The sequence below is a fragment of the Pseudopipra pipra genome, chromosome 1 (assembly GCF_036250125.1).
Source record: "Pseudopipra pipra isolate bDixPip1 chromosome 1, bDixPip1.hap1, whole genome shotgun sequence".
NCBI classification, from domain to species: domain Eukaryota; kingdom Metazoa; phylum Chordata; class Aves; order Passeriformes; family Pipridae; genus Pseudopipra; species Pseudopipra pipra.
Genome location: NC_087549.1, coordinates 11,387,965 through 11,676,322, shown reverse-complemented (window position 1 = coordinate 11,676,322; position 288,358 = coordinate 11,387,965). Strand labels below are relative to the sequence as shown.

The window sequence follows — 288,358 nt, the reverse complement described above, 5'->3', positions numbered from 1 at the left end:
AGGTGCAATAGCTCACCTCTGGAGAGGTCTACCTTCCTCCACTAAATATTTGGGGGGGGGAGGGTGATGTGGTGAGACACCATGAGTCTAATTTTACCCTCAATTTTAAAAAAGTAATGACAGGCAAACATTTTTCAGTAACAGCAAAATGAGCTTGAAAAGCATCTTCCTTGAAAAAGCACAAACCATTGATCAAAGGTGTTATTGGTTCATTTATTCCTTTGTCTGCCTCTGCCAGTCCTGTAGCTTTGTTTGACAAATTTAAAAAGTCAGTGTGGTTTCCAGCATAAAACAGCAAAAGTTGTAATTGTTCTCAAGTTTTAAATTGTAGAGAGTATTACCGTGCTGTATTACTACTGACTTAATGATGATTCATATCCAAAAGAGATTCTGACTCACTACAGTTCACCTCAACCAACCAGATGACTTTTATTTAACAGGCTAGAGAATTAAAAAGTGAATTTCAAGGAAATAATTTATAACAGACATAGTTCAAGCATTAAATCAGTTGGATTTAACAACCAGAAGGATAGTTTCTACTTATAGAAATTATGCAGGCTGAAGTACCAAAAGCACAAGGCTAAGCCAAATCAAATGTGACCTTTCAGGAAGACCTTTTCCATAAAATACCTGCCACTCCTGCAGAGTAAATAGTGAAGGAGACTCTTCATGACACTGTCATCAGGTCTGTTCAGAAGCTGTCAGCAGCAGAAGAAACAACTTCAGACAACAAAAGCCAATGCTACAGATTTTCATGCAGAATATGTCAAGAGCTTAATTTCCATAAGATGACATCAACATTCAGTGAGTTTCTGCACACAACATCCTACTTCAAATCCAGGTGGAAAAGGCCAAAACAGTCAAATTCTGAAAGGCAGCAGAAGAAAATAAACAAGTCCTCAAAGGACATTAACCCCACGACTGCCTTTATTTGGCAAGGAACACTCTCACCATTGCTTGATTCCCTCCCAGTCTCTCCCCTCAGCCCACTGTTGATGAGAGCAGCCAGAGGGTCCTGTTGCCCTCACAGGATTCATGGAGGAGAGCACTGCAGCAGGGCTGGCAGGGGGGGTTAGGATTGGCCTGTGTGGATTGATCCATAAAAGAAAGACAAATGAAAAAAGTGCACTGGGAAAGTTTCATCATATGAAAACGAACTGCAAATAAACATCTTATGTTTAAACTGTTTAAACTATTTATCCGGGTAGAAAAAAAAAAGAGACAAGTAAAATGCTGGAGGTCCAGACTCAGACACACAAATTCAAGCTGAAGGTGAGAAGTTCTACAGGATTTTTTATTCCAAATCATTGCTTTCTGCCTAATAAAAATATGTCATGACAATATGTTGGGTTAAAATAGACGAAGGACTTAGTATTTTGAGAAGTTATCCCAAGAGTCCATCAATCAAACTTTGCCTTTGAAACACAGAAGTGATTAAATCTAATGTTTGCTGATAATTTTTAATGGCATAATAATAAGTCATAATAGGAAAAGAAATTATTATTTAATCTGAAAGGAGTTGGCAAAAGACTTAAATCAGACTATTTAACAGGAATTCTTTTCTGTATGGGTAACCACAGAAAAGCCAGATTAGAACGGATTAGCTATATTCATGTTTAACTTGAAAATTTCATTTGTGAGATGTGTTTAAACCATATTTAACCTACATAAAAACATTTTTTGTTTTGTTATTTAACAACCAGTTTAGGGCCCACGTGATAGGTAGCTAGGGAAACATCATGAAATACAGAAAATTATTTTGGTTATTTTGACTATTTGGAATGTTTTTAGTGCATAATGCACTAAGCTCAGAGCAGAAGATTTGAATCAACGAGTATAAGGGTATTTAAGGTCACCTTCACCAGAGAGAAAATAAAATTACAAAATTACAGATCCTTTTGAGAAAGTCTTCTCAAAACAGCCAAGATCCTTCTGGGCAAGAGGCCCCAGAAAAGCTGAGCAATGAGATCTTTGTTTTAGGTGGATGTCTAAGAGCTGTCAAGTGGACATGAGCAATGTGCTGAGGAGTCCTGAATGACAGGTGTTAGCAGAGTCATTTGAGATCCAGTTAAAAAGTATAAATTTAGCACTGTTCCTTCAGACCATGCCAGAGATAACTGCAGCACCTTATCAGCGTGAGAAAGGCCAATTACCCACACTGGCCTCAGCCTCACTGAATAGGCCACAGAAATCCCTGGGGACTTCTGCAAGTGCAGAAGTCTTCCTGTGTGAAGCCCATCACCTGTTAGGAATACGACAGTGCAGGTCTGGAAAGACCTTGAACGAAATCAACTGAATTTAATCTGACTTTTGCTGCGGCTTTTTTCAGCAAGCTCTGGATGGGACCCATTAATATCAGGGAGGGCTTCACCCTGGGAAGCAGAACTAGTAGAGCCAGAGGTCTGTAGTGTTGTCACTGTATCACAAAGAAAGGAAAAACAAAAAAGGAACAAAAGGGCAGTTTTATTTCCCAGTTTAATTTAATGATTAACATACAATGTTTTGTCTTGTTCTACAAATGGTATTTTCTCACCCAGCAGTGATTTTCCCAAAGATACCATTTATCTCTGACCACCTCAGCAGTACTCTTCCCATTTCCAAGTTTGACAGCTTGCACACATGCCACTAAACATTGGGAAAGGGGATACCTTTTACATCAACCACCAGTTCAAAGAGACATAAACCTGACCCAAAGTTGTGTATTTATGCAGTTAGAGAACATGCCATGGCTTCTGAGAAAGCAACTACACATTTTAACCTGTTTTCATTATTTATGTTTTCTTTCATTTAATACTGTGTGCATAACTGGCCGGTTACCTTCTCCCGTTACAAGAAAATCCTTACAGTTATAGCAGGAAAAACAAGAAAACTTTTTCACAACGGATTTTAGGAAATTACATATGAATTCAGATGTTCATCTGGCAGAAGGCAAGTACATGCTTCACATTAATTGCACAATATTTATGCCAAATGAAGATGTGACCCACTCTGTAAGGAAAGCTTTAAAAATTCAGTACCCCTGAAAATAACACATATAATCTTTTTTTTCCCCAAGGCATGGAGTATCTCTTTGAAATTCTGTAAATCTCATTTGCAGGGTAAATAATGTCCAATCTTTAACAAACACCAGATGTATCTTACAATCTCCGGAAATGAGTTTCTTACTGCCACATAAATTAACATCCACCATAACTCATGCCACTGTCAGGAATTCCCAGACTTGTGAGGAGGATCAGTGGTGCAGCCAAACCACACGCACTGTCTCCTCCTCATGGCCCACCTGTTCACAGAGACTGAACCACAGTCCCTGTGAGCACCCACTGCTCCTTGAGTCACCTGCTGCTGGTGATGCTCTGCAGCAGCACCTGCATCTGCTGGCAGCACCCACAGCATGCAAAGAGGAGGCAGCACCATGTGTGTGAGCAGAGAGATGGTCTTGGTATCCTACTCTTCTCAGAAGGAGATAATTGAGATATTTTCTGCTCCATGAACAGACAGAACAGCCAGAGCAGGATGGTCCTGCTGCCATCTTAGCTACCGGCACATGCCACATGACTTTTAGACACCTTCCCTGAGCTGCTGGAAATGTGGAAACAAGCTGCAACACACTATCATGCAGTCATTGATCAAGAATAACCATTGATGTCTCATTATATACATATTTTTACGCATCAAGTGTTTGTTTTCCTCTACCAAGCCTATAGAGAAAGAGCTGCAACAGCTAGAGGGCCCTGGCTTTGCAGGCTGTGGTGTGTGGTAACTTAGTGGTGCTGGGTTTTCCACACTTGTTCAGCAGGCCCTGAATAATTCAGTGGTAGCTTTGCCTCTTGTGAATAATGTACTCAGTCTTGAATCTGAGCCAGTAAAAACTTACATTGCACCACTGTGAATTTTCTGCTGTGCACAATACCAGCACTGATGCTTACAGATAAATGCCTTTAGGGCATGAATTTGCTCTGCCTGTACTCCAGAATAGTCATACCCTTACAAATAACACCTGCTTACCATTATTTAAATGCTCACATGACACATTTGACTAGAGCTTTTCATACCCCCGACCTGGTTGCCTGAGGTGGCCCACAAGTCCCAGAATTTTCTGCTCTGTCCTCTTCCTACTAAATCCTGGGCACTTCCTCTTGTTTTTTTGACCACTATTGATCAACCAAGCCAATGTCTTCTCTACACAAACTATCAGAGCCCAGGTACATCACTCCTCCCTGGTAATGGTCAGCTAAGAGCCAAACAGTGTGTACATGACATTAGGACTGGTTTTCACCACATATATATCCCTGTACAATGACAGGTATTGAATCTCATGGTTTTCTGCCCAGTCACAGTGCCTCCAAAGATCCTCCTGGATTCTTCACACATAGTCTGATTTTTTTTACTGCCCCAAAAAGTTTACTGCCATTATTATTCATTCCCCTTTTCAGTCTGTTATGAATATATTGAACAAAGCATTCAGGTGACTGAGCCATGAAATCATTCCCTCCTTCCTCAGGTTATTCATTCCTCCGCTCCATTCAAGTCAAAAGAACTGAATTTTGGAGAAAGATGAAAGACAGAAATTTCAAAGTCAACGTGTAGAAAAAATATGAGCAGAAAAAAAGATTGCATGCAAATAAATAGAGCTGGGAAAGGAGGAAACTTTCCTCCCAGCCTTATCCTGTCTACCTGGGACACAACTGGGGCTGGGTAGATCCCATGTGCAACCCTTCTTGTGCTGTGGCAGGACAGCACAGAGCCACCTCTCTGCAACCCAGCTCTACACACGTGTTCATGTGTGCCTGCAAAGGGGACAGCAGCATCTCAGTGCACCCCTGAAGGGGGGGACCTTGGTGCTGAGCAGTGTCCTGAAAGGGAATTATCCTGCTTGCCAGCAAGTGAATTAATTTGAATAAACAAATCCACATCCTGACTCCATCCAGAGACCGGCGTCTTTACAAAACTAATTGCTTGGGGCTGACTGCTGAACGTTGTCCCTTTGGCATGTCAGGTCCCATGCCTGCTTCCTGCTGGTCCAGAGAAACACTCAGTGGCCTCTGAGATCTGGAGGCTGAGGGAAAGCAGTCCCCAGCAAAGCATTTCTGCACCACACCTCCATGGCAGGAGGCCTGGGGCCCTCCACTCATCTCCTCCACACCAAGGAAAAGAAGGTGGAGGTAGATGAAGCTCTGCAACGTGTGCCAGATTCCTCCTCTGTGCCTTGGAAAAGCACCAGCCTCTCACACGCATCACCTTGCTCACCTCTTGCATTCATTCATTCTCCTCCTCTGTGCCCAGGGTTTGTCTGCCATGATAGTGCACCCCAATCTATTCAAGCTCCAACACAATGCATCAAGGGTCAGTTTAAGGGAATAAGATACAGAATTCAGAAGAGAATAATAAAATGAAATTCCAGGAATTTGTAAGATCAGACTATGTAACCTCACAATTGCTCCAAATCCTTAAAGATAAAGCTCCTAAATACACCATCAAGCACCATCACAGCCAAGGTACGTTTTATTTATAATAAATTCTCCTAAAAAATGTATTATTAATCAGCACAAACATTGCCAGCAGTGTCTCTGACAAGAAACTTCAACACTTTAGGTTTCCTCTTAAATGTGCATTTCTTAGGGAACAAAGCCTGCCTCTGTTCTTTTTGGCACTTTTCATTTGCATCTCTTCCACTCACTCAAGTTTGAATACCATATTACACCAAAGGGAATACAATAACCTCTTTGCAGACCTAAGTCTAAATGAAAGACTTAAGCATTTCAATGGAAGAAAAAAGATATTCCAGTTAGAGATCCATAAAAATCAGCAGGTATCACGTAAACATTTCCATTTTGATGAAACCACACTCTTCACTGGAAAAATATTCCACCCAAAGATTGAATTTATTCTAGATAATAGTTAAAGATATCTGTGAACTGCTGCAAAATACAAAACATTTAAAATGCCCACATGCAGGTGATGACCATTTAGTTCTGGTCATTCACCATGTGGGATGTCTGCCTTGCAGCATAATGCAGGAAACACCTGGATCACACCAATGACACCTGCCCATTAATCTCAGAAATGTGGAAGAGACTCTCCACATCGGATTTGCGGGTGTGCTGTGTTGTCTGTGGGTCTGTCCTGAGGGCTCAGCTGCTGAGCAGCCCTGACGCAAATAGTCTTGTATTCCAGGAGAACCTGCTAGTGAGACCCAGTAGACTGCTCTCTCTTCCAAAAATGTAACTAATAGTTTAAGATTTTCATTTTGCCCTCCTGTTTGCTAGTCATTAATTCAATTTTATACCAAAAGCTCCCAAGCCACGCTGAAGATTTTACTGCAGCCCTCCCAGAGGCTACAAAAAATAGGAATAAAATCTAATTGCTCACCAAGCTGCATAGTCCTCATTTTCCTCCAAATCGTATTTGTTCTCAAATCCACCTTATGTAAAAGGCAAGAGACATGATGGGCATCTCTGCCAGGTTCAACTCAGTAACACGTCTGTGTTTGGTGTTACAGTGCACCAAAGACATTCTCTCTGCCAAAGAGCAGCTGCTCTGAAGCAATCTCTGGAAATCTCCTTTCACCTGGCTCCTTTCCCTCCTCCCGGCTTTCAAGCCCAGGCTGTAACCAAGCCACTGACAGACAGGCATCAGCACACTGCTCTGCCATCCTGCGTGGCTCACTAGATGCCTGACTTCTCTCAAATGACAACTAAGTCTCATCATTCTCTTTTCTAATCATCACAGACAGCTAAATACTTTTTCTATCAGCATCCTTATTAGAGCAGGATGGTCTGAATGGGTGACTCCTGCTTGTGGTTTCTCTGTATGTAATGCTGCTGGTCTTGTGGGCTCTCATTTCTGGTGATCTGCTCATCTCTGGTCTTTGTGTTTCTCTTGACCACTGCTGGGATCAGGTTCAATGACAACCTGAAAAGCCTCGGTACAAAGGCACAGCAGAAGATTACCCCAAGTATGAAATCCTTCATGAAACGGGAGGTACCAACAGCCCGAAGAACTGATTGCAACACAGTTTCGATTCTCTCTAAGCCTAATATTTACATTTACTTTTACAACCACAGATAGGTACCTGGCTCCCTATCATCTCTTGTTTGTTTACACATTGTTGCAAACACTTGTCAGCAACAACTTTCCTGCGTTTAACAGGATCAGCCTAATATCATGCTGAATTTCAAGTGTTCAGAGTCCAAGGCATCCTCAGACACCAAGGGGAAGGAACTGTCTCCAGCAGTTCAGCTCCCATGAGACTGAACTCATCAACAGGAAATATCAGCTCTTCCTGTGACTGCTAATGGAGGCTTATGCTGAAGCAGTTGGCCCCTGGGAAACTCTAAGGTTACAGACAAAAGCCTTTGTTAGCTGCAGTTCCTTCGAGTTTCAAAATTTCTGGAAATCTTCAGTTTTCCTCTCAATTTCAAGTTTAGGTCCTTGTGGGTACCCAGAAATATTCAGGATCCAACCCTGACCTACCCTAAGTGAGCCTCCCACCAGGCCAACTATTATTCATAGCAATCACTGACTGTCTCTCCAACCTCTGTTCTCCTGCATTTTGGACCCTGACTCTTCCCTTTTACTACCTCTGGCCCCACTGCTGAGTCCAAGCCTCTCTCAGAGTCCAGCCTGAGTCCAGAAACAATGGCTCTCTGTGTCAGTTTGAATGTTATTTGGGTACCAAGATGGTGCCATACTGCTGAGCATCAGCACAGTCTAAGGAAACACAGGGAAATGAGTCCATCCTGAACCCACTGGAAATGACTTATCACTCATCCCTAGAGCTACTGGGCCAATGGCCTGCCTTTGTCATGAGTGCTGTGAAAGTCAGGGAAGAAAGGGTCTACCTCCTTTCATCTCTGCAGGAGTAGCAGGCTTTCTTTCTTGATGGAGTAATCCAACCCTGCATCCCCAGGGGCAGGGATCAGCATAAAGTTTCCACCGCTCACCCGGAAAATCCTGCAGAACAAGCATCATTTTATATACTCCCAAGGTATATACTTCAGGTTTACTGCAGGATCTCTGCTTGAATGCAGACTCTGGTACAGTGAATTCACACTATTTCCAGAGGGGTACAAAAGTCTTGACTGTAAAAGGAACCTGAGATCCAGGAGTCTATCACACAGCTGGAAAAAGAAGTGTTTTCATCATGTCAGAGTCGTGCATTGCCCAAGGTCACCCTGTGGCTCGGGGTACAACAGTTTAACCAGAACTTGTCAGCACAGCTGTCTGATGGCCTCCCCCACACTGCACAGAAAACTTAAAGCAGCAAAGGAATGAAAAGCAGAATTCCAGGGGAAATGAGGGTTGATTTGAAATTAAATAACGGCCTTTATGTTTTCCAATAGTTCTATTCCAGCAGCTTTTACATCTCATTGTGATGGCTGTCTCTTACCTAATATTTGCATAAAGCTGATGATGTGCAACACTTTTTATTAATAAAAAACCCACCTCCTTTCCATTTTTTTTATTCACAATGATAAATAAATTTAGAAGAAAATTCTTTTCTCCAGCTGCAGCCCCACAGCCCCCTCACACCCTAATTACACTGAGAGTGCCTGTAACCTATTATTACTATTCAGCACTTGATACTTCAGAAGCTCCTGTTGCCAACATCTTGTTCACCTACCTACAACCAGTCTTTTCCTTATGCCCACCACCACTCAACTGCAGACTATATCCTCTCCCCAGCCCCTCTCAAATTAATACCAAAGATTGTTTAGAATAAAATTCTTCAGTTTTCTTCTCTCCCCTCCAGACAAAAAGAAATTCCCACTCCCATTGCTGCCACCTCCAGTTCAGACAGAGCCCTCAACACCTGCCAAGTTATTCTCTTTCAGTGATTAATATTCTCCAGTGTTGATTAGAAGAAAATGGCTTTCAGATGGAGAACAGTCCAGAGGGTAGGGATAAAATTCATGGTTGCACTGAGATAAACCTGGCCTGCAGGAGAAGAGCTATTTCATGCCAAACTCTGCAAGCTACTAAAGGATTAGGCTGCATTTTTCATGTGCGTTCCAAGAAACTCATTCCAGAGCGATCAGATCCTGCAGCTGTTGTACCCCCTGCCTAGTCAGAGCCAGCCAAACTAAAAAGCCAACACCTTTGGGGATATACAAACAAAAAGGGAAGAGAGCAACAAATGAGGTGTGCATTTAAAAAGCAATAGAGGTCCTGGTCCTGCTTACTGCTGGCAGGGAGGCACAGAAGTAGACAAGCTCTTCTAGGAATAAACCCCTGCCCCAGCTGTGGCATATCACACACAAAGGTAACACCATGTACATGACACATTATTTGCAGGAGTTTCTTCCTGCTAGGAAATTCAAAGTGACTTTTTCCAAACCAGGCTTCCACCACCAATGCCCTCTTAATGTAATTCAAAACAAGTACCGTTCATTCTCTTCCAAGGCCGAGTTGGGTGGGGTGCCCTGAGCAACCTGATCCAGTGGGTGGCATCTCTGCCCACAATGGTAGGGGTGGAACTGGACGATCTTAAACATCTCTTCCAACCCAAACCATTCTCTGATTCTCTGACAAGAACTGAGAATCCTGTAAAAGGTAAAACATGGACTTGACCATAGCAATGTTTTCAAGTTCTAACTACCAATAGACTTTTTAGCTACATAGGTGCTTTTTTTCTCCTATTCTCCTATTTTTCACTGAAATCCTCTGAACAATTGCAGTTTCATTCCAGTGAAGAAATTTTGTTCACAGGATAACAAAAATATATCCTACTCACAGAATCACATCATGGCTGGGGTGGAAAGGGACCTGAGAGATGACCAAGTCCAACCCCCTTCTCAAAGCAGCCACCTAGAGCATGTTGCTCAGCTCTGTGTCCAGTCAAGCTTTTGGTATCTCCAAGGATGGAGACTCCACAACCTCTCTGGGCAACCTGCTCCAGTGTTCCATGACCCTCACAATAAAATGCTGGGGAGTTTTTTATGTTTAAATAGAATTTCCTGTCTTGACATTGGGAACCATTGAGAACCATCTGGCTCTGTCTTCTTTACCCTCACCCCAATGAAATATTCACATGGGTAAGATCCCCTTGAACCTTCCCTTCTCCCTTCTCCCGACTCCCTTCAGTTCTCTGAAGCCTTTTCTCATATCACAGAATATGCTGAATTGGAAGGCACCCATAAGGATCACTGAGTCCAACCCTTAGCCCTGCAACAGGACAGGTGCTCCATTCCTTACCCATCTTTGTGGTCTTTTACTGGATTTGCTCCAGTATGTTCATGTCTCTCCTGCACCGAGGAGCCCACCTTTGGGCACAGCTCCCAGAGGTGTCTCACCAGGGCTGAGCAGAGTAGAAGGAACACCTCCCCCGACCTGGGGGCAATGCCCTGCCCAGGGCGTGACGGTTGCCTCTGCCACAAGGGCAACTGCTGGCTTATGTCATCTTGGGGTCCACTAGGACCCACTAGGACCCCAAGAGCCCTTCCTGGGGTCAGCTCCAGCCTGTAGCAGTGCATGGGGCTATTCCTGTGCAGGAGCAGCACTTGCCATATCCCTTGGTTGGACTCCATGAGGCTCCTGTCAGCACATTCCTCCAGCCTGCCCAGGTGCCCCTGGATGGCAGCACAACTCTCTGGTGCATCAGCCACTCCTCCCAGTTTCATATTATCCACAAAGTGGATAATTCATATAATCCACAGAGTGCTGACAGAGCACTCTGCCCAATAATCCAGGGTCATTAATGAGGAGGTTAAAAAGTTCTGGCCCCAGTATTAACCCCTGGGCCATGGGGCAATAGAGACTGTCCTCTGGCTGGACATGGCTCTGGGACCAGCCATTCAGGCAGTTTTCAGTCCACTTCACTGTCCACTTGCTAAAGGCAGGATATACAACATCCATCACCCTCTGCCGAGCACATCATCTCTGTACAAGGCTAACCAATTCAGGGAGAACTAGTGAGAAGAGACACACATGTACCACAGGACAAATTATGTTATTTTAAAGTTTAAATAAAAATGATCCTTGGATTGTGACTTAGTTTTTATGTTCATCTAGAACAATACACATTTATGCTTTGCCAAAGAATAGCTAACATAACATCAGAGTGAGGTTTGTATTAGAGTCAGGTGACTAGCTATTCCTCTCCATATCTCCCCTGGAAAAGTACATTTGCTGGAGCTCCAGCAGGGATGTCATCAAGATAAATGTGTTCTTCAGTGAAAAGACTATACCACATATGCTGACTTAGCCTTGTTGCCTTAAATCTATCATCTATATTAATGATGAAGACTAAGTATGTGTTCTGAAATATGCATGTTAATGGAGATGGCTTCATTTGAAGCCAGATGAGAGGGAAATTTCTTTACTTTTATCTGCTATTCAGCTATACAAATTTTTTCTCCCCCCAGTTTATTCAACATCCATTTTGAAATGAAAAAAAATGCATTTCAAAACATGTCCGGCAAATTAAGTCATAGAACATTTCCAAAACAACCCTGAGATCATAAGGAAAACCATGCAGAGTGCAAACCTTTCAAGCAGAAGAGACAAAGTGCAGTCTCTGAAGCTCGTCAACCAAAGCATCTCTGATTTTCTCAGCAACACCCACCATCAGAGCCCAAAGAGTACTTGCAAGGTGCATGACTGCACTCCTGCTGCCTGTCTCAATATTCATAAAGGACCACAGACCCCCATGAGGTTTTAATATGTTGGTTAATCTGATAACATTTTGAAGCATCTTTTTCTTTACTTCTTTCAATTTCTTAGAAGTGAATTCTCAGTCCTCCTTCATTTGTCTGCTCTCAATCCCGCTGACTCATCACTTCCCCTTCCTCCGTCTGCCCAAACACTATTTTCTCTCACACCTCCCTGTTTGACCCATCCATCCTTTGCACTCCAAGGAAAGGCTGACAGCAGCATCCATCCCTGACGCACACATCACATCCCTGTTCAAAGGCGCTTATATCCCGTTTCAACCACCATGACTTTCAGTGCTGTTTTTACTCCTGCTTCCCCCTTCCCCATTGGCTCCACTTGCCTTTCTTTTTTTGCCAGATGTGGGCTTCTGACAGTTCTTTAGGTGTCTCTCTGACAGCACCAAGCATTCAGCATGAGTAGCTAGACTTACTACTGTGCTGCTATGACAGTTGTTTTTGTGTCCAGTGCCAAAATGATTTTTAAAAGCATCAACAGCTCCCTGTTGCCAGTGTGAACCCAAACATCTCCCAGTGCCAGATTTGGCTGGTATCAACCCTTTGCTGTCACTGATGTCATCTGCCAGCAGCTCCCTCAGTGAATGAGTTTCTCCAGCAGATTTCTTCACCCACATGACTAGAGGCCAAACATCAGGTCAGCAAGAGGATCTGCAGCTGTGAAAGGACAAATCTATCCAGGCGGAGGACACACTGAGGCAACAGAGACAGAGACACTGGTCTCAAAGTCATGACAGAATCTGTCACACTTTTCCCTGTCATAAGGAGAAACCTTTATTATCATTTGGTCAAAAAAATCCTGTGCCCACAGTTAAGTCCTTATCTTCCAGACTAAAGGAACGTTCAGACCTTTACTTGGTGCTGGTGCTGTACCTCATACACCATGAACCCCTTACCCAGAACATTTCTGCAGGGAGACATTGAACTGTATCTTCCCACATCTGACGGATTCTAGCTTCACCAGACTGTACCCTTAGTAGTTACATATGTACTTTGATGTTAAAAGCCTTAGTGAATTGACAAATAAAACACCTATAACATTGCAGAGGGTGAGAATGCACTGTATCTATGGTTAGATGCTCTGTATCTCTGCACAGATCTTATAAGCCCAATCAAACTTAGCTAAAGGGCTTGCAACAAGAAATAAATGGGCAGGGCCTCAGCACAGCACGAGTTTACCCCAGGCAGAAATGTCCTGTGCACACAACAGGTTCTCATCCTGTGGCAGCTGCTCAAGTTTAACTGGAGCTTATGCTCCAGGAGTCTCCCCACTTACCCAGAAACCCATCATGTGCCATATCTGACATATAGTCAAACACTGCCCACTGCTATCTGTGCATCTCACATGGTGGAGAACCAGACCAGCAGCCACTGGACTGAGGCCCTGCTGTCTATTCAATGAATTTCACAGTTCCTTTGCAGTTTCCCTTAACTAGTGTATTCTGAATACAGCCCTGACGAATCTGCTTCAAGCTGCCTAGAAGGTGGCCTGATACACCATTACCAGTATCTGTTCTGGCCCAGTTTCCCAAGCTGTACAGAGAACTAGGGGCTGGGAAAGCAGTTTAGCAAAGAATCTGAGCTGCTTTTCCAAAAGTCACTTGATTTAAAACACTGAGGCAAGTCTCCAGTATGGATGAGGAACTATATTTCTTCAGGCCAAGAATGTAACAGTCTCTCTCTTTTTCCAATGAAGGACAGCAGCTCTTTTGATGTCTGCCTACAGAAATGCCAGTCTGCCAATCCCACACCACAAACAGAAGTAATGCCTTTATTTTCAATTTAGTAGTATCTAGTCCTGAAGGTGAAAGACTTTACTATGGCTTTGAGTTTGCTCCAAGTTTGGAACACAGTTGTGTTAAAATAAATTGTCTCATCCACCACTATTATTCTTCTCTTCACTTGCGTTGATTGCAAAAATCACTCATCTTCCAGACCTTACAAGCCATGTATCAAAATCATCACACAGACAAGAGTTCCAGGAGTCAGGGAGATGAATGTGGGACAGCCCTAGGAGGTATTTATCACATCTGCAAATGCCCATTTCACTGGGCTGTGTCATTGCCATGACTCAAATGTGCAGTAGTCTTTGCTGGTTCACCTTCTCCCAGGATTCAAAACGGGAGAAGCAGCAAACGTTCAAACCCAGCCCCACAACCTGATGTGCCACGAGCACAGGATCTGGTCTTGAGGAGCCAGAAACTGCACGTAGTTCAAAAGCCACAAGGTGCTAACACTGGATTTCTATTACCTCCACCCAGAAGTCAAAAGTTTGGGGTATAATTCATGCTTAGTCAGCTATTCTTCCTCTTTGGAAGCAGAGGGATACAACATCCTCCATGGATGCCTGTCTGATTCCCCACATGGCTCAGAGGGATGTGCAACTTCTAAACAGCCACAGTTAAATGAGACAAATCCTACCCTGGAAACAGAATGACAAGCTGACATGCCATAAGCCCCTCCAGCAATGTTATTAAGTGACAAAACTGCCAGTTTCTATAAATTGATTCACTAAGATCAGCAAAACCAGAGTTTGCTCTCATGGGTTGAACATTTAATAATTCTTGAATGTGATGAGGAAAAAAAAAAGGAAAAAAGAGGCACAAAGATTGTGGAGAAAACTTGCAAAAAATATTCATGGGGTTTTTTTGCATGGGTGGCCAGTAATGCCAAGAATAATGACAGTTTGACATAATTGGCATTTAGAAGACAGGAAGCAAAATATTAATAAATAAATAAATACACTTTCCACTCAACTACTGCTTATATTTCTGCTAGTGACAGGATACTGTAAGAAGGATTCAAAGAGGTTAGGAGGAAATTCAAACATTTTAAATATAAAATAAAATCTATTTGCACGTGCTGAAAAAAAACATTCAGAACAACACCGAGTGTTCGGAGTAATCAGTTCGAAATTCGGAGATGAGAGAAAATGAAGAACATTTGCTCTGTGCAGTCATGGAGGCTGACAGTTTTGACTGCACAGACAGTAGTACCGGGAGGAAGGGAAAGTAACAGCAGTAAAATTTCCTATTTGTTACAGCTATCTTGTGGCAATTCCTGAAATACTTCATCCTGTGTTTCAAAGCACAGGAAAATGATCTTCTTTACTTGCAGAAAGGATACATGAGATTAATGGAATATATAGAAAAGAGCAGTTATGTTCCAACAGTGACTGAGTGTGGCTAAAAGAAGAGACACCTTTTCAATATATGAATATTTTTCAATGTGCATATACACATACCATGGGGAGGAATTAGTCAGTATGACACACTGAGGAGTACTAATTCAAAGCAGCAATCTGGAGAACAGTTAAAAATAAAGTTTAGGGAAAAAAAAACAATCATACAATTGACAGCAAAATATATCAAAGCTGTAGACAACAGTTTGCAAAAGAGCTACGGCATCACCATGCCTGCAATATCTGACATGATACTATCAAGTGTAGCCAGAACAGTCATTCATGGACAGCAGCAGCAACAGGTATGGGTGGGGTTTTTTTATGTTTTCTAACATTCACACATCTCCAGATCATCAATGCAAATTAAAAAGCATGTTGAAGAAAGGCAGAAACTCTTTCACCTTTCGTTCTAATCCTCTATGGCATCACTGCTCCATCTGCATTTCCTTAAAATGTGGAGGAAATGAGAGAAATCACCCCATCACCAACATAACAAAAGGAAGTTACCAAGATAACAAAAGGAAGTTACCAGCAAATTTACCCAGAGTAGGATAAGGATGTGAGATAAAATTTGCAAAACCCACAGTGCATATTCAGACAAAAACAGTTTAAGACACACGCAAGATCAGGACACAAACCTACCACTTGTCCTGCAGCAGACTGTTTCTTTCTTAAATAGGTTCTTCCTGGCAGTGGGAACTTTCCGGCCTCTGAGTTGCTGTCCTTGCCCAATGCTTGGGCTCTGCTCACCACAGAATTACGTTAACTACACCTGAGCTCAGCAGAGTCATCAATGTATCCAGGAGTCAGACTTGATGACCCTTCAGGGTCTCTTCCAACTCAGGATATTTTATGATCCTCAGTGGCAAACCTCAGGGCCTGCAGTGGCACTGGTACAACGTGGACATCATGTTTCCTGTGCTGCTATGCCCTGGCCTACAGACTGCACGTGTGTAACAGTTCCAACCCATCCTCTCACAGAGCTGAGTCAGATGATTTCCTAAATACTTCTTACAAAAACTACAGGAACTGAAACAGGGATTCATGACTCGACTAGACCACATCACAAGTGTGAGTCACAGCGTATCCAAGAGACATATTTAAAGGGCTTTCATCAGAACATTTTTAACTTGATTTGCACCTCACCAGGACATATAGAAGATCAATGCCCCAAGAAAAGGAACAGGAGGCTGCATGTTTAGCTCAGAGAGCAAGAAGGAAATAGAATTTATGAAACCACACAGTGAACAAGTTGCTACCATTGTATTTTCTGTCGTGGCTGAAGAGGTCTTTTAAAGTAAAAAGTAAAATCATAAAGTGCACTAGTAATTGCCATCACCTACTCAAAGTGAAACATAGACTGTCATTAATGGGGAAAAGAAAGTGATCCTAACAACTATTCCCATTCTTGATTCAGTGAGCAAAGAAAATGTTTATGTGTGACACCATCTTAACACCATTTATACAACTAGGATCCATATAACAATAGTTTCAAAATATGCTGAGTATTATGTTATCATACGGGAAAAAACCCTACACTCTATTATTCTCAAAAATCATTTACAATAAAACACAAACCAGAAACAGCAACTCTGGAACTTTCACAGGCTGCTTGCACATATAAGAAGTTCCCTAATTTACTAAATGGGAAAATAGGATTAAGAAATAAACCATGCAAAATCCATAATTTCTGTTTACTAGGACTCTGATTTAAACTGAGTCAAGTCAATATTGGACCTGCCCCAAAGGAGTTTTCATCATCTGGTACTCATAAACCTTTTACTTTTGCAACCATCAGTGGGACTGCCAGAAAGAAAGTACTAGTTTAGACTGAAATACTGCTATTGTCGTTTATTCAGGTATTTTAATGAAATTAATAATTTGTTTGTATTTCTTTGAAGGGAAGGTTTATTTCCTTTCTGTGTTCTCTTCTTTTGCAATTATATTTTTCAATGTTTCATTATGTGCCCCCCGCACTGGCATCAGAACCACATGCGACTCAGGGAGACATAAGAAAACCCAGCACTCAAAGGGAGCAGCTGCAGAATATTAATGAAAATAATGATTTTTTTTTTTTTTTTGGTAGGACACAATTCTCTTAATGATTCATCAGTAACACTTTTTGCTACATTACACCATTGGCCTACCTTGTGTTACACCAACCTTCAGCAAAGCCAAGGTGACAGATTTTAGCAGCAGGTTAATTGTTAAGTATGCTTTAAGTTCCTCTTTGTTGGACAATTTGTTTCTTTTAGCAGGCTGCATTTTTCAAGCAAAGTAATTTACAACAGAGACCCCTGCTGCTGCGCAACATTGGCATCATTTGTCACGGCAGCTGAAATGAAAACCAACACAAAGAAAATAATTGTAATTTGCTGCTGACACGGAATATCAGAGAGAACAGCCATCCAGAAAGGAGCAGCTCTTCCCTGCTGGAGAGTTTCTAAAGTCATTTGTTTCCCTGTCACCCCTCTTTGCTACCAAGCTGCTCCACTCACAGTTAAAAGTTGGTTTGCTTTACAACAGTAAGCAGTTTCCATCCAATGAACTAGTTATTTCATGTAGAAATAAAAAAACTCTTCCATTTGACGTACAGACTTGCACAATTAATAATTCCATTGACCAAAAGCAACATGGCACAGGCCAGCTCAATCAAAACCTGTGCAAACTCCAGGCAAAAGGCAGGGCTGAAACTCCAATCCACTCCAAATACTCACCATGGCTTCGAGAATATCAAAAGTCAGTAAGAATTAACATTAACACTGCATGTTTGGTGGAGAGGCTGTAAGCCAGTAACCTCCTGCCTGCAGCATGTGAGCAATTCCACCCTGAACTGCAACACCTACATCAGACAAAATACACTCTGCAGGGCTGGTTCTACCATACACAAAGGGATCACTAGGTATGATGATTTCATCACAGATGAAATGGCCCAGTTGCAAGATGGAAATCCTACATTTAGGCAAATAAATCCCATTTCAGGAATCCCCCAAACATATGAAAACTGAGCCTTGAAGCCTGCAGGATTATCCACAAGTGACTGAGTTCACAAGTACCCAAACCCCTCACACATCATCTGGGTGACCCATAAAAACACAACACACCTTTTGGCTTTTCCAAGACCTTACAGTCTGCCAAAACATACAGCCAGAGACAAGGAGATGACTATCCTACAAGATGTTAAAGGTTCCAATGCAGGTCAGGAGGAATCTCTTCTTTTTTTAATATCTGCATGGGGGACCGCCCTGTTCCTCAGCATGTCAGCACAATAACCCTTGCCATAAACTAACACAATCCAGCAAAATAACTTCTTTTCCAAGGCGATCTATCCCACTGTCTGCCTGCCTTTACAAGGCAACTGAGGACTACAAATGAAGATGAGACTGCCTCTCACAGCATAGGCTCTTCTTGGGATGTTTTCCTACAGTGGCTCTGGTTGCTGACTCTTCCCTTGACCTGCCATCCTTTAAGAAGAGTTCGTGCTCTCAGACAGCAAAGTGTATAAAAGTAACCCTTCAGTGTTCCTACACAAAATGGGGCAAGTAACTAACAGGGGAAACCATGCAGAAAAAAAGTCACTTGCAGATCTGCATTATAGCCTATCTGAAACTTCACCAAAAGGGGCTGTAGTCTGTTCAATATCCAATTGGTTTTTGATATGGTCTCTGGTAACTTGGCAGTTGTATATCAGAGGTAAATCACCTGCAATCATTCTGCTCTTCCTATTCAAGGATGTCTGTGTTCAAAAGGGGGTATTTTACTGTAATTTTTCCTTTGATGGCTATTCCTATGATTCAATAGCTGAGCTGTGCAGAAAAGCCACTCTGGGGGAGGGAAGCCTTATGAGCTCTTTCTTCCAATCTTTCTGCAGGCTAAAAGCACTGTCAGGGCATAGGGAACAACAGGAAAGTACCATAAATAAAAATCATAGGTTTTTTCTCTTTTAATAGACCATCTATGCATCTCCATGTAGGGAAAATGACCTGGAAGAATCTCATTCTCCTCCATTTCCTCCTTGTTCCTACCTGGAAGTAACAAGCCATTTCCAGCAAAACTAGATAGGATCACCACGCTATGAACAGATCACCCTGCCAAATCCAAGCAGTATTGCTGTGCAAAGACAAGTTGGCACTTCATGTTATTGCCCTAACCTGCTCAGTGGTAACCTCTTCCCAATAGGAATGGCAGTTGTAGGTCTAGTACGGCAAATCTTACACCCTTTGGATCCATATTTTCTAAGCAGTGAATAGTCCCATTCAGTACACTTCATATTCCATAACAAGATGATCTATTTTCTGATAGATAAATCAATATGCTCATGTTTGAAAGAGCTTAAACCCTCCAGGTAAAAGCATAAGTTCCTTTTCAAAACAATAGACAAGCAAGACACTTTGATAAGCACAGTATCAAGAACAGAACATAAAAGAGGCACAAAATGCATTAAGTTTAAAGTCTCAAATAATTTAGGTTTTCCACAGCAACTCATGAGACTGTGGAGCAGCATTCAGAGCTGCAGTGCTCTTTAAGCCAGTTGCTCACATACCATTGAACTACTAAGGTGAAGACTGTTAAACCAGAGCTGTTTCCTGTCTGCAAAATGTTTTATCTTGTCATCATCTACTTACAGGAGAGGTACTACATCAGCACTCCAACACTCACACACACATACACCTGTCTTCCAAAATAAAACAAAAAATCCTTCTGCCTGGCTTTTAAATTCCAAGTTTATGCAAACCCCTCCACCCACATCCCCACACTCCCACCCCCCACAATACTATTTGGAAGCAACACTATGGATGACAAGGGTCCTAAACACTGAGACAGGGATAAAAGCCTTAACAAACATTAATTAAAGACTAAAATAAAAGCTTGAATTCGTGTTATGAGAGCTCTAGCTATTTTTTCTTAATATTTTAGGTTGAAAAATTCCAGAGGCATATGACTCTCAGAGCAGGATGATAATCTCTCAACTTTATTAAGCTCTTTAGTTTATATAGTGATGCTCTATCAGTTTGTCACTAGACCATGTAAAAGGTCAGACAGAGAAGAGGGAAATGTGTTGGGTAGAAGTGTGGCAGACTCTCTGAACAGCATTTACGAAGAGTTCTACAGCACAATGCAACCAAAATAGAGTAAAATAATAGCTAACCTATACAGGTTGTCAAAATGAGATAAGACCATCCTTCCAGTACAGATGTTTTCCTCACAGCACTTCTTCGTGTGCAGACATCCACAAAAGGGACTGACCAGGGAGTGAAAAAAATGTGAGGAGCTCCAAAGTCCAGGAAAGTTCAAAATGGCTTAGTTTGCATACAAAAAAACCTGTTAATTCCAGAAGTTCAAGTGCAAGTGGACTTCTAATATTAATCACAAACACCACCAATTTACCATGCAAACATTTTAATTATTTAAATCACTCTCTTCCAAGCATGAAGAGACAGAAGTACCACTCCATGGTGGTATCTCCTGTGATAGTGACAAAGGACCACCTTCTTATAACTTAAATAATAAATTCCCGTTTTGTATAACTGAGGCTGAATACCCACAGGATATTATTAACATTTCCCCTCCAGCATCTGGTCTAATAAAGAAACACAGAACAACTTTGCTGTAGTACAAAAGTTTACAGAAAGTTCAACAATTTAATTAAAGACAATACAAAGTATGTTGTCTGAATTCAAATAATTTATGTAAAAGTACATGCATGAGAAAATATTGGCGAGAAGATTTGGGTAACTGTATTATCAGATGTTCTTTGTTCCTGGAGATAATATACAGTCAAAAATACATTTATATTTTAAGTTACAATAAAAGACAGCATTTTAAACACAATTTCGGGTCTACCAGCCCTTTAACGCAAAAAAAGTCCCGTTAACAGAGGATAAACCGATAGAATAAAAAAAAATGGAGCAATGCTGAATTCTCTGAAAAAACCTGCAGTGTTTGTTTTTTCCTTTTAGTGAGGAGGGAGAAGACACTAGAAAACAAAGGGGACTCAGTCTTCTCCGTTGAGTTTTTAAAAACTGTGATCAGGGATTACATTCATCCATACACCCCAGAAAAACCCACCCTCCTTGTGGGGAGACAGGGTACAGATCAGGCACAGATCTTCCCTTCCACAGAAGCAGTACCATGTCCACACAAGTGTGGATCCTGCCAGCAAAGCAAGCTACCCCATGGTACTCAGAGGGGCAGCTTGGCCCCCAAACACACCTTCTCCCAGCCTCCAGCAGCACCACTAATCCTCCCAAATCACAAGTTATTTCTTCACCTTTGTCAAAATCTGAAACACCTGAAGTCACCTCCTTGATTATGGTACCTGACAATAGCCTGAAATACCGAAGATTTCTTACCATGTGTCACTTGCACTCCACATTTTTGTGATCAGTTAAATAGTTTAACAAGACAACACATGATTAACTTCTTTCAAGATATTTTAGTTCATTGATTCTCAATAAAAGCATTGGTTGCATACAACAGTTTGACATACAGCAACAAAAGGTACTCAATTTACATGCACAAGCTATTTAACAATAATACAGTCTGTTGCATTATGAAACAAAACACTACTGTGACAGTTGGCACAGCCTTCCAGTTGCTCTCATGAGCTCTAAAAAAGTGATGAAAACAGCGTTCCAATGGTACAATGCCAAAGAACAGAGGTTTGGCCACTGCTGAAAGATTCCAATCAAGATGCCAGTATCATAACAGGAAACAGTGTTGGAATTACTGTAAAAACAGCTACAGAAAAAGCTATGCAAAATTTCTTTGATTTGTACTTCAATTTAAGAAAAATGCATGTGGGAAATACATAGAGCTTTGTATAGAAACAAAAGTACATGCAGAAGCATGTTTAAGGCAAGACAAACGTGTGGATGAGTAAAAAAAAAAACCCTCTCATCATTTAACTACTATAAACCTGTTGGGGTAAGAGTGCATAATTGCCTATCTGGATTGGTTTTTGTGGTTAGAGGGTTTTTTTGTGGTTGTTTGTTTGTTATTTTATTTTATTTTAATAAAGCTTCCAACTTTGAAAGTGCAAGCCAAAACTCCTCTGCATTTGTATTTGATGCCTGGCTGAGCTTTTGTTCAGCTTTATAGTTTGGTCCAGATTGTCATGGTGTAATGTACAAAGTACAGCACATGCTACTAGGACAACTCACTCCCACTTTTCAAAGTCTGCTTCTCAAGAAACAGAGACGAGAGTGTCACCTTCACTATAAATCAAAGTTTCAGTACTGCTGTTAAGGGGCTTCTAGAAATGAGAACAGAGAAGTCAGATTTATGATACTGAGATAAACAATGAGCTTATGTAAAACATACATGCTACAATAAGGCTTTTCCTACAGCATATAAAAGTCATCAGAGGACTTAATTTTTTGTTAAACATTTCTTTTAGGTTTCACAAGTGTTAACAATTCCAGCAATAAAACTTTCAAAATGTCCTGGCTGTGCCTCTTTTTAGTGTCTTTTCCAAATGGTATTCAAACAGATACGAAATCTTCTCCTCTAAGGGACAATTATCAGTTTAGCATTATGCTATTGGCAAATCAGATCCTGAAATATCATAAATATTCGATAGCTGTCATAATTTTATCCATGTCCATATAAAAGAGCACATTTACATGAGACTGCACTGTCAGATCTATAACACACCAAGTAAGACTGCAAAAATAAAAGGCAAAAAAGTAAAAAGGCCTCAAGTGTCCTTTTTTTGTTGTTTGGTTTCTTTTTAGTAATTGTCTCACAGCGCAAAAAAAAAATGTAGCAAAGGTTTAACCTTAAATACAAAGTTATCATCAGCAAATCAGGTCCTCTAATCCAGACTGATGGTACACTTATCATTTCAACTGAACCACCCATTATAAACTTGCAATGCCAGCACTCATTCATACCCTGAACTGTTCCCTGGCCTCATCTACCCAATCAACTATTCACACCTTATTTTAAGCAGAACAATTAAAAAAGTTGTTTGTGGTTTTGAAACAGTTGGTCTGAATTCTTTAATACCACACTCAAAACACAAGAATACAAATTTAAGGATATCTCAACTCAGTTCTCAAAATACTGTTTACAAAGGAAAAAAAGAGGCATGAATATGGAAGTACAGAAGGTGTTAAAACACCACGTTTTAAATGGACTTGGTAGAGACCCTATACTGGAGACACTTACCTTGTCAAAGCATCAACATGATCATCTCAGAAGACAATTCAGAGACACTTAGTCAGAATTGGGAAAAAAAATGCAAACTATACTGTCAAAGATCACTGAAATAACTCATCTAAAGGCAGTGCAAAATGATGGCTAGTCAGGGGCAACCAGTCATCTTGCAAAGTGAGGGACTTCAAATTACTCATCAATGACCTCCATAATAATCTGCATTGAAGGACCTGATGAACAACAGTGATATTTCTGTCATGCAATTACAACTGTTAAGCAACCAATATGCAACTCAAGAGTGATACTGTCATCCATGGTGGATTACTGAAGTAATAATCCATTAAAGAATAAAATCTAAGGGGAAAGTGGTAAACATCTTGCCAAAAGTGAAAACACTTCAAAAATTTACAATTAAATAAAAAGTTAGATGATATAAAAAGAAGTACTGAACACAACAAAGCCACAATAAATTAGTGTTTCCATAAAACGACATGCTGAAGGTTTTGTTCCCAAGTCTATACATTTTTTACTGTCTGTTAATTCCTAAATATTGACAGCATAATTGAATAATTGAGGTACAGTAGTTTACATTTGTATATGTCTTGTAAAAAGGTTATTATTTTTCTTCCAGTTTTTCTTCCTCCTCGCCAAAGAACAACAAAGGAAACATTCCTAATATGCAGCCAATGGTCACTCCAATAGCTTTGCCCTAGAGAAAGGGGGAAAAAATTAAGTTTCTCACTGATCAGTTGCTACTCATTTGCCTTGTACCAATACAACCAGGAAAACATAGCCCTTGTTCTAGTTTTCAGTTGTGAGTCACATTTAGCATGCAGACTGGAAATACAATCCATGAGAGAAAGACAGTTATGACAATGTTACAAACAGTGTTTGCTGTGATAAAGACGATTCTGAAGAAAGAGGAGAGGAATGCTCATGAAAAGCTGCACAAGTCATAAGGGTGGAGACTGAGATTCAAAGGATTAGTAGGATGGCCAGGAAGACAGGGAAAGAAAAAAAACTAAACCAAAAAAACCAAACAACACCTGCACACATTTTAGGTGCAATTGTAAATGTATCTGCTTGTGTCTGGTAATGCAAATTATCAAAGTCAGGAATAAGGAGTGCCTTGCCAACATCATGGCTTGCAAAGGCACAAGGCAAAGACAAAAATATAAAAATGGAAAACATTTCACAGTTGACCTGGATGTATAAGTCAAGAGGAGAGGAAAGAAAGTAAGAGAAGTGACATCCAAATCACATCACCAGCAGCAGGTGGATAATGTTTAGAAAACTGAGACAGCAGGTAAAAAATGAAAAAATATGTTACCATACAGGCAAAGGTGCTCAGAAGAGTTTTCACAGAAAAGTGCTGTGAATGAACTGCAGTACAATGACAGGGGTTTGCCACAAGCTCAGCTTCCACAGAGAAAACTCTCACACTGGGGACACTATCAGGCAGCCCCTTGACAATATGACAACCCTTTGCTGCTTTGATCTATCGCTGCTAAAACCTGACTTTTTTCCCCCCTAACTTTTCCTCAGCAAGTGCTATTTTTCTTCCCTTAAATCTGCATGAATATTTTCCCAATGAAGGCTCATTTTGGAAAAGTGAAAGAAATATCTGTTCTTTTTACTCAGTTTCTGATAATCTGTTTCTTTAATTAAAATAAACTAATGCTTTCATTGCCGAAACATTTGACCACTTCAAATGTTTAAATGTTAATTAAGCAACCACCCTGAAAATGCAACTGCCCGATGAGTGCCCTGCAACTGTAAACACAGGCAGTAAATATTACTGAAATGCTAAAATCTTACACAGGGGAAAGCTAATTTTATATCCAAGCTAATTATAGAATCCTAGAAATTAATACATACCAGTGCAGGTATATGAATAGCAAGCGCTTGACAAAAAATGTGCAGGAGTAAACTACTAAGAGGTCATAACTATCAAGTAAATTATCTTATCACCATAGCCAGAGCTAAACTCGGTATCTGCACAGCATACATGAAGCCATTGCAGAGATTTTCCACGTCACAAGCCATTTGTGGCTCACTGCATAAAAAAAAACATCGAAGCCCAAAACAATCCAGTCTCATGATGCTCCCTGATATGGGCTCACAACTCAACCTTACAGGAAATGTAAGCACAATGCTGGCGGTCAGTGAGTTAATGGAAAAAGTGACAAAAAGGATTTATCACTTACTAGTTTAAGCAGAAAAAGCTCCATACCAGCAGTGCCTACCTACAGGATACTCACCAAGTGTGCACTGAGACGCGTTTGCCACATGTCAGCTTGTTTGGGTGTCAGGTCAGGGATTGACAGACCCAGTCGTGAAGCTAAGGCTTCTACGTAACCTGCAAGACTGGAAGAACAAGAAAACAAGAAAAAACAATTGTGAATCAGATAGTGTCTTCTAGTGAGGATTTTGAAATATTTGGACTTAAAATCTATAGCTTTTCTTTCAGCATACTGATAAATACATTGACAGATTAATATGGGAAAGAGTTTAGACTTCTAAAGGTCACATTTTGCAACATAAGTTAATTATCTCACTGATTTAATATGAAACATTTCCATAAAAACTTTATGCAGTACAACAAAACTAGTGTGATTGTTACTGCATTTTTGTAGAGTTTGTAAGTAATCTTTAGTGGAGGAAAGGTCACACACAGGCTAGTTAGTAATAAGCCTTGTTATTTGCATAAAACAAAGCATTAGAGGGAAAGTGTGAAAAGCAGGCATAACAAACAGCTTTACTTTCAGCATTTACACAGAAATTTCCTTTAAAAATAAAAAAAGTCACTGTGTCTGTTTATATCAGAAATAGGTATGTCTAGATCTAAAGATATTTCATATATATAACTGTTTTATCTGAGGAGAATGAAATGTCTTCATATCTGGCCATAACAATCTGAGGATGTATATTGAGTACATCAATATTATATCACCAAAAAATGTATTTTTCCACATTGCATCTCAGTAAATGCACTTAATATTCTTAATACAAGTGCATACATACCCCAGTCCAGCTAAATCTGAAACAAGGTTTCCTAAAGCTGCAGCTGGAGGGAGGAAGAGGGAAGAGAAAAAGGCAAAGGATTACTTTAGTTGTGAACAAAACCAAGCAACTCCTCTCCCTCCCCTCCTAGTGACCCTCACTGTTCTCAGTATATACAGGATGAGAGACTAGAACTAGGATCCTCTTACTTTAGAGTTTTTATTGTGACCTTATTACAGTTTAATAACAGCAGGAGACTAAAATAATAGGAAGTGCAACTGTTTTTCTTGACTTATATGAAGAAAACTTGACAAATATAAAAAAACCAACACTAACACCTGGAAATCAATATAACAACTTTTCAGATCAGAGTTAAGAACAGCCGTGTGTGGCTGCCAGTTCCATGCAGCTACTGCTGGACACCAAGCAAAGCCTTCCAGTGCCTGAAGAGGCACAGGAGCAGTGGAAGTAGAAGGAGCTGTTACTCAGGTATGTAGCTTTGATAAACATTTCAACAAATCCACAAACTCTGTCAGTTTAGCAATGAATACTGTCCATGAGTGAACAAAGTTATACACAAAATGCATGATTTCACAGCAGATCTTACTGAGATAAGCTTGACTGTCTCACACTGCAACAGAGGACTGCACATTTCCAAACCATTAACTTGCTCTGCTATAGACACTTTCACTTGAGCTCTCTACGTGCTTTCAAGCAATGCTGCCCCTGCAGTTACTGGACCCATGAGCAGGTTTTTACCCTCTGACGTTGCAGAGGCACCAAAGCTGTCAAGCAGAGCTTATCAGTTTTGGCCCAGTGCAGGAGCAGGGTTGCTCCTTGGCCTTCCCTTATCTCATGGAGGCAGAAGAGCCACCAAGAACAGCAGCCAACACAGTAAAAGGACACCAACACTGATCTCCACTTAGCACTGCAAGCAAACAACAACGTACAAATACATATATAGACACACATCAATACGGGATCCTGGGGAACTTAAAAGCAGTTCCATTACAGAAATGCAAATATGCTTTCCCAAGTGACACAGGATTTGAACCATTAGGTAAAAACTGACAAGAAGCATTTCAAAGGCTATTTGAACTGAAATTCCATTTCTGCAAAAGGAGTATGTCCTTGTTTCACCCACAGGTTGCTTCTTTATTAGGAAAGGCAGCTGCAAGACTGAGGAAGAGCCATTTCCAGCCCTGTGTGCCACTTTCAGCCTAAAATATAGGAATGTGTCATATTAGTCTAAACATGCTGCATTTTTAATACTTGCCTGCCATAGTTGAAATTCCTAAGACAACTCCAATTGACAATTCTATTTGGGTTCCCTGAAAAATAAACAGTTTTGTCATTATTTGAGGGATTTGGAGTTAAATTATATTGATACAACTGACAGAAGTATTGCTTAGAGCTTGTCTATGTTAAAACTGAAGGGATAAATGGACATTACTTCTACTAGATCTGAAAAAATCCTATCCTCCTGGTATATATAATTTCCCCTTAGGAAAAGAGCCTACTTCTGATACTCCTAGTATTTTATACTATTTCGTAAGAGGCTTAATGGACAAACCTTCAATCCCTATCTCTGCATACCATTCTTCCTCACTGTAATTCATAGCTGAATGTATAGCTCTGAATGAAAACTTCTACAAATACTGAGCAAACAAATAAAACACAGTACCACAGCTCCTTACGTGTTCAACTGAAGAAACAAAATCACAGTGAACTGCACTATGAAACAGCAGTACGTGGTCCAAAGATGAGAGACAACGTGCATGAATTAAAACAAGACATATTCCAGTTGGATATAGCAAAACATTTTCCACTGTGAAGAAGCTGAACATTGGAACAGGTTGCTCAGACAGGCTGCCCCTGGATTTCACAAGTCCCATAAAAACATGAACAACTTGGTCTGACCTTACAGCTGATTCTGTTTTGAGCAGGAGGTTAGACTACAGACCCTGAGAAAGTCCTGAGCAAGAGGACTTTCTAAACTAGACCTCATAGTCTATTCTATTCTATTCTCTTGAACAATATAAATCTTATTGACTTGATCAAGGAATTAAATAATGAACTTACCGCAGCAATCATAATTGCGTTATCCAAAAATCCAAACCCTACAAAAGGTAATGCATTGTGGAAGAACACTAAAAGAAATAAGTAACAAAGAGAAAATAAAATATTTATAAGAGAGTTCACCAATTCACAGGAACAACTGAAATGTCAGTCTAATACCGCCTTTAAGAAAAAAAAGACAACATACACAAAATTCCTTTCCTACTCATTCTACTGAGGACCTTTTTGTTACTGGCAGGTGCAGTAAAACCCTTTGCTACACAGAAGTGTTACTAATGGCTTCTGAAGAACCAGGTAAAAAAACTTATTCTGCAAACACTTGTACAATTTCGGATGGAAGCCACTCATGCCTACTCGTGTGTAAGAGAAATATTTAAAGCTACACAAGCTTGGGTAAGATTTACAGACCTTCCAATGGGTGTTGCAGTATCACTGAAGATGGCCAACTGTTTCACCAGACTCCCTGCATTCTTCTCTTGCATGAAATAAAGGCCCTTTCTCTGCAAGTCCCTCGCTACTCCTGTGCAAGAGTTCCATCTTCACGTATTCCGAAAAATTTGTATTTTAAGAGCATTGCCTTGGAGCTGGACAATTCGTATCAAAACTCCTTCAGCTAAATCTGCAAATGCTAAGGTGGCTCTCATTAGAGTGTCATACAGTGTTATTTACCCCACTATTTCAACCAAAACTTCTGTATCTTGATTTTGTTTGTACACTATCCTCAGAGCAAGTCAGACTTGAAGCTGCTCCTTAATACACTTTTTAGGAAATCAAGTTTCAACTTTAGTTTCATGCATTTTTTTCTTTTCACTTCTGAAACCCCTGTTAAATACTTTTGAAAATATTTTCTATTTCAGAAACTTGGAACGCATTGGTCTGAATAATTTCTAAGAATGAGCACAGTGCTACTGTATCATTCCTTTTTGTCCTGCTTCATTTTCTCTCAGGTTTTAGACTCTAAGCTGATGGAGGTGGGACTGAATTTGCACAGCATTGCCTCCAGCTGAGCTTCAAGTGCTCACTTCATAAGACTAACTACAGCACTGAGGACAGACTATGTGACAAAAATACAGCTTAGAAAGTTAGAAATTTTCATATTTTTTTTTAACATTTAAAATGCATCAGCTGTTCAGTTTGGATTTGGTTGGTGGGGTTTTTTTTACTTCAGATGGTACTATAATTCCTTCATTTTATAAACTTAAAGAAATGCAAACACAGGAAGAGGGAAGAAAGAAGAGTGCATGAACCTCAGTTGTGAAAAGAAACTGGTAAGAGTACCCTTTAGGTTTCTCTCTCACAGACAGCATGAATCCATGACCACACAAAAAAAAACAAAGCCACACTCAAGATCTTTCTTAGGTACAAGAACATGAATGGACATCTGTAACTACTTTCTAAGGAGACACATACCTTCTTAACTGCACAGGTAAAGGACTAAAGCACAAAACGTATGAAACTTTCCAATTTTTTGTTTTAAATCACCACAAGACAAAAACCCCAAAAACATAAACAATAAAAAAGCACACAGATATGCCCAATATTTTCAAAATGTGTCTATACAAAACTCTGCAGCTACAAAAGGAGCTCAAGTTCTTAGTGAAATGGGCAGACTTTTGGAATTCATGGAGTAAACAGAATGTCAGGGACCAAGCGGAAAAAAAAAAAGAAAAATAAGTGTAGATACTTAGAATAGGAAAATCTTTGACTAAATAAATTTGGTCACTGGACAGTATAAAGCCACAAAAATAAACTAATTTGGAAACTAAATCAGAATTTGAATCATTACAGTATTATAAAGAATACACAGTGTATTTCTCTGCAATTTTATATCACTTTTTAAACAAAAACCCCACAAGGTACTGCAGCATCAACACTGTTTGGCTTAGAAAAACAATGTTTGCTGCTGGTTTTGAGCAGCCTGCTCTCATTTGGGCTTTCTGTCCTACTTTCACTAAATGGTGCACATTCTCCAGCCGAGGTGTTATGAAACAAAGGCAGCAGGGTGAATGTTGGTGCTTGTTTTGGTTTTCTGTTACTCCATTAGACAGGGATGAGGACAGACTAGCACTTGTAGAAAAAGATGAAGCCAATTCAAAGAGAGACTGCACAATTACTGAACCACATTCAACAAACATTCTTTTTTTACCATGTCTCAGTTGTCCTGGAGATGGTGGTGCAACCTCCAACTTCTCTAGAGAAGTCAAAATAAATGAGAAAGTTAGCTTGTTCATCACAAATTCGTTTTTTATAAAGTTTTTATCAAATTACTAGCCAGCAAAAAAGCAGTTATGTTATTTAACAGCTTTCAAATGGGAAGAAAAATGCTTCACACCGACACTTTTATTATTTTTACAAAAGATAACGTTATTAAAAGCCAAAAAGTCTTACTATAATATTACTAGCTTAAACTAGTATAAGTGATTATGCAAAGTAACAGCATACTTCAAAAGCAGCCCAACAGCCATCTTTATTACTGAAAATTAGAAAAACACACTAAAACTAGAAAAATCAAGACATCTAAAGACAATTGTATTTTAATTTTTTTACAGGTCCTCTAAACATGCAGCAGACAACATTCTTTCCCCCAGACACAGTCTGCAAAAAAATCCTACCATTTATGTTCTCACAGAAGGCATCTTTTAATCGCTAGTATAAGAATAAAAGAAAAATAGAGACCACTGATTTTGGTAATAGCAGATCAAGTTTGGTCATTTGGTGCATATTTCAGGTATCCTGGACTATCATGAAGAGCTTGCAAGGACCAAGACATCAGTCCTGAACCAGCCAGAGTACTCTACGGGACACTAATGCGCTTTATTAGAGATGCTGTGCAGAATGCAGCAGGATAGTCGTACTTGGAGAACTCATTCAACAGGGGCAAGGGAAAGAAATCTAGCTACTATTTCAGGCTTCTGTTGTTTTGTGTTTATTTTTTCTTTTAATGTAGATATCGAGCATAAGAACACCCGTTTTAAAACAGAAAAAAGCATTGCCCCACTATCTTCCAGTATTATGAACCCTGAGCTTTTGACACTTTCATACTTCTGACAAGGTAATTTCTATAAGCAAAGGTACAAAATGGAAAAACATGTAGATCCTACAACACTCAAGTATTCAAATATTACTTGGGGCAACCAAGAGATGGAAAGACAGTACTGCAAACAAAGACTGTGATTCATTTGAGCATCTGTCTGAGCAGTGCAGACTAGAATGAGTATCCTTGTATCAAAGTCACTCATATTCAAAGCTATTGTAAAGAAACTAAAATATTCACTTACAGTAATTTTGAGAAAAAAACCCAAGTTGGATCATAATACCAGTATTCAGCTAACCAGGACACTGACTTCCAAAATAATTTCATTAATTGAAGGTCTTTAACAACTCTCAAGCTATAGGAGTTTCTGAAGAGCTGCTTCTTCCCTCTGCCCAATATACACACCAACAAACACCGTTGTACTTATCATGCATGTGGGACAAGTATAGCCCAAATACTACAGAAATAAAGATTATTTTGTTTTCCCCTCAAAATGCCAAGGAATTCACAGATTCACAGCTCAGGCTGGAGGAGGAACAAAAGAACATGCCATGGTGAACAGATGGGAGCCCATTGAGAGTCAATCTTCTGAAGCCTCAGGCATCACTGGTGCACGACAGCCAGAAAACATCAGACTAAAATTTTTAGCTTGTGTTCAGGAAGGATGGGATCAGGGATGAGATCCATTTTCATATGGTCTCCTTCCATCCTCACAGGTTAAGCAAATCTTTTACAGAAGCATGGACAAAGAAAGAGCTATCTATATATATACCCGTACTGCCCTTTCAGCAGCTTTTCTCAGAGACAGCAAGTTTGTACAACACTGGGGAAAATCAAAGCCACCTTGAATCAAAGAGATTAGCTGAGGCCACTGTTTCCAAGAGCTCCAGATGCCCTGGGGGTGGCCAGGCAGCCTAAGCCAACACCATCACACCCCTGACTAAGCTTCCCTAAACTCAGCTTGCTCCATCCTGCTGAAAGCCAGAGAGAGAACAAAAACCCCAAATCAGGAACACAAGCATAGAAGGTCAGAGTGCTGCCCTGCATGGCTTTCTGCTCCGACAGGAAGCTATCACACCAACCAGTGTGGTTGCTGGGCTTCCTGTGACACTGCCACTGAAACAATCCCTGCTGCAGCACCATCTAGTCTTCAGATCTAGTTCTCCATATACAAAGATTTCATAATAAAAAGCTGTAACAGCACAGACAAACTTCCAGGAAACTCTACCTCTGAGGAAGACATCTTTTCATAGATGAATATCTGATTATGATAGTCAGTTAGGTTAGATAATTTCCATGTATTTTGGGCACCAACACAATACAAAAGACTATTCAGTTTGTCACAAAATACCACAAAGCTCTAGAACATCAGTCCTGTGGATTTAACTACAACTGATTTTTGAGTTTGATAGCACATGTCAGCCTACATAATTACACTCTATTCAGTGTAGCTAGACAGCTATTAAAATAAAACTAAAAATAAAAGCCCAGTGTATAATTGATTTTAGAAACTTAATACCAAAAGGAGGAATTGAGGGCAACCGTTTGGTAGAAACAAAAAGAAATAAAAATCTCTTACCTCTATGAATAATGAGAATTCTGAGTCACATTAACTAATAAGAACAAACTTCCTCAGCACATAAGTCAAGGACTACCTTGGGGGAAAAAGAAGGGAGGCTGAGGGACACTACTTTGGGCTTAGAGGAAAGATAAGTTCGTGCAAAGTAGAGGGAAATAGCAAGGGATCAAATATAAGCAAAAACTACTTAATTATTGACATAACCTGTTTAAGTAGTGTGAGATTCCTTCTAAACAGCAATTTTATAAAGCAGGGCACCTAAGGTGCTTCAACACTACCAGGGCAAATGTTAAAAGAGAAGTCACTAAGGACAGCATGGTAGCACCACACTGTGGAGACCAGACTGCTCCTGTCCAGCCATAGGGAGCTCTTGTGTCAGTAACAGCATCTTCCTGCTGCATCTTTCCTCATCATTAAGGTAAAAATTAATCTGTGAAACAATCTGTGATTACACACATTAATGAGACAGGGAAAGGAGAAGTCTGACAGATGAAGTTCAGATAACTGCTGCAGGTCAACCCTTGCACACCCTGGACAGGGAAACTCCCTCTCTGCCTGAGCCAAATCTTTGGCCTGGAGAGAGCATCTTCTCCCACCCCAGCACAAAGCAGGGCCAAATCAGACCAGGTTCCTCAGAACCTTGTCACACAGTACCTGCAGGACCAGGCTCATGGAAAAATCTGTCCCCTATGGAGCACCAAAACCAGACTTTAGAGCTGCAGACGACTTCATTAACAGCTGAAGTACCCTTGGCCACTGCCAGGTACAGAGCACTGCCCGCCACAGGGAAGGGGCTAGTATAGCTCAGCTCTACTTGCAGAGGCCAAGGATTAGTTTAAAGCTGGGACTTTGGGAGGGAAAAAAACATTAAAGCAGAAAAAATTAAATAACCACTGTGTCATTAAAGCCAATAACCTTTTTACAGAATCACTTCCAATACCATCTCTTTAGAGCATAACATACTTTAAAACTCTGCAAGATACGAAAGCACTGTGAGCAAAAAAAAATCTTTAAAGCAATTTTTTAAAACTCTAGATAGCAAAATGTATTTCAGAATAGGGTATTTATTCATAGGAAGTTCTTCTGACTACTTGAATTTTCAAGACTCAGCAGAAAAAAAGAGTAAAAATATTCAGAGAGTACAGCAAAGGAAACATGTCCTTCGCTTGTTTTACTAGAGGAAAAACAAAAATCCAAATTACAAAACTCCCTTTCAAGAGCTCAATTCAGTCCAAATCCAACAATTCAGAGTTTAAATGTCTGGGGGGAAAAAGAAAACAACCCTAAAGTACTTCAATATTGCATTTCAGATGGCCATTCACCAGTTCATCCTGTGCCACACTGCTCAATAAGACACTAGAATTCATCTTATTGCAAAATGAATAAAATGAAATGGTGCAGTAAGGAATACTGCTATTTTCTTACTGACATTCATTACCACAAATGAGGTTATAAACCAAGGTTCAAGTGCAATACATGTCATGAGTCCTGAATTAGCAAAGTCTGGGGAACAGAAAAAAATTTACTGCTTCTTAAATATGTTCTTGGGGTTTTTTTGATTTCACAGTATCACTTTTTTCCTAACTAAATATTTACTTTTTTTGAAAAAATAGTTTGATCCTGAAGGTGGGGTTAGGGGAGGGAATATAAAACCATCAACATAAATAATACCATTATCCACAACTTGGCCCAAATCCAGCAAGTTAAATTCACTCTGTCAGTTGCAGCCAAGTATTTGCAATTTAGTTTTAAGATTATTATTCCTAGCTGACAAAAAACCTCAACTAACTAACATGTAATGGGCATGCATTTATTCAGATGGTTGGTAAAAAAAAAAACAACAAACCAGCCAAAAGTTGTCATCACCAGTATTTGAGTTATCAGTTTTTTAAGGACTGGCATACAAGAGAACTTTCAAGCCTAAAGGCATGTATTATGTTTTATTGAAATTGCAGCTAACACTGCCATAACATTTTATAGCTAAACATGTTACTGTCACCCAGGGGCAGGAAACACTAACACTCATAGCAGATACTATGGCCAGAGCTCAAAGATACATGCTACTGTTGAGTATTGTTAAATCTGAGATAAAAATATGAGCATTTTTTTATAGATTTTTAAATAGTGACTGAATGGTTAAGATTAATGATTTAACAATGAATATCAAAAAGGAAGAGGAATATGAAAAATATTAACAATCTAGATCCATTGTAACCTCATTTTAGGTTCTGAAGATGTCTAATCTGGAAGCTACAGAGTGTTTTGTTTCAAATTCATCAATCTGTTTCTTCCAAAAAGCCCATCCAGGTCATTTCAGCAAATCATTCAGATACACATCACTGAAACAGGAAAAGCATCACTTGCATAGAATAAGAAATCAGAGAAATTGTTGTGTCTATTAAAAAGAGGTACTCCTTTACACGTGAGTTCATAAGAGAATTTTTATCCCCAGCATTCTCGATTGGAGCTTAGAAATGAGATGTGTGTTATTGCTTGTTCAGAGGTGGATCCTCAAAATAAATTCTGACCCTGATGTATGAGTTCATTCACGGAATAAGCTCATAAGGCACATCCTCATTGTCCTTTGTTCCTCCTCAATGTTTTCGCCAAAGCTGCAAAATTCTCAGTACATATAGCAAAATATGGAGTTGAAAAACCTTGTTCCATTGATCTTCAATTGGATTCCCTTAATATTCCATATGGGAAAACAATAATCCATGAGTTGACAGCAAAGAAAAATTCTGCATCATTTGGTATAACTCACAAATGGTTTCCTGTTACTACAGCAATTAGGCATGAAAGGATGCTGTCTCGTGCAGTGCTAAATATAAACTTGGCTCTCAGCCCCTTCAGTCACATGCCCACCAGAAGGGAAAGCTGGCAAAGCGCTGGTATGAGGTGAACAGAGGATGAGATAGAAAATTTCTCTACTACTCCGAAAAACTATGTCCAAACAAATATTCTGCATAAATACAAATAGAGTAGTATTTTTTTAATGTTCTCTGTAGCATTGTAGACAATTGCACAGTGATCATGTTCTATCGCCCTCCTTGAAAAACCCTGACGTAGCAGAAGAGATTATAATCTTTATTTGAAATTTCTGTTACATCTACTGGACCAAGTGCTGAACAAGCTATGCAGGAGTGTCATTTGCTCCCTGGCTTCAGTCAACCAGTTCCCTTCTGAACAAAACCCAGGAGCGATTTCAGGCATTGCTCATTCCTGGGACCCCATATGGTGACTGTACAATACATTTATCCTATTATCCTTTCCAAAAATGTGACAGAGCAGTCATATCCTCTCAAAGATGTTTAAGAAAAAAGAGAGACCTGAGGTGGAAATCCTCACAGGAAATCTAGGAAAAGCATAAAATGCATACAGGTATCCAGAGGCTAAAATCACTGTCTTCAACATTTAAGAGGGCTTTATCCCTGATCTAATCCCCATCTCTATCAGTGCCTTATAAATGTAAAAATCAGCATTTCCACTCAAGCAGGGTCATGCCAAAATAGGATTTGCAGTGGTTTACTTAAAAAGGTCTCAAACTGCAGCTGAAAAAAATTAGAAATAAGATGTCTGCCTCAAGATTAAAGGGGCTTAATCAGCTAAAATGATGACAACACAGAAAGGACTTGCAGCTTGTAACAGAAATGCAGGGTAAGGATAGAAATACAGAATTTGAGTTGTCTCCTTCAGAGAGAAATGGAAAATGTCAGAAGAACAGCTGAAGTGTTAGTATAAAAGTGCCAACAACATGGTAACATTGATAGGAGAGTGAGTAGGAACAATAATGTGGTATTCTGATCTGTGTGTTCCAGAAGCAAATGATTACATTGTTATTTAATGAAAAAATAAGGTACTTGAGAAATGTCAAGAAAAAGTTGCTATAGCAATTCCCTGACTGGAAAGAGCCATCCTCAGAGTCAAAACTCTCTGCCTCAAAAAACCAAATACTCATCCTCCCAAGAGGCTGGCTTTTCTTCCCTCCTCACTCTCTCCATTTCAATGCTTGAGGACTGCAGTGAGCTCCCAGGAGCCAGAGGAGGAACATCCCCCAGTGGCATAGCAAACTGTTCCATCTTCGGATGAATGAATCTTCCCCTGGGATTATTAACCACCTCTCCACTAGATTTGGAAACAATGCCAGGTGAGTACTTCTAACTAACATTCAAGTGAAATTAATTTAATCCAAATATACTTGTCTAACTGTTTCAGTAAGATGAGGTGCCAGTACTTCTCTATCAGCACTGATTTTTCTTGGGCCTCTCTGGTTCAAGGCAGGAATCTATCCATCATTTCACCAGTCTGCAGTTGAGCAGAGCAGCAGTGGAGCAACAGTGCTGAACTGGAAACAAGACCACGATATCTGTGTATTATCAGGCTGTGAGATTAGGCTTCTGCCTGTCCTCTGTGACAGGTTCCTGTAAGAGGACAAGAAAAGCAGTTCTGTGGGACACCACCAAAGATTTGTTAACAAGAATTATCAGCACTCTGTGCACAATCTGATCTGATCTATTAGAGGACTTTCATCGCCTTCAAATAGAGCTGTGTTAGGCATCACTGATGTCTACACGAGTGCTCATGAAATATCTAGGGAGTTATATATACAATTATAATATCCTTTATTTGATTATGTTCCCCCCCAGGCCTTGTTTCAAAAAGAAGTCTGAGAAGCTGGCGAGAGATGAGCTTATTTATTCCCACTCCTCCTCTTCCCTATGCCCTTCCTCCACCTGCCCAAAACTACACTTATTTCCCTGGGAAAGAAGGGGAGTGAGAAAAAGGTATTAAGAACAGTGTATTGCATTGGCTGTCAAGCCCAGACATAGTGGATCTGGTACTTGCAGCCACCAGCATATTCCCTTGGAGGGCAGAGCTTACCTGTGCAGCACCCAGGGTAACCAGGACACTCTCTTCTCCAGTGCCCCCGCACAAAACTGAGTGCTAGTAGCAACATGAGGGGCTTGTGCCTCAGAGCAGACATAGTGGACCAGGTCCACACTATATTCTCTGGATTTTTTCAAACACACTTGCTGTTTATACTGTCATTTCGAGGCACAAAATGTGAGGTTTTACCCTTTGCAGAACCCAAGGGTCCTGAAGTGAAAGAAAGTCATTTGGTTAATACCACAAGAGATGCTTACTGTCAGAGCAAATCCAACGCTGGCAACAGCAGTCCCTGGTACCAGCAGCACCTATACTCAGTCAGACAACAAATCTTCCCACAGCCACCACCACCCGCAGCCTGCTGCAGCAGTGCAGGAACAGCAGGTGGGTGGCTGGTAAATTGTCTTTGGTGGGACTATTTTTTTCCTTTAAGAGAACTCTACTATGATGTTTACAGAAAGCTGAAGATAAACTGCTATTACATCACATACCATTAAGTATCAGCCTTTTCGTGCGCAGGAAGTTTCATTCCCTGCCTGAGGACGACCTTGGAAGCAAGCATAACTGCAGAAATAAGCTCCTCTCTGAAATAATTTCAAATGCATGTAGAGTTTATTGCTTTTCATCTGTCTCAGAATTAAAAGAGCTACCTAGAATAAAAGAGACAGAAAGATAAACTGAATGACGTTCAAACATTTTGTTACAGACTCACATTAAGTGTAATTACATTCCTCCTAATTTTTCATTGCATTGGGGCAATAAAGACGAAGTATGAGCTGCCCTGAAGTCCTTAAGAAACTATTCATACCTGTCAGCCAAAGGAACACCATAAGAAGCCATTGGCAATTTAAGTTCCAGCTATAAATTATACTCAGATAATTTGTACCTCTCTATATAAATGCCTGACGAACACAGAATGCAGTAGCAATGAAGCTATTCTTAACCCTTCACCTGCTGCTACAGGTAGTGCAGTAGATTCATCACTTGGGTACCTTCTTCCCTTCTTCCCACATAACTTAGCAAAGCTTCATTTATGAAACTAGTCTGACTTCCCCATTTGACTCTCTGCATAATCAAAGCCAAGCCACAAGAAAAGACTGTTTATCTTTGGCAAACAGCTGAAGGAGTGAATATAATGTAAAAACAGATAAAAATCACTTTACATGGAACTTCACCTAAGGTATTTTCTTTCGGCTTTTATGTTATAAGCATATGGAATACCTAATGGGTTGTTATGCAGCTGCATTATGCAATAATTTACTCTGCACGTGAATTTTAAGTTCTAATAAAAAAAAAACCTGTTCATAAAAATTATCTGAAAGTATTAATATTGCTGGTTTTGTAAATAAAGTAATATAAGTAAGGAGAAGCAGAAGATAAAGACCACTGTGCTCTACTCTTCCTATAAGTAAGTGAACAGTTCTGACTAAGGTCACTTTTAATTCTTTCAACCAATTGCCTTTATTCTGCAAAACAAAAAAGGAAAATCCTTCTCCGGATCAGTGTTTCTGCAGCCTTTGGGAAGCACGAGGCCTCTCTCAGGAGGATTCAGTTCCAAATGCACTCCTGCAGCTTCCAGCAAACTTCAGCTCACGTCACACCCCTGCAAGTGCCAGCTGTGCACACACTCCCCTAAAGCTGCTTCGGGACCTCTGCTCTATGAAGAACTACACATCTGGCCTGTCCATTTAATCCCACTGTTTCTTAACTTTCCCAGGAAACTACCCAATGCCAGTTCACATAAGACAGTGTTCCTCCACTTAGAACAGTCTTTGTTTCTCAACTTCGCGCATTTTCCCTTTTCCACTGCCAGGATTTTTTCACCTGTCCTTTTGTCACAGCTTCACTGTAAGTGGACAGCAGACTTCCACGAGCGCTGAAATGATGCCCTTCTCCTCCAGTTCTGTTAATCCACTTCAGAATCAATAAACTACGAATGTGAAAGCACAGCTGATTCCAAGTTTTCTGCACACATAAGCCTGTTTCATTTTCTACGTGTGAGAAAATCTGGAATCTAATCTATTTAACCCTTTCCCCTTGGCAGTGGAAAGTATGCTGTGGCACTAGTGTACTGCCTGCATCAGTGACACAATTGCAATGACACTATTTACTGGAGAACTAAACCTACAACCCTCCATTTTTTCATGCTGTGAGATGGATCCTGATCACAGTATGCCTCCAGCATCCTCCTCTCCTCCCTCCACTTCTCCAAAATCTGTGCAATGTTTACACAACCCCTTTTCCAGCAGCAAGGAAGGGGATGGATCCAGGCTGAGGATGCCTCTTGCAATGCTGAAGCAAAGTACTGTGTACTGCAGGGGGCAGCCACTCAGACCAGGATGAATAATTCTGGATAGAGGGCCAGAGGAAGGGAGAGAAAGCTCCCTTCCTAGTCACAAGACAAATTTTGAGGTAAAAAATATAATTGCAAGTACTTGACAAAACTACAAAAGTAATCCAAGAGATCACAGCAGTATTGCTCACTTGTGCAAGTCACTGCACGTGCTGTCAGTGACAGACCCCAGAACAGGCTCCCGCTTGAGGCACAAAAACCCTCACGGCACTTCCCATGAGAAAACAGGAAAAACAGAACCTTATAAGGCCAAATACAAAACTGCACCTGGAAGTGACCTAAAGTCAAGTTGCTGCTGCAATGAGTGATTTGATTCTTTTCCTCCTGTTCCTAAATTCCCTCCTGATTATTTATTTGGCATTTCTTTATTGTGGCACTTGAGCTCAATGAGGTACACAGTCAGGCCCAGAGAAGAACAGCAGTGCATGGAAAGCAGAATCGAGGCTTTCACATCAAGAGGTTTTCAGGACAGAGGGAAGAACAGAACATAACATGGGTGAAGCCAGCAGTAAATCTCCATGGACAAGTCACGTCTTCTACACATCACCTCGTCCACAGCTCATCTAGGCTTGCTCTCACAACCTGTGGGAAATCCAAGAGAATGTTTTTCCTCCATGGCTGGGAAAGAATAATAAAAGTGAGCTTTTGGTTTTGGGGTCTTTTGGGGTTTTTTTTAACTGAGCTTTTAACACAGGGTCAGACATAAATCACAGTAAAACTCAGCCATATTAGCGTGCAACTGCAAAAACTGATATAAGCACAGAAACAAGGCAGAAATGATAGGTTTCTAGCATCCAACCCTGAGAGGCAATCCAACAGTGAAAATTTTACAAATCCAAAGACTGTCTTTCTTTCTTTCTGATAAACCAGACCCAATAAATGAGGAAAAAACAAGTTACATAGATTTCCCACTGAAAAAAATTTCAACCTGGGCCACTTGTACTTTATCAGAACTACAAATGCACCTTTGGTACATTCCTTCTGTTCAGGGAGGGGGATGTAGAATTGCAAGAAGTCTGTCTGACATTTGCAAAAGGAGAAGGTCACCAGGCTGATTATTTGTAACACCACTGTCACTTTTGCAGCTACCTATTCACTTTATTTACTTTATTCCATAAAATAATAACTGGGGAAACGGGGATGGATTTCAAGCTGCTCTCCCATCTCTTCTCTCTGGCAAAAATCTTTATTAGGCAAGATGGGTTGTGGATCTAGTTGAAAATTCTTACAACTCTTAAGCTTGAATAAAACGGTTAATTTTACATTTGTAACAACACATCTTTGTTTTGTGAAAATCAGCCTGTTGCCAGAACCTACTGAAGCCAAGGAACAGCTGGATAGAAAGGTTAAATGTAACCTGAAAATAGAAGCTGATGGTATTTGAAAGAGCAGCTAGTAAAGAAATTGGTTTGTTCCACACACATTTCTCTCCAGTTTTCCACAGAATCAAATAAAGCCAATAAAACACAATTTCTACCCATTCAGATTGTTACAAGAGATAGGATAATATCCTCACAGAGACTGACAATTCACACTTTCAGAATAAGACAAGTTATAGCAAAAATTAAAAGCCATGGGAAAACAGTTACTTTAACGGTACAATAACCAGAAACTGATAATGTCTAAAGACAAGGAGAACTTAGTAGGTCAAAATGCAACAATTAATCATTGGTTCACAGGAAGCATTTGGACCTGAGCTTTGTGGCAATACAACTTTACATATGGCAACACAACCCAAAGCACAGACCTCTGTCCGTGGCATGGACAAGAGTCACATAGAATCACATATCATGCCCTGTGTCTCCTCCTAACCCTCTGAAGGCTTCCCAGAATGTTTTGAAAGAACTGCTGGTGCCCAGCCAACAGATCCCAGGATATCTCCAAGAACTGAGCTTTGGGAACCAGAGCCTGGGCCACTACAGACACCCATATCTGGCTCCTCTCAGTTCAAGTTGGTCTTACTGTAGAAGACTTTTTGTCTTAAACTTTTCCACTCTTTCTGAAATTACAAAGATTTTTCAAAGCTTTGTCCTTCCCCCAGGTCATGCAGGAGCCTTTCACCAGGATCACTGCCAAACAGTAAGGTATGTTTTAATTCTGGAAATGCCTGTGCTCCTGACATCCTAAAAGCCATAAAGTATTTAAGAGCATTGAGGAAAGGTTTTATCCCTAGATATAAGCAGTAGGAGAGAATAAAACAAACCACCTGCTTCTTATGACTGCTTTAAGCTAATAAGAGAGTTGATACAGAATATGCCTCATCTCAAAACACATAATCTTAAATATGTTCCTATCTGTCCTTTTAATTATCTAGAGAAAAATATGTGAGTTAAAGAAAAAAAAAAAGTTGGAATTTACCAAAAGAATCTCAGTTTGTCAAAATAAAATTTAATAAAAACTCAAAAAATACCCAAAAATGAATGAATATGTTGAGTGCATCACATACAAATGGAAAATGGCAACTGATGCAGCAAAAAACATGCAGCAATATCAGTATGTATTATGACTGGTAGATATTTTATTAATTAACATATAAATATCTAAGAATCCAAAGTAAATGAACACTGGAAAAAAACAGCTATGGTTTTATATCCCACAGTTTTGAAGGAAACATGCACTCTGCTGGGTTGAAAACAGTATTTTGTGGGCTTTAAAATGTTCTCCATGTTTCAGAGGAAGCATTTGTTTCAGGCACGGGTTAGTCACATCCCAAAAACTTCAGCGGGCTTATTCAGGGTTAAAGGAAGTTCTCATACAGAGCAACAAAACAGAAACCAGAACGCATGCTTTCAGTTTTTGAAATAACACCGTGCTAATTTAGGGATAAAGAAAGGAAGGGGGGACATGAAGCAGCTCACACATTCCTGTCCAGCTTTCCCCATATGAGCCACTCTTGTAAAATAATAAACAACACCAGAGCTATCCAAGATAGCTTCCTTAAGTACTCTGCTTGCATTATATACTTATCCCATTTTTCCATTTAGTTCTTGTTTTTAGAAAAGATTTTCTCCCAGAGACACTGCCTCTGTAGTTCCGTATTTGGATTGATTAAATAATAAATAAGACTGACTAAAGCTATGAGTTTTCAGTTGAATGAGTTAGCCTTAAATAATTTCTTCCTTAGAGAAACTGGTAGACTTCATTTTCTTTTAATTTATGTTACATTCTGGAACAGTACTTCTGTGCTCACAGAATAAACACGATCCCTTTCATTCATGTCTGTTACAGGGAGAGCTAAATGTTTTGAATCTATCACCCTGAGAGGTTTACGTGGCATTGTAAGTAAAAGCTGCATTTCAAGTGATCTTTCCTAAAAGGACTAAAATCAAAAGCACCCTTTGTACCAGATAGGATAGTTATTGGGAGACAGATTTTCCTTTTAGCTATAAAACGTATTATTTTAAACAAGACACAGTTGAAGAACAATGGCTCAAGATTCAGATTTTTTTTCTGATTCATGATTTAAAAGTTATTTGTACATGACACCTATTTTGAACTCATCACATGCTTAAACACATGCAAAAGACAAAACAAATTTTAATTGGAGCAATCTTATTTTACATTTTGTAGGGAAGGGCAAGGGTAACTAAAGAATGATGTTTTGTAACAATAATATTATTTCTGCATTACATTTGGACCATCTATTTAATGCACACCACTTTACAAGGAAAAAGCATAAGGTAGCTGACACTGAGCTTCTTCAAATAAATGAAGCTGTTTCAATCTGAAATCCCTGATCAAATTATTAACTAGAAACTACGGTATAGCTCAGGAGTTTCCACAAGACCCGGACTTGAAATGCTTTGGTCACATTAAGTCTCTGAAGATGTGGATTACTGAAATTCTTGAGAAGGAAGCCTTTAAATGAATATGAGCAGAAACTGTGTACTTCTATTTCTTGCAGCACTCCATGCCAACTGCACCACAACAAGCAAGCGGGAAGTCTGTCAAACCAGCAGCCTGCTGGCCTTATGCAACACAGGTCTCGGCAAACACACTCTTCTGCTTGGGGGTTTTTTACTGTACCAAAATCATCGGTCGTCTCTGGTGACACTACCTCCTCTGCTGGCTTCTCAAGTGGTACCAGTGGTTTAGGATACCTGGATGCTACAACGATTTTTCAAAAGCAAAACAGCAATAATTCATTATTTAAAATCTTCCAATCAATACTGGAGTGTCTGTCAGCAAGGAAAGATCCTTTATAAATATTAAGACTGGATTTCTCTAGGTTTTACAATTTCACTTGAATGTTTGCAGGCTTTCCTCTGCAAAAAACATACAGCAAGTTTCTGCATGTAAGCAGACAACTCAGACTAGAACCTGCTTTAAGTTACATGAGCAAGTAAAATTTCAGAATAGGGAAGCAAATCAAACCACAATAGCAAAAACAACATGAACTTCAGAAAACAGTACCTTGCTGCAGGTGGTTCAGAGGTAGCCAGTTACATCTGACATTTTCAGAAATCAGTTTCAGAATAGTTTTACCATCAGTGACCAAGCACCAATTTTCTTGTTTATGACATTAAACCTCAGCTGCTAGATTACAGAACAGTTTGGGTTTGAAGGGATCTTAATGATCATCTAGTCCCAGTCCTAAGGGACACCTTCCACTAGACCAGGTTGCTCAAAGCCCCATCCAACCTGGCCTTGAACACTTCCAGGAAAGGGGCATTCACAGTTTCTCTGGACAACCTGTGCGAGTGTCTCACCACCCTCACAGTAAAGAATTGCTTCCTAATATCTAATCTAAACCTACCCTCCTCCAGTTTAAAGCCATTTCTCCTTCTCCTATCACTATATGTCCTTGTGAAAAGTCCCTCTCCCGCACACTTGTAAATACCCTTTATGTACTGGAATATGCTGTAAGATATCCCCGGAGCCTTCTCTTCTCCAGGCTGAACAACTCTAACTTATTCAGCCTGGAGAATAGGAGCCTGAGGAGAGACCTCATCACAGTCTGCATATTCCCCAGGAGGGGAAGAGGAAGGGCAGACACTGATCTCTTCTCTGTAGTGACCAGTGACAAGACCCTAGGGAATGGCCTGAAGTTGTGTCATGGTAGGTTTAGGTTGGGTATCAGGAAAAGATTCTTCACTGGGCACTGAACAGGCTCCCCAGGGAAGTGGTCACAGCACCAAGCCTGACAGAATTCAAGAAGCATTTGGACAATGCTCTCAGGCACGCGGTGTGACTCTTGGGAATGTCCTGTGCAGGGCCAGGAGTTGGACTCAATGAACCTGATGGGTCCCTTTAAACTCAGAATATTCTATGATTCTGTGTTTCATGAGGTTCACATGTTAAGGAAAATGATCAGTAGTGCCAGCGCAACACTTTTCCTTCTGCGCTCTGCCTTCATGAGAGGGCTCCATGACTTTCGGCAGGAGCTGAGGGGTATATTAAAAAAAAACCAAAAAAAAAAGTTTCAAAAGCAAAAAGAAGTAGCACATCTTTCCATCTGAAACATGACATTCCTTTCACCACCAGATATTTTTGACTCACCAGTGAGATTAGCCCTAGTCCTGGTGTACCCTGTGATGGTTTAGAACATAAAGGGACTCACACAGTCAGGCTGGCAAGAGTTTGTCATTTTACCAGCTTGACAGGGCACTTGGAACTTGTGCATTAGAGGCTTGCCAGTAGTCTGCCAGAAGACATTTTCCTAGAATAGCAATTAAATACTAGAGTTAAAAAAGATTCTTGACCCCTAGGTCACAGAAAGGGAGAAAGAGGTAGATGATCTTCCTTCACACACAGCACAGTTTGCCTGCATATTTTGGGTCTGTAAAGGAGAGAGCGAGAGAACGCTCATCATCAGGTGCCATGGGACCTGTCAAAGCACAACAGCAAGATCAATTCCTCTTCTCCCAGCTCAAGGGGTTGGGCGGTCCCCACAGGAAACCTCACATTTGCACTGTGAAATCACTCTTCAAACAAGACAAGTACTTCCATAAGGACTGAATTAAGCTTTGTTGTTTTAGCACAGATTAAGTTCTAACAAAAAGAGGTACTAAAATCCAAGTGGTTCTAAACCACCATGGCAGATGAACTGGTTTGCTCATATTAGCAAGAAGCATCTGACTCATGCAACAAAGGGAATCTTTTTCACAGGAGATTATGTTTTGAGTGTCTAAAAACCTGAGTGAAATCCATTTGTCTTTGATGACATTTGTAGTCTTCCGAATTAACTTTTCTTTGTAAAGCTGTGGAAGTAGAGGCACATAGGTTCAAACACTCACTCAGCTATTCCAGTAAACTGGAGAGCTCACTAATTTAACACCAGATCATAAGCCAGAGAGGTGTAATTACTTACCAAAGCAAGATTTTATCCAACAATGGCTAAAACCTTGCTAATTCTCTCAGAGATTCTGCCCCAGCTGTCAGCCTGACTGAATGCACAGAAGTGGAGCCTTTTACCTGCACACTATTTTGGGGTTTTTTAACAAGAATAAGATGCAGCAACTTGAACTTATAAACAGTTCTCTATCAGAATGTGCTGGCTTGGTCAGATTATTACGTATGGTATGACATACCAGTGCCTTTAAAGAGAATCTAGCTAGAGACTGCATTCTCCAAGACCTGCAAACTAAACAACAAAACCAGCTGTCAAGACTGCATTGCTATGGTGTTTTTGCATGTCTTCCATTTAATACTAAACCTCAATCCACAGAGAAACAAGAAATTCCACTTCAAAAGACCTTTTATTTAAGGATCCCATCACAAAAGTCTTCCATTTAAAATATAAAATACAATCGGGTGCTTTCAAGAAATTGTGTTCAATGTACATACATTATGTTAAAAACACCCATTTTATGTATTATATACACACATATATATAGTATATGTATTTTATGTACATGTACACAAAAATAGGAAAACAGGAATTGTTTTCCCATGTTTGCAACAGAAGATGGGAAAATAATGGATTCTCTCGCTGTCAAGATCTGAGATTTCTTAGAGGCCCTAGACACCACCATGTTAGTATTATTAATGAAAATGAGTTATATCTGGGCTCAAGAATATTGTAATACAGCACAGGTAAGATCAATAGTACCCCAAGAAGAAATAAAGGCACAGCAGACATGTCAAATTCAGTGTTTCTTACGTAAACAAGTCAAACCCTTTTGTACTTTTCCCCCTCGTCACCAGGATTGCTGCACTGTTTACAAGTGCAGCTTTCTTGAATTATCTCATATCATACACTGGAAACTAAAGGTAGAAACCCCATATATAAGCCCCTTAAGAAAGAAGTTACATCTTCTTCCTAATATCACTTCTGACAATGAAATATTGCTACAGAAGGTTAGAGGCATTAAATCATTCTTCGTACTGCCTGTAAGATTTTACACATTCATCTCCACCATGAAAGAAAGAAACAACTGCAAGGAAGATTTGACTGTTGCCGACAAAACTAAGCCTTGATTATGGGGCATCACTTCTACAAACAGTAAGGCGGCACTATCAGGTTTAAAATGAACTCACCTACTTACTACTTCAGTGTTCCTGTAACTATGAAACAGAAACATACAAATTACTTGGATTCAACATGTCCAAATGTATCGTCTCCTACTACTGTGCCTGGGTGTGGCTGACAGGCTTACAAGAAACACAAGCTAGAATTTTAAAACTTTGTTTCAAATCTCTTCCTGGGAAAATGTGAGACCTTATTCAGCTTTCCAAGATCAGAAAGGAAAAAAAAAAAAAAGAGAGAGACTTCAATGCAGAAGGAAAACTAAATCCAAGTGAGAAGGATTCAGAGCTGTCTTCAGAAAGAACAGCTCAGTGATGTTTTGACTACACTTTAAGATAGTAAGGTACAGATTATAGTCCAAATCAGGACAGTTTTCAAAACATTTTCTGAGAACTATTAAATCAAGATTCAGTTTCACAATCTTCCCCCCAGGTTCTGTGCAAAACATATCTATTAATTAAACTCAGGTTCTCAGCTCTCAGCCATCACATGCTCACAGATAGAGCTCCGTCTACTGATGCACTTAAATAAACAGCAGAATCTCAGTGTTTATTAATAAGCTACACTGTTTAACCAGCTGCTAGTGCCCAGCATCTGGAAGCTCTATAAACATCCAGGTAAGACAGGTGACAAGTAATGGTAGGAACACAGTCACAAACCTCTCCCCACCTACAGTTTTTGTGACTACAGCACAAACAGATGTTTTAGGTTTCAAAAACGCTTCAGAGACTCACCTAACTTACAGGTTAGAGCTACGACTCACCTACCTGAGGACTGTCCTTCAGCGTAGCGGCCGCAGCAAGGGATGGGTTTCCCCGCAGCCTCTGCCATTAGTGGAGGCCACAGATAGTGTGTCCTGTCATATTTCGCGCTAGGGCAATTAGGTGATGGAACTGCATCCTTCTGGTGGTAGGCCTGGGAATGGGCTGAGGAACTTGCCCCATTTGGTTCTTGATGTGCCCAGGTCTCCCCATATTGCTGACAGCTTCCCCTAGCTGATATGGGGTCTGTTAGGGCACAGAAGAGGTAGTGAAGGAAGAAGGTCAAAACTTAACCCAGTAAGGACTGTGTTATGAAGGGTACGGACCAAGACCTCACTTTCCATAAAGAATTATGAAAAGATCACAGGCACAAAACAAGCTTAAGCACAGTGGCAAGACTGCATAGCCATTTCATGATCAAGGAGAGACTGATTTTTCAGACTCAAACAGGACACGGGAATTACTCAGTAGGAAGAGAAGAGAATTTGAAGGCTGCATTTGGATCACTTTCATTGGAAAACAACACAAAAGTACAACTAGCAAACTTAGCTAAAGAATCAGCTACTGAGAGCTACAGCATGATGCCACTGAATGAGAAGATTGAGAAGAAACCCAGCATCTCTAAAGCCATTTAACTTGACTAAACTCATGAGTTGTAAAAACCAAAAGTGACACTAATCGATTGGAGAAAGCACTTGGAAAGGAAGGCACAAATCCCTCTCTCCTCATCTCCTACTCACACTCACAACCAGCATACCTATTCAGATCATTCCCAGACAGTCACTATTTCAACAACAGGAAAGAACAATCACACAAAATATTATCTAAACATAATAAAGCATTTTGAGCACACAATATGAACATGTAGCTCAGAAATTCTCTAATTTTCTTTCCAGAACAGTCCTTCTATCCACTTTCTCTTCTTCTGGCACTCCTTAGTCTTGAGAGTGATGATACATATCCAACAACCCACAAGAGCCTGGCTCTACATTCATTGCCTTTCTTAACATAAAATCTGAATTTTGTCAATATCAATCCTCTACAGAAAACGGCTATGGGCAATAGTTTCAAGATAAGGTTTTTTTCCAATTTCTGAGATTTGAAAGTCGACAGTCGTTATCATTTTGCAGTCTGGTAGGAAAAAAAAAAAACAAAACAACAAACCACAAAAACATGAATGGAGCTGGCTAAAGGAAAAGGTTATCTACAAAAAAGCCTTATCAAGCTACTAGACAGGCAGATTAAGAATCTGACTCCAAGGACTGAGGTCTGGTGGCGCTGCAACACTTTGTGAAGCCTTTACCTGCGAGACTACGGAGCCCAGAACTGAGATTTTGCTGAAACGATCTCTCCAGTGAGATCAACGTTTACAGTTTCAGGCACAGTGAACTGCTATTTCTACTGGTGGAATAAATTTGCAGTTTACTAATGAGATCCCTTGCAGTAAAGTCTCTAAACTCAAACTAATGCTTTTGTTACTTTATGCTTCTGAATCCTGAATCATCAGAAAGTCAGAGTATGTTACAGAAATAGACTTTCATATTATAACTAATGGCATCTGAGCAACAAGATATTAAATAGGACCATCTGTTGATTAATCTCTTTATAAACCTTCAGACATTATATTGAAATACATTTTAAAGTCTCATTTTGATATCCAGCACATGATTCTCTGGGTACACAGCTTCCTCCTGTTTCACCTGAGCAATAACTGATGAGACAAACTCACACAAAAACCTCATAGCAAGAACCCTTCAGAAGCTGAGAAGGATTTACTAGGGAAGAGTGTTAGTTGTTAGTATTCAAAAGTTAGTGTCAACTTACAGCTCAAAGCACACTACCCTCTATGTTGGAAAACAAATACAATTGACTTGCTGCAGAACAGAAGTACTGCTCCCAAAATGAACTGCTTAAGCGAACTATTCTTGCTCTGACTAGAAACACTAGTGTTTACATGCAAGTGTGCTATAAACAAAACCGTAGAGGTACCTGAAAGGTGTCTGTCTCTTCACAACAGCAACATTTCTACAGCTGACTGCTGGACCTGTTCTCTGCCCACCCAAGACTTCTTTCAGACAACTACAGAAGAGCCACCAGGCACAGAAATGCCCTTTCCAAGGGCATGCCACTATCAAAGTCAGAAAGAGGCCTAGATCAAATGCACACTGATCTCTTAAGTACCTGCTATCATCTTCGCTGCAATAGGGATTGCAAATTACAGCTAAGGATCAGAACCAGGAGTAAGAAGGTTGTAATTAAGAGGATTTGATTTTGTCACGTTTTGATTTGTTTAAGGAACAGTGTCAAGTTGGCAAGAACAGTTGGATCAGAGGAAAAAAAATCACTGTGAATTACTTCAGTTGGCGTTGGTTGTATAGCACCGTATTCAGAGATAACAACTGTAAACCTCCCCAGCACAAACACACCTTCCCGCACAAGAACCAACACTTCCACGAGGCAGCTCTCCGTGCGGGGAAGTGTAACTCATGAATGAGCTCTGCGAACAGCAGCCGCCCACAGCCTCTACAGAGGTCTGAAATCAATTTACTGCTGCCCTGGTGTCAGGAGGGTTTTATGAGACACACTTTCCTACTCCCATTCCGAAACAATGGCCACGCGCGCCTCTCCGAAACACCTGGGCAGATGACAAACACACCGAGGATCTGGCACGCTGGGTCCACTTCTGAAGGTGCTGCGGATGCTTCTGGAAACTAAATTTCAGGTCGTGTGCCCCATTTATACCCGATTAGGGTAACACACATGGGCGTGCGCCTCTCAGTGCCTTGTCCTGCTGGAGTTTCCTACTCGCCCGAAGGAGTCGCTTGGACGAAGGCGGGAGGAGCCCCAAACTTCGGGGGCTCCGTCCCAGCTCCGGCCCGGCCCTCCCTTCCCCGCCGGGTTCGGGGCGGGTCGCGGCTCACCTTGGGCGATGGCGATGGACTCGAAGCGGTGCAGCTCCCGCAGCAGGCAGCTCCGCTCGGTGGAGTGTAGGCTGTAGATGAAGTCGCGGGCCCCCTGTGCCGTGTTCAGCGCCTCCATCGGCTCCTTCTTGGGGTGGGTGCCGAGCGCCCGCGACCCCCGTGGCAGGAGCAGCCCCTCGGCGCCGCCCCGCAGGCTGCACAGGCGGCGGCGGCAGCAGCACCGCGGGCCCCTCAGCGAGCCCAGGCAGGACCAGGGCACGGCGGCGGCGGCACCGGCGGGGCCCCCCGGCCGCCCCAGCAGCAGCGCCGCCCGGCCGAGCCACGCCGACATGGAGCCGGGCAAGGGCGCGGCGCTCGGGCCGCCAGAACCGCCCGCGGCCGAGTCCCCCCGGGCCGCGCTCCCGCGGCCGCTCCGCCGGTGGGGCCACGCCAGGCACCGCCCGCCGAGCGCCCGCCGAGCCCCCGCCCGCAGCGGCGGCGGCGCCGCCCCGCCCGAGCCCCGCCGGGAGCCGCGGCCGCAGGGCGGGGCTGGGGCCGGGCGGGGGCGGCCCCGCGCAGGCGCCGCCCGGGCGGGCTGAGGGGAGCGGCGGGGAGGCGGCGGCGGAGCGGCGGTCGCTCCCTTCAGAGTCCCGCACCTAGTGGGGCTCCCTCACGAACCCTCGTTACATCTCTTGTTCAGGTACCTGTAAGCCCACAAGGCTTCTTCTCAGCGTCAGCTCCAGCAGCTGAGCGAAGTAACACGAGCGAGATTTTGCTCGTCTTTCCCATTTTCCCGGCCCTTGCCTCAGTGTTGCGGTGTTGCATCAGCCACTTTTAGGTTTAGTGTGCTTTGCCTGCATATAGCGTTTGTGTCCTTTGTAATTAATTGCAGGTATTGTGCCTGACGCATACGGAACAGTTATTTAAAAAAAAAAAACAAATAAACATATTCAGGACACAATTCATGTCTTGAGAGAACAGAGGATGCTTTAAAACCCAAGGTTGGGTTTTAAACCTCACTTGGCTTTACTGGTACATGTACTAGCCATAGGTATTAGTCCACAATCATTTGCTGCTTTGTCAAAACACTGTATTCAAATTGTATTAGATTTTGTAATTAGGCTGCAAAGAACCTAAATAACCACAAGGGACCATATTATATACCCGGCTTATTATATGCCTGGCTCATTTAACACGAAGGTAAGCAACTTCTGGAGGCACTGAAAATATATTGCTGTATCTTCAGCTCTTTAATGCCAAAGTTACCAGACTTCTGGATGTCCATCCAGCTGGTTTCTTCAGCCAGGGCGGGTCTGCTGCCTTCTTGGAGGGAGGCAAACAGAAAACTTTAACTTCACACAAAAAGCAGAGTTTTCTCCCCAGTTCCACTGCTGCAGATGTATTATATAGTATAAAGGCAAAGATCTCATGATAAACAGAGGTGTCTTATCCAGACTATGCTTTCAATATTATGAGTATTTACATAAAGTATGTGTACTGTAGAGAGGGAGCAGAAAGTGAGTGCAGAAATGCAGAAAATACGTCATAAAGGCCTGGATATATGACGTCATAATTCTCACCCTGCCAGTGAAATACCGGAGATAGATGAGTGTTAGCTACTATTTCCAGTTCAATGTGTTTTTGTCATGCCCCTAATAGAGCCTGCTTCTGAGAGGAGAGACTTTGTACAGTTCTATCTCTCTTTCTTCCAGTGCATACTCCTCATACAGAGTCACCAAGCCTTTGATGGTGCTCAGAACTGTGCTTATCTTCCCAGGCACTTTATTGAAAAAGTGGTATCTTCTGCTACTCTTCAGGGGCACTGTGGCTATCAGTAATAGTTTTCAATCCCAGAGATCTGTAATAACAGAGTTCACAGAACTGTTCAAAGATGCTGTTAAAATCTTGGTAATCAGATTGCTTTTTCAATAAAAATGCATTGCTTCCATGCACAAAGGCAGGGCATGCAGTGGGACTACCAAACACCTGAAAAAACACACCTAAAAAATAGGGGAAAAACAAACTTTACAGAGGCCCAACATTTGATACTTCAATTTGATATATTTCTGATTGTTTGTATTATATATTATATTTGATTTTACATTCACACAGCTGGATTGCACCTGACTACAAAGACAGAGCAAAGAAGGAACACTAGTGCCTGGCAAGAAAGGAGACTTTCTCTCTTTCCCCCCACCACAGCCCATGCCAGCCACACTGTACAGCCATTGCAAACTTGACTGCATTTGGATTATTCTTGGGGTGTTTTGATGTGACTCAAAACACTGCAGGTGTTTTCAGACACTAAAGGGCAACGAACAGGGATTTTCTTATGTAGCCTTTTGGCATTTGATGTATAGGAATATCAACTGTATGGAGAGGTGCAGGGACATTATTTAAGTAGACATGATATAATACTATTATGAAAATAAAAGTCATTACTTGTGTATCAAGGTAGAGATCAGGGTGTACCAGACTGTAAACCCTTCTGTGGGCAACACCTGTGGCTTATGCTTTTCCAAGCCTTTAAACTGCATTGAACAAACTGGAATAAAAATGTAATTTTATTCTGCAAGGACAGGAAATGAACTAAATAACCTAATAGTTTTCTCCATAATTCTTTGTTGGGACTTCTATTTTGTGAAAAAGTGAAATTGAAGCCATTGGCTAAACCAACACTTTAATTAATCAGACTGTCTATTTTAGCTCTGTTCAGCAGGTGGTGTAGAGTAACTTTCATTAGTCCCTGACACTCCAGCAGGGAGAACCTGCTGAAATACATATTTCTCACAATCTTCTGAAAAATGCAGAAGCTTCCCTTTCTTTTCTCAAGTTTTTTGCTGATAGATTGATTTTCTCCTAATGTGATTTGTTTTATGAGTGACAAACCTAATAAAGCTGGTTTAGACACCAACTGACAGGGCTAGGAGGAAATTGGTAAAGATGTTACACAGAAAATTTGTCAATGTTCAGCCCTAAAAGCTGGAAGAAAGTTTATGTAGAAATAAGCAGAAAAAATACCAACCATCTAGAAGAGAATTTCTACAAGGCCTTTTAGGGACTGCAGAGCTGAGAGACAAATCTTTTTGTGGAGATTGGCAGGAAATACTTTGCAGCCATCATCCCATATAAATATTGAGTGTACATTTAATACCTATATTCTTATGTGGTGGAGCAATAGAATATTATTTATTATGAACTTTTTATTAAGGGAATAGTGTGATTTCTCTGCCAAGTGTAAAGGTAAGTATTGATAGCTAAGACAGGAGCAAGATTTAAAGGTTGATAATTGTTTGATACCATAAATTGCAACTTTGCACAGTTTATGTTTTACCAGTTAAGTACTATATTTTTATATTAAGTACTTTATTTTGACCTGTGCTGGTCAAAATTTGTAGCAGACTTGAAGATTAATAGCCCCAGAGAGGCAGGGACAAGCTACTTCTCTTTTGCCTCATGTTTCTGAAAAAGAAGTGGCCCTTCTGATCCTGCTAGCCCAACCAGGGGCTGACCCTACAATCGTTTGTGTGCTGGCAGGTGGAGGAATCCACAGAGAATGAAACACAATGCTCGCTCTAAAAAGGAGCCCTGGAATATATTCACCACCTGCTAAAATTCAAAATTCTATCTACAGTCTAAAATATGAATATAAGACAAAATGAGGAGGTTAAATTATCGTTATTTATTGAAATAGAGCAAAAATGAGTAATATCTTGTCATTTAGGAATAAAATAAGAGCTTACAGGAATCTTAGAATCATAATCATAGAATGATAGAATGGTTTAGGTTGAAGGAACCTTAAAGATCATCTCATTCCAAGCCCACTGGAATGGCAGAGATGCCATTCACTAAGGCCCCATCCAACCTGACCTCAAACACTTGCAGGGATGGGGCATCCACAACTTCTCTGGGCAACCTGTTCTCATGCCCGACCACCCTCTGAGCAAAGAACTTCTTCCTAACATCTCATCTAAATCTCTCCTCTTTTAGTTTAAAACCACTCCCCCTTGTCTTGTCACGATCTGCCTGTGTAAAAAGCCGCTCTTCCATCTTGGGAAGTTCTAGGAGACCGAGTACAAACAGAGGATCCTTCTGACCATCACCATTTTCCTCCTTGTATAGCTTTGTAACATCATATGCATTATTATATTGATAAACACTTATAAATTATTTCAGGACAATTTTTGGCCTAGGACTCTACTGGCTTTGGTGGGGACAGAGTTAAAGTTCTTCACAGTAGCTGGCATGGGGCTGTGTTTGGGATTTGTGCTGAAAACAGTGTTGCTAACACAGGGATGTTTTAGTTATTGCTGAGCAGTGCTTACACAGCGTCAAGGCCTTTTCTGCTACTCATCTTGCTCGTGTAAATCATTCCATGTTTTTAACATTCAGGAAGCAGACAGGCACACTGTGTGGTTTAAACAAAGATGGGGATCGTGGCAGACAATCGCTGAAGTAAACTCCCTCTGGAGCACTATGCCTGAAAGGGATCATATGTTTTTTGGCATTATAAATATGGGGTTATCAAATACAAGATATGAAGTCACAGGTTTTCTGTCTTTCAGGGTAAATGCTTTTACAATATTGTATCCAGCTACAGTGAGCTCAGTCTGACATAAATTGCATGGAGCTCAAAAAAAGGCTGTGAGAGTTATTAAAGGTTTGGAAAAATGCTTGTTAGTAAGAGACTCCAAAGATCAATTTATTCTCTTTATTAACTGGAAGTTTGTGAGTTTAACATAAACAGTCTCTAAGTAACTTTATTTATAAAAGAGCATTTTCAGCACACAACAAAATTATACAGCCATCAATGTATATCGATGTATGGCAATTTTGATAAGGAAAGTAGGCAGAATCCGAGTACTATACAAAATTTTAGCAGTGAAAGTAATTAGAAAGTGGAACAACTTTCTAAAGGTTATTTTTTTAAAAGGTGGGATCTGTTTCATAGAATAATTAAGTGCAGTCTTAGGTTAGACAAGCTCTTAGCTCTTCTTTTGACCTAGAAGAGCCAAAAGTAGGTGTTTACTGTAATTCCTCTCACATTTATAATATATGGATGCACAAGATTTCTTCAAATGAGTCCTGAAATTCTTCACACTAAACATGATGGAAAAAATTGCCCTTTGTTCTCCAATATTTGTGTTCTACTTGGAAAAGAGTAAAGATCAGTATATCCTTCGAGTTAAAAAAAAATATTGTGTTAATAAATTGGATAAAGTGAGAGGCCTGAACTGTTCTAGTGAACTGCATTAAAATGTATCAGGGGGAATGTATGAAAGAAGATAAATATTCCAAAGAGGGTAGGGCATGTCAGAGAAAAGCACTTACATACAGCTTACATTTATTGGGCCAACTTAGCAGTTTTCTATTATATCTCTCTCTCAAAAAAAGAACTAGGTGGTCTGAAATTATCTTTGGGAATTTCCACTGTACAGAGGGTCTCCCACATCAGTGTAAAGCTGAGACTGACATCAGGTGGTACTTGAACGTCCTTCATCTAAGCACTGGGGTAGCATATCATGCCAAGGGTATTGTACCTTTGCCTTTCCTTTGAAGCATGGAAGAAAGATAAAGGCCTCAAAGCATTAGAACGAGCTGGGTTAGGACCCTGGAGACATCCACTGCTTTGTGGTGTAAAATGGATAAGATGACCTTTGGCGACCCCATCTTGCTGATCAGGGGTTCCCTTATGCTTTTTAGCACATTGCCATCACCATTATCCCTGCTGCCCCTTGATCCCATTTACCTCTATTGAGCAAAGCTAATTAGTCATAGGAGATAAGAGTTAAATACCATCAAAAGGGCAGCCCAAGCTGTTGTTCAGCCTGTTTACACATTCAGTGAAAGAGGTCATGAACAAGAGCTTTGTTACTTCTCACCAGAGGTTTTCAGGCGGTGTGTCATCACAGTTTTCTTTGTCTTCTTTGTTTTTCCTCTTCATCAGTTGCTTTTCTCTTTCTCACTTTCTTCTCTAGTCGTCTACCCTGTTAACATACTCAGCCTGGCTGTATCCAATCTATTACTTTAGATGGGCCCATGGCTGCTTTTTGGAGGCTTTCCCCAGTCCATTGTTGCTACTTGCTGGTCCCCTCTTATTCCAGAAGTAACCATAACAGGTTAAATAGCTTGTGCTGAGGTCCCCAGTAAAGGTTTTTGATCTCCATTTACTAATTTCTTGATAATTACAGAATCACAGAATATGCTGAGTTGGAAGGGACCCACAAGGATCGTGGAGTCCATCGTATCCCTTCCAGTCCTGTGTCCAAGTCATTATGAAGATGCTGAAGAGCACAGGGCCCAAGATGGAGCCCTGTGGAACCCCACTAGTGACAGGTTGCCAGTCTGATGTTACCTCAGTCACTGTTACCCTCTGTTACCCTCTGTGCTTGACCTGTGAGCCAGTTGCTCACCCACGGCATGATGTGTTTATCCAGCTGGACATTTTGTCCAGAAGGATCCTGCGAGAGGCAGTATGGAAACCTGTACTGAAATCCAAAAAGATTACATCAGCTGGCTTCCCTTGATCACCTAGGCGGGTTACCTTGTCATAAAAGGAAATCAGGTTGGATAAGGAGGACTTTCCCCTCATGAAGCCATGCTGGTTGTGACCAATGACACCATTGCCTTTCAGGTGTTTTTCAATACCTCCCAGAATAGTCTTTTCCATAACTTTATCAGGCACTGATATGAGACTGACAGGCCTGTAGTTTCCAGGGTCCTCCTTCTTGCCCTTCTTGAAAATCGGGACAACGTTCACCACCTTCCAGTCAGCTGGGACTTCTCTGGATTCCCAAGGTCACTCCAAAATCATCGAGAGAGGTTTTGCAATGGCATCAACCAGTTCTTTTAGGATTCTGGGATGAATCCCATCAGGCCCCATAGATTTGTAGGAATCCAGCTGGAGCAGAAGATCCTGCACAATTTCAGGGTTGACTGGGAGTTGATCATTCTCACAGTCATGGTCCTCCAGCTCAGGGTACTGAGACCAGTTGCTCTTTGAAGCTGCCTTGTTATACAAAAGCAAATATGATTATACACCGTGATAATGTGATGGGTCCTCTCGATACTTGTAAAATTTCATAGCCTCAAATCGTCTTTGAAAATTCCATTTTAAAAATCACATGATGAGTTCTGTGAATACAAATTAGGATACCATTCAGTTAACTGATTCTAACACGTAGATGGTTTTCAAGAAGGAAACAAACAGGTGTGAGCTGCCAAAAAAATCCAACATCTTACTGTGAAATTATTTGTATCCTCATTGTCTGGAAGCTTGATAGTCATCTAAACAAATAAACAAACTGTTTTCTGAATGAGGTCAAATGTGTATGTCCCCTCAAATTAAAAAAAAATTACCAATGCTCAGAATAGATTAGAATCCACATTTAGAACTTTCCTGTTGAATAGCTGCTGTGCAGATTTAACTGCAGGAGTAATTCATTCAGACAGTGGCAGTGAATTTTTAATTACTATTTATTTAAATTTCAGAATGCTTGCACTGTTCCAGTGAGATCTTCAAAAGTTCTGTTGCTTACAATATTTATTTAATTGTTTATAGAGCATATATAAATCTATTTAAAATAGAGATATGTACAATCACAGAAAGATGAAAAAAAGGAGCAGAAACGGGTGGTGTTTAAGATCCTGATGATGGTTTACACTAGTATTTCATTCAGCAATGGAAAGAAAAAGCTACAGGCCATTCATAATAACTACAGAGATATAATCATCTTGCAAGTGTGCAAGTGACTGTCAGATGCTAGATCCACTATCACACCAAATGGTGGTTTTTAACATGTTTTTATATCATTGTGGTTTTGTTTTTAATTAACTGCTTAATTTCTATATGGAAGAATGAAGATAAAAATTTCGAAAGTCTTGATTCCTCTTTTCTTTAGCAAAAAGAAAATAACTTCATAAGAATAAGAATTACAAGGTAGAAAACTTTTATAGTTTTTATAGTAACTGGACACTCACAGAAAAGAATGTGTGTTATGCCTGCATGACTGACTCCTGTGCAGGTAAATAATGATGAGTAACTCCAGCTGACTGTTTCTAATATCGTATTCAACCTACTATCAAATTGGATATGAGAGGAGGCAAAGGGTTTGTTTGTAAAGAGAAACTCCTTCACCGCCAGAAAACCGGCTGCAAATGCAAAATAAGCCTGTAATGACCAAAAGCCACTGCTTTGCAATGGCTCAGTCCATACCACAGCCTGAGCTCCTTCCTGAACACCATTTTGTATCAAACTAGAAACAGTCTTAATGGTGAGGTGTAGCTGTCTGGATACAGAGACAGAGCCTGATGTGCTGCTTCACTGTCACTGAAGGTTCACTGCTACCCCCGAGAGTATTTGCTGTACCTGGTGGGTAAACAGAGCAGTATCACCTGGAATGAGGTGTGAAGCCTTGCCTTGGTACTAAATTCCAAAGGACCAAGTGAAGCTGATATTCAGCTGTTACAGGCAAGGAATGACTATTGCACATATTTTATAATTTTAGCATGTGTTCTGCAAAAGTTAGTATCTGTTATGTTTTAGTATTTTAGGTGATAATTGTAACAATTTTTAGGTGATAATTGTAACAATTTTTAGTATATTTTTAAAATAAACAAAAGAAGGAACATGGTTTTCTTTCCAAACTTTGGATGCACCAGCCTTGTCCAGGAGACCTGAACAAGCAGCTGACAGATGGAAATCTCCTCCTAATCTCACAGGCAAGGGCAGAAAACTGTCAGTATTCACTGTAGCAAAGTATAAGATTCTGGGCAGTGTATCTTGGCTTCATTCTCTGTGTTCTCTTGATGTCCTCACCCCTGTTTCCCCTGTTGCTGGGAGTGCTACTATTAAACAAGATGCAGGGTATGAAATCTGTCCTGTGCAGGCCCTTAAGAAAATGCTCTGAGAGGAAGAAGAGTCAGAACAAGGTACGACACTTAGCAGAATGGTTATGAAAATTAAATGTGAAAAGGTTGGAAAGGAGAATGAACATTATGAGTCAGGAGTGAAGACAAACTCTAGTCATGAGCCTCTTTCTATGGAGAGGAGGTTATTTCATACTTACCTGATGTGGGTTTCTTATGCTCATGCAAAGGTCAGATAGCAATCACTGTCAGAGGTGAGATTTGTGAACTAGAGGGACAACAGGCTGCATGAACAATGCCAGAACCAGTGTTTCTGGTCTCTCTCGCATGCTAAGCCATTTCTTTGGAAGATGTTAGAGTGGATACACAAGCAAATAGTCCTGTTAATAAAGGAGAAGTGCTGCCACTCCACTTGTGTATACTTGTCTATATCTCACTTGTAAAATCCAAGGAGTTACCTCGCTTTTAAACAGTTTATATTTCATTTGAATTTTTCAGCATCTTGGTCACCCATGGAAGAATGTAGTCTGAATACACTGACCCGTGTTCTCTCAGACAGAGCAGTGCCATTGTTGAGGGTGGCTGAATTGTTCATTGCTCTGTTCTTTTTAAATAAAACAACAGATCAACCTTGAGTCTATTAATTACGAACACCACAGGCCATTATCCTACTCTTGTTTTTCTCTTTTGTTCTCAGTCTACAGCAAAGACCCTTAGAATTAACTTCTTTACGAATAGGAGCTGAATAAATGTACAAAATGGGGGGGGGCGGGGGGGACTTACAAGGTGTTCAAATCACTGAAAATATGTTTATTGATTTTTGACCTGTTTTCCTCAGGTACTTAAATGCCATACAGGAATTCTTTTCAAAAAGTTTTTCTGTGAAAAGAAATAACAGATGGGGATAGAATAAATTGCCTTTACAGGGATTTGTGTGTTACATGGATATTTGTATTTGAAAACAAACAGAGGGTTTGAGCCAAACTTTTAGGTGCCTGGAGGTAAAGAGGCTCAGTGGAGTTATGACACTTCTATCACGCAATGTAATGCTCCATAACTATTCAGTTTATAGCCTTGCTTTAGCAGCAAAATGAATTGCAAGTTTATATTTCTATTTTTATTTGTTTGTTTATTCCACTGTCTTTTTATATGCTTGCACAACTACAAGAGATAAAGATATTAAGTTAAAAAAACTTTGCCCCTAACAATGCTCCTCAACATCTAAGACTGCTTGCCCGTAGCAAGGACAGAGTCTGTCCTGCCTGGTTTCTTTACGACTGTGTAATCCAAGAAGCTATTGATTTTATTTTATCACTCTACTTCAGTATTGCCCAGACCTCAGTGATCTCTGCCAGGCATTGGCCTCTTGCTGCTTCTTGGAAATTCGCCTCCTACTCCCTGGAGCGTACGTGGTCTGGAGCAGCAACATAAACTTTTACAGTTTTGACCCTGTGCCACCCATGTATATTTTGTACCAGTCTCCTGCTGATCTGCAGTTTCCCTCCTGGGCTTTACTCCCTGAACTTCAGTTTTCCATGGACTATAAAGAGAGAGCAGTGCAACTGGCTCAGATTTAGACATCTAACTTTTCAGATATCCATGATGTCATTTACAGTGTAGGTGTCTGTGTGTAGGCATCTGGCCTTCCAATATAGACAGGGAGGGATACAGACACCTCTGGAAGGCAATTTATTTGGCTTAGCTTAGAGGACTGTCCAATGATGACTTTAACCACCCTCTACTTGTGCCTGGTTGTCAGCACAGACTGCAAAGTGAACTGGGAATGACTACGACTTAAATGCTTAACTTCCAGATGCATAAACCTTAGCAGATGAGGCTTACTCAAAACTACCTTTAAAGCCCAGATGCACTACCTTATCCTCAGATGCTGCTTTACTTCTACTTACTCTGATTTTATCACTGCAATCCCTGGGTAGATTTTAAACCTACTCTGGTCAGCAGAGTGCTTGCTCTGCAGCAGGAAATAAATCCGAAGGACAACAGGACATGAGCTCAATGCGTGGAATCTCAGCTGGTCTAGTGATTGGTGCAGAACAAGGGATCCTGCATCTTCTACCAGACATGTGTCAGAAGGTAAATCCCACAGTCCAGACTAACTTCATCCATATTTATCCCATTCTTTTATACTCTTCACTCTCAAATTAATCCAGCATATAAACTGGTCTCACCAGTACAAATTATTATCTGAAGAACTACTGATATTTTTCTCAAAACTATGTATTTTGGGCAGAAAAAAGCCCCAAAACTAATAGGCCTTTGCACATGAACTGCAACCGAGAGAGAAACAGCTACTTTTCTAGAAGGTGCTAGTCATGATGCACCAGAGGAGCTATTTGTTGATACCAGGCATTGTTATTTTCTGTTGTATTGCCAGTCACAAATGTAATTTTTAAGTGGTTTACAAAATTACTCCTTGTGGAGGGTTTCAAAGCACATTGTGCTTGACAAATGCAGGTGGTAATGGAGACACGATGTTAAGGACTGGAGGCAAATGTTCATCTGTAGACATATTAGGGATATGGTGTTCTCCAGAGAAGCAGCCTCCAAACCGGAGATTGCAATGCCAGTTAGAAATACAAGTGGAATCACGAGCAGAAGTTTTGCTCTTGGCATTGCTACAAGCCAGATAAACGATCAGTGACGTAGCAGTGGTAATACCAGCCACTGCAACAGTTTTTTCCAGACTTCTGTCTCTCCCGTACACAAGTTAATTTTGTTATTATATGAGGAGAAAGAACCAACTCCCCCATATCTGTGACAAAAAGTGCACTGTGTGTTCACTTGTGTTCATCGTGTCTATTACCTCTTCCTCTTTGCAATTCTATAAGCTTACTCTACTCTCTTTTAAATAAATACTTCCCAAGGCACAGAAACAAATGAACTGGATATTTGAAACTTGGCTGTTCAACATGGCACATAACCCATAAAACCAGGATATGAGATGACTTTTTTACAATGTGCAATCTGAGGTCTAGTAATAAACAAGACCTTTTTTTATTAAATAGACAGTGTATATCAGATACCACAAAATGGGTGTGAAGAATTTTGGATTCCCAATGGTGATTGCCTTTAGTTTTCCACAGCACAGAAAGTTGTAGTTGTTGCTTCCCTGGCTGGGTAGTTTCATTACCAAAGAGTGCTTGGCCAGAGACATCTATAAATATAGATATTGGATTTTGGGGATAGAGTACAAGAAAAGCAATTTGTTAACACATCTGTAAACTGGGAATAGCTTCAGAGAATTAGCATCAAAATAGTTCTATAGGTTTTTATGCCAGTTCTGTCTCGTTTCCCATGTAGCTATAGCTCTTGCTTACATGCACTATAAGGAAGACATTGGACACTTTAAAATGAGTCTACAGACTGCACCTAAGTCAGAGATTTCCTTACAAATTTGTACTTCTTCCTCTTTACAAAACACCTTTTAGGTTATGTTCCCTTTTTATTATTCTTGGGGAGTTTGGGACTCATAAAGTACATTCTGTCAGTGTTTTCAAGGTTTTTCTCACAATTACAATGATGAGAATCTTACATAAAATGACCAAAAAAAAAAAAAAAGACTGCTGTATAAACTCAAAAGCTCCTCTCTACTGTCATCATGAGAATCATTAAAACTATTAATGATTGCCCAGACTGTAGTTTTACTATATGGCAGGGAGACCTTGAAACTGCTTGCTTTTAGGTTTGCTTAGTGTTACAGTCCTCATCAACTTAAATGACATTAGGGGGATTCTCAGCACATCTGAATATCAGATAGCAGCTGAGACACTGGAAATTTAGGTGTATATGTACTGTAATTTACATTTAATGTAAATGTAATGCTCAGAGGTACTTACAGAGTAACCTGGTGCCATGTGCCAATTTTGACTTTACAACTCTATTTGTTGTTTATAGTTGAATAAATTAAGCTTTCCACAAGTGTTTTGAACAAACTATGCCAGATTTCTGAACTGTGTAGATAATTAAACTTTCCATCTTAATGGATTTCTGTGTCCATTTGCTCTAAAATACAGATCTAGGACAGATCTAATGAAGTCTCCATGGGCTTTTTCAAGAGGCCTATGCAACTGAAGCATAACCAGCCATGATTATCCAGAAATTTGCATTTCTCATATAGATTATGAAATATGCCTAAAATATGCTACAGAACTCGTTTTGAATTCTACTTGTGCATGCACTTTAACTCTGGGTGTGTTCTGTCTTGTTTTGGAAGATCTGAATGAAACTTCTCTTTGTCCTTCGTATTCTCAGGAAATTATCAGGAAGGGAATTGCTCAATAGCAGACTTAGCAATCAAAGAACTTGGCTCAGTATATAGAAAGATATTCTGTACGGATCCGGTTACACAGAAGTATAGAATTAATGTCAAATGGGTAAAATTCTGCAGGCTGAAGTATGGGACAACATAAACATATTCATGAGTATGTAATACTTAATCATCTGTGTGGGTTAAATTACAAGCACTGGTTTTTTGTATTTGTGTTGCTAGTTCAAAATCTCTGCAGAGGTCTGATTGCTGCAGCAGCTGTGAGGGAATAAGGGAATAAGGCCCTGACCCGAAGAGCTTAGTGCCACAAAAGTCTGGCACTGATCATCCTATCAATAACCTTGATACCAAACTACTAAGAAATGGTAGAATACACAGCAATCAAAAAGTCACCGGTAAATTTTTCTCCTGCTATTCTAGTAACACATTCATATAGCAATTTGTATTTCTAAAGGGGCAGATAAAACCCAGTGAATTAATTCTTTCTAGAAGGAGGCGCTTTCACTTTATTTTACAAGCAGTGAAAACACCTAACAATGAATCACTGATTTAAGACCTGCCCAGTCTCATGCACTGCATGTGAGACTTACTCACTTGATTCCCTTTTCACCATCCTATGCTGTGGCACTTCCAGGTCAGGAGCTTCCTGTGCAGCTGCATCTGCTCACTCCTGCTCCCTGACCCCAGCTGGGTGCTGTGGTCTGTTTGCCAGCTGCATCTGGGAGCTCTTTACCAGCTGCAGCTGCTGTGTAGGGGCAGCCCTCCCAGAAGCCAAAGCGCTCAGCTGTAGATTTGCATCATGATCTGTGATGCAGGCTTACCTTGTTGTGTGATCTGACACATGGGCATGTAGCCCAGCCTGGGACAAGCTAATCCTGCTTTTACAGCCATTGAAGTCCCACTGCAGGTTATGTGCCAAGCAGCCTGAATTGGCTTGAAAACCTTCTAAAAATGGCTTATAAGGCACTAAAGCTTTGTCTACACAATATCCCCAACTGAGTTTAAAATTGAGGAAGCATCTCCCCAGTGTGCAGTAGGTTTTAGAAAACTAATAGTAGCAATTACATCCACGTGATGTAATCTCAGCTTTGCCATCATTCTATACAGAGTTCTCCAGAGGCCACCACCTCTCTTTAGCAACAAACAGAGATGTTAAGCACAAATGTACAGTGTCTTGTTTTGATCAACTCACAGTCTTTTCTACCATCCTTAGAGAGGGTCAGATTTGTTCTGGTCACACAGATATTCTCTGCTCATGCTAAATGAGGTCTCATTAGCAAGGTGATCTCTACCTCTTTGCTGAAATCACCCCTCTCAGCTGGTTATTTAATTTAGATCTAAAGCTCATCTCCAGGCAGACACCCAACTAAACTCAGTGGGTCTTTCCTCAAACCTGGGGCAGCACAGCTCCTTGTGAAGCTGATGAAGGGCAGCTCTAGCACACAGAGCCTAGCAAGGGAAAGCAGAGCTTTGGGTAAAGGGTGACAGAGAAGAATATGATTTAATATTTTCATTCATTTTTAGGGTCCTTATGGTTTCCATTGGGGAGTATACACAATAAATCCCATACAAGACAGATACAGGCAAAGGAAGAGCAACTTCTGTAAGTGGTCTTCAGTACAGGAAAATCACAATCTTAAAAGCTGTCAACCCTGTCCAAAGAAAATATGTATTCACATATAAACACAATAATACAATGCAAATAAAACACAAATAAAAAGGGTGCAGTGTGCCTTACAGTGACACACAAAGACAGGTCTTTTGATGAAAATTTGGAAATTCCCCTCTTCCCCATTTACTTTACCTGACATATGTTATGCCTGTGACAATAATGGAGATTTTGGGACGATGAACATGTGGTCTTAACTTTAATAGAGATTTTCCACTGGGTTATTTTTATGTAGTCAGGAGATGGTGATTTGTAGACAATAAAGTTTGGAAGATCATATCCTCAACAGATGTGGGAGAAATCTACATTATTTTACAAGGAGAAAATGCTTGTGCATGCTGATATTGCTAAAGGAGCTAAAGGAGTGCAAGCTCAAAACTGTCTGTAAAATTATCCCAAATTCATCTGTTCCTGCTATATAACTCCATCTTGCATCTGTAAATGATAGGGAAATTTTTCCTGAAACCTCTGAAGTTCATGAATGAAGATAATTATCTCTCCTTGACACACAAGAAGATTCTATCACTGACTGTCTTTAGGCAACTGCATAGACACAGTGTTTGAACTCAGCATCTTTCTTAACAGTCTTGTCCCCTCACTTCTTTTATCTGTGACTAATGGTATCACTGTTCTTCCTGCCACCCACACTTTCTAAACTGGGTGTCATTTGTTTCTTCCTTTTTGGGAACACTTCCTGTTCACCATCATCTTCATTAATATAACATTTCTCATTCCCAACTTCACAACCTTGCAGGAAGCTCCATTAGCTTCCTTTCCACCTTCTTCCTGCGTTCACTGACTTTGCCAATTACTTTGTGTCTTTTCATTCCCACAATTCAAGCCTCAGTATTGCATCTAAAGAAGCAACCCCACCAGCACACCAGAGGTCTTCTCTGATGACCCACTCCACTCACACTTCTGGCCTGCAGCATCAAGAGAAACAGCTGGATTTAGAAATATCTTTTGGCTTGCCTGCATGGTCAGCCAGACACATGTGCGGGCAATAATATGTAAACTGGTGGTTTATGTGGCTACAAATATTTTAGGAACAGCAAATCACCCTTGAATTATATTGATGTTGTGCTTAACATTTCATGTTATTTTTGTCAGTTCTGGAGGAAGAAAGATGGTGAGGGGGAGTGAAACCTACTGTCAATATTTTTCCTGTGAAGGTTCCTGGTACCTTTGCCATTAACTGTCTTCGAACATTCTTAATTTTGCTGTGTATTGTGGGCTGAAAGGAATGGTATACCTTTATGAAGATTTGATTAATTATTATGAAACTCAGAAGCTTTTGTACTGTGTGAGGGATTCAAACTTGCTGCCCTCTAAATTTCCTTGCCCTGAATATATTCTAATGTTGGACTGTCTTTGCCAAATTTTTTTTGTGTTCTCTCATCAGAATCAGGAAGATCCCACTAAAATGCAGTTTTTCAGGCTTAGTTTTTGATGTTATGAAGATATTCATTAATACCTCAGCTGAATTCAAACCCAGAAGACAAATTTTGGTTATATGTGAAAATGAGACTGTTCAGTTTTATCATAGTTCCTGTTAGTTTTTAGGACACCCTTGTGGAGAAAGAAGAAAGCAGTTTTCTCAGCTTTTGCTCTGGACATTCAGTTTTAGAGATTCGAAACTGGTGGAATGTTTTCCTGCTTGTCTGACAGAAATATCCCATACTAAATTAATTTACTCTAATTTTCTTCTATTATCTGCCATGAAGCTTGTTTTAAAGTCAGTGATATTGTATTAGTAACTCATATAGTTTAAAAAAAAGGTAGGATTTTATGCAAATTTATTCTTACTACTTGAAGTGGTTTAAGTAGTTATTTCTTGGAAAGTAACAGAGGAACTGGAAAATGGTACATTACACAGGATAATATCTGTGGCACAGATAAAGCTGCCAGGTGATCCTCTGTAAAAATTTTATTCACAGTTAAGATCAGACACATGTTACAACAAAGAATGATCAACCTCTTTTTTTCAGTCATCTCAGGAGGCTGAGGCTGTTGCATACAATTACTTCTGTTGTGATGCTGGATGGGCAGTGGAAATACAGGATCAAGGAGAATTCCAGCCAGAGGTCTTTCAGACCTCAGTCCCAGCCTGCAGTAGCTGAGATGAAGAGCCTGGGCAAGGACTAAGAAGATGCAGAAGCTTGTGTGGGACATATCTGAAGCTGACCAGTGCAGACTGGTGACTCCACTCTTCAGAAGCCACCCAACAGACCAGTGTGGACACAGCTAATGACACAACTCAGATCTGCTTCTATCACCAGCCTCCAAAGCCCAAACAGCTGGTGCAGCTGCAGAGCACTGTGCCACAGAGCTCTGCTACCACCTGGGAGCCACTGGGCATGTTCCACGGCCTTGGTTCTATTTTAAAAGCAAGTAAAGCCTCAGCAGGGTTTGGTTTTCTCTCATGTCAACAAGCCTCAGCCAACTCAGTTTTTGCAACACCTGACAAGTTAACGAAGACGATGGGCGAGAGGCATTAGAACCACAGGTTATCCTGAGTTGGAAGTGACCCACAAGGATCATTGAATCCAACTCCTGACCCTGCACAGGACAGCCCCAAGAATCACACTATGGGCCCGAGACAATTGTCCAAACGCTTCTTGAACTCTTGTCAGGTTTGATGCTATGACCATTTCCATGGGGAGCCTGTTCCAGTGCTCAGTCACCCTCTGGGTGAAGAACCTTTTCCTAATATCCAACCTAAACCTCCCCTGACACAGATCTGTGTGCAGCCATTACACTGGTCTGGAGCAGAGGAGGAAGGCTCTGAAGGCTCATGTTCATCAAGTGACATGGAACCATACTGCACCATCAAGAGTCAGAGCTGCAGTTGCAACCCTCTCATCCTCCCCCAGGAGAATGACCTTGTCAGAGCTGGCTCCAGCAGGCAAAACAAGTGGTAGTAATGGAGGGAGACATTAATACAAAATCCTTCTCCGGTGAATTCAGTTGCAAAATTCTCATTACTTCAAGGGACTAAGATGTCATACATTGCACTCAGCTATGGGAGCATTCTTAAAATGATTAGGAGAGGCTAAGCATTTGCTTTCAATAGCCCATTATGGGATAAATTAATCCTAAAAATCTGCTGGCTCCCATCTCTTGCTGCAACTGCTTGCTTAAGCTAATCTTCCAGCTTTACATAAGTGAAGATTGAAGAGGATGGTAAAAAGCTGCTAATAGCTAAGGAAGGAGGTTTTCTTTCTCTTCCTGGTTACAGTTCAGCTTATTTTGTTACCTTATTTATCATCTCTAATGATGTCTAAGCACACATGGAAGTGGGGGACATTTAGGAACAGCAAATTGGTCCTTGCTCCAACCACCTCTGTGTACATGGTTGCAGAGGTGATAATGTGTCCCAGAACGGGAATTTAATGGACTTGTCTGGTGGAATATTACTTTTTGGGAACAGAAAAATGAGAACAAAAGGTTTCATATGGTTAATTGCTTAAATAATGTGAAAAGTAGATGAGTTTGAAAACAGGCTGAATGAGAAATTGTGCAGTCAAAAGAGTAAATGACTCACTTTGCTTCTCTTACATCATAGTGAAAAGCTGCCAGGTATGTGCTGCTAGAAAGTAACAGTATATTGAACTTTGCAGTGGCTGATTAGAGGCAAACCCAGCTTTGTGGAACACAGCATTTACTGTTGTATTCTGAGTTCTTGCACACAAAGTGTTTGGTTGAGCAGAGAACAAATTCATAATTATCCTGTGCAGATACTTAATGTATTTACCATATAAAGCAGACATCTGTCTGGGAAATGAAGGGTAAAATATCTTTCCACATAAATCACTGGGAATTTTTCTTTCAACTTCAGTGAAGCAATCCAAAGACATTAGGAGATGAAGAAAATTAGCATAATCAGCTCATGTTGTTTAATCCCCCTAGTCCAACCCAGGAATGTTCTCTATGTGCTACTGGTTAACACTTTTATCCCAGCCAGGTTTAGATGACCTGTAATTCTCTGCTCCACTGGCTGTTGTAACTGTCAGAGAGCTCACAATGTGTATCTTGTATTTCATGGAAGTTTGCATGTATTGCACACCATATATTTTAAAAGTGTAGTTATATTAAGTGTAATGGAGAAAGAGCACACGGAAATATGGGAGCTACAGAGGAAAATGCTTTCAAATCTGATTCTTTTATATGGTATAATGCATGTATATATTTAATTCCTTCCTTTAAAAGAGCTGTTAAGATTTGATAGTGACTGGAATGATGACCAGGATGGGTGTCAGTGGTGGATGACAGACTGCAGAATACAACAGGAGAAGGAGGACTTGTAGTAGGAGATTTTTCAGAAAACAAAGGAATCTGTTGAAAGCTGTGGAGTTTCCATTGGACAGCATGAGCACTGAAGGCTCAGAACTACCACAGGTAAGAAAATCATCATCTCTGAAGCACATATTTATGTCTCGCTTAAGTAATGCTTGTTATCTGTCTCTATGATGTTTATATTAGAAACATAAAGTCCTGTCAGGCTTGATTTCAAACAAAAGAGCTCTAAATCCTATCCCTCAGTTCAGTCGATTTTCATTGACTGAGGTGAGATCACCCCCAGGAAGCTTCCATCTGAAATGAACTGAATGTGCACTGATTGCAGACCATGCAGTGCCTGCCACAGTATTGCTAGAATTTATACAAATTGCTGTTATTAATGCAATGCCTGATGTTACAGTAGAAGAAACAAGGCTGTAGTTCTTACCATTTTCTCCCGAGAGCTGAAGAAAAACATTTAGATTTAGACACCTCTGCTTGATTTTTGTGTCATTAAACAAAAATAATGCCAGCTCTGTAGAAACTTTCCTCATTTCATGGACTCAGCTGGTTTCCTTAATTCCACTGAGCTCAACAATCTGACAACAGCTGATAATTTGTCCATATGGCTAAATGTTATTCCATTACATAAATTATGGATGTTATTCCAATACGCAAAATCTAAAAGATGAAAAGATAAAAACAGTGTATTATGCCAGTTGCTGAGACAAAAATCTTGACAGAAATGGAATATTGATTAAGTCTGGCAACATAACTAGGTGGGAACAGGAATAGGTGGTTCAAAATGGCTCTTAGAATGCTGAACAAAGATGGAATGATACCAACACTATAGGTGGTCCCTGTATAACAGACTTTGGGCAATGGCTACAATTACTTTGTATTTTCTAGAGATTAATTTGTCTTTGGAATATGCAAAGTTCATAAACACACATACCTATGAATCATTTTCCAGTGGCACATTTCTAATTCTTACAGCTGTTGTCTTTCCAACACAAGAAGAAAAACATTCCTGTCATGACAGCTGCTCTTCTTAGACAGGCTTAAAGGGAAAAAAAAATGCAAACAAAGTGCTTCAAGAGAGAGAATAATAATAGGATGGGCCACTCAGCCCTGGATAGTCAGATGCATTACTCCGAAATCTGCTCTACTAAGCTTTTTTCATGGCTTTCTCCTCCCTCCCACCATCACCACAGACATGTGTGGTTAAGAGTATGAGCCAGTCAGACCATGTTTTTTTCATGTGACGAGCCTCACCAAAAGGGATTAATGAGGGTTTCCAGGGTTGGGGCTGAGTTTATTTCAATATTTTGCTTTTGTCAAAAAGTCCAATCCTGACTCCCAAGAGATAATGGAAAAGCTACCGAAGCTGTTAGATCCTACAGTTACGGTCTTTACCATATGTGAACTGCAAGTTTTTGGGACATTGATTATGAAAAACAGTGTAGACAAGTTTTCAAAGGATGTCCACCACTGCTCAGTGAGGTGGATCTGTCCTTACCCCTGTTTCTGCTGTGTGATTCCCATCTGCTTCCTCAGGCCAGCAGTTGCAATCGTGTGTTCAAGGGGTAATGCAAATCGGGAAAGTAATCTTGGAGCCAGTGTGGGGGAGAAGGATGCTCGGTCCATAGTCTGGTTCACTGTGTAGCCACACAGTGGCTACATGAGCTCCATGCTGGGATGAAAGGAGGCCAAGGATAAAACAAGGAACCACTCATTTCACCAGCAGCAAAGAATTCCATTGGTTCAAACAGATCAAGAAAGTTTACCCAGATAGGCTGACCCAAATCATGCTAAAGCCAGCGTAAGCCCTCCACATTATCTCTTCCTGGAAGGATTTCAGAGGTGGTTGAGCAGAGACAGCATGACTCATACATCAGCACTGGGACACCCTGGCCAAAACACCTTGAAATAGTAGGAGGGGGTGTTCAGGAGCCAAAGCTGCTCCTGGAATCATCTGTCACAACTTTTAAAAGGTTTCTCACAGCACTGAGTAGCAGGAAGTGAATCCTGCTTAACAAGGCTCTGTGTAGGGGCCAAAAATTTGGCTCTCAGAAAGGAGAACACAGCATAAATAAATCTTTTTGTAGGAATTGTCATGCCAGACTGGGGAAAACTGAGGGTGCAATTCCAGGAATATTTCTTCAAAAGCAGTCCTGGCACATGGCTTGTGTGTAAACACTGAGCTGGACAGAGGAAATGCCCAGCCAGGAGAAGGAAAATATTTTTTTCCTTCCACATTTTTTTCCAGCAGGATGCCTTTTCCAATTCAATGCACCATGCAACAATGCTGTGCTGTTAAATAGAATAGATTAGAAGCACATCATGATGGCACAATACATAAGTTAGAAACACTTCATCATTTACTATATAGATATTAATTATGAATGTTCAGTAAACCAACACACTGATGCAAGGTATTAAAATCAGTATTCATAGCTATTTCTCTACCATGCTATTATAAAACCCATCAATGGTGGAATTTCCACAGATCACTAGGAAGCTCAGCACTGTGCTGAGCCACCTTTGGAGATGGAAAGCTTTCTGTAATACCTAATTAAATAATCCTTTTCTGCATATTATGTCTTCTGCTTTTTTCTTGCTGTCAAAGGTAATGCAGAAAATGTGATCCCTACTGGGCATTTTTTCCTCAAAAAAATCAACATGTATATGAATATGTTTTGGTTTGAAGGCTGCAATGCTTATAACTAAAAGAAATAAATCTTTCCTTAAATGAAGTAATGGAGATGAGGGGGTAATGCCTTCTTCCTTGACAGGAATATTTGAAACTTCTTGTAAAGCTGCTGTATTTTCAAATAAGCAGAAGAAATTTATCTTTCCTGTATCATTTCCTCACACATGTTTGACTAGTGATATATCTAAAATTTCTGTTTCATTCCTCATTTGTGACATTCCTGGCTGCTCAGAATATGCATATGGAAATCAGGTTAATAAAAGTGTTAGCCATAACGGGAATGCATGGGTAAAAACCCCTTTCCCCTTTTTGTGGTATGTTCTATTTTGTTTGCATCAGCCTTCTTTCCAAAAAATTCTTTCCTATTCCTTAGCTCCACTGCAAGCAAGGTCATAGAACCATAGAGTCATTAAGGTTGGAAAAGACCTCCAAGATCATTGAATCCAACTGCATCCAAAGTGATTGGAGTGTTTGGGCAGCATTAATGTTTGAGCCTACCCTGTGCAATGATGGAAAACAGAACCTTTTACAGGGGATCCGTTCTCTGTCTGGTCCATAAGTGAATGTAGCCCTCATGACCTGGTCCAATGATTCCAATTCAAGCATCAGGAATACTCAAACTGCTCATTCTGTGCCACTGCTCACAGCCCCCACAGTGGCTTAGTGTGTGCACGATGCAAGTGAAATGTTGTCTGAGGCCCCCAAATCCACCCCCAAAACAGTTCACAGCAGCGGAAAATGTTTTGTGCCTTTGAATCTCCTGTTGAAAATGTACATCTACAAGTAATCAAATTAATCATCTGTGACAGCACAGCCAGATCAGAGCGATACAGGTCTGACCACAAAATCTTTGACAAATGTCTAATATTGCCTCATCTCTTCACAACCCTGTCCTTTGCTCCCTATTACAGTTGCCATTACAAAATGTAATTAAGTTCAAGACCTCCGCCCCGACCCTTAGGGGAACCAGTGACCTGTGCCCAGGACGTCTGAAAGATCAGTTAAAGCCTACAAATGAAAATCTCTGCCAGCAATTCAGCTCCCTACTACAGCAGAGTACTTTACTAAACAACTACAGTAAGGCTCCTTGGTCTGTCACATTTCTTGCAGCCCTGGTCCAGAACTATGACATGATCTCCCATAAGTTCAGAAATATTATGAGCATCATGACATTTTCCCCTAAGGAATATGTGTATTCCTTCAGCTTAGTCTTCTCTATGAATGCAGAGTATTTCCACACTGGGGAATGGCAGGTCAGTGATCAGGAACTTTGTAGAAACTGAATGTTCAGCCCCTGTTGGAAGCAGGTACTTTGCTTTCTTGAATCTGCACTTCCACCCAACTCAAAAAATTAGTTGAGAAACTAAAAGCTTTATCCAGTTACCTATGGCTGAAACACCAGGCAGAATTATTTTACTTCTAAGAAAGTAAAAGGACTGCTTGCCATTCTGGAAAGGATTCAGGAATTGCCAGTCTTTGGTAGCTGAAAGGGAGAAGTGTCAGGCTGTAAAGCAGTATCTAAATTCACTGCATTCCAGTCCATGCCCCTCCCTGTGCCAAAGGTATGGAAGGCAAGAAGGAAATAGTAGCAGAGCAAAGCAAATAATTAACAGCAGATTGTAATTCGCTGTCATTTCACAAGGCAAGAAAAGACATCTCCTGCCTGTTGCGAGAGAGGATGGTGGGTCAGAAAGCCAAGAGCTGGGAGATGCTGGGTACTGTTGATGGGGGATTGTGTCTGTTTCAGAACTGCTCTTACACAGCCAGACACCAAATGTGGGGGCAGCACAGGTGCAAGGATGGCACTTTGTTGTGTCCCTCGGGATCACATCCCACATAAGTGATGCCAGTGGGGTCAGAGGGTTTTGCCTCCCTGAGCACTTCCTCCCTCCCCCTCTGCAGATGCAGCTGTAAGTTACTGCAGGTTTTTCCTCTTTTGTTGTCTTACAGTTCAACCAGTACAGGGATCATGTAAATAATGTTAACGTTTCTAGTCTTGACTGTGAATTATTTGATTCTTACAACACCAGAACACCTGTCTGCCTGGCACACTTCCCTTCTCCCACAAAACACGCTTGCCATCTTCTGGCCAGGACACCAAGTATCACAAGGCTGGCTGGAAATACACTCTCAAGTGTCTGTACTGCAGGGGCTTTTCCAGTTGTTAACACAATTAACCAAACAAACAGGTTGAAATTAAATTTTGCTTTGGGGTATGAAGTTCCCCTATCACAGAAGAATTTATCTTTCAAGCTGTGCAAAACTTCTCTCTGATTCATAGGGATGTGCATGAGTTTTTTTCTTCGATCTTCATACCTGTAAATATACTGAGAGTTTTATTTATTCAAAGTCTAAAGGAGTTAATATTATTATGATGCTTTTACATTTAAATCACAAGTTTCAGTGGCTTTTATAAGAAACTAGTGTTGGTCAAAACTGGAATTACAGTTTTCATGAATATTTATTAAACACCAACATTACAGTGGAAGGTGGGGCTGAGCAGAGTTTGTGCGGATCAGGTTCGAGCACAAATATTTGATACAGCTGTAATCAAAGCCAGTGGTAGTTTTTGATGTCACCTTGATATCCTCTTCACCAGGGAGGATCTTCCAGGAAGATCACATTTTCTGCCATGGCAGGTCTAGTTTCCAGTGTAATTCTGCATTCTCTCTCCTTTTGTCTCCCACATGTTGTCTGTGAACATATATCTCCCAGATCAGCTCTTCTGAAGACTGAAATCATCCTGAGAAGTGTGTTGTATCAGATAAAAGCAGAAAATTATTCTTTCCTGTTTGGGACTGTATATGCAGAGGACAGGGGAACCAGGGGCAGGATTGTCCTGTATGTGACTTCAGAAAATAGAGCTTTTCCACTGCAATTTTTTCTGCTAAGGCTTTGTACTGACACTGGAGTTCAGGGAGACTGGGAATCAGAGTGCAAATCTCAAGACTGGAAATGCTGAACATAGTTCTACTGAGAAGCAGAGGCAAGCTCTGGCAGGCTTGGTAGTGACAGGAAGACTGGTGTTTCCACAGATGGGATTTCCTCTTCGAGGCAGGGTTTTTCAGAAGACCACATTTTCTGCTAGTGGTATATCTAGTTTCCAGTAAAATTCTGATTCTCTCCACTTTCGTCTTTCACAAAACAAGTAGCACAAATGGTAAAAATGAATGTTGAGCCCCAAGTTGAAGGAATTTGCCTTGCCTTTTGTTATTTCACTTTGTAATTCAGGGGTTCTACAATTACATTCCAGATGTTACTAAATATCTGAGAGAAAGAGTCCTGCAAAGCCTTTGCTGTGCATATATTGAATTAGAATAGCCAGATCTTTCCTTTCAGTGGTACAAATTTCCTGTATGCAGCCACCATCACCTCGTAAGGGGAAAAAAAGTTGAGTGTAATCATAATTATTTTCATTAGCTATAAAAAACGACATATAGGGCAAGGCTCTATATGTACAGCTGCTATTTAATTTGTCATTTCAAAGGGAAAAATTTTCATTTATGAGGTTAAAAATTAACACTGGATCTGCATTTTATTTCTTACCTTTACAGCTGTCTAACACAAAGCATTGCTGAGGTCAGAGAAACTGCTCTGATGGTAGCATGTGCTATTCCATGTGCTTCACACAAAATATCACAATCATTTGCATTTCTCCCTCTCAATCAGGCACACCATTTCTGAGCTGCTGTCTGGTAATTGAAAAAATGAGCTGCACCAGCTGTCAGGGTGTTCCAACTTCCCACCTGTTTTAGCAGACACATTTTTCTTCGAAAAAATAGAAATTCTTGAAATTCTATTATAAGAAGTAATAGCCAAGAACAGCTTCAGAGCAGAAACTAATATTCAAATGCAGAGAAATAAAGCATATCAATTCCTAGGACAAATTTCTAGCATCTGCTCAGAGATACTTTTAATGTATTTTACTACTTTAACATTCTAGAATTGTTTTTACTGAGTATGTAACTTATAGTAAAGGTTGCTATCTTTTCTACTATGGATTTATAACAGGATTAGGGGGACTGGGAAAACTGCTAAGAAAGGGGATGATACCCAAAAGGCAAGTATATAATACTACCTGTCTCAAGCAAGATGCACTCAAACACTAAAAAACCATGGCAGGAGACAAAGGCATACATGGCAATAAGGGAATAAAGGATCTTTATTCATTCTTTCTTTTTGCTTGCTTAGTTATATCTTCAAATCAGGGCTGGAGTACACAGTCAGCAGCTCTGGAAAAGAAGGTGAACCTCTGCAGGAGGAGCCACAATGTGTGTGTGTGGTGACTTATGGAAGACAGACATTTCTCCATGTAGTGCCTGGAAAACAAAAGAACAACAACAGTGGAGGTGAAGGATCAGGGAGGAGCGATCTGAAGTGGTGCATTTCCCAAAGGCCCCGACACAGAGGGAGTCTGAAGCCGAGAAAGCCAGACGGGAATGCTGCCCTAAGCACGGTGCCTTGGGCAGGAGCTGGGCAGGGCCTGGCTGGCAACCTCATGGAGCTGTCCACGTCTGCCTCCCCACAGAGAAAAGAGGCTGTGGCAGGTGTACATCCCTTCTAGAGCAGCAGACATGTCAAGGAGGGGGCTGCAGTCCTTAGACATGTTCCTTGTCTGTCTCTTGTCTCCTTGCTAAGTGTGCTGGTCAGAGTTAGGAAATGGGACAAATATACCAATGAGAATACAATTTATACTGTTAATTAACTAATACTGTTAGAACAATTTGTTCTCTTATCTCCCTTTTTTCCCCAGAAGGCAAAAGCCAAAGGCTATTTCTACAGTTTTGAAGAAAATTGTAAAGCCCCATCCAACTTGGCCTTGAACACTTCAGGGATGGGGCATCCACAGCTTTTCTAGGCAACCTATTCCAGTGCCTCGCCATCCTCATGGTAGGGAATTTCTTCCTAATATGTAGTCTAAACCTACTCTCTTTTAGTTTGAATCCATTCCTTCTAGCCCTGTCACTACAGGCCCTTGTAAAAAGTTTCTCTCCTTCTTTCTTGTAGGCTCTGTTCAGGTAATGGAAGGCTGCAATTAGGTCACCCCAAAGGCTTCTCTTCTCTAGGATGAAGAATCCCAATTCTCTCATCTTTTCCTCATAGCAGAGGTGCTCCATCCCTCTAATCACCTTGGTGGCCTCCTCTGGACTCGCTCCAACAGGTCTATGTCCTTTCTGTGCTGGGGACCCCAGAGCTGGATGCAGTGCTCATATGTTACAGACATTGACACTTCATGCAGATGAGAAATCAAAATTAATCTTTCACACGAACAAGTGTAAAACAATTTATTTTGCTAAATATTTACTTTTAAGTAAATTGCTTTCTGCTTTCTTAGCACTTTTTAAGAAATGCTATCCAAACCCATGGCATTTAGCTGTAAAGAAGGAATAAAACCCAAACTTAATACAATAACTAATCTTAACCACACTAATTTTTATATGGAAATTCTTAATATATTCAAAAGGTCCCTATGTCCATAACAATATTTAGAGGTTTCACCTTACCTTTTCAAATGTTACCTTGATTTGCTTTCTTTTTCTTCAGAAGGAAGAGACAGATATAAATTATTCTTGTGTAAAGATTACTGGTGTCTTTAATTATAATATTAAAAATAGTCGCATGAGTGCAAATCGTTTCTATTGAACATTAAGCAGCAATACCTTGGTCTTTAAATATTTTGCCAGTACCACTTGGGAAGGGCCGCACACAAAAGTCTGTCTACGACAAACTTGTTCAACGTAGGAGAGTCTGTGCATCTTTCTGCATGAGCTGGCACTGCTCTCTCCTCGCAGAGCACAGGCTGACAATGCCAGGATGCTGCTGCAGGCAGGGCTGATGGCACAGACTGTTCTCTGCAGCAGGCAACGAGCAGCTTCACCCAGGCACAGCTGGGTGCTGAATCCACCACAGCCTACACTAATAAAACATTGATAAATTTGGCTTTTAAAATATGCAGATTGGTTTCTTCTATGCTGGAATATCATCCTAGGAGAAGAAAATCCACATGAGGTTCCTTTCATGAGTCTTTGTTTTATGTTTCAGTCCAAAACACACACGTCCTTAGTGACTGTAATGAAAAAGCTGTTACAACAAAATGTAAGATATACTGTACAGAGCTTTATTCTTATATAGGGAATGAAAAATGGTATCAGAGAATCAACCGCAAAAGGTATCTGGGAAAGAGTAATGAAATTTGGAAATAGCTATGGATTGCTACATTAATTGCAAACTAAAATGCATTTTGACTTGCACATTTGCACTGTTTTTCTTAGCAGTCAAGAGTTTTCATTCTTACAGAAGTTATTGTTACTGAATCAGGCTAAATTTACATGTGGTATGTCAAGGCAAAGGTATCGTGAATATTTAGTTTTTCGGGATCTGGTAGTTAGAAAAAAAAAAAAAGACAATACTTTTAAAACCCTCCCTGCATTTTTATTCTTTTTATTTAAAAAAGTGTGATTTTTGCAAGACCATGTGATTTTGCAATATCTAATGTGAGTGCTGGCGTTAATCCAATAAAGCCTTTGGCTTGATGGGATCATGAGAGCACTTAAGCAAATGGAGTTTTAAGAACTCTAAAGTTGTTTTGCCAAAAATTGGTTTTAGATTTGGCCATAAAGTATGGGCACAGAGCCTAAACATGGCCTCGGCAGACTGGTATAGAAAATAAACAGTTCTACCATTCCGGAAGATAACAAAGATTCCATTATGTCCAGTTAATTCAGGGCATGCGACTTACACAACTGATAATTTGTATTTATGCCATTCCTCTTGCTCTAAAAATCTCAAACGGAAAAATACTAACAGCTTTTGAAAAAAAAATTGTATGAATTTTGACCTCTCTGTCAAAAATACCCCAAAAATCATTTTTACGTGACACAGAGTAAAACCTCAACCTTTTGCCACATACTATACAGAATCTCAGAGAATTCCAGTGGCTTGTTATTGACATAGACTCAGCCTGTCTGACTCAGCATGATACAGGAGGTGATTCGAATTATTCCGAAAGCATTTTTGAGTGTTAAGTTCTTATTTATTATGCAACAGCTCCCCAGGGCTTGTTCTTTGTGCTGCCTTGTCATGGGCGTGGGCTTGACACTTGACACCAAGTCAGGGCAGGTACACCCGGGCACAGTGACACGTGGAACAACCTTCATCTGGAGTCAGGACCATTTGCCCTTAACAATCAATCTATACAGACAAGTAAAGGAGCTTTCTGCTTAATTTGTGTGTTAGTTATGAACGAGAAATTGCAGAAGTCCTCAGCCATGAGAACTTTTTTTTTTTTTATAGGAGCATTAATATCCATATACTGGAAATAGTATTTAACCCCCCCATATACAAAGAACTAGAGACTGCATTAAACTATAAGTAATATGCCAAATTTCCCTGCATTTGTGTCTATAACTGAAGCGAATTCAGTAGAGGTTTGCTAGTGTAAAAAAGCTGAATTTGGTTTATTATTCCACATTTGAAAGTGTGTAGTGCAAATTGCAAAATGAAAAGTATCCAGTAGGTGTCATCTTCCTGCATCCCATGTGGCTGATAATCCAGTTTATATTTACTTTTTTTAATCGAACTGAAATCAAAAGTAGGAGTCCTAAACACTGCAACAAGTTTTCTGAAGAACATGTGTAAGAAATGTACTAATTTGATCTGATATGCCTTACTAACACTAGGATTTCTGGAATGTTTGCAACCTGGAAGTGTTCAAGCACAAAATAATTTGCAGATATCTGTGACTGCACTCACATGCCCAAATAACATCTGTAAAATATGTCCGTAAATACTTGTATTTAAACCTGAAAATCCATTTAATGGATTCCATTTAATCCACATGTCCTTAAAGCAACAGAAATATGTACTACAGCATTGCCTCTGGTCCAGAAGCCTGTACTGCAAAAATAGATTTAAGATGCTCTTTACAGATGAGAATATTAAATGAAGTTGAAAGGGCCTCAGGAGGGCAGGGAATTCTGTTTCCTTAAATGGTGTTTTAAGTTGTTTGATTTCTTGAAATTACACCTCATGCAAATAAATATTTTCATGTGGATTACTGGGAATTATCAAGTACCCAGAGCTGCTTGATATACATTGTTTTTAATTTCAAATCAAATACTGTTATTTCCATTCAGCAGCTTTATACTTAGCTGAGGAGTAAAATTATTCAGGCAAGCCTGAATCACTCTGATTCAGCCATCTTCAAATGTAAGTAAAATAAACCCTTTCCAAATTTTAAACCCTGACCCCTATTATTTGGCATGAGGAGACTTACTAGGTCAGAGTTACGCCTTTCAGCATGTGATTAAAACATGTCCATGTCCATGGATTTTGTAATACAATCCTTTAGCAATCTGGCAACATTTCTGGCTTTGTTAGCTGGGGCATTGCTTAGGAAAGTTCCTGTGCAATAGTGCTGTGGTCTGATCCAAAATCCTTTGGACACAATAGAAAGGCTTCCAAGGGCTTAAGCCACGGACAAGTGAGGCTCACAAAAAGGCTGAGCCCAAGCAGGTGAAGCAGGAGGCAGACACTGGTGGGAAATCTCAGCGTGGCGGATGCCAACAGGCTCACAAGCCCATCTCAGTTGTGGCCTGGAACCTGCTTTTAATTCCCACAAGTGGTGAGGTGGGAAATGCCCCTGTTTCACACAGGCAGATATTGTTACACACTGAATCCAGTGTAGTATTTTTTTTTTTTAGTAAAAATCATAGAATAGTAGAAAGTTCAAGGGTTGGAATGGACTGTAAAGATCATCTGGTCCCAACCCCCCTGCCATGGACAGGGACACCTCTCAGTCACCGGGTTGCTCCAAGCCCCATCCAACCTGGCTTTGAACACTTCCAGGGCTGGAGCATCCACACCCTCCCTGGGCAGTCTGTTCCAGCATCTCATCAGCCTCACAGTGAAAAATTCCTTCCTAATATCTAACCTAATTTCCCCCTCTTTTAATCTGTACCCATTATTCCTTCTCCTATCACTACAGTTCCTGATGAAAAATCGAGGCAGCTTGAAGTTTCTATTACTCCCTGTATCTGTGGCTTCTGTGACAATACACAAGGAAGGAAAGAGGATTTAAAAGGAAAATGCCTTTTCCCCCTATGACTCTGATCTATGGTTATGCATAAAGGCAGCTGAAAACCACAGGCTGTGTTTTAGCAGGTAAATCCACTTGATATCACTGGTAGAGAAGAGCAGAAATATGTTTTTAAGTCACTACTTCTCCCAGACTCAAAAAGGAACTTTGTTTCCCCTTCTCTTTTTTCTTTATTTCTTTCCTTTTTTTTTTTTCTTTTTAGTATTTCTTGAACTAAAGGACCACCTAATGGGTGGAACAATACCTGGAAGGCAATTTTTACAGCCACATACAAAGGCTCTGAAGGCCAAAGAAAGTCTTCAAGGTCAACAAAATTTTTTAGCAGAGAATAAAAAAGGCACATGTAAAGGGACATATTCTAATGGATCTCAGAGGTAGAATTACAGGAGTATTTCCCACTGTTTCCAGTAATATCGGCAAAGACAGGGCTTGTGTATCCCGCTTGAGAGAACTGGGAATTCTGATTAAAGCTCATTAGTCCTTCAGCATGCGCCACCATCCCCAGACAGTGCAGATCAAGGCTGCAGCCATGGGGAAACACTGAGGGACCGGGGCTGGGCTCTCCCGAGGGGGCTGCAGCACAAACGCGCCTTTTTATGGCTGGCAGAGGATCCCTGTGACAAAGCTTTAGGGGCACTTGAGGGACATGCGGGGCTGAGGGGCTCCCGGGGCCGGGCCCACTGCCATCCCACCATCTGAGCCAGCAGTGTGCCCAGGCGGCCAAGGACGCCAGTGGCATCCTGGCCTGGATCAGGAACAGTGTGGCCAACAGGACCAGGGAAGTGATTCCTCCCCTGTACTCAGTGCTGGTGCTGCCACACCTCGAGCACTGTGTCCAGTCCTGGGCCCTTCGGCTTAGGAAGGACATTAAGGTGCTGGAGCAAGTCCGGAGAAGGACAATGGAGCCAGTGAAGGGTCTGGAGAGCAAATCCTGAGGAGTGGCTGAGGGAGCTGGGGGTGTTCAGCCTGGGGGAGGCTCAAGGGAGACCTTGTTGCTTCCTACAACTGTCTGAAAGGAGGTTGTAGCCAGGTGGGGGTTGGACTCCTATCCCAGGGAGCAAGGGACAGGACGAGAGGAAATGGCCTCAAGTTGTGCCAGGGGAGGTTCAGGTTGGACATCAGGAGGAACTTCTTCCAGAAAGGGTGATTAGACATTGGAAGGGGCTGCCCAAGAAGGTGGTGGAGTCACCTGGCTGGAGGTGTTTAAGGAAAGACTGGACGTGACTTTAGTGCCATGGTCGAGTTGACGTGCAGTCGTCCGGTCACAGGTTGGACTCGGGATAACCCCAGGTCTCTTCTCCAACCAGATGGATCCTGGGATCTGCGGCCCGGTGAGCGCGCCCCGCGCATGCGCCGCCCCCGACCTGGCCCCGCCCCCCGGGCGGGCGCGCGCACGAAGATGGAGGCGGCGGCGGCGCGGGGGGCCCGGGCGGGCCGGGCGGCGGGCGCGGGGCGGTAGCGGCTCCCGGCCGCCCTCCCTCCTCCCCTCCCTCCCTCCCGCCCCCTCCGCTTCTCCAGCGGCGGGAGAGGCGGCTCCGCCTGCCCTCCCCCGCGCAGGGCATGGCGGCGCCGGGCCCTCCGCGGCTGCCCCGGCTGCGGCTGGGCCCGCGGCTGCGGGCCGGGCTGGAGGTCGCGCTGCGGGTGCCGAGCCTGTTCCTCATCGACGCCATCTTCAACTCGGCCCCGCTGCCGGGCGGCTCCGTGAACGCCGCGCTGCTGGGCGCGCTGCTGCGGCTGCTGGGTGAGACACCTGCCCTTCCTCCCCTCCCGAGGCACGGACCGACCCCTCGGCCCCGCGCAGCCCCGGCACGGCCACGGCTCCCCGGCCCTCAGCCGCCGCCTGCTCCCGGCTCTCCCGGCCTGTCTCTCCCCTTCCCTGACCCCTTCCTGCCGGCCCCGAGTCCCTGCTCGGCCGCCCGGGCTGGATCATCACCTCACCCGCTCCGTGCCCGCTTCCCCACCCCGTCCGTCGGCTCCCTGCACCTCCTCCTGCCCCCGGGACAGTGCAGGGACACGGCGGGGGCTCGGGGCTGTGACACCCCCCTCCCTCTTCCTCCGAGGGCTTCCACGGCGGAAAACATGTGACTTAGTGGGTATAGGGTTTTCTTGTGGTTTTGGTTTTTTTTAAAACACTTTGGATAGCGTGATGCCTTCCTGAAATATGGTGTTAAATCACTGTTTTAGCAACAGCAGTTCAGAAATGCCGGGAATTTGGTTCCCAAAGGAAAGAGAAGGCTCTTGAAACTTGCCAATGGTTATTTTTAAGCTTTTTTTTTTTCCCCGGGATGAAGGATGAAAATCACGGGTATAATAACTAGGTGATGCTTGTTTTCAGTATTGCTTGTTATCTGGGGTTCTTACGTAGCCTCGGCTTGGTGGGAGCCCCATTCTGTGAACTGCTGTGCGGGTGACACTGCGCTGCGTGTCACATCTTGGAGCTGGCAGTCCTGAGGCAGGGAGGAAAGGATGACACAAAACACAGCAGGTTTGATTTGGTTTGTTTTTGCAGGCCTAAGACAGGTTGATTTTATGTTTTATTTGACGTTTATAGTGGAAGAAAAACAGGAAGGAAATAGGTGGTACGGCTGTTGGGGCAGGAAGCAAAGCGAGGCTTAAAGGAAAGGTGCTCGGTGAGAAGTGTGGTGGTGACGGCGAGAAGCGGAGGGGAAAAAGAAAAGGATAACCTATAGCAAGACAGCAGGTGAGAGGAGAGCGAAGGGAGGAGGGAACAAAACAAAGCAAGTGTTTCATTTTGGGTTTTTATGTTTATTATACCAAAGCTTTTGCTTTGGTAAAGGGTGCCGGGGGAAGTCGCTGCTCACATGAAGAGGCCCTGACTTGCCTCCTTTGCCTGAGGGACAGCTCTGGGATGGGGAGAAGAGGTTCTTCCTCCTGCTTCCCATTTCCTTGACCCTTTGTTCCACATTTATGGAATTGCTAAGAGAACTTCCCACTGATAATTCCTTTTTAAAAAAATGGCATTGCAGTGCCTCACCAACTTAATTTTAGGAGTCCTTCATGGTGTGATCCAAAGGCTGTAGGAAGTGCACTGAAATTAATCCCAGCCCTGTAAATGAGAGTGGTGGATGTGTTATTCGATGATCTCTCTGAAGTGTGTGATACTGGGATTAACAGATTAAGGCACTTTTGAGGATTGCATTTATATGATCACTTTTCGGGAGGGGGTTGGGGGAGCAGTGGGTAATTTTTGCCTTCTGCAAAAAAGCTTCGGAAGTGCTTTATGCCAAGAAACTTATCTTGTACATTTAGACAAGTGGTCTGTGGTTCTTGGCTTTCCAAAATTGAAGAAAAATTAAAATGTAACTACTTGAAGATGATGTTAAGACCTGCCATGTGGTTCAGACAATGGAGTGCTTTTGTATCTATTTTTTCCTCATCTGAATTTAAGGGTTGCAGGGTTGGGTTTTTGCTGCTGTTAAGAAGCTGAAATAGTTATTTTGGATCGTTCTGTATTTTAACAGTGGGGAAGTTGTCCTTTTAGTTACCATTTGCAGGTGTTGAAAGACCGATCCAAATTTTTCCTGTACCACAATACTGTTTAGCAGAGGATAAATGCACAATTTGTCCTGCAGATACTAAGATTGGAGCTCTGGAGAAATTGATGGCTTTTGTGGGTGATGTTGTACAGTTCTGAAATATTCTGGGAGTACAGTTCTTCAGGAATGCTAATAGAGATCTGCGTGGGTGCTGCGTTTTACGGCAGGATTCCTTAGTCCGATTCTTCCATCACTTATTTTCTACACAAGTACATAGAGTTACACACAGCACAGAGCTGAGTTCTACAACTGGAGTGTCTTTTTGATTAACCTTGCTTTGTCCCCAGCACAGTTTTTCTCTCTCCTATCTTTGCATGGGTTTAAGTATCTTGATTCCAGCAGAACCACCACCCCCAGGAGTGACTGTTACCTCAGACAGCAGTCCCTCCTCAGTGAGGACACTTGAGTTTTGGGAGGGTACTATAAATACTGTAGTCTGTAGAAAGATGTGGAGCAAATAGAATGACTGGAGCTAGGGAAGAATAATCTGGCATTTCCACGATTGAAATGCTGAAGTGTAAAGGTAATTGCACCCTGCAAGTGACCAAAAGTCGAATCGTGGGTAGTGGGGCTACCATAAAGATACTGCCAAATTGCAAGAGTTAAAGGGAAAAAATGAGAGGGAGGGATTCATTGCAACACAAGACATTATTTTAAAAGTAAATAAGGTGTGGTTTGATTCAGTGCTGTGTTTAGAGGCCATCCTGGGATAGTTGGGGATGGCGTGACAGAGAGGAGCAGCAGTATATACAGAAACATGAGACAACCTTATCAAAGGAGGAACTGCAGCATTTCCTAGCAGAGGGAAAATGGGAAAAGATTTACTGCTTGGTGAACACTTCACAGGGCAGGGGGGAAGTCTGGTGTCAAGATGGGCTAAGTGACATAAATGGAGATGGGGGAGAGGAGTGCCCACCTCCCCTTCTGAGATTTGAGCTACCTCTTATGGTCTTTGGAGGCTCCTTTCGGGGGGTCTTGACTTTTCCCCACAAGTGTTAACAGAGAAATGCTTTACCTTTTTTTAGGCCCTCTTCAGAGGAACCAGTAAGTCGAGCTTCTCTATTGACTCACTGTAGTACTGTTTTTAGGGACTTGCATGTGAAATGTCAGTGTTTTAAGATGACCTGTAGTATCTAAATACAGGCCTGTTACTGCCACTGCAACGCACAAAAATAGGTTTTGTTAAGGCGTGTTTCAGAGCAGCCTGCTCAGTGCAAAATGCATCTCCGTTGGCTCGGATGATCAGAATTACATAAATAATGACCTTGCACAGGCATGTGAGCTTTCTCTGTGACTTCTGAGGAAAGACAAAGGCTACAAACTTAGCAGTGTTGGCTTTCCCAAAGGTGTCTGTGGTGGTTAAGTATGATAAGGCAATGAAACTGTCAAGCTTATTTTGTAAAAAGTTCTGCATGTAACTAATACTCAACTTTCCCTGGAAGAACTGAGCTACGATACATTTTCTGCAAAATGATAGAGGCTTTTCCTCAGTGCACTTCACAAGGTTACCAGGTTAATGATTAGTTAAGGAGAATATGTTTATATCAGCCAGTGCTGCTGGCAAGGAATACTGTTAAGCTGTATTAATGACTTTATTTGTAGTCTGCCTTTTGCTGTTGATTCATGTTGACCCCTCCTTTCTTCTCAGGCCTCCGGGCTGTGGGGGTTTTTTTGTTGTTTGGGTGTTTTGGTGTATCTTTGTTACTGTTTTTCTTTATACTGGTGGAATCAAATGCTGCTTCTTAGCAAAGTTTTTATTTCCATGATCAAGATCCTATGGCTTAAAGTATTTTTTAAACACTTGATTAGGGTGGATTTAGAACAATCTAAAATACAATCGTCAGCAAAGACTGATGCTGTCCTGCAGCAGAAAGAGGATTATTTGTTATTTCATTAGTTTTAGTATAGAGATTGAAAGCAATTTACAATCAAATATAAGTTGTAGACATTGCAGTCTCACCAAACTGGTTTGGATGAGAAGGCAGTTGCATAGAGCGGAAGCTGACCAAGAAGTCCAAAAGAAAGGCAGAGTGTTTCCTGAAGAAGAAGATGTTTAAGGGAGTGACTCTAGTGATAAGTGCTGTTTAACTCCTCTTAAGGCAGAACCCTTACCTAGGTAGTACACAGGAATGAAATTCATAAACCACTCTACAGAAGTTACTGCAGGGACATGTAATCCCAAGGTACTGTAGTTGCTCTGATAAGATTTCTCATAGGAAGGTGGAGTCATGGTCAAGATGTGTTCATGGTCAGTATGAGGGAGGGGTTAGCAAACGGGAATTTCAAGGTCTAAATCTGACTTCTAACAAGACAGACGAGTTTGCATTGGCAAAGAGGCAATTGGTGCAGTTCTGGATTCTGTGTACAAAAGCTCTACACTGCAGAAAGTCTTCCCCATGCAACTTTTGTTTCAGGATGCCTTGCCAGAAATGAAAGCAAACCGAAGGGATATGGAAGAAGACAGCCTTCTTCCTGCAAACTACATCAACTTTTCACTATTTTCCCATTAAAGGGTTTAGCTAAACTGTTTTGGTTACTTATCTTCAGTACTCCAGCTTGGACAGCTGTAGTTGAGTGCCTTGCTCAAGTGAATTAGGGGACTTACTTAATTTTACTCATTTATTATGAACTCGGCATATAAAGGCAGTGCCATATCTGGTTGGGTTTTTTCTGTTTTTAGAACTTGTCTACCCTTAGATTTCAAGACTGAGGCTGAAAGGCTGGGAGGTGTCACTACTCTAGTCCAAAACTGCAGGTGAACTTCATAGTAATTGTGGCTTAGAGCTTGCAGTGGCTTTGCATCACAGCTATAGTGCACAGATTAAATGCAGTGCTCTGAAAAGGGCACCATTGGTAATGCAAAGTTACAAGTGACTAATGGGGGGGTGATACATAAAATAAATGTAGCTCCAAAGCTAATAGGTTAAAATCTACTATTGAATTTCTGCTGAGAACTAAATTATTTCAATCTGGTTTTAGGTGTCTTTGTATCCAGTGTTGTTCTGGTCTTACAACAGCGAGCACTTTTCAAGTTCTATATGATTGCCTCGGCGTTTCTGCTGGCTGCCACCTCAGTGTTGGTGAATTACTATGCTTCTTTGCACATAAACTCCTACAGTGCCTACTACACCGCCGCGTTCGGAATTCAGATCTTCCCACATAAAGGACCTTCACTATGGATGGCACTTTCCATCCTTCAGCTGACCTTTGGGATTGGATATGTTACATTGCTAAACATGCAGTCCGTATACTCTCAACTCATCATCCTGGATATACTGATTCCTGTAATTGGCTTGATTGTTGAATTACCTTTAAATGTCCGGCAAGTACTAGTTTTTATTTCAGGCCTAGTTCTGACACTAAATACCACAGCCATTTTAGTTACCAAAATTAAATGGTTCTATTACTCGGTACGATATGTTTATCTGCTGGTGAGGCACATGTACCGCATTTATGGATTACAGCTATTGATGGAAGATACATGGAAAAGGATTCGGTTCCCAGCTGTACTGCGTGTCTTCTGGCTAACAAGACTTACAGCACAAGCTGTGGTATTAACATATGTTGTAAAGATGGCTGAAAATAACACAGAAGAAAAATTCTTCTTGATATCATGGGATAACTGTTGGGAACTGATTTGCAGCTTGATCATAAGTGGGTGTGACTCTACTTTAACTGTGTTGGGCATGAGTGCCGTCATTTCCTCAATAGCTCATTACTTGGGACTTGGTATCCTGGCCTTCATTGGATCGACCGATGAGGATGACAAAAGGCTTGGGTTTGTAGCACCCGTCTTGTTTTTCATTTTGGCTCTGCAGACTGGTTTAAGTGGACTGAAACCAGAAGAACGATTAGTTCGCCTGAGTCGAAACATGTGCCTTTTGCTGACTGCAGTCCTGCATTTTATCCATGGAATGACAGACCCCGTGCTGATGTCTCTCAGTGCCTCCCATGTGTCATCGTTTCGCAGACACTTTCCTGTACTGTTTGTCTCCGCTTGCCTTTTCATCCTTCCAGTTCTGCTCAGTTACATCCTCTGGCACCACTATGCACTAAATACTTGGCTTTTTGCAGTCACAGCGTTCTGTGTAGAGCTTTGCCTAAAAGTAATAGTTTCTATCACTGTTTATATATTGTTTATGATTGATGGCTACTATAATGTGCTATGGGAAAAACTTGATGATTATGTCTATTATGTTCGCTCAACTGGCAATATTATTGAGTTTATATTTGGAGTAATCATGTTTGGGAATGGAGCTTACACAATGGTTTTTGAATCAGGAAGCAAGATTCGCGCTTGCATGATGTGTCTACACGCGTATTTCAACATCTACTTGCAAGCCAAGAACGGCTGGAAGACTTTTATAAATCGCCGGACTGCTGTTAAGAAAATAAACTCACTTCCAGAGGTGAAGGGAAGCCGGTTACATGAAATAGATGATGTCTGTGCAATCTGCTACCACGAGTTCACCACCTCCGCACGCATTACCCCGTGCAACCATTACTTTCATGCACTTTGTCTTCGGAAGTGGCTGTACATTCAGGACACGTGCCCGATGTGCCATCAGAAAGTGTATATTGAGGACAAAGAAAATGCCAATATCTCTAACAACAACGGGTTTGTAGCACCAAATGAAAATCCTGTACGGGTTGCAGAAGAAGCTGCTGATGCTGAAAATGAATTAAATGAAGATAATGACAGTTCTGACAGTGATGAGGAAGATGGTGACTGTGTGGCACAGCACTTGAATGAGACTCTTAATGTTGACTCTAACTCTCTTGGTGATTAAGATGTCCTTTACTAAGCCGTGAGGTATTTGTTTAAGATTGACTTCAACAGAATAAAAGTATCACTTTGTAGTTATTGTACTTAAGCACAACAGCAGTATCTCAATGTTGAGTCTGTGAATGGTGGTTGTTTACTGTGGTGTGTGCTACTGTAAATATACCTCTAATTTTTGCTGGTCTCTTTCATGACCACCTTAAAGTTATGTACATTATTGTACATGGAATAAAATGTTTTCACATTTTTAAGATGGTTGGGAAAACACTCTTTAATTGATGTAGTGATAATGCTGTGCCAAAGACTGTATACCAGTAATCCCTGATCAATGTCTTCTGGATGCAAATGAAAAATACTGGTGAAAACAGACTGTTCAGCGGGTTAAATAGGAAATGAAAACCCTGAGCCAAAGCAGCTTTACTTATAAATTCAGTATTAGCAGAGCTTTATCGCAAAAAACTAGTGAGCTGTGTTTTAAAAAAATAAAATAATTAAAAATTTAGGTTGTTAGACTTAATGTTACAGCATTTGCGTATATGGAACAAAAGGCAACACTGCTGAGCTTTCTGGGGAAGCAGCAAAGCACATGGCATGGATGTGTTTGACCCCTCTGAACTGCAGCAGTAGCTTGAAGTGCTCAATGCACCAACGTAGCAGCCTGGTGCTCATCCTGTGATGCATCCAGATGTTAACAGGAATTGCAGGCTTGGGCTGGCTTTGAACTTGATCCTGAATCTTGACGAAAGGGGAACAGGGCTGAGAAACTGCACAGATGCAGACCACCTTTTCAAAAGCAGCTTTAATCTTGTACCATAAAAAAAACCAAAACCCACTACATATTGGCTTCCATTGATTAGGATTTGCAGGTATGATGATTTTTAAGTTTTTGCAATATATTTACTGAAGTTATGCTGAATAAATGTAAGAAAAACAACCTTATATATTTGGAAAGAAGACTTTAATAGTGTTGTTATATAGAGTGTTGGCCAACTCAAGCGGGTCATCTTCTCTTACTGCCGCCATAATTTCCAGTATTTGTCTAAAAAAGAAAGATTGATATTAGAAGACTGAAACCCAGTACTGAATGTACTTCAGACTGCTGCATGTGTGTGTAAAGTCACCAAGATTAACCTGGAATAAAAACCTATGCTGAGAGCAGTAGGGCAGGGTGCTCAGATATGCAAATAGCTTCACTTTTAAGTCACTAACTGCCATTTCCTTTACACTGAACACTGGTTGCTCACTGGTACAGATTCATCTTTGCTCTTTTGACTCTTGTTTGGAGGTAATTAAACAGCTTTCTGTTTCGAAGAAAGTGTCATTTTGTGGGTGTCTTTATCAATGGTCTTCATTTTTCAGACTAAAACTCATTAGCCTTTCAAGGCTAAAGCTGCACTATGAATAGACTGGTCTATGGCAAAGCTTAAATTCCAGATACAGCCTTATCTCAACACAGCTGCCAAAGTAACTTGCTCCTACTTCCCTGTTCTCTAGCTTAATTTTGATTAATGTGGTCAGATATTTGCCATAAACAATAAATGAGCATGGTCTTGATACAAGCCAGGAAAAGGAGGCAAAAGAAATGGGATGGATACTGTTAACCAAGCCACAAGCTCTTCTCTGCACTTATTTTCTTGATTGTGTATAAATCTTTCTTAAAAAAAGGAATATTCTCTACACTTCCTAAGATAAGTCATACTTTAATTTTTCTAGCAGTAGAATGGAACTTCACAGTGAAGAGCAAGAATTTGAAGCTTGGTAGGGTTTGGTGGTTTTTGGATCTTGCCTCTAAACTGCCGCAATAGCTAAACTTCTGTTTAATAAGGAAGAGAGAGGAGAAAAAGTTGCTCTTAATAATTGCTGGAATGCAGATCCAGAATTAGCAAAATGGCTTCTTGATTTAAGGGGCTGTTACAAATGAGATGGGGTGAGATCAGGCCTACACAGAAATAAGTAACAAATACCAAAGAATTTCACCCTAGAATACTCCTGGTAGGGTTTACATATCTCTTCTCACTTGGATGCAGTAGAATGCCATGTGTTACTGTAACACTGTGTATGTGAAACTGCTGAAGGAGAAAAAAGGTTCTTGTGGCTAAAATTTTTTAAAAAATAGCTTCCAAGGGTAGTAGTGCAGTTCTAAATATATATATATATGAAGCAGAAATATCGCCATCAAAACTGAAAGGTGTCCAGCACCAGTAAAAGACAAGTGGAAAATTTCTCCTGCCAGTTGAGCTGTATTATAGTATATATGCCCTAAACATTAAATACACTTTGTGGCTTGAGTAACTTTCTCTCACACCAGATTTTGCTACTTCAGAAGTCACAAGATATCAATTCTGTTATCATTCTTCATTTTTCTTAAGGTTTAACAGATTCTCAAGTTACTAATTTACAATTAGTACGGCTTATAATAAATGTTAAAGAGATGGTAATTTTGAAGTAAAGTTCAAACAAACAAGAATTTGTTTTATAAAGGAAAGCAAAAGCATTTTTGTACCAATCTAGGGCAGATTCTGTGCATTTCCAATTCTAGGGTTTCTGAAATAATCCTGTAAGCTACAACTAAGGCAGCAGACAAAGATGTGGGGGTGTTGTTAACACACAGGCTTGCTGAAATAGTAACAGTAGAGGCCCTCTGCTTGTGATCAGAAAACTGTTTTCAGTTAATCTCTTCCCCCACTCCAAAATCATAGACTGACCCTAGAAAGTCTTAAAATAGCCCTTCCATGCTAACATGTGCTCTTCACATGTAAAAGGTGGATAAAACCAATTTCAAAGAGTATTACAATTGACCTAATTGGACAAAATGTATCTGAACACTAGGAGCTGCCACTATGTAAGCTTAAACTATGCTTTTAGCATCATCAGTGGTTTTCTAAGTTTCGTCACGTCTCTCCAAAAGCAGAATTCCCTTCAGTTCTCAAACTTTAGAGACCTTGCTGATCCTTAGTACTACCCTGTGCAGTATTTCAAAAGTTAGTCTGAAATAGGGAATTCTGAAAACTCACGCATTTCATCTATCAGTGCTATTTAAAGCAGATAACTAAACATTTTCACTAAAACAGTACATTTTCCTGCTTTTCACACCTCTGTGGGAACCAGAAAGGAGGTGTTTCTGTACTTTTCAACTTTGTCCATAAGCCCCTGGAGTTTTCTTTCACTACTCTGTATGTTGGCTGCTGCCAGTCATATCTAAACTGTGGCACAGCAGCAGAAGGAAGAAACAACCCTGACCAAATGTATGTTGTGGCAGTTGGTGCCATAGGCCCTGTGACAGGAGCAGTGGCACAGGCACTGCTGGTGCCTCAGCACTGTCCCCTCTGGGGGACTGTTCCCTGATCCTCAGGGCTGGATCAGTTTTAAAAATTACCTGAACAACTGAATGAAATGAATATTCAAGTCAGGTTATTTTACAGGGTTTAACCTCTTCTCCACCGTATCAAGTGAAAGGATAAAAACAGTACTGGTTTCACTTTCAGAGAGCTTTTTACATCCAAAATTGCTGAAGTGAGAAAATTAGGACTTTGTAATTTTTTCCACAGCCTATAAAGCGAAACCTTGCACAAGTTTCAGTACATTTGGAATGAATTTCTATTTACTACATTACTAGTGAACTGATTCTTTTATATTTTTTTCATGTGAGATTTGAGGTATTTTAAATAATAGTACAGTAGTACACTTACATTATGTGGCAGGGCTCATTTCTGTCCTTCAAGCAGTGCCCTTTTTCCCATTTCTTTTTTGTTGGAAATGTAGTTTTAATGTATTTTGATCCAGCGTGAGTATTTTTCACTCCACACCAAGGCGCATCTAGTTTCATATGAAAAAAAAAGGAGTATGCAATTGTTTGAGAATAGCATGAGATAGTTTAATCAACTACTTCTACAGACAAAAGTTCTTGCAATCTTCTTCTAGCAGTGACTTCCAATTCAAAATGAAATTTAAGAGATTTGGACAATTTAACATCTTTACAGTCCTTGCATTTTTATACCATTACCTTCAGGATTTTACATTTGAAAAAAATCAGCAATAGTACACAGTACATAACACTAATTTCCCTTGACATGATAGAGATAGCCAGATACACTGCCTGCATTCCACAGAAACTTCCTGTATAACAGGTCTGTGCTTCATGTGCAAATCAACTTAAGGATTTAGGCAGTTTGTGGTTTTCCTTTCTCAGATTCAGAAATTAAAATAAATTCTGTAACAGCCAGTTATTGATAACTGAAATAAACATGAAGAAAGAAAACATGGCATCCCTAGTCAGTCCATTAAAATGACAGCTCAGGGGGCTGAAAGGGGAATTCAACCATTCTTCCACCTATTCCATTTAAAGAACAGTTGTTTCCAAATGCTGTTACTGCTGCCAGTGGCAAGCTCATAGCCATTTCCCTGTGCTTGGCACATCTCCAGCAAGCTACATTGTAAAAGATATTCAAGCAGGGTTCTGGTACATTTAAAAATCTGGGTTTGTCAATTTGTCCTTTTCATCTTCCTCTGCAATGTCAGGAACTGACACAGCAGCTTATTCCTTCCAGCAGAAGGCTGAAAAGGAGTATTTCTGGAGCCTGTAAACTGCTTTCCCAAGTGGAGAAACAGCCAGTCCTTTTCCTACTCTGAACTCCTTAGGTCTCGATTCTCCTTTATCATTGCTATACCAGCATATTTCATTGCCCAACAGTGATGAAGTCACAAACTGAACAAGATACAAAATCTTACCAGTCTCTATCATTAATCGCTCACTAGGAATCGATTTCAGTGTTTCCAAGTTGGCTTCTGTTTTCAGTGAACTAGAAAATAAAGAGGTTAAAGAAAATATAAAACGTGTATAAAAGTTAATTACTTTGCCTGTTGAAATGTTTTGGAGCAAAGGCAGCTTCAGAAATAATTTTGTTAATGAGTAATGTTTGCTTCGTTTCTTAACAATGCTGCCTGTAAATTCAAACTTGCAGAAAACAGCAATTTTTGAGTTACTGGGAGAAGCCATCTCACCCCAGTAAGCTGCTGAATCCCTGCCCGGGTGCCCTTCCTGGCCTGGTGACAGCCCCTGCGCCTCACAAAGTGGTGCTGGCTGGCGCTGGGCCAGGTGACTGCTGAGAATTCTGGCTGCATAACCAGGAGATGCAGTGCTCAGGTTACATTTGCATTTCTCCTGAGTTTGACATGGCAGCTTAAAATCAGGCTATTTTTTAAAGACTCCTCAGGACTCCTTCCATGTTCAACAACCATATTTATTTACAAATAAGGATTGACTTGAGGGACAGTAGACTGGACCTAACACTAGACTAGCTCACTGAGCTGCAAGGTAAGAACTTTTTATGGCTAACAGGCTAATGAGAGTAATTCTAAATCTGTCAGATGATTAAGAGCCTAGTGAGCTTTGAAAGCTTGACCTCATTGTTTAAAAGAAAGCAATGAGTTCACTACAGCTGCCATTTTTGAACAGTTGTGTTTCTTATAAAGAACTTACCAGCCATTTATTCCAATATAAAGATCCAAATCTATTAGAGCTGCTGCTTGTTCCTTTGTGCCATCAAAAGAATGTACCTAGAACATATATAAATATAGATGCACAGATACATACAAATATAAATGTGCTTTTATTAAAACTCCAATAATTTAAAAGTATGTATTAGTTTTTATGTGCCTCAAATACCTTTAACAGTATGCACTACACATCAGTACAAACATAAAGATGGGACATGGCTCAGTTGATTCTGAATTTGGGCAAAGTTCAGGCTGAAGTCACCTGAATACTGTACTGAAAATGGTTACATGCTTTATTAGTGATAAATATGGGCAGAAAAGGCCTATCCAGAGATATTCTTTTGGCCCAGGAACTTCCTGTAGCTGATAGCTAGATCATACTCAGGAAATAATCCTGTGCATGATTAATTTTCACACTCTTTCCTCACTATTCCCTACAGGGCACTGTCAGGGACATCATAAGAGCAGCAGTTTGTTCTCCACAGATTTAGTCCACTGGAACTAGAGAGACAGTCTGTTTGGTCATTCCAGGGCCTGGAGAGGCAAGTGGAGGGTCACAGTTTAATGCATCTGGGAACTGCAGCTTCTCAGCCTCAGTAAAGAGCCTGTTTCCCCATGCTCTGAGGGGGACAGGCAGTTGCAGAGGATTCCTGCTCATTTCTCCCCTGGTTACAGGCTGTGCAGAAAAAAGAAAGGAAGGAAGGAAGGAGAGACTTTACAGCATTATGTAAGAGTGGAACATGCAAAGTACTGAGCATGGGCAAGGGTTTTGTGGTAAAAAAGGGCAAACCTGGGGACTGAGATATTCTTGTAAGAGGTGTGGTCTGATATTAGGATAGAATAATTCAAGCATTTATTACTTTTGGAAAACCCAGCCATAATGGAACCTTAAAGAGCATTGCTGGACTTCCTTAACCATTTCACCCAAAGCTTTTCCTGTTATTGAATTAAAATTCTTGTTTTGAATTAAAAAACATGACCTGAATATCTAAAGACATAAAGTAATCAAAAGTTACATCTGGATCTAACTTAAAAGTGATATCTAACGTCAGAAGCAAATGTTTGAGGTTATGGCCTCCACTGGGAACATGCATCTAAATTATCTGTGGTCTGAATGCATTGCAGTTACAGACACTGACGAATTGGGAAAAGGCCAATGTCAATTATCAGGTGCTTAAACTGTCCTCCTAACAGGCCAAGAAAAACTGCTCACGTCAGCTGCAGAGCTTTTCTCAGCCTATCTTCTTACCTTGCAAAAAATTCTGTCGAATAAGCAATGGAAATAAAAATACTAGAAGGGACTGGAAAACTTACTGATTAATAATAACTTAATTCATGTAACAAGAAGCCCACACAGATTCCATGACAAACAAGAAATTGCATACTAGGCAACAATATTCACACACATGCTTGTAAAAATGAATGCTACACTGAAGTCCATACTTACCACCCCTCCTACAAATCTATCTCGGTTTCTTCTCATTATCTCTATGAAATAAATAAAAATGTAAGACAGCTTTATAACAGACAAAGGTGAAACATTTTCATATTCAGAATCTGCTCTGAATATGAAATTCTCAAACAAAACCCACCTAAAAATTCAGAATGTGAGTTTCTACAGTGGAGAAACATGGGCAGTTGCATCTGTTCTGACAAGTCAAACTGTTTCTCAAAATACCTGTAAAACAAAAATCACCTTTAAACAGAAACTCTGTGTAAGAGCAAATTAAGTCAGTAAAAGTTTTTTCCAGCTTCTGTCCTCCAGAACTAAACACAGAATTAATGGATTTGCCATTCAAAAGCTCCTGCCTGCCAAGGATTTAAAAGAAACTCTTTCCCGTGGTATATTGCTGTAGCAGTGGTGTGTGCTGGAAGACAGGTTAGTGGCCAAGAGCATCAGTACTGCAGGAGCCACAATGTATGTATATGCTGAGCATGTGCTCTTGTGTAATATGGGAGCTGGAGTTCGGGTTTATTTATTTATTTTTAGTGAAAGAGAAACTGACTGTTCTTTCCACAAAGTTTTGAAATGTCAGGAATGAGAGTGTGGATGACACAGAGACCACTATTTCAAGAAGGACTTTAAAAAGCAGTGAGGGATCACTATTTCTAAAGCCTCAAATGGCCAAAGCTGCACCAGAGCTTCTGACCTGGAAGCGACAATCCAGGGAGGGCAGTCTTTTCTCTCTTGGGGTGGAACAAATACCAATATTACACATCACACTTCTGCCCCATTCTACCTATTATCTTCACCTTTTTCCATCCTCTCCTTTGTGTGCCTGCATCTTTTCACTCCTTTTTATCCCTCTCTTACCTTCTACTCTTAGAGTTGCCTTTGAAGGAGTGGGAACAGCAAGGCCCCATCCTACCAAGACACACTAAAACATGGGCAGGGGAAAGGTAACCAGGTAGCCAAGTTCCCCAATGCAGTTTCCAAAGGAAACTAATCAGCACTGAACTAACCTGTGCTTGTCATTTGCAGCTAGTTCTGCTCTGTGAGCATCACCACTGAACATCTCTGCTGCCAGCAGGCATGCAAATCACCAGTGCTCAGGAAACACAGTAGAGGAACTTAGGCCTGGCACAAGGCCAACAGTGCCCAGGTGACTCAGTATCCACATGTAATTGGTTATTTGGATGAGGCAGGAGAATAACACTGCCTGTCCCAGCAGGCTGGAGCTCTGTGCACATACTGGATTTCTTCAGGTGTTGCTGCTAAAAACAGTTCAGGGCACTGGGGAATTCCCATTTTCAGTTATCAGCCACATTTCAAAGGCAAACTTCAGTGACCACATACTGCTGTGTATGAGTCACATATCAATCAGGGGAAAGTGGCAGCAAACCATTAGTTTGATTTACCATTTTCCTAAAGAAACCCCAAACAAACAAAAAAAATGTGCAACTGGTCATTTCATTTCATGCCATTTTCACTATTTTTTGTATATTACAGGTTGATATTTCTCAGATCAAAGTTACCTTCCTTGTTAATCAATGCAAATCTTTGAGATAAAACAGGTGAAAGAGAAATCAGCTGAAAACTGGCATGAAAATGAGAATTACACCTACTTTCAATCTTTGTCTAGACACCGTGCTTAGTTTAGCCTGTTTGACTAAATATAAATTAATTGCAACTCATGATTGCTCTTGTGGTTAAAGAGCTACAATTGCCTGATTTCTGGTGTGTTGGTTTTTTTTTTTACCAGAATACTTGTTTCATATGGGAATGAGGTTTTAGAAACTGAGCTGCAAATAAGTACCCTAAGTAACCTAACTGGCCAATTTCAATCTAATTTTGAGAAGGGTAGTGGCCTTGAAAGTACAAAGTTTAGTGTCCCTACAAATGAAAAGACAACTTCTTCCATTCCTAGCAACATTGAAGCCCAACACATGTTGCTCCTTGGCCTATCAAAGAGAAAGGGGAGGTGAAGTTATTGAAGAGAAAAAATAATAATAAAATAAAAATTTAAAAAACACAAACCCTAGAAAAACATGAAGAAACCAGATAAAGTGAACAGAATGATAACAAAATAATTCAGTAGGAAACTAAACCTGACCAGTTCCAGTGCTTAAGGAACAACCTTTTCTCTTGGGCAAATAGACTGTCACTGAACATATGCTGATTCTGTGTTGCTTCTGGAAAAGTTTTGAGAATAGAGAAAAATTCTGAGAATAAAAATTCTTAGGAATGCTACAACAAAGGATTTTCATCTTTATTAGATTATCACCTTTATTAGCTTTTAAATCCAAGAAAAAGGATTGAAAATAATGTTCATTTTTTACAGGTGAAAATTATCCAAAAGAAAATGCAGCATAACTAATTAGAAAAATAATGATTAAGTATCAAAACAGAGGGCATGCTCCAATATTACCCCCTGGGAAACTACCATATTGCTTTTCTGTGGGGGATCTCTGCAGCTGCTTGTCAGCTATCCTTGTGACTGCTACACCTGAACTCCGGAGCAGCTGAACTGCAGTGAACTGCAGTGAACTGCCTCCGTGCATTTCGCATTTCACCCCCCTTTGTTTAGTTCACTTATCGAGCCTGTCACCTCTTTCCTCAAAGCTCAGTTTCAGTGTACCCAATTAGAAGTCACTACTGGTCTTCAGCTGCAGTCTATTGATACTTTTATTTTTTCTCCCAATAACATCAAGTCAGTAAGCATCTTAAAATCTGATACTCCATCAGTGTTCGTCAGAGAAAAGAAACAGGTTATGCTCCAAGGTGTGCTTTGCTGAACTTCATATATGCTGAATTCTACCAGGAAAAAAAATCCTGTTCCCTTTGCTGAGTATTTCACTGTAGCATTATGAAGAAATTAACTCCACCTCCTGCTAACATGTAGCAATTAGAAGAAAACACAACCAGCCACTGCCCCCCAGTGACTCATTTACTCAGAACAGTAACGTGCAAGTGCAATTCATTAATAACTTATTGATTATTTGAATTTACAATAATAATTACAATAATTACAACAATAATAATTACAGGTGATTATCTGAATTTATCACCTGTATCTTTCAAGGAGTTCCCTGTGTAGACAGAAGTTCCAGATACAGGAATGTAGACAGAAGTTCTGCATACCAGAATGCAGGCTGATTTTAGGGGCCTTTTTCTTTCCATTAAGTATCTACGCCACATGTGTTACTTCAATGCACAGATCTCTCCACCTCCTGAGATACCTTTATGATCATCTCTCACTTACCTGCTCCCAGCTAACACCTCCCTTACCAAAAGCTCATTTTTCCCCACTGCTGACTTATCTTTTTTGACAGTTCTGTTCCCTTCCCCATGCCTTTCATTCAACAACCTGATTCTTTCACATGCTACATCTGTTATTTTTCCCACAAGTCTCTTCGAGAATGGACATCTGCCACACCCAGAAATTCACAATTTCTGCTCAATTTTACAGAAAAAGACATGCTAAGTCAAGACCAGGCAGGTACCAAAATCTAGGGCATAGCACTACTTGAATGTAGGCATAATTCTTTAAAATTCCATTTCTGCCAAAAAAACCCTGGGCCCAATCCTGCAAATTGTAGGGTCTGTCCTGACACAATGTTATATGGTAGAACACAAGATAGAAAACACTCCTGTAAATTGCTACAAGTCAATTCATAATCATCAAAAGTTTCTTACTTGAGTTGGATGTCCTTTGGGCAAAATTCTAACCTATCGAAATCTATGAATAGAAAGAACAAAATACCCATTTAGTATTTTAGGATTTTTTTAGAATATGTCTAGAAAAACAAATATTGAAGTACTAAGAGAACACTTACCTAAGCCACATTCTCCAACTGCTACTACCTTTGTCTTATTCTTTTCAATCAGATTTTTTAATTCAGATAAATACTGTTCGGGGCTACTCTGCTCAAATTCTCCACAGCGGGTAGGATGACAGCCAACTGTACTGTAAAACATGTCTAAGGCAAGAGAATATTAGGAGGTTTTAAGAAAAAAAAAAAAAAAAGAAAATTTATCTAAAGTATAGACAATATCTGCATCTGGAGGAGTGCTTTATGCTCACAATTATTTTCTGTTTTTTTAACAGAAAACTCCCTTTGAACATCTTTATCTTGATAATAATTTTATGAGACAGATATTTTCTGCTTTAAAAATGTCAGACAGTGTCTCCACTGGGGGGATGTGTATGTCTTCTTAGTATACATTGCTTAGTGTACTTCAGAACTGCAATTTAAAGCTGGACTGCTGTGGTGGAGCAGCCCTCAATAAATCATACAATTGTTGAGGCTGGAAGAGACCTCTTGAGATCATTTAGAAACACATCTCATTCAACGTGCATCTGGTTATCCAAGCTCTAAGATCTGCAGAAAGCGTGCAATTTCCCTCATGTGCCCCTACATAAACTGCTTCAGAATTTCCCAAGTCACATCTGCCTGATTTCCCAAGTATCTAATCTAGACTACCTTGCCAAAACTAACATTTCTGCTAAGTGCCTTTATGGATAATGGAAAAGCATGAGGGAAAGTTAAAACCAGGTAAGGCCCTGAGCAACTTGCCCTAATATTAAAGCCAGTCCTGCTTTGATGGAAGTGGGGAGGGAGACTGGGTTGGACCAGATTACCATCTGAGGTTCATTCAAACCAAAATTATTTTATGTTTCTGTTAGTAAACAGTACTTTAACATGTGCATTAGTTCAAACACATATTTAAGTCATAAGTGGAATGAAATTTGCCTCAAGAAAAAGAAGAGACATATTCCCTTCCACAGCAAGAAAGGAGAACCATAAAAAGAAAGATACCTCTCTTGATCAAGCTGATCATGACAGATTGGGAAGTAAAAAACAAACAAAAAGACAACAAAACCCAAGTATTTCACACCATATAAGCATTCTAGCTTATTTCTAGAATAGAGACTTATATCAATTTTTTTATTCCAGGAATTTCTATTTTTATCTAGAAATAGAAATTGCAGAAAAGAATTATTCCTTCCAATATCAGGGATCTACAGAGCAACACACAGAAACTCATATACAATGCATTCATCCCATCTGAAATTTAATTTCTCCTTTTAATGTGAGATTCTGTAAACACCTCTGGGACAGATCCTTTTGAACTCTTAATTCTGAGAGAAGAGAAGGTTATATTTTTGACTGACAACACAAGTTTAATGTGAAAATACCATTTGTCTGTGCCAGCTGCAATGCATCTTTACTATCTTCTAGACTTCCACCTGTAATCAAAAACTTGAAAGAAGAAAAGTACTGTCAGTGTGTAGGTTCTTTGAACATCAAACAGAATGTTTAAGAAAACACTCAGATACATGAAGAATCTTGACAGAGAACATCAGAAGACAATTACTAATATATATAACAAGATTTTGTAAATCAGCTACAAACCTCAATGGCCCTCAGGAGCTAGTAAATACACTTGGTATAAAAATCTGATTTTTTTTCTAAATCAAGTATCTTCTATGCTAAGATTTTAAACCATTAAACAAACAAAATACTTATATCTGCAGCAATACTACCTTCATTAGACTCAAAAAATTATACTTGCATTCAAGAAATGATACTCAGAAGCATTCTGTCTTACAGGTGGGGAAAATAAAGATTCCCAAACACCCAGAACAAGACATGAGTAAGTAAGTAATTAAACAAAAAAACAAGTCTGTATCAGAGTTGGGATTGCAATTTTAAGAATTTCTGGCTCTGATCTTTTATTTTTACCTTAAGCTCAAAGTTATCACACCAGAATTGTTGCTCACAGTGCTTTTTTGAACCACCACTTACAGAATATCTCACCCTAAGTCCTGATAAATTACGAGTACGTTGCTTTTGGACAACTCTTATCCCTACACATGCTGTACATCAGACTCAGTGAGCACCACGTCAGACATTCCTGCAGGATGCTCCAGAACTGACAGGCACATCCCAACAGTATCACCAGAGAAATGTTAAGCTGAAAATGAATCAGTTAGATACAACACAGGGCAAAACTTCACAAAAAATTTACCATAAATCAGCAGCTATATGGAAAAATAAAAGTATTTTCCAATAAACACATCAAACTTCTAGGCAAGTAGGAACAATCTGTGATGGAACAGGCTTCTGACACTGTACAGAGCAGTAGGAGGCCTGAAAACAGCTAAGGACAGGGAACTCCTGAATGCCACTTCTGAATCCACTGTGCATCTTGAAAAAGTTATGCAGCTACTCTATTTTTGATCACAAAATAGGAAAACTGCCATTTATTTTCAGAGAGTGGTATGAAGATTAAATAGCACTTACACAGCACATACAAAAGTGACCTGGATTCTGTATTTGCTGCAGTGGGGTAACTTCTCCATCACTGGTGTTTTCTTTTTTTGTCTCCCAGTTCATTTCCCGCTCTTTTCAGATGAGAGTTTTTCAACAAACTCCCAAGAGGCTTGTTCCTCTTCCAGAGGAGCGTTTATTTCTTTATTTCTAATCCAGCAGCCTTATTAGTGCAGTAGTACAGTTTGTGACAGTATGCACTGTATTCTATGTTAATTCATATTTTTGTCAACAATTAGTTTAGAGAGAGAGGGAGGGGCAGGCTGGAGTATTGTAACCAAAAGAGTAACTGAAAACACCAATTTCAAGTTAAGAGTTACAAACTCTCTCACATAATGGTGCTGCTTTAATACATGTAAGCCGGTATTAACCAGCAGACGTTCACGTGTCTCAACTGTAAGAGTTTATGGGCACTGCCAGCTCTTCTGCAGTTACCAGTTTCATTTACAAACAGAAATATCTGAAGGATCTCAATCAGAACAGTTTGTGAGTTTTGATCTGCAGCAGTAACTGTTGATTAAGAATCACAGAATAATTAAGGTTGGAAAAGACCTCCAAGATCATCGAGTCCAACCTTTATCCGATCACCACCGCGTCAACTAAACCACAGCACTAAGTGCCACATCCAGTCCTTTGTTGAATACCTTCAGGCATGGTGACTCCACTACTTCCCCATTACAATGTTTAACAAACCTTTCCATGAAAAAATTCTTCCTGATGTCCAACCTGAACTTCCCCTGGCACAGCCTGAAGCCATTTCATCTTGTCCTGTCACCGGTTGCCTGAGAGAAGAGGCTGTTTACAACCTCCTTTCAGGTAGTTGTGATAAGGTTCCCCCCAGGCCTCCTTTTCTCCAGGCTAAACACCCCCAGCTCCCTCAGCCACTCCTCATGCAACTTACTCTCTAAGAGTCATATAAGATACCAGAAGAAAGGAATGGTTGCCCATAATACAACTAACATGGAAAACCGATTGCAGTAGCTCAGAAGTGAACACCTTTCTGTTGAAACTGTACAAAATAAATTCTACATACACATCACCATCATTAAATAGTCATCTAATGATCTGTGCAAAGACAACACTCTGCACAGAACACTTTTGTTTTGTGCTACTGAAGGAAGTTATTGCATTTTCCATTGCAAATCCCAGAAACATTTGTTTTAGTAGGAGAGCACACAAAAACCAAATATTAGAAAACAGTTTAAAATATTAATGCAATTTTATTATCAGAAATTACCTTTTTAATGCCAACTTTGACTGCTCTCTCTATCACATCCAGAAGGTCATCTGCAAAAATTCATAAAAATTATGTAAGTTGAACTTAAGGTTTTACAACATAATTTAACTACTTTTCAACTTTCATGCAGTCAGAATTCCTATCATTAAATCTTTAAAACATATTAGATTAATCTTTAGAAGACTATTAACAAAACACAGTAACTGGAGATCCAATTTAAATCCAAGAAGTCAACAGAAATTTTTCCACATGCTTTAGGAGACTCTCTGTTTTTACATCTATATCTAAAGGCCATGAGAGCAGAAAACCCCCACATTATGATTAGTAACTACGATTCAGGAATGCAATACTTTGATAGGCTATTGTTCATAATCCCCACATCAGTTTTTCCACGCAATCCTAACATAAATAGATCAGCAATTGTCCATTTTGCTCCAGAAGCAGTTACCTGCATGACAGCTTAACAGCAATTAAGAGAATGTATTTTGCTTAGGACATCTAACCTGTTTTGTCACACTTTCTTCTTCAAGCTTTAGTAAATAAGCATCCAGTTCTTGAGGAGCAAAAAGAAACTCTAATCTCACGTTCTGACACATAAGAGGTTTCTATTTTAGCAAGAAGATTCCTGTCTTTCAGCAGATACAAAGAAAACATTGACCTTGATGTTTTTGTGTTCCTCTGTAGATTCCTCTGAACATAGGATCTGTGAGGTTAATACCAATATCTATGGAAAAACAAAGACAGAAATTAGAAGTTTTAGTGGCTCTACATTTTACTCTGAGCATTAGTCAACTAGAGAAGACAACAGAAACTATCTCGATGGCCCCTGACCAGCACATTGACAGGCCGCATAAAGCTGAAGATTACTTGCATAATTTGAGAACTTACTCCTTACGAGAAGTGACAGAAAAATTATATTTTGGCCTCTGTGCAACTCCAGACTTCTATGGGTGTATTAGGCACATAATCACCAAAGCAAACACACGTATACTGCTCATTGCAAATAAATCTGAAAATACAAATTTACGCAAACAAGCAGTAAGAAGGAAGGGAAAATGCAGCATCTCCCATACAATCTTCACATGGGCGAGAGCAGGAGCTGCAGAATGCCTTCTAACAGCTGCCTGTTCTCCCTCCTGCTGCCATCCCAGGGCCGTCCCTCCCGGCAGCACTGACAGGATACCGACAGGACACCTGCAATGCAGGTACTGCTGGAGCTGCCCCAGCCCAGCCCAGCCCTCCTTACTCAGCTCCCACGGCTTTCTCTGTGTTGCAGCCTCGCAGCCAAGGACTAAAGCACCGGCTCCAGGAACAGCCACCCCTGCAGCTGCCAGAGCCCACATTCCCAGCCGGGATTCTAGCGAGAAGGGAAATTTTCCAAGGAAATATTAGGCTGTTCAGCCACATATAGAATTTCAGTATGACCCAACCAAGTTATGTACACGTTTCCTGTCGAATTTCCTAAGAATGTTAACAGTTTCATCCAAGCCAGTTCCATACAATCCGAAACAACCAAGACTAATGCGCCAAAGCGGGACAGGCGACGAGGGGCGGCCGAACCCCCTCAAATTCGGGGGGAACAGAGGAACAGCAGCCCCAGTGCCCAGACACAGCACAAACCTTCCCAAACGCTTCCGGGGGGCTCCAAGGCCGCCGCATCCCGGCCCGGGACGCCTAGAGGGACCGCAGGAGGTGACAAGCCCTGGATGAAGGGCTGGGACGGGAGGTGATGAACCCTGGATGAGGGGCTGGGAGAAGCCCTGGATGAAGGACCGGGACAAGCCCTGGATGAGGAGCTGGGGCGGGAGGGGACAAACCCTGGATGCGGGGCTGGGACAAGCCCTGGCACTGCGAATCCTGAGCACCCTCCCGCTACGCGCGGCCCCTCACGGAGCGGGGCGGCGGCGGCCGCCTCAGCCTGGCACCAGACGAGGAGCGGGGGGTCCTGGGCCGCGGACACGGGGACAAGGACCCCCCGCCCGTCCCGCCGCCCCCTCACCGATGAACTTGGCGCGGCTCATGGCGGCTCCGGGTGGCTCCGGCAGCAGCGCGGGCGGGGCCGCACCGCCCTCCCGGCAGCCCCCGCGCGGAGGGGAAGGCGGTGCTGAGGGGCCGCCATGGCCGCGTACCTGACGCACCAGCAGAAGGTGCTGCGGCTGTACAAGAAATCCCTGCGGCACCTCGAGTCCTGGTGCATCTACCGGTGAGGGCGAGGGGCGCGGGGAGGGAGGTCCATCCGCCCGCCCGCCGAGCGGGGCCGCTCAGCTCCGCGCTTGGCTGGGCCCGGGTGTGTGTGGGGGGTGTTTTCCTCCTCACTGTGCGTGACCTCTGTCCGCAGGGACAAGTACCGCTACTTCGCCTGCCTCCTGAGGGAGCGCTTCGATAAGAACAAGGATGTGAAGGACATGGTGAAAGCCACCCAGCTGCTGAGGGCGGGCGAGGAGGAGTTCTGGGCCAACCAGCACCCCCAGCCCTACATCTTCCCCGACTCCCCCGGGGGCACTTCCTACGAGAGATACGAGTGCTACAAGGTAAGGTGGCCTGGAATGTGTGAATTGTTGCACTTGCTTTGCTCTTCTTTTAGCGAATATAACGTGAGCAGCCATAGGGCCCCAGCTTGGCTCAGCTGCTTGTGTGGGAGGGGCTGTTCTGCTTTTCTGATCCTGGAAGGTGGAGTTTGCTGATCTGTCCGAACACAGCTGGTTGTGTGCTGGTTTGGGTCGGGTTGAGGGTTTTTTTTGGGATAATAATCTGCCGTTTTGCCCGGTGGAATCTGCCCCGCGGTGGGTCAGGCGGGCACAGGGAAAGGGCTGAGCTGAGCTGTGGGAGGGAACAACGCGGAGGAGGCTGTGCTGCCATCTGAGAGCTGCCTTGGTTTCTCTCTGGTCTGCTCAGGTGTCACCTTGGCTGTGGGGGGGACTTCCCTTCACTCGGTCCCATCGTTCTTCCAGCGTTTTCAGTAACGGTACAAGTTAATAATTTCCCCTGATATGCTGCAGTGTTTGTGCGCAACTGCGTGACAGGAGCTGTGCCTGAAAATAGAAACCTTATATTTAGTTTTAAAGCACTTCTACAGGCTTTGACCATCTCGTTGTTCTGTTTAGGAGCAAAGACACAGGTTTCATAGAAAAACACGGAGCTTTTGCTTTCTTGGCATCAGCTTTTTAATGCTTTACAAGAAGTTAATACTGACCTGAATTGGAAAAAAGTGCTGGCGCAAGACTGGATCTGATCAAATCTTTATGCATAAGAAGCCACATGAAGGGAAAAATAGGATGTAGATTTATGAGAGGCAGTAGAAAGAATGTCTGAGTGAAAAGGGAGGAGAAGGACTTAAGCTTATGCCAAGGTCAAGGGCCTTAGCAGTAGTAGAGGTAATAGTGAGAGAGAATCTGGTCAGAAGAAGGCCTGTTGAGCAATAAATGGTCAAGATTAGTCTTCATACAGAAATAAAAACTGGATTATGCTCTCTTTTCTTTGCCCTGTTTGCTGTGCTAAAGTTGTCTATTAACAAAATAGCATCACAAGGATGGTTATATTGATATATCAGTGACTGTCCATCGTGGGTGCTGCTACAAAATGTAAGATCTTGAGCTCTTTGATGGTTGGTTTTAATTGTAGTTTGGTGTATGTGGATATTTTTTTACAATAGCAGCTCTGCTATTTCTGTTCACTCCAAGGTTTACTCAGTGATGAGAATTACAGCAGGAAACTGAAAGTCTAAATATCACTGAATAAATGATGGTACTGGAGCAACTTCTAAATTTTTTTTTTTTTTAAGAACTTGGTCTTTGGTGGTATTTTGGGGTTGTTTTCTCTTAATCAGTGTTCTTGTCTTTAAAATGTAAACATTTAGTGATATCCTGCTGCAGAATTTTGAATTTTGCTTTTTTGTTTTCATTGTGTGAATACCTTCGCGGTCAGACCATTATCAAGATTTTAAAGGCCTAATAAAACTGCTCGTTTCCTAGAAGTTGTCAAACTGTTATGTTCTGTCTTTGTCAAGTAAAATAAATCAGTAGTTGGAGAGAAGGATCCCTTCTGCCTTTAGGAGAATTAAGGGAAGAAATGTGATCTTCTCTTCCACCAGAAGGAATTATTTTGAGAACTTCAGAGTAAACTGAGATGACCTGGGATTTGTTTTGGGATGCTGTGATGTCTTCCTGTGAGTCCTGACCTCTGCCATGTGCCTTGGGATTTGTAGTAGTCGGGCAGCTCTTAAATGGTGTTTTTATGTAGTATTTCACAATGGATAAAAACCCAGGAAGTAATACTGGCTTCAGTGATTGCATTTCCTTTTTCTGTATGTGTGTACTAGATGTGATTTCATATATATAAAATTATATTTTTCTTTAACAGATTCCTGAATGGTGCTTGGATTTCTGGCATCCTTCTGAGAAGGCAATGTATCCTGATTACTTTGCCAAACGAGAGCAATGGAAGAAGCTGCAGCGGGAGAGCTGGGAAAAAGAGGTCAGTGCTTGCTCTATGCAAAGTCTCTTTAGCACACAAGTATTTTGTTCTTGGAAACACAAGAACACACAAGTATGTGTTCTTGGAAAAATTATTGAATGCCTACTGCAGTCTCAGTTAGGCTCTGCTGTACTGGAACCCATCAGTGTGAAACACTGACTTGACCTAAAACAGCTACAGAGAGATCTCAGAGCTTCTGAATGGCTGTGAGGGAAATTCAAAGTTAAAGCTGAACCTCCAGCTGTGTTTCAGTTAGTGAGGGCTATTATAGCAGTTTTGTGGAAAATGAAAACAAAACAAACCAAACAAAAACCCCAAAACCAACCAACTAAACTCCAAAGTGGGATGTGAGGAGATTAATGACCAGAGAATTCCTCTTCTGCTGCTGTGGAGCTCTGACACTTTGTTTGCACGTTGGAATGTGACTTGCCACAGCGATCATTGATTGGGAATCGAGACTAATTTCTGGCCAGTTGGGAAAAGTTGATGTTCTTAGAACAGTTCTTTGATTCAGTTGTAGAGAAACAGTTGGATTTTATGGAGTGTGGCACTCTAGAATTAACACAGGGGCAGCCAGCACTTGTGCTGCTGCTTCAAGAAACGTGCTGAAAACATGTGAGGGGCTGTTGGTGGCGTGCAGGAACACAGGTGTCCTATGGACTGCTGGGGAAGTTGTTCTGGACTTGTTATTATCTGGCAGCTTCCAAAGCAGCAGGATAATTCAGCCTGTTTAGTGTAGCAATGGTAGACATGAGTTACATGGAAATAGTGACCTTCTAAGTAAAATTTCTGTTGTAAATCACTTTTTTCTCCTAGAAATTTCTTCTTATTTAGGTAATATGAGCCTGCAGTGATTACTGAGTGGAAGTGAATGTCAGGAAACCTGAACCCTCTCTGTCAGCCAGAGGCTTTACCTCTGGTTCTTCCCTGCAGAAATGGGGAGCTGGTTTTGCTCACTGCCTGGGCACTGAGAGCCACGTTAGGGGAATGTGTGTTAATGTGCTACAGCAATTTTCTCTCTTTTCTTACAGATTAAGCAGCTGGAGGAAGAAACCCCAGCGGATGGTCCAAAAACTGAAGCTTTGCCTCCAGCTCGGAAGGAAGGGCACCTGCCCCCGCTGTGGTGGCAGTACGTCACCCGGCCCCGGGAAATACCCATGTAAAGGCACCTTGGTCTGTCTGCTGTAAGCAGTTCACATGTCAGTGACCATGTGCTTCTCTAAGTAATACAGAATAAAGCCAAATAAAAGTAACAGAGAAAGTGTTTTTCCTGCACACTGCTCTTCCCTAGCACACTCACACTTCACTGCCAGCCTGTGGAGAAATCCTAGCGGGGCACTGACACCAGAGCAAGTTCTCTTGCAGCTTTCAGAGTTAGAAAACTCAGCTAAGACTGAAAAAAACTGTCCATGCTAAACTCATGTTCCCAGAGAAGGAACGCAAGCTTAAAGGGGTGGAAGAGGCAGATTTAGTGGGGAACTTGATCAAACTATAAGCAACTAAACTGAGAATAAGTAGATTAACAGACTGTCTCCCACTGTGGATAAGGTGGGAGGGAGAAGGGCCTGGGGGGAGTGAATGACAACTAATAATAGTTCATATCAGCTCCATAACTTGGAATGTGATGGTAAATACAGGCAAGGTGTTAAAGCTGGAGTTTCAGGATGGTGACAGCAGCAATGTGCTTTGGGTGCTCCCAGAATGAGGGTATTTCTGACCTGGATTTGGGATAAAGACATCTTGCCCTCCCCACCTCTTTAGGCGCTTTGCTGCATTTTTCACTTGCGTATCAAGTCTCACAAGACATAAATCTTCCTTACAGTGTTGTGCTTTCCTGCATGGATAACAGTGCTGTGGAGCACCAGAAGCAAGCTGATTCCCCTATAAACCGAATCCCAGAAAAACACTGAGCTGTACCAGTTAACACGTGGGCTGCTGAGGAATATGGCTCTGTATGCTCATTCACGGGCCTGCATGACAGTGAACTAGGGACAAAAAGCTGTTTGCTTCTGGCCACGTTCCCAAAGCATCCATACAAGACACAGGAAGTTTTGGTAACACTTTCACCACCTTGAGAGGGAACAGATGGGATACAGCCACAGAGTGAAAGCTCATAGGAAAACCTGGCTCTTCAGCTGTTTTCCCATTTTTAGGGCTAGAAGAGAGGAGATTTGAGTTGCCTAATCTGACACAGCCTCCTTTGAGCATCCACCTGCTCCACCATGGGCTCCTGCACGGGCTGCAGGTGGATCTCTGCTCCACCATGAACCTCCATGGGCTGCAGGGGCACAGCTGCCTCACCATGGGTTGCACCACGGGCTGCAGGGGAATCTCCACTGTCCCACCTGGTCTCCTTCCTCACTGACCTGAGTGTCTGCAGGGCTGTTTCTCTCACATACCCTCCAACTGCTGTTGCAGTGACACAGCAACATTTTCTCCTTCTTAAATCTGTTATCCAGAGACACTACCACTGTCACTGATGGGCTCGGCCTTGGCCAGCAGTGGGTCTGGCCTGGATCCGGCCGGCATGGGCTCTGTTGGACATAGGGGAAGCTTCTGGCAGCTCCTCAGAGAAGCCAGCCCTGCAGACCCCTGCTACCAAAACCTGGCCATGCAAACCCAACACAGCGACAAATGGAAACCTTTAGACAAAAATGAACCCATCACAGTGGCAAGGAAATAAACCGGGCCACTGTGTGGCAGCTGGAAGAAGGAGCAGCGTCCTCCCCACTGCCTTTGTTGCTGGGGAAGGTGAATTAAAAATTGTCTTCAGTCACTTGGGGGCCTGTGGGAGATGGTGCTGGTGGTGTGTTTGATGAATTCTGGCTGTAGCACAGGCAGTGCTGACAGCAGCAATTTTCCTCCTCTGGCATAAGGAACTGAGGTCCATCACTGAAGTGGATGCACAAACATGCTGAGTTATCTGTGCTTCCTGGCCAGGTAAGAACAGTGAGGTGCAGAGAAATGTCATCAGTTGCTATTTCACTGGAATTTTCACTGTTAGCACTGCACTTCTGTTCTGCTACTACCCTGCCAGTGCAGTAAAACACAGCTACACGCAATTTTATTTACTTCTTTTTTAATTCTCTGTTGCTTCTATTACACGCAGATGGAACCTGCGCCATCCTGAGAAGTCTGAGGAAGGGCACCATTGATATCCAATGGTCTGGAAGCAGAAAGCCTTTAAGACAGAAGTTTTTCAGCAGTTCTTTATTTATAATGTAGGCTTAAGCAATCATTACAATGTAGAAGGGAGACACACTTACAGCAATTATTTATACCAGTTTAGAACAAAAAACTGCACAGGGAGAGGTCAACTCTCAGTACAAACTAGCAACTAAACCACAATAATTTACCATTAGAAACATTTTATTTTTTAGCTGTGACACTGCTTTTACAATATGCAAAAACACAAACAATAGAACTATCCAAAGTGTTTTGTCACATTCTTTCTACATTGAATTTGGCAACATTTTATATTAAATTTTACTGATTATACTAACGTTTAAGAACTAAACAAGTGAAAAGCTGTACTTGGGTACAGTTACATCCATTTATTTCAAAGGTTTAAATAACACTTTTAACTATTGAGATTATCTCCTAGCAGTTTTTGTTTATGCAAAAACCATCTCAAAGCCTCATTTGCACAATGCATCAGCTACTGTATCAAGATTGGTGGGCTACACCACAGGCACTACTGTTTATTATATTCTGTTATAAGGAGCTTGTTTTTCAAAGAAAGGAAGGTTTAATATTTTCTAAGAATCATGCTTTTTTTTTTGCTTTTAAGCCATAACAAAAAAAAAAAGGTTAGCAAGCACAGCAGTGTAAAATGTCATATAGAACACAGTGACTACACAGTTACTAGAAGTTTCACATCCAATGCATTTATGTAGTAAAGCATAAGAGGTCATGTAGGCAAATCTAGAGCCAACAGAAATCTGCAGAGCATGTGGTGGAATCCAGCCCCTTATTTGTATTATTTGGTGCGTTTTTAAACAATCCCGGATCCTCAAGTCTGGTGTCCATCCACACATGGGTCTGCTGTGGGTGGGCAGACAGCATCCTTCTGGATTGTCTGATGGGAACACGTGTCATGCCAAGGGGTCTGCATATTTCTGTTGGCTTTAGGAGACGGGTATTGCAGCAATAACTTGCTTTTACTTTAAGGAAAAAATCCAACTCTTAATGATTCTATCAATAGCATTCCAAAAAACATGACTTAAAGTACAAAAAAAGAGAATATAGCGGTCAGACTCCCAGTATTATCAAAAAACCAGTATCTCTCCCCACCCCCCACCCCTCACCCCTTTCTTTTCGGTATTTAAGAAAAGCCAATCAACTGCCATTTAAAAGAAGTTAAGAAAAACAAGCCCCTGTATTGGAAAGAAACATTCGCTGTTTATTAGATCACAAGCTGGTTACACCTGTCAATTTTAAGTGTTTTCTCAAAATAGTTGGGTTTTCCAAAGTGCCCAGCCTGCTGGGCACAGTCAGAAAAAGGCATTTTGATAATATCTAAGAACTCCCTGCTTGCATTTTAAAAATGTTTTCACATTTGTAACTGCCTTAAGCCTGTTGTCCTGGTTTGTATTCAGCAGAAGGATGAGCAGAATGAAACGTGAAGGTGGAAGAACCAAGCCTACACAGTAAAGGCTGCATGCATGTGACTGAGAGTTGTTGCTGTGCAGTCAAAAAAGAAATGTGGAAAAACCCAGTCTTAAAACACCCTACAGAAACAAAACACTGCAATCCAATATGGCTTATTCTGATGCATTTACCATGAAGCTACTAGTAATCCATCCTACTAGGCTACTTTTGTGCAACAGCATCTGCTATTTTGATGGCATCTCCCTCCCCCCACTACCCCCCGAATAACTCTACCAACTGCAGGTTTCTTCCTTGCATTATATATTGCTTTCATTGTCAATTTTTATTCTTCCTTGTCAAACTTTTTTTTTTTAATACTTAAATGAGGATTCATTCCTTACAGTTGACTTAAACTGTAGGAAGTCCCATTGTTTTGTTTTTTTAACCTCACTATTACAAGGAGCTCTACAAAAGCTTGCAAAAAAGCCAAATTTTCATTAAATCCCTTTGCTGAAGTTAACTACTCAACATTTTTTTTTCTCCTATGATTTAAAACTTTACAAAGAGAGTTATAAAAAAGGTAAATGGGATTTGGCACCTTCAGAAAAAATTAAAAGTGTAACTTAGATCAAAAAAATGCAAGAAAACAAAATCATTGATATTTACAAATTAAAACACCAGTGAAGATTATGCCTTACTATGCTCTTTCATTTGTTTTCTCTTTTAGAGTACTTTCAGACTGTCTGTTACTGAGTATCTTAAAAAAAATCACTGACTACAGATTGGAATGGGTAGAGACAAATTGGTTTCCTCACAGTTCCTTCTCGGCGTCTGGTACTCTGGCAGCTTCCTCACTCCTAGGAAATACGAGGTGCTGAGCGATCATTCGTGGTTGTCTTCTTCAGTTTGACACCGCGCCGGATGGCGTTCAGCATATCCCCACCCTGCGGGGCGTCCCCAGGACTCAGCTCCCCGGGATCCAGCTCTGCCTGGCCCACAGGCGCCAGAGTGCCGACCCCATCCCGCTCGCTTTCCTCCCCCTCGCTCTCAGGAACCACCTGCCTCTGCTCCTCGGCCACGCTCAGTTTCTGGCTGGACGATGGAGGGTTGACAGACGCTTGTCCGCTCCACGAGGGCACGCTGGTCACACCTTGTCCACCATCTCCTGCTGCTGGAGACTCCGGACTTTGCTCGGGACACTCTTCAGTCCCAGCGAGGGCGCCAGGCAGTCCGCCCGGGATGTCGGGGACGGTTGGCGTTTTGACAGGAATCACTGGCGTCTTGATGGGAATGGGCCCTCCCCCGATGGTGCCGCGTCGGACGGAAGGCTTGGTGGAAGGGGTCCGTCGGATGGTGGCGACGCCGGGGGTGACGATGACCGGTCCCAGCGTGGTTGGCAGACCTGCGGTGGAAGCAGGACGCTTGGTTTGAAACATTCTGCGATAGGACTGGCTAATGTCACTGTTTCTTGGGATGGTGGAAGATTTGTCAAACTCTTGTTGTTCTGCCTCCTGGTCACCACTCACAGAGAAATAATCATAATCTGAAACTGATGCCAAAAGACAGAGTTAGGAACACACTGGAGCAGAGAGCTGAGTCACGTCAGTAAGTCTAAAGTGTGTATATATAACCAAAAAAGCCTGGAGATCAATAAGCATTAAGAGTGGTTTCACCTTTAGGAGGAAGAAAGCGTGAGGTTCCTGTGGCCAAGATCCACAGACCGTGTGCCTGAAAGCACCACAGCAAAATGACCCTACAGCTGCAGGGTGCCCATGGCTCTTGTGAAAGAGAACAAGAACTGTACACACTCAGTCCCTTCTCCAAACTAATTAAGTAACTAAGACTCAGTATTTGTTGCCAACATGAACATACCAAAACCAGCATCCTACAAGCCATATACACCACTTACAAAATGTACTTTCGATTAGGCAAGTGGGGCTCATGGGACTGTGTACCAGTGATTTCAGCAGCAAATTTGCTTATTTTACAAAGTAAATCCCAGCTGTCAGCTCTGAAAACTCAGCCTCAGCTTTAATAATTGCATCAAGTTCCTTCCTCTTCACATAAGTGCTGAGCCAAGCTTGGCCCTCCGTAAGCCCTGCTGCCTCCTGTGACTGCACAGCACAACCATTGCAGCTGAGCAAACAAGGAAGGTTTGAACTGCAAACACCAAAATCCTTCCCTTTCAAGGTTGTTGCTGGTTCTGAAAGAGGGTACAAAACCCAGCACCTTACTGCAGCCTCCCAGCTACACCCAAATTACAGTCTCCAATGGATTCTTTTTCCAATTACAAAACTTCTGTTTAGGCAGGAAATAAAAGGTCACAAAGAGAAACCAAGAGCAGATTCAGAATGCAGATGGAACACGAAAGCAAAGCTCCTGAGTGTGTATTTGCTGAGACAATAGCTCACAAAGGACACAAGAAGTGTATGATGCAGTACCAGTGTCATTCCACTCAACCCATGAAATTTAATTTCAGGCCCTTCTTCAAAATGGTGGCATCCTTAACCTATAACTCATTTGAGTAATGCACAAGAAAATACAATCATTCAGTACACTATGAAGCAATCCAGATTTTTTGTAGTTAATAAATCCAGGCTGCATTTCAAGCTGGAAAAAACTTCACAGCAGAATGTTCAGCCTTTCTCCCCAGCTGATGACAAAGCCAGTAACAGCTGCTGGAAGAGAGCTCCTTGGCACCATGGGGTGAGTGTATGATGGCCAGGTGGGAATGCTCTAAAAAGAAACATCTCTTGGATGGGTACCTTGAGATGGGATCGTGTCCTCTGAACAGCAAGGAGTTGTTGTTTGGGTGCTGTAGCCACTGGAGCACTGCAAGGAATCCCGACTGCTCCTCTGGGTGTCCAGCTGCAGTCCCCTTGACAGAGCCAGTGCCAGCTCCTCGCAGGCCTCCATCTCCTCACCCTGCTGCTTACACACAGAAAGAGACTCATTACGCCTGTCACCTTCACCCATGTTTAGGTGCCCTTCCTCCCCAGAAGAGCTTGTCACCATCACAACCCAACAGATTGTGCCCAACCATTTACTTGGGCTAGGAAACAGACGCCTCTTTGGAGGACGTTGCCCTACAAATGCTAACACCCAACAGTGTATTCCCTCACGTCCACAGGATTCCCACTGACCACACCACCACACCAGTACTCCTTCCCGGGTGAACATGTGCCAGCATAAAGCACATCGGAAGTACTGGCAGGAGCCAGCACATCCGTTTCCCTTGCACCAAGCATTGTACTTGAAATTAGAGCTTCACCCTTGTGGCAGCTGAGACCGTCATGCTCCGAGGTCTCTGGGCCTCCTCAGGGGTCACAGGGGCCCCGCTCTGAGCTCCTCCATTGAGATCTGGTTCGCGCTTCTCTTTGCGACGTTGCAACGTGTTCACCATCGGCTGATCGTACGGGCCTGGCTTGGCCCAGTCCTAAGGAAACACACTTGTTAGTGACAGCTTCCATCAGTAATCCTGCTTTAATTACATGTGAAACTACGCAAAAGGACAATTTTAATGCACCAGATTATGTACCAAACTGCATATGCATTTCTGAATCAGGTGAGGAATAAATTAATTTTAAGGATATTAAAAATCTTCATTTATAAAATCTATTTCCTTTAATAAAGGGAATCTAAATTTCCTATTTTACCTAAATGTTCTTATATGAAGATATTTAACATTTTGATACTACAGTCTTATCTAAATGAAATTCTGTTGTGATAAAGCCTACATTTTCAGAATTTCAAGTACAAAAATCACTTGCACATAGCAGAAAATACACATGCATGTTCAATCACCAATGTAACTGCTCTAGATGTACACAAATTCTAGTATTACATGCTGTTATGCACGTCTTTAGGTCTGAAAAATTAGGCTTGAACAGATTTTTGATACACATTAGAGGAGGAAGTTACTCTGAGTAATCTCTCAGTTTACTTACTAGCTGAAATTGAGTTTGTAATGATGATCTGTACCGAGGAAGGACTAACTTTACTCTGAACTACTGGTACTAAATTTGAAACACAAATTCCTCAGTGAAGACAGTATTCACTCAGGGCTCTATTAAGCAAAGTCCTGAGGGTGTCCAGAACCCACACATTGCACACAAAGAGCAGGACTGATCCGTGTCCTGTGCTGGGAGGCAGAACCACTGCTAAGCAGTAGCTCCCCAAACACCAGCTGCTGCAAGGGCAATCCCAATCCTAAGAGAGTTTTCCTTTACTGAGACAGGGGCTGCTTTAAAAATAAAAGAAACAAATTCTGCATGAGAATGGGCCCCACACCCCCCCAGCTACCTGCTGGGCAGCCTCCCACAGCCTTCCAATTCACAATTAACGATGGGCCAAGACCACATTATGGATTTTTACTGACATGTGTCTCAGTCCAACATATGAGAAGTGCGCGGCAGCTGAAGTGACAGACACCCTTGCACAGACAGGTATTTTGGTTTTATTAACACATATGAAACTCAGCTTTACCTTAACATCTGTGTCTCTGCTCTAAGTATTTTGCTGTCAAATATACTGGCAGAGTGCTTCTAGCACAGACACAGCTAATGACCCTGAAGCCCCAGGACCACTGTGCCCACCCTGTATCTCAACAGTCTCCAGCTGCTGGAGAGAGAGAGTAGGGGGATCTGTAACAAGATATCTCAATTTAAAGTATAAGCAGGTCCCGTGGTGCATATGCAGTATTACACAACCATCCACAGGCACTTAAATCCTGTGTAGCTACTGTCAACTGCACATCAGCCTTGTGAGGATTCAGGGCAACAGAGAAGAGACCTTCTCTCCTTGCTCTGGGGCAGAGTCTCCCAGGGGAATGACCTGGCAAGGATGAAAGTCAAGACTCTGGCAGAGCAGAGATGTTTTAGTGCCAAAGAAGATCCCTGCAGATCCAGCTGGAGCAACTGAAAGAAGCTACTGCACTCTTTTTCAGTGGTCTCCACTAAGAGAGCAAAACGAGCTGGGTGATCACTTCCAGTTTGTGGTAGTAAAGCTGGGACAGCTTCAGTCATCACTTGGGTTTCCCTGGTGCTCAGCACCTTCTTAAACCACTCCAGCTGGATCTTGGAGTGTGCCTGCCCATGGCCAAGGTGGGGGCCCAGCCCAACCACCACAGGGAGAACACTGGTGTCTTCAATGTGGCCTCACTAAACTAAGCCAACTGGATGCCAAGCCTGCCTTGGCAGTGCTCAAGTGAGCGCTCTGACAGAGCTAAACAAGCTTTTCTCGCTGAATAGAGCCCAGAGTGCTTTCACCAACGTTCCAGAGTTAAACTATTCTTTCCTACCTACACACTGTCAGCTTTAATATGCTTTAGTCAGTGCCAGAACAGGCAAGGTCATTGAGAAATACCCCCTGCTGGAATTTAGCTCTCCAATTTTCCCCATGCAGTGCCCATTCAGAGTGATATTAAAGAGAGCAAATCAACCAGTAATTACATGGACCGAAAGGTAGCAACAACTGCTGTGTGCATGCTGTTGGTATGAGGAGGTGAGGACTGCCACAACAAAAGGAACACAAACCTTCCAGCTAGGGATCTTAGATGATGGAAACATGCCTGGCCCAATGGTGTAATAATGAACGTAGTCTGGAAGGAGGGCTGAGGGAGCCCGAGTCCACGCGCGGGAGACAGGCGGGAAATGAGGGAAAGGACCTGCACCAACTGAAGCTACGGATGGGTCACTTGATAAACTACAGTGATAAAACCCATTAGACAACTGGAAACGAAACAAATAAAAAAAACAAAAACAGAGAAATTAATATAAACAGAATGAATACGAAAATACACTGTGACTGATGTTGTAGGGAGAAAACGTCTGTATCTTAAAACAAAAGAAAGAAAACTCTTAACTCTGCTGCAAACAAAAAACAGAAAATTGACACAATGCTTGGTTCAGAAGCGAGATTGCTTGAAAATTGTTATCTGGTATAACAAATTTCAGGCATCAATCTAGTGGTCATTGTCTCCCGGCTGAGCAGCTTTGCCTTCTGTCCATGGAAGCAGCATACTGTGAAAAAGCCTTTGCAATTTAGGAACCCTGCAGACTGCAGACATAGAACAAAACTTTTCCAATCCTGGAGGCATTTGCATTGGTGGCATTTAGTCTGTGTAGCTGGACAGAGAGGAAAAGCATACAGCCTTCAAATATGGCATGTTCTGTGTGATGATATGGAAGAAAAAAGAACAAAAACCAACAGCAAGGATTTACCAGATGAGAATGGAGACCGCTCTCACTTCCTCCCCCAATTCAGAGTGTATCCCACTTAATTTATTCCAACAATGTGTGTTTTGTCTTCCTTTTTGGTCAAAACCCAATCCCAATTAGTGTAATGTGTGCTACCTAATGGGAGAAAGGGGAGAAGCCACAAACAGCACAACCTGGGCAAGAAGCTCTTTGTCAGGCAACCAGCTGGCTTTGGGCGGCATTCCACAATCTCTTCGAGTAGCAAAGGTGGACAGTGAGCTTTTCTTGGAAAATTACCTCTGTAAAATGCCCAATTTGTAGCTTTTCCTATAAACTAGTTTAAAGGCAAGTGTGGTCTATTCAGATTAATTCCTAAAGGAGAGTGCAACAGTTCCTATTCTCATCTTCACAAAAAGCAATCCTGGCTGCATCCCATGCATCGTTTTTTGTCCAATGTTGCAGGGTTTGGATAACGAGCTAGTAGGTTTGTATGTCTTGGAGATGAAGTTTTTCACCTTATCTGTGGAGGCCCAAGCCCCCATGGTGGAGCCTGAGCTGACTGAGGTGGGGGAACTGCACTCGCTCACTGACTGGCAGGTTTCAGAGGCTTCTGAAGAGGCAGAGCTGGACGAATTCTGCAGCGTAAAACAGCACCGCAGTGCAGGGAAAGGATACACAAGCCACCAAAAAAGGAAAAAAAAAATCACAAACAGAAAGAAAAAGACAAAAAGCACATACACAGAGACACACAGGAGAGAGGGAGGGATGAGAGAAGCAAAGGGTTAGGGTTTTAAAAATTAATTAGAAACTGCTCAAAACCATTCCTAATGTTCAGGACATCTATGAGAAACAAAATAAGCCACTTGCTTAATGTGAGGAACTTGCCACACTGCTTAGGAATGAGGAAACTGAGGCAGTGATCTCAACTCCTCATTGCAATTTCAGCATCTCAATTCTGTTAGCTGTCTCACAGCAAGAAGCTGAGGGAGCTGAGGGCACCTGTGGTCCAAACATGCAATATACTGAGACAAGTGATTTATACAGGAAAGCAGATCATCAGTACTTCAAAGACACAAAGTTTAGATTTAAAACATGGAGTAGCAAACATCACTTACATTCGCAAGTTCTTGGATATTCTGATCTGCAAAAGTGCTTGTGAAAAGCTCATCTGAGTTCAAATATTATGGAATAGAGAAAGAAGTAATACTTACCAAACTGGAGTTTTCCAAAGTGCATAACTTGTATGCATGTAGGTAGGATGCATACACCAAATGCATACACTCTCACTCAAACCTTTCTGCCCAGCAGCCAGTGTGAAGGTACATGTGCTCTGCTGTGTGCAGAAATGGTGGCATGTACTTGCCACCTGCTTTCTAACAGCAGAGTCAGAAAATACCAGGGGCTTGGATGGAGAGCAAAGGAAAATGCAGGACATAAAAGTGCCCATTGAACATATCAAACATTTTGCTCCTAGGTAGGAACTTCTCCAATTTTCAGTGCATGCCTTTATGTACATTTGCTGCTTAAGACCTCTACAACAGACTCTAATTCAACCACAGGCAGGCCAAGGGGAATAACCATGGGGACCACTTTGCCTGCTACAGTGCTCTTCTAAAGCTTCCCCTTGAAAGTGGCATCCTGCTCCATAAAGGTGTGCGTCCAGGTCCAACCGAGTGCTTGGAAATGGTCAAGAATACTGGAAGAGTTGCCAGGGCAGTGGAGAGCTCTATTCACTGTCAGAAAATTCAAGACTACCAAGACTAATTCACCCTTTAGTAGCCCAGGATCTGGGAAACAAGTCTATCTAAGGATATCCCTGCCGTTCTACGACAGCAGAGAGAATGCGCTCTTGTATCAGGTTTGCATAGCAAAGCCACAGATTTTAAGATGTTGAAGAGGAAGGGAAATCTCATTTGAAATAAAATTTCATCAGTTAACATCAGGTGAGATCTGGGGTGAGTTTGCAATAAAAAGACAGATGGATAAGAGGCACTGTAGAGAACAAAAGGTGTCTCACTGCTAACCAGAAGCTACATATGAGAAATGTACAGCCAATTGCCTGGGTAAAAGGAGATGTAGGTCTCTGAGATGGAACACTGTCACCAGAAGGATTTTGGTGAAGGCTAGTAGGGCTGCTGAGAAGTCAACACAGCATCAGCATCTTGAACTTACTAACAAACTGTGATTTTAGTGAAATTTTGCAAAGGCTCTTTAAAATTTTTTAAAAATCATGTAGTGTGATGGACCATTTTATAAAAATAACACATCCCATCCTATGCTGACATGGGATCAGATCTGCGGGTGACCTGTCAAATGTGCATAGGGTACAAGTATGCTCAGCTAGCAAGGCTTGTATTCAAGGTGCAGCAAGAGCTGAGGTGAAGGTAAGATCAGAAGAAATTGCAACAAATGACTGTTAAGGAGAGCAGTGAAGAGTGTGCAGTGGGGCACCTGATGATGCGGCGGCTTCATGTTTTCTGGAACTGGTCACATTCTTGATTTAATGCAACTCCTTTTACAGGAGAAAAGCCTCTAAAATAAGAATACCAACATACATGAGCTGTAGTTGACTCTGCCATCAGACATAACCACGGTGCACTAAATGGAGATGAGCCTATTGCTTCTATCCTTAGAGAAAAATACATTATAGAAAATTAGCTTTTACACTAAAACTCCAGACTTCTGCCTGACGTTCCAGGTACCTCAGAAAAGAAATCCCATGAGAATACTCACACTGATGTCCTGGTTTGGCTAGGAAAAAAAACCGAAGAGAGAAAAATGTAATTACAGAAAATCCTTTTTTAATAGCCTGAATGACCCTCCTGGGTCTGCATACTCTGCACATGGCAGAACAGACAGTGAAGAGTCTGAGTTACAAGCATGGTATCCCTCATGCCACATTGTTTTCTGCAGATGCCTCAATGGGGACAAGTAAGAATTTGGATTTACACCTGATAAGACTATTTGTGTTTACAAGACAGAAATTTCACAAGATTATGTCAAGTAATGGTAAAAATGGCCCATAAATGAGGTTTATTAGCAACAAAGATGCATGCAGCAAACAGACAGAAAAAGGTCAAAAATGGAAATTCTCAAGATGCAAAGAATTGTTCAATTTACGTGGTGTATGGGGGGAAAAAAGACTAGAATTTATGAACTTATTTTTGCAATAAAGTGACTACTTCAAGGTGAAAAAAAAAGAAGACAAAAAGGACTCTCCCACTAACTCAGTGTGTCCATTTTCAGCAGGAAAAGCTAGACAAAGGCTGAACCAAGATGCCATGGGGAAAACATCCTGGTAGATGAAGGAAATGCAAGATGTGGTGGTACAGAAAGAGTGTCTCCTCACCTTCAGTAACTTGCATGGCACAGAGAAGGTGAGCCTCTGATCTTGCTAAAAAGCATTACAACAGCGAGAAAACAATGGAGAGGGAGGCAGAAGAATACTGAATTCCTGAAGGAAAAATGTAAGGAAATCATGACTGGCAGCAGGTCAAAGGCTCTCTGGATCAGACTGCAGAGCCACTCCTGAATGGTTAGATGAAGGTGTGGGAAGCACATACCACCCTTCATTTCTTAGCAGAAAGTACATGAGGGACTGAAAACAGAAACTATACAGTTACTGCTTAGGCAAAAAGTCCCCAAACAAGTGCTTGTTTTAGATGCACACCCTCTGGCACATGCATTCCTGCGAGCACACGCACTGGCAAACACTGGGCAGAGCAATTTCTACTCCACACCCCATGGTGTGAGAAATTTGACTATCAGATTTTTTGAATTTGTTTTAGTAATTATTTTTTTTAAATGATTGTTTCACATGAATCAGTTTTAAAATCAGTTCTTTAATTTTAGCTATTTTAACCCCGGGGGATTTTTTCTTTTCCCCACAGCTGCAATAATGGTGGTTCTGCTCTTCTGAGAAAAAGCTAAAAGTTAGGAGTATCAGCAGAAAGCTAAAACTGTGCTCTGCACAGCAACATGCAGTGTAGCTTGGTGTCTGGTCTCTCAGACATTGTGCCACGGTTTGTTCTTGGATCGCGTCCTGCTGCTTGGTGGGGTATGTACGAGTTCCAGCAAGCATAAAAAAAAAAAGAGCTGTATTTTGGGCTGCTGGACTGTGCAATTATATTTTCCATCTGCTGTCCTACTAACCTATAAAAGGACTATGGTTATCTTGTATTACTTGCATCCTTTCACACCTTTCTTAACCCCTTCCCTTTCCCAATTATGAGACAGAGCTTCCTGGACAAGGGTTTCCCAGAAGATCAAATCCTAATGGCAATTGTCCTCTACAGTCATTGGAAAATGGTCTCAGTTACTTTTCAAAAGGCTCCAGATAGTGACTCAAGGTCATCACCTCTCACTTCCAGAATCCTGTCTCTACTGACCCTTCTTTCTAGTCAGGGATAAACTGCTGGGAAACATAACTTAGAAAAGGAAGTTTAGGAGAAACAAATTCCTGGTGAAAACTTAACAGACGAGTTTCAGTTTGGAGTTGTTTTTTGTTTGTTTGGAGGTTTTTTTGTTTGTTTTCCAGGGTTTTTTTTCTGTTGGTTTTTTTTAAGTATTATTTGGGAGCATTTCTTAATTTAAATGGAAAACTGAATAGTTGTAACAATGTACTTCCCCTATTCTAACTTCAAGCTATTTCAAGCGATGGAATCTCCTCAAAAGCAGAATCTTTCCAGCTTGATAACCTGTACACGCAAAAGCAAGTTCACATTCAGTTTTCCTCTACTTCAGTGTTTACGGAAAGCCACTTCCAGCGTATTCTCACACTAAAGACTTATCTCTCTGCTCCTTGACAGCACATCAACATTTTTATCTTCTTATCTGGTTCTTTCTGTCCCTTTGCTTTCATCCCCACAAAGTCTAAGCAAGCTATGAAATTCAACTGCATAAGTGCTTCCCCTATGCATGTTCACTCCAAATCCAGGTGATCCTTCTAAAATCATCCCCCTGAATCAAACATAACTATACTACTACCATATTATTTCACCACAGATACTCCCAAGACCTCAGTTTGTCTACTACACAGGACAATGTGTGGGTTTAGCAGCACCAGCCATGTCCAGTGTTCACCCAAGAGCCACTCTTGGTCTGATGTTCCCAGCAGCAGGTCTGTTAGAAAGACTTTGTTTGGGGTCAGTATGTGCCATGGGCAACACTGGCCATGGCTGATCTTACATCTGGCATTTAGAGAAACTGTTCCACTCCAGAAAAGAGACCTGTGATGCTTTTCCATCACAGGATGTGCTGAGCTACACCCAAACATACTCGTGTAATTAAAGTATTTTACAGCGACCTTCCCACATGTATAGCTACATGCTACAGGCTAACACTTCTGCTGCCAGGGATATTAAGAGCAATGCTGCAGAAAAGAGATCCTCCTAAACCAGTGAAAAGGCAGTGTCTGGTTCGATAATTGCTCTTTTTCCTATCTTCTATGTAGAATGTGATAACTGCAAACACTACTCGGCAACTACAGGTTGGAAAGCAGTCTTCATTTTGTCAGTCGTCTCTCCTCTGGTATAGTCTGTATCTTGTTTAAATCTCTAGTTACTCCTTGTTTGAGATTCCCACCAACCTCCCACCCCCATATGTGTTTTTGAGGAAATTCAGTTTAATTTTCAGTGACACTTGCTTGTATAAAATGTAGGCAAGCACATAAAAGCTTCTCATAGCTCATATATTCCCAGTCCTATAATATGGGAATTTTAGGTAGTCCCTTCTACTTCTTTTTTCTTATTATAGAAAGAAAAAGGGCTTTGTTGATCCAGCAGATCCCACAGCATGTAGCTAGCAAACATCAGCAAGCGTCCACCTGCACAAGATATACAGCTTTTAATTTCCTTTGTTGGTTCCAGAGCTTGCTTTTCTGCCTTCTCAGTGTCACTACTAGAAACAATGACATCAGTGTTCCAGGAACAGCAGCAGCTGCTGCTGCTCCTCCCCACCCGCCATGGAGCCTCCAAGCACAACCACACGGAGATCTGTCAGTTGGTTAGAGAGACACAACACAGGATAACGCTGTAAACTGAACAGCTCCTCGGTAAGCTCACAGTCACAATCATCTGTCAGCACAACACACATGATTTACTTAGTGCTGAACATACAAAGCAAGACACTTAAGCAAAGATGAAGCGGCCAGGCAATGATCTGTTACCTTTTCCTCTGCGTAAAGGTATACAGAGCCAGAGACATACAGAGCACATACCTATTTGTTATACCAACACACTACACTTGTCACACTGCTGCAGCCTTCTAGAGCTCATGAATAGCTCAAGTGATGCTTGGGTCAGTTTGCAACTTTATGGACAGTTTCTAAAATGAAGTGAAAGCACATGAACTTAGATGGTGTAAATCAGTGTGACTCCCATCAACTTTCAGGATGTTCTGCCACCTGATACCAGCCTAAGTTCTCTCCTCTGCTTAAAAGGGGAACTTGCAAAGAGAGATGTTGAGGTTTTTTCCATGCTAAGAGCAATTGCAAAGTTACATCCTCATCTGCAAACACGGCATCATCATGTGGATTACCGCCCTTTTATATTGGTGCAGTGGATACTATGAAAACCAAAGATGATGCTGGCATGTGTAACTGATGTATGTATCTTAAAAGTTAATTTCCTTACCTTGTTACTATTCCAGTTTACTTTATTATTGCTCATTTACTTTTTTTGCATTTCACTTAGGTTAGCCATAGCCAATCTAAACAAAACATTCATTTTATTAGTGTGCACAAAGTTCTTCAGGATGTCACCTACAAAAAAAAGCTCATGTGTCCAGACTGCGCACAGTGCAGAAGAGGTATCATTTGAAAATGATCATCATCATTAAAATGAAAGAGGTAAATGTATTTAAAAACAGTTGAGCTTCCCTCGAGAATGTGTTCCAAGCCTAAATGAACCAGTTTTATTTTGGATGATACCTTAAAATTTCATTAGGGGTTCCACTCACTAAATGTCTTGCAAAAGTAAGGGGCTGTGTGCTATCAAAAGTGGTCTAAGCATAGTCTATATGGGCAGGTGACACTTGGAAATCACTAACACTTGCTTGTTGACTTTGAGGATTAAAACTCCCCAACTATGCCTACAGAACTATCTACTCCCCAACATATGAAAAAGAGTGCAACTACATTTCTTAAAGTAAAAGACAATCTTCTCCAGTGACCTCAGGATGTATTAAAATGAGTAATACTGAACAACAGGATATTAGGTCCACTTTGGTTTGTGACTAAGATTTATGATGGGATTTATAACATGAGATGGTAATTCAGCCTTGTTTAAAAAATACTGCAGCTGCTGTGTGGTTTATTAAAAAACCCAAACAAAACAGCAGAAAATTCAGGTGATGGAAGGTAGAGGCCTTGGAGCATTGCAAAGCTCTGCCTGCAGATGGCCAGCTAGTTTTTATAGGAATGATGCCATGAAGAAATAGAGCAGCAATTTCCTTCTGTAGACCCAAAAATGCTCTGGAAAAGTTTTGCCTATATTGATAGTGAAATCCTCTTAGTTTTACTGTGTTTAGGATGTTACCATATATGACTACACAAACACTCATTTCTTATGAGTTCTCGTTTTCATGCAGAAACCTTATTTCTGCAAGGTGCTCAACTGAGAACCCAAAAGAGCAAGCCTATCCACAGAAATGGATGTAATAAAAAATGGCAAAGCCAGTTCTGTGTGATAATGCTGACAACATTTTGAGTATCCCAGACCCTTTGCAGGGGAGGAATAAAAGAAGTCTCTCTGATGTCAAAGCCACCGTACTATGGCTGTCAAAAGGCTGTTCTGGCATCAGTATTTGCCCATTAAACAGTAAACAGCCACCACATATTAACAACTTGCAAACTTTGCAGGATATTAACAGCTAACCTCAGTGGGTAAAGTGAGTATTATCCCCTCCTGTAAGGTGAGACTTGTTGTTCTTTCTCTTCTGTATGTATCTGAAAAATAGGCATCTAGGCTCCCTCCAGGGCCATCAGGAAAACTAAATCCCCCAAGAGCGACTCATCCTTTTCTTCAGTGCTAACTGCAAAAGCAGCATAAATCACTCAAGCTAGAGGCCCAACTTTTAGCTGGATGAAGTGTAGTGAGACAAACCTCACCCTCACTGTTTAAACTGACTCCAAGGTACCCCAAAACCACACCAGATTCTTTCTGTGAAAGGTGAGCCAATTTAAAGAGTCCAGCTCGCACTCAGGTTTTTGTTCTCATGCTTGCACGTACCTGGTTAGGTGCTTCTGGTGGCATGGGGGATGGCGATTTGGACTGGAAAGCATCCTGGGACATGAATCCAGAATCATGGGAGGACACACTGGACAGCCTCATGGGTGCCTGCTGAGGCAGATTGGAGCTGCGATAGCGATAGTGTGAACTAGGTGAGTGCGAGTGCGAGCCACTGGACCGGGAATCACTACTGTTAACGCTGTTCAGACTGCTGTGAGAGACAAAAGGAACAGAGAAAGGAAAGGGGAGAGGAAAAGACACAAGGGTGGGGTGGGGAGAGACCCATATGCAGTACAATTAACATTCCACATGTCTCTAGCAACAGGCAGCATAAACCGGAAAAGAAAAATATTGACAAATTAAATATATATATATATATGCACATATATATCAGTAAAGAACTATAAGCAACTGCAGTATCCCTGGTGACCAGAGAGAAAATGGCATTTTACCTTGAATTTCACTCACATGACCAAATCTGTAACCACTCAAGAGTTCAAAGTTGGGTTAGGGATGGAGGGATTGCTACATGCCCTCCCTAGCATTTGCACAGCACTTGCTCAAAAAGTCTCTGCTGACAGCCTTCTCCTATTCCTGACTTAGACCTTGCTGCCTCTGCACCATGGCCCAAATATACACTGGGATTTCTAGAAGGGTGACCAAGGGCACTGCAGTTCATGTAAGAGTCTGTCTCTAGGCATGTCACTGCAGACAGTCAGCAGGACAATGTGTGAGACCATCACCAAACCTGGGACAAGCTTTGCTCACATGAAGGCTTCCTACCAGAAAAAAACATGTGATGGCATATTGAGTGAAGCCAAGCCACTGGGTAGGGAGCTTTAGTTAGTAAGACGGTCAGAGAATTAAAACCCCAAATTAATATCCGTGTTAAAAAACCCAGGGTGATGCTCCAAACAAAGAGATTGATTTTTACTCCTCAGGATCCATGAATGACAGTAAGGACATGTCAGCTGCAATGTGGGAGCCTGTGAAATTTCCTGCTGGGGTGGCTGAGCAGGACTAGCAGGATGTACCTGTAGGCAGCTTTCTACCCCCACTGGCAGGAGCCTGGCCAAAGGAATGGCTCTGTAGGATATGTGGGTGAGGCCTGCACCTCCTGTTCACAAATGCCACGTACACAGAGGATGTACAAATCAGCTTGGAGCAGAGACAGAGAAGATCTGCTGAATTTTACCCACACATACTAGTCTATGCCACAGAGGTTTTACTGCTCAAGAAGATGAGGTTCATTAGGAACAGATAATGAAATTTTGTTGAGTTTTTTTTTGCCATTTTCTTTTATAGCTTCAGGATATTGCATCTTTAAGCCTGTGCTCATTGCTCTAAATATGCATGTTTTCACATATATATATATAAAAGTACTGACTTTTTTTATATATATCTGCATGCAGAGACAAGTAGGTACATAGAAGTGGTGTTCACTTGCTCTGACATGCTGTAGGTAACTTTGCTCATACACAGAGAACCTGTAATACATTATTCATAAAGCAAACTGAAAGGTAATCATTTGAGAGCAGCTAGAGAGGTGTTGAGCAGAATACACAACAGGATATCTTCCTTTTCAGTAAAAGGAAAGAGTAGATGTGGACACCGGGTATGGGGGCAACATGCTAATAAACTGTTTTATGAGAAAAAACAGTTTTTACAGAGAAAGCATAGACAGAATCCAGTGTTTCAACATATTTCAGGACAGCATTAGACAGCATTAAACAGTCAAAAAAACTTGTATCAAAAAAGCATTTCCATCTACCAGACTCATAGGGCTATAGCCAAGGATGTTTTCCCTTTTCAAACAGTTTAACTTACTGATTAGTAACAGCTACTTAGAATAAGCTAAAAAGTCATCACATGAAAAACAGAAAAGGAAATTATGAATGAACAATCTCAGAGCTTAGATCAGTACAGTCTGCTCTTTGATCCAAAATGGATTCAAGAGAACAACATCTTCAAGTTGTCTTGAGTTCAAAAGTTGTTCAGTCATGCCCATCCTTTTTAATATTCCCAGCACACACACTTAAACGAGTAATGACCACAAGGGACTGATTTCAGTAGTACTTGTTATTTAAGATTTAAGAATGTATACAAATCCATATCACAGTTTGAACTTGCCTCCTGTTGCCCCCAAACAGGTGAAAAACAAATATTATCAATCGACTTACCTGCAAACACTAGATTTTCTGGACATGGTAGTACTGGGAGAGGATGGAGGAGTCTGGTAAGACCAGCTGTAATCAGAACCTTTCAAATCTAATATTACCTGATGAAAGATAATCAATAGCATCAAGGATGTGGAAAAATTTTACCCCTATTAACAGAAAACATCTTCTTGTCATTCGTCACCACTACAAACTTGCAGTGCCAATTGACTCAGTCTCAGTCCCCTTCCAGAATTACGCTGTGTATATAACACAGGAGAGTCAGCTTCATCCTTGGCTTTCCAGGAACTAACATGCTTCAACACTAGGGCTGCTATTGCAGAAGGAAAGTCACATTGGAATGGAAAAATCTTAAAAAATAAACTGGAGATTTATTTCATGCATTCTGGAAGCTGTTTTGTTTGGGGTTTTTTTTTTTACTTTTTAAAAAACTATTATGGCCTTAGAGTTGAAGAACTGTTGCATTTTAAAAAATTAGCTGAAGATCCAATACTCAACCACAGCAGAGCTTTACAGTTCTGGGTCAATGATATGACAAGAAAATTAACATAGCAAGGCTGGAGAAAAACATCCTATTTGGATTTATTTAATGACACACATTTTTCTATGCATTTTAAGGACCACATGGAAAAATGCTCAAATGTTAGACTCCACCCAGCTATCCAATCCCAGCAATCTTGCAACTACGTAAAGACAGGGATGTTCAAATGTAGGGTGAGGAGATGACACTCATTCTTCATGCACTCTCAGCAGAAATCTGGCATCTTCATACACTTCCAAGTGTACCAAATACTTCAGGGGCACTAAGCTGGTACTTCAAGATAATTTTTTTTAAATTGCTTTTAAATTTTAAAATGACCTTGCTGCAGAGAAGCATCTACAAAACATAACATTAAGCCACTAAACACCAGTACTCAATATCCCTCAAAACACAAAAGGAAAACTGGTGCAAGCTACAAACGAAAATGTTTTCCAGGCAACAAGAGCTGACCTGTTCACTTGAGGATGGCAATTTGTGTGGATCCATGGTAAGACTTTTCAGGTCATCTGATATGGTTTGTAAATGGGTTATTTCTCCTAGCATTGATATTTCTTCTTCCTGAAAAGACAAAAGAGCATGGCTAATCACAGCCTTGGTTTTAAAAATCAGACCCATAATTCAACACACCACCTTTTTCTTTTTGCTGGATGCCCAGTGGAGCCACCTCTTCTTTGCCCATTAAGCAGTAACTTCTTATGAAAGAAGCTTGAAAATATTAGAGTTCTGTAGCTACTTTTAAGATTGCTGTAAGTTCTGAGGCCCACAAATCTTTCTCTCATCAGCAAGATAAATAAGCCTCAGCCTTCTTTTTGTGATGTGTTCAGAAAAAGAGTGTCAGTTTTGCTGCATTTGACAAATTTTAACTCTTCTATGTATAGGCACTAATGTGCCCTAAAGATTTTAACCCTGAATGTACACAGGGGTTAAATTTGTACTCTTTGCTAGTTTTTGAAACTTAAGAGATAAAGGCACTATACAGGTACAGAGCACTAATATATCTATGATTCCTTCTGGCTCAAATTACATCAACAACTAACTCAGATGATTCCTGCACTGTAAACTATCCTACCATTTCCTCCAGGTCCTCCAAAGTCTGGAATTCACCTCCTCCTGCTCAGCCATCACCTTCCTATTTCTCTAACTACAGTTTTCTGTTGAGAGTGGTGCTCTTTGTAAACAAGCACTGGGAACATATTCCCAGTACACCGGTGACCCTTCAGAAATGCATCATGCTTGCACAAAGCCACAAATGATTCCTTGTCGGGCTTCAGACAACCTGAGATGATGAAAATATACTGAAACCTTTTCAATGAACTGAAAACCTGTCATGTAGCAGGAAAAGAGCTATCAAAAAACTGCACGGAAGCAGCCTGCAATCTGTCAGATAATGTCATTATATAAACAGGGGAGGTCTTGAAACATTTATCAGTCCTAGCACTGGAGTAGGAGTGAGGAAGATTTATATTAAAATGTGATGTTAAGAAGAAAAGCAGTGGAAAAAACTGCATTTGCAATGTCTTAGGTTGAAATTCATAGGGAACACAAACTGACTTTAGTCTTTGTGCCCACTGTTTACCCATCAGTCATCTTGAAAGTATTCAGTGTCTTCTATCACTGAATTACTACAAGCGCCTACAAGAAAGGCTCCAATTCTCACCACTTGCTTGACAGAGATGAAGCTTAATTTTGGCTCTAGAAATTAATTCCCAAGACATAACAAGATACTCTTTTGAGAGGTTTTTGGCCACTTATCTAATCTGGGAATTGTACTGACTCAAAACGAAGAGCTCTTACTATCACAGGGCGCAGCATGGAGATGAAAGCACAGAATCGGCCGCGCTCCTCGATCAGAGCCTTTCTGACAGCTTGCTTCTCAGTTTCTTCAAGCAGCAGGTACTTATCATTGACATCTTGTAAAGCACTATCCAACTGGGGCTGAATGTCACCCCGTCCTGTATGCAGGAAACAATCAAGAGTACATTTTGTCAAAACTGTGGATCTCCATAAACGACCTTATTTTCAGCCAGCACTGTTGCCAGATTGTGCTTTTGCAATTAATGTCTCAACCAGCATTTTATCTTAATTCAAGTTAGTAAGGGTTTTTTTCCCCCCAATTAAGTCAAGCATTTCAAAGCATTTATTTTTTCCCCTTTTGCACAGAATAGAAATACAGCTCAATTTAAAAGGTTTCAACAAGCCAAAGACAGCATTTGAAAGAAGGACTTTCTCAAAGCATTACTGTAGTAACTGTTCATATCATCCTTGCTGAAAACCAACACCTTACTAACAGGGAGAGTAGTAATCACTAATCCCAGGTAAACACCTCTTCCTATTTTTGTGCTTAAGAAGGTCCTAATGACAACGTTGTGGAGCCACTAAATGAATGAATCAATCTCCTATATAAGATACTATTATGACATGTTACTGATCATTGGACCACTTGACTCAAGTACTCTGCACAAGCAACTGCTGCAAGTTTTCTTCATTCCAGGGTTCAAACAAAACCAAACCTATCAACATAGGTTATTAAAGTATGTATTAATGTCCAATATCTGGCAATGGAAATAATAAAATTCCAACGTTTTGCAAACAAAAAGCTTCACTGTGTTAATTACAGTCAACTCATAATAACAAAACTTTCTGTGACAACTGCTTACTCTGCATCATGTCAAAAAATATTCCTCTAGGAATGAAGAGCTGCTGCCTAGACATACTATTACTGAACCAATAACATTTCAGTTGCAAGATATTTTCATGCAGCTTACACTCCTAAATATTTTGAAGAACTTTAGGTGTATAAATTTGTTGCAAATCTCCCAGGATCCAGGTACGTATCCATACCACTGTTGCTAAATACCAGGGAGATAACATTGAAAAAATGGTGAGTGAGTTACAAGCAGCTACCCAAAATCAATTTTTATGGACAATAACCCTTCTGCATGGAGAATTTAAAGCTACGAGCAAGAGGAAGAAGAAAGTCTCTTGACTTGTGCAGTACACAATGCAGATGACTTAATGTCAAGGTTACAAAAGAAAACCTTTGCCTTATTATCATATGTATTTCCTTAATACTCCTTTTCAAGGCAAAGCCATCAGCACCCCTGCACTGATGCACAGCCAGAGCTGCAGGAAAAGAGCGCAGTAATGGAAGCAAAGGGAATCACGCTGGTTTAGCGGCATTACAGGCTGGATATATCCAAATCTCCTCTGTACAGAGTTAGACATAGTCCAGATAAAACTGCACAGACCCCACATGCAGAGCTGTGCGATGGATCCTGGAAGAATCACATGCAGTGCAACATGGACATGGCCACTGCCAAGGCCAGCTGGGTACTAGACTGCCAACAGAACACCCACTGCCTGATCCTGCAGATCAGGCTGGCTGCTGTAAATATGGTCATGAAACTGTTTTGGAAGTAAATAACTTTAAGAATAACAGACTCTGAAGGTGCAGTCACCTGCTTTCTCTCTCAAAATTAGCATCTCCCAGAAACAAGTTATAAGAGCGCTTTGGGTAACATCTTGAAGGTCCTGTGCCTTCTTGTCTGTCACTCTCAGGAGACATACTGGGCCTTCCTGCTTGAAGACCATTCTGTATGCTTCAAGTCCCTCCCCATACTCTCCTTTGCCATCAGATGCAGCAGTTAAACATTTTATACTTCTCTGGAATTGCTATTTCAAATTCCTTATGGAACAGAGACTTGCATCATTGCTCAGACCCCTTTTCAGTGTTGCCTGGAAATTACAGCAGGTGAAACAATCTCCTGTTGTTCAAACCTAGATTCTGACTCACTACCATGGATGTACCAAATGCAAAATATATTAGTTGTAAACTAAATCACACATTCATTAGTTCAGCTCTGGAGAATTGCTGTAAATGTTAAGCTGCTCCATCATATGATCATGCACGTAACACAGTAAAAATCCTTGTTAAATGCATTCACTTGTGCACTGAGAACACACACACTTAGAAAGCAACTGGACTCCATTGATAAAGTGGGTTCAATTACGGTGAATTTTGGTAATTTATGTGGACCTCACAGAGCACCATGTCTTCAACCAGAGCAACAAGAGCACCCAAAACCTGAGGCAAAAATAAACTCAATTTGCACCTGTGTAACTCACTAAATTCAATAAAGTTATCAGGATAACATTCAAGATGGTATTTTAACCCCTCAGCAAGGGCACATGTAAAACTGCACCCCTCTCCAACATCCTCTGTACCTCTACAAAATTTCCTTTATTTCTTTCAGTGAGTCAGTACATTACCAGATGCGCCACCTCCTCACTGCTACTTCCACAGACCTGCTTTAATGCTCTGAGGCACTTGGGTAGTCAGTGAAAACACAGAAACTGCCTGGGGTATAATTCAAAGCAGGAAACAAGCTTAGGAGAATCATTTAGATGAGGCTCTGAAGTCAGATGTTTACATGGCATGAACACAGCTCTCTCCCGATGACTCCTTGCAACTCATCTTTTAGGAGCAGAAAAGCTTTATCAACATCCTTTGAAAGCTCCACAAAGCAGACATCAATCTAACAAGTCTTTTGAAAGCAAGCATAGCTCTTCACATTCTCTGAATTGCCAGCTGCCTCCCATGGCACTCAGAAAGCTCATAAATTTGAGTGATGAGATCTCTGCCCAGTTAAACCAGTTTCCTTAGCTAAGCAGAGCAGAGCCAATCCCCTTGACAGCACTCCTATACCCATAGGACACAGAAGGTATGAGGACCAACTGCTCATCACCTCTGCTCCTCCCCCACCTTTGGGTCTCCACAGCTTTGAATCTGCTACTTATCTCAGAAGGGAATACTGACCACAGGAGAGCAATGAAGTTCTTTTCCCCTTTGAATTATGAGAGGAAGGGCACTTGTCCATGGCATCTCCGACAATTGATTGCAATATTTTTACTATGGACATGAGGCACATTTTCATAAGGAACATCAGCAAGCGATTATTTTTTCCAGCCCACATTCTCTGGCCTTTAGGTTATGCATTCGGAAACATTTCCAAACCAACACAACCACAGTAACGACATCAGATAGTTCCAGAACTCATCATGGAGCAGCTGTAAAAGTGCACCTGGAAGGACATTCCTGCCCCAGCTGCAGGCAGGTTTGAGTGACCTACCACATCAATCTGCAACAGTAATGGCCAAAAACATCAAATGTAGTCACAGGTCTCTGGTCTGCAACCAACCAGACATGAACAGGGTGTAGGGATGGTTCTGCAGACCATGTCCAGCTGCACTCAGAAGAACAAGTCAACAACCTGAAAACTGAGGAGGAATTCAAATCCAGCCTTTCTCAAAATGGAGCTCTGGCAATGCAGAGAGGAACAGAAATGCAAGACCAGAAGTTGTGGACTGAATTCTCCAATAGCCTGGGGACTTGCGGCTGGACCACAGGCAAGTAACAGCTAATCCAGTGCAGGGAGCTGAACTGCTTCTCATTAAAAGTAACATAAATCTGCTGCTACTTCAAGGACAGTTTTAATATGTTACCTTCAGAGCAGGTGCTCCACATCATTACCATGACATGCAAGAGCTTTAAAGGACCAACATGCATTAAAAGTTCCATTTTACAGTGCTTTGTGTGAATCCTGGCTGAAAGCCTCATGCAATTTCTGAAATAACCACCATTTAAAAAGAACTTCAGTAAAGGGAAAGTATTAGGGAGAAAGAAAAAGGCAAATCTCATTTTCAACCCAATTTCATGTCTATTTTATAAGATAACTTAAACTAGCAAAACTCTCAGCAACACCAAAGCAGAACAATGATCTTTAAATGCTCTCAGTGCAAGTCAGACTGCTGAAGTTAATGCTGTTATTGACAAAGTAAAGCAGCAAATATTGGTGAAACTATTATTTTCCATGTTCTCACTCAAAGACTGCTCCCTTGCACTTTTTTGAGTGTCTGCACAGAACTTGAATATTCAATATTGGACACTTTACAGAGTGGCAGAATTTACACTGTATAAGATAATGCTGAGTACACCTCTACTTGTACAAATCAAAGCAGGCTCCAAGTCATTCATTCCCAAAACACCTTCTTTACAAGAGTACACCTGCTCCAGCTGCCAGGACAAACAACCCCTCTAAGTTTGCACAGTAAAGACAACAAATCAACTAATACGGATCTGGGTTGAGAATGGAAGAATTCTGCCACCATTTATAGCAAGGTGGAAAATCATATAGCTGGGATTAATTTCAGACTCCTTCAGAAACCAAATCCGAATCTTTCTGTTGGCTACTGGAGATCTGAATCAGCTGCTAATGTTCAAAAGTGCAAAGGCTTCCTTTAACAGAAAAATTCCAAGTTACTAAATGAAGCTTCAAGATTGAATTACAAACCAGGAAAACCACAATGTGTAATTCCAAAAAAGGGGACAAGCAGCAGCTCCAGGAGCCCAGATGAGGCAACTTGACTGAGAAGCCATCTAATCAATCCAAGCAATCCAGAGGCCAATCTAATCAATCCAGGCTTCTTCAAAGGGAACAGCTACATCGCTACACTTGCAAGTGCAGGTATGATTACTTCTCTCAAGTTCATAATCACGGCACTTCATTCACAAGGAGATCTCAAGGCAGCTACTTTAAATTTGCAATACAACTGAAACAGAACCCCAATTCAAACATACTCGAGGTGTGATCAGGCAACAGGAGAGGAGACAATCGTGATGCTGAATTCCAACCCATTCCCCAGCATGAAGTAAATATAGTGATTTCTTATCCATCAGGTAAGAAAGATGCATGCGATTTTCAGAAAAAAAGGGGAATTTGGATCACAGATTACAAAGACCAACACTAAGGACTTTAAGCTCTAGACTTTAAAAGTCATATTAACAATAAGATACTCAATTATTTAAACATCACCTTGATGACATGTCTATTCCATTTAACTTCTCTCCCAACTGTGACATGATTTATCTGTCCATGTTAATCCCTTTCTAAAATAAACCAGAGGTTTATCCACAATACTGATTTTCTTCTTTTACCAGTGTTCCAATTAGATGCCAAAAGAAAATAAATCAAAAGATGCTTTGTTCATTAAGATTAGGCAAATTTTAGTTTCATTAGAAATTAAAGTCTAGGCAGTTAGTGGAGACCAGACACCATAAAGAGGCCACAGCAAGGGCTACAATGAACCAGCCACCAGGGTCACAGCATGGCACAGACTTACCCAGAGCCTCAGCTGTCAGGCAGGTGCGCATGGTGAGAAATTGCAGGACACAAAATTGACACAGAAAGGAAAATAAAAAAAGTCAAACTGGTATTACAGCATTCCTAGAATTTAGACATTATCATCAGCGCCAAGAAAAAAGAGTGAGCAGTTTGGACTAGGCTATTTTGACTTCTTCCATTGCTGATAAAGACAAGCGCATTAGCTTTGCTTCCTGGTGAGCTGTTATAAGTTAAACTTCTGGTTATTTACCATAATATAGTTTTACTTTAAGAGATTTAAACCAGTTTAGACTCCTCGGTGAGAACACATTAACCTGTGCTTCAGAGAAAGTGCACAACACAGATAAACGTCAGACTCTGGTCAGGCTGATGAAGTGGCAAAAAGCTCATCACCCTCACAGGGAAGAGGGAATTCAAACTTGCAGAACTCTGGGCAGGTGCTGTGTGAGTAACCACAGTGCTTTTTGATGTTCTCTACTGCAATTACATTAACAGATTGTTAATTAAATTAAAAGCTAATTGCTGATGCAATGTGGATGAACATCAAAAAGATTAACTATGATATGTGTATTTTAATTAAAAAACTTTTTATTATATGAAGTTTTGCAATAAACCTGGCTTGCTGTCAAAAAGAGGGGAACTATCAAGAGGCATTCAAAACTCAAGGAATGAAAGTAAATCAAAGAAATGTCTTCAGTCACTGATTTAGCAATGTGTCTTCACTGCGTTTTTGTGAAGTAGAGCTTACATTATAAGCTTGCAGGGAAAAAAACCCCAACAACAAAACACCAAAAAGCCCTGCAGGCACCACGGCCTCATTCACACAGGACATTTTCCCTGCAATAGATAAGGATAATTTGCTCATTAGCTTCCCTCCTTCTGAGCTGCATCAGTGTGAGTCTTGGCTCTCACTTCCCTCATCATGCCACACTTGATCAATTTAGAGGAATGAGGTTATCTCCTGCAGAGGAAGGGTCTGGCCAGGGGTTCCCCCTTCCCAGTCTGTCACTCCAGATGGGGTAAGTGCCAAGTACAAAAAGAGTGCAAAGTACTTGAATGAGAAGGTCAGCATTTGCTTTAAGAACTGAGACATCCTTCAGTTATAATTGTGTTGAAGAGCTTTATGTTTTTCAGTTAAGAGTCACAGGGTTTGGACAACCATCCTTGAGAGGAGTATAGAAATATTACAAAGACCAGAGTGTAACCCCAAAACAGCTGTGAAGGCCCTAAAACACAAACAGGTCATCTTTGCTAATGAGGAGAAGGAAGAAAAAGCCCTTTTAGCAGTATTACAGTAAATTAACAATCATGTTCTACTCTCTCAATTTCATTAGAATCACAAAACACTTTCCAAGACTGCTGCATACTCAAAAGGAGAGGCTGTCAGTTTGGATACCCAATGTTGATGGGACACAAGAAGAAATGTACTGAATGTTAAAGCAATTCTGCAGAAACTTCTACAAATGGCATAGAGATAAAACTCAGTTTATATATTAACATGTGTTATATTATTGCGAGTGTTACATATAACTCCTCTCGTATCCGCTTGGATTGAAACATTTTCCTCAAAGCTCACACACAGTGTCACATGAAGAACCTGAAAATGAAACCTACCAGTCATGTTATATGCAGAAGGGAAACCTGTCCAGTTAATCATTAATAGCCAAGCTGAAATACAGAAGATAAAGCCAACATGCACTCCAGATTTTACATATACATTCAGATATATTTTAATTTAGTCACTTGATCCTTTTTTAGTTAAACTAAGAATCATGCATTTTGTTAACCTTCCCAAATGGTTACATGCAGAGCCACAGCTGCTATCTCTCTTCTGAATTCAATATAGCATCAACAGCTTCTAGTAGCTATGGATCCACTTATGAGGCCCTGACTCAGCAGAAACCTAAACATGGAATTTATTTTAAATGTGTGCATAATTATTCTGCTGACTCAGGTTAGCTGGGCTGACTTCTGATGGCCAATGTTTGTCTGAAAACAAAGAGCAATTTAGAAGATGTATGCAGTTCCATGCACTACACAGTTTTATCTGTTCAGACAAGAGCTAAGTTTCAACACTGAGATGTTGAGGCAAGAAGCCCTACAGGCCTGTTCCCCGTGGGAACAAAGGCCCTAAGGAAAAGGAGGTACCTTGAAGATCACCATGACATCCTCAGGGACTGCATGGATCTGGCTGGAACACCAGAATCCTATTTAGACTATACAGATTTAGCTTCATATGGACCTTTTTTTTTTAATAGTCAAAGACAACAAACAGAATGTAAATTATCTCTATGAGGTCTTTTGAAATGCAAGACCTTAATTTACACACAGACATGTTGCTTTACTAGATATACTCTAGCAAACTCCTCAAAAGGACCCCGAACATCCTTTTGTTTTGTTTGGAAAGCTTGGTGTTTTCTCCATCGCTTCAAGCTTTGGAAACACCTTTACTGCAATTAACACGCTTACTCAGAAAACATAATGTCTAATAAATGATCTTAAGTGCCCAGCCTGAACTTTCAACTTGGCCGCATGGAACCAGACCATGCGCAAGCCAGGGCACAGGCAGACCCCCCATGTATTTGGCCCCTCGGTGGGGTGTCCAACCTGCAGTGCTCCTGCCACGACAAGCCACACAGCCCAGGGCTCTCTCTCCTAAATGTCCTTGGGATGCAGACAAGGAGCTGCTGTGCATGCTGCAGCCATCACCTACAAGAGAGAGCCTCCGCAGCTCAATGCGGAAGGGTGAGAGAACACCCCTGCCGTGATGCGAATGAGGAAAGTAGAGGGTTATATTTGAGTTCCTACATCTGAAGCTGCCCAAAGCAAAAGAAAACCACTTTCTCATCCAGTCACAGCAGAATAAGCTTGAAGGACCATTTTTAGTAGCATGCACAGTATTGAAGCAAATCCCGAATTCAGCAAACATCTCACTTGCCCACAGATGATCGTAAGGTTAATTCAAAGATATTCTTACAAGTGCTAGGAAGGGAAGGAATTGGTTGTTTTAGAGTTCCCATAGGTGAGTCAGTAATTTTACAGAAAAATCAAAGGGACAGGTCCTGCTTGAGGAAGAACAGAACAAAAGAAGTAAATCCGAGCAACAGGGAAATGAGAGTTGAAGACACAATAAGACATTCATGCACTCAGCCACATGCCTGTCAGGAGAGTTTCACCCATAGTTCCCTGTCCACATTTCAAACCTCATTTATGACCTAAAGCAGAATCACTTCTGCACTCGTGTCATGAATAAATAAACCCCTTCTTGATTATTTTTATCCCTCAATAATAGCAAAAGCAACATACTTCATCACATAGGACATTGAACAGATCTGTCAAGATGGATACATACAAAAAACATTTTCATGACGACATCTGACACATTCAGACCAACACTTTATTTCCTCAAGGTAGGGATCAAAACAACAAAGAGGGGGAAAAAATCTGCTAAGTTTTTTTTTTCTTCTGTATTTAAGCGCTGTAGATAACTTGTAAGAAGGCAGGGAGAACTTCCTTGAACCTCCCGCCCACTTGTGCTGGGAACCCACAGGGCCAACAGCTTTGGGCATTCATACTCTCATCCATACGAGCCTCAAGGCCTCCCTGCATCTCTCCTACTCAGGGGCCATGAGAACAACGCTCAGCTCCTCAAAAATATTGCAGCTCCTACTTTTCCCTGTACTGGCTACCTGTGAGTCTTCAGCTCTTCACCTTCCCCATACACGTCCCTCTGTGACCAGCTTTAATCCCACCTGACTCCTACTGGGTTTGTGGTCTGGACCTAAACACCAGGTGTGGGAGAGCAATTCCATGGGGGACAGCACAGAAATACAGCACCTTCAGTACAGCTCCAAAAGTATGTCAAAATAGCAAAATTAAGCAAGGGAATGACATTTAAAAAAAACTATGAAAGAAACAAAGAAAACTTCAATCACACCATGGCTGCTGCAATAATGATGGCAAAACAAGGCCTGTTCCACTCCCCACTCAAAGATGCTTAATCCTGAAGGAGGACAAGATACCAGTTTGCTAACCCTCGTCACAAGACTTGGCTCACATTTGGGGAGGAAGAAATGAACCCAGAAATCCAAGGACTATGTCTGTTTGCTTTAACCACCGCTGACAGATGCAGGTGGCATCTGCAGTATAAGAACAGTGGGTTGGGTTTTTTTTCCAGCAGCTTTTAAGTTCTTCTCTCTCTGCTTCACACTTTACAGAAAATTATGTCTCCTTCTTCAATATTGCAGATGGATTTATTCAATACCCAGAAGCAGGATAAAGGGGAGCTGGAGCCAGACAGCTGTCATTCCATAGAAACAGGGTTAAAAAAATGGCTCCTTCTTCACAGATCCCAGACAACCACCCAAACCATTCTATGCTTCAGTATTTTTCTCAGTGCTCACCTACCATGCATTGACGGGTTGTTTGTAACACACATGGACAAGAAGATAAGAGACTAGAAAAGGAGGGGGAGACAGGAAGAAAAACTGAGGAAATATTACACACTCTCTACAGACGTTGGTCTGAAGTCCGACAATTCATCACAGAAAATGAGAAACATGTTTACACATCATCCAAAATCAAAATCTTATCTCAAAAAGTCATGTTCCTCTAATGATCACCATTCTGATTTTAAACACTAAACTTCTGACAGACAGACACACAAAGCCTAATGAGCTAAGCTCCCTCTTGCTGGCTTCCACCTCTCCTTTCCTCATCTCTCATCTAACATCAGCTAAAATTCAAGAGCAGTTTTCTAGTCATGTGGCTTTCTACCACTGTAATTAACTGACTCACCTATTAGGAAGGACAGTCAGAGACAGCTCATCTGTTCTGGGTAACACTTATACAATTTCAAAATTTCAAGAAACTCCCCACCCTAGTATTTATTTTGCTCATCCGTGGGTTCACTGATTTTAGGCAGGATGGGAAGGACAAGTTGCAACCTGCAGGCTGAGAGCTGCTCAAAGCACACTTCCAACCCTGCTGCTTCAGACCCACTGTGGAAAAGGGAACCAGGAAGTCTGCTTCTGTACAAGCTCCCTATCATTGCTCCAAAGCCTGGTGGGGTTTGCACTTGGCCAAGTAGAAGCCTTAGTGATGGCAGTGCTGTAGCTACCAGTGATGCTTGTTTCCATTAAAGTGACGATGAAACTCCTGGGACAAGATGGAGGTGGGAGAGCAACAGGAGCACAAGATTCAGGTACTAAAAAAGACATACTGCCTTTGGGGAGAACTCCCTTTCTTTTCTCACTCATGTTTAGTTTTCTATGGCTGCCAAGTGCCCTCCCCTTGATAACAACCCGTGCCACCTTCTCACATTTTGAGGAATAACATAAGGTTTAGGACACCACAGACTGTCAAAATAAAAAGAAAAAAGAAGAAAGGTGGTAGAAAGGGAGAACACTGAGAAATGTTAATAGTTAGAGAACATTTACATAATGGCTTTTTTTATATTATTCCAAAAGATTCTAGAAAATTTTACAGGTATCTGTACAAGTCATGTTAGAGTGTCAATGTTCCTAAGAAGAATAAGTTAGCAGTAAGGGTTCTATTTTAAAACACAATTGACTTTGTACAAACAGTTTCAAGGCTTTTGCATAAGAACATTAGATGGCAGCTTCAGAGTATGATTTAAATGACACATAGTAATTCTATCCTGGTGTTCAAGTACATATCAGGAATACACTAGAGGGGACCGAATTATTATAACAGAAAGTCCTACTGCTGTTTAGTCTTTGTCAATGAGCACAGCCCAGAAGTTTTTTTAACAGTATAGTATGGAGCAAGTTACCTTTCTTTGCTTTCTTCTGTAGCTTCAGTGTGTCAGATGATTTCTTTTTTATCTCTTGGCGGGCTTTTTTGTATTCTAAAAAACACACACAGTCTCTGTTATCAACATACTCAGTGTCAAAATGAATGTTTTTCACAGAAAAGGCTATGCTTGAAGACATTAGACTACCAACTTTTAGAGGACAGCTACTATTAATCAAAGCAGCTTAGAACTCACATTTTGTAGTGCCTATACATTTGGCTTAATATAACATTTTAGGGTGTGAGCACATTCACATACCAAAATCTTTTCCAAATAAACAAAGCCTTTACAGAAATAACAACTGAGAACACAGTACAAAATTAGAGTGCTTTTCACTTCAGACTCATCCACTCTCAGGAATGGAAAACAGAGATGACAGGTTTCTCGAAACATCTGTGTTCAAAAACAAGCATCCAGAAATGGCAAGGCAGAGAATATCCTGTGATCCCTCTCCAGCATGAGAGTCAGGCAGAGGGAGAGAGTGCTAAAACTTTGCCCAAGGAAGGGTCACATTGCTAGCTCTTTCTGATGAAGTGGAACACACTGCAGTTGTCCTCATTTTTAGATGAGCTGCAAATCCTGGGAGAATTAAAATCCCAGAACAAAATATTCAACCTCTAGTGCAGGGACACTAAAGGTACCAGATATGAAAGCTGATATTTAAAAAAAAAATAAAAAAAAAATGAAGGCATGTATGCATGTATATACATATACACATACACTTTAACAAAGGAGTCAATGTTACTACTCTTCTAATAGATGGAAAAACAGAAGCAGGCTGGTGGCAGGCACAAGAACTGTACCAAGGCCAACTGCACCCCCAACACCCAAGTCTGCCCACTAAACCCTAAATCTCACTGCCACTTTGGCCAGGGTCACCCCTACCTGCAGGACCCCAGGTGATTCCTCCCTACTTTGCTTAACACTCTCTGCAGCACAAGGCAGAGATTTTATCAAGGGCTGCTGATTCAACTGCTTCTATGTGATCACAGTAACAGTGGAGCAAGAAGCAAATCCTCTTTTGGAGGCCAAGCCCACTCCTTCCCATCAGTTCTCACCCTCTACAAAATAAGTTACGGTGCTCTTGCTTCTTTCAGACATAGCAAAAGTCTTCAATTTTCAAGTGGTGAACTGGAACCTGCTTTCAGCACCTGTGCTAGAGGGCCACCATCCCCAATTAAGTTTTGCAAAGCCAAAGACATCTACCTATGCACTTGCTTTGCAAGACTGCTGCCTCCTGTTCATTCCCCCAGGAAAGCCTCTGGAGCCATCATCAGCACTGCAGCTCTGGGCATTCCATGTCCACGACACAGATCTCCTGCTCCCCAGGTGCACATTTCTGTGTGGCATCAGGTATAAAATAACGATGCTCAGTGTTTTACAGGGCTGTGCAATCTCTGGAGAACGCTGCATCTGAGGCATAACATGATCTTACAATTTGCTTTTAACAATACCCCAGGGCTTTGACAGGATAGATGTGGCATCTCCAGTCCTCAGCACTATCGCAGAACACACAGTGAGAGCAGACTAACAGACTAGTCACGGCTTATCAGTCAAGGAAACAATCTACCCCTTGGGGTCCTGCAAACTAAACCTTCCAAATGCATAGCAAGGGTTAAAATTTTGTTAGGCACTTTAGAAGAGGAGTGTTTTAGAAGCGAGAAGTTGCTATACATATTTAAGCACATCATTCAGTTCCCCAGTACAAACATGAAAAGAGGAAGAAAAACTGATATTACAATCTTACTCCTATTAAAGAATTCTTCCTCTGTAACTACCTTTTGCATGGTCTTTATCCAGCTGATTGGCCACTTTCTTCCACTCTTCCATCTGTTCTTGAAGTGGGTTTATCAGACAGTCAATTAAAGCACTAATTTTGTTGGAAAAACACAAAGAGCAATCAAATCCTGCAGATGCCCCTATTCTTACAGAGAGATCCAAGGTCAATATTGGAGTATTTTTACTTTTTGCTGTGACAGCTACCAGTGTCACAATGTAAATATCAGAACATAAAAATGTTTACACTGGAGAAAGCAGAAGAAAGAACTGGATCAAAAAAAAAGTAAAAATCCACATCACAAGATAACCAGAATTACTGCGCAAAAGTTCAGGACAGTGAGGAACAGAGAATAAAGCAGAGGAGTGACCCAAAACAGGTCAATGTAAACAGTTAGATCCTACTCAGCTGTCACACAGTTTAAATGGATACTCTGGAGACCAGAAAGGTTCACGAAGCCATGAAGATTATAAACTTAAATAACACATTTATATACACAAGAAGACAGAGCAGTTGTACAACAGAACAACATCCTGGCCAATGATGGGCCTCACCTCGCACCAGTGGAGCCCATGATACAGCACCAGCAATCCTGCACTAATTAATGAGACTGGGATCAAATCATTTAAATAGCTAACTCTCGGGTAACTGGAGACTAAAGTTGTCTCTTCACAGCCAATTTCTTAAAAATCTTTATTTTAAAATAATCAGAAAAATCATAGAATGGTTTGGGTTTGAAGGGACCTTAAAGGTCATCTAGTTCCAATTCCCCTGCCATGGGCAAGGACACCTTCCACTAGACCAGGTTGCTCAGGGCCCCATCCAACCTGGCCTTGAATACTTCCAAAGATGGTGGAAAAAGGGAAAAAACAAACCAGGTCACCAGCAAATGGTGAAGCATCATTTTTTTTCACCTCAGGTCAAGTATAACTTGCAAGTCTGGTTAAAAAGCACACATGCAAACTACAACTTGTACAAATTGTTTTTGTACAGCCCAGCTTACATATGAGCTAATCCTCTCTCATTACCTCTACAGTCTAACTTCAACAGCAAAAAGGGAATGAGAGAATTTGCCTTTTCCACACTCATTTGCTGAAAGTTTTTTTCTTGGCCACAAGCTGTTTGGGCTCTCCAGTAAGCTGAGGAAGCAGCACAACATGCTGCTGCTGGTTTAAAACTTAGTAATAAAGCCTGAAGTCCTGAAACAAAGACAGGTCAGTTGGTCACATCAGCAGCCGCCTGCTCAGCACTGAGTATCAGGAACTGATAGTGGGAATTTGCAGCATATAGAGGTGATTTGAGGCGACTAGCCCAGCCCCCAGAATATGCAGTGAAATCCTGCATGTTCACAGCACCTAATGTGCTGTGGGGCAGAGAAAAATTGCTGTTCTCAGTGACATGGGCAGAGATCAGCTGAGAAGCCAATGCTGGTGGACAGCTTTAGCATCAGAAAGATGAACCTCCAGTGCCAGGCCAGGTAGGGAGCCACTCACCTTGAGAACTGCCGGAGTTTCGACTCTATACTTCTGTGCCTCATACACATCCTGGTGAGAGCAGACCCAATCTCTCTGGTACCACCTGAAAAACAAAAAACAAAAGGCAGGTGAGACCCCAATGAGATTCCCACCTGTGGTGTAGAGGCATAAGAACCAGGAGGCAGATGCCAAGCCTTCCAGAGCAACTGTAAAACAAATTACTAGTAACTGTAGAACCAACCAGGCTATTAACAGGGCAGACCTCGGGGGTATCTGCCACCTCGGGAAGAGATTAATTCCTGTTTACCAAGAGACCAGAACTGAACAATTAAACATTAATAAAACGCAGTTCTTCCCAGCACTTTTCTGTGCCATGAGGTCCAACTCCATGGCAGAAGAGTTAAAAGTGCCTGAAGATGCCAAGAGCCAAGAAGCAAAGCTGGCACAAGGGGATCTATAGAGAGCTGGGCATCTATAGAGAGTTTATTTACACATTTTGGAAATAAACCTAAGGGATTCAATTCAGTTTTCCCATCTCTGGATTCTTTAGATCCAGTGCCTCAAAGGGATTCTGCTCCTCTGGGATATGTGCCCGATCCCACACGCCGCAGGTCCCAGCATTGCCAGGAGGTGGCGCCGTTCACTGCAGCCCCTCGCGCATCCCACAGGTGGGACAACCAGCGGTTTTCCAAGTGTTCCTCCTCCTCCTCCTCTTCCTCCCAAGTTGTGCCTTCCGAAAACACACATTCCTTCATTCCCCACTTCAATCAGCATTACCAACTCTGACCAGCCCATCAAATTTCGATATAACTTTGTTTTGGTTAGTTGCTAGGTTTGGTAATTGCTTGGTTCCCATTTGCAAGTCAAATCTACTATTTTCGGGGTAACAAACATCAACCTTCGTACAAAATGTTTCCAAACTGCAGTGCTCTCTGCAACACTGAATATATCAGCAACTATTTAAAAGACCTATTTGATTATTAGAATAACTTTGGACTTGTATCACAAACTAAAATCTTCCTTAGCCTTTAAAAATGGCATTGCCCAAGTAAAAAAAAAAAAAAAATCTTCCCAAGAAACTTGAAAATTTTTGATCATTTGAGTTTTTTAAACATGAAAAAAAAGTCACCATCTTCCTGCATTCTTGTGAAATTAAATCCTGCGCCCACAAAATGGCTGTGGAACAAAGACACTAAATAACTGGAACAAACTGCGGCTATTTGGTATTTTCCATTGTTCAAAAAGATAAACAGAAAGTCCTTTGTGACTTGCCCAATTACTCATGTTTTTATAAGGAGCTATTGAAATAATATTATTTAGTAACACTGAAGAGCTGTAGCCTCTCTGCATACAAGTGGTTGGGAACAGCATATGGACTCCAGCCTGTGGAAGAGATGGATCGAAACCCATCTCTTCCGGTGATGCTGCACTTGCACACGCTGTGACAGACTCTGGTAACTTGAAAAGCAGTACAGAAGATGGGGAGAGGCATAACAGAGAGAAAACAACTGGAGAAAGAGGACAACATCCACAACAAAACATCTTTATCCCAAAACATGGGTATTTTTCTCTGGAGCCAGTGGCAAATAAAAGTAATTTTATTTCAGAGCTCAATATGGCACAACTCCAATGACAGAGAAGAAGAAATGAAGCAAAAACTTCCATGGCCATCAGCAGAGTAATTCTGAATCGAGTTTAAGCAGAAGGTAGGTTTTTCAGGTTGAAAACTCACTGACATACTGGAATATTAAATACTGTCAATGGTTAAGTGACACTGCTTTCCTAAGTCTGTTATATGAAGAAGGAAGGGTCATATCAGAACAATGATAAGGAAATAAGGCACCATGTGTTTTGGAGACTAGGAAATGAGGGCCAGTTACTGTTAATATTAAATTGCAAGATAACAGAATTTTACCTGAAACAGCAACAACCAAAGTATACATATATCCCCTCAATATACAGTACAGATGGGCAGGCAAGGTCAGCCAAACAGCAATACAAAGTTTGGCCTATACACTGGTAGTTGAGCTGGTTTAAAAAACAAAGAAAAACCAAACTAAAACAAAAAATCCAAAACAAACCAAACAAAAACAAACAAAAAAACCCCTCAAAAATAACAAAAAAAACCCCAAAAAACCCAAACCAAACAAAAAAACCCAACCCACAACAAAAATAAATAAAGCCTGGAATAAAAAGGTTATTACACAGAAAAAAAACAAACTAAACTTGTTGGGAATGAGGGGGCTACTGGTTCTTCCCACCTTTTAAAACTTCCTGTTAACCATGAAGTGTTTACATAAACATGGAAAGATGAGGTGTTAATTTAATTCTGTGGATAAAAATTATTCTAACAAAGTGAAAGTAAAGGAGAAAAAATGGTTTGGAGAAATTTTTAATGTCAATTCTGGAAACAGGGTGTTCCAGAAGATGGGTTTAGGATTCTGCTCAGGAAAGAGAATGAGGGGTGCTGCTGGAAAGTTTGGGAGGGCTAAGCCAGCACCTCAGCTTGGTCATCATGGACTCAGGGAGGGCTGTGGGGAGTGGGTCAGGGCTGGCAAAGGTCACCGGACTAAAGGAAGGGCAGTACAGGCCCATCTTGTCCCACAGCTGAATCCTGCTGTTTCTCCTAAATGTATTAAGTACTCCAACAGCATTGGAGTTAAACAGAGCTTTACCTTCCTGATACCAACTATATTAACTGTCAAGAATACAAATGCTTCCTGAGAAAGCAAGAAAAAGTTAAATACAGGCCTCTCAACATCCTTTGATTTACTGAGCTGGAGCACTGTGGCCATCACCGATGTAGTCAGCTGTTCCTCCAGGAACACCTGCAGTGCAAAGGATTTATCTCAACTTTCAGAAGGAGATTTCAGCAAAGGCTAGTTCCCACGAGCAGAACTGCACTGATGTTCCTGTTTCCAAATCTGGGATCAGCTGGCTACACAAACTGGCAGGAGGGAATCTGTACCACTGCAGTGGTTTGAAAATATCCAAACATAACAAGGGATGGTAGCTTGGATTTGTTTCTTTCACCCAATCTCAGCTGCAATGAACAAGAGTAACATATGCTTCACATAAATTACTCACAGCAGCAGCAGGTGGCCAAAGCGTGTACTCTGCACACAGAGATGGACCTCACAAGCAGCATTAATGTGTGTGCAAGTCCTGGTATTGGCTACACACCCGAGTAGTCAAAATCTAGGAAGGAGTTTATTGCACTGGGCAATGCCACGGTCATACAAAACTTGCTTCAGCCTCCAACTTAATTTATTGTTTATATTTTCAAATACCTGCTCCAAAAGCGACCAATTGCGTACTGACTCAAGGACAGAGCCATGACCTGGGCAGGCAGAAGACCAGTGTAGATAACTTCTTTTTCAGTGCCATCAACCCACAGACACAGTGGCAAAAAGAGCATCTGACAGAGAAGTCCATCAGGATTATGCTGAATGCACTGCCCATCTCCACTTCACTTACAAACAGGTCTCTGGAAGAAAGTTATGGCATTCTCCGGTATTCTCCAACTTCCCAAAAAGAAATACTGAGGCCACACTAGTAAACTTTTCATCAATCCACGAGTATGTTGGAGGGGTGACCTGGGCTCCATTCACTGCTTTCTGCAGCTATGCAAGTCAAATTGCTGTGCCTGGGACTCTCAGTTTATGAAATGAGGCTGTGAATTATCTGCTTCTCTGACATACCGTAATAATTCATCCATTAAGGCAAACAATGCCTGGGAACAGTGTAAAGTAATACTTCGAAACCGGAGATGAGAGCTGTATTCATCAGAATTCCCACTCAGAGAAAGTGGCTTAACAAAACGCTCCTGTCAAATTTGATTAGAAAGTGGGTGATAACATCAGCCTGATTCCTCATAAGTAAAAGGTGACTCTGCAAGGCAAAACGTGCTTTTGCTCTCACCTGCTTCTTCCTTTCCTGCCTAAGCCTGTAAAAGATCACAAACTTTTTTCATGTAAGATAATTAAATGAAAGTCTGTGGATCACTACACTACAATGAGTCCACTATAAAGGCATAAATGATTTTCTTTTGATGCTTGTTTGTCATTCAACACTGCAGAGAGACAACAGGGACAGATTGTAGGAAAGAGACTCAATTGTTTTATTGGAGTCATTATGTTTGTGTTTAATGATGATCATATATCAAGGAAATGATTATTTGATGAAATGTGCAGCTGTACAACTGCATGGCCTCTATATAACAACTCGCTACAATCAACCTCTTATCTTCCGCCTCTCCCTTCACTGCTGAGCAACTGCAGCAGGCTCAGAAGATGCTGCCTTTCAGGAAGTGCCTTTAAGACTCGAACTTGTTAACGAGTTCATCTTTGTCTTCAAGGGCATAGTCCAAATGTTTCAGCTACTTCCCTCTTTCCAAAAAGGGAGAGAATGATGAAAAATGGGTGTAATACGTTTGTAATTTCAAAGTTATCAGAAGACGCTTCCATTTTTGAGTAAAGATTAAAGCAGGAGTGGAACAGAGGCTGGATTATTAAATACAACTCTGAACACGGAGGCTATGACAGGATGACTAACAGTAGGACATTTTAAGTTAATGGCCATTACTCAACCCTTATCCAAATTCATGCTGGTAGAAGAGCAAGCAGTTTCCATCACTAATTACATGTGACATGGACCTTGATCTTACAAAACTTTCTATGCGGATGTCTCCATGAAACTCAAGAATGATGGGATCAGTTCCAGGGTGTTACAGAAGACAGGGGAAAAATGAGGGCTTTTGCCTAAAAGTGAGTAGCACAGGGGCAAGTCACTACTGAGACACAAGTAAGCAATCACTACTGGGACAGAAACCTGGAAGTGGAGCTACGGGAGCACTTTATGTTTCAGGGTGTCAATGGCCCCCAGGTAGGGCTTGTAAGTTGGAAAAACACATCAAGAACTGCAGAAAATAAAAGGATCTTGTTCCGCATCTGCCAGTCAGAAAAAGAAAACAGGACACCCTTAGTCCTACAGCTCCTATGAGCCTTTATGAGCAACACTTTATATTAAAGTTTCTGAAAGTTGCTGCAGAAAAAAACCCCTATTTACTGAACTTTTTTTAAATTTAATTTAGACATCCTTCAGAGGAGACTGGATCAACAAATGCAGATTCAAGGTCAAGCTCACCTATGAATTTTAAACTAACCAGATTTAACAAAGAAACTCTGGCAGGCCATTGTCATATACCACACTGCTGTGGTTGCCATTGCAAAGGAACAGATTGTTTGCAATGTTCAGTCAAGTGCCTTTTGGGCAAATTATTCGGAAAACATATTTACAGAGGCCTGCTATGAAGTTGTCACATTTGCCAGAGCCCCACACAGTCCCATTGAGAGGAAAACGCATTACAGGGTTTATTTTCTTGTTTGCTGAAGAAACTAGCATTTGTTCATGGATGGGACTAACATTTTCTCAAACTGCACTTTCACTGATCTTAAAGGAAGGGGATTTAAGGAGAAGACTGGCAGTGGCAGTTAGTTAAAGCAGCAAAAGAACCAAAGGAACAGGAAACCTGAACCACCCCTAGCCTGCAGCCTGCCCTGGCAACCGCCAGCTTTCGGAAGTCCTTAAAACAGACTATGACCATGTTCTTTGCTAAAGAACATGCCAGAAAGCTCTTGTGACTTCTTCTGATCTAGCTTATTCCTCTGCTAAGCAGCATTTTTGCTTACACTAGCTGTTCTCCAAGCAGAGCACTGGGCAAAATCCTCACCCCAGAGGAGTCAACATGAGCAGTGCCAATAAAGAAGCAGGGTCAGAATTTCACTCATGCACACAGAGATCACTACACAGTCTATCCAACATATAAATACAGTCATGAACCAACTCTGCTCTGATCTCTGGACAGTTTAGGTTTAGCCAGCCTTCGGCACATGAATGAAAAGCTCTCCTGTGGCCCTTTGCTTTGAAAGAAGATGTCACACACACAGGTGGCCAAAAACACTTTGGGACAGTTTAAGTTATCATAGGACACATTGGTTCAATTTTTGAGAAACTAAGAAGTCTGTCATTGATTCACGAAATTGTAAGAGACACAAAATGCATCACTGAACTGTGATATCCTGTTAGGGAGCAGTAAAAGTCCAAGCAGAAATATTTGCCAGTAACAAAATCCTCAAGTCTGAGGTGTTTGTGCCAGGAGTGCAAGCTGGATTGGTCCCTCCTCCTCTCCCTTTCACAAACAGTGCTGCCAGCACAGACAGCAGCATTTTTCTTCTGGTGATTTCTTTCAAGAATTAATATGCATCCCTCCTCACAGGTGCTTGTTGCTCATTTTTATGAGCCTAGAGTTCTGCATCAAGGTTTTAACGCCACAAAACAACACATCATTAGAAACAGATTTGCTTAGAAGACCAAATGCCACACTTGTGTTTTCCAAGGGCCATTATTTATATTTTATTCTTTGGAATACAAATAATTTCAGTACTGAAAACGTACAGGGCCTGCTAAACACCTGTACTCACAATGAAGCTGTGCCCACTAACACTGTCCATACCTTTTCCTCATTTCTTTTCAAATTTATAGAAAAATGTATTTCCGGAATCATTCTATAAACAGCTCCATAAACCTAACAGTCTTAATGTGAGCAGATCCCACTGCATTGCTCCGAATGCTACACCCACTAATGGCTCAAGGAAGGCAGGTGACATGAGTCCCAAGCTCGCTCTCCAATAAAAAAAGGAGCACACTAATAAAAAGGACTCTGTGATGAAAAGGGAATTCCTGAGGCTGCTAAAGAACGTGAGGCCAAGCCTGTGCACTATCTCAGAGTAATCCCTCACCTATGCAGCATTCCAGAGCTGAGCTGCCAGCAAATGAGTATCCAAGGGCCAGCTCCATCAGCCAGGGATACTCACTGCACTGAGGACCACACTGCACTGCATGCTCCAGATGGTGGAAAGATGGAGATCTGGTTCAGGCCTATTTAGATAGCCAGACTCATTGATCTCTATACCTTCATGAATTTGGCTCTAAATGAACGTTTAATGTCAGCCCAATATGTGAAAAAGGCAATAACTCACGATACTTATGTTCTTCTGAAGTACCAGTCTTTATTTCGTCTGGGCCCAGCGATGAGCTGTGATGTAATCTGATTAGAGGCCAGCAGTATTCAATGAGGGAAAGGGATAATACACTTACAGCAAATGGCTTGGAACGCCAAGTGCAATTCCACTGCACACTCGGCAGCACATGCACTGCTTATTTTGAACTGACAACTTCCACAGAGGCTGTAAAAAGCCTAGAAGCTCTCTCTCCTCTGTGTTTAGGTATTGGCCTTCTAAACATCTCTAGCCCCAGAAGCCAAAAGCCCCTTAACTCGGGTCTCCCCTGTGCTGCTGATCCCAATCCAACAAGGATTCCAGCGACTATGAAATGGCTGCTGCCTCCAAAGCAAAATCAAGCACCACCAGGACAAGCAGGTGCAAAAAGCAGAAGAAAAGTTTATTTTTAAATCGAAGTCAGCAGATCTAACTGAAACCCCACAGCAAGCAGATTTGCAGAACAAGGCAGCGCTATTTTTATATGCTGTCACTTCTTCCACCAGAGCATGCTTCCTTTAGTGAATGGAGGGAAAGATCATGGAGGGACAAAGGGAGGTAAATATCATTCAAACTACCACAAGAAATTATCAGTTCAAGAAATTTTAGAGAAAGTCTGTTGTTTTTCAGTTAGTTATACAGAGACACATTATCATTGACCCATCAAAAGTCTCAATGCACACATAAGAACTGAGCGCAGCATCTCAACCCCTGGGCACAAGGGGAAGCTCTGCCCCTGCCCCAAGTATTCAGGGATGTGGTTCCTTCTCACTGAAGCAAACCTGTGCCTTTGCTCAGAGTTAATGATCTCTAACTACAACAGGCACATACATATGGGAGGGTGTACTGGAGGTGATGCTTCAAAAAGCAATACATATATCTTCATTCAGGTACTTTCTCAATGCAGCTGCTCTGTATGATCCAAATTTAAAAACTGTCTCAAATATTTATTGGAATAGTCATGGCTTAACTTCATCCCTACTGACTGATTCAGTGCAACACCAAACTCATTTCAACATGGCTTGGTAGAAGCCTTCTTGGTAGAAGAGATTAAAAACACACTGACTTTGCAGATTTCTACTCTCTACCCCAGGAGACTTGTCAGCGCATGGAGAACCTGTGCACCTCTTTAATCAAGTGGCAGATAATGAGAGGGTAGCATGAATCCATGGCACTGCTGTTTGCAGTTACTTGGATTGCCTCAAAGCTCAAATTGCCTGGTGCTATATGTACAGACAGTTGTGCTGTTTACCAGGTCGGCTCTCAAACAGTTAACCAGCTTTAACCCCAGTGATAGGTTTGGGGGTTTTTTTGGCCACACTAGACTAATTTTCAATGTCAGCTTCCTCAACCTCGCAGAAATATAACGAATTTTCACAAAAGCAAAGGAGAACGTCGCTGCATGGGTTTGACACCAGCTGGCTGCTTGAGCCTGCAGTACAAAGGAATTTGATATACAACAGTGAACTCGGCAAAAGACATATTCCACCTGTTACGGAAAGTGAAATGAGGACAGTTTCATCTCCAAGCAGAGGAACCACAGACCTTTGTGCTTTTGGCCACAAGCTCAATAAGCACATGCTCTGAAAAACACAGCAAACTCTGAGTTCATACTTCTGAATTTAGAAAAGGTACGGACATTTTCTCCTTTACTTTCAAGCAGCAAGTGAAGTTCACACAAGGCTTGCATGCAGATCAGGTGAGACAGCTTACAAGCACCGGGCTGTGCTCACCAGATCTTTGGCTGCCTTGAATGCACAGATTCACATGTTCCATCGGCAAACTCCTGTTTATCCCATAAATCCTTCTGAACAATCTACGCTGTCAGCCTGCATTTAAAGTGTGCCTGCTTAAACCACAAAGTGTACAGCAGGAGAAAAGCTTCAATTCTTTTATTCACAAAAAGAAAAAAGCCCATCTTGAACAGAAGATCAAACGAAGCTGCCTCGGTGTACGGCATTACAAGCACGGCGTACAGCACCACTCGGCAGCGCTGACTGGCATGCAAGCACCAAGGACGTGCTTATCTCTTTCTGCCAGGACAGAGTAACTGCATTTCTTCTTCCAAACAAGCCCTGCTGAACTGTAGCAAATGCATCTCAACCACTGAAACAGCAGATGCACACAGTTCGGTTGAACTTGCCTGTTGTGACCTGCACACACGTAATTGCACACCAGGGTTGTAAGACCTGAGCAAGAAGGCCAAGTTTTGAAATATCACTTGATCACCCTTAGTAAGAACTGCAAGAAGCTTCTGAAAACCAGGATTTGAATCAATGAGAAAGATTAGAATTCAAAAGGCAGAAGGAAAACAAAGATTAATTAAGAACAAGACTTTGCAAATCTTGAAATTTAAACCCTGAAAGGGGAGAAGAAGCTATCCTCCTTCTTCACTGTTTTAGCCATTCTCTCACGGCAGCACAGAACACCTCTAGTACCTCCTCCCATTGAACATCCCCCAGAAGAGGACTAGGAAGGGATTCACACCTTACACTCCACCCAGGATAAACCTTCAGAGCACTATCGCTGTTCTAGCCAAGTCCTGCTCATCACCTGAATCTACAGTCCTGAATCACCAAACCAACTGGGGCTGGGCAGCTTTAAACAAGGCTGCAAGCCATATACAGAGCACTGCTAAGGCTTTTGTAGCAGTGCCATGAAAACCTATGTTAATACCCTTCTTAGGGGATACCCCTCCTTCCACAGTAGGGGAAGTCAATGCACATGGACTGCTCCCCTCCAAATACTGGTGTAACACATTTGGTTATTAGTTCTTCCTTTCAATATCTCACTCAGCAAAAACCAGGGAGACAAGACTGGAAGGGGCCTTGGGAGGCTTTGTGGTCTGCTTCCCCAGTAAAAGTGAGGCCAACTTCGATGAGGTTTCTGGGGGTCTGTCCAGTCCAGCCTTGAGTGTCCCTAGGGGTGGAGATTCCTGGGCTCCTCTTCCTAAGCTGCTGCTTAGTGCCACTATAAAATCGTTTTCCTTACCTAAAATCCAGAGTCCACTGTCCCAACAGTTCAAACCCACTGTTTTCCAAGCACCTCTGACACTGCTTTGTCAACATAACACAGTAAATATATGTGGAAAGTGTTTATTTGTTTTATGCAAGTAAAAGTTTTGATGTCAAAGGAATTCAAACATCCACCATAGGTACACAAAACAGCATTTTCACAACCCAATCTGGGAAAGTCTGTGGTATTGTGAAAATTACAAAAAACCAATTAAGGACCTCCTACAAAAAGGAGTCACCCCAGTCGCTAACTTGCTGCATTTCTTCATGTTTCTCAAAAATTAATTCACAGTACTTTACAGCTAAGTTGATTTTAACAAAGAAACATTCATCTGGTCATTTGACACCTCTGGTAATGCAGGAAATCCATCTAAGCCTTACAGCTCCTCACACGCTCCGATGCTCCCTTATTCTTCTAACAGACCTCATCAACCTGCACCTACAATACACAGCTGGTTGTGACCTATTGCTATTAATTTATCCATTAAAGACAAAAGAAAGTGTCGAAGTTGGATGAGGATTTCTGACCTAGGCTTTAACCACTGTAATGCACAGGACTAGCATACAAATTACAAGTTTACAGAAAGTGCTTGGAAAGGGTCACCTTCTATTTAGAATTGTATTATCTACTCGCCCCCAGAGACCACCTTGATTTAGCACCATGTAACCCACATTCCAACACTTCACAGTGATATTGTTACATGAAAGGTTTCCCCTTCCTTCCATCCTGCTCAGCCATGTGAAGCAGAATCAATTCAACCAGCTCTTCTCCCAGAGACGGTCAATTTGAGGACAGGTTGCTCAGAACCTAAACACACACATGCACACAGTCACAAAGAGCCCGAGGAAACCCACACTTCTATTTCTGTGCTGGACATGCTGAGGAAGAAAGTCTTAGATCACTCAACTCTTGCCATGTGGTCTCAAATGAAGTTTGTAACAGAAAAAGCCAACAGAGATGACAGGATTTTATTTTGCTAACTGAAGTGAGAACCTTTGGAAGCTTTAATTCTTGGGCTCTAGTTCTAGATCCCCAAGTGTAAGTTTGACTCAAATCCACCTGCTGCTCACCAGCATGGTCAGCTCTGTCCTAGACTGAAAGGCTGAATTCTTGCAAGACAGTGAAAAATACAGGCTGCAGAATAAGGATGCAGCTGGCTCTGAAAAGGTGGGCAGCAAAGGGAGTTACTGAATTGCCCACCTTCCCACGACGGGTAGCAATGCTTTAAGGCACTGATCCATGAACTGTGGTTTTTGTGACAATGGTGTGTACCCTACCATAAATCCACAGGCAGTGCAAAGCCCAGGCTGCAACACAACTGTGCCAAAATGCAACCAAATGCTATATAGAGCAAAGCACCTTCCCACTGTTCCCAGCAACAAGGGACCCCCGCAAGAGCTGCTCAACACCACTGATGTGCCTGTGTTTAACATCTGCACTGAGAAGTAATTTATGATTTTAAGGAGAGCTTCTCAAAGAGGGCAAAGGTGCCTCAAATTGTTTTCCCCAGAGTAAAATGCATCTGCAGACAGTCCTTGAGGAGCAGCTAACACGTGGGTGTTTAATAACACAATGTTGTTCTCATTTCTTGACAGTCTCCTGGGCATTGCAGGGTCAACACAGGCCAAAACTTTTACAAATTTTATGTTGCAGTTGAAAAGAAAAACACACACACTTTTCACATCGTTTATAGACTAGACACAACTTGTTCCAGAAAGAAGCAATCTATTTTTCCCGCTTGTACAAATACCCACCAACCAACTTAACCACACTGAACAGCCAAACACTTGTACTGGTAACTAGTTTTGTTACCACAACACACCAAAGTGAAAATGAACCTTAATAATGTGACACAAGCAAGATTTAAAGTATATATATTTTTAATGTGCTCATTTTTCATGTGGTCAACTTCTGCATTTATGCTCTGGTAAGCGTGACGTATCATCAGTCTTAATAGACTTCCAGTGCAACAGCAGTTTCTGATTTATTTCTCCCCATCCCACATCCTCTTCAGAGTCCATTTCTATTTCAAGCATCAGTACCCAATGCCTGCAACATCTGCAGGTTGCCAAGCCAGTTTAGCTAAGGAAAAATGGATACAAACTACTTGCCAACAGAAGAAAATACACCCTGCACTGCAAACTGGTTAACTTGTGCTTTTTCTATCTCTCTGTAAATAGGGCAATGCCAACTGCTAATTAAAACAGACAGGTTCAAATGGTGTAAAAGCTGTAATTGCAATATGACGTGTAAGTCTCTAAATATATATTAAAAAAACAAGGCTAAAAAGCCCTCCAGTCCAAACCCTGAAAACAGATCAGCACTTGCAGCTTTTCACACTGCATTAAGGAGAACAGAGAGCTGCTGATAGAGGTTCCCCTGCGCAGAAGGGAAGCACAAGAAATGCACTAAGAAGCACAGAAAACAGAGCCCATGACATCTGCTGTTACACGGCACTGAAGCCACGCTCTCCTCAGGCTCCCGATGAGCCCTTCGGCTGCCGGAGTATCTGCTCGTGACGTCACCGACAGCAGCTGCAATGCAGCACTCGCACGGGCGATGAGCATCTCTGGACTCCTCTTCCACTGCCACTCATCCTGAGAGAACTCAAGGGCACGCCTTCGACAGAAATAATTGCCAGGTTTAATCTGTCCAGCTGCAATCCATTCCAGATACAACCGCCTGCGACGGGCTCTAGCCTAGATTTTTGTAACAGTTTGTTTAAAGTAGGTAAAACAAATGATTCAATTAAAAAGACAGCCCCCAAAGAACTGGTTTTTGGTACGGGAGTAAGGGCTGTATAATTGGGTCTTGAAGTAAGCAGTGTTTTCCTGGTTAAGAAAAAAAATCGGTTCAAAGAAAGTAGTTAGTCTCATTAATCTGCCATTCCCAAAAGGATCAAAAGGGTGTGAAAGGTATAGCTTGCAGGTCAGAATATAATAAAACAAGAAAAAGGTACCTCAGTTGGCAACCCAGGATAAACCAGCAATACATGTGGGATGTGGATTATTTTACCATACAGAAGATGTGGCAAAAACCTATGGCAGCAGAGGTGGGAAGCTCTCACTGTGGGAGACTGCTGAAATTGTAAACATTAACAAGAACAGAATCCCACCAAAGGAGCTCTGGTTTATCTACTAACAAAGCTTTATATCAGGTTTGCTAAACTGTAGGTGAGCTAGGGGTAGATGTAGGCCTGAAACAACTAAAAAATGTGTTGAGCTCCAAAGAGAGAAATGACAAATCATCTGCCATAAAAACAAAATTAAACCTAACACTATTTTAAAGCACTTAAGAATGTAACTGAAAAGAAAACAGCTATAAATCAGCATAAGCAATTACCCATCCAATGATTGCTCCTCTTATTAGAGGCAACTCTTGCAAGTCAAGTCAGCAGACACAATGGGAAGGAGGAGGGAGTATCCCCACAGACATTTTTTCTAGCAGTGACCGAACATGAGAAGACTCCACTTTAGGTTTAACCTAAAGTGCATACAGAACATAATACAATACAGCTTCCTTTGAAGCTTGACTGCCTTTTGCAAAAGGAAGAAAAAGTGGCATCGAAAGAAATCAGCTTGCAAGAAAAGGTGAAGAGACTTTTTAGCAGAAGCTCTTTTCCAACAGGGTACTACCCTCCTTCAGCCTGACCTCTGTGCAGAGTCACCTCCAGGGAGTACCATGGACAGGGTGCTCCTCACCCAAATGTACCTGTTGGTTAGTACCCTGCTGACTACTAAAAATGCACTTTTGCTTTAAGGTGCTGTTAACAGAGTTGCACTGGACACGTTTCAAACAATTTTGCCCGTGAGAAAACAGTTTGCAATTTCCAAACAACTTTCAATGGGACTTTGCCGGTGAGAAAGACTGACCTATCTCTAACATGGAGAATTCAAACTAGGGGTACCTCAAACGCCTGGGGCAGGATGAGCACCTGCCTCAGCCACCTTCTGCCAAGCCACATGTCGAGAAAAATGTTCTGACAAGCAGGCAGAGATCAGAAGTACAATTTGCTCATTTAAAAATATATCTCCCATCAATTTATTCTGCCATCTGTTAGCAGGGTCAAACGTCAATCCAAAATCTACACAAGCCATGAGCCCTCTCATGTGAGGCATCCTTCCTTCTGCAGCCAGCAGCACACAAGTGTTTGATGGGCTCAGGATCTCAGCCCAGCTTCCTCTGGTTCTCTGGCCAAAATGATGTGGTGCACATAGAGCAAGGCTGTCAGGGACAGCCTTCGGCACACTGCAAAACCCAGGAACAAATGTGGATCTTTGGATCTGCAGCAGGATGCTGTTATCCACCCTACTCCTTTAGAAATTTTGGGCCCTTCTGTTTCTATGTGACTAGCATCAATATCTCCCAACAGCAGTTCTGGAGCCCTGGAAAAGGTCACTGGTGCATCAAGGATCCCTCCTAAAAATAAGAACCACTAGAGATGACAACACCCACCAGAAAGATGGGCATACAGAGAGAAAACAACACAGGTGCATCTCCCAAGACCTCACCAGATGTCAGAACAGGGTCCATCCTCTCTCAGTTCACAAGATTGCTTCACATGGTTGCTGGCCACCAAGGTGTCACAGAATCATAGAATCTTAGGTTGGAAGACCTCCAAGATCATCAAGTCCAACCTCTGACCTATCACCTATCCTGTCAACTAAACGATCAACAGCCCTAAGTGCCACGTCCAATCATTTCTTGAACATCTCCAGGAATGGTGACTCCACAACTTCCCTAGACAGCCTGTTCCGATGCTTAACCACCCTTTCCGTGAAGAAACTCTTTCTGATGTCCAACCTAAACCTCCCCTGGTGGAGCTTGAGGCCATTTCCTCTGGTTCTGTCTAGTTGCCTGGGAGAAGAGGAGGAGACACTGATTCCCACCTGGCTACAACCTCCTTTCATGTGGTTGTAGAGGGTGATAAGGTCACCCCTCAGCCTCCTTTTCTCCAGGCCAAACACTCTCCGCTCCCTCAGCCACTCCTCATGTGACTTACTCTCCAGACCCTTCCCCAGCTCCACTGCCCTTCTCTGGACTTGCTCCAACACCTCAATGTCCTTCTGGTAGTGAACTGAACACAGGATTTGAAGTGCAGCCTCACCAGTGCCAAGTACAGAGGGACAATCACTACTCTGCTCCCACAGGCCACACTAGTTTTGATACAAGCCAGGATGCCATTGGCCTTCTTGGCCACCTGGGAACATGGGCTGGCTCATGCTCACTTGTTATTGACCAGCACCCCCAGGTCCTTTTCCACTGGGCCACTTTCCAGCCACCGTTCCCCCAGCCTGTAGCATTGCATGGGGTTGTTGTGACCCAAAGGCACAACCCGGCTCTTGGCCTTGTTGAACCTCACACCACTGGCCTCAGTCCATCAATCCAGCCTGTCTACATCCCTCTTCAAGAAGTTGGCAGCCAATAGGAAACATGTTGTTCCGGCACTATACTCTCATCCCATTCCAAAAGTAAGGAAACGGTCAAGCTCCAAACGTGCCAGTGGTCCATCAATTTAGTACAGACAACACTTCCGAAAGGAAAAACTTCCTGGCTAAAGTCACACACACTCTTTAACCCAACCTCTCAAACTGACTAATTCATTTATAGCAGGATACACTTCCTGCATAAAACATCCATATGCAGAAAGTATTACAAACTTCCTTTAAAATCTATATTTAAATTGGAGTGATAACGCACTGCTGATATGGCTGCTGATATTCAGTGTACATCACTGACTTTTTAAGTGGCCTAGAGTTTAGATGCTTTAGTATGGCTTTCTATTATTTTATCTGCAAGTTTTCCTCAGTCACCATCCAAATGCTCCTTCAGGAGAGCCGCCAAGACAGATACCACCTGTCCTGGTGACTCACAGCAGTCAGTTGGATGCAATCTAAGGAGTGTGAATCATCGAGAAGAGCTAGTCCAGCATTTTGATAGAAAAGTGTATCATCTTCATCAACCTGGAAGGCTCTTTTACATCAGAGAGTATGGGAAGATCCACCAGGCAAAGAGCCAAGTCCTCTCTCTACAAAACCTTCCTGACTATTGCTGCAGGGACAACCGCAGGGACAGCAATGGTAGTTCTGTCCAACTGACACAATTCCCTTGCTCACCCACATGGACAGGTTGACTCCTGAAAGAAACTGCCTGTTCTTTCTCAACCAATTCAGTAAGACTAGAAAGGTCTACAGCCTCCTTAGGCAGAATGAGGAAAACTCTGCCTCCTATAAAATGCTCTTTGTCCAGTGAACAATAAAGCACTATTAGTTAGAAAACACGAAACCTGCCTGGCTGTAGGAATAGGGACCTGAGCTCCACTTTTACTCCTGGAATTCCCTTTGATGAACAAGAATGAACCCCCCAAATACCTATGATTAAAAATTCAGGATAATTTGATTCTCCACAGAACACCAATGCCATACTGGTGGTGTTTTGGGGAAACTTCTGCGAAGCCGATGTAATGTTTTTCGGCATGGCCTCTCTCATCAATGAACACAGAGAGGTCTGCAGTGTGAGCCTGAAAGATAAGCATGCTGAGTCTCATCTTCAGTACACAGATCTCCAAGGAGTACCTGCTCAATTTCTCCCAGTAACTTTAGATATAATGCACAGGGGGGTTGCATGGGGGGGGAAGGCAACGCTATTACAATTTCTATGACTATGACCTTTAAATGTTTAACTAGCAATCTATTCTTTGCAGTCAAGATAAAGCAGCAGGTGATTGGCTTCACTATGAGTCACTACACTCCTGTAGAGCAGTAACTCAATCAGACACTTTAACAGCCTTCAGTTTTGTTCAGGATCTGCTTACTAGAGACATAGTCCCCTAGCTACAATTTTGTTTCGCCTTGCAAGCTAAGCAGGGTCAGTCCAGGTCAGTGCTGGCTTGAAGGAGGTGTCTCACAGAAAATCCCAGCTGCTCCAAGAAATGGGGCTGTTTCTGGAGGAGGCTCTGTGAACAAGAGCTCTGGGAGAAAGTCTGGAGCTTGTGCCTGGATATGAGCTGCAAACTTTCAGTGAGCTACAACTGAGACCTTGACCTCTCCTACTCACTGATCTCAGGATGCACGTATTTCACTTGCTATCCATTGGACACACCATTCTTCATCTTCCCTTGTAGCTGCTCCAAATATTCTCTTAAGGAGCTCTCTCACATCTCCAGAAATGGCTTCAATGTTGTGTGTGGTGTGTGAACACCTGCTCACCTTTACCTTCTGCCTGATCCATTCCTCAGCTGGTGTTATGGCATCAGGAAATTGCTGGAGCAGCTGAGTAAAAGTTTATTGTGACATATATAACACATATCTTCACTGTCTTTCAACCACACCTGGATTTCAGAAGTTATACAGTAAACAGTCTGCAAATTCAAACTGCCTTCTTGACAGCCAAGGCCTTTTCTGCTCCTCCAGAGTAATTTCTTTTTCCCCAACAGCTTGATAAGCAATTCTGAAAAGAAAAAACATACTTCCCTCCTCCCATAGCTGAGTCAGCAATGACAACAGCAAATTCCCAAAGCATGCACGTACCCTGCTGATCTCTGGACCTCTAAAATTGTTTCACTTTCCCTCAGCACTTGAGTTCTCCAAGCCCAGGCATAGGCACAGTGTACTCCAGTTGCACTCATGCTCACAGGACCAGCCCTTGATTCCTGCTCACAGTCCAAAGGGTTACCAAACAAATATAAATTAGCAGGAAGGGTAAATCTTTCTTCCATCAACCCATGGTCAAATGTACTACAGGAACTGAACCACACACAGTATGTCCTGTTCTAAGCCTGCATCATGGGGCACACAGGTTAAGTTTAAAAATTTACTTTTCTAATTTTTAGTTTAAAAATTACCTTTGGTCACCCATTACTGACCATTTCATAAGGCTTAGGAATCTGTTACTGGCTTCAAGCTAACAGATAAGTACTAAATCTCACAAAACATCTGTTCATGGATTTTGATCCAGAGATCCTGGGTTCAAACTCCACTGCTGTGGTCTGTTTATCTGGGTTGTACAATAGTAACAATTAAGAAAAGACAAATTACAACCTTTCAAAGAGAGCAATGAAACATTTTTGTTCTACAGCACGTAGTTTGATCAAAGTCTGTTATTAAATATTCTTCCACTTCCTAAACCAAGTGTTCTGCATTATGGAAAGGGTTATTTTTATCTCATACTTACCCTGGTTGTATTTATAAGGCCACGTTGAATATGATATGGGTTTTTTTAATCTAGGATTAGTCTCACCAAGACTCTTATCAACACATCACTCAGGGGTTTGCAAGGAAAATATCTGTACCTAAAGCTCCAGCATGTATGCACATAGCTTCATTAACATAAACACTTTCATCTCAATAAAACTGCATTTCCATTTGGCATTGCACTGTTATTCACAGAGGTGTCAAAGCAGAGTTACTGCTTAATGGGCCTAATATTACTGTCACACAGGGAAGCCCTAATGAGAGTTTTGCAACACACTATTGCAAAAGGGCTCCAGAACCAGCTATGGCAGGAAGATCTATGCCTGAGACATCTGTATACCTGTACGAACGGGAGGTGTTTAGTTTTACGGGGGTAAAAAACTAAAACTGTGTCCCTGTAATAGAAAGTGAATCAAGACAAAAGAAATTCATCTTACACAGCAAGAAGATAAGCTGGCAAAAAATAAAAGCAGGTAAAGAGTGAAGTCATCTATCAACCTCGTGACTAGAAAGCAAGAAAGATGCAATCTGTTTGGCTTACACTTAAATCCAAGATCTCATATTTCTTTCTAAGAAGGCCTTGAACTGAGACGCTTTTCTGCCATTATAATCTTGTACTTTGGTTTGCACAGTAACTGTAAAGGTGCAGCATGTAGGCACCACAATTTTTCTGTTTCCAACTCTTCTAAAATAATTTTCAGTGCTTCAACCCCTCAATGCTCTTACAAGAAAAACCCACTGAGTCACCACAAGCAACTAAAACGCTCAAATACCTGTGACCTGTGCAGAGCTGTGAAGCTCTTCTACCTACAAGACCTCATCTCCTCAACAGACACTGGCTAATTCTGAGATGACAAAAATGCTTTCAAAACTTGACCTGGTGACTTAAAAAGCTTTCTGCCGAAATGAGGTACACGAGAGGCATCACAACTGGAGGTTTAAGGGGGGAAAAGTCTGAATAAAGCATATGTTTAACAGCTGGGCTAGAAGAGGCCATAAACCTTTCCTTTTTAAAATCAATGAAACCCCCACACTGCATCCCACATCCCAGGAATGTGGGAGCAGATATGTCCCTGGCCTGGCACTCTGAGCTCCCCACACTGTAACTTGAGGAGCTCCTGTCTCTGGTGGGTAAGACGTGAAAAACATTGTCAGCCTGAGAAGAGACACGCGTTGTGCTCGTGTATGCTCAGCTCAGGCAAGGTGGTCCTTCCCTCTGAGGAGCACAAGTGACTGACATTTGGTCAATTAGCTCTCTATTAACATGCAGCCAGGGACCTGGGAACAAGAACATTTCTTCCTCTTCCTGATTTGATACAAAAGACAGAGAAACATGTTTTAATCTGCAAGACAGACTGATAAAACCAGCTGCCCAATAAGACAGGCTTAATTCTCCTTGGAGGGCTTGAGAGTAGCTTTACTGCCTGCTGGATGAGTTGTGTTTACAGCAGATCCTCCGAGCTGCTCAGCCTCCTGGATGAATTTAGAAATCAGACCAGAGGGTAGATTTGCAGAGCAGTAATTAGCAAAGGAGATGGTGGAGAAGCAATGGAGAAGAGTAATTTAGTCTGTGTCAACATAAGGTCAAGGTCTGGGGGGCTTGTCTGAACTTCTGGGCAGCTCATGGAAGAAAGGCAAGGAAAAATGAAACACGAGGACCTGCACTCCAAAAGCCCAACTACTCCCCACTGATCAGCTTGAGCAGCCTTGATCAGCTTTGTAACTCTTCTTCCTTCCCATTTCAGGGTTTTACATTCTTTTTTTTTTAATTTACTTTGAATATTTTTTTTATGTTTAAAAAAAAGGCAGGTCGTGGGTATTCCTGACAGGCAGCCCTGCCCTGTTGCCACAGTGACTGTAACACTACACGGTCAGTTGGCAGGCAGAGGATTTCCCCACCACTGTATTTCTGCTAATGAGTCAGCAAGTGCTTTAACTTAAATAACACACCACCAGCTTGATCAGGCTTGCTACTGTGCAACTGCACCCCAGAGCAGAGCAGATGGAAGAGCTCCTGTTGTACCAGCTGCATTTAACCCTGCTACCCCCTAAAGCCACTTCCAGAAAAAGCCAACATGCGTAACTCCAGCCACCATTTCCACAGAGCTCAGCATCACCGTTTCCATCTTGGATGGACTGCATCAGCATTGAAACAAAATAGAGAGATCATTAGAAAAAGTTAAAAAGATGTAAATATGAGCTCAAAACCAAGACTCGGGTCAGAGGAAGGCCAGGAATCACCAGGCAGTACAGCTTCTTCTGGGTTCTCCTGTTCCAAAACTCGTACGTTGCCTCTCATGTACAAAGAGAGTAGAGAACATGTCAAACAAGTTTCTGTAGGGAGGATTGGTTTATTTCTGCTTATATCTGTTCCCAGAAACTAAGCATCTTCTTTTTTTTCAAGTCAGTAAGAACCTGTTACTAGCATTCCAGCCACTGACAAAAAGCAGTATCAATAGTGTCAGTACCGACACATACTCCTCCAGTTACTGCTAATATGTTCCTGCTCCAGGAATTAAAGTGGTGAACACAAATCCCAGAGTACACACAATCACTGCACACTCAAGAACATAGAAACTAGCAAAAAGATTAATTTACCTTATGTATATAGTTCAAATAGTCATACTCCTTAGACTTTAATACATAAAACAACACAAACAGATTCACAATAGTTAAAAAAGACAGAGTCACAGACAGATCAACTAAGAGGTGGATGGGTCTTCTTGCCATGAGTATTTACTGACTTTCTGAAAATGGCAAATGTACATTAACTCAAGAAGTAGAAAGTGGTTGAAGAAGAGAAATAACACCACAAGTAAAAAGCAGACCAGAACCAGCTCTTTCCAACTTCCAACCTTCCTCTGCCCTCTCTCTCATTTTCCAAGGCATTTCCACCCCTGTCTATGCCCAGTCGAGACAAGCTACTGCAAGTCTGACCCAGCAGACAGTCTGTGCTCTGCTCCCATTTAATGAAGGCACAGCAATTCCTGAAAAAAAACCCACCAGGGCTAAGAATAAATCCCAGTGGCCAGAATAAGTACATGAACTAAGTACAAGGCACACATAAGAAGATTTATTAGGTCTCCCACTGTAACAGCACCATGAATCATTATGATGTCCTATCTGCTACCAGTCAATGATAGAAGTTCACCTTGCACAGTGACGTCCCATGAACGGTTCCACCTGCAGTGGTTTACTTCTAGCCCTTTCCAATTTACTTGTGTTAATCTGAAAACTGGCTATTTGGGTGGAAAAGATGGAGAAGTCCCACAGTGTCTCCAAGTTGGTGAGCACACAGCATACAAGCCATATACCAGGCTGGGACTTGGCTCCCTGCCAAGTCTCCAAACCTTACCAGGAAACTACAAGGAGCAACAGGAGGAAGCAAGAGGGGAAGGAAAAGTGTCTTCAGAGCACGAAGCCACCGACAGTAGGTCTGCTTTTTAACTCCTGTTTTCCACCCAAAATGACTACACATCTGCCACCACAACCAGATGCTGTGCATGGCAGGCTCACCATCTCTCCTCTTGGGGCTATAGAAGATTTGCATATCTTACATCACAGAGCACATATGAGCCCTCTGGTGCAAGGTATATTCAGTGCTGGGGACAATGACCTTCTAAGGAAGTCCCATAACCATCACCCCGCGTCCTTTTGCACAGCCTGGCTTTCAAGACTACATACAGGCAGTAGGACAAGCTTGTTTGCTGCATACAAGCCTCTGTACTGCTCTTGTTTGAAGCAACACCTATCTAAAGTAATATCCACACTTTAAGTTCAAAAGCAGACACTTCTGTTTAACACTAACTTTGGTGCTGGCTTCTCTGCTGGGAGCACATCTCTGGTGTGAAAAGAATGGTAAACAAGGTGAAGCAATATTCAGTCACAACCATTGTGCTCCCAGTTAAACTACAAAGCACAGCTGAAGGGCCTTGCAGCCATAATTCATCTCCTAAAGCACTAATTTCCTGATAAATCATTAATGTGCCTAAAGCAAAAGAAACGACAGTGAAGTCGGAATTGTCCTGCCCATCCAAACACACCTTGTATTTGCTGGTCCTGCATCCCAGTTGTGGGAACTTGCCTGGGATTACTGGGGAAACAAATAGATGTAAATGTTAGTTCCAAGGTCTACATATTTTTTCCATGATGAAACGGGTCCCTTCAGGTCTGGTTCAGACATAAACTACAGGAGGTGAGGAACATCCTGACCAATGCTCAGGGATCTGTTCACATTCACTGCGTGTTCCTTCATACGTTTGCCTACAGTATCTTATTTCACAAGAGGTCCTTCTATTCATACAAACCTCACTCAACCTTCGTTTGCTGAGGACAAACAAAACTGAACAGACCCCCACAGTGCTCCCAGTCAGCCAGGACACAGCTCTGCCTTTATTTCTCCTGTTATACAGAGACTTAAGACAACCAGCTCACGTGAGCAGTCTGGGAAAACAGTGATCTCCTCTGGCATGCAGTGCAGGCTGCAGGTATTGGAGGGACCATTTCTCCTCGAAATCTCCCAAAGCTGAACAGGGAGAGGCCTGATTGTGAGGGGCTGGAAGGCAGCAAGGGGGTTTTGCAACAGCTTTGAGCCCAGAACCACTGAGAGTGGCTCTACAGTACATTCAGGATTATTGATTATCCTCTCCTAATCCCATGATTGAGTGCCTAGGGCAAAAGAAAGAAGAAGTTTCATATTATATACAGATAGCTAGCTATTTAAAATCATTAACAGAGATTTATATCTCTGAGCTAGTCTTCTGTTCTCAGGGGAAACCTGTCAGCTGCATAGTAAGAGACTGAAAGCCACAAAAAAATGAAGAAATGAGCTTCAATAAATCATTAAGCTAAAGCTTGTAATGTTTATCTGCAATGTCATGTCCTCACAATCTACAAAACCAGATGCATAACTTTTTGTTTTTCTCTTATCAACTATTAAACTGTCATGTAACTATTACAGAAGATCGAAACTTTTTTCAAAAAAGCATTGAACATCAGGGACTGCAGTTTCTTGTCATGGAGGGCACAGATACTTGAATGCCAATCCATACTGTGCAAAAGGAACTGGAGATAAGATATATGGAAATAAAGCTTTGAAGGTGAGGCTGTTCACCTTCTGCTGATGGTCTGGGAGCTACATGTGCCCAAAACTTCAATAACAAGGCAGCTCTATGTGATGATTTTTACCAGCTCAACCCCATCTTCTCTCATTTATTCTCCTTTCAGTGTACCCCATCCCTATCTTTCCAAATATATTATACATACAACAAGGCAAAGGAAGCACCAGAGCCAGTTTGAGAGCCCCAGCAATGAGGGCAAGTCCTGTGTGCCGCAGCCCTCCTGCCCAGGCGAGGCAGGAAAGGAGGGGAGGTCAGGCAGAAAGGCTGGACAAGGCAGACCCACTTGAAGAGCAGAAGGAGCTTTCAGGGTCAGCAGTCGCTTCCCTACACTCTGCCTTGCAGCAGCACTGCTCCTCCCCCAGCCAGCTCTACTGTCCTTCCCAAGTCTCAGAATAGCTGAGGAGATGGGAAGAGCCAGGCCTGGGCACTGCTCTGCAGGCACAGGGGTGGAGCAGGGAAAGGACGGCCCTGCAGACATCCCTGTGGGACAGGCACCCAAGGCAGGGGCCAGCTGAGGGCAGATGCAAACATCGGAGAGCTGTGCTCCCCGAGACCTGCAGCGGCAGCCTGAGGAGATGTGTGGCCACGTCCCCAAGGCTCAGCAGTGACCAAGAGAAGGGGCAGCCAGTGCTGCATCACAAGCAACACGTCTGCACGACCTCTCTGTTGAAAGCTCATCTCTTCCCAGTCCAGGTAGTTTCCATAAACAGCTCTGACATTTTCCAGCCTTGCACTGTTAACAATCTACAAAGACCCTTCACCTCCCTCCTCTCAAGTTGTACTACAGCCACCAGCAAAGAGGAAGGAGAAATCAGTTTCACAGGTATTTTAGGGATCCAAATAATTACTTTAAACCTTGTTTCCATTTTTCTAGAAGAACAGAGCAGGAAAGCTCCATGCTCCCTCGGGCTGGACATCCAAAAATTAGCATTTGTTTGTTTTACAGAACAGGACTTGCTCTATCCAATTTAGACTCAATTTGTTAATCTAGAAACAAAAGCAAAAAAATAGTGAAATTGTGACTAAGGGGGATTTCAAGAAGCCTACACTGTGCTGTATTTTTCTGAGGCATTATGAATACAGTCTTACATTTATTCTACTGTATTTCCTGCTGGTACATCTGCAAAACTCAAAGCTGCTGTGCTGCTTTGTCTGCTGCTGCTGATGTACAGTGTAACCACGTGCTCAATACAGCCTGGGAGGGCTGCTCTTTAAAAGCTAATTTGAAGCATGATTTCCAAAATCCTGACCGTATGAATCTGTGAGCAAATCTCTCTACTGTTCTATAAAAACCCTCAAATTACTGCTATGCTCAAGTCCTTGAAGTCCACCAAATTAACAAGCTCTAGCCCACATGACTAAGGTTCACAGAAGTTCAAACCCAGCTTATGTAAGAGAAAGAACTGGTGTGTTTGCCTTTAAAAAAACGCACCAAGATAAATACTAGGGTCAGCAAACATGCTGTGCAATATTTAACAAGAAAAAGCTGTGACCTTAACAGGATTTGCAGCCTAAAACTGCTCCTGAAGGCAACAAACATGACATGATTATTCTGACAGCTGTGACAAATTAGGTTTCATTTGCCTGAGAGCCAGCCATGTTCATTTAACTGCAATTACTGGCACACCATGATCCCCATGCGGGGAACGCACCCATCCAGCCAGCCAGAGAAACAAAGCATCTTCTGCAGATCAACCTGTTTAAACGGTTCTTCTGTAACAACACCAAGTCTTCAAAAACAAACACTTGTTAATATGCATCACTAGCTTCCTCAGGTGGTCTCTCAGCTTTTTTTCAATCTGCAGAACAACAAAATCTGGTTCAGATGTTTTAAATTCTGCATCCCTTCCCTGCATGCCTGCCTGGCTGTCAAATGCAGTGCTTGCAGGAGAATGTGCTATTTAGGGATGTTTACTCTGTCTGGTCCAATACAGGAGATTTGAAAACTGTTTCATCGAGCCTGAAATACTATTTTGAAAGACTAAACATATAAATTAACTCTTTTTTTCTTTTTTTTGGTAACTTTTTAACTTCTCTTTATGCCTAAGAACATATCTGGACTTTGTGATCTTTTAGAGCAAAATGCTGCACACATATCTACAATTTCCTAAGAACCCTTTCCTTATCCACTTATACTTCAGCCCCACCAAAGAAGAAAGCTTCAGTCAATTATATATTCACCATTTCCAACATATTTAGTTGGTGAGTTAATTTAAAGGGAAAAAACCCACCTCCAGGATGTGCCCATCAGCTTCCTCGAAAATTCCTAGATAACAGATCCACAGCATGTCTAATCCTTTTAGTCACACCCCAAAACATCACTCATTTTTTCTTGAAGACAACATTTATTTATTCCCAAGTAGGACTTTACAAGCCTATGCATTCTGTAGGCAGGAATGCAGGAGCCCTGCTCCATCCATCCGTCCGTCTGCCCATTTGCTGCTGAGGCACCAGCTGCCAGCAGTAACAGGTGTTTCCTGGTTTTCTTCTCAAGAGAAAGTCCCAGGCATTATCTCCAGTGGAATGCAAAAAACCAGCATGACACACAGGGCCCAACATGGAGCTGCATTCCTCCCCAAGCCAGAAGGCAAGACACCCTCCGCCGCAGCACCACTATCTCGGATGCTTTCCTGGGGAGTGAGCTGAGTTTGGGTATATGCTTTCAAAACATTCAGTCAAATCACTGCATGATCTCTCTTCTTCCCTAGGAAAAGCTTGTTTATCAACAGCTGCAGAGCACAGCACATTCGTGCAGTACAACACTAATTAACAGGACAGGGTCAGCTCTTAGCTCACCAAGGCTGAAGGCTCTGCCCTGGCAGTAGCTAACTCCTATTCAATGTTTCTATGCAGACTAAAAAATCTTCAAAGGTTATTTTCGATAACATCTTTTTTTTTCTTTTCAAACTCTCCAGTGTGCCAAAATAGCTCAAATTTCTGAGAATAAGATACAGAGGAGAAAAATGAAAACAGCAGAATTAAGAAAAACAAGTGGTGAAGATCAGGAAAAACGTGGAAATGGATTCGTGATAAAAAACTGCAAAATAACCCATGACCAAAGCAAACAGCCATGCAATGTGCCACCAGCATCTTCTGAGAAGTACTTAGCAGCAAGGCATCACACAGATTTCAAATTAAATAAAGCTTGCCTCTGATCTTCAAAGGCTAATAAATGTGTTAACCTTTACTCACTCTGTGTAGCCCTGAATATTTACAGTGAATTAAGTCAAACGTGGGCTTAAATAACTGTAAGATTCCATCTTAAATCACTCCTACATGGAGTTCTTCTCATCCTGTTGTACACTGGGCACTTTTAGATAGCAGCTTTCTCATGGTGGAGACACACAACAGCATCTAACATACTCCAAATGGGAATGTGATACAAGCAATAAAGCAGCTGCCCAAAATCTAGTCATGTTGCTCACGTTTACAACGTAAAGTTATGTTTATCCTCATAAACACAGCTTTTGAAAAGGTTATTTCCCCCCTCCTCTGCAAATAGAAAAGGTTACCTTCATCATCTGCTGCACAAACACATCAAACCATGCTGCAAAGGAAGGAGCTGCAAAGAGCACAGCCCCCCTGTTCCTCTGTACTGAAGGACCTCTCACAGCATCCCAGCAAAATGCTCAGAAAACCATCCTGAACTTATACTCACCTCAAATTCCTCTGCCACAGCCTGCTTTGTTAGTAGACTCAATTTTTACAGCAAGCCTCTGAGGTACGGGTTCATGGACAAGTGTTCAGACCAGTAAATTCAGAGGTAAAACCCACCTTACCTTTTCACTTAGTGTAGTTTAGATGACAGGAGAGTTCCACTCTGCCTATTTCAGATTAACTCTACCAACACTGCTAAATCATGAAAGTTTACTTATTCAGTCATAAGTGATCTCTGTACTGCTGAGAGCTGACTCCAGCTCAGCTTTACCCTAATTCCTTGAATTATTTTTTTTTTTTTTTAATGATAGCACAAGGACATCAGCACTGTAACGCTAAATACAGCAGCACTCACAAGCTCAACTGCTGCCTGTGAGGCAAAGTTCAGAATAAACATTTCATCCACGGGCAGGTAAGATGCTCAAAATGTAAGAGGTCATTTCAACAAAGCCCAGAGATGCAGCAGCTGCAGCTCCTTTGACAGTTGCCTGGCAACGCTTTTTTACCTTTTATTCATTTATATTATTTTTAATACACTTATACTTATCCCCAGGTCTCACCCAGGCATTTTCTATGAGTAGGAGAAGGTGTCTGTTTACTACAAGTCTTCTGGAAGAGACCGAGTTCTGCATAAGACACAAAAGAGCATAGGACACGAGAGCTTTCCAAGAGCATATTTTGGAATGGGTTGTCTGCTCCTTCCAGCCTCAGTTTTGCATCACAGCATGCACTTTGGCAGGTTGTTTCTCAACAAGTACCTCTCACAACTGCTACCTTTTGTCAGCATCCAGCCAGCCATTCAGTTCATGAACATAGGAGCTGCACAGAATCTCTTCGCTAAAAATATCAGTTAATGGGAAGTTACTGCAACATTAAAAGCATTTTTATTCTTAAAAAGCATTCAAGTTTATTCCCTTGTCAATAAAAACAAGGCAAACTTAAAATTCAAGAGGACCTTGATTTACCAACTAGGTTTTCCAAATGAAAGAAAAAAAATATTCAATTATTTATTTCTCATGAGAGAAATCTCCCCTCGTCCCACTTCCTCACCTAAAGAAAAAGAAAACATAACCAGTGTCCACACAGAAAACACCCTAAAGCCTTTTGAAGAAGCTATTTAGAATAAGGAACATGGGCATTCTCTACCCTTCTATTTATAATGAGGCTCCACCATCCCCAGGAGCTAAAGCAGAATGAAAATGGGTCACATATCTAATTAGCACTATTGAAGCATGAAGCCCAAACATCCCTGAAATTTAATAGAATTCTTTTTTTTTAATAACTTCAGCTTCATTAGAATATCCCACAGTCACCTATGTCAGATGCCAGAAGCTTAAAAAAAGAGGCACCATAAAGCAGGCGTGTATCTGGCATCATGCTGCTTTACTGCTCGGGAAGGGGAGACAGTGCTTTTGACAAAATCTAACCTATTAACTAAAAAATGAAGCAATCACTCAGTCGGCCCAGCACAGCCTGTTCTTTAAACACTTTTTATCGTAAAAAAAACCACAACAAACATCAAACAAACCAGAGTAACACAATCCTCTTGACTACAACAATATACAGATCCACTGGCTTGGATGTTGATGAAGCGCGTTCAAGAAGGGCACTTTGTAAGGCAGAGAGATGGACAGAAACTGGTGGCTTCCCACTCCTTCTCCCAGCAAAGATGTCAGACACTGTCCTACGCTTTGTCCCTTCCCTCATGTTTATTAGGAAGCTGGCGAGGGCTCCCCAGCAAGTGCCCCCCTGCTCTGCACATGGCTCTGCTACTCATCCTCACCTCACTCCCATCCACGGGTCCCACACTGTCCACGTGCCGGACACCACCTTTGGGCTGCCACAGACAATGTGTTTAAATTACAGGTGAGTGCTGGCAGAGAGCACTGAGGAGCTGCTCCTGCTTGCCAGAGAGCAGGCACAGGGAGGTTGCACACAGAGGTGGAAGGGAAGGGAGAAGCCAGCAAGTGTTCCTCGGTGTGTTCACAGTGCACGTGGCTCAAAGGGGCTGCATGAGCACCTGCACATCCAGCTGACATCCTTTGCTTTCCCCTCTGCCTCTGTAGCCAGCTCCTTGCTTTTGCCTCCCAGGGCTCACTTTGACTCAAAATAGGCTCAGTCTCCTACACCCAGCATCCAAAATTTCATTGGCTTTGGGTAAGATGGACACCAGTGAAGCTGTGGGGAAGCACCCTGGGCAGCTCAGGCCACCCACCCGAAAAGACATCCAGTGAAGATTTTCACATGCAAACCTGCTCTCATTCTGTACAGGACTCTGCGCTTCACTTCGATCAAAGTCAACAAGCCATAAACACCACTCACCCGTGAGGGTTTAGAAGTCACTACAGCCTCCTGGGGAAAAAAAAATACTATGAAAAAAATCAGAGGGGGGAATTAATTGAGCCTGCAGCTGTCTGCTCTACATATCAGACGTCACAAAGTTCATGTTGCTGCATGAGATTTTTTTTTGGACAAGGCGAAAGCAGGTGAAAGCAGCACAAAAACCAGAACCAAGTGTTTACTCTGCTCATCCATGACCAGGCTTTCACCCCACAGGCTACTGTGTCTTGCAGGACTTGGCACATGAGCACTGTGATGCATCTTCTGCGCCAATTTTGCATTTCTCTTTATTACAATTAAAGGGTTTTTATTGTTTTCCTTTTTGTTTAAGTTACTTTGTCACAATAGAGAACAAGGGACATCACTATGTGGGAGTGAACCACAAAGTATTTTATTTGGTTTAAGCTAGTAACTTTACCTGCAAATGGAAACAAAGACACTCAGATTATAGAGACATGTATACAAATTTGTATCTTTTTTTTGATTACACAGCATGGCAGTTCACAAACCACTAAGCTCTCCGAAACTGCTCAGGTACAACAGACATTAAAAGCCAAAGCAGAGCAAACAGCGATGGATGATCCATGTCAACGGTGGACACCAGCAAAGGCTGGAGACTCCTAGTCCATTGTCTCAAGTCCATATCTCACATCTGGACATCATGTCTGGAGTAAAACAGTCACCTTTTTTATCACTTGTTATTGGCATAATTTCTATTATATTACTAAAACTACAGCTTATACCAAAAGCTATTCTTCACAATTTCTTCTGTAACCAAAACTCACTCTGGCCGCAAGGAGACTCAGCCACTAGCAATCTCTAAGTGAATCAAACTGTACAATGCTTGCTGTATCTACTTTCCCCCTCACGCCCCCCTCCCCACCAAGGAAATTGTCCAGCAATTTCTTAAAGTGCCTCCAGAAGCCCTGACACCATTTCTGAGAAGCTCAGCTTCCACTGAGGCTCTCCCCCACCAGCTTCAACAGCTCCACATGCAGTTCTCAAAATGTGGCCTCTGGCTTTAATATCCAACTGGAAGACAACCTGTGATGAGCTTCCCACCATGCTTGATATTGGGACCTCCAGGCTGTGAACACTGCCTTTTAGTGGATTAAATCCATGTGCCAGCACGGCCTCCTTGAAGCCCAAATTGCACGTTTGAGGTTTCCCATCCAGGGCAATGGACGCAGCCTGTGAGGAGCCAGGAACAGCATTCTGGGCCTCTACCACCAGAAAGCCCCATTCACTATCGAACAGAAACAGCAGAGGGGAGGCTTTCAGTGGAAAATGTGATGAGAATAGAAAGCAAGAGAGTAAAAGCCCTGTCAGCACATTTCATAGACAGTCTTTTTAATGAGGAGATAAACAGATAAAGCTTTCAATACATGTATGGAGATTTTTTTTTTTTTAATTTGAAAAGAAGCTAACCAAGCACACGGGATTCAATATAAAACAAAGACAGAACACAACATTTTCTGACGAGACCTAAACAATCTGAAAATTGTCAATTCTAGTGCCACAGAGGTCTCCAATCTTTATCCACCCTATTCATTTCTTTTTTAATTATCTTTTCCTTTCAGGTAGCCGACTGTGCAGTGAAGTTAAGTACATACAAAAACCATCCCCCCAGTTCTATGTGGGACCCCCAGTTTTGTTGCAGCAGCACTGGAAATCAGGGCAAAGACTAGGAGCAAGCTAACCTTCCCTTCTGGAATCAGAACCATGCCACACAGTGTGGATCCAGACCTCCCCAGATGCCACAGAGCTCCACCAGTGTGGCAAAACTTCATTCCTATTACACAGTTCCCAACTATAGTATCTGCCACCCTCTACAACCATTTCATGTGCAAAGAAGCTGTCCTGGCAATAACATGCTGTTTCTTAATCTGATGCAACATATTTAAATCAGGTGTGTAAGCGGAAAATCAATGTTCAAAATCCAGCCTGAAGCTATTATGCAACAACAGAGATTTCTTCCCATGAAGATGATTTTAAACACAGAATTTAAAAAACATGAGATGGGACTCAGACAACCCACTCTGCAAAGGAAAGCCCTCTCTCTTCATATGCCATGCAGGAACAGTAGAGTGCTCTCTGCTCTCCCACCGAAATTTCTTCCACTGTAACCTGGAATGGTAACCTCAGGCAGCGGGGAAAGGGGGGGGGCAGCTATGCTCTTCTGAATAGCCTGCAATAACTTCAAATTTCATACATGGCATCTTCAAATTAATGATTCAGAGGGGTTTTCAGCACAATCAGAATCTGCCCTGCAAGTACCACCACAGCTTTGTCCTGGTTGTTCTAAGAAACTCCATGCATACATATAGCTATGGACTTTTCCCTAGACAAGGTTATATATATACATATATATATCTATACAACCCTCTACACTTAAAAATTGAAACAAAACCAGTTTAATATACAAAAATCAAGCTAAGTGACAATCATACTCCCCAGAAAATAAATTCTGTTCTGGGGGGGTTTATGTTTCAGAAGCTGTATTTCAGGTTAGCAGAAGAAAACCGCATCCTAAAGAGCCAGCCACAGAAACCCATTACAAACACATATACACTTAAATATGAGACACTGCCGCCAGGTGTTTTCAACAAACTTCAAACTTACTGTAGATTCAACCATCCTGAATAGTCCCTGGGGAGCATTTTCGGTGGTCATATTAAAGATTTGGAAGTGTTGCCATGTAGGAAGGAGCACAATCCCATAACCCCGTTACCCACCATCTACACACCATGCAATTTAAAGCATGAGGGTTTTTATTTTGAAGCAGTGAAGCAAGGCTAAAAACTGCCTCCTGCATACAGTTAATAACACAGAAAAGTAAAAATTAAATAACTGCCTACATATCAGATGAAATAAAGTCTAATGTGGTTTCTAACAGCTGGGTCAAAATCATCTCTAGACATTAAGGGTCATGATCAGAGCAGCGACCACACCACTGCAGTCCTCCAGAGGGGTATTTCAGATGGCTGCACTGCAAGGCTGGTAGCTCCCAGCTCCCTGTACAGTAGAGCCTGTTTTCAGACCTGCAGGTGCAACAGCCTAACCCAGGTGCTGTGCCTGCCTCTGTCTCTGCCTGCAGCCCTGTTCCACAGGAAGCCCGTTTTGCTCCGTGTTCTCCTGAATGAATGTGCCATGGTACGTGACTATGTACGTCTCCATCACTGTGTAATGCAATCTGAGGACACCCCAACTCTCCCTTTCTCATCTGAATTTTTTCAAATGGCTAGGGAGAAGAGTTGTCTTCCTAAGCGACAGTGTGAGTGAACATGTGAGTCTAGGTTTTATAAATTCCTGCTATCTCACTTTACTTAGCAGAAGCAAGATGGGCCAGATGAACCAGCGTACCAAGGAAAGCAATAAATTCATCACCACTCAGGCTTCCAAATCTGGGAGTTGAATAGTCTGCCCAAAAGTTTTGGCCACAAAACCCAGGAAGATCTCATTACAGGAATTCTTATGTGAAATTCTCAGTCTGAACTGAGTAAGAGATCAGATCAGATCACAAAGACATGGACTGTTCTAAAAAACACATGCTCTTTGAATAAATGCAGAAGTTAATATATTTTCTTAGGACTACACACGGATACATCAGCTGCACTGGTGATTGCTCTTGAGATCATGGATTGAGCCTAGATGAAGGCAAAACTGCAAAATTAAATACTCACAGCAAGGTCCACTATCACAATTTATTATAACAGTTGGCCAATCCAACAGGAATTATTATTTATCTTTTTCTTGCATCTTAACCCTAACTTTTGAAACACACCCTGTACTGCCTTCCTCCACCACCCTTTTTTAATTTGAACGCTGACTTTGGTATTGAAAAATCTGCATAAGCTACTTCATTTTTTTGAAAAGGAATTTAACAGTTAAGCATTTTTTTGACCTGGGTGTTTCAACTGGTCCAGAGTATTCACCTCTCACTCCCATCAATAAAGGAATTTGTTAATGGACTTTGTTTCAGTCCCACTCACTTTCATGGTATACATCCACAGCAAAGAAGTTTTTACACAGATGGCAAATTTCCAGCATTTGCTTTCAGGCTGCTCATCATGAAAGTACAGATAAATTCCTTAAATATTACATGAATCAGAGCCAGAACTCAAAGCCAGAAATAATTACCTTCTCTGGACAACATTCAGCAACCCATTCCCTTCTTCCCCAGCCTGCCAGCTATCTTCAGCACAAGCAGACATCCTCCTCCTTTTAATTGTCCATTCGTTTGTTTCTTGTGGGTTAGTCTTCTCCCATTTTTCTCCTCATCTTTACCCCTCCAGCTTTCTATAGGAGTCATACAGGGCCCCATCTCCCAGGCTTTTTGCTCTCTGCACTCTGCTCAGCTTCGTCCTGGGGAACCAAACTCTCACTGAAATACTTTTATTGTGATCAGCTGGAGTAAAGCATCCTCAACCCTTGAAGAAAAATATCTGTTTTCAGTGTTCTCAAACATAAACATAAAATAAACAACTTGACGTGAATGACTCAAATTAGCTCTCCCTTTCAGTCTTGTTCCCCATCTTTAACATCTTGGAATCACTTCCACTCTTTAATGAAGTTCAGGCACTACTTTAAGTGAAATACTGCTGAAAACAGGTCGATGCAAAGCCCGCTGTAGCCCCATTTCCTGTTGACTGACAGACCCAGCCACAGGGGGCTGCTTTCTGCTGCTTAACTCTCTCTCTAGATCCTTAGGTCCAGGTTGTGTTTGTGGATTCCTTCTGAAAGCAGCAAAGATGGCTTTTCCCATCCATCCTAGCATTGAAGCTCATAACTAAGTCTGGGTTTTGATAATGCCAATATCTCCTTATTTGATACATGCATCCTGTTGCTTTGTTCAGACTTAGCTTTCCTTCCCCTAGTCCAGCATTACCAAGGACTCTTAAAATTATTGCTTTCATTCTGGTTTTTGACTTCTTCATCCCTTTCACTAGGCTCATGCTATTTGGACCTCAACAAACTGACTATACTGTGCTACTGAAGCATCAGCTCTGGTCTCAGGTTGGCCAACCCCTCCAGGTGTCACCGCTCACCTGGTAAGCCTCAACATACACCATCATCATGATTTCTTACTAATGAATTCACTCTTCATCCTGTCATCTACAAACACACATCTGTCTGTCCTCCCAGCTTTCTTGCATTTCTCCATCAGTCAGTTTTTGCCTATCGTATCAATACTATTGTCACGGTTATATATATATTATACATATGGTCTATTTCCACCATATACACTCTAAGTCTATGGTCAAAAAAAACTTTCACTGGATTCAGGACTGTACAATCTTGACTCAATACCAGCCAAAATAACCCTACATTTATTAAAAACTAGCCACAAATAGCACAAAAATATTCCCAAATATTATTATAACTGAAAATGCTCCCAACTATTTCATGAAAAACATTCCCTGTCTAATTGCTCCTTATTTCTTTGGAAGTCAGTCACTAATAGCAACACTGATACTAGCATATGGAGCAGACTGCAGGATTTCAAAGTTGCCAACAAGTTTAAACAAACAAATTGCAGAAATTAAAGTTTAAGCAAAACTTTCTTCCCAGAAACAAATACTGACACTGGATACAAAATATGAAAATGCCAAGCCAATACAAACACTGAAGGAGACAAAACAAAACCAGGCAGGAATTTAATTTTGGCATAAGTGACAGCAGTTTTATGCCTGGATCACAAAGGAGCGGTTTCACTTCTGAAAAATTAAGTGTCTGTACCCTCAGGTAGGCAGTGAAGCACCTGGCAGGGCTGGGGAGGATGATGCAGAGCACTGCACTCCCTCTGCCCAGTGACTCACCACGTAAACGCTTCCCAGATCTTTTCTGGCAGTTTTTTCACAGTTTCACACAGGGCAGACTGGCAGTTCCCGGAGGTACATTTTTCTAGTAAATACTACACTGGGAGATTACAGATGCCACGAGTGGACTGCCTTGGAGGCAAAAACCTGAGTGTGCAACTTCAGTGATAGAGACTTCCTCTGCGGTGACCTACAGGATTAACAATAATCCTGGTGTAACTAAATATGTTATCTGCCATCTTTTTTGCCCATGAAGGAAAATTTAAGGACACCCCTACTTCTTTCGGTATTCCAGGCCAGCAAAAGACTGGACTGAAGGTAACAAGCAATACACTGAGACCCTGTTGCACAACAGCCGATTACTTTTCTCCTTTGTTTGGATGCTGAAGCAAAATTTCAACTCTCAACACATTAATAAAAACATAATCCAACTATCAAGAAATTAATAAAAAAAAGCAACCTAGGTATCCTTGCTAGTATTTCCTCCAAACAAAAGACATTCTGTAGTCCTCAGCTCCATGTGAACTGCTGCCACACACTGAAAAAGCATCTCCATTTGCCTATGCAGACACTGCACAGACAGAAGGGAGCCCTCTCTGCACAGAGCCCTCTGAGTTACCCAACAAGAGCCACTCAAATTAAAATACCCATAACAAAAGCAACTCAGTTTTAAGCACTGTCATTAAAGTTCCAAACTAAAATGAAAAGTCTACGTATCTCAACAGGGAGCTCAGGCTGAAGTAACCCATTATCAGAAAAGGCTTCTTTAGGAACATGTTGAATACAGTATCAAATTTTCTGAAGCTCTTTTGCTACAAGACATAATCACTTCAGACTAACATTAAATGTGGCCACTGCAAATAAAGGAGCAAGCAATAATGCAGGTCACAAATAACCAAAGCTTACTGCATGACCTTTTCAATAAGATGCTAAAAAGCAACTTATCTCTGTGGCAGAACCTTGATATCATCAGAGTTGCTCCATCAGATTCTTCCTACAGTCCAGTCTAACACTACATCAGTAAGTCAAGTGAGGACACAGCCATTTAACTTTTTCTCCTTTGATTGAGACTTTGCAAAAGAGGAGCAATTTCTTAGGGCTTTTTGTCCCTTCTCAGAGGAGACCATCATATTCACACTTTATGTGAAGCACTTACAGCCCTAAGTGATCCAGGACAGGGTTGTCTCAAAGACATTCCCTCTGGGCAGTTCTATACTGCCTGTGCTGAGTAGGGTCTGGGTACTCTGCAGGAACTAGCAGCACCTCATCCAGATGTTTTCCTTCTAACAGTCAGTATGCAACACACTGGTTTAAGTTCCTTCTGGCCATATTTTCTAGAATTATTTTTCAGAACTCGAGGCATAGAGTCCCACCTACATATATCCTGGCTTTGCCTCAGCTCAGATGGTACAGGCTGAGAAGCTTTGGTTGCACACAGTTGAGCAGTGGATGTGAAACCACTCACTTCAGGCAGCACTGCACCATTACTCAGGAGCTATCCAGACAGCAGTGAAAACCAGGACCATAAGATCACACAGGCTCCTGAGCCCAGGCAGATACTTTTCAACTTAATTGCTTTCCCTGTTCTTCAGATTACCCCAAAGTCATCTGTCCCACTCTGCATTCCTTCAGCTACTTGCTCATGTTAAGTACCTGCCTACTTAGCTGTCCTTGGTCACGTACACAGCTCACACAGCTCTGCCTTGCCTGGAAATAAAGCAGCTCCTTCTCAAGCTGAGTTTGACTAATATTGCACTCTACCTCACAGCTAAAGGCAAACTCCTACAGAAGGTCTGACAGGCCACAAGACGGTTTAGTGGAGGAGAAAACAGCACCCAGGGTAAAAAGGTTAAACTGCCCTAAAAAAACACTTTGCAAACTCCTAGGAGGAAACTTCTGTTAAGTATTAGAGGCTTTAAGTAATGAGAAGTCACATGCCCAAAGAACCCTGTGGAGTTTTACCCTCATGCTGAGGCTTGACAGTTTGAGCCTCACATTGCAGCACAGTTGCCTTCTTGCACAACAGCAGACTGGTCCTGGGCAGGAAAATCAGCTGTGCCCTACCCATCTCAAAAAGGAGGAGATGCTATGTTTAGTTTCTCCGGTTCAAGCAGCTTCACAGAAGTCCAGATTGGAGGCTCCTATCAGAAGCCATAGGATTTCCTCAGTATACATTGGTCTATTATCTATTACAGTCAATGACATGAAATTGGGCACTATATTTACAGGATGGGCACTGGCTGCAGAGTAGACTGCTCTCCACTGTTCCCAGCAGTCTGAATGATGAATAAAATACCAACTGCTACACACTTCTGTACCTGATAAAGCTCCCGAGACAGGAAGTCCCAGCATCCACACCTCTTCACTTGAGGAAAAGTGAACGAATTAATTATTCATATGAATGCAAAAACTTTTTATTTTTTTAATTACCAGCCTCACATGGCCATTTTTGTCAGAAAGCCTAGAATAACCCAGATGCAGGAATTAAATTCACTTTCACTTCTCCCTTGCTGTTACTCAACATTAAGTCCTGCTATTAGTCATACATAGAAACTTCATTTTTCATAGAAATGCCTGGATCTTCATTCCCATTCATAGCACCCCAGTGGCCACAGCAGCTACAGAAGGACCACCAAAGTAGAGAGGACATAAAACTTTGGTACCACTAACATACAGCACATCATGCATTTTAACAAGACTAAACAACAATAGCTACAGCAAAACCCAATCTCGTGCCCATTTATCACTGCCTGCATTTAAGTCTGTTGCAGCCTGTCAAGTATCTGGAAGCTCTTCCTGCCATCTGTTTCCTTCCTCCAAGGGTGCTGCAGTTTTCCATGATTGCTCTCTGTCACACACACACACACACACATAGAGAGAGAGAGAAAGGTCTTTATTTCTGTGAATCTTAAGAATTATTTTTTAAATGGGCTATGAATTTTGAACCTGCCTATGCAGAATGTAACTGTTGTCATTTGCTTGGATTGGTAAACTTCAGTTACCCATCTCCATCCTCACAGAGACATACCAAAATCTATTTTTTTCACCCTTTCTTCGTGAACTGGTAATATTAAAGCCAGTCAGTTACAATGGCAAGAACTTAATAAGCTGTTTCCAGAATACAGTGGCTTTCTGCTCCCACAGAAAGCTGTCACAACAATTACCAAACCAATTAACAGCAACTAAACAAGGGGACGGATTTGTTTAAAGACTTGAGTTTCAGTGCTGAGTGGGACTCTTATAGTTGCCCTTTGAACACCAGAGTTTACAACAGATTGTTAATGGTACCTTTTCCGCAGTGCTGAGTTTCCAGCAGATGAGCATCTGTCTCCTCTCTGTATGCAAATATTGCCCTTTTCCTCACTTCCTACAGAAGGCACCTAAGGATTTTACTGTCTCAGGAAACAGGCTGCCCTAAATATTTAAGGATCCTTTTGGAGTTCTAAAGCAAATACCCTAAATGTTCATAAACATCTACCTGTACTTCTAACAAAGTCTAGTTTTTCCATAATGCAGGAGGTATATTACACAGTAATCTGTCCTTACACCAACAAAAAACCCCCAGCACCTTAAATTATAAGTAATACCCTTGCAGAAACAGTAATACCCTTGCAGAATTAGAACTCTTTTAAATAATTTATTTTCTGCAGCTACTAGCTTTGATAAACAAAAACCAGAGATTGGCTGGCTACCTAGCATTCATTTTACTTTTTGCTTTATACTGCAGCCCTCTTGCAGAAGGAGTATGGGATTTCTCACAGGAAAACATTTTAATTTGGAACCTGAGGCTAAACGACTTGTAGTGGAACATTTACATTAAGAATACCAGTGCAAAACAATCAGCAGAAATACTATGGTGTTAATATCAAGTTTGGAAGTAAAGGTTAAAAATCTCTTCAGAGTATACTCTGCAATAAAATTTCAGGAAGCAAAGAGGAACACACACACACAAAATGTCTTGCACCAGGTGCATCTCCTGTATTTGAAAGTTTTAATAATAATAATAATGGTAATAATAATGTCTTTACATAATCTTACTGGAAAACACCAGACCAATCTGACCTACATGCTTTAAATAACCTGCTTGCTTCTACTTTATGAAGAAGCTGGTATGAAACCATTAAGCTAATAGTCAGAGCTGACTACTGTTTGGCTTTTAGTAAGATCTGGTGCAGCTGATAAAGTAAGTGAGAAAGAGCTTTGCAAATGGAAGCTTTGCATGAAAACCTGGTCATGATAACACCAACTCCATTTCTCCTCTTAAAATACAGCCATAAAGCCAGCACACTAAGCTGATTTGCTTTGTCTGTTAGAAGATATCAATACCCACCTGTATTCCAGCAGGTTGTGGGAGCAAAGGCATTCACAGCATTGCACTGTTTTCTCAGAAGAGTGTAATGCTTTGCTGTTCATATAAAGAGAGCTAAGTCTTATCCCAATTCCCCATGTTCTGAATACTGAAGACTTACTCAGCATGAAGGACATGCTACCTGCTTTGGCAAAAAACAGCAACAGAATTCAGCACATCTGCCTCCAGAAAGTGCAGAAGTGCATGGAGAAGCCAGAGCCGAAACATTGCTAATTGTGAAATTGTGTAGGAAAACTGGGACGAGGCTGTGTTGTCAGACACACACATACACACAAAAAAAAAAAAGGGCAAGCCAAAAAGCCCCCAAACATGCTTTAAATTAACTCCAAACTGCCAGGCACTGCTTGCCTCCCTTTTTTCCACCCTCACAAGCTCCCCACTGTGAAATAGCAGCCTCTGTGCAGCCATCCCTCTGTGCCTCCCCCCACAGCAGTACCAAGGATGTTTTGTATCCTCCAGGTCCCTACATCACTCTACATTACTCCTTTCCCATGAACAGAAAACAGCAGCAATTCACAGCATCAGTAAATAGCACACTGGGGTATGCTGGACAAATGAACACTGTGAGATTGGGAATGCTACGGAGTGCAAGATGACCCTCACAATTCAATCTGTGATCATGGGTCTGGCTGAAGCTGCTACCTCTGCTTATTAGATGAAAGGGCTCTGTCTGCTCTGTCCTCAAATTCCCTTCCATCTTCTACCTGGTCTTTCTCCAAAGCCAAAACGATTCTTTCTGGACAGCAATGCCTAAGATGTTCCCCAAGGGATTCGTTCCATGGCAACTCCTGAGTGCTGCATCTGCCCAAAGAGAGAGCAATGAGCTGAAGGCTCAGCTTGCTTAATTCCATCATTTTTGCAGCAAAGGCTTACTTTTCTACCATGCCTGCAGCACAGACCATGTCAGTGGTAAAAAGGTACTACAAATTTTAAAAATTGAGCTATCTTCTAGTTTTCCAGTGTTTACAGCACGGTCAGTTCATGTTTCCAGGTTCTCCTGTACTGGAATTCTTTTAATCAAATATTTCATAAGATTCACAAAACAAACCTAAAAAACATGGAATGTATTACTTGAATACAAGCCAGTAACACTCTGCATTTGCAACATCCCACAAAGGCCACCTCAAAAAAAAGACTCTAAAATAGCAAGCAAGTAGCATAGCATTTTTAACTCCTTAAGGGTAGATTTGCTTTGGGTTCAGATGCTCGGTTTGAGCTGTGCACAATCCTAATCATTGCATGCTGTCTGAATTTCCCTTGAGGAATGTAATTAACATCAAGTTAAAACCCCACCTCCAGCATCAGGGAGATAATTGAAACCTAGGCAGTCCCAAGACTCTTCTCAAATTAAGAAATTGCTAAACCAAAATGTAAAGCTGCAGCAAGATGTTTATATTAATTATACTAACCAACCACCAAGGGGCTCTTATCTGAGGGTACTTTTCCATGGATAATTCATGGCAACTTTTGAATGATGGTCCATAATACACTGTGCATTCCTCAACAACATGAACAAGCTGTTACAGCTACTTCAGGCTTCCACTATCAAAGTGCAGTGGCTGCTGAACTCCCCAGAGGAACTAATCTCTCAAATATTATTTTTTAGTGACTCCTTTGTCAAAACAGAGATGCATTTCATGGTTTAGTTTCCAGGAAAGTACTGCCTTGTAACACCCTCGAACTTTCACCATTCTGTGAGCTAACAGCCTGAAATTTCAGGCAAAATCATCTTTGAACTTGTTTTTAAAAGATACCCCAGTGTTCAACTGCTTTTCACAATGCCTTCCCTATTAGATTTTGGTCACTTTGGGTTTTTCCCACCAAAGCTTTTCACAATTCCTCTATCGAAAACTATGCAGCAAATTACACCAATACAGTGGGTAAATGTGCCCCCCGTATATGAGTAGATCAATTTAATTGACTAGCTACCAAGTTAATCAATTAGATTAACGGTTGACCTACTTAAAGATAGGGAAAAGCATCTGATACTTATTTTCTGGAAAATAACATGCAATAGAGCATCACCATATGAACAGTCAGGCAGTTCAGATAAAGCTGAAGGCCAAGGACATGCACAGTTCTGGAAGAACACTGGGCTCAATGGGATGCAAAGACTCCATTTTATATTGATGCATTTACACAATGTTTGCAGTCTTGAGGGGCAAAAGCAGCAAGGCAAAGGCTCTCTGATATATGGAAAGCTATCTGCTCAACACTGAGATTTTTCCAACAGCGGCAGCTCAATGATCCAAAATTTCCCTCATGGATTTTCTCAGACCTCTTCAAAGTTTGTGGTTTAATGAGCAGAGGAGAGAGGAAGAAAACGCTACGACTTCCTTCTCCATGGTACCTCTCTCAAACAGACAACCACTGGGAACTCCTGGGAGCCCACATTTCACACTGTTGCATCTGTGCCCTACTAAGCCACCCATCGTGCAGCAAACTGCAGCAGGAGAAGTTTATCTGCGTTCACCCTCTACTGCAGTCAGCAGTTATCTCGCTGCACAGGCTGCCAAGAGCCCCTGCTTCTGTCTAGGGATCAATTTACTGACATCTGATTTTCTAACCCACTTTTTCCTACCCATCTGACAGCATTTTGGGGACATGCTGTATGAACGGCTGACTCACACCATTATTCCAAACTGTTTCTTACACTGGGGGAAAGGTGTTGTCTTTTTTGGGTTTGGAATAAAAAGTTTCACTGGGAGAAACAGTGTTCAGACAAATTTTAGGTTGATGCTCCACAGCAGGGCAAGCACATCAGTTTAGCTAAATGAGCCTCCACACAACACTACAGCTCCTCAGTCTGCTGTGTGGCTTCACACCTGTATCACTGGTAAAGGCAGTGACTCTAGAGAGCAGAAAGCCCATTCAAGTCCTTTGATGAAAGGCTCCTGTGGTGGTGCCATGCTACTCAAAAAGATCTATTTGTACTGAATGCTGGAGCCAGAGCAATCCTAATAAGTCATTCCTTCAGCTATTTGTCAATCAACAGGCGGGTACCCTGATGAAGGCTGTGCTGTCTCCTAGTGAAATGTGCTTTCTTTCTGTGCAGTCAATCTGAAAGTTGTAATTCTAGCTCCTATCACACTACGTGTAACGTCACTTATAATTAACAAACCTGAAAATCAGCAAATAATTCTGAGAGACAACTGAACAAATGATGTCAGGTTTTATGACAGGGCGGTTGCGCCAGAGGCGATGCATCAAACAGCTACATGACATTAAACTTTCTTCTGAAGAAACATTCACCTGCTCTCTATTAATTTACGTACTTGATATTTAAGGACTGACAGCGCTGAAAAACGTGTCATTCCATTAGACAGATAGCTGTCCTGCCTCCGGGGGAAACGCCGAGAGTGTAATGGAAAGAGTTTTAAGGCTGGTGTGTCGTCGGGCTGAGTCTGCCCTGAGCAGCTGTTCAGGAACCCACACCACCATTCCTCAGGAAACCACAGACTCAACAGCACAGGCAGAAGTTTCCAAAAAATGAAAAGCATCTCTCACCCCTCAAGAGAACATGGGCAAATGGAGAGAAGAATAAAAAAGGAGGAGAGGCAGAGGGAATAGCTGGGAGTCAAGGCCTGCTTCTACTGAATGTCCCTTGCATGAGACAATTCCAGGTGGGAGGACATATGGAGAATGACTCTGTTTTGCAAGGTAAATCAAGACAATTCACTCATGGTTCTAGAAAATATGTACTTCGAAGCTAGTCCAGCATATTTCATTCACTATCTAATATACACAGAAGAAAACCAGATTCATTATTTGTATTCTTATTTACTCCCAAGAGTATCTTTTCCTTCCAGTTATGCAAAAATAAAGAAAATAAACTGTGATTTTGGTGACTTATTTTATTAACATTTTCGCCACTTTTCCCAGAGGCTTTTCCTTTTTGTCAATCTTAGATGCCTTCAGCTGCATACTTTCCCTTCAGTCCCGGTCCCTTCAGTAAGTTTTAGGGTCTTTTCATGAGAAGTTGTCACACAATTTTGTTCCCAGAGTCACCTAAACAGTAGCATCGTGTGAGGACAGCAGCAGTCCTTGGGATGGATTAACTTCAACCCCCACTAACAGCAGTTTTAACACTCAAAATGCAAGATGAAAGATAAGAAGCAGAAAACCAAACACTTGGGGGAAACTGATTACAGGGGAGTCCAGCTACTGATGAGAAAGCGAAGCCTCCTAGTCTTTCCCTTTGTCAATACATTCAGTGATGGCAGGTCTTCCCCCTTCGTAGCGAGGGTACTGCTACTCCCTGCTGAACAGAAAGTATGTGAGATAAGAGATCCCAACTATTGGGTTGCAGGCTGTACACATTATTCCCTAATCCTTTCAGACAAACTGACCACATCGATGCTTTTCTGATGCCTGGATTTGTTTCCTGGCACATACCTATCCCCTAGCTTGGAGGTGTGAAGAAAGCTGGGTTTGATATCTTGAAAGCAGCATGCCAGTACTTCTCAGCCCTTCCCAATCCCTCTATCTCACAAGCAGGAGCGTTGCTGGTGGAGTGCCATCCCGACCAGCTGGCCCTCTCAGCACTCTTTGTAACTGTCTAATATCTTCGTGTGACCTTCACAGCACCTAACCAAGTGCAGAGAGCACCAGGCAAACAACTCAAGGAAGAACACTAAAAATATCCCAAACTTACATCAGTCACAGGACTAGGGCCCTGCTGAGAGCACAAGTTACTGCTCAGTTGCATTGCAGCCCTGCTTTTCCGGCTCAAAGGGATCTGCACATCAAGTAAGCTCAAACTCTTTCATTTCGGCTATTTTAAAAAGGCAGTGAAGAAACAGATCTCCACTGCTGGGTTTTGTCCCATGACCAAAACAGAGTATTAGGAGGCGGCTCACTGATCCCAATCAGCAGTGGCATAATTCAATGTTCAATAGGTTCCTTGTGCCAGTGCATCACCACATCAAAACTCTGCCAGGGTGGGTCATCCTCCCGTGATTTACTGAAACCAGGCTTCCTCTCACCAGTTTATCAGAAGACTCAGCAGAGGAAAGTACTTGCTCAGTCCTTAACACGGAAAGATATTCCCTGCAGACACAGGAACCAAGCCACACAATCTCAATACTGATCTAGGGAATACCACGAGCTACTGGAAACAGCTCTCAAGTGGAATCAGCTACTTAATGCCCATCTGGTTAAAATAAAATGCAGTATTTAGGATGGATGGGGGCTAAAAGGAACTTAAAGAAAATAAATTATAACTTCCCAGGCCAGACAGGCTTCCACGGATTAAAGGGCGAGCAAAGCATTAAAGACAGGAGGAAGCTGACAAATAGATATGAAACACAGCATGAAAACCAACTTTTCCACTAATGTGAAGGCTGCCTGCAAATGAAACCCTTTCAACACTCACAGAAAAGCTGGTTATAATAGATAATGCATCTGTATCTTACCCTCAAGTTTAATGCTGGTGCACTTCCCAAGCACACCAAACTTGAGTGCTCTTTTAATAACCTGCAACAAAGCCTCCCAGACAGCCAGGGACCCACAGGTAGAAGGGTCAGAGGAACAGGAATGTGTGGGTGCACGGAGGCTTTTCTCTTTGGCTTCCCCAGCAGCTGGTGCTGTGGAAGGGTGGGCTCAGGGCAGCTGCTGTAGGACATAAATAGGCAACAGCTGTTTGGCCATATGCTCAATGGGTTCCAAAGGGTTAAACTCTGTCATACCCTAAACCCTTGCACATGGGCACAAAGCAACACACTTGCCTCTGCCTGCAGCATCACTGCTTTCACCCCTTGGGGTGTGGGAAGGGGAATGAGAAGGAAAAAGGCTGTGTCTCAATTTCTCAATATCCTGTTTTGAAAAGAAAGGCAAGGAAAACCTCTGAGGGAAGTGAAAACTATTGGAAAGTGCACTGAAGTACTCGGGGTGCACTGAAAGCCATTTCTCCATCCCATTTGTCACATGAAGGCACTAATGACACGTACATGTCAGTGCTATTTCAGACCAACAAATTCAAGTGAGTTTCAGTGCATGGTGACAGTCATCTTCAAATATAAGAGACACTTTCTCCTGCCTATCACTGCACAGCTGGAAGCAGCTCCAAACCCCAGTGCAAGTTTACAGCATACAACTGAGCCTTGCAGGCTCAGCTGCCAGCCCCCCACAGAACACCGGAGTTTTCCTGGGCACCCTTCTCTTTTCAAGGGGTTGGCCATGACCTTCCTCCACCTCCCATCATGGCCCACAATACTCCAGTTTTGGTAGAAACAAATCTCCTGACTGGGGCACACCAAGGCAGTGGCTCTTTTTGGAAACAAGCTCCTTGAGAAGAGTTGAGAGAGCACAACCACAAACTGCAGCTTCACAACAAAATCTAAAACAGCCTCAGCCTGGCTTTCCTGTCAGCCACAAGCACAAGAAAAGAAACATTTTGGGGGAATCCTCTCAGACTGGGGTGAGACAGACTGACCCACTCATACACAAATATAGTACTGTGTGGAGTGTTATACAGGGGCAGAACAGAGCCTAAAGTGGTTTTTAAATTGTGAATTTTAATCCTTCTTAAATCCTTCCAACGCTGTTGCAAGGATGGCTTATTTGCTGTTGTTTGTTTAAGTAAGAGACACAGCCCTTCCCCAGCTTCACCCTTCCCAAGGGGCTGGGATGGGGCAGACTGAGCTGCTGCCACAGCACTGGACATCCAGCCATGGTTACTTACTGTCCCAAATAGTTTGCATTCTACATTTAATGCCAGGAATGCATTCCTCTCATCACTGCACTCATGCAAGATTTAATGAAGACATACACCACACCTGAAAAAAAGTGACTGAAAGAAAGGGATGAATTATTTAAACTCCCGGTGTATCTCTTTTCCCCATTGAGAGCAATCACATGAGTACCCTCCTCTGATTCAAACCCTGATCAGATAACCAAGCTTTCTGGAGCAGAGACCAGGAGTGAACTCTGCTCTCCCCCAAACTGATACAAACATTAAAAAAGCAAACAACACACCAGCTGCCTCCCAGAGTGCTGGAGCAAGACCCACGGACACAACACACCACTGTACATTAACAAGAGCTGCTATTTCTGGTACAAGCCTGGGCCCCTCGTTTCCTTTCGCCAATTATGATAATAGTATTTGGCAACAGTATCAAGGCTAGAACAAAAACATGACCAAAATGTTTATATAGAGAATTTACAGAACATTTGTAACCTCTGCAGATACTGATTTCACCAAGCCAGTAGCATCCCCACAGGGCTGAGAAGCACAGAGCACAGAAGAGACGCAGGGAAGCAGAGTTAGGGGCTTGTGGGGGAATGGGCATCACACCACAGGTTTACAGTCAACTAAAGCAACTGCATCCTGATGTTCCCTTACATGCCAACTTCAGCTGCACTGAAAATCTTAAGGACAAAACACCATGCAAAGAACCACCCTAAATTAACCAGGAGGAAAGCCCATTTTCCCTGTATCACTCCACCTTAACGTGAACTCTGGCATGTGGGACAATATTTTAGTTAAAGAAAACCAAACAGATGCTGAATAGTACTGCAATGTTCCTGTAAAAGAATCCATGGGAAAATGGCAATGTCTGGATGCAATAAATACACACACATATATACATACATACATAAATGAAAACATGTACTATGGCATAAGGTGGGGTTCTCATGCAGCAAGTGCAGTAGTTGGAGAAGAACAAGGACAGTACTGTAGAAATCACCTAATTACATAAATACTCACTCCCCTGTCACTACCATTTCACACTACTTGCTGTGTTAGCACCACAAACAGAGCACAATGTTCTGCAATAAACACCAGTGCTATTTATTCTGGTGCTTTCTCCATTTTCAGTTTAAATACACCCATGATAACGTGATCACATGAGAACTATCCAGCTTTCTAAGCCTTTTTCCCTGTCCCACTGAAGTTCCAGGCGCCTAGTGCAAATCACTTTGACAAAACTGGATTTTCAATAAAGCCATGGTAGCAAATCTGTTTATCTATAATCAGGCACTCCACAGGTATTTTTCCCAAAGTCATGTCCTTAATCAAGTGCAACTCCTTTTTAATATCTTTTTGAAAGTTAATGAAATTAACTGCTGTAAGCACATGGAGCACTCACCACCCCTTACAGAGCAGAGAGCCATCTTCAGCAAGTAAGTCAGGTAATGTGAAAAAGAACACTGAGATACATCAACTCATGTAAATCAAACCCTGCTAGTCTGTAGGAAGCACATAAGATGGTTAAATACCAAAGCTTTTCTCTTGTGCTTAAATATTGTGGAGTTCATACTCTCTCCAGTTTCACTATTCACGGTGTTGCTATATTTAAAGGCACTGGGAACCGTTTCACCAGCTAAGAGCCTCCCAGGAGGAGACAAGTCAGGCTGCAGACAGCTGGCATCAGCCCCTTGGCAACTGCACAACGGGCATTTGGGGGAACAGAAACTGAGCTTCTTGAAGATAGGCAAGCATTTTCCCTGGATTCTTCATGAAGTGATAAGTTTCAGCAAGTCAAGGACAATACACTTGCATGGAAGCTATACAGCCTATTTTAATCCTATTTTAAGAAGCCAGCAGTACTTCCTTACAGTTGGTTGACATCAACAGGATGCAGCTTTCTGCCAGCAAGTGCAGGTTACCTCTATCCGAGGGGTGTCTTCCAGAATGTTTCATGCCATTTATGCACTCACATTTAGATTAATGTATTCCTTGTGTCCCATTGTTAAAAACTGTTTCTCACAGCTTCCTTTCCAGGAGTTCATCTTCCTCTTGGAAATAGTCACAGGAAAATAAAATGACCCCTCAGAACTAATGGGATATTCAGTAACTAATCCATAAAACAGAAGAGCTATTTGAACCCTCCCTTTTCAGTTTCCGAAAATAGTTCTTATCCTTTCACAAATTAAGTAATTGGGCAGTAAAAAAAAAAGCCTTTTTTTTCTTGTCTTTTTTTTTTGGGGGGGTAAACTACTACTGGAATAGCTATACTGTACAACTGTATTAATGGTTATCAAGTGTATCTTTTTATGGTAGTGAAAAAAACAGTTCCAAATTCCAAAATTAATGTTGTTATTAGACACTTGTTTGGCTTGAGAATGGAATAAGAAAATGTAAGCTTCCAAGTGGCTTTCTATTTGAGGCTTGGGTGACTAATTATGTATTCAGATGCTGCTTGATTTAATACCTACTCAATTCCCATTCTGTTTCTGTGGGAAAGAGACTCAAAATATTTTGGAAAAAAGTTTTCCTGACCCTGAACCAGAACTTTATGATGCAGTATTTAAAAAGGAAAATTCAATTTCACAATTGGAGTAACATAAATGAATCTGCTTCTTGGCAGAGGAAGCCAAAACCTTTCTGGTCGCAACATGTGAAAATGGATAATGACAGCAAAAGTGCAGCTGCACCCAAATCCCCCCCCTTCTTAATACTAACTGTGCCACTGTGCTACCTCAGCATTATTTTAGTTCTGATAAAATGTGTATAAAGAGCAGCAACTGAAAATCAGCTACCCCAAAACACCAAAGTTTTCCCTTACTGAAATATCAAGGATTACAGATCCAACAGAATATTGAGGGGGAGGCTGGGAAGAACCCAAGTTCAACAGGAACTTGAAAACTGAGTTTACATCAAAGTAGAAAGACTGAACATTCCTTTTACGTGCCTGGAAAGCCTCCAAAGTAATCCCCCAAACTCTGATCCTTTGTCATATGGTTTGATAACAAATACACTCTGCCCTGCATGACTGACATGAACCTCAGCCTCCCATTCAAGCTCTGTTTTTCAAATGTGTCAGAGACTCCAGAAACCCTCTTTGGTTGTTCAACAAGTATCCGAAACAATAATAGGCAAACACCTATTATACCTACGTGGGTGTGCAAATATAGTTAATACAGTTATTTGCAGGGACTTGTCTCTGGAAAAAATATAACCTAAACATGTCTGTTACTGGTTACTTTACTGCAAATAAGAAGTTTAATACATGGCTGTACTTAATGAGTAAGGCAGAGCAAACCAGCTATTTAATTCTTTTAAAAACCTGTTACCACTACATTCCTGTATCTGTTTAACTCTTATGTCTTTTACTGTCATATGAGGATATATGAAAGACATCTTTCTGTCTCTCTATTTAAGGTGTTGATAGTTTTAAACTTTTACTGTTGGGTGGATGCAGGGAATGAGAAAGCAAAAGAATTTGTGTTGTCTTAATTACACAGGTACAGATGTGCATTTACTTCCACGAAGACTAAATTACAGCATTTCCTCTAAAACTTAAGATACAGGATGTCAGACTGAGCGTCCATGTTACTTTATGGACTGTCGTTTATCTCTAAAAATGGCACCAGCAAACAAGGGTGTGGCACCAAGGCATGCTCTCAAAGGGTAACTTATTAAGGCCCCATCTCACATGCAGCACAGCACATCCATTGGCAACAGCTGGTGCTTAATCCAGGAAAAGACGGGTTAAGGCTTGAATTTTAAATTTTTACTCCTGCTTACTAATTTTTTAACATACATGTAAACCAAATGAGCCAAACTTTATTTTCACAGAAACATCAGTGTTGGAAGAGACCTCCAAGACCACCTAGTCACCATCAACCCAGCACCACCATGACCACTCCGAAACCAATCCCAAGTGCCACATCCAGCTGCCTGCTGAACACTTCCAGGGGATGGTGTCTCCAACACCTCCCAGGGCAACTTACTGCAATGCCTGACCACTCTTATAGTGAAAAATTCTTTTCTAATATTGAATCTGAACCTCCCCTGGCACAACTTAAGGCCATTTCATCTTGTCCTTTCACCTGAGACATGGCAGAAGAGATCAACTCCCAGCCTCACTACAATCTCCTTTTAGGGCATCGTAGAGGACAATGACGTTCCCCTGAGGTTCTTCTTCTCTAGACTAAATACCCCCAGCTCCCTCAGCCACTCCTCATAAGACATGTTTTCCAGATCCTTCACCAGCTCCATTGCCCCTCTTTGGACTCACTCCAACACCTCAACATCCCTCCTGAACTGAGGGGCCCAAAACTTTGCACAGGATTTGAGGTGCGGCCTCACCAGTGCCAAGTACAGAGGGACAATCACTGCCCTGCTCCTGCTGGCCACACAGTTTCTAATATAAGCCAGGATGCCATTGGTCTTCTTAGCCACCCCTGGGCACACTGCTGGCTCATGTCCACACAGCTGTCAGCCAGCATCCCCAGGTCTCATTCTGCTGAGCAGCTCTCAAGCCCGTCTTCCCCAAGCCTGCAGTGATGCATGGGATTTTAAAGCCACATGAACTTCAATAAATTCGAAGCTATGAATTTACTGTTGAACTCACCTGTTTTCAGTGCAGATGGGATTGTGTGATGTGAAACACCACAGCCCATCTAGGGCATTGCCTATTCCAATGTTTCCTCTCTTGCAGTGTAAAACATTAGAACCCAACTAGAATTTTCTTTTTCTTTCAGGCACCCAGGACCAAGTTCACACTCAAGGCAAGTCAATGTTGAGACCTGCAATGAATTTTCTGTCACTTTGACTTCCTCCACCTTCCATCAGAAGGTTCACTTGACTCTTGTTTCCTGTTCTGTTCAAACACTGGAAATCCTGAATTCCTCCTCCCAGCCTCACCCTACCCCTCAGACACTGCAAAGACCACAGCAACATTCGCTTGAATCCAAGACACTCATGTCATCTCTTGGCACACATTCCCAGGTCAGCTGTGCGATGCTGCTTCCTCTTAGAAGAATGGGGAAACATTGCCAATCTCTTTTCCTCCTCTCATTTTTAGTTACTATTTCACAACTTAGCACAACCCACATGACATTTAAAAATAAAAGTGTCCAACCATCAGTTTTCTCTTCCTCCCACCCAAAATGTGTTTGATATGTTTACTCAAACATTTAAATTACGAGGTTTTCCTGTGCCTGAAGTAGTCATATTTTGGCTATTGCTGGTATTTTTACAAGATGCAGGTGTACTAAAAGTAATTAGCTGTTTAAAACAGATTCATCATTTACCAGTTATTAAGAAAAACTGAACAGTGCTATTTAAACAGGTAACATCCTGCTATCAAGAAAATATGATTAAAAATGTATGCTAGTGAAAAGGACCTCATTTATTATTACAGAAAGGAAACAGTGGAAACAATAAGCTCTGCAAAGTGCCCTTTTAAAAATAGAGACTGTGTTGAATACAATGTAGATTATCTGTGAGGATATGCAGATATCACAAAAGAAAGATGAGATAGGAATTTTCACTGTGACAGAGAGAATTTATCGAGAAGTTAAAAAATAAATTCTTTGTCAATTGAGAGAAAATTGCTTGAACAACTCTGGCATCTGATACCAGTTCAAGGCTATTTCAATACTACAGGATTCTCCTTTTTGTCTTGGTCTGTTTTAGAGACCACACAAACATTCTTCTGCTAGAAGTATTTGTTTCTTGAAGTTATTATTAGCCATGAAGATCTAAAGCAGATCTGTTCTCAGCTACATTCATAACCCAGATGTGGATATTGTGAGGACTCTGCATGAAGAACCAAAGCCAAGATTCCAGAATCCTTTACAAGAGACCCACAGGAGATGAAAAGAAGGCTGTCTTCAGCATTTTCATACTACAAGCTATTTAAGGGACTATGACTTCATACGTTTTTGTTCTCAAGTAGCACAGATGTGCTCTATCAATTCACAGAGTTGGAAAAAGATGTGTAGAATGAGTGTAAAAAAAAAAAAATCACTTTTCTTTCACCTGAAGTTAAGCAGTACAAACATGGAACTGATAGGATTTTCTGCATTATCATAGAGGCACAATGTTTATTTACATAAATACTTAAACTAGCTGAGAACAGGGACAAAATAACTGCTTTTCCAGCTATAGATTTTTGTTGTCTTCACAATCTCTTCAGACATGATGGTCAGACAAAATATAATTTAATTTGCAGGAACAAATCCTACCTGAATTAGCAGAGAGCCTTTCTTTTGACATGCATGTTAGCTGCAAGGTAGACATTTTGTTCAAGGTTTGTTTTGTTTCTAAATCAAGAACTGTCAATTTTAAACAACAGATCCTGTCTTCAGAACTCAGAGAGAGAAAAATTTAAACAAACACCAAACCTTATGGCTGGACTTAATGATCTTAGAGGTCTTTTCCAACTGAAGTGATTCTACGATTCTGTCCTCTATAAGACTGAAAGTATTAGCAGGTCCAGCAAATTGACTTTCTGTGTCATAAAACAACTTCCAAGTATGCTAAAGAGGGTGTAGCAAAATTCTTTCTTATGTAGCTATAAGTTTGCAATACTTTCTGCCAATAACATTTATGGGAAACTATTTTAAAAAGCAACCAGTAAATTTCTCCTTCCTAGGATTTTTCAATCTCCCTTGCACATATGAAAATTACATTTGCTACCAAGTAGAAAGCATAAAACATGCAATCACAACGATCAAAATGTGTGATGAATTCAAGAATTTGCATTGGGATGTCCCTGAACACCAGGATGCTGCCCCAGAAACCATCCTGATTCACTTGAGTCTTCTAGAGAATATCATACAGCATCACATACTCACAAACAGAACTGGAAAAATTTAAGGGATACATTCTTAATGCACAGCCCTTATTCCAGTCACTGGCAAAAATCAGCAAAGGAGGTTCCTTAATTGCAAAGTGCTAAATTTAGGATTGCAACTTATTATTCATCTCAAAGGGTCACAGCCATGTTTATTCCAGCAGCTACAAAAATCCACCTTTTATATGTGTGTACGATTTACACCACGTAACATTTAGTTTTTTGAAAAAACCTGCCCCCACAAGTGTGAACACTGCCTCCCATTTCTTCTTCCTCCCTAATTCTCTTACTTCCATTGAAATAAGGTTAGCTAAGAAAAACTCTATTCATAGGAATTAAGAGCTAAATATCCAATCCGCTCTCCCAATGAACAAGTAGCCTCAGTAAGTGTCTGTGCCACAAACCCACTCTGGAGGTTTATAAACAGGCCCTGTATTTTTAATTTGAATGAAACATGTCTGAGCTATTAGAGATGTCCATACCAGCAAGAGCTACTGGAAAACTGCAAGACCTGTGTTCTGCATTATGCTAATGGAAACAAAACACTGATGCATTAAGATTTGTGGATTAAACAAAATCGATGCTTCTGGACTAAATTTTTATACTTCCAGTTATTTCTGTGGTGTAAGTGTCTCAGGAATTGGAAGAGCTAAGGGTTCTCAAGCTCTTATTCTGCTGCAGGCACAAAATCTCTCCTTCCTCCAAGACAAGCCCAGCCACATACAGTGCTGAGCATGCAGGCACTGTTTCAAAGGTCTTGCAATCAGAAAGTTCATTAAAAATACTGTCAGCTATTAACCTCCAGTTACTGACCTGCAATTGCATTGTCACTCAGCTCCTGTGCTCTTCACCCAGCTCTAAACACAGTTTAAGCCTCATCTTGTTTTCGAGACATTTTGCAACTGGCAAGGTCAGGGCCTTGACAAAGCTCAAAGCATGACTGATGTATGGATCTAGCACTAGCTCCTCCTGCAGAGCATCCCATTTAAAGTAAAGCACTGAGCCTCAATCCGGAGACAAACCTCAGGTTCGTCTGCAGATCTGTGCAATTCTCCCTTTGACCAACCAGCTCCTTGAATCAATAGGATGACCACGATTTACTGTCAAAGAGGTCCCATGTGCCAGAAGCAGGTGATTGATTATACAGGAGGACCACACTTCCACTTAAAGCTTGTATGTAGAGAAAAACAATAGTCCAGCTGGGTAATGAGTATACTGGGATCCTCCATTTTACATACTGTCTTGATCCACAATTTCTTCCTGCTTATTACAGTAATTAATCCCAGCAGATCCATGAAGCCGCCATACTAGTCATTTCCATTGGCTAACTTGCAAGAGCTACACATCCTTTCAATGAAGCCTTAGAATAGCTCATTTCCAGTCCCTAGCAGATGACAGGTGGTACCACCTGCAGGTTTATGATCCGCTGGGAATGTATGATGTGAGATACTTGAAGCAAATTTGCAAGGTTTACTCCAGATATAGTGGACACATCCCATGAAGTGGTCTGGAGTGCAAATCAAAATTCCATGGTACTAGCTGCTGGATAGCTGTTGCAAAATGATCTGTTAATTCTTTCAAGTCTTGTTAAACAGAAAATCTCGCAGCCTCTACCAAAAGAAAAATCACCCCGTAGTAGTTGATTTAACTAAATTTAATGCAATAAAAAAATTACCCAAACTATAGGACTGCCTCATAAATACGTAAATTTTGTTGTTTTGAAAAGACTAGTCAATCCCCTCCATGAATATATAGTGAGATATTGACTTCTTTATATTGCTAAAAGCCCATCACTTTTGCCCAGATAGTTGAAACTGCAATTTGCAAACACAAAGCTAGTTGAATAAAGGCCAGCATCTCATTTCTCTCCAGCTAAAAAAAGAAATTGCTGAATGTAATCACCACGTTTTCTCTCCAGATGAGAATGACAAATACAGTCAGTAATGCATTGTGCTGCATTTCTGGTCTTACAGCTGCTTAAAGCCTCTGCTTCCAAAACAAAGTGTCTCAAAAGTAAACAGCAGTGAACGTAACTTGCCCTATGCAAATGTCTTCAACTTTAAAAGAAAACCAGTTCCCTCAGTGTACAGCTCCTTCTTGTAGTGCAAATAATGAGGAAAGGAGAGGAAAGACAGCATTCTGAGATTCCTGCTCTCTGTTATTTCAGGAAGCTGTTTGGGAAAACAGCTGCTCAGGCTCTGCATTTTGGAGTAGCCTGAACAACCGAGCCACCAGCAAAGGGCTTCCCTTCAGCCAAAGATCATGCTGCCTCCACACACTCTTCAAAGCTCCTCCTGCTGATCCTCATGACCATTCCTGGAAACTATTATTTGTGCAATCCAAAGCACAGCTCCAAGTACATCTCTCTAGTCAGAACAACACATGCCTAACTTTTATAAACCACTCTGCAAACAGTGCGAGGTAATCCATGCAGCTCCAAGGCATTTTGTAAACAAGCAGACATGCTGCATACCAGACAGAAAAATTTAACAACATACGGGAACTAGGAATTTAAAACACATACTGGACATCGCTGACTTAATTATGGCAACCATCAAACTTTTTTTTTTCATTTTTAAACACTTAAGGTTACTTGTCCTACTTATTCAGCTTTAAAACCTCAGAGCACAGGCACAGAATTGGGTATTAACTACATTAGTAAACAAAGCAATATGCTGCTGCTTTTCTTCTCTTTGTACGTTTTATGCAAATAACATTTGCAACTTTTCTTCTATTTCTCCACATCTTCCAGAGAGCAGAGGACAAACCTGCTTAAAGCAACATGGGAAGAAAGTACCTAAAAGATTGAATACATTCACCCCTTAAGCCTGATGCAATTCCATGTCTTACACTTTTGCAGACTCCTGGCTAACCCATGAGGCAGCAGAAACAGGAGGAAAGCCATCCTCACTTACTCCTGCCATTTTGTATTCTTGATCTCATTTCTAGGCAAGTGGACTGTGAAAAAAACCACCACAAAGCCTCACCACAGATGGCAGTTTGGTATCCTCCAGCCAAGCTCACACCTGCAGCTTCCACGACCGCTGCTGCAGCTGGGCTTTTTGTCTCCTCTCACTGACAAAAACTGCAAAATACGCAAGTGTTAAGTGACCCAACCACCATCCATTTCATTACTGAAATAAGTCCCTAGGAAATCAAGAAGCAAACCTCCACTTTTGGCTCTGTTCCCACCAACACAGCTTGGCTTGTTCCACAGGAAGGGGTAACCTCCAGGCACTTTGGTTACAGAACCATTTGCCATAGGGGTGGGAAGAGGTGGGTATTTTAAAATCTGAATTTTAGAGAGGAAGTAACAAAAGAAAGCATACAAAACTGACAGTTCTGAGAAGAACTTCACAGTCACCAATGCCAGCATGAACCACAAGAGCCCTGTGCTAAACCGGCATCATGAGCCCTGCAAAGGCAAAAGCTGATTTTCACTGCAGTTTCACTTAGACTCTTGCAGTTAATGATAGGAAAATGGGAGTCACCAGTGCCTACAAAACACCTTACTCTCTCCTGGCCATGATGTTTCATTCCAGGCCATGGCTTGGCACAGCTGTTTCCACAAGCACCAGAACAGTCACATGTTATAGAAGGCAGTATGTTTTCCTGCACACCCTGAGATATGGCAAGATGATCTCTCCCTTGGCCTGTAAATTTTATTTAAAATCCACAGATGATGGACACCACTAAACCCAATGTTTGTATTTCCTTCAGAACATGGAAGGCAATCCATGCAAGACTTCTTATGGGTATTGGCTTGGTTAAAGTTTTTTACATATATTTTTATACAAAAAAGATGTGCCCACAGCATTTTCCAGCACACCTCCCACTCCACAGACACTGCCTGTTCCCACGCCTCTCTCTGCTGGAGGGCTCCAGCCATGGCTGTGTCCAGCACAAGACTTGGGGCAGACTAAGCCCTGACCAGCCCTCCAAAGATAATCAGGTGAGATGATCTAATGGTCCTTCTGGTCCTTAAAAGGAAAATTAGCTGTGAATCACTTAGATGCTTTGAAGCTCTGGTCCAGTTTCTCCCACAAATGGAGACCAGCCACTGCAAGATGAAACTCAAATCAAAGCCAAGTTTTACTTTTGTGGTCAGCAGCACAGACATATTTCAAAACCAAGGTGAAGCAGATGACCAGGGAAGAGAAGCTAAGCCTGACAGGCTTCTCTGTCTGTGGGACATGGAGGCATTCAGTTGGCTAAGAAACAAAAGGGTAGAGAGACAAAGAGCCTAAGGGGCTTTCTGGCCTGATGCTTTCCATATGTAAATCCTAAAATGGCAGCCACTGGTCCCCACTATTCATTCACTCACCCACAGTTATCAAAGCACAGTCCTCTCATCAACTGGACAGAACTTGCTACCTCTGCCTCTTGGACAGGTAACTGGAGTGAATAATCCTCTCATCATGTTTCACCATAATACTTTAAAAAAAATAAATCTGAATTATGCACTACATAGCTATTAATAAGGATAAATCACACGGATATTTTTGAGCTTAGGAACTACTTTTTCTCCAAGACCTACCTGTCCAGTTGTCCACACTAAGGTGGCTCACACATATTTAAATCATACAAGGCTATCACTGTTCAGTGCTCCCACAGAGACCTTCCCAAACAGACTTAATTAACCAATAAATTACATTGAGAACATATCCTTCCAACCTAGGGATGCTGTTCCTCGTGTTCGTGCCAAAGTAACTCTACTCCTACTCTTCCTTCAGCATAAATTAGTCTAAAAATAACCTTATAAAAATATTAAAATGGCTTTCATTATAGCTTAAACTAGTGAGATGGCTTTGACAGCTATTCCCACAAAGCAAACTCCCCGTGGACCCTTTTTAAATATTCTAAAAAGAGTTGTAGCTCTACCTACAGAATTAAAATCTAAAACAAGTTACCAGAAAACAAAGGAGAAGGTAAATTATAATAAACAAAGTGTAGATTGCTGCACAGAAAGGTCTTTGTTCAAATATACTGCATTTAAGAAATCTTACTATTGTGTAACTAAACCCTGAACTAATATGGCCAGGGAAGTGGAGCTTTAAAAACAAGGCTTTCAGGATTGTCTAGTTTGACACCTTCCTTACATGGCAGAAACAAGTTTGTCTGCCTTACTCCTTCCTATACAGCCATAGAAATGTCTGTATGTGCTAAAAGAAGAGCACTTGAGCTTTTTAGGCATCAAGAAAGAGCAACATAACCTTAGCTAGGCCTAACCCCATTTAAACACTGCATCTTGCTCATCCCTTGTTATTATGAGACCTCTTGCGAAATGAGGTCTCATAAGACCTCATTTTTCCATAGAAAATATTTCCAAGTCCTCCATCTTAATGCAAATATGCTGACACATATTTCCAAGTCCTCCATCTTAATGCAAATATGCTGAAAATGCTGCAGGAAACATGCGGGGCCACAGTAATAATGGAAAAAGAGCGGAAATCCACAGAAGTTGAAAACAAAAAACCACAGGTAAGCCTCTTTCCAGTAAAAACAAGAAATGCCCTGTGCACCGCAGAACAAACTGAACCATACAGAGAAATCCAGATAGAGCCCTGAAACATCAGAAAACAAGTTACAGAACACTTCTTTTAAAAAAAAAAAAAAAAAGAGAAAGAGAAAAGGGAAGAAAACAGGGAGGAGTGTAAAACTCTAGTTGCCCCCAAAATCCTGTGAACAGGTATCCATCTGTTCAACCCCAGAAATGTTTTGGGGTAGTTCTGGGCATGCAAAGCAGCATATGTAGGATCCTAAATAACACTACTGAAGGAATAAGGTGCCAGGAAATCCAGACCCTACATTTTTAATGTAGTCACTTTGCAGGAGTTACATGGCATCTCATGCTGGATCTTCGAAGCTACAAGTAAGTAACTTGCACAAACTTCACAGATGTTAAGACCAGAAGAAATTCTCATTGCTATAAATAGGCCGTACAAAATAGATATGCCTGGCAATGTTTGACATCCCAGTCTTGGAGTCAAACTACCACTTTACACCTCCATCCCAGGGGATGTTCAAACCTCTACAATCCGGGCCTGTTCTTGGAAGTCTTTATTTTATTCTCCCTTTAAACAGAACTAAATCTCCCTTTAACTAGAAATTATTGCAATTATGTAAATTGCTGTTATCACACTACTTGCTTAAAAAAAAATAAATAAATAAATTCTAAATTATAAATTCTGTTCATCTACTTACCAAAACTATCGTTTGAGGCAAGATAAGTCATTACAAGAAAAAGCTAAAGGAAGAGACTTCTATTTGCTTTGTGTCCCTTCAACCTTTCCTGACAGTTGGAAGCAGTGAATCAAAGGTAAAATGAACTGACTTGCCCCAGTTTGTTTCCATGCAACTTAAAGCTGCATCATTAATGTTTAATGTTTACTCCCATTGGTCACAAGAAGCTTTTTACATACTGAATGTGTTTCATTTAAGAGACCTTTTCTCCTAAAGAAAGTGAGAGATGAAAGCTATTCATACATCCTTCAGCTACTGAATAGACCTAGAGGGCACAAATTTTGAGTTCAGCTTCTCCTTTTGGACAAAAAAAAAAAAAATTCACACCTGAAAATAACTCAGAACCAAACTGGAACTAACTCGAAGTAAACAAAAGTTAAGCAATAATGGAAAAACATACATTGTTTATCCACGACAATCATGACCTCAAAAATTTAACTCTGGAGAGGCTCAAATTCTGACCAATTTCAAAAGATCAGGCAGCAGTCAAAACAGTAGAGACAGGGGAGCTTTGGAAAGGGTACTGAATAGATGATTTTTTTAACCTGACCATGCTTTAACCTTTATTAACCAACCCTTTACAGGGCACAGGACAGACTTCTTGCCACTTCGGCTCAAAAATCCCTTGGCAATATTCACAATGGGCAGATGGGTGGTTGTATGCACTTCTGAAGACATTATCTTTTTGCCTTTGAGAGAACCCATTAACCCTAACATAAACTTTAACAAGAAAGCTTTTTTATGACAAATATATTTGTTTTTAAACGCTTATATCTAAACTTTCAGCTTAATTACATTGTGCAGAAAGTCACTCCCTAGTAACATCTCAACCACCTTCTGTACTATACCCATAGATGCACTCCAGAAGTTCCACCCGAGCTGGAACATACACCAGGCTCTTTCTCCCACTCCTAGTTTTGGAAGCCATGTTAAATTATTACGGTTGCCAACAAAGAAAATACGTTGTGAAGAACAAAGAGTCTCTGAAAACAGCCACTTCAGAAAGAGCAGCTAAAACCCTTGTGAAAGTGCAGCTTGAGAAACACAAGAGTTCGTAATGCCAAGTGAGGCCAGCCTCAAGTTTACAATGAAGATTAAAATCTGTTCATCTAAATCAATTATCCATCCTGAGTGCACATGGTGCATTTGAACTGAACAGTCTGGGGAGGGCTTTGCATCACGGTACATACTCAGTGACAGCACTCATTTCCCCGGCAGCAAGCTAAATTTCAGCTTAATAGCTCAAAGATTCCCTTGACTATATTCATAACCAAGGCTCCTGCCTCTGCAGTAGCTCCAGAAGAACTACATATGAACTCTTTACCTTTGAACCAAAGTGACTAACACTCACCCAGAGCTGCTATTCTCCATGCCAGATAACCTAGATTTAAAATAGATACACATTCATAACAGCATCCAACAGAAATGTGCTCTATTGGACTCCAGTGATTTTGCAAACTAGCAAAAAATGAACAAGCATTAAAAACAGGGATAATCCATCACAATACGCACTTTAAGCATTTACTAAATGTACTCTGGATTTAATTTATTTATAGCAACTCAGTGTTCCAGACTTGCATCACTATATTATTTAAATATAACAAATTTTTATTCTAAGACCTCATTTCAGCACTCTGCTTAGTACCCGGTTCCAAGACAGGGAGATTTTTTTACTTCTGCATAAGTACAAAGAGGAAGATGATTTCTCAGCAACGAGTCATTATATTCTTGAATGATAGTCTCCAATCCTGCTTCTCAAACTGTTCATCTGGAAATATCTCAGTGCCGAACTATCTCAGATTATTCAAATGCATCATTCCTCTCTTGACGCAAATGGCTTAATCCAGTAATTTATTGGAGTTTTTTTAAATCACTGTAATACTTTTACCATGGTCTTGCATACGTAAATGGTGACTATAAAAGATGACCCGAACAGATTTTTTTTAAAAAAAGTCTCATTTCTTCATGAATATATACCAGAGGTCCCTAAATATTCCCAGCACAACACACACAGCTCCTCTTTGTCTACCATCCACTTCTTCCTCTCTAGAGTCTCCTTCCTCAGCCCTCTCCAGCATCCAAAATACCAAATGAGTAAGAGGCTGCTCTTGGGGTAAAGGCTCTCCTTGAGCTGGCTGAGCAAACAGCACTCCTTGCTTCCCCAGGTGAGTGCATACACTTGTCCATGTCTACAGGTGCATGGGACATGCAACTTCACTCCCTCCTCAGAGATGCCTGGCTTCTGGGGCAGGAGGTGACTTGAGAGACAAATGGGGGAGCACATGCTCAACACATCTCTTTTTCTAGCACAGGCAGGAAAACTGACCTTAAGTCATACACGAAGACATCTTCATACTTCAGACTACTTCATCAATACTACAAGTTTGCTTCAGAGATCAAGCCTGGCCTCAATACAATTCTGGAGAACTACTGGGGAGGGGAAAAAATAGACCAAACTATTGGCCTGCCTAAGTCCAATTTCTGTACTGAGAGGACTTCTCTTGACAAGAAAGCACTGTTCTGCATTCCTTCCTCGCCTCCATCACAGGATGGCAGTTTTACTTTGAAAGGGACCCTAAATGGAAGATTCAGTTTCATTTTCATACACCTGACCCACCATGCCTTTTGGGACTACCTGCAAATGGTGCAAACCAGGCTCTCCATATTGCCTGGCACCCTGAAAGCCTACAGTCTATACAAGCCAAGCTTCAATACTCTCCAACCCCTTCCCTGCTTAACCCTGCAAAAACAAATACATTTAGCAGGTGTGTCTGGTCTTAAGTAAGGGTTGAAGGTGGTCCTGCAGATGAAACTGCATTAGCAGTGATATTTATCATGCTCAGCAGAACAAACACCAGCTTTGCTTAAAACAGAACAGTGGCAATAGCAATGGCTGTCACTCTTGTGAGAAAATGGACCCAGTTTCCAGGATTATGCTTCACTTTGGGGGCTGAAGTGACTCCAGAACAAACACTCATGGGTGTATCCTCGAGTGTTTCTATTTCGCAGCTCTACTGAGGGTTTCTATTTCGCAGCTCTACCTCACCTCCAACTCCATTTTGCAAAACACCTATTTTTATGCCCTCAGTGTACATGCCGAGGTGCACGACACTACTACTGTAGTAATGGCAGCCACACCCCTTGACTTCTTGTTTGCCATCCGTCAAATACTCGTGCGGGGTTGTATTGAACTGCAAAATACGCTCAAATATAGCTCTGAAGTGAAGTCCCAGCCAGCTCCTTGATAGTAGTTACTATAGAAACCAGTCCCTTGGCACAGGCTCTCACAGCAGGAAATCATGCAGATTTCAATTTTACATAGTAATAAATGCTGCAGGAGAGGAGAATTTCACAAGAATTGCAGGGGCTGACTGTACAAACCCAGACCTCTTCTACCCCATGACACCACCGCGCTGCAGATGAACGTGCCCACGCACACAATTGCCACTGCTCTCAGTTTTGAAGTGGTTTCTACAAAGCCTGAGTTGGGGTGGCTGCTGGAAAGGTGGTAGCATTTTTCAATGGCTTCATTGGATTAGAAAGCGTACTCATTTTTACATGTAAGAAGCCCAAATGAAAACAACAAAAAAAAGCACCAACTGCAAAGCAGCAGAAAGATTTAAGCATGTATGTAAGAACACAGAGTCCAAACATTTTAAGGAAGTATTGTCAGGTCACAACCCAGGGCTCTTTTAGAAACAGCCCATCTTCCTTTCCTTCTCCACCCTGTCCAAAAACACCAACCCAAATGGAGGGCAGGTCACAGATTAATTTGTAGAAAAAAAACTGCTGTAGAAAGCACAAAGACAAGAGGGAGGACTCTCAACCCTGAAGTGAAAGAGTGAGGTAATTATTTTAACTTTTCAGAAGCAGTTCTACAGGTTGGACTCCATCACGCATGGGAGTGGAAGAGGAAGACACACAGCACAATATACTTCTTGTCCCAAGCAGATGATAATTTTCTATTGAAATTCAAGAACCAGCGGGGACTCTTCCTCACCTCTCTAACTGACCCCGTAAGCCTGAAGAGTGCAAGTCTGGCTACATCAACATGGGAAGAAAAGAGCAGGAAACTGCTTCACTGAAGAAAACTAAATGAAGGGAGGAGGGAAGGGGTGAACAGCTTGCACAGCAACAGGGACAAACATTTGTGCTGGCAACACCCGACAAATCATCAAGCAAACAGAAGGACAAGAAAATTAAGGAAGCTGGTCTATTTTTAAGCAAGACCTCATTATTCTCATTTATTACCATGAACATGCACTGCTTCCCAGGAAGCAGCAGGTACGCAAACATGAGATGAATCATATCACCAAGTAAATCACCTGGCAGTAGAATGCTAGTTTGCATGGACACACACAGGGTGAACACATACGATCTATGCCCCTGACACCTCCAAAAATGCATTGGAAGAGCATTCTGGGAGGCAAGCCTGCATTACAGAGAGCAAAACACCCTGTTAGACAATGCAATTGTCACTGCTGCTTCTGAAAATGACTTTTGTTAATGCTTTTGCTAATGATTAGACAGAGCTCCTTGTTCTGGACACTCCACTCTCAATTAGTCTGCTGGAGCTTGTAATTTCACTTTTTGTATAGCTCTTATGTCATTAGAAACAAACCTAATTTCTGTCCAGCTACAGTAAGAATAGACTTAGGGAGTTGGAGAAGACACCCTAAGTCAAACCGCACATTTTATACCACAGCCTTTGCACAAATTGCCTTGGAATTTGCAGGAACTTCGCAAGTTGTTTAAGGACCTGCGGACTTGGGGTGCAGCAAGGTTCAGGGAACTGCTGGACTCTAGTCAGGTCCACACACACCTCCCTAGAGGTCTGGTGAGTTTGCATGAAGCCAGCTGACAGCACCAATCTGATCCTTCACCAACTTATTATGTCTTCTTAGAAGCCATCACTGAGGTGGCCATCAAAAGGACAAGCTTTGAACCTGCATTTCCAGACAGCTGTGAGGCCCAAAGGATAAGCCTGCAGAAGGTTCAGCAACTTGTTTGCTATGGGCAAGGTCCACTAAGCAAGGAGCACTACCCTACTTCCCAGAAAACTGGCTTAGTCTGAACTGATATATTAATTCTCCTCCCACACAACACAGAACTTCCCTCTCTGTCTTAAGGCAAAAAGATACTAAATAAAACCCAATGGAAACAGATCTTCAGCTACCTTTGCTATCCAACTGGTGACAGACTAAAAATAAATAAATAAAAGCTGCAACAACTCTCTTGTTGTGGTTACTATAGGATTGTTGCTATGTGCCAACTAGTAATTTATCACATCAAAAGGCTGACTGAATTAGCTTGAAAGGGGATCTCCCACCCCAGGAACATGTGCTACACTGGGAAAACCAACCGCCAACCAAAACCTCAGCCTCCACTTTCAAATCCACATCCCATCATCAAAAGGATGCTTTTACATCTTTGATTCTAACCTAATATATTATCTGAAGGAAATCCTCAGAGCCATTTATGATTTATCCCCATTACTTCCCAAACTGGATGTTTAAGACATCGGAAGTTTGGTTCTGTTGCCAAGACTGAGAAAACTCTCTGCAGCTTCAAAACCAGTATTTAGTTACTGAAGCGTAGGTGCTCCTAGTGAAGATGCCCACAGAGATATAAAGTCATCATGTAGCTGGCAACAACAATCAATCCATCTATCCCAAGCCTGCAGAGAAACCAGGACCTAATATTCTATCCTCCTAAAAGCAACAAAGCTGCCTAAAGAACTATGACTAAATGTACAAAAAATTAATTCTGAGCTGCACCCCCTCCCCACACTCCCAAAGATTTCTGATTCAAATAGCGAGCAGACTTACATTCAGTCATGGAAAAAGAGGCCAGCCACTCCTTGACACACTTTTCACTCCTTGGACAAAGCATTAAAGAAGAATATTCACTTCTTCTCCACTCATCGTTATCTTTCTCTCCTTCACAGAAGTCTGTCTCGCATTCAAGTTTTCTGTTTTGGTTTAGCATACACAATCACCTGGGAGCATTATCCCTTTCCTAACAACACTTCAGTCTCTTAGCAAAGCACCTTAAGCTCAAAAATTACTGGGCTGAAGGGCAAATACAAACTCCACTCCTGTGTCTGTCTGTGCACCATACCAAGGAGCAGCTGACTACGTAAGTTATTATAGCCATTATTTTTGTCTATTGCCCTGAATACTTCTCCTTAGGTAGGGACAAAGCAGCAGAAATGTTATCAACGAGCCTGAGCTAGATTTCATCTTGACCTCAAGAAAAAAATAATATCTCTTTATGTTGCAATGCCTGCATTCACCCAAAGAAAGGGTAATGACAATGCTTCACCTCTGGAGCACCCCTTTCAACCCCCTAAATATAAAATCTAGTCATTAATCACCAAACCACTTCTTGTGTGTTTTGGCATATAAAATGTTCATCCCATTCTGACTGCTCTAGCCAAATGGGCTCACATCAGCAGCAGAGTTCTCAGGGTGACACTTGCTTAAAGACATGGACTGACATTTGCTAATTGTCTAAAGAAAGACAGGAACATGGAAACAGAAAGTAACACAGCACTGCCCTTCTACATGTGTTTTGTAGTTTTAGCACTTCTAAAGCAGCATATCCAAGTCCCAAAAATCAACAGATGTGTAATATGCATCCAGCTTCAAAATTATCTGCCAACAATTCCGAATTGGCCCTGTGTTTTGCATCATCTTCATGAAAGTATAATGGAAGACTGAATGGTTCATTTAAATAATTTTCTTCCTGATTATTTTATACATGAAAATCCAAAAAGAAAAAGCCTGGACTGTATTATTATACTTCAAAGACTCCATAGGAGGAATAAGCACTTATTACCAAGTCTTATCTTAACTGACAGGAAACTCAAACAAAGGTTTTGTTATTTGAGTATGAGCATCTGAAATTAAAGAGGAGTCAGAAAAACAAAGGAATTGGACAATGAGAACCCCTTTCCTGTTGTGCCCAACTTTGTTTTCACTCTGAAATTAAGGCACAGATCATCATCACAACTCCCCAGTCCATAGCCAGGAGCAAAGGAATTTATTTCAAAAATGTTGCACAGCTTTTAGGTCTACTGCTATAGACTGTGGTGTCTTTCCCCTCCCCAGTCTCCATTTCTATTTTCTCTTTAATTTTTTTTTTATTAAAATAAAGAAACTAAGCCACCTTCCAGTACTGCCCATAAGATTTTGCCGTGTCACCAAGGATTTATCCCTTGGGTTACACTGTGCCATATTTGCAGTGAGTGAGACAGTGGTTCAGAAGGCCTAAGCACACTTACTTGAAAGATAACAAGATAACAGATGTTATCTTAAGCCCTATGACACTTTGCGCAGCTTGTCACCTTGGAGAACCACTTCAATACATACCATACAGATCCTGGCCAAAATAACAATGGAACACCGGAGTGAGGACAACCTGCAGGTGTGCTCACACAATACCAAGAGCAACGCGGATGCAGAGTCTGCCCAGGAACACAGATCTGCAGCAAAGGTACTATTTTAAGCAGCTTTATTAAACATGAAGAGCAGTCAGAACAGTGCAGTACAAGAGCCACCTGAGGCAGACGCTCACAGATCTCAATCAAGTTTATTTTTGTAAGTAAAAGTGTTAAACCATACTTACATTTTTGCGTCCTGATATAGTTTAATGAAGCCTGAAAAAAGTACAGGCACTTTAACACAGCACTTCTTCCAAACTGATATATCCTGCCCCTCAAAAGGGTACCATTAAAACAACTATGCTGGTTTTGGTACCCTGTCACTGCTGCATGCCGTGCAGACTTCGGCTGAGTTTTGCTTCCAGGTCTACTCAGTGTGCCTCGGTAGCTGGCTGACCATCCACAGTGCTTCCCTCCCTCTCAACTGGAATTTCCTGCAACTCTTGTCAGTAGCCACAAAATCCTTAAAGTCCTCTCAGATGTGCAAAATGAAAGAGATGGAAAATGTAAAGAGAACCAACCAGCACGAGAGATGTCAGAATTACCAAAGGCACGGAAAACATACCTTTAGTAGCACTTGCCAAGATGACTTGCCAAGAAGAAACTTCAAACATTACAAGCACCACAATCTATGGAATCCAACTGGCGAGAGAAAGCCTTGTGATAAAGTGAAACGTATCTTGAAGTGATTTAACTAATCTCCTAATATCAAACACACCTATGTATATGCAAAACCCTTCAATATGAAGGAAAAACAAAAAACCACAGGACTGGGTATCAGCTGCCTCATTAACAATCTCACTTTGAAGATCAATTTTAAGCTTGGGTAAATCAAAGCTTTTAGATCATCTTTCCATAAATTTTAATTTACACCTGTGCAGATGTAGGTAGGCAAGACTGGGGCAGGCTTTTTTCCACGGAAGCTGCTGATGGTGTATTAAGGGGATACAGAAGACGTGTGCATGTCTTCAGATTAATCTCCCTCATTACACAAGGAGGAGAATTAATTTTCACACCTACTTTTTCAAGTTCCTGAATTCTAGCACTTACCTACAAAGGACATTCAAATGCAGTAGAGGCAGAATAACAGTATTCAAAAAGCAAAGTAGTTTACACACGTCCTTTTACATCTGTTCAAACCCAACTTACAGTATGTTTATATGTGATATATGTTTATATTTGGAATGCACAGTTCTTGCTTTCATAAGAGAATAAATTTTTAATGCACAAAATATCAGGTAAACAGATATTAAATTTAATTAGACTTAAACCTCTTCCATGCTTCAGTTAGAATTGATGCAGATAAAAACATTCAACATTTCAAATACTGAAAGACATAAGCCATATAAGAAAAGCCTGAACTAAAACTCATGAGCTCACATCTCCCCAAAAGGAAACTTCACTTTTAAGGTATTTAACAGTTATTATTAGATTATTTAAGGTATACTACGGATTTAAAGGTATCCTGAAGTACCTACTTCATTTAATATTTTATGACTATTTTCTTTAATAATCACAGTGAGAAATAATACAGATTCCATTGCAGACTAGAGTTCTGCCAGGCTATATGCCAAACAGTTGTTCCTTGAATAACACAAACTGCTACACAGATGTGTCTACCTTGTCAGAGTTCAAAAGTCAAAATATCGGAAGGAATTCTGCTTTCAAAAATCTCTAGTACCAGCAAAAAACCAGCACACACTGCTATACAGCATTATTACAGAATTAGCAACATAACTTGACAACCTCCTCCATTCAAATGATATTTTTCAGATGACCAGACCCACAGAAATACAACATTTTGGTGATCCACACATCAGAACTACTTTTCCAGTGTTTTTCCTGGTCAGGCAAAAATCAAAAAGCATTGAACTGAGGGAACTGAACTGAGGAAAAAGGAGAGACTAAACTCTGGGTTGACACACATTTAAATGGAGTGGCAGTGAAGAAGGAAGCAAAAGCTGAAATGAGCTGCTTGGGAAATTAATTTACGTACTGAGTCACCACAAAACACCAGGTACTTCACATTCAGGGCTTCTCCTACTTCAGAAGCTACAATGTGAAGAAAATACAGCAAAATACAGGTTATCCAACTCATCCAACCATGGCTTTACCATAGGCAGAGCTCCAATTATGCCTTCTATTTGAGCTCCAAAAGGGAATGTTAAGATTAACTTTGTTACCATTGCAGAATTAGAAGGAAGTAAATGACATGGAAAGAACGATGCACCAAAAGGGAAAAGAGGATGCCTGGGAACAGCAGTAATGGTACACAAGGCAAAGAGATCATCTGGAACAAGGAATGGCATTGATGGAAATAAGCTCTCATTCTTGAACACTCGGTGACTGCAAAGGAAATTGTCTCCCCTTGTATGCGTGTGGACATGTACATCCACGTAAATACTTTTTCGTCTTTCAAAGCTAATGCTGATGCAAACAGATTAAAGAGTAGCCAGAGAGTGCTTCTGCTGACTGATAAAATGCTTTCATCAGCTAGATGAGTGAGTCTTAAAATAACAGGTCATTTTCTGTAAAGCTATCAGCAATTACAAATTAAAGGCAGCACCCAGCTTCACGACACTTCAGTCATCCTACAAAGTTCCATTTCATCCTACACAAACTAACACTGTCCCTCTGAAACAGGTGCCTGCTCCAGCATTTTTATATACAGATAGTTCCCAGAAGAAGCATTTGGCTCATGCAATGATAAACCAGTCTTAGATTTAAAATACACCAACCTCCCTTCCTTTGTCATGGGAACTGCTACACAAGTCTCACATATCCCCAAAAACTGAACATGAACTTTGCTGACTTTGGTTAATCTGTTAACTGTAAACTTTGGTTTATCTGTTAACCCTCTAAACAGTGTGAAGCATAGCCAGGTGTTTGATTAGACAATCAAATACATGGTTTTATAAACTGCGTAAGTAAGAGGCAAAATTTAATGAAGAATTGTTCAAAGTAGGTAACTCCTAAAAGGGAAACCTGAGAACCCATTAAAATCCCCACATCAGAGAAAAAAAAACAACTAAGTGTGTTGTATTTTGGGTTTGGAATGTAAATCTTTATACTTACAGCAAAATACATTTTTTATGCAATTGTGTCCTAGTTAGTCATAGAGAGCTTTGCCACCACCTTTAACAAGGCCAGGTGTTCATCTCTGTCCACAGCAACGTAGAAGGAGCTGTATTTCTTAAAGAACCAATGTGCAACCTCAGAGATATACTTGAATGGGCACAAATGGAAGTCGGGTTGGGAGGCAAATCAGAACCACCAGCTAACTTGGAGTTTTGATTCATTGCCCAGAACATCACTTTCTAAAAATAAAAACAAAATTCCCTTCTATCCTTTCAGTCAGAGAAGGGAGAAGACAGAACAGAGGAGCTATACAAATTTGGCATGCCTGGATTCACAGAGCTCCTTTTGTAAAGGATGTGTTCAAAGAGATAAGAGACAAGACACGACACTTGTTGGACAGGGTCCAAATAACACAGCAGAAAGTGTAAAATACCCTTCAAAAACCCGCACAAGTCATTTCTGTTTGAGAATGGGAAAGTTTCAGTCATTCTGGTATCTCAATGCAAGTTCTATAAGCCTGCCAGCACAGCTAGAAGACAAGTCCCAAGGATTTTTGGTAGTTTACTTTGTTTCCCCCAGAGGAAGAGAGAAGAAATAGAAGAGAACATGCTTGAAGGAAAGACACATTAGAAATCAAAGTGAATTCTGCCTTGGGTCTCATCCTGAGTTTATTCCACTTTCTGTCATGTTTATTATTTTACATGAGTAGATTACCCATAATTTACAGAAGGTACGCATATAATGAGGAACTTCTTATCAGAATGTAAATATTAGCTTTAGACAGGAAAAAAATATTCTTCCCTCTTGTCATTCTATGGCTTGATACTGGCTCCAGCAGCTGCTACCACTCCTGTTAGCCAGAAGTGAAAGGAAACACAAGTCTGGCTGAGCTTGAACTCTGCTAATGCAAATGCACACTCTTCACATCAGCAACATTACTTTCTCCCTCTCCAAATCGAATGTCCAAGGGCACACTGGGACTTTAAAAAAAAAGTTACAAAACCTCTATGGTTAGAGGTGACCAAAAGGCGCTCACTCAGCAGTGCTCTATGCACTTTGGATTTACTCTTCAGCAATAGTTCAGGGACCCAGTGACCATGGGCAATGCCCTACTGCTGCAGGGACATCTGCATGCGATGCCTTGGTCACTGGGCATCCAACATCAGAGAGAGCCAGCCTTTTGTCTCCTTCCAACTCAGCAGTCTGGAAGGAAAGCCAGCTGCACTACTTTGGCTCTCCATACTCACTAACAAGCTTAGATTGCTACCCAGAGAAGTCCACAGCCCAGGAAAATTAATTTTGACTTGTAATGTCAGACCTAAAGGGGAAGGACAAGCCAAGATTTTCCTCAAAGACATAAGTACAGGCCACTGTCATCATTACTGGCAGACCCCAAAGGCCATAGGATCAGCTGGTATCTGCTCTGCTCTGTCTCCAGCAACCCTACACTTAAATACCAGCTGAGTATCAAGCTTTTTACATTTACACAAGGTACAGAAGCATCAGTGAATACAGATTTCAGTAAATCTTGCTTTCTAAAATATTATTCATCAACGTATAATTCAAATGGTAATTAAGAAGTGTTCACATGATTGATGACACATTTAAATTACAGGTTTCTAGCAATTTTTTTTTCTCTAAAGAAAAGACAACTTCCTTTTTCACGTGCCGTTTAGCGAAGTGCAAGTCCATCTAACAGATGTCTCACAGATCTGCTTGTCAATGTAACAAGTTAAGACTTTTTTTTATTACGACAAATGGTATAAACCACACAGCATTCTGTTAAACTCAATATTGACACATCTGCTTACCACGTGTATTAGTAGCCATGTCAGCCACTTTCTGAAAGGCATCCAAAAAGGCAGCAGCTGCTACTACTGTAGTCCTGAAATGCATACAGATAACAAAACATTAGCAGTGTCTCATTGATGCCTATTTAATTACTGCCAAAAACATTTAGGCTTATAAAGAATAACAATGTGAACTTGCAGAGGCCACAAAAAGTATCCTCTTTTATATCTGAATTTAGCCTTTTCCCTCCTTCATTTCTTAATCCCTTCCTTGCTTTGTGTTAGCACTATGGACTTGGAGGCAGTCACGCTAATTCCATGCTGAGAATTGCACAGGACAGGTGCTGTTTCAAAAGAGCACAGCCATCCTTCTTCTAGCTGATTTCCTCTGATGAACTAATATTAAGCAGTCAAACATGAAAAACAAATCTAACACACATTATACTGCACCCATTAGTGTACAAATTACAGCCACTGCTATTTCAAGGGAACATGTATATTTTAAGAATAAACATGCAGGAACTTCCTTTTATCTAGGACCCTGGCCAAACAATTTCCTGAGTTTTTCATCTAGGGAGCATGAGCATCCCTTGAAAAAAAATAGTGACTTCTTGGAAATCAGACTAGTCTGGAGTTCTTGGGCAAATGGAAAAGTGGGAAAAGAATCTCCACTTCAAGGGGAAAAAAAAAAAAAAACAAACAAAACAACCACAACAACCACAAAAACACCAATCCCCCTAAATAAACAAACAAAACCCCTTTCTGTTCCAGTGCTCCTCTAAACAGGACTGCTCCTGAGAGGTACACCAGCAATCCCAGAGACTTCACAATCCACTGTCAACCCCACTAGCCCAATCTCCCTCCACATCTGGAAAGCGCACACAGACCACGCATATGTTCAAGTGAACAGCAAACGCGAGCTACAATTTTCCAAACACATTTGCTCTAGATAAGCAGGCCCCAAAGCCTTGAACACCTCAGGTCAGTCCAGATTTCTGATGGTTTATAGTCTGCTCAACCCAATTAAAGTGGAAGTGGGCCAGGGCTCTACAGGTAAAGCACAACTGTGCCCTCTCCACAGTTACCTCGTGGTTCTGTTTCCGCGCATCTTTTCTAACAGTAACTCTGATTTTCTCTCCTGATGGCATCAGTCAGCCTTTCCAAGCAAAATCCAGAATGGGGACTACCAACTTCATTTTGTTTCAAGAACTCCTTCGTAGCCTCAAAAAACCTGGCAGACCTGCAGGGAAGCTGATCCTTGGCCAGAAAGACCGCAGGACTGCTTAATTAGGTCAGATTTTATGCGAGTCTCACTCCAAATATGCTCAAGATACAGTGGACATAACTGGCAGCATAGTAAATGGCCTACTGACAGCACAAAAGATTTGAACACACACACAGAAAAAAATACCCCAGGCGTGAAAGGACCAACCAAATGCATAAGGACTCTCCACATGCCCAGGAGATTAAAGGGAGGGCAAGAAAACCCCCGACAGCTAGCTAGCAATATTGAGCCCTGAAACCAGATAACCTTTTCCGGGATTTTCTTTAGCAGTGTTTGAGTTCATCTTCCAAACTTGTGGGTCACGCTGTTATTCATGTACCATGTTGTTAATTATTAATTATATTGCTAATAACAAAGTTCCATTTCTCCAGTAACAAGATCCAGGAAGACCTGGCTCCAGCTCAGATGACATCTGCTGTCCTTTATCAAAGCACACAGAAATGAAACAGAGGTAAAAGGCTCACATTTGCTAGAAACAAACAGCAAATCCTCGAACACAGGCTTTCAAGCCGCCTATCTGCATGTTCCTGTAGCACTGCATTGATTGAATGCAACAGCACAGGACTGGGAAATACACAAAACTATCCCTCATGCCACCCCAGAAGGCCTGTTTCTAAAGAGTATCAAAAGGCTAGGAAAGTTTTCCATTTCTCTTCTTTCTCTCCTTCCTCTGCATCTTCCATCCTCAATGTGACATAATTGCTGGAAAAGGATAAACCACGTGCAGGTGTGGCACTTTAGGCACAGTGTGGCAGAACAACATACTCCAGCCATTTAGGGCAAATGAGGCTAAACTCTAGCTTCTTCAGGAGCAGTTCATAACACAACAAAGAACCACAAACCAGACTGCCAATAACCTGTTCCTGCTGCTGGGAAAAAAACACTGAAGTGAATATTGTGGTTTGGGGAGAGTTGTGAAGAATTGGAACTTGTATTCAGATTAGCAAAAACCAACTTTACAAGTGAATGAATTCTAGAGATAGCAGAACTGTTCTGAGTGTGATACTAATGGCACTTATTAAGTAATCCAGAATGCTGTTTTCAAAGTATACCCCAATAACCTAAGTTTTAATCATCACCAATACATGATCCAGCAAAGGAATTCCCTTCAATTTTAAGGCAGAAGAAAGTGCTGTTAAGACTGCCAAAGATTTTTTAGTATTTTAAATCCTCTTCTAATATAACCCCTCTGTATTCTACAATAATAATAAGAGCAACATAGGGTTAACTCCAAATGTATGCTCACTAAACAACAATAAACTATCTTTCCAGTTTTCCATCAAAATCCATGAAATTTAGCTCATTTTGTGTTTATTATGTACAGCTGTTGGTAGATTATGAATTTTCATAAATACATTAAAACACCAGTAGTAATGTATGAAAAATTACATGCATGGGTGTTGACTATAAAATATGCGCAATTTTACTAGCAAATTATCCTGGCAAAAGCTGCATTTAATCTTAATGTTTGCACATGCAAGGAACTGTAGGGGATCTTGACTCTGTAACACAAAACTTACCGAAGCTGAGACTGCAGTTTCCCAGCTTTATTTATAAAATCTTCCCACACTGGGTAACTTCCCTGCAAGAAAAACAAAACACAACAATGAATACCTATTTTGAGCATTCTGGTTTGGATACTACAGATCAAATGAAACTAGATGTAAAGCAACAACCAAGACTGTGCTAAATCCTTATCCACTAACACCAAAATAAGTTTTCTCTCACATCCTTAGACACCAGTTCCAAGCAGATGAGATGTCAACTGGTTCTGAATCCAGATGAAACTGCAGGTCCTCTGATGAGGCTTTAGAAAGTTTCCAAATAGAAACACTGGGCAAAAAGAAGCAGCAAAAAGAAATGCCTTACTTTGGATGGATACAGCAAAACCAAATCCATTAGAAGGGGGTGCTAGGATATTGCAACAACATGTACACAGAAGCTCCCAAAATCAATGGCAGGATCACAGTTGTTCTTCTCTACCAACCGATTATCTGTGTTTTTACCAGGTTCCCATCCTCTTTTTAAAAAATAAAATAAAGTAATTTTTCAAAGCCTGTACAATAAAAGTTTGGCTTGACCAAGAAACGACCTCAAACACTGCCCCAAAGTAACTCAGCAATCAAACACAGAATAGGCACATGACAGCACAAGACAACAAACTTTCCCAACAGCTGCCTTGTCACTGCAAGACCTGATTCCAAAACAGTCCTGAATGACCTTGGAGACAATTTCTGAACTGAAGCTGATAAAGCAGCGTGGCATTGAGTGTATGCAAAGTGTTTAAGAAGGTTTAATTTTTCCTGACCTCAAGTTTCCTGTAAAACTTTCCCCATTTTTTAAAACTGTGTTAAAAGGCCAGAGTTGGGTTTTTTTAGAATACGGACACCACATGTTCTTGCAAGTTCTGATCTTTATTTTTCAAAGTTAAAAAAAAATAAATTTTTTTTTAGACCAGAAAATGGTTAACTTGGGTTAACATGCAGAGCAAGTACAAATTTTCTACTAACAGCAGAAACTGTGGTAAAAAGAAACCTCAAAATTTCCCTTTGATTGGAGTCTAGAGAGTAAAACAAAATATCCCTGCTTCCTTTAATAAAGGTGTAAGACTTGCTGTTACCAGAGCAACAACACAATAAAATCCAGATAAGGCAGGTCCTCAAGGCTAACCTTACCCCAGCTCCGACTGGAAGAGGTTGCAAGCAAGTGCACTTGCTTGTAACAAACTTAATCCACCCCCATAAACTGGTCTGCTTTTCATAAGTAAACAAAAATCCATTGCCCACACTGCCATGAGAGGCCATTTTTTGTGTAGGGCAAAGACAGACCCCTTCCCCAAAAGCTGGGAGATTCCAGCTCCTCAGTACACCCCAGCAGGGCACCTCCCAGACACTTGCTGGGAGGCCTACTGGTACTCTACATATTTTTCAGCAAGGCTTGTGGGTTTTTTGCTAAAAGAAAATGAAAAAAAACCAAAACAAAACAAAATCGGGGGGGGGGGTGGGGGGGTGGGGTAAAACCAAACAAAGCAAACAGGTGTTCATAAAACCTTGCTATACCTACACACAATGGAGCCAGTGGGAGATGCAGATGGGGAAAGGGAAAATAGCAGTTATCTGGGTGGCAAGACCTAGAATATAAAGTGCCTTGATAAGCAAAAACTGTCAGACATTTTAAAAATGAAATAAACCCATCAATTATTTGAAAGAGGGGGAAAAAACCACTATTTCCTTAAACCTATTAGTCTTACTGCAATCCCCTGCTCTGAACCCGGCCTCTCAATGTCGCCTGCACTCCATGTATGCATTATGCATGTGTATGCCAGGAGCCCTAAGAGCCCTGACAAATAACAGCAGGGCCCGAGGCTTTACTGGATTCTCCAGCAAAACGCAAGCCGGCAAGCAGAGGATACCAAAGCAGCCTGATTATGTTTCCGTCTTGTCTCTGTATTATCCAGCTAAACACTCCTGATGGCATGCAGGAGATTGACACCAGCCCAGCCTGTAGCTGCTTCCCTGGGATACTTAAGACACACTCCTATCAAAACACAGCTCAACAATAAAAAACCCTTTTTTTTTTTTGTGCTCAGCCTGGCCACAAAGCAAGCAAAATTGGAAAAGTCGTCAAGCATTTCCACTATTTAGTCCTTGCCTTTAAAAATGCTGTTCTCTTCAAGCTAAGCCTGCTCAAATAAACTATAACAGCTCACTTGATCAAATAGTTGGCTATATTTGTTTGGTTGAAATGAATGCAGTGCCTTCACCTTGGCTCTGCTATACTGGCCAAGGGCACTTGATCTCATTTTGAACAGTAGAAAAATGGAGCTTTTTGCGTTTTTTAATGTCAGTGAATTAATAATTGGGGTGGTGGATTTTGCTGGGGTTCTTTTTTTGTTTGTTTTTCAATTTTTAAAGAAAACCTTTCAGCAGTCTTACACCAGCAATGAATTTCTGCATTATCTGCTCAGCTTGCCACATCTTGGTCTGTTTGCAATTCCAAATTCTCTCTATTAAACTCTGCTGAAAATTAAGACGCATTTATTTTATGTGGGTTCCAGAAGAACTTCCTTTTACTTTTCCATGCTGGATCCACATCCACAAGCTCATCTCTCCCTCAGGAACACACAACTGAAGTCATGCACATAAACTGTCATCCCTTTGAGCTTTTCCAAAGAACACTTCCACCATCACATCCCCGCTGAAACCAAAACCCCCTTTACTCCTACCTACAGCAGAAATGCACACCATCTACCACTTCACAAGACCAAATAAGTGGAGGTTTATCGCACCTCCAGCACCTAGGAAGGAAGAAGCCATTTAGTGATGCTTGTAGAGACAAACCAAAGAGATGACAGGAATCAAACTAGTGCTGTAAATCTGCACAGCTTCAAGTGCCCTGGGCAGCGACTCCTTCTCCAAGACCTCTTCATGTGCCACCTTGGAACACAGCAACCCAGTTGTCACTCCATGCCTCACTTCTGCGTTTGCAGCAATTAGTTCTTGCTTTTGTCAAAGAGGTATCAAGAGAAATGTTAACAGTGGTGGAAAACACACACTGAAAGAGCCATAAAACTTCATCCTTCATTTAATGTGTGTTACTTTCTCAATTTAAACACAAAGAAACAGCAGATGGAATTCAACGTCTTCATACAATAAATCCTTTTGCAACATAAAGCCACTTTTGAAGAATAACACCACAGTCTTTTTAAATGCTGCCTCTCCTGGAGTTCTCTCTGCTTCCTCTACAATTTCTGATTTCAGCCAGCTGATAAAAGAAATCAATTTTGCCCCCTTTAAATGCCAGGGTTACTAAGGCCTGGCATTACCTTTGAAAGCAGGAGGCCTCCCCCAGCTCCAGCCCCGCTTGGAGAAGAGCTGCAGCAGGATTTTGGGTCACAAATCCCTGTTTAGCTTCTCGTGGGTTAAACCAGAGATAGATTACAGTGAAGGTTTGTTTCAATAATCTTGAAAATTGTTAATGGATTAATCTGAGGACTATTTCCCCCATAACTGTGCCCAATTATTTCTTCACCACTGAATGAAGAAAGTTGATGTATCCTTCATGGAATGGGTGTATCCCATTGCTGTATGGCACTCCATGGCGTCAGAGTGCCTGGAGCTGCTCAGTGGGGCTCGGCAGCCCACCAGCCTGCCCAGCAAGGCATGTCACCAGTAAGCCCTAACATGCCATTATCCTACACCATTGCTTAATTAGTGGGTTTATAGGTGATTAGTCACCTGATCCCAGGGCCCACCTCCAGCTAATCTCAGCTGAACACAGGCAGGGAACACCTTTCCGCCTCAGGGCTGAGAAACGAACTGGTGCCTCGTGCCTGTCGCTCAGGTAGCCAGTCCGCAATTAGGGACATGAAACAACTTCCCCTCAGGGACAGCAAGTGTCTGAAAGGCACCAGGCTGAGCTGGCAAATCACCCACAGGTGCCAGACACCAACACTCAGACCCGACAGCACTCGGCCTGACGGCGTCCTCCAAACCCACAGCTCCTGGACTGCCACAGGGGAAGGGGGAGGACCATCACCATCCACTGAAATCCCATCCAGACCCATGAACATGGGCAGATGTGTTAATTTTTGTCAGTCTTCCTCACCACTGAAATCTATTTGAATTGGCAATAAATTTAATCTTTCCCAGTTGAGTCTGGTTTGCTCGTGACAGTAACTAGTAAGTGATTGCCTTGTCTTTGTCTCAATCCATGAGCTTTTTCACATTATTTCCCTCCCCATCATGTTGAGGAGGAAGAGATAAAGAGCAGCTGGCCAAGGTCAGCCCATGAGACCAGGAAAGAACAGGTAATGTTCACCAAAATGCAGCTTTGCACGAAGAACTAAAACCTTGGGTGGAATTTATTTTTTTTTTTGTGAACCAGCACAGCCACCCTACACAAAAACAACTGTACAAGACGCTTACGGGACATAGTTTTTGCCTCTTTTCAGGCCAGCAATCCTGCAGTAGGAGTGAGAAGAGACCCAGATGACAAACTCAAGGATTTCTCAATAAAGGAAGAGTTAGATTTGCAGCAAAGGATCATATTTACTGAAACTGTTATTGATTACATCTAATGGCAAGAATAGGAATCCAGATTGTTGTATTTATTTAAGATTACAACTTGAGTATTACTAGCCTTTGACAGTTTTAAAATGTTCTGTCACTCCTTCCACCAAGAAGTTATGATTCTTGTCTTTCCATTAAGCAAAAAGACACTTACTTTATTAATTTATTTCCATGCACCCCAATTCCCACAGATGAAATGCATCACATCTTCAAAAAACCCTTGACAGAGTTCTTTTAAGTGCTTTCATTTATCAGAAAGGGTTTTCAGAGCTATTATCAGCTCTTGCAGGTACATCAAGTACAAAAGCAGCAGCAACAGTCTGGCATCTTGTTCACAGCAACAACCCACCTAAACTTTTGGGGCAGAGGGAAAGAGACAGAGAGCTGCTCCACAGTAAAGCAAATTCAGAATCTACTTTTGGCTATTTCAGCTAGAGAGGCAGGAGAAAAAAGAACCAGGCAAGCAGTGCCTTGGTTTCATCTCACAGGTTATCAAAGCAAGAGCTGTATGCCTTCCAGAAAAGTACTAACAAAGACTACATGCGGACTTCAATAAAATGGGAAAAAAACCCTACGCAGGCTACAAAGTTAGGACTTCTCCACCTCAGTGTAGTCGTCCAGCTATGACAAGCTAAAAAGTTGAGTCCTAAACACACAGCGCTGTTATAGAGCTTCACACCCTAGTAACACATCCAAATGCCATACATCTAATTTTGGAACAAAAATTGTAACTTGGCTTCTGCTTCCTCCTACCCCTCCAAAGAAAATTATGCTGAAAACAAAAGATTTCTTTTTATAGTTTTACCAGATAACAGAATCACACAGATTATTATGAATGTCTCATTTCTGTGGCATTCACTACACTACCTCCAAGTAGCAAAGAGACGCTATTGTGCTAGACACCACACAAAGTCACAGATGTTACACACAAAGAATGTCCTGGATAGGCAAATACGATCTCAACATAGAGACTATCACTTTTCCAGGAGTCCTTCAACAGGCAAAACCAGGAAAAAAGTGGAGGGGAGTGGGACAGGAAAACAATAACAGTTTAAGGAAAAAAAAAAAGGGGGTTCTGGCCACAGATGTCTCAACACACTGGACGATACAATGGTTGACAATCAGAAGTTCCCTTCTCAGGTAACATCTCGCACTGGAAGTTCTTCCTCTTTTCTAGAAGAACCAGTAGTCAACTGGGGGAAGGGCACTTGGCCAGCCGTAACTGCAAGAGTTACAAAGTGCTACCAAACACTAATATGTCACTCTGTGCAATCCACCCATTTAGCCAAGTCCATGATTAATAGACTGCCTAGACCTTTAACAAGTCACAAAAGCTTTTGCAACACACACGTGAGCACAGAATTAACAAACATCATCTTGCCTGAAGTTCACGATTGCTCTTCTCCATCCAAAAAATTCTGCTTGTTGGCTTTGCCTCTTTTTAGACTGAAAAACACCAAGAGCCTATCTCATGAATGCTTCTAAGCTGCATCCATTTCCCAATCACTCACCAGAGTGGTCTTAAATCTTTCAACAGACTGAAACAGAAATTTTGCTGGCAGAAGAGACTTCACTCTTGTTATGAAGACAGAGGTGCACACAAAACCTATTCCATTACTTCTTTGGTTTCACTCACCTCATTTCAAATACAGAGAATCACAGAATGGCTTGAGTTAGAAAAGACATTTCTAACTCATCTCGACAGAACATCTAGACCAATCTCCCTGTCATGGACAGGGACATCTTTCACTACATCAAGTAAGCCCCATCCACACTGAACACGAACACTTCCAGTGATGGAGAATCCACAGCTTCTCTGGGCAACCTGTTTCACTGTCTCATCACCCTCACAGTAAAAAAATTTTTCCTCTCCAATCTAAATCTACCCTCTCTATCGAATCCCTGTTTCCTACATTCAAAACCAGAACTCAACCAGCAAAGTTCCAATACTGATTTCAAGAGCATCCCCTAGCCTGATGGTTGTCCATCATCTGTTTTCCAGTGCTGCAGGAAAAGAAATAATCAGTTTTACTTGCAGCAGAGAAGCTTCAGATTGGACAGTCCATTCAACTATAAGACCAGATAACAGGCAACTCTGAAAGATCTAGAGCTTCCTTTCACTGGAAGACTTTCAGGTGGAGTAACACATTCATATAGAGATCTTACAGGAATACTCCTAAGTGGCAAGGAAATGGACCATCTGACTGCTAAGTCCCATCTGTCTTTCTATGCTAAAGGTAGTGCAGGTGCACAGGGGAAGTTTGAGCTTGGTTCCATCAGCAAAAGGGACTCTCAACTCGTGCTAAACCCTTGCTGGGCTAGGAATGAAAACTCAGTATCAGCAAAAGACAAGACATGAACTTCACAGGATTTCACAGTGAGAGCTGAAGGCACACACTACTGAATGGAGGAGCAGACAGGTACAAACTCAAGAGTTTGAGAGATCACAGTGCATGCAGGTGAAAGTAAAAGCATGTCAAAGATCAGAGTGCCATTTAACCAGTAACTACCCTTTGGGAAAGACAGCAGGGGTAATTAAAACTGAAGTCTTGTATTCATACATCTACTTCCATAATTTCTGCCACTTGTTCTGCAGGATTAGAAATGCATTTCCCTCAGCATGTACAGTATAGATAGGCATGCCAAACTTTGCTTTCCAAGGTGATATATTATCACAACATTGAAAATTATGCAACAAAAACACTACTGAAGACATCTCATAGGCTATTAAAAAAAATCTGTCAACTGGCTATTTCTTCTATGTATCACAGAACCACTTGTTTGGTATTTTCAAAACTGCTTAGTTTTTAGTCTAAACAGTACATTAGGACATGAAAAAAATCCAGATAAATAGCATGATATCCTGAGAAAATCGAGACTAAAATCCAGTCAGGAAAGTCCACGAAAGGGTATTCACCCCACTGTGGAAAAAACCCAAAACAACAACACATAAATACCAGTTCTTTCTACATTTCCAAAACCATCTCAAGAACTCTAAAGAATGCCCAATTCCCTGTGCATTGAAATGCAGCACTGCTTCACAAGAACACAGGTAGTTATTAGACCTCGCTAATCATTTAAAGGAGGAGGGAACTGAAGTCTGGTACCATTCTGTTGTCAGAGCTCTGGAGTCTTTAATTTGTATTATAATAACACCTGCACTGTGCTAGCCCATATTTAAACATCCCCAGTGAAGGATACCAGCTGCCCCACGGTTGTGACTTCAATCTGTAATGCAGCAAGGACCTGTGAAAACTCATGCTGGCTTACCACCCAACTCATGAGCCTCCTTCTCTGTCAATAGGGACCACGTCAAATCCGTACCGTCCACAGTTCAATTTCATGGATTGTAATATGAAGAAACTCAGCTCCAAAGCAGCCACTTCATGGTTTAAATCCAAGATTGGGTAATTAACAAACAAAAGTTATACTCATACTGTGAGAAAATACATCATGCATAAACATACAGTCTCTCCCTCTCTAAACATAGGAAGTTATTCACAAGGCAGAGGGGGGCGGTGGGAAACAAATAGCCACAGCTTCTAGAGACGTTTTATCCCATGCCACATTAAAAGAGTTGGACATTAAGCAGTCTTCCAGAGGAAGCATTTAGTTCCACATTCTTCCCTGCAGGTCTGAACAAGTTTGCAAGCCTGAATAGCAGATTTCTCCTCAGAGACTCATCAATACCGCCTTTCATCCACTCAATCATTAAGTGGCCACTGTACATTCTCAGCAGCTATTTTCTAAACCCACAATATTTCAGCTGGATCAAAATTAAGATAATTAAAATATTGGGAGGCAGTCATTCAAGTTAATACCTACACAGGACAGCCTCAAGCCAACGGCCCTGTGTTGGTCATGTCATCAACACCACTGGGGTCTCATCACTTCTTCCCAAGCAAGCAGAAACCATAATTTCTGAGCATTCACTTGACACAATCTCCATCACACAAGCACTCATAACAATCTCCAGGACCCAAAGTACTGACAAGCATTTGAGATGACCACAAAAGTATTTCACTGGGAAAAAGGCAGCAGCCAGGTACCCAAGTTTTTAATGCTTAATGAACTTTGCCTCTTGACAGACAGTAAAGTAGCCTGGTGCAGGCTACTTTCTCTCCATTTCACTCAGGAGAAGACAAATAATCCCTTCCAAACTCCAAATTAGACACCTGGTTTGCTCATGGGCAAGGTTTGCTCATGGATGATTTCATTAGGAGGTATCTCATCACAAATACAGCTTTATCAACAAAAAATCCCACACCACTCCACAAAGGGCTTCAGAGACACTATAAAGCACACATTTGACTTTTGTGGCAGAAAAAAAAAAAGTCTCAAATTCTTCACGATCAACTAGTTTATGGTTAAGATACTCCAGTCAGACTTCTCCACCAAAATCTGAGATGGCTTGTAGTTTCAGCTACAAGATTGGAGTTCAAGACACTTGAGACATTTGTAGATGTCATCTCTTCTGCCAGCAAATACTGGGTCATTGCAGGGGGTGAGCAACAAGACACCTTAATCAGTAAAAACAAAGTGATGTGTATGTGAGGAAAGAAACTACTGGGAGCTTAAAAAACATCCCCTCATTAACTCCATCCTCTGGATGCACTCAATTCCTTCTTGTCCTAGGGGAAGGGAGTAGAAGTCACTAAAACTGCAGCCATAGTTTGCTTTTCTGTCAAACGGGAGCCGTTCTTTGGAGCTAAGTCACACAGAGAGCACTTTGAAGATGAAAGCTAATATGGTCTTAACCACAAAGCTACCAGACATTTTGTCTCCAATCCTTCCAAACATCTCAGCATCCAAGGTATCTCACAGCCCAGCATGAAGAAGTCAATCAATGTCCTTAAAGGTCAGCACAGATCCCATCAAACTCAGCACCTTATAGTATGAAGATAGACATAATTTTCAAATCGAAAACATACACTTGAAGAGGGAAATGCATTTCTACATGCAGCCTAAAGAGGCTACTCTAATGCCTCTTTATGGTACTAACTCAAACCTCTCTGTACGCATCTTTTTTGCACGCTCTAAAGTAGACCAAAAAGTCTTTTTAGATACAGTTCCTATTCTGCTCTCTGCCATGTACTGCTTTCTGCTAATCTTCAAGACCACACTGTCTCTGGGTAGACCATGAACCTCAAAAATGGTTTTCAGAAGCTGAAAACACATAGGCTGTGAATCAGAAGATGGAGTATTCCTGTATATCTGTAAACAGCATCAACTGTTGCAACTTCTGTACTTAAAAAAAAAAAAAACAAAAAAAAAAAAACAACAAAAAAAGTCAAAAACCAACTTTTTTTAGGTATTTTATAACAAAGATTTTGGTACAGCTCATGCACACTCAGAACTGAGGAAGGAAGGAGCAAACTCTACCAAATCTGACCCTCTGTTAAGTATTAACCAGTACCAAGCATGTAATTACACAGACTTCTAGTCCTCCAACATTTGTTCAGTCAATTGTGTTTCATGCAGCACTGCACAAGTCCTTCCCCACTTACAACCTCGCAAACCCTACTGTGCAGCACTTGGCGTCCTGCCAGGTCCAGAAGGGAGTACTCTTAAAAGACATTAAAAATCTTTGCCGTGGGTATGTCACAGAATAAGTCAGCCTCGTACACACTTACTCAGCAAATGTTCAGCAGTTGTACAAATTGTTAACACTCACACAAGAGTATCTGGATTAAGAAAGCACATGTCCCTAAAAAATAAACTACTTGTGAATAAGTATGTTCCCAGCTATGCCCTGCTGCTTGAACCCCAGTGTTTAGGCAGGCATGCAACGGTTCTCCTTCCTGCACCATCTTTCAGCCTTCACTGCATGTCAATCCCTCCCCCTCTGAGATGTTTACAGAGAGACACTGCAGCTGCTTAGAAAAGGCAAGGAATTTCAGTGTATGCAAACCTACTGTCTGAGCAAGCAGGTTGTTGGGAGGCAGTTGGGGGTAAGAAATCAGCACAGTCAGCTATGGTCCAAATGCCTTGGTGGCAAAACCTTCAAGGAAAGAAAAAAAAGTGGGAACAAAAGCTGCAAATGATCTCATTTCACACTTCTGGGGAAAGGGGAAGATGGGTCTGTTTGATAGGTTTTAAATAGTTGCCCTGAAGACCGTCATATAAGGGACATGCCAGTGCAACACAGCACATGTGGGAAAGCGAGGACAGAGATGCCCTTTCCACTCCAAGCCTGTATCTGTCTGTTGCACACAGAATCACAGAATAGTTTGGGTTGGAAGGGACATTACAGATCACCTGGTTCCAACCCCCCTGCCATGGGCACTGACACCTTCCAGTACACCAAGTTGCTCAGGGCTCCATCCAGCCTGGCCTTGTAACACTTCCAGGGATGGCCATCCACAGCTTCTCTGGACAACCTGTTCAGTGTCTCACTATACTCACAGTAAAAAATTTCTTACTTATAGCTAATCTAATCCTGTCATCTTTCAGTTTGAAGCTATTCCCCCTTGTCTTGTCACTACATGTCCTTGTCAGAAGTCCCTCTCCAGCTCTCTTGTCACCCTTTAGCTGCTGACAGTGCAGTAAGGTCTCCCCAATTCCCATAGTCTCATCTCTCAGGACTGTACAGGTCCCTCTGTATGGCATTTCTCCCCTCCAGCATGTTGACTGTACCACACAGCTGGGTGTTGTCATCAAACCTGCTGAGGGTGCACTCGATCCCACTGTCCATGTCACCGACAAAGATGTTAAACAGCGCCAGTCCCAATACATCACACAGTTGTTTTTCCTTACAATAGTTACCATCCTTAGCAGCTGGATTGAAACTAGGCCTTAAAATGATTCAACTGAACATTCCTAATCTCCACAGAGATCTCAAGCTTCAAATAAAGCACAGCTGTGGAAGACCTGTCATACTATGACATGTCACAGTAAAATAAATTTGCCCAGGTTCTTTGGTACATGTGTGCTGTCCTTCTGATTTACACAAATGCTGAGGACTTGCAGCTGTACTTGCTGTAGTAACTGTCTCAGCATTTCTATTTTTTCCATCACATATTTTTTTCCACTCAGTTTATATCATTTGTGTGAATAGCACAAGGCCATCCCTCGAAAGTAATCAGGGCTACTTAACAAACAAAACTCTTAATCCCTGATGTGGCCACCCCCTGGGCCCAACTTCTACAAAAAAGAAGATTAAAATGCTGCTTCTCACCAGTCACTTCCTAACAGGAGATAAGGGACTGCAAAAACATAAATGTTTCTCATGCCCATATGTTCATGTCTCTCTACGCTGCTTTAACCAAAAGTTTTGCATGGCTGAAAGCAAAGGGGCACCACTGCCTCATCCAAGAGCCCCAGCAGCAGCAATGGAGTCAAGGGTTCACCTCCGCTACAGTATTAGAGGTCACTGCCAGAAGGAAAAGGTTGACTTTATTGAGTTTTAGGCTAAAACAACTATAAATAAGTCACATAAAATACAAGAATTTCTAAAATTTTCCAATCTTACACCTCCTTTGGGAACCTTGTTTTTGTTCACTAACACAACAACATCTGCACATCTCTCACATGTGGGGAGATGAATGAGACTAATTGGTAATCCAAATCTGACCCATAAAAATTTAGTAAATCCTCCCACTTGGTATAAATGAAGTCACAGTGTTCATTAAACTCATGTTCCTCCCATGCCCACCCCATGGATGTCAAGTGCTGTACACATGCAGCAAGCCCCTGCTCTGTCAAAACACATGCTGGCAGAAGAGGCAAGACAAATAAAGAACATGCTACAAGCCAAAGAAACACCATCAAGCAAACTACAAACACTGCCAATTTCAATGTTTTGAGAGATGTTGTCTTTTTCTTCAGGATAGCAGAGAACAATGTGATTAAAAGGAATGTAAAATGAACTCAAAAGGAAAAACAGCATGACAGAAAATCTCTGCATAAGAAGACAAGGTCTTTTAAAATCCATCCACAACAGGCCCTCCCAAAAATTATCTGCACTGATTTGCTTTGCACTAAAAGAAATATTGAAAATAACAGTACATTGCAGCATCTCATTTCTCAATTGCAAAAATGAATTACAAACCATTCAGATCAAATACTTCCTTCCCACGAGGAACTACAGAAAATATGCTGCATTCAAAGAGAAACTGCACAGCGTTTGCACGCAGCACACAGAACTAGTCCTCTTAGGGAACAAGCACATTTTATTTTTGCTTTTATAAACTTTGATTGCATTGAAAAACATCTTGCATAAGACTATAACAAACCATAAGTGTCATGTACTCAGTGATGTATTGTAGGAAACACCAGGGCTGTGACAATGGATCAAAACTTAAGGATGGGATGGGCAGATATTTTCTAACCTTTATGATTCTTTAATCTGATCCTGAAATCTCAAAGCATCGAAATCCAATTCTAGAGCACAACAGCCAAGTACAGCTCCCATTGTGGACTTTCCACAAACAACCCTGTCATCATGTACACCATCATACTACTCAACAAACATGACCCTTGTTTTGCATGGAAAAAATGGACTTCCCCTGTCAGGGGATTGAAGTTCCAGGTGTTCTGTTCAGCCTGAAGAAGAGGAGACTGAGGGGAGACCTCACTGCAGTCTACAACTTCCTCACAAGGAGAAGTAGAGGGGAAGACACCCATCTCTACTTTCTGGTGACCAGTGACAGGACTCAAGGGAATGGCCTGAAGTTGTGTCACGGGAGGTTTAGGTTGGGTATTAGAAGGGGTTCTTCACCCAGAGGGTGGTCAGACACTGGAACAGGCTCCCCAAGGAAGTGGTCACAGTACCAAGCCTGACAGAGTTCAAGAAGAATCTGGACAATGCTCTCAGGCACACGGTGTAATTCTTGAGGTATCCTGTGCATGGCTAAGGATTGGACCTGATAATCTCTGTGGGCCCCTCAGAATATTCTGTGATTCTGTGATGTACAATAATGTGCTATATTAATGGGATGTTTATTAACCATATCTATATTTACTCAATAATATAATTTCTCTAATTCACTTAGCTTTACACTGAGTTATTTTGGAGCATATTTTGTTGAGTATTAGCTCCAGAAATACTTTTGGTAGAGGGTGGAAAGAAATTTGGGGTTTCTGGAGAAAACATTAAAGACAGTTCAAGAAATCTCAGCCAGCAAGACATAATATTGCTATCAAAAATGTGGTATGTTAGTCACACCAACATATATTCCCCATATTAAGTTTCAAAGTTAACACAGTATACAGAAAAAAATGGAAAAAATCACATTGCTCAGAATTATAATTCCCATTTCTGTAACCCTGTCAAGATCAGGCAGAGCTCAAAATTAACAACAGGTACACCTGAGCTAGTTCTGTATTACTGTGAACAAAGAGAAAAATCAGTCCACGTGTACTGTATCTTCATCACCTCAGCTGCAGCACCCATCTGCATCCACTGGCAAGACTTCAGAGTAATTTACCCTGTTGATTAACCCTACCATCTTTACAACAAAGTTTGAGGCAGAGCAATACACGATAAAAGAACCTGTGAACTGTTTAGCTAAAAAAAAAGGCGGATGCTGCAGCAAATCCCTCAGCACTGCAGGGCATGTGGGGCCTTGATCACAGCCTGTGATGAGAAATCAGCACAGATAGTGCACTTGGGTAAGTGTGGGCAGACCCCTACGCAACATCTCCAAGATCCTGCCAGAAGCCTGCCCACACAGACCTGACTACGTGAAACAGCATTTAAAATGCTAATTTTCACTTTACTACTAAAGGTATGATTAGTTGAAAGGTTCTGGTTAGCTATCAAAAAATAGCTATTTTTTCTTAAAAATTGTCATGTTCCTTTGTGCACAATTCACAAAGAATCCTAGTGCATCTCATCAGCAGTACGGCATCAGCTGCATCAAACCAAACTACAGGTAAAAATTCTTTGTTCTACTCCTGCTAAATAACAAGCAGATTTTCCAAACCATAACAACAACCATACTGCTAAAGATCTGCTGCGATTCCTTCCAAACCTCCCCCCTCAGTAATTGCCAGTTCACAAAACAGGTTCCACTACTATGGAGCATTAAGAAAAAAGTATTCACACCTGTGCCCATCTCCATAAGCTCATGTCAACATGTTTCTGATGAGCAGCATTTCCATGCAAGTAGCAATGTGTAGAAGAAAAAATAAAACCACATAACAAAGGCCCATTGGCTTAAGAGCAAGAAAACCCAAATGCATCACTCATGGAAAGAAGGAGGGAATAAACATACTCAGTGTCCCTCTGTGATGAAACCCAAACCACACTGCATCTGGAACAGAACATCTCCTGCGTGCTCCCTGCACAGCCCACTGAAAGGATTCCAGGATTTGTGATCGTTTCCTGCTTTTTGGGAGGTTTATTTTAAACTGTAGTCATAATTAAATCCAAGGGGGTTGAGAGCCCGAGGACCACCACCTCCAGGACTGCAACACTGTCTTGACAGATACACACTCTCCCTCCTCTCTGCAATCTGCTTGCTCTTGACAAGTCATGCTTTTAATTAAATGTCTCCTCATCATATGTGTTGAGAGGACAGTGCATATGAACCTTGCCAAAAAATAACTTCTAGTGCAAACAGGTTCTCCACCCCCCACAAAAAATACACATTAGAAGCCATTCACCTCTGCCAGGCTCCCTCCTAGAGCAGATCCTGTCCTCCTCCAACCCCACCTGGCAGCTCTTTCTCCCGCAGCCCTCCCTGCTCACGAGCCCTGCATGGATGAGAACATCCAGAGAAATCCCGAGCCCCTGGCTGGGAGCAGCACCGCGTGCTCGGTTGCCGCCTTGAAATTACGGCGGCCCCCCATTATCTGACGCGTCCCTCAACATCTCCCGACAACTGCATCCTTCCCAGTCAGCCCTGGGATGAAGACAGGCTGCCCTTGTCCAGGGGAACACTGCAGTATTCTGCAGTAGGGCCGTCTGCCGGGGGCAGGGCGCCGCGGGCCCTGGGGTTTGGGGAAGGCATGACTGACAGAACACAGCGAGGCTTTTACGCTGTTTATTTCCACGAGAGAAGGGTGGGAGGCACCCGCTCACCCAAAGAAAACCTTGCAGAAGTGCCCTTGGCTGCCAAGGATATATTGGGAGCGCCCCTCTCAAAGGGACCCTTTGGCAGTCAGGATCGGCACACTCAGGTTTCTGGTGGCTGGTGGAGAGGAGACCCGGCGACTTGAGACCTTTGGATTCACGCACAGAAAGAAGCAAATGCCACCTCCCTGAGCATACACAGCGTGAAAATAATATCGCATAACCCACCGACCCGCAATTTTAATCCAGGCACACATCAACTTTTGAGCATCTCCAGGCTGAGATTTTTCTCCATCGCTCCCATCAGCCTGGCACCGAAATCCCCACTGCCCTTCCCAGCCCCACCCCAGGCTGACATGCTCCGTGCCCGGCTCCTCCGCACCACGCTGCCGCCTCGCTGCGTCCATTCTGCTACCGCTCTGACAGCCCAAACCAGGGGAGAAAAAAGGAGGAGAAGGAAAAGAAAAAGATGTTTTAAAAAAAAAAAAAAAAAAAAAAAAGGCAGGCTTGGAAAACGCTGACCCTGGTGCAAGGTAACAGCTTGCATGTTTGAGCAGGAGAGACAGCGAAAGGAGGGAAGGAAGAGAGAGGGAGAGGTGGTGTCCTGCAAGCAACTCGCAAGCCCCAAACCCTGTTGGGGTGTGAAGCATTTACAGGGGCCCCTTTGCCGAGCTGGTCCCAGCCCCGGGGAGGGTCCCCCAGCGCCACGGGGGAAGGTCGCGCCGCCACCAGAGCCCGATGCGGCTGCACCGCCCGGGGCGAAGTTTCGCCAGGCCAGGTGAGAAGACACCTCCCCTCCCCTGTGCCGCCCCCAGACCCCTCAGCCTCTTACCTTCATGTCGCTTATGATGGTCTGGAAGAGCCCTCCGAGCGCACTACATTCCTTCTCTATCACAGCCTCCATTTTCCTGGCTCGAGCTTACTGGAGGAGCAGGATTTCACCGCTACCGCTGCAACTGCACTGCTCAGCTGGAGGAAAATCAGACACCCCGGACTCCCACCTCACCCAAAACAAAACAACAAAAAAAAACAAAAATGGGGGGGGGGGGGGGGGGAAGCCGATATAGGCAATGAGGGAAAAAAAAAAAAAACAAAACACCCCAACACACCTGTACCCCTGTCTGCCTGCACGTCTACAACGGGAAAAAGGATAAAATCCAGCCTCTCTCCTACACGCGCCTCCCCGCCCCGCTCCGCGGCACCCGGGCACTCAGCGCCGAGCGGGCACTACGCGCCCATGCGGGGGCAGCCACAGGGCCCATCGCTGCGCATCGCGGCCCCGGCCCCCCGCGCCTCCCGGCACGGCAGCGCTCAGGGCAGCGGGCGCCCGCGGCGCTGGGCGAGAGCGCACCCCAAAAAATTAAGTGGGGAAAAAAAATAATCGGTCTCTGTATAAAAAGGGGACGAGATCACGCCGGTCCTCGTGGCGCAGCCTGTGGAAGGGGAGAGTCTCTGCCAACCCCAGTGGAGCAGACTGCAGCTAAAGCACCCGACCCGCTGCCTGCTCTCCCCGGGAACAGCCCGCTCCGCCCGCCTGTGCCGCTCCCGCGGCGGCAGCGCCCGCCCCCACCGACCCCGTACCGAGCGCCCCGCCCGCCCCGCCGCGTCACCGGCGCGGCCGCCCATTGGCCCCGCGCGGCCGGTGCACTCGGGACCCGGGTTCGAGTCCCGCTGCCGCCGGTCTGGGTTTTGGTACTGGTACTGGTGCTGGTCCCTACTTCAGGGCAGGCGCCGACTGCGTGTCTTCGGCTCGGCGAAGAAGCGGTTTTCTTCTGGTGACATTCGCCGAAATGGCCGAAATTCGTCTCTGCTGGTGAAAAGCATCTGCCCCGACACCCCCGATACCGAGCTGAGAGCCTTCAGCAAAGCAACACCCTGGGTTGTACAGCCGGCAGCGGCTGTGCGGCTGTTCCCTCATCCTGTGCCACACATGCCAGACGACACCCAAGGGTGTGAGAGTGGGTTGTATAAAATGTGGGGTTTTAAAGTAATTCAGTTTGCACATTAACTGTGCCAAATTTTGCGAAACATTTGGTCGAAATCCTCTGTTTCTGCACGTAGGCAGTCAGTGGCTCACCCTACACGTGTAACAGCGGAACAGGAGCAGCACCGAGGGTCCCCGAGACCCCCGTTGGCATAAATGGAGCAGTGCCCCGCTGTTTTGGGGAGCAGAGCTCCAAAGGTCCTGCTGCCGCCCAGCCCCGGGAAGCTGCACACCCAGGAAAACAGGCTGTGTTGCTTTGTGGTTTAGTAAGAACCACTTGTAGAACCAGGAATGTGTACGTATGGAAGAATCAGCCTTAGACGTTAAAGGGGTGTGAGGGGTCTGTCTTTACATACACACGCGGTATGTGAACAGCCATGACTGAGAGGGCAGTTTGGAAATTTGAGTTATTAAAATTAAAATTTATCTTATAAACTCTGCCTGAGAAGAGTCAGTGTGCATGCCAGCATATTTTGCTTCATTTCAGACAGTACCTGGGTACATGCATAAATTCATATTGCATGTTAATTTATCACTGAGGGTAAAGGCTGGACAGGTGCCCTGGCTCCAGCAGGGCCGTGGCAGCACAGGCTGGGGCAGCAGTTTCCCTCTGCTTTGGAGAGGAAAACCCTGCACAGGTCTGACCAGGCGATTCATTTTGGAGCTCTGCATGACCCTCACTCCCATAGACAGGTCCAGCAAACGTCCCCAGAGGCTTGTTATAGCGACACCTGCCCATCTCATACAGAGCTTCTGGTGCTGTCACATAACCAGCATGACAGCTTTCCCCTGGGACAGAGTCACAGCCAGCAATTCGGCAGGGAAAGTTGGTGGCCTACTTTGCTTTCTTCAGCCACTCTGTTTCTGGGATGATCCTTGTTTTAGGGCAAACAGCGACTTGGCTAACCTCCTTTCTGGGAATGAGAAATTTCAGTGTAAAAGGTTGTGGAGTGCACAATGCATATGAGAGAGGAGGGTGAAAAACCTCCTATAAAGAAAAGCTGTTGTTTAAGGACTGCATTAATGCTTTAGTTAATAAATCAGAGCTGTCTTCTCTGTAGCAAGCAACAAGTCTTCATACAGTGATGAAAGAGCATGCAGGTATACAGCCAAAAAATGAAGTAGTAATTTCAAGCCTCAATAAATTGTAACAAGTAAATTAGGCATATAATGTAAAATAATCGGTTTTACCTTGCAAATTTGAAAGGAGAAACTGTCCATGTCACTGATTATGATGAGTAACTTGCTAAACCACTGTAACTCAAGTGCACCTGGTCACAACCTAGAGAGACCTTATCAAAATTGTTCAGGTGGAATATTTTTCTGTCGGAAGGTGTTAGGCCGTGAAAAATGGAGATGTGATGATTTCAACACACTTTTACGTTCAAAAAATCAAAGCGCAAACAGGAAAGTATTTGTTCTTTCCTGTATTTTCTATTTCAAATCTATTTTGTTAAATTTTCATTGCATTTATAACTTTGAATAAAGATTGAGTTATTTTTATGTTTTAAAATTTTTGTTTGTTCATAACCTAACACAGCTAAAAATAAAGCAAGGGCAGATAGCCTGAAGGCATCAAAATAGGAGATTGATAACAGAATTATTTTTTTTCTTTTACTTTGAAGGACATTTCAGACTTTTAATTTTATTCTGCCTTTTAGTGACTTCTAAGGATAGATTTTTTTGCGGGATGACAATTCAGCTTCAACCAGCTGTAGAGTGAGAGTTAACATTTTTCTTTGAAGACCTGAGTCCAAATGGTTGTTTAAAGTGTGAGTAAGAAGTAGTTTGGTGATGTTGTGGTAATGTCGGGTTACCATCTGTCACATTTTTTCTGGGATCTGCTTGATTGATTCCTAGCAAATCACTTCCTGCAAGCATTATTTGCAAAACTTTATTATGGGCAAAGGCTATTTTTGTGTTCATGAGCCATCGTTACCAGGGAGCATTTCATTACCAAGTGATGACATTCTGTAAAATATCCTGATTCATGGGCAAATGCCAGCACCACTTCTTGACAATGGGTACATCTTACTCAGTAGCCCCCAACAGATGTCAACCTTAAAATTTGTCAACTTCACAATAGTAGCCCGTGTTCTGACATCCTTCAACACGCTGGGTGCTCTGCTGACAAAAAGCCTATTCCACTGAAACCCCAAGTAGGTTTATGCTTAAGAAAGAATTTCTCCAGAGGTAAGTGGGCAGGTTGAGCAATGACTTGGTCACTTTGTCTGGCCTGGATTGTTCCTGCTGCTCCCTCATGCTGAGCACCAAGGCACAAAGTACAGACGGAGTGAAGCAGGACACAAATCCATGAGGGTCAGAAGTCCACAGCGTGTTCCCAAGTCTGCCAGCGGACTTGCCTCATGACCAGAATATATCCATTCAAATTTCTGTGCCTTGCTTTCTCCTTCTGTAAAATTAAAATCCCAATTTTTAAAAGCACTCCTAGTGTTTATGCACCAAGCACAAGTGTGAAATGGTATTGCAATCAGAACAAATATATCCTCTGTCAATGTGCTGTAAAAGGTTTAGCTGTGGTGCTTATTTAGGTCCTGATCTTATAAAGATTTAAGCCCACTTATGAATGTGAGTAGCCCCGTGGAAGACTAGATTACACATGCACTTAAGTGTTATCAGATTGAAGTCATAGAACAACAATCACAAAAGGTACTTAATCACCTTTAAATTATAGTGTTCCTAATTTAGCTAATGTTATTCCCCAAGGAAAAATTGCCTCATCTAGCATACAATCAAGAAAGAATCAAGGGCTGTTCCTTCAAGTGGTTGACAGTTCAAAAAGAGATATGATTTTAAAAGAATAGGTTGCTAAAGGCTGAACTATTTAATTGAATTATCTCTTTAAGAAATTGATGCAAATTAATATTATAATACTCCATTGTATTGCTACAGAATCTTTCATCCTTGAGCCTTCATAAACTATATTAATAAACTCAAGTAGCATATGTATACTTTTTTTTTAACAAAACCAGTAATCTGTCCCCATTTGAGGCTTTCTAATAACAATTTATATTTTGAAGGATGATGGTGTTTTCTTCTTTATAGACTGAGAAAAAAGAGCCCAAGAGCTTCCAAGGGGTGGAGTCCCTGACACGATATGCTCCAGTCCTCGAGGTGCTCACAGGGTACAATCCTGCTCTGTCTATGAAAGCAGATAAGCTCACTTTGCAATGCCTAATTGGAGAGAAAGGTACGATAACAGGCAACAAAACCAGAAAGATGACAAAAGGAATTGATTAATCCATTTGAGACAGTTGTTTCAATAGCATTACAAATATTAGATAGTGACCCTTTCCTATCACTAGTGAAAAATCTGTATTATATTGTTCACTGGCCATACATGGAGGTGGGACCTGGTGAAGGAGAATTCCCTTTTTTTCATAAGCATATGTTTACAGTATTGCAGTTTCAGAACAGGAGAAATAACAATGTTGTGGTTCTCCAGCTTTATCTGGGTTATTTCTATGTCCCAAATTGTTTTTAAATTACCAAGTAGCATTACTGTAGTGGGGGTACCTCTGCAATCGTTTCTGCTTGCTGCTTGCTGGCAAAATAACAGCTGTTATTGCTTTACCAGGATTGATTTCCATAGAACAGCTCCATCTAAAGCCTACCTACAGGCAACAACTCTGCAGTAAAATATCAATGCAGTCTCATTTTCGGCTTTTCTCAGAAGGCAAAAAAAAGGCATTTTCAGCAAAGTTCAACATGGGATGTAATTTATTCAGGACACATAGAGGACGAGATGCTTATTTTTCAGGGACTAAAGTAGTCTTCCACTACCCTCCTCACCAACAAATAGGGAAGCTGCCCCTAGGTATCTCTATGCACAAGCCACGAAATCTGAGAATCGGGGTTTGTGTGTCATATCAAGGGGTTTGCAGAGAGGCCACATTTTAAAGTAGGGGGAAGGTGACATGTTCTTGTTCACATGTACCATCTCAGGCTGGTAGATCACAAAAGGAGCTGAGGTCTATCACCTCCTTCCAAGCAACACTGCTCTTAAAACTCTTCCACGATTAACCTCAGTAAATGTCCAAGGGGGTTCCCATGGACAAGGTTATGTAGGCACTTTCATCCCATGCAGGTCTGGAGTGGCACCAACAGTGTATTTCCACATTCACTGCTCAGCCACAGCTTCCTCCCTGCAGCATCCCTGTCACCAGCACCGGAGCTCAGGCAGCCATGTGATGGGTCACTCAGGGTCCTGATTTGGCTGAAAACTAAGGCTACAAGATGATTTTGTCCCAGAGGAGGACCTTTCCTCTTTGTGTTTCACAAAGAAGGGTCAGCCTGTATAACCATTCCCATGCTCGTTCCCCAGTAGATACCTTCTTGTTTCTCATCTACAGCCAACACAGGTTTAGAAACAGAACTGTTGATCTGAACCCTCTTTCAGTCTGACTTCAGTACCTTATGTCAAGTTCTGGTGTGGACACATTCACTTCACAAAACCAGGCCTTAGCTTCACATTTTAAAGGTGCTCAACTGATGCAACTTGAAGTCATGCCCTAAATTAACTTGGATAAAATTTCAAAGTAGTAGTCAAGCAGAAAGAGAAAAAAACCAGATTATTCTTGCAGTTACATACATGCTTAAATGCTCTGAAGAAATAAAGCCTATAGTAGGTCTCACTTTTGCAAATATCTCATGTTCTCATTTTTACAGCAACATTACCTTTGACTTCAGTATAATTACACATATATATCAAAGTTGCCTGTTGGGCTCTATCTCCAGCACAGATATTAGTCCAAGCCTTTGTCAGCCATCTTTCCCTTTAGGTGTTATATAAAAAGAATCTGAGCTCATCTGTACTTCCCATCAAGCAATAATTTTTACTAAATCACTATTCCTGAAGTCTCTGAGATCTGTATTTATTGGTACATGCAGAACTCAGTGTGTTGAACCACCTCAGGATATGGTCATGTGAAACATAATGCAACACTTTCTCCTATAAAAGAAAACATTATTTTTTGCCAGTTCGTAAATCCAGCTTTTAAAACAAGGATTACATTCACAAAGAAATGGTTTAGAAAAGAAATAAAACATATTTCAATGGGCAGACTTCCAACTCTATGTAGGTGTGGAATAGTCAGGCTCCTTCTCCCCCCCATCTCTTTAATTATGTTTAGTTCTTGAAATTCTGATGAAAACAACTTGAACACTAATCCTCTTTTCCAGACCTAGACACCTGGGATGTCGGTAAGGAGAGATTGTTAGGTAGAGGTCTCTGCTCTGAGTCCAAATTAAAGTTCTACTTGCCAGTTCTACTGGCAAACTCTGTGGCCAGAAAGCATTTTGGGGACATCAGATCATGGTGAGAGCCTGCTACTGTACAGTTTCTTAAAAAACAAACAAACAAACAAAAATAGCAAAAAAAATTGCCCGGAAGAATTAGAAACAAGAGGAACCCTTCCAAAAAATCAAAGAAGATGGACAAAAAGAAAAATCTAGTCTATTGATCCAAATAATACAGGCAGACTAGCACGTACTGGAATTTGGGACTAAAACCAAAGAGAGCTGACATGAGGACATACTGCAGGGAGGGACAAGCACAGCTATGAATGGTGCCATTGTGTGACTATTTTAATTAATTTTTGTAATGAAGCCAAAGCTCTAATTTACCACATCCCAAAAGTAAATAGAAAAGGTTATGACCTTAATTTCAGAGGTGGGGAAGGAAAACCTAATTGCTAAGTAGTCATCTATCACTCATTACTGCAATTGGATAGATACAGTTGGTGTGTTACTATGAATAGTCCAGATTCAACAGTCAAAATAGTGGGTAATGACAGTTTTGTTCCCTTTTCCTTTCATCTTCTTTACAAGCCTTTGATTAATAACATTTTGTACCAGTTTTATCATGTGGATTGCAATACTCCCTACTCCACAAGACTCTGAGTAAACCTGTCTGGGACACATAATAGCCTTTATTTTTGTCTTAGTAAGCAGATATATGAAGCTTCAGCAGGATGCAAAACATACAGAGATTACAGGAGGTTCTTCCTGCCTTCTTATTTTCTGCTAGCCCCTCGTGAGTATATGCCTATGCAGGATCTAGTGATGGACAGACAGTTTTTCCATGTAACATGTCTACAATGAAAAAAGTGCAAAAGTCACATCTGTTTCTAACCACTAAATAAATACAATTAAATGTGCATTATATGCTGTTCAAAACATGTCTCTGTTTGCATCACTCAGACTGTGCACAACCATCCCTGCTCTTGATTTATGGGGTCACCTCTATGGACTAAGAGAAAAGTGCATGGACAGATCTGAGACTGGTGGGAATCATCAAGCCTTGTGAAATGCTACACCTCTGTATGTGCCCACATAAAAATAGTGCAATACTATTCACTCACTAAATTGTTTTCTACTTTGGATCTTTTTTTCCTTTGCCCTGTGATGCCAGTTTAAAGAGAAAGTTATCCAGCATCAGAACATGAAGAATTTAAGCAGAAATGTTCATAATTAAAAATGCTGTTCTAGCAAGTTCTGCTGTGGCGGAAACAAAGGAGTGATCTGCCTTAGGCTGACTAGTTCAGACAAAGCGTACCACTATTAGGGTGAATATTATTAGATAAACACCTATAATGTGATAGCTGTCATCCAAAATACCAGTAATACGTAGTTCCTGCCTCAAAATCCTTGTGTTAATATCCACCCTCCTTTCTCAGCATATGCAGAAGCAGCTGCCTTTTTCTAGAAACATGAACATTCCATCTGGCACTGTCCTTTTCTAATATTCCTACTGAAAACTGGGCACGTGATCTATAGTATATCATTAAACCTTCAGTGGCAAGGCAGGTTAGTTAGCTGTTTGGCATCACAGTTTACCAGTTTAGCTCCTAAGCACAAAATTTGATGTATTCTTCTGTCAGGAATCAAGATTATCAGGAAAATTCTCCTAGTGTTTTCAGCAAGGGAGAATAAACCTCATGAATGACTTTCTAAACTTCTGTCAGTACAGGGAAATCTTCCCTCTTCTGTGGCTATCAAATCAGGAGTGGACTGTCTTTTTTTGAAGGATATGTTTTAACATAACAAAAATCAGCACAAATCCTGATGGCCTCTGCTACCCGACAGAATGATCTAACAGTGTGTCTTGACTTTGAAGGCTGTAGCTCTGTGAATCAACCTCTAAAGAACGGTTTAGCACAAATCTTGAGAGACAGCTGCCAGTCTTATTGATGCTCAGGGATGATATATAGGGAAAGCACTGATCCTTTCATGCCCCTGTCCCAGTGGGTTGAGGCATAGAAGCAGAAAGGAGAAAGATCCCATGATACACGATCTGTGCACATGCAGTAGGCAGTGTGCTTGCTTCCAAAGCTGTATCTCTTCTGAAGGCATGAAGGCTGTCAGCAGAGGCAATGCCTCTCATTAGGCCAAGCAGGATATTTGGAAAAAATAGCCAAGTGTTTGAGTGCATGAGCTCTTCCTAAAGCCTGTGTGAAATTTGAAAACCTTCAAAGCTAAGTGAGGACATTTAAAATATAAAAAATTTTGGGTAACATTTGACATTGCTCTCATGCGTGAGAAAGCAAAGTGTTGTTTCTTAGAGAAGAGCTTCCACATCAGTTTTAGTTTGAGGGCTGAAAATATCCTCCCTGTATATCTGGGTACTTGATTGACATCCACATCTTTCGGCCTTTTGTATCCGAATCCCATGGCAACGCTGATTTCCCAGCCTGTGTTCCGCTGAGCAGGGACGGGTAAGCGGAGCCGAAGGGCGTAGTTCCAGCTCATGGAGGCTGCGGTTTGGACTTCCCTCCTGCGAACGCTGCTTGAAAGGGGGAGCTGATTTTACGCCCTTCAGTTGCAAAAGGAGCCCTTGGCTCTACTGCCAGGGCTGGCCTTTGGCTCTGTAGATCTCAGTCATCTGCAAAGAATTGCTGCTGCACGCTGACCTAGATACTCCATCAGCTCTGCTGCAGCGCTGGCTCGGTGACGGGGCTGCCATTTCCCTGGTCTCTGCTCTGCCCTATATCCTGCCTTGGAGATAAAAAAAAAAAAGAAAAAAGAAAAAAAGAAAAAGGGACAAATTAACATTAATCAGAATAGCATTTTCCACCAATGGTTTTTCTGGAAAACAGGGTTTCCCAGGGAAATCTGTTGCCTTAATTTTCCCCTTCTGCTCGCCTTCCCTGACATCTCATTATGCTGCTTTAACTCAGAAATCCTGACACATTTCAAACATACGCTGTCCTCAAGAGAAGAGAAACGTGCCACCTCCATTCTCTGCTTTCCTTGTATCTCCACCATGTGCACCATAATATGTCAATGGAGAGTGGGGAGCACAATTTATGAGCTAAAGAGGGGAGCCCAGGGCAAGGGTAAGCCTGGATCCCTGACAGCAGCCGCCTGAGATGTATGTCTGTGTTGCACTCTGGTGGTGTGTTGTTAACAGGGTGCTCAGTCCAGCACGTGAGGCTGCACCTTGAGTCCTGTGTCCCGTTCTGGGCCCCTCAGTTCAAGAAAGTCCAGTGAAGGGCAACAGAGCTGGTGAAGGGTATGGAAAGTAATCCTGTGAGGAGTGGCTTAAGGAGCTGGGGGTGTTTAGCCTGGAGAAAAGGAGGCTGAGGGGAGACCTTATCATTCTCTACAACTACCTGAAAGGAGGAGGTAGCCAGGTGGGGATCGACCTCTTCTCCCAGGCAACCAGTGACAGGACTAGAGGAAATGGCCTCAAGCTGCCCTAGGGGAGGTTCAGTTGGACATCAGGAAGAACTTCACTGAAAGGATGGTTAAGCATTGGAATGGGCTACCCAGGAAGGTGGTGGAGTCACCATCCCTGGAGGTGTTCAGGAAATGACTGGACATGGGACTTAGTGCCATGGTCTACTTGACAAGGTGGTGTTCAATCATAGGTTGGACTCAATGATATTGGATGTCTTTTCCAACCTTAATGATTCTGTGATCTGAGAGGTATAGTTGATAATATGAAAGTGTCTTTGTAGTTGCTGATCTCTACTAGAGAGGAAATGAAAAAAAGCCAAAAAGTAAACCCTTGATTGCCTCTAAAATTTCACTAGAATCAAATTAGATTGGTAAATCTAATTTTTTATCTAAAAAAGTTAACAGATGTAAAGTCACATCTGGGAACACCAGTAAAGGGGAGAATGTTCATCTTTGCAGTCTTGCTGTAGAGGGCTACAGGGACAACACCAGCAGAGAATCCCAGAAGGCAAACTACTTCTTCCTTGTTTGCTTTTTGTGATAGCACAAGGTCTTGAGAAGACACAGCATCCTACAACAGGGTGACACACGGTGCTGTACTCCCTTGCGTCCTTGGCAGTACAAGGAGAAGAGCTGGAGACTCCTTGGTTGAACCTGGTGCCTTAGTGACTGCTCTGAATAAAATCCCTGCGCTCCTTTCTGCTCTGACCGTGTGGAGCCCTAGACTTGGTTCTCTGCTCCTCCATGCCACTTTTGTGTGTCCTGAAGTGAATCATTCGAACTAAAATGCTCTTCCCTTGGTTTCCTGTCTCTGTTACAATGCTGTTGCAGGCTCAGAGGGACTGGCCAACCCTGTGTGCTACACCAGAGCTGGGGTGGTGTCTATCTGGTGGGATGGACGATGTGTTTTTGACATGTGTTTGGTGGGATGAAGTGAACAGTCCCAGTAGTTGTTCAGCCGCTTATGAAAGAAGAGACCTTTACTGACAGATTTTCTTGCAGATTGTTCAGATAAGTATGAAGAAAACACTGCAAGGCAAAGCAATAAACATTGTAATTCACTCAGCAGGATTCACAGGGCAAAGTGAATAATGCAGAAGCAAGGGGAAACAATGCAGCTTTATTTCAAGATATATAAAAAGGCAACTTTGGAGCCTGACAATTTCTTAAATTAAAAAAAAAAAAAAAGCTGTAAAGACCATCATCTTGAGAGAAATGAGGGATTCCTTGAATTCAGGAGACATTCTTTTCCTAAAGAAGAGGGAAGCCAAAAGGAGATGAGTTCTGACAGCCCTACCCCCATCTTTGGCTGATGCTTTTCTTGAGGTAATAAAAACAAGTGCTCCCACTAGTGCTCTTGCCAATGGAGGGACTGTAACAATGGCTTTTTCCCCCCTCACTAACCTCTGATTAACCTCTGATCTTTCTTCTACATCCACAGTCTTGCCAGGGCCAAATCCTCAACTGCATAGTGAAGTCAGAGTGACAAAGCTGAGTGGGAGGAGGGAGAGATGGGAAGCTGGGTGGCAACAGGACAGGATTTAGAGAACTCTCTGAGAAACAAGTGTGTACAAGATATATTCCTTCTCCCTGAAGACTTCAGAGCAGTTCTGTAGTTAGCGACAGGGGACTTCATCAGAAGACCACCAGCCTTAAAAGCCAGCACCCAGCTAACTTTTGTGAAGATTTTCAGGTGACAGAGGACACAAAGCCCTAAAAGTTTGCTGCTCCAGTACTCTGGGGAAAGGCTTCACGTTGCTCCATGCCACACAACTGTATTTCAGCTGAGCAGAACCAAACTGACCCGGAACTTGCCCCAGACAAACTAGTTGGATCTTTTGTTTCCATCTTTCCCACAAAGGTTTCCTGAAGCTGGGAACTGACTTGCCTTCCCCACTTCTCAGTGCAGATTGCAAAGCCCATCTTCCCCAGGCTGCAAAAGCAGACGGGGTGATGTGATTGGAGATGTAGGTGTGGAGGCTTTTTTAAACAGACACATATGAATTGACAGTATAGACTGTGTTTGGTGGTTTTGTTTTTTGAGATTTTTTTTTGGAGGGACAAGCTGTTATTAAAAGCTTTTGTATTCAAATTGTTGAATTAGAGTATTTCACTAAAAAGTGTAGGTGGTTTATTTCTGTATACAAAATACACTGCAGAGCACTGCAGTGGCACCAGTGGATTAAAAATAAAGTAATATGAGAAGCCAGTGAGCTGTTTTGTCTGTCACCTGCCAAGAATTTGACTTTCAGTTGAATTCAGCAACTTTACTCTTAAAGGTACTGATCTTTCCAAGTAATAAAGTAAATGCAAAGATGGCAAGCAATGCATTTAAAGTATTTATCAAGGCTAGTGCAATAAATATATTCCATTCCACCATTTCTATTTATGAATTTACTTTAATGCAGCTAGATGAAGCAATTTTATGCAGAGCACACTAATATTCCCTTGCATTGATTGCCAATGCAATCTGAGATAGTGGCACCGAAGAACAAATAGGAAATATGCTTCCAGATTTTGTTATTTCTCTCCCACTGTGGTCATTCGTTGGGCTTGCTTTCCTTCCATCACAGGCAAGAAGCTGAGTGTGCCAAGGAGGAGTGGTGGTTTGTGTCTGTGCCACACTGTTGTGTGAAAGCTGGTCCTCCTGCTCCCACGTGGACCATACACAGAGGGCACATTACATGCATGGCTGCTGCAGCATAAGCTCTTTGAAACACTTTGTCAGCTTGTCTCTCTGATATCCCAATAAAACAGAGCTTTTGGAGCATTAATTTTTCAAGATATGGGTGGTTATTTATACCATTGCAGTCTATGTAATGTCTGAGCCTTGTTCTGCCAGGTTGCTGTTTTATTTCTTCAGGATTCAGTGCACTTTCTATTGATGCTAATGACAAGTCTCCCACTTACAGTGCTGGGAGGAGGAACTGTCTATTGTGATAACAGCGTATTGTATGTGAAATCTGATAATGAGGATGTTGCAGATATGACACTGCATTGATTTAATTGATTTGATGTCCATGCCTTGATCTGGACCAATACTCTCTGAGCTTAACTTAGTCCTTGAAACTAAAGCAGGCTTTTATCAAATTATTTTTTGCAATTGTTGGAATAGAGAAGGAAAGAAGGAAGAAGGAGGGATGATTTGTATGCTGGGGGCTCCTGCACTTCACAAGTGATAGGAAAATTTCTGTCTCGAGAGACACTGAGGCTTTTATCTCCAGGTGGGAGCTGGGAGGCAGGAGCAGGTGTCTCTCACATTGGCAAGCTCTGCGTCCCCCTCTGAGCACAGAGCTCAGCAGGCGTGCCTGCGGTCCACAAATTGTTGCCAGCTGTCAAAGTGAAATGGTTCAGCAGTGAGTCTCCTGGGTTGTGTTCTGGCCAAAATTCAGTCGGATTACAAACCAATTGCTCCAGCCTCTCCCAGAAGAAGGAAATCACCATCAGCTGGCTGGTGGGATCTGGTCACAGTGACCAGACAGTGCTGCTCCTCACCTGCTGCAGTGTGTTTGCAGGAGCCTGCTGGGCACAGTGGCTCTCTTTGCAGGTCTTATGAATGCAGCACTCCCTCCTTACCCAAGCTCTATGAATGATGATTTCCTGGAAAACAATAAATTAGAAAAAAAGAAAAAAAAGGAGGAGAGGGCAAGCTGTACTGCTGCAAGCAGCTTTCTCCAAGGAGTGATTTCTTGGCAAAACATCTTCTGAAACTCCAGGCACCACATCCTCCCAAAACACTACCACTTATGTAACTGAAATACAGACACAAATACCTTTCACCAAAATAAGATTCCCTTTATTTCACATATAGTTTGGCTGTGGACAGCCTTCCTGTAGATTGTCATTGGAATCAAATCAAAGAGACCTTGCCAATTCTATAGGCAGCAAGGCTCTCTAATGACAGTTTGTCATCATAACATTTTGGAAAAGAGAAGGAAGTTTCCTGTTTGGAGACTAGATCAGACACTGACTATTTGTGATTAAAGGTAAGACATTCATTTGAAACCGACTGTAATAGATACAGCTTGTCATGTTTCTTCCCTCTCCCTCTTCAGCACTGACTTGGTGCTGACTTGGCACTGACTCCATCACTGAAGGACTTGGTGACCAGTCTTAATCAGATGCCTCAGCTAAAGCCCCACGTCAGTCCATTTGCAAGCTGGACCTTCAGCAGGACTCATTTGAAAGAAGTCATTGTCTTTTCTTCCCTTAGGGGTGCGGTGAAGCCATCACATTTCAGTCTTGTCAATCTTTTAAGACTAAGCATAAAGGTGAATGATGAAGCAGGATGCTGTTGAGGCTTTTGGCTGATCCTGCTGAGTAAGAAGTGCTGGCAGTGGAGCATTACCAGGCTCAGGCTGCCTGTGGACTCCTTTGCTCTGAAGGGATGAGACCTGTAGGAAGGTAGAGAAAGGTAGAGAAGAACAGGGAGATGTGGTCGCCTGAGGGCACAGAAGCTTCTTTCCACGAAGGAGATGGGGGAGGAAAGCTTTGATTCATCTTTCTCCCATATGCCTTCAATTCCCTTTTTTTCCCTCTCTGTTTCTAGTTCCATGGGGAAAACATTGCTATTAAAGTGAAGCTCTAGGGATCTAAAATATACGTAGGGATTCTTTGGAGGAAATCTTGGCTCTAGTGAAGTCAACAGGAGTTTTGAAATCAATTTCAATGGCACCTGAATTTTACCTTGCTGTAATACTGTCCTAAAATGTTTCCAGGACCATACAAAACATTGCCTGCTCAATGCTGACTTTCTGTCACAGCCATACAGAGCCTGGTACCCTCCTGTGAAATTCACCATTGTTTTGTGATAAATCACATCCTTCTCTGAAGGGGTAACAACAAATACATACCCCTTAATCATCCTGAGAATGGATCAACAGTTTCATGCATCACTGGACACCATGGCCAGATCTTTGTAGTTTCAGAGGGAAACTGCTGGAAATCAAATGTTACTGCAGAGGTTGTTTGTTTGAGGGACAATTGGAATATTCCAATGATCCAGATTTAGTTATTTTTGGTCCCCCTTTCCATAGGGAGTTGGCAACCTATTTAAATCCAGGGGATCATGACTAGTTATTCAAGTTTTACTCTGCTGGATTTGCGCTGTGTATATTTTGGAAACACTGTCTGCTCTGAGCAGCAGATAGCATGATGCCACAGCCCACATCAGTGAAAAGCTCTTGTGATTATTATTTTTCCCTCTTCTATTTTCAGTGAAGGCTGTGCTCCGTTCTCCCTCTTTCTGTATTGTACTGCCAATGTGGAATGCTTTAAAAATGTCATTAAGGAATGTGTTACCCAGTGGTATCTACACTGTGTTTCACTCTCTGTGGTCTTTCCAACAGCAGTGAAGCGCTAAATGTACAATATCATCCTGATGATTGAAAAAGCACAAGCATTTTCTTTCTGGTAAGTGTAACTCTGGGGCTATTGACAACAGACTTCTAATGTCATGTGCAGAGCCCATGCTTCCTTAAATGCATAGCAATCTTGATGCAATTGGCCTGATTTTCCAAGGTACTTGAACATCTGAGAATCCCAAGATGATAGTCTTCAACTTCTCAGCAAATGAGACCAGGCACTTGTATATTGAAAAGTTAGATCCAAAGAATCAAACCCAATTTTGTGAAGTCCAATGACTTTATCCTTTCCTCATCCCCACTTTTGCTTTTCCATTCCTAGGAGGATTCAAACTGATTTCTTCACTTGCACCCTACCTTTCAAAAGCACTTCTGGAACCTTTATTTCGCCATCCCTGAAGGGGCCTGGAATCAGGGAGCGTATCAGCAGCAAGGGGTGACTCAGCAGTGAGAAGCGGTTTTCAGCCAAACCTGCCTCCCACGGCGGCTGAGCAGGGAGTGATCAGTGTATGTGTGCAAACACGTTGCTCAGCGTGATGAAATGGCAGCCGGTCCTCGCGCAACATCTTCCTCCACTGCCAGTCTCTCACGTATGCCCACGTAGCACCATCCTCTCAGCAGCCAGGCACCCAGAGAAGATCTTCCCTTCCACTCCTTTCCTAGCCAGCAATAAAAGATCCCTCACCTCTTTCCTATCTCACAGCTTGCCTGGCTCTGGCCGATGCCTCCCTGCAGACCTCAGCTACTGTAGGGGAGAGCAGCACCTTGGGAAGCCCCTGGGAGAAAATGGGACTGTAGACTTTTATACATTTTATATTTTATATGAAGATGATGTGATGATGGGAGGTTTCCCTCTGCACTTTTTTACCCCCAAACCCTTCCTCAAGCTGGTTTGGCTGTGTCCTTTGGGACAAGATCACAGTGGGACTGGCTATGCAGGAGCAGGATGCTCAGAAACATTCCCACCTCTACTGTGGACTCACTGCATGAGTCTGTAAGGGCAGGTATCTTCTCTGTTCTCTATATTTAAAGGCTAAAGCAACTGTGACCTACTGAGAGTAAAATAACTTAAGAGCGTGGTTAGTGTCTTATTAACATTGCCAGAAAAGGAAGAGAAAAAATAAGCTGGAAAAAAACCTCTTTCGCTTGCTTTATCCCACTGCCATCTAATTCCTGTAACCTCTACCTGTCTCCCTGGCCCCTTGTATATCACTTAGCACAAGCAATACACTTGGTTGTCCCACTGAGAGACAGAATCCTGGTGCAATACACAGGGAATCCTGTAGGCAGCTGATAGTTAAGGGCAAATTTCAGTAGAAATACTGGTGAGAAGGTGGATGATGAACCAAAGGCCAGCACAGAGTGGTTCCTGCAGACATCATTACACCTACTTTGGTGTCTTCAGCAAGTCAGACTGGGCGCGGAGTCTGGGACATTCTGTTGACCTCAGTCTTCTGCTGTTGTTAGCAGTGGTGGAGGAGGATGGTTTTAAGGTCCCTTTCAGGCAGTTTTTGGCCAGAAAAATGTATGCATCCGAGATGCTACAGATGATTAGAATTATTTTTGCTAGCACAGTTTATTATAAAATGTCTTTGGTGATACAGCTGCTCAGTTCTTTGTTCTGTGAGTTACAACATGAAAATAAACAAATTTCTGCAAATAGAAGTTAGTCTCTACTAAATTCCCAATGAGTAGCACCTAAACTGTGGCCTCGAGAAACTGCAAAGTTTTTGTCAAATAGGGATAAAATGGTCTGAAGCCTAAAGACTGGCCTCCACTGGGGAGATGCTGGATGCTTTAGTACTCTGCTGTGGTCGTTCCAGATGCTGGCTTGCTCCAAGCAGGTGATGTCCTCAGTTCAGTACCTGGAGTCTGTACAAGATGAGTAGAGCATTTCCAGCTTCTTGTGGCAGGAAGAAATCCTTAATTCAGCAGTCCCACTTCCCTGATTTCCATCACAGCTACTTGCTTCTCACATGCCACTGCTGCTTGGCCATACTGGCCTATTATTGCAAAGATGGCAACTGGTGGTGTAACATTTTCTGCTGTGAGAAACACAGTCCCTTGCCACTTGCGTAAAGAAATTCCTACAGCATAAGTCTACGTGTTTTTCCTCTGTGTACATAACCAAAACTATTTTTAGCTATGGCATGGGTCTTTCATAGTTATCTCTGCTTATTTTCAAAGACCTTAACATTTGGCACGTGTCGTATTAGTCCCACTGATTTTGTGTTGCTTTTCATCCTTATTCCCTTCATTCCTTGCCTTCCTCCCCTCAGTGGATCCCAGCCCATGGTCTCCTTCCCAACAGGCACAGGCTGGTTTCAGCATGTCTGCCCCACTCAGATTTAGCTTAGACCCTTCCCCCAACCCAAAATTAATAAACCCTTCTCACAATACTCAGTCACAGTGCTGGTGGCTTATTTCCAGCTCTTAAACTTACAAACCTATTTATAGCTCAAAAGGCTTGAAAAGAGATCATTAAGGGAATAGATTTGTGAATGTAGAACAAAGATATGATTCTGGGATTTTCTGTAGGCAATTACTTAGTGTAAATAACAATGTTTGACACCTGCTTTCCTCTCCCATTGAAATCTCAAAGCAGTTACATATATGAATCCTTAGCCCGAGTGCTGCAGAGAGAGGAGCTGCCCTTGGGGGTCTTAGACTGACACCATGTTCCTATCTACTAATATTATTTTTCTTTTAAATTCACTGACTTGCTCTTACTCTGTCTATGGCATGCTCCTCCTCACCTCAGAGGCTGAAGCAGGAGTGAATTAGACCTTCAAAGATTCAAATTATATCAAAAATATAGCGCTGCAGTCCTAAATGGTGACATTCAATGGAGACCCTAAGCTCCTCACTGTATTCTAAGCCATTAAGCATTATCATTCATCTATAAAATATAGCACAGTTACACACTGATGCAGAGAGATTCTTTTTTTCCCTATTTCTTCATTTCCCTTCACTACTAATTTAATGTGAATATCATTCACATGGTGAGTGTGGGGCTCAGGAGCTCCATCCTAGTCCTGCTTTATGGTGACAACCCGAATACCTTTTTTGGGCAAATTATGTTTTCCTGTTTTCCTTTGGTTCTGAAGAAAAATTGCAAACTTGCAGTTAGTGTTTGAAAACCAGTGCTAAGTTGAAAAGTTCATGCATTCCTCGTGGGAATGCGCTTCAGAATTTCTCTTCTGGATTATGTCTCCACACAGAGAAATCAGGACTCAACAGTCTCAAACCCCAAACAGGACTCAAGCTGAGTAGGCAGCCATGTGAGTTTATCATAACTTTTTTATTCTCAAATGTGTATTTTTTTCTATTTCCCTGTCCCCCTTCAGGTCTAAGTGTCACTTTGCTGCTGGTCACAAAAGCTCGGCTCTGTTGTGCGCCGGTTAACTCTTCCGTTCCATTGAGTCAGGCCAGTGTTACAAGGACGATCATGTTGACTTAACCAAGCAAAGCCATCCACCTGCACCTAATACAGCCCAAAGCTGGTGAAAGCACAGCATATTCCTTTCTATTGACTCTTTACTGTGAGCCTCAGCAAAGGTTTCAAAGTCCATTCAGTTTTCCCTGGGCCATCATCAACGTGCGACCAGAGGTCTCATTCTGAAGATTCCTGGCCATGCGCAAGCAGTGCTGTACATTCAGAACTCCTCTATTACACAGATTTTTACATAGATCCCTTGTACCCAGAGGTGTGCCTAAGAGACACACCTCAATGACATTTCCACTAGAAAATAAGGCAAAAATTAGCTCTATTTATGAGGACATTTATAAGGGCATTTTAATCCAAGTCAAAATATTAGGCTTTGGCAATGAGAATTCAAGTGTGTGTTGTTGTTTTTAGGTACCTTCTGGGTGAGGGAGGTAACATAGTGATAAAATGGAGGCACAAGGAATGAGGTAAACGATGGGGAGAAAATCTGGAATCACAATTCTTTAGGGCACTATGAGGTATGACTTGAGGGTGAGACCAGAATTTTCTCTGTAGACACCAAGTGCATGTCTAAACATTGCCAGTTTCCACAGAGGTTTTCTTCCACTCATATGCAAAGCTTGACCTGGTGGGTCTTCTCACAGCTCATGTAATGAGGTGAATTAAAAACCCTCTTATCCTTATACTCTTTCAGTCTATTTGTGCAGGGCACAGTCACTTTGAAACTACGTTGGACTTGACAGAAAGACTTCACTGAGATTCTTTAATATTCTTCCTTGTTGTGTTCACTGGGCTGTGTTTATATGCCTTTATTCTTTAATATTCTTCCTTGTTGTGTTCACTGGGCTGTGTTTATATGCCTTTGTCCACAGCATGTGCACCATCACTTTTTTTCCACCTGAAATATGCCTTCACTTACACTGAGAATTCAGAGGTTTGTGATATCCTTCTGTGTCTCATCCTCCATCCTTGGCTCAGCTACATCTCCTTTACACTTAACAGAGACTCATTGGAGTAGAGACCTGTCGGCTCTGTGGAGGTGCCAGATGCTCTAGGGCATAAAAAAATTGTGGCCCAGAACGGGGCCAAGTTGCTGATGAATAGCAGTGGCAAGTCCCAGATCGCTGATGTCTCTCGGGCCTGTTGGTGTCTCCCCTGGATACACCTGTGCTAATGAACTGGTGCCAGTGCCCACCCTTGGGTCCTGGGACCAGCTGGCATTGTCTGGTCATTTCTCTACTTTTAGCTTCACTTCCAAAACAAGTTTTCAAACTTCCTACTGTTAGTACTACCTGGTCCAGGTTAACTCCTGAACCTTTGCTTAGGAGAGTGCTGCTTACTCTGGGCCATAATCATGGCCAAGACCACTCCAATGACTTCACAGTGTTCATGTTCCAGTGTTTGAGCCTACTTTCTGGTACTCTTCATGCCAAACAAATGCTGACTTGCTTTGTGGTTTAGTAATATCTTATTTACAAACATGAAGAATCTTTTTCCCTGCTTGCTTGGTGGTAATTTCTTTGAATGCCCTCATTATCTCCCAGTTTTCAGTGCACATGTCCCTTGGCAGATCTGCAGCAACACCATATGCATGTCTTCACTACAGTTAAAAAGTGGCAGCAGTATTGTAGAGATACAACAGAAATCTCTGGTTTAAAGTAATCATAAACCATAGCTCAGCATTTCCCTTACTGATTTGCAGCAAGGTAAACCAATCCCTGCTGAATCCCAGGCTGCACATCCAGCTGGTCTTTCTGCAAGATAGACACATCCTATGCCCCAGGCTTCCAGGGTTTGAAGAGCCTGGAGGATCCGGTCCTAAATAGCTCACTAAAGGTCATGAGGAAAATCTGAACAGGATGTGGAAATAGGTCTTCCAATACGCAACCCAGCACAACAGCCCCTGGGGCACATTTTTCTCAAATTTAATAGGTGATGGACCTCATGAGGTGATGGCCTCATGAGATCCCACCTGTAGTACTGCGTCCAGCTCTGGGTCTCCCAACACAAGAAAGACATGGAGCAAGTTCAGAGGAGGGTCACAAAGATGATCGGAGGCTGGAGCACCTCTCCTATGAAGAAAGGCTGGGAGAGTTGGGGCTGTTCATCCTGGAGAAGAGAAGGCTCTGGGGAGACCTTAGATCACCTTTCAGTACCTAAAGGGAGCCTGTAAGAAAGCTGAAGAGGGACTTTTTACAAGAGCAGGTAGTGATAGGACAAGGGAAAATTACTTCAAACTGCAGGAGGGGAGATTTAGATTGGATGTCAGGAAAAACTTCTTTACTGTGAGGGTGGTTAGGAATTGGAACAGATTGCCCAGAGTTGTGGATGTCCCACCCCTAGAAGTGTTCAAGGCCATGTTGGATTGGATCCTGAGCAACCTGGTCTAGTGGAAGGTGTCCCTGCCCATGGCAGGAGGGCTTAGAACTGGACGATCTTTAAGGTCCCTTCCAACCCAAACCATTCTATGATTCTATTAAATTTTCTTCCCTCTGTAAACGTACGTGGGAGCAACCTTAGTTTGTATAGGCCAGGGTCATAGCTCCAGAAGCAGTCAGAAAGCAAATCCCAGGGGAAAAGAAGGATCTCCGTTGGGCAGAGGAATGCTAATTCTATGGTCCACAGGTCTTAACTGTATGTGTGTTCATATGCTACAACTCAAAGGTTAGTAAAACAACTTGCATGACAGTGATATATGTAGGAATGCTGAAAAAATATAATCCCTGTAAAACAGAAAGGGTGAACAAAACAGAGAGAAGTAGAAGAAAATGGAGATTTGTCTGCTCAAAGTAGGACCTTGTTAAGGAGAGGCTGATAGGGAAAAGGAGGCACTGGGCAGGAGTAGAAGGACTTGCAGAGCATTCTCACTCAAGAGAGATCTGGGAGGGCAGCATGGGAAGAGCAATGGAAAAGAGCAAGGAAGGCCAACTGTGCACCGTGTTGTCTGCAGAGAGCTGCTACAGAAGGAAGTCCAGCTAACCTTTGCCAACTCTACTCTGGCAGGTAGGTACTCCATGTGAAGATGAGATGTAGCACACGTGGCTCCAGACACAAAAGCATCCTCTGCACCATCTGTGGGGGGACTCTCCAGCATCCACAGGGAACAGACACACTCAAGAGCAAATCAGGTCTCATTAGGGACAGCTCTGGTGAGTCCTGGAGCAGATCCTGGCAGGTGCTTATCACATTCAGGATGTGGTGGTTCAATATGCATGTATTAACACTGGGGAAAAATTAGGGTAAGGTTAGAGTAAGGCAATCACTTCCTTAGTAACATCGAGTTCACACATCTCCCCACTTACTAAAACAGCAATATTTTAAAACAACCTTTTTATTTTCCACCGTGCTTGGATCCTGGGGTCTTATTTCTGCTGTCACATCCAGTCTGCTGAGAGAGGCAGGTTCTGTATCATAGTCTGTGGTATGATTTTCTGTTTGTTCTTTTGAATGACTTTGCCCAAAGGGGTGATAATAAAAAAATGTGAAAGCTGGTGTCAAAATAATTTCTTTGAGCCTGGAATACACACTTTTTTCATTATTCTTGACATTCTCTTTTATTTGTCTTTTTTCTCCTCTCCACTTACGTTCAGTATTAAAGCAAAGTAAAACACATAGTACAGATAATTCTGCTTTCAGATTTCTTGGCTAGCATTGGCCCGCTCTCAAGTGGATATGTGGGACTTCTGAACATTGCATATGGTCTTTATATTCCTGTGATTTATGAAGACACATGATTTTCCATTCACAAGTACACAAGAGCATGGTCATATGACTCCTGCTATTGGGAGTCCTCCTGCTATTTAACCAGAGCCAACAGCTACAGAAGCATCCCAGAAGCAATTTAATCTAGCAGCAAACTTAAAAATAAAAAGAAATGCTCAATATTGTCATACAGATTATCCAAAACAGATCTTATTGGGTCCTTCCATTCTGCTGGCCAAGTGGGTGATGCTTCCAAGAGAAGGGGAGCTAACCCATTGCTTCATGCTTGTTATTCATTTGGGTGGAAAACTGGGATTTGGAAGGGCTTTAGGAACAGACTCTCCCTCCCTCTGATATTTAGGAGGATGTCAGGGATGTCTGGTGTTTTCTTGGTACATGATGTGGTGAAGAAAGGAAGAGGGCCCATGTTGCTGTAAGGCTGCTTACGTGTCAGGTATTCACTGACCCGGTGACATGGTCTATAAGGAAGTGCCAGTGTTAATGCTCCCACTCCATCTGTGTGGCTTTTGGATGTCCTTAGTGTGGAGGGAGCAGGAGCCAAATGGCAGCTAAGCAAGGTTGGAAAGGATCAAGAACAGATGATGTTGTTCCAGAGATAATCCTCAAATAAGGTTGTTTTAGGCAGAGAACTAGTCTTGTGGTGATACCATATTGACACCCAACCGCTGGCACAGGGGTTTCTCCACCTCTCAGCCTTCTTCAGCTTTTTCCAAATTGTTTCCTCCCTACCTCAGATTTTCTGTTTTAAAGCCAGCCGTGAGGCACCTGGTCTGCTTCTAAACACACTCACAGGTATTTCATACATATAACAAAAGCAGAGGGCTGATTTTTGAACGAATGCCATCGTTTTGACATTTGCATTTGAGAAATAGCATCTCCAAACCTGTATGTCAGGGATGACATCTCAGGATCAGATGTGGTTTGGCTGGAACCACGGCATTGTTCCTGGGCATGGCTGCTTCTCCCAAAGGCAGAGCAGGGTAAGGATTTGTGCTCTCAGTCTAAATAAAACATAAGCTGACATATTTTCACTCTTTAGTATAGACAGTTCAGCAGCTCTTTAAGCAATATATTAGATGATGTACTGACATGGAGGACACAGTGGTGCAGCTCCCACATCAAAGACAATGAAAAAGGTGGGAAAATGACAGATGCTCCATGTGGGGTTCTTCAATCCACCTATGTCTTTAACACCTACAGCTGAAAAATGGTTCAAATGAAAATTATTGTTCACTCTGGGTTCCTGGCAGACCATAGTGCCACAAAGCTTGTAAAAATGAATTGGATGCCACAGTCAATTGGTCTTAGCTACTGAAGTCACTGCAAAAATAGGATTTGCCTCGTGGCTGAAACAAGGGGTTGGGAATCTGCTGGCATCTGTTAGTTTCCACCACTGATTTGAAATGGTGGCTTGGGGCAAGGCTTTGTTTTCCTTGTTGTTCTCCTGCCTCCACCAGACAGTATTTCCGGCCTTGCAGAAATGCTGGTGCTGGGAAATTAGCAAGGTGTACCGAGAGCCTGGCACAACCCTGCTGCAAATTCCAGGGACTGTTCACTGCAGGGACATGGGTTAAGTAAATGTGCTGGTTTTTTTCATTGTGGTTGTTTCTGTCTGTCAGCAGCAGTGGGAACACAGCAGTGAATGCATCATCACTGTTCTCTAACGCAATGGAGGAGCTGGACAACAGGCTGAGCATGGGAGGTTTCTGAAGGTGGGGTGCACAACTGGTTTTTACATGGAGACATACATATTTTCCTGGCATGGGTGATGCACACAACGTGAACAGTTCAGAGAATTGCTTTGAGCAGACACACTTTGCACATAATGTTTGTTTTGTTTTGAAACGAACATGAAGCGATTGAAAAGCACGAAGGTATTGGCAGTGCCACAATGAGAAAATTATAAATGCACTCACACGTGAGGTGTTGACTGAGTTCGCACACCAGGGCACCTCTGAAGCTCAAATTTGTAAAAGAAAAAAGAGAGCTGTGTGTTCAGATCCTGCAGTTTTTCAATGGGTTTTGAGTGCCCAGGACCTTTCACCATTTTAAAAAACCTAACACTTGATATTTGGATTTAATAAAAAAATGGGCATTGATGCACTTTCTTCAGTTTGATTTAGTGGTTCCTGGATTGGGCTGCAGAGTCAAGGAGTTGCTGTCACTGAAAGTCAAATGTTGATGTTGGTGGATGCAGGGTGGCTGTGGCCTGTCTGGCTCCCAAACAATGGGGCTGGCAGGAGTGGCCAGGGATGGATTGCACCAGAGCAAGGGATCAGGCGTGCTCCAGAGGAGAATAAATCAGCCACCTGTAATTAGGCTGTCAGGAGGAAGACTGTTTCCCCATTACACAGCACACCATTTATTTTTTTACAGAGTTTGTGTTGTTTAGGTTCTTTCTCAATGTACAGAATTTCATTATTTTTTTTTTGTTCTCAAATCCAGTCCTGTAGTTCATCAGACAATTCCTCCCAGCAGGTACTTCTGATTAATAGAAAGTGCTGCGAGGTCTCTTCAGGACACAAGTATGACTAACTCTGCAGCAAGTATCTCCAGCATAGATCAAGCAATGAGATTCAACCGAAGGACCTAGAAGCAGGTTCTGACCTCCTTTACACCAGCTGGAGTCTCAAGTAACTCCAGGAGCTTCAAAGGCTTTATCTGTCTTGTTTTAGTATAAATAGTCCAAAATCTAAGGTGACCTCCCTGCTATCAGCAGCAGCAATTGTTTCATATGGGCAAGGGTGGATCCTAGTCCAGCTGGGTTTGGGATGATCTCTGTTTTTTACACCACTCTGGCAAACAAGGTTCAATTTGGAGAACTCTGGCCTACTTTGAGTTGTGCCTTACCATAAGATCAGCTTTTTAAGAATGCAAAATATGAGGTTTTCCTAGGTGGGCTGCCATCTCACCTTTCTCTCAGTACAGTGAGTCAGAAATAGGACCTGATCCATCCCTTGCTGGCACACAGGTGGAGGGACTGGTAACTGAGATCATTGGATAGAAATGGCCTGAATTCTGCCCTTCTTCAGCTCTTAACAGAAACAGTGACTTGGATAAAGGAGGAAGAAGAGGAGAGTAACTAGAGGGAAGAGTTAATGAATAAATTTGGGTAATTTCAGTATATAATTTAGGGTTTATTACCGTTATTATATATATTTTGGATTGGACACCCACTACTCAGATCCCCACTACTGCAGTCTGGAAATATGAGGAGCTATCTTGACACGTTAGAGAGGGACACAGCTATATTGCTGCATTATTTTTTAGAACAAATGTGACCTTTTTTCTTTTTTGCCAACATTGCCTGCAGGAAGACTTTGGTCATCCCTGGGTTTTACATTACCTGCAGAATGAGTCTCATTTTCCACCCCAAGCCTTACATGGCAGGATGTGATTGTCAGACACTGCTCTACTTGCTCCATGCACATGCTCTGACAGCACTGACATGTTTATTATGATTAATAAACATTATTATTCATAGCACAGTGGCAGCTAGAGATTCTAATTATGCATTAGAGCCCTGTTACTCTAGGCCTGGTAGAAACTCATAGGAAGAAGCAGTAATTTAAATAGACAAAGAATGTTATTACTGTTTTACAGGTGAGACCCAGAGAGATTTGAGAATTCATCCCATGCCTCACAGGAAGCTTTGCAGAATCAAAAGCTGAACCTATATCCCCCAAGCTCCAACCTCTAATTTTACTGAGACAAAAATGCAGAAGGAAAGCCACTTGCATACAGTCAAGTGCATCACAGGATACACACTCATTCTCTCAACCCCATAGAGCTGAAGCACTTCAGGGATTTTTTTGTTTGTTTTGTTTTTGTATTTCCCTTTCCTGATGATTAATTCTTCTTTTCTTTTTTGACTTACAGTTTATGAGTCACTGTTGTACAGAGAAACTTCTCACTCAAAACAAATGGAGCTCAATTTTAATCAGGAAATCAAACATCATTTCTTTTTCTTTTTATTCTTTCTTTCACTTTTTTTATATCAAAGCAGTACCAGATTGGGCCCTACAAAAAAAAAAACAAGTTCCATGTGGACTAACATTTGATTGCCTTTTACTGCACCTAGTACCAGTTTATTTCCACAGAGGCTAGTGTGGAGCATTTTAACACCTTTCTACTGCTGGATTTCCTCGTCTTGCTGGCAGTGGGTTTAATCTGGTACTGCCCAGGACATTTGGCATGATCATATACAAATACCTCAGTAAGTTCTCTCTGGTTCATTTAAGCATGAAGTGATGTCTTCATGATCTTTGCTGCAAAAACTCGATTGAGATTCAAATCTGTCTTGAAAACTGTTGTTTTCCTGTCCTGTTGTTCCTGAGAAATTTGCTGACCACTGTCACCTACTGGGGGAGCAGCTCGAGAGCCACCTCTGTATTCTGGCCTATGTCCGACCATGACTGTGCCATCCTGTTTTTCCCCATTTATCCCTGTGCTTGAACTTATATTTTCAGCCTCCTCAGTGCGGGTGGTTTGTTTTCTAACAGAAATTACCTTGCTGTTGTACCTTGTGTGAAGAATGAAATGGGGAAGGGTTATTTTCATATCAGCATTTGCTTTCCTCTTTCTCTTAGCTGCCATGCTTCATTTCATGTTATCCTCAGCCAAACAGGTGCAATTACAACTTGCCAGTCTACACCATGCTATGGGTCCTGTCCCAAACACCTCTAGGCTACAGCCTCTATAAAACCTTTGGCAGACCTGTGGGCCAGATGGGGACATTCAAGCACTCAGCACATAACCTGGGACTGTTCCTGGTGACATTTCCATGGATGGAGAGAAGTCATCTCTTCTTCCTCCAGAGGGGCAGTATCTTTAGGATACCAAATGCAAGTACAGACAATGGCTCGAGATATAACAATGTGCAGTTATTAATGTTCCCACACAAAAAAGCTTACAGTACTGACTCCCTCTGCAAAGATGACCATTCAGCACACAGAGGTGACTCTCTGGCACTGCTGGTCCCCCAGCCCACATATCACTTGGTGTGGATACCTTTTAGAGGTTATAAATACATGGGTGCCAAGGCACTGCCAATTCAGTCAAGGGCATGGACTTGGGGGTCGTTTTGTCTCCTGGTGTACTGCAAACCAGAACAGCAAAGTGCTTTCCTCATTATGATGTTAATTTTTGCAAGGGAGGTAAAACAAAGCAGACTTTTCCTAAAGGAAAGAGCAGGTGGGAAAAATCTCAAGGCATGCTGCATTTTGAGTAAAAAGAAGGCATCATGAATGGCTGGATTTGAAGGCAAAACCCCAATTTGATTTAGTCTGCTCTCTCCTATTCCCTTTATTTAAGGACAACAGCTGACTGCCTTTCCACTGCATTTCAGAGGATGCCTCAAATGCATATTTTAACACCAGGCATCTGCTCCTTCCCAAACACTGAACAGCCACAGTGCTTCATAACACCGTTTATAGCTGTGAAGTTCAGGGGCACTAAGCATCCAACCCAAAAAGACTTCCAGGTGGATATTCAAGTATAGAGACACTTGAAAATATGTGATGCCTTGAAGACAAGGGACTTTTTGTTTTCTTTGGAGAAACGAGACTGTTTAACTCTTCCTGATCAGTACTGAGCATATCAAACATCCGTGGATTTAACCACAGATGCCAAGTAGCATCTGGAGAGTACATTGGCTGTGAAGCAGCATGTTCAATAACACTGTGGAAAGACTTGGAGCCTGCTCATCTGTCCCTTGAGGACCCGCTGGACAGAGAGCTTGACATTCTTCTTGCACCTTCCACCTCTCTTGGGCACGATAGACTCGTCTCCTCCTGAGAGCAAGAGTCGAGGTTCTTGGTGGACCATCCACTGAGTACACACAAGGAAGGGAGCTCTTGTGCCATTTCCCCTCCAGCTTCCTCATGAATATACATTGATAGACTGTAAGGAAAAACTGAGCTTACAAACCCCGGGCTGTTTGATTTACCTTGACAACAGTTGCGTTGCAGTTCCTGTATCTTCGTGGTTTTGCTTTCTCTGTGCTTTGGCATTTTAAACCAGTGGCTGATGTCAAAACAGAGTTGGACTTTCCCGAATTTTCCACTTTTGATGGCAATCTTGTCAGACTTCTCAAACCACAAAGATGTATGGGTGGTGAGGGAGTTCTCTGAATGGCCAGACACTGCAGGGAGCGGCGCTGACTGTTCATTTATGTGTCACTCTGAGTCATTTGCTGAACCCATTGACAGAGATGGGAAACCACAGTGCTTGTCAAGGTACAATGTTCTGAATGAAACAAAAAAAAAAAAAACCACTTTGGATTCACAGATATTAAAACCTCTGGGGAGAAAACATTGTTATTATAAAAAGCAAGCTCCACTGGATCAAGGAGTCTGCTGGAGAGTAAAGCTGAAACATGGTGCCAGATCCCTTAAAACACTAATTGAGGAGTTCACCAATTAGCAATGTATGTGAACAGCTCTCTGACCTGAGTTCAGTTTATGCAGCACACATTATCTGATGGCTTGGAAGTGAGAGGGAAGTTGTTCCCAAGAGGCAGAGGGTCACTGTGATCTAATGTCTGCATTTGCAAAGCCAAGACTTGTTACTCATCCCTTAAGTGCCTATTTTAAATAGTATTATTTTTAAAAGTAGCCACAAGACAGATTTGTAAAGCAATTCCTTGTACAAAACCATTGGTTCCAAGACTAGTACCCAAGTAGCATTTTCACATTGTAAATACAGTCTGTGCATGTCAGATTCTCCCTGTGGTAAATAATGGATTAAGTAATGAAAATCACATTATAATGAGAATGACATGAGGCTTTAATGAGACCAGAGCTAGGAAAACTAAGCCAATTTTCTGTTCTCCTCAGAAATCAGGCTAAGGTTTATCATTAACATATCATGATCAGCTTTAATTAGGTAATTAATGACAGTAGCAAGATAATAGCAAGGTGCTTGGCAATGTTATTCTAGCCAGTGTGCAGACACATCACAAAAACCTGACCTTTGTTTAGAAAAGTTTACAACTCAAGAGAGGACTAGAACAGAAAGTCTGCAGCTGCCAACCTTGGGAGCACCCCACCTACAGGGTGATGACATGGTGGACTCCTCCCTACCCTTTCTGTTGAAGCCGAACCCTACACAAAGAAAGACCAAAGAGGGCTCTAACTGGTAAGGAGTCTCTGGCATTCCCGCCAGGAAGAGCAAGCCCCAACTTCTGTTCCTCACTCCTGGTGTTATTTATATATTTACTACCATGAAGTGGGATAGGAGAAGTTCCCTGGTGCAAGGATCAGCCAGCACTCCTCATTCCCCACCCTGGAAGAGCCCAAACAACATGCTACAGAGGCAGGGTCTCTTTTGCTTGCCTTCTCTTGCAGATCCACTCCTTTTTGCACAACAGACCAGCTACAATTAGGGAAGTATAGAGAACATTTCCTTCTCTCACTGACCTCCAGCAAACCTGTGAAGATGCTCATGTAGAAAGGGAAGCAGTGGCTTTGAAATCTCTCGGGCTGAGGGCATGAAACTTAGGTCTTGCTGTTTCTGGACAAGTACTTGAACTAGCAGATTTTTATACAAAAAGAGGGAGTTACCCATTCCAGATATAGTCAGGAAAAAAAGAAATGCTAACTGGTAATCTGTCCCCAAGGGCAGAATTATGGTTATGTGTGAGAGTTCTCTGCAAATCCCTAGCCTGGATGATTGCCCTTGCCACGTCTTGACTGTGTGCCCAGGGGACACCAAGGTGTGCAGCAACCTTCCACTCTCCTCTACTCTCTGGCTTTTGCAGGAAGAAGACATGGATGTATGGCTTTGAAGTCATGACCCGCCCCAGCCAGGTCCTGGTTTGGCTGTATGGAGGACTATAAGGTGAACTGTGGTTCATCAGTGTTCTGCACTGCTAGATGTCCCAAGGTACAAGCTGATGCCTAATCTGGGCTTTCAAATGAATACCTAAGTCAGAGAGAAAGGTGGCATTTCCAGGGTTGACTCCTTTTTCACATTTCAGTCTGTCTGAGCAATGTCCTCTCAGCACCTCGATGCTGTGGGCCCCATTCTGGGGTGCCAGTCTCCTCGTTGTGGCAGTGCCATAGGTGCCTTAGCCCTTGTCATGCTGAGGGCCATCTGGCTGCCATTCTGTAGCCTGCCTTTCACTTGCACATTTGTACCTTTTCTCCTAAGCTGCCATAAGAGTGTTTTCCAGCTCTTCTGGGACAGCTGTTTTCCTCTGTTGTCAGTTGTTCTCGCATTGCTCTCATGCTGTTATTCTTATGGCCTTGATCCTGCAAATTTGATACTGTTGTTAAGGTGTGTTCCCAAGGGTAGCAACCGCCACTAGGGTGAGAATCATGCCCACCCTTTATATTCCCGTTGGTGGTAGCTGTCAGTGACTGGACCCAAAAAACCACAGATTAACAACCAGCAGGCATTCAACACCCACTCTGGTCCAAGTGTTCTCCCAACAGCATTGCAACCAGGAATAAAGCACAAATTCCCCAAAACAGTTCCCGATAAAAACTGTTTGGTTATTGTAGGACATTGTAATGCGGGGACCCTCCTACATGGAAAAGACACCCAAGCAGGGGGCCTCATTACTTGTTTTCCCAGCTGGCTGCTCAGAAAATTTTCCTTTTCCTTTATCTCTCTCTCTACTTCAACACTTGTGCCTTGCTGTCACTGATAGGCTGATAACAGCAAGGGCTGTTTGATAAGATGACTGCAAATGGCTCCTTAACTCAGGATGTGGTTATGACTGTATCTGAGAAAACTCATACATCCAGGCACTTGTCTTCACAGTTCATCATTCTTTCAACCAGCTGGTTGAGAAATGTACTGAGGTCTTCCAAGAAAAGAACTCATGAGATGTTCAGCTCAACTTAAGATCAGGCCTTTAAAAGAATTTATTATAAAAAAGACCATCAGCATCACCAGTTCTACAGTGATGGCTTGTGTTAAGATTTCATGATGTTACAGAAGTGTGGATCTACTTCTTTGATGCAAACAATGATGTCAGTTCATGACTGATGAATTTTTTTTTAATCGCCTTTATCTTTAGATCCACCCAGTAATTAAGACTTGGAAAGGGACTGTACCTATATGTTTGCATGCAAAAGATGATGCTCTGCATGGAGTAACTGATTATATTAGCAGTTCCAATTCTGACTGAAAAGTTCCTTGGTCCTGCCAAAACTCAGGAGTCAATCCAGCTAAGAAAGATATGATTTGGTTGTATCTTTTCCAACTACTGTAGGAGATTGACTTCAGCCAGAGTCCAAACCAGGACAAACTGAGACAAAGCACTGGGAACACACAGATAGAGAAGGCTCAAACTGAGAGAGCCCAACTTCCCAGCATCCTGGACAGCAGCCATGAGAGGTTTATTACTGTGATGATACATGAGATAGAAGGAAAGATGACTAACAAGCCTTTTGCTTGAAGTTGTGGCTGAGTGTCTCATAACCAGAAACACTCAACTGCCTTTAGGCAAAACCTTCCATCAGTCCCAAAGAGCAGACTGTTCACTGAGTGAGTAAACTGAAGCCGGGACACAGCGATTTCCCAAATCACTTGCCACTGCTGATTTCCACCCCTGATGCTCTGAGCTCTAGCACACAGCTCGCAGTGCCCTGGCTCCAGATCAGTGTTGGCTCGACAATGTTTAACATAACTCACACATTACACATTGTCTAGGGTTCGGCTGTCATGGCTATAAACAGCAAAATAAGTCAAGATAAGAGATTACCCAGATTACTGGCAGCAGTAGAAGCCATAGAGGAACATTGGCAAGGCTGCTTTTGCTATCTGGAAGAAAGCTGAGTAGAGAGGAAAACAAGGCTCTGCTCATACTGGGGGCACAGTCCTTGGCATCCTGCTAGGAGAGCAGGATACAGGCTGCCCTCACCCAGGATTTATGACCAGCCACCCTGTCAGCTCAACAAGGCTCTGTACCACATTAGGGCATCTCCCCAAGCACAACATTTGCCCATGGCATGGCCTTGCTAAAGGTTCAGACATACAATGGAGTCACTAAAGCCTAAGAAGGCTCCACATAGCACTGGGGACCTTCTGCTCCATCATATGCTAACCATGAGCTGGAGGCAAAAGGGTTATACACCAACACCCTCCACAGCTCCTATTTGCAACAGGCCAACCCTCGTTAGAAAGGGGTCGGGGTCATTTCAGAATGGGAGCCCATGGGTGCCCAGAGCAGTAGTGGGTGTCCATGACAGCTGAGCTGTTCGTGGATGCACTCTCACTCCTTTGAGAATAACAAGGAGAGCACATTCATCCAACCCTCTTTCACTGAGGCTTAACATAATGTGTTTCACCCCTCGGCTGCCGAAGGCAAAGTGTGTGAATCAGTCAGATATTGCAGCACAGTTGACATGTAGGAACTCAGCCATGTGTCTCAGCCCTCTGGGCTAACTATTGTCACAGTGTCCTTTCTCCTGCATTTATCTCGGCCTGTTTATGACCCTGTGTGTTTGGGTCACATCAGATTTATTTTGTGCCTTCCCTTGGCAGGGGACAGGTTCCCACTTCATTTTTGCCATGCATTTTTCCCTTTTCTGAGCTGCTGTGGTTTAGACTCTTTTCCTTCCATGCATGGGGGTGATTTGCTGAGCTTCAGAAATATTTTTTATGATTTCACTGAAACACCCCATTTCTGAGCCTTTCTACTAATATTCAGACATGTTCCTCTATTGCTCACCATGCAAGTAATAAAGCTCTTTCCATAGGAAAGCAAACAAACAGCTTAGCACTAAAATCTGTTTAAAACAGATAAAGTTTAAAGCCTTACATAAGAAGTGGGTCTGATTTTTGCAGTCCTCATTGTACTCAGCGGAGCATTTTGTCATTATAACTTTGGACTACAGCAAAAGAACCTTGCAATAAAAGGCTGCCATAAATTGACCTTTTGTTGCAAATTCTGCCATTCAAGCATAAAGCAGCAAGAAAGGCTACATAAGCTGTGTTAAAAGTAGGTCACTGTACACCCACTGTTACCATGGCTGGTCCTGGCTGCGTGTTGCTAACCGGGTCTCTTGGTTGGAGCAGCGATAATGCACACAGGCGAGATGGTGAACTCATCACACCACTTCATACAGCGTAGAAAGGCCCAGTGGTGTTGGGGGGGTGGTTGAAAGACTTGTTCCTGGGTAGGGCAGGACTCCTGTGGACCATCTATAGAGCTGCTTTCTGAAAAATGGGGAATCCTGGTAGCAGGGATGATGTTTCTGCAGAGAGCCTGGTGGCTGGTACTGCCACACCTTAGGTAGGTCCTGGTACTGCAGAAGTGACACCGGGAGCTGGTGGGAAGCTCTACTGGTAATACTACAGCTCTAGATGCAGCAACAAAAACTGCAGGTCTGCACTGCCAAGCCTCTCTCTCTCCCCACCGTGCTCACATCCAGAGGTGGGACAATGCGACCTGCGTGAATCTCCCTGCCATGGTGGTAGTCTTTTCCTCTAGCCCAGGGCATCTTTCCTTTCCCCAGCAAAGTCTGTTATGCTCTGGCACGTACCAGGTGTAGGGAAACAGAAGGGGATGAAGAAATGACTGCTCTGGGGGTCTCATCTCTTCCAGTCTCATTGGTTTAGTCTCCACCATCACATAAGGTCACCCAGACCACCGTAATATTAGCTCACTCTCAGCTATAGAGCAGAGAAAAAGAGACTTTTACCTCTTCCACAACTGTCTGAACTGTCATTGATTCTTCACTGTTGGTCCTCTGAAACATTCAAGTGGTCTCAATCTCTGCAGCTCCAGGAAAGTCCAAGTTAAAAAAACAGCTGTGGCTTAACTCACCCTGTCCCTTTCCAGGGCTACATACTCTGCATGATGCCTGTTAGAGGATCCCTGGGATTTTCCAGCATTGTCAACATCACTAAAGAGAAAGTTGAATCCAAGACTCCAAGAGTCAACAGGTCCTTTCTCTATTAACTCCTCTGGGTTGGCTACAGACATTACCTCAGAAAACCACCATACTCCAGGAAAATGCATAAGTGCACAGAGCTCTAAAATTCACTCTGAATTTGAGTGAACAAAGCTCAGGGTCAAATGTTTCCTTGACTCAGATCCTAACCAGCATACTACAGATGATAGGAACCGAGTGAGTCGTAGTAACTCCTCAAGAGAACAATTGTAACATCTGTATTTCCCCTGACTATCCAAACCCGTCTGACTCAGCTGCACTAACTGGTCCAAAACAAGACTGTGTTCAAGATCCAAGCTTGTCTTGGAGATTGACAGCAGACCCTGGCAGGTGATGGAGAGCAAGAGCACTTCCCCAGAACAATTCTGCCTTGTCCTCAGCTCAAGGATTTCCTGTTAAATCTTTTGCTCAGCATCAGGAAGGAGACTTCATTTACTATCCTTGACATACAATAACATGATAGACTGAAGAGAAATTGTTCTCCTTTATATCTCTATTATAGACTTACATAGTGAAATAATACATAGCCTTTGATCTTGTTCTGTGTTCTGTATCATCTTTGCAGCTGATTAAAAAAAAATATGAGTTGATTTAAAGACATTCAAAGTAACAGACTAGCTAGATTTTACGATTTGTACTGAATTATTTATTGCATGATAAATAACTTACCTGTTTTAATAGACAATCTGTCCACCCATCCCCTTCCATGGGCTGCTGTTCAAAAGGGCTTAAACACCATCAGAGGAGAGAAGAAGCAATGGGAGCAAGATGCTGGTGCCTGGTCATCAGAGGAAGAAACAAAATGTGAAATTTGTTTGAGGTTTTTTTAATCATAACCCTGATAGATATTAAGCAGGAAGGTTCTTCCCAATATTTCTGTGACAGTTCTGAGTGGTCCAAAATTGATGTGTGTTTCCCTATACTGAATAAACACAGCCTAGGCAGAATGGGTGCCCATTCTGCCACAGAGCCAGAACATCACAACTTGTGAGGGTCACTGTAAGGCAAGGAAAACCTGGTCTGACTGGCTTATCTGACATAGAAGGTGTTGCACTTAACGTGCATTTTCAACTAGTTTTGAAGGACCTACACCAAAATACATTAAATACACTTCTAGATATTATATACTAAAAGGTCTGTGGCCTGTATAGCCCAGAAGACCCAAACCTAAACACAGACTGATTAGAACAATGCTCAGCATATGAGCGCCAAACTTTTTAACTCCCCCTGAAACAGAGCTCACAGAATTTCTGTTATCTTTGTAAGTCAGACTTTCTGAAGAGTTTATGCAGTCAAATTACCTGTGTGTTCACAGATGTATAAATGCACAGGTGTGCCCACTCCACAGAATCACAGAACAGTTGAGCATTTTTGGGACCATCTGGTCCGATCCCCAGTCAAAGCAGGGGCAAATAAAGGAGTTTGCTCAGGGCTGCATCCAGTCAGGTTTCTAATATCTCCAAGGACAGAGATTCTACAACCTCTCTGGGCAACTTGCTCCAGTGTTTGACCACTGAACTGTAAAAAAGTTATTTCTTTCGTTCACACAGAATTTCCTATATTTCTATTTATGGCCATTGCCTCTGGTGGTGTCACTGGGCACCACCACCGAGAAGGGTCTGGCCCATCTTCCTTACTCCCCTCTCCCCTCCAGTCAGATATTTATAAACACTGATAAGGTCCCCTTCAGCCTTCTCTTCTCCAGGCTGAATAAGCCCAACTCTCAGCCTCTGCTTATATGGCCCTGAATCACCTTTGTGGCCTTTTGCAGGACTCAGTGCAGCGGGTCCATGTCTCTCATGTGCTGGGGAGCCCAGCACTGGGCACAGCACTCTAGATGTGTCTCACCAGAGCTGAGCAGAGGGGCAGGATCACCTCTCCTGACCTGCTGGCAACGCATGATGCATGATGCATGACGCAGACCGGGAGGTTGGTGGCCACCTTTGCCACAAGGACACATTGTGGCTCATGTGTCACTGCTCCCAGTTTTTATCATCTGCAAACATGCTGAGGGTGCATTTGGCCCCATTCTCCAGGTCACTAATGAAGAGATTAAACAGTACTGGCCCAGTATCAACCCCTGGGGGACCTCAGTGGTAACTGGCCTCCAGGTGGATTTTGAGCTGCTGATCTCCACCCTCTGAGCACAGCAGTTCAGCCAGTTTTCAGTCCATCTCACTGTCCACTTAACTGGTCTGTACTTCAACATTTTGTCTCACAAGTGTTATAGGAGACAATGTCAAGAGCCTTGCAAAATAAACAGCACCCATTGCTCTCCCTTCATCCACTGAGTCAGTCATCTCACTGTAAAAAGCTGTTGCGTTGGTCAAACATGATTTCACTTTTATAAGTTAATGCAATTACTTGGGATTGTTTGCTCCATTTCCTAGGGATCATGGTGAGGCTGATCAGCCTGTAGTTTCTCAGATTCTCCATGCCCACACTGAAGACAGGAGTAATATTTACCTTCTACCAGGCCTGAGGAATCTCCTCAAGTTACCACAACCTTTCAAAGATAACTGAGAGTGGCCTCGCAGTGACATTGACCAGGTCCCTCAGTACTCAAGGGTGCATCCCATCAGATTCCATGGACTTGTATGTGTCTAGTCTGCCTAAATGTTCCTTAAATTAATCCTTATCCATCAAGAGTAAGTCTTCCTTGCTCCAGACCTTCCCACTAGTTTCAGGCATCTGGTATTCCTGTAGGCAAATCTTGCTTGAAAAAACAAGGGAAAGAAGGCACTGAGCACTTTGACCTTTTCCATGTCCTTTGGCACCAGTTTCCTTGCCCCATTTTCATCTTATCATCACTGCAACCAGGGCTACCCCTGACTTTCATACTGCTGACCAGTTCTTCCGCATTGGTAAGCATCAGGTAGAGCAGAGAACTTCCTTTGGCTGGTTCCTCCATACCTGTGTCTGGAAGAGAATTATCCTCAATGCACTTTAGAAACAGCCACGATTGCTTGTGCCCTGCTGTGTTCTCCCAGAAGCTACCAGGGTGGTTCAAGAACCAGACCTGCAAACATGAGGCTTCTCCCAGTTGTCTGCTGCTTCTTCGCAATCAGGTGATCTGTAGGAGACATCTACCACAGTTGCTCACATTGGTCTGCCCTTTAATCCTGACCCATAAGCTCCCAGCTGGCTCATCACCCCTCCCTAGGCAAAGCTACAGGCACTCCTGCTGCTCTTTCACATGAAGCTCTTTTCCAAATATTAGCTGTTTTCAGAGAAAGATCCATCTCAAGCATGCAAAGTTCCTACTACATTTTTCATGGAAAAATCTCTCCATGAGGGGGGCAGAGTGAACGGACAGACGCACAACAGGACTGTGGGATGCAGGAGCTACTAGACCCTTCTTAGACAAGGGAAATCCAGTTATAGGACTCAAATAAATGGGAAAATCAGACTGCATTATTTCTACTTTGTAGAAAGCAGTTCTGTATTTTTTATAGAAGCATTGTGAGACTTTGGCCCTTATAAAATAGGAAAAATATGAATGTTATTCTCAGAAGAAAGAAACAGCTACATCATAAGACATCTTATGTGAGATGTTCCTTACACAGCAGGAGTCCAGATCACAAAATCATTATCCAGTCCTATCATTGTATGTACTTTTCTCAAGAATTTTAACTTAGCTACAGCCTCTTAAGAGTAATGTATGAACTTAAGGATTTTCAACTATCAGAGAAAATACAAAATATCATTCATTAGGTCTTATACATTGGGGCTCACATTTCTAGGTATCTTATGAGCACTGGAAGCTCCCACTCATGTCAGTTGTTTTTATAGTTTTGGCACCACACAAGCTATTATTGCTTATTTGTTCTTTACTGAAGGCCAGAGACAGGCTTACACCAAGCTCATAGAGAAGAATGAAATGAAAATCCCTAAGTCTCCAAATGCAGACACAGCTCCCACTTGCTGTTTCAGAGCCCTTCGTCTCTCAGATTTACACAGGAGGGAGAGGGAATGAAGCCAGTCACTAAACAAGGTTACAAACTGCCCTTCAAACCCTGAAGAATTATTCTGATGGCTGTTGTTGACACTATGTTTATTAGTTTCCTGGTGTAAACAGACATATGTTCTGTGGAAAAAAAACAAAAAATTGGACTTAAATTAGAGTCCCCACAGCTTGTTTGTGATTACAAACTTCTTGGAATTGTGTTAAAGTTTATCACTATTTGCCTGCTTTCTAAATAAGCAGGAATGAGGAACAAAAACATCAGTTGTTACCTCAGGCAGGTATGTTCTTCCATAGGGCTACTCTAGTGCCAAAGTGTGTCCTCAATTTGGGGTTGCTGCAGGTTGGATGTGGAAGGAGCCCTCAGCACCAGTGTCCTGATGAGGGGAGCTCGGTGCTGCTCCCAGCACAGCAAGAGCAGCCCTCACTCCAGGGAATGATGGCACAGCTGGCCCTGTGCTATGGAATTAGAAGCTTCTCTTTTGAAAGGGTTCTTTGTTTCCATAAATAATGGGCAAAATTCTTAAAAGTGCAAATCAGCTTTCTCAGAAGTGATAGGAAGCCCTTGAGCTCAAGTCTCCAAGGCAGCTGCAGCCAAGTTACCTGATCACAGGAATCTGTAGGATCCAACATGCCCGAATACTTCTGAGGATTTGTGCCAAGAGCTTGAGTTTCACAAATATGAAATGAAACAAAGACTCCAAAGTGCTGGTTTTTTGGTTAGCTGTTCTAATATAGCCTTGTGAAACACATCAGTAGGACCAAGGAAAAACTAAGAACTTCTTTTTGTGTCTGGTCTTTGTGCTTTAGAAGTTTACCCCAAATCCAAAGCTACTTGTCCAAAAGCCCAACCATTCTTGAGAAAAATCTGCCACCCAGTACACGCTGCAAATCATCTGGACAGCACTGTCCTGGTGGTTGGATGCCTCCTTCAGGCCAGAACAGCCATGGGTGAAATGATGTTACACAGGGGCAGAACTGCACAGCCACGCAGGCTCTCCCCTCCAGCACTGTGTGACCAGCACTAAGTATCATTTCAGGCAGAAGAGTGTGTCAGATGCATGATGCACACTGGCTTTCTAGGCTTTTGTAAATCTGTCTGCAAGTTGGTGTCCCAAAGGACTTTTATACCAGCTGCAAGGGGACCACTCCAGGGCCAATGTCAGGGGATTTAGGTCACCACAAGCAGTCCTTAGGTGATTTTCTGCAGCTCTCAATCATTCGTAATGAATTATTGCCACCACAGTCACAGGACGTCTTAAGCACAGATGTCTTTTCTCTTCTTACTGCCAGCATTCAGGTTTTCAGTTCATCTTGTGTTTCTAAAAACCTGGTTTTCCCTCACATGTGAACAAACATTTCAGGTAGCAACCTTGTCTCCAGTAGATTATTGCATTTTGTCCTTCAAACAGTTCTTCTGATATGAAATCCTAGAGTCATCCAAAAGGCATTGACTATAATACCATAAGTTTTTGAATTAGTTATAAATACAAATGGCAGGCAATATTTATTTAAAAAAAAAAAAAGGAAAAGCCCCATGGAGATGTTATTTTTATTCACTTGCATCTGCCCACGCTGCTTCCAGATGACAAGACTGTAGAATTAAATACAAAAGTAATGTGAAAAAATGTCATCTAAGTTGAACAATTTGTATTAGACCCAAAGCTGACCTGGCCTTTGTGGTTTCTTTTGCTAAATCAGGGGTGTTGTTTTTATTGTTGCTGTGTCCGTGTCCAGCCAAAACTCGTGGTTCTGCATCCCATCCCTCCACAGTGATGTGCTGGAGACCGTTCTGTGGGAATGCCTTATGTTAGCATTACTGCAAATGACATGATGTGCCAGTACAGATGTCAGGTGAGAATTTCACAGTTACGATAAAAATCAGTACAAAGCCTGGCCAGTGTACCAGGAAACCTCTGCAGGCTTATGCAATCCTGTTTGTTCCAGTTACATCAATCAATGTTGCCCTGGCTCAGGAAAAATAAAGCAACTACAAACAATTATTTTCAAATAACAAAACTCCCAAAATGTAATTGAAGAAACTCTGAACTCTGCTTTATTCCCATTTAAAAGAAACATTCCATACATATCAGGGATTTGTCAGAATTCCCCTCCCTCTGTCTTGCCTTCTTGTAAAATTTACTTTTAATAACTGTCAGCTTCCTGAACCACAAAACTCTCTCCTGTTTTGCTGTTATTCACTGGGGCAAAATAAAATGCAAGAAGAGAACGCAGGTGTGTTTATTCTGGGTCAGGGCAAAAGGAATTTGCACTCCAGCAGAAGTGGAAACACAAGCAAGAGGCTAATGAGTTGTTTCCAGCCTTTGCCTGCTGCAGTGGGAGGTTTCCTAGAGGGGTTGGCTAAAGGACATCAGCCAAAACTACACCTCCTAATCCCACGTGCTCACCTCTGTGATGGCTTACCTTGGAGGGAATGTGGTCATCCTCCTCCTACTGTAGGAAGTCCCAAATTTGCAGAGAGCAGAGGTGTTGGAGGCATCTTAAGTGCTGCAGTTTCCTCCTGAGAAACCGTCCCTCTTCCTTCACAGTCTGAAACCTTATCATCACAATCAAGCAGCAAGTGCCAGGGAGAGGTTTCGGTGCCTTTCATCCTGCTGGTGTCTCCGAACTGGCAGCTTGGAAATAGCACAGTCCAGTGCAGATGTTATAGTGCAGCTCCCTCTTACTGCAGTGCTCTTCTGATGAGGCCAGAAACCTGCCCCGTGCCACAAATTGAAATACCCTTTAGGGAAGAATACCACGGCACTGGGCAGTGGTGACTGGCCAAGTTTTACAAAGCATTGAGCTCACTGCAAAGGTAGACAGATCTTGTGGAGAGAGTCACCTTTCAAAAATCCCACTAAACACCACTGCTTCATACCCTGTCTTTTACCCAGAGAAGGACAGTGCCTTTAAAACCATGTTTTCTCTTTGTGGGGGAAAAGGGTTGAGGCAATTAATTTGCTGAGACATTTCAGGGAGAAATGAAGCTTAAGAAACTGAAACAAAAAGAATTACATTTTGAACCTACCATGAATAATATTATATTAAATATATAAAAATACCAAGAATATAGCTGTCAGTTCAGATGACTAGGGTTTTTTTGCTATGCTTTATAGACTTTGCTATAAAACTCTTGTACAATTTTATCTAACACCCAAGAGAAATATTTCCCAGACTGAGATCTTTCTTTCTTTGACATGCACAGTGTGTCAGTGCAGTAACAGTGATTTCTGCAGGATGATGAGAAGGTACATCATTGGTGCATACCTAGTTTCATATTGACCCAGAGTATTGATTACAGCCCCACATCCCACCATGCCAGGAGCTGCACAAAGACTAGAAAGAACTGTAACTTACTTGCTGAGGATATTCTTGCACATGGATTTGTTTGTCAGCAATGTCCACAGAAAGTTTTCTGCATATATTACAGAGCACTACAAAACCAAAAGCCAGCAGACACCTGGAAAACACCGTTCTCTCTGTGTACATGGGCCTAGTTAAGAAACTCTTTAAGGAAGCAGGAGCTCTGGGCTCATATAATCTCAGGCTGCCAGTAGGCTAAAGGTGAGAATCTTCCTCTTCTTCCCCAGATCCCACTGCTGCCCAGGTTCATTAGACATAGATTTGAGTGCATTTGACTTCCTATCAATACCTCTTGGAATGAACAGAAGCACTGACCTGGGCTCCCAGGCAACTTAATGCCTTCATTTTCAACCATCAATTGATTTTAAGGTTTGCTTAAACTTCTGAGGCCCCATGAACAGACTGAATAGAGTCAAATTAAGTGTCTCAAGTCATAACTAGGTGAAATTTAAATCTAGTGTAGCTCTATATACTCAATAAGAGCTGCTCAAATGTTGATTGCTAAATGCTTGTAATCAATCTTTCACAGGCATCAAGGAGTGAATTGGTAGACAATACTTTCATCAAAATGTAAAAAATGAAAAAAGACCCAAACAACCAAAAACAAAGTGCAGAAAAATGTAATCTACACATGAACAACTTATAAAAAACGAAGTTACTCTGTAAAAAAAATTGTCAGGACCTACAGCTTGAATTGTGCCACACATACCCTCAAATGCTAGATTTTTTCCCCTGATCAGCTCCCTGATCCTTTAATGCCAAAAGACAAAGGGATATTCTGTACATAGAAGTGAGCTGTACCATCAAGAAAAATCAGAGACTGCAAGAGAAGCAGAGAGTTCTAAGTTCTGGGTTTCTCTACCCCTTCCCTGCCCCCATTCATCTGCAAACTGGTGGGCTGAAAGGAACATGCAGCAGACACTGAGCCAGAGCCCCATACATTGCCCTGCCCTGACAGCCAGGATGCAAAGGGCTTCTGCCTTCTGGAGAAGGTACAGACACTCCTTCCTCCTTCTCCCATGTCACCAGGAAGTCCAATGCAGTCCTTTTTCCCTGTCCCCTTTGTGAGGCAGGAAAGCCCTGAAGAAATCCAGGTCTCATCCTTCTGACTATGAAATAGGGATAGAGGCATCCAGCACAGCTGAGTGGGTGTGTGCGTGACAAGAGGAGGCAGCTCAGAGACAGGGGAGGGGAGGACTGGGACAAAGGCAATGTGGGTAGGCTGGCAACAGCAAGACAGGACAGGCCCAGCTGCAGCAGGAGTGTGAAGTTCAAACAGGGTGATGAACAGACAGATGCAGGTTCTGGTCTCCTGTACGCTCTGTGTGGTGGCACCAGCAAGGAGTGAGGCCTCCTAGAGATACAGTGGAGAGAGAAAAGCCAAGTAAGGAACATGCCTGTGAGCAAATACCTTCTAAAGCTTTGTGCTTTGACAAGAGCAGGGTGATCTGGCAGCTGTGGTGGTTGACGGGGAAAAAAGTGGACTCAAAATCTTTTTTTATACCATGCTATAAAAGTATCAGCAGTTAAACTACAGACCATGTCTCAGATGTCTTTTCCCAGACATTATCATTTATAGATATTTTTAAAAACCACCCTCAAGTTCCATCACATTATCTATTAGGCTATGAGGAAGCACAGAGAGGGATCCATCATTTCCTCGTCTGCACAAGGCTTTCCTGTGAACAGGAGTATGAACTTAATGTGTCTAAATGATCACTGACTCTCCAAAGAATATTCCTTCTTCCACTAAAAGAGTTAGGTAGTCAAAGGGCAAAACTCCTAAATCCATTAATATAAAGACAAGTTTTCTGGGGGCGCCTTGGCCCTCAGAAGCTGTTTTGCTAAATTAGACATTTAAAAGAGTGAGAAACCTGCATAACTAAAACTGCCCAGGCAATGGTAACCTGGTTGTCTCCTCTGCCTCACGCCTGTGCTGACCAGCAGCAGCACTCCCCTGTCATACAGACAGCTCAACCACTCCTGCAGCCTCTCCAGCCTGTTCCTGCCACCCTTCAGCATTCTGCTTCTAGTTCCCAAGCAGTGAGGCCACTGGCTGTGCTGTTTTTCTCTTTATTTCCTGCATTTTCAGCAGTTTGCAGAGTTAAAGCACACTCAGTTGCTTAACCAGGGCCACCATCTGGAACACAATCAAGATTAAGAAATTTGCATTTTGAGTCTTTCTGAACAAAGTGCCTTTAGGTATCTTGAGATCACACTCCTTTCCAGCTCTGTGTCAGCAACAATTTTGTCTCACCTTTCCATACTTTTTTTTGTTTTAATATGAAATGCATTCAAACAGAACCCAAATCTTTCCAAAGCTAACAAGGAAAGGATTTCTTCCTCTGATTGAAGTGGAGTTAGCAAGGTTGTGATGAAGCGCAGCGTGCTGAGACCTGCATGATGCAGGCAATGAACACATATTGAGATGAGAGGAGTAATTGTAAAACTCTGGGCAAAGGGGTTGGGCCCAGCTCTCTACAGCCCAATGTCTATCTCATTATATCAACAGCAGGCAAACAGCACGACTAGATTGTTTACAAGAGCATGGAGGTCAATCTTGACAGTATTTTGTTTCTTCTGTAGTTAGTGATGACAAAACAGGTGATTATGAACAGCAATTGAAGTATTTCTTCCCAGATTGGGTGATTCATAACGACTCATTGACGCTGTTGTCTACAAAGCAAAGCTTGTTGAGGTTGGTGAAAGGAGGAAGGAGGAAGAAAAGAGGAGGCACAAAGAAGTAAAACGGTGCACTTACAGCAATCTCTCTGCAATCCTGAGCCATCCCTAGGTGCATTCCTTAAGCCATACAAACGAGCACACAGTCCAACACAGAGGCAGGAACAGCAGTAAAACATTAAAAAATAATGCCTACATGGAAGGCAGAAGATTAAGTGCCAGCAATAGTCTAGACACTGGGTCATGCACTTAAAGCCCATTCATAATTTCTCACATTAAAGCATCACTCAGTATACCCCAAAATGAATAAGCCTGAGTAAATCTTAGAAAAGTCTTTATCAGAGCAAGAAGGGCCTAGTTAACATGTGCTACATCCCCACCTGCCTTAGTCAGAATAACTAGAACAAAGCCAGTGCAGCTGTGCCAGTTTACACCAGCTTAGGCTATGACCTGTTTAAACATTTTTGGATGAAGTCCAGCAATAGAGTCTAGACATTGTTATTCAGAAATAACTTGATCTTCATCTTTTGCTTTTGTACAGAAAGGAAGAGGAAATGTATGTCACAAAGCAGCATTTCACGCAGAACAGCAGGGAAAGACAGGATGGTAACCCAATTAAAGGCAGATCAGAAATCTTTCAAAGCCATTTATAAAGAAACATAAACTATCTCCAACCTCCGGTGACTGAATGAAAAGAGATTGCATGGAGCAAGGAATCAGGTGATCTGCCTTGCAAAATCTTCCTCGCCTCAGAGGACAAAATTCAAGAGCCCATTTCATCAGCCTTGCCCCTTTGGTCACTGCTGCAATCTTCTGCTTTTATCTTCCTCAGTTCCTGATCCGGCAGACCCAGCATCCAAGAAAAAAAGTCTTGCTATCTCATGAGTGCGAGGAAAAATCTAAGGAGCTCACAAGGTCTTCTGTGTTTAAGGGCTATGTCAGATAGCATTACTTATTTTGTCCCTAGTTGCTTACCAGAAAGATTGTCTGAAGCAAATTACCTTATTTAATTCTGATATTTTGTATCTTTCTGTTCTTCATTGCCCCTAGGTCTCCTGGTCATAAAATGTTATTTTTAGCTTACTTCTCTTTACATAACTTTCATGGAAGAATTCAGCATGCTCCTTGCACACGAATATCTGCACCAAGAGCAGGCAGATGAGGGATTATTTGAAAGGAACATCTGTGAAGTCTTTGTGCTCCTGCTCCCCAAAGGATCTGACATTCTGTCTCTTCCTTTGCTTCTACATCAGGTTCTTGTCTCCTCATATGCAGCTTTTAAGTATATTTTTAGACAGTTGAACAATTCAAACAGTTTGCCTGGAGCCAGCGTTTAAACTTAGACCTATATTTTCAGAAAAAATAGATTTAAAGTTAGAATGGCTATTTAGAAGTTTCAAAAAGGTCAATTTCCTGCTGACATTTTTACATACCTTATTTTTACAGCTGCTTATATTTCAGATGAAAAAAAATGTACATTATAAAGAAACATATCAGGTTTCAAGAGAAAGAAAAGGAGGTCACTAAATTCTAACATAAAATATAGACTTTTATTTATTTACCTTTACTTCCTAGGTTAGCTCAGGGGGAATGCTCTAGTAAAAAAACAGACTACAATTTGATGAGATGCTAAACTCTATGTTCAAGGTCCTTGTACTGCATCTCAAACATCATGTGCACATTATGACAAGCACCGGTTCAATCAATCCTCAATTTGCTAGCTCTTTTTTACCAAAACCATTTTTGTAGATTAGGCAGGGTAACCAGTATGCTGTGCTGTATGCTGCCTGTTCTCCTGTGGATGGCTAAAATCAGCATAAACCTTTCCTTTGCGAGTGGAACAAAAGCCCCCTCACAGCACACACACACTTGCCTAATCCAACAGGACACAATTTCTGCTTGCATGTGGGGAACCACAGCCTTAGAAGATACATGGAGATGAAAACCAAATTATCTCAGCATTTGTCAGAGTATTTACAATGGTCAGATATTCAGGACTAGAAATGCTAAAGCAGCCCCTCATCTCACAGGTGATCTGTGAATCTCTTCAGGATTCACTGGAACACATCAATCAAGCTTGACACACAGGTTAGTTCTCCTTCAAGAAAACTCCAGCTATCTCCACTACTGCCTGTCTTCCAGTTCCAGGGAACCCAAACTTCCTTACCTTACTTGGGTATCTGTTGAGAAATTGTCTCCAGCAGCAATATGAAGACGCTACAGAGAGATGATGGATGGGGAACTCCAACAGATTTTGCCCAGAAAAGAAATCAGTGGTTCCAAGGACCTCACCATTTTCTTGCCAGTCAAACCTGTCTTAGGTACCCAGGATGATCTGATGATACCAATCTCAGCTCCCACAGGAGAAGTCTATGACCACAGCAGGGGTGTGCTGGCCCCAGGCCCCAGGGAACAGGAGTTACACAGGAACTGCTGGAAATCCATGTGTGGCTCCAAGGTCATAGCACAGTTACTGCTGGCTACGTTACTGCCTACGTTTGGGATTGCTGCTGCTATCACCTGCCTGCCTGTGCTCCTCCATGGCTGCTATTTCATTAAGCCTCAAGTACAAAAACTACCATTCAAATGATACCAGCAATCATGAAAACATCAGGATCTTCAAAGGCTGCCACAACTGCAGGCTTGGTGCTGGGATACTTTCCCACACTGTTAGCAAGCATAATTTTTACCAGCATTTACTTTGGATGTATCCTGTGATGCTGAATTAGAGGAGACTAAGCATAAGGAAGGTCAGAACACCAGTGGCATGGCTTGACCCTGACAGTCAAGGAAAATCGTATTCAGGTGATTAAGACAACAGACTGAAGGGTTCCAACAGAATGGGACTATGTAAAGAAAAGCACTTGGAATGGGGCCATACTGGACAGACACTCTACCACTTTTCAGCTCATCTCTGGTTTCTCTCTTTGGTAATATGTTCTTATCCACAGCACATATAAAGTAATCCAAAGAAACTTAGTCTTCTTATGATGCCAAAATGGAAATCCAAAACAACTGGATATCTTTGATATTTACTTGACTAGACTTCAGCTCTGCCTTAGCGAAACAAGAAATTACATTCACCTCCAGAAAGGTAGGAAAATTAATTCAATAATATTAATGATGGTTCTGAGAACCACAGAGGAGCCTGTGAGGAAATTAACATTTGTGACTTTGGTGTAGTATTAAACAGAACCCACTGGAACACGGTCTGAAGCTGCACAGTGAAACTGTTAAAGCTGATCACTCAGCAGAAATCTCCCCTCTTTAGCACTGAGCAAAGCTCATCATATGGGACACACTGCACAGAGTGATACAATGAAAACCTGTACCGTAAGACACAGAAAGACAATAAACTAAGGTAACATGGCAAATATTAATTATAGCGCTTATTTTCACAGTTACTGCATTTTCTTCTAATACAGCTTCTTGGATGAAATATTGGTATCTACTAGCAAAAAAGAAATTCAAACCAGACAGCTGGATGTCATTTTTTCCCCTCTAAGGAATGTCACGTATGGAATAGCCCAGTGGGCAAAGGCGAATACATAATGGTTATTCAGAAAGCAATTAGATTCTGACCGCAGGGGAATGTTTTCTGAATGGAGTGAACTCTAATAGAATAGACCCAATAATCTTTTTTGTTCCTCTGTTTCTTATATAAGGAATCTTTTTCCCTTAGAGTTGAGATCTGGGTTAAGGATGAACACATAATTATACTCTTCACAGTTTTTCACTATGAACTCACACATATATCTTAATAGTTACAACAGCTGCATTTTAAGATAAGTATAAATAAAAAAGTGGGTAAAGATATTTTGAAGTAGATGACTATATACATGACCTTAACTAAAAGCACAGTTACACCAGTGAATTTTTTGCCTTTTCATTTACAGAGACAGGTTATCACAGGAGTAGTCAGTATTTCAGGCTGATACAAACAACAGAAGTAATAACTCAAGCCAAAATTAAAAGGAATTTATGTGCCTTAGAGCAAATTCTAATGATTTAGAAATCTCACACCTTCTTGTGCTCTTTCTTTCAGTTCTAAGACGAGTTACATTATGTAGAGACCTAATAAATAACAGGCCTAATTCTGCTCTCAACAAGACAGGCAAATCTCAAAGCAAGGGCATGAGAGCTCAGGTAGGTTATGTAAGGCAGCACTGCTACCAGGTCTCATCAAAGGCTAATCAGCAATGGAAAGCAATAGGGCTGCTACAAATCACTATTTGATAATATAAGAAAAGTTAAGTCTTTACAGTATGTAATCTCATACCCCTGCAGTGACAACTGTAAATATCTACATTACCCAAATAAGCAGCAGTAGGCAAGATTATGCAGTTACACAGCACAGGCAGAACAAACACTGAAGAAGGATGAAGGGAATAAAAAAGGCATTTTTTTTGTTTTTCTTGAAGACACTTTCATACTAAGGGCAGCCTGACAGTTTACCCCAACCTAAACAGTGCAAGGCAGAAGAGAAATAGATGTACTGAGTAGCAACAGAGCAAAACATGCTCTTCTAAGTCGTGAAGACTCATCAGAGTAGCTATGCTTGTTTTCTGCATGAATTGCTATTACTCTTTTTTCACTATTCCCAGTAACACTCAAAGGCTCCATTAAAATGGCACATTACTGCACCAGCTCAAAAGGACTGACACCTCAAGCCTCATTTTTCTAGGGGGGTTGTCAGTTCCCAGTTGTGGCAGTTATGTACACCAGAGCTGCTCCATGCACATTTGAATGCACCAGCTGTTGCTGGCCCTCAGAAAGAATCAATTTCAAGTGTTTCTAATTAGCCAGTGAGATTAGGTGCTGCAGTGTTGGCTCAGCTTCTTGGTGTACTAAAGCCAGTCTTCTGTGTTTGGTAGTGATCAACAGCTGAGGTGTGAGTGAAAATGCCTGAGGTTACATCATCTGCTTTTCTGATACCAGCCGTAACATAAGGTGGACAAATTGCTCCTTGTCCCATTTAATTTTATTTTTTTTTATTCCTTTGTAAGTGGTAGTGGTGAAGATTTTGTCATTCAATACATGTCTATGTCTGAGCAGCTAGAATACTTGTAGTACAGCTCAGTTTTGATGTCTGTGGTGATTTAAAAGGAAAAAAAAGATTTCTTTGATTTGGTAATAGTATCTATAAGAATATTCACTCTCTAGTGAACAGTATCCAACTCTTAAGTAGAAGAAGGGTCTTTTTTTTGTTATTACTGACATGCAAATAGGGAATTAATTCTAATCATGGAGGCTGTTCATAAGAAAGATAAAACACCTGCTTGGATAGACACCAAAGTTAAAACACATGAATGATATTATGAGTCATCAGATGATAAGATCTTACTCTTATGAATTTTTTTTACCTGGTATGTTCAGGTTCTAAAGCACACTTAAAGGGAAATCAATACTACAGGAAAACATATTGGGAAGCTGGCAGAGCAACTGAGGGACATATTCTGCCAGCCAAGAGGACAGTGGGAGCAGTGGGAAACAAATCCTTGTCTCTCAATTCCATGATAAGACTCATTTTCCTGGAGACTGCTGTTGTTCAATGTCATTTTAAGATACGACATTATAAAAACGTGTGCAAAAATACCAGGAGAAAAATAATCTTGTTATGATTTAATCCCAGTCGGCAACTCAGCCCCACACAGCCGCTCACTCACTCCCCTGTGGTGGGATGGGGGAGAGAATGGAAAGGGTGAAAGTAAGAAAACTTGGGGGCTAAGGACAGTTTAATAGGCAAAGCAAAAGCTGTGTACAGAAGCAAAGCAAAACAAGGAATTCATTCACCGCTTCCCATGGGCAGGCAGGTGTTCAGCCATCCCCAGGACAGCAGGGCTCCATCACACGCAACAGTGACTTGGGAAGACAAATGCCATCACTTTTAACGTCCCCCCTTCCTTCT

General features: G+C 41.9%; 5 protein-coding genes and 3 long non-coding RNA genes across 33 annotated transcripts; 3 read left to right on the top strand and 5 right to left on the bottom strand.

Annotated features, from left to right (window-relative positions):
• Positions 1-19,797: 19,797 nt before the first annotated feature.
• Positions 19,798-51,492, bottom strand: TMEM65 (transmembrane protein 65). 3 transcript variants are annotated; one of them, XM_064645371.1, is made up of 8 exons: positions 51,093-51,492; positions 48,178-48,417; positions 30,236-30,280; positions 28,093-28,160; positions 27,287-27,341; positions 26,032-26,074; positions 25,269-25,374; positions 19,798-23,716 (listed from the first exon to the last, which is right to left on the bottom strand). In XM_064645371.1, the coding sequence occupies exons 1-8, from the start codon at positions 51,421-51,423 to the stop codon at positions 23,624-23,626; spliced, it is 981 nt and encodes a 326-aa protein (XP_064501441.1). In that variant the 5' UTR covers positions 51,424-51,492; the 3' UTR covers positions 19,798-23,623. The 3 variants fall into 3 exon arrangements, with proteins under 3 accessions (XP_064501441.1, XP_064501450.1, XP_064501460.1); XM_064645380.1 differs by lacking the exon at positions 48,178-48,417 and adding an exon at positions 43,969-44,049 and having other exon boundaries at positions 51,093-51,478; XM_064645390.1 differs by lacking the exon at positions 48,178-48,417 and having other exon boundaries at positions 51,093-51,472.
• Positions 51,493-51,630: 138 nt separating this feature from the next.
• LOC135409632 (uncharacterized) lies at positions 51,631-78,039 on the top strand. 2 transcript variants are annotated; one of them, XR_010428282.1, is made up of 4 exons: positions 51,631-51,771; positions 67,885-70,294; positions 77,079-77,777; positions 77,895-78,039. It is a non-coding gene; the product is annotated as an uncharacterized LOC135409632 (long non-coding RNA). The 2 variants fall into 2 exon arrangements; XR_010428284.1 differs by having other exon boundaries at positions 51,633-51,771; positions 77,641-77,777.
• A 5,288-nt stretch (positions 78,040-83,327) lies between these two features.
• On the top strand, positions 83,328-90,575 carry RNF139 (ring finger protein 139). The gene is made up of 2 exons (XM_064645357.1): positions 83,328-83,725; positions 88,521-90,575. Exons 1-2 carry the CDS (start codon positions 83,545-83,547, stop codon positions 90,329-90,331), a joined length of 1,992 nt encoding a protein of 663 aa, XP_064501427.1. The 5' UTR covers positions 83,328-83,544; the 3' UTR covers positions 90,332-90,575.
• Positions 90,576-91,105: 530 nt separating this feature from the next.
• TATDN1 (TatD DNase domain containing 1) lies at positions 91,106-106,928 on the bottom strand. Of its 3 annotated transcripts, XM_064645405.1 has the most exons (12): positions 106,833-106,928; positions 105,492-105,557; positions 104,834-104,883; positions 102,462-102,525; positions 101,098-101,241; positions 100,958-101,000; positions 97,413-97,498; positions 97,268-97,308; positions 95,804-95,880; positions 95,053-95,123; positions 94,014-94,140; positions 91,106-91,363 (listed from the first exon to the last, which is right to left on the bottom strand). In XM_064645405.1, exons 1-12 carry the CDS (start codon positions 106,852-106,854, stop codon positions 91,261-91,263), a joined length of 894 nt encoding a protein of 297 aa, XP_064501475.1. In that variant the 5' UTR covers positions 106,855-106,928; the 3' UTR covers positions 91,106-91,260. The 3 variants fall into 3 exon arrangements, with proteins under 3 accessions (XP_064501475.1, XP_064501485.1, XP_064501493.1); XM_064645415.1 differs by lacking the exons at positions 105,492-105,557; positions 106,833-106,928 and adding an exon at positions 105,337-105,477; XM_064645423.1 differs by lacking the exons at positions 100,958-101,000; positions 102,462-102,525; positions 104,834-104,883; positions 105,492-105,557; positions 106,833-106,928 and having other exon boundaries at positions 101,098-101,229.
• On the top strand, positions 106,888-110,572 carry NDUFB9 (NADH:ubiquinone oxidoreductase subunit B9). The gene is made up of 4 exons (XM_064645435.1): positions 106,888-107,036; positions 107,172-107,364; positions 109,193-109,306; positions 110,338-110,572. The coding sequence occupies exons 1-4, from the start codon at positions 106,951-106,953 to the stop codon at positions 110,467-110,469; spliced, it is 525 nt and encodes a 174-aa protein (XP_064501505.1). The 5' UTR covers positions 106,888-106,950; the 3' UTR covers positions 110,470-110,572.
• A 1,929-nt stretch (positions 110,573-112,501) lies between these two features.
• Positions 112,502-238,854, bottom strand: MTSS1 (MTSS I-BAR domain containing 1). Of its 21 annotated transcripts, none has more exons than XM_064645196.1 (15): positions 238,147-238,853; positions 221,747-221,808; positions 218,963-219,036; positions 147,306-147,390; positions 145,814-145,905; positions 144,015-144,089; positions 138,219-138,230; positions 132,834-132,991; positions 131,490-131,597; positions 130,502-130,599; positions 128,322-128,532; positions 119,431-119,625; positions 117,168-117,332; positions 116,662-116,824; positions 112,502-115,445 (listed from the first exon to the last, which is right to left on the bottom strand). In XM_064645196.1, the coding sequence occupies exons 1-15, from the start codon at positions 238,216-238,218 to the stop codon at positions 114,754-114,756; spliced, it is 2,262 nt and encodes a 753-aa protein (XP_064501266.1). In that variant the 5' UTR covers positions 238,219-238,853; the 3' UTR covers positions 112,502-114,753. The 21 variants fall into 21 exon arrangements, with proteins under 21 accessions (XP_064501266.1, XP_064501406.1, XP_064501256.1 ...); XM_064645336.1 differs by lacking the exon at positions 138,219-138,230 and adding an exon at positions 120,609-120,728; XM_064645186.1 differs by lacking the exon at positions 138,219-138,230 and having other exon boundaries at positions 132,834-132,988; positions 144,000-144,089; positions 238,147-238,315; positions 238,424-238,853.
• On the bottom strand, positions 195,791-199,652 carry LOC135409637 (uncharacterized). The gene is made up of 2 exons (XR_010428288.1): positions 197,914-199,652; positions 195,791-197,062 (listed from the first exon to the last, which is right to left on the bottom strand). It is a non-coding gene; the product is annotated as an uncharacterized LOC135409637 (long non-coding RNA).
• Positions 238,855-249,436: 10,582 nt separating the features above from the next.
• Positions 249,437-274,490, bottom strand: LOC135409521 (uncharacterized). Its single transcript, XR_010428244.1, has 5 exons — positions 273,740-274,490; positions 273,108-273,216; positions 268,671-268,784; positions 266,480-266,778; positions 249,437-260,032 (listed from the first exon to the last, which is right to left on the bottom strand). It is a non-coding gene; the product is annotated as an uncharacterized LOC135409521 (long non-coding RNA).
• Positions 274,491-288,358: the final 13,868 nt, after the last annotated feature.

Excerpts from the sequence above, each read along its gene's own strand:
- TMEM65 (XM_064645371.1), bottom strand. The coding sequence starts at position 51,423 with ATGTCGGCGTGGCTCGGCCGGGCGGCGCTGCTGCTGGGGCGGCCGGGG. Across the intron at positions 48,418-51,092 it reads GTCCATCGCCATCGCCCAAG|ACCCCATATCAGCTAGGGGA; the intron begins GTGAGCCGCGAC and ends GTGCCCTAACAG. Across the intron at positions 30,281-48,177 it reads CGCTGAAGGACAGTCCTCAG|AGAAGTTGGAGGTTGCACCA; the intron begins GTAGGTGAGTCG and ends TGACTTCTCTAG.
- RNF139 (XM_064645357.1), top strand. The coding sequence starts at position 83,545 with ATGGCGGCGCCGGGCCCTCCGCGGCTGCCCCGGCTGCGGCTGGGCCCG. Across the intron at positions 83,726-88,520 it reads CGCGCTGCTGCGGCTGCTGG|GTGTCTTTGTATCCAGTGTT; the intron begins GTGAGACACCTG and ends ATCTGGTTTTAG.
- TATDN1 (XM_064645405.1), bottom strand. The coding sequence starts at position 106,854 with ATGAGCCGCGCCAAGTTCATCG. Across the intron at positions 95,124-95,803 it reads TATATTGGAATAAATGGCTG|TTCACTGAAAACAGAAGCCA; the intron begins GTAAGTTCTTTA and ends TTTATTTTCTAG. Across the intron at positions 91,364-94,013 it reads AATGAGCCCTGCCACATAAT|ACAAATACTGGAAATTATGG; the intron begins GTAAGTGTACTA and ends TTTCTTTTTTAG.
- NDUFB9 (XM_064645435.1), top strand. The coding sequence starts at position 106,951 with ATGGCCGCGTACCTGACGCACCAGCAGAAGGTGCTGCGGCTGTACAAG. Across the intron at positions 107,037-107,171 it reads GAGTCCTGGTGCATCTACCG|GGACAAGTACCGCTACTTCG; the intron begins GTGAGGGCGAGG and ends CTCTGTCCGCAG. Across the intron at positions 107,365-109,192 it reads AGAGATACGAGTGCTACAAG|ATTCCTGAATGGTGCTTGGA; the intron begins GTAAGGTGGCCT and ends TTTCTTTAACAG.
- MTSS1 (XM_064645336.1), bottom strand. The coding sequence starts at position 238,218 with ATGGAGGCTGTGATAGAGAAGGAATGTAGTGCGCTCGGAGGGCTCTTC. Across the intron at positions 144,090-145,813 it reads GGATAAAGACCATGCAAAAG|AATACAAAAAAGCCCGCCAA; the intron begins GTAGTTACAGAG and ends TGTGTTTTTTAG. Across the intron at positions 131,598-132,833 it reads CCATGCTGCGCCCTGTGATA|GAAGAAGAAATATCAATGCT; the intron begins GTAAGAGCTCTT and ends TTGTCTTTTCAG.